The sequence below is a fragment of the Plecotus auritus genome (assembly GCF_963455305.1).
Source record: "Plecotus auritus genome assembly, chromosome: 12".
In the NCBI taxonomy this organism is placed as follows: Eukaryota; Metazoa; Chordata; class Mammalia; order Chiroptera; family Vespertilionidae; genus Plecotus; species Plecotus auritus.
Window position 1 is genome coordinate 2085234 of NC_137778.1, and position 283008 is coordinate 2368241.

General features: G+C 55.8%; 1 protein-coding gene and 1 pseudogene across 6 annotated transcripts; both read left to right on the plus strand.

The window, feature by feature from the left end:
• Window positions 1-16717: 16717 nt before the first annotated feature.
• LOC308237652 (ubiquitin-ribosomal protein eS31 fusion protein-like) lies at window positions 16718-17183 on the plus strand (annotated as a pseudogene). Its single transcript has one exon. The product of its transcript is annotated as a ubiquitin-ribosomal protein eS31 fusion protein-like (transcript).
• Window positions 17184-28150: 10967 nt separating this feature from the next.
• On the plus strand, window positions 28151-238690 carry PBX1 (PBX homeobox 1). Of its 5 annotated transcripts, XM_080648713.1 has the most exons (10): window positions 28151-28514; window positions 28695-28972; window positions 32188-32261; window positions 194806-195050; window positions 200200-200390; window positions 205932-206067; window positions 209380-209539; window positions 219633-219745; window positions 220849-220938; window positions 236008-236473. In XM_080648713.1, the coding sequence occupies exons 2-10, from the start codon at window positions 28782-28784 to the stop codon at window positions 236098-236100; spliced, it is 1293 nt and encodes a 430-aa protein (XP_080504839.1). In that variant the 5' UTR covers window positions 28151-28514; window positions 28695-28781; the 3' UTR covers window positions 236101-236473. The 5 variants fall into 5 exon arrangements, with proteins under 5 accessions (XP_080504839.1, XP_080504841.1, XP_080504842.1 ...); XM_080648716.1 differs by lacking the exon at window positions 219633-219745 and having other exon boundaries at window positions 28172-28514; window positions 236008-236467; XM_080648714.1 differs by having other exon boundaries at window positions 28180-28972; window positions 209380-209428; window positions 236008-236467.
• Window positions 238691-283008: the final 44318 nt, after the last annotated feature.

Sequence of the window (283008 nt, forward strand, 5' to 3'; positions counted from 1 at the left end):
TACAGATGCCGCCCTGGAGCTGTACACGCCCAGCCCTGGGGAACCCACCGTGCCCTTCGACATCACGTGGACAGCGAGCCCTTGGGCAGCGTCTCCTTCGAGCTGGTTTGCAGACAAAATTCCCAAGACAGCAGGACACGCTAGCGCTCTCAGCCCTAAGGAGAGAGGATCTGGTTCCAGAGGTTCCCGGCACAGAATATTCCAGATTGATGTGCAGGTGGCAACCTCACACCCATAAGGGCACAGGCGGCAAATCCATTTATGGGGAGATTTGTTGGGAATCTCATCCTGAAGCACACACGTCCTGGCATCTGTCCATGGCGAGGGCTGGATCCAGCAGAGGGCTCCCAGCTTTCCTCTGCACCCCAAGCCAGAGACGTGAGTGGCAAGCGATGGTGTGGAGGTTGTGGCAGCCACGGAGCCAGTCCCGGAAGGGCAAGGCCAGCAGCAGACCACCATTGCTCACTGCGGATGCGGACACATTGACTTGCGATTGATCTTAGCAGAGCAACCCCGCGCCCCATGCGCTTGGAGTGCCCTGTCACCTTCCTGCTCTTGCCGCAGCTCCTCGGGTCCTCCATGCTGTCCTCACCCCATCCCAGTCCAGCTGGATTTCAGAGCTCAGTATCTGACTACGAAATGAAAGCTCAACAACAACAGCCTGGCCCCGCCCATCCAGTGGACACGAGGCCACAGTGCTGTGGTCCCAGCATCCGCTTTCCTCTGCTCTCCGGGAGACCAGCCCCAGGTGGCGGAGAATGCAGGCGGGCACACAGCTTGTCAGCGAACAGAGCAGCCCCTCCGGCCAGGTTGTACCACAGAAGGTCATGGAAGGTCATGGCCTCCTCCTCACACCCGTGATGTTCAGGCTGATCCTGTTTGACCCTGGACAGTTCCTACCCAACCCCAACTCCGGTGAACTCAGATGAGTCCCACAGCCGAGAGACAGAACGCGTGGGCTTCGCAGCCAGCAGGCCTGGCTGTGCCGCCTGGAAGAACGGGTGACCTGGCTGGTGGCTGGCCTCCGGGGGCAGGTGCACTCGCTAGGAAACTGGAATGACAGCGAGCCTGTCAGAAGGGCCGCTGCGAGGATGACGTATGTGGCTGGATGGGAAACACTTAGACGGCACAACAGCAATTGTTACACTGTTGTTGCTAACACTAGTGTTATTTCTTCTACGTCTTCAACATCCCTGGCAATGATGGGGTAGGAGATTTGATTCTAGAAGATTCAGGAGAGAGAGATCAACAGTCAGGGAGGGTCTGCCCCGTCCACAGGTATTGCGGGAGCTCAAACCCATCAAACCCTGCCGGAACCTCCGTGAGCTTTACATTTCCAGAATGACCCTAGGAGCGTGGTTATGAAAGCATGCATCCGACTTCGCAGAGGGAATGTGTTTTCCAGGCTCCCTCTGAAACCCACTGAGTCTGCTCTTTGTGAGGAGAAGGGGCAGCACTTCCGCTGGGTGGTCGCGGCGCGGTGGTGTGGGTGATTGTCTCTCCCGCTGCCACTGGAGCTCAGAGATGGCGAGTCTAATGGCTGCGTGGCCGTGGGCCAATCACCTAGGGCAGCGGTCGCCAACCTTCGGGACCTCACTTTCTCTCTCCCCTCAATCCAATTAGATTCCAGTTCTTTTCATTCTCATGTTTTTATTAATTTTTTTTTTTTTTTTTTTTTTTTTTTTAGAAAGAGAGAGGAAAGGCGAGGAAGAAAGAGAAAGATGGATGAGAGAAATCTCATTTGACTGCCCCCTGCACACCTCCTACTGGGGAAAGAGCCTGCAACCTGGGCACGTGCCCTGACGGGGAATAGAGCCATGACCTCTCAGTGCACGGGAGGACGCTCAGCCACTGAGCCACACCGGCCGGCGCTGGGCTCCAGCTCTTGCTGCTTTGCGTCCACACCCTCTCTCAGCCCTGGCCTCGCTCCGCCCCACACCACCACCCGCTCACAAGCTCCGGCTGCTGCCTGGTGGGCTGGTACAGGCGCCTCAGCAAGGCTGGGACCCTGACATGGCTCCAGCCCAGCTTCCTCGTCATTTCTCCTTTGGTGTGTTTTACACATCGCCAAGTGAGCCCCCGCATTTGCACTTGACTTTTATTCTCATGCTACGTCCAAACCAGCTCCTCCTCAAATAATAGTTGTTCTTTAATATCAGCTTTTATTGTCTGCTCTCGTGAAATTCATCATTCACGGGAATAAACACCATCATCACAGCATTTCTCTTAAATGCTTATAAAAACCTGGCCCTTCACCAGGGGAGTTGCTGTCTATGGAAATAAAACTGCATGTAGGTCAGTTTTTTTCTTCTTAGAAAGACCATTTTCCACACACACACATACACACACACAAACATATACACACACGCACGTACACACACACATACACACGCGCGCACACACTCACACAGAGTGAGCAGACCTGGCCGTGCATTCCTGCACGAAGGCTGCAGCAGGAGCCTGTCCTTGGGGATGAGGTGAGCTTGGACCCGCACAGGCAGCTGTCGGGGTCCTGTTGCTTGCACACCTGCTGGGTTTGGGTGACTTCAAGGGCATATCTGGTGCATCAGTCCGCAATGGCGATAAAGCCATAGTCAGTAAATGAAGGACTAGCTATCAATGCATCCTCTTCAAACGATCTCTGAGTCTGTGTTAGGATGTCACCTAAACATCCGAGTCGCAGTGCTTGGGCCCACGTGCTCGTTTCCTCCAGGAGACGGGTCTACGAAAAGCAGTTCGGGGGAGCCACAATCCCATGACCTCGGCAATGCCATGGACCGTAACGTCGCTCGAGCAGATGAGTTGAGCTGGAGGATGAGAAGACCCAAGCCTTTGCTAGCTCTCTTCAGAAGCGCAGAGAGGGATGAGAGAAGGAGGGAGGAAGGACGAGGTCCAGCCATTAGACCACGTGCTGGATGAGGCAGCTGGGGACACGGCCACGAGGTGTCGGGACTCCTGTGCCGCTTTCTGTCTCTGGAAGGAGAGAAGTGGGTAGACAACACGGCCATGTGTCTCCGGGAGTCACACCTAGACCTCGTTTTTCAACAAGAGGAAGAGGTGACCCTTTATCTCCCTGCTGTCGAATGTTTTGATAAATTCTTAGGATGAGCTATATTTTTCACTCATTCTACTTCTTGTATAATTGCATCGGCCGCTTCTTGGACCAGTAAGCAGTTTAGGCCACATCTTGAACATGAGTCCAGGTCCGTGTGTGTGTGTGTGTGTGTGTGTGTGTGTGTGTGTGTGAATGATACAGGAATAAGTGTGATGTCATTCCCACCTACATTCACAAGTACAGGGGTGGGCAAAATAGGTTAGTAATAATAGCAATAAACAGTAAAGTAGTTAATAAATAACTAACAATACAAGAATAAGCTCTGTGTTTCGTGCACTCACCCCTGTAAGCCCACTGTGGCCGCCCTGGACGTAGGCAGCACTCGCTGGCTGTACGTTTTGTCACCGGCCGGATCACGGCCCAGGACTAACATGCTCTAATGGAATGCCGCCCTTGGTCTTGTGTCATCTGTCTTCTGTTTCCTTGTTTTTACCTAGAATTCATTCAGGGGGCTGTTTCACTCTTTCAGCACCGACATCTATACTTTCCCTTTCCCGTGAAAATCAAAGCTACATGAACCTCTTTCCTGGTTTGTTACTAGTTTGAATGCAGCAGAATTTTGGCATAATATAGTGATATTTAGATATTTAAAAAGAACAGATTGTAACGTGAGAAAATAGTCCTTTAAATGAAGTAAATGTGACGAACATGTATTTAATTCTGCAGTAACATCCGCAGAGAGGGAGCTCATTTCTGGGAATAAGACAGAGGTGTCTCCCACTTACTTGCCAACACTCCTGAAACCCACTTTGTCCATGAACCTCTTTTCCCCGCCGCTCTCGCAGCCAGGGAGCCTGTGAATCAGTGAGCGGTCCGCCGTGGCGACCTTCCTGGGAGCAGACGCCAAGGGAGGGAGAGCGGGAGGCCGGGAGGCAGGTGGCTGCGGGGGGCCGGGCCAGTGGCCTCCCCCAGTACGTTCTGGAGGTAAGTGCTTCCTTTTTGAGCTGCCATTGTAAAAAGAGGTCACATGTGTCAGAAGGCCAAATACTGCAGCAGACAAGAGCGTGCTGGCAGCGCCAGAATGAGCCTGTGGCTCAGACAGGATGGCCGCCCGGGAACAGGTATATCCCATGGCACACTCCCGCGTCGCCTCCTGGGTGGAGCCTGGGACATGGCGGATTATTTCCATGCGGAATTACACACAGCGAGTTCCTGTATCTCAGGAGCGACAGCGCTCTCTGGGGACAAGGTGACAGTGGGTCTTATCTGAGGCCTCCGGCACATCTCTGAAAGGCTGAGGATACGCTGGGTTTAATCGAGCAAGTGAGAGGCCAAGCTCCTCCCTTATTTCGCATTTGCTTCCCCAGACCATCCTACAACACAGGCTGGAGTCTGGCTCCACCGCCAGGCTCCACCGCCAGGCCCCGCCGCCCTGCCCCGCCTGGGTGCCTGCTCCCTGGCCCACCGCAGCCCGGGACCCCTGCTGGACCCGCTCCTGTGCCGAGCTGTGCTGGTGCCTGAGTCCGTGCTCGATGTCCCACGCACCTTGGTCCGGTTGGCCAAGCTCTGACTTCCACGCGCCTACGTGCCACCAGCTCTGCCGCCAGTACCAAGGAAGGCCCCTTCCCGCCGTCCAGACCCCACTCCCACAGCACTGCTTGGCTGCTGGAGCACGGCCATGTGGTGTGGGCAGGGCTTCTGCACACCTCAGTCTGAACACAGTCTATGTAGATAGAACAGGCTGTCCCCCAAAATGCAGAGACACTAACAGCGGGAGCGCAATTCTGAGAATGAAATGCATTTTAATAAACACCACCTTTATAATTATTCAGCGTGTATATGTACACATTTTGGGGGGACACCCTATATATATTAGGCACATATTAATATAATTTATTATGTAGTATATGTTTATATTATACAAATATCTTATGTAATAAAAATTACATTATACTTTATTATAAGATTGCATATATATTATAGACATTTCTGAAGACATATTAAAAGGCAAGTTCATTATTTTTGCGAGGCTCTCTCCACTCCCCTCCTCTCAATTACCATACAAGCTGCTTCTCCCTTCTGGGTCTGTATCTCTGATGTGACCAGAGCCTGCCCAGGCACCGAAGCCAGCCTGCTAGCATCTTCTTTGGCCACTTTCTCTCACGGTTCTAATGCGTCACTAGAATCTAAACATCTTATCTCTGGAATGTGTCATATCAGCACTATTGAAAACACACATGTGATTATGTGATCCCCTGACTAACAGTCCTTGAGTGTAGACTAGGACAAGATAAGATAGATCTTCATAGTCTCCCCACACAGTTTCTCCTCACTGTCATGGCCACGTGCTCCAGACCTGGCTTTGGCCAAGAACCACTGGCCTCATCAGTGGCCATGGCGTGTTCTTTGGAGCCTCTAGGTGTTGGACACGCTGTTGCCCTGGCCAAGCGCGTGCTGGGGAAATACCGGGCCTTTTCAGGCTCCAGTGTCACACCTGCGTGCAGGCTCTGTGCGTCCGTCCTCCTCTCAAACATGCTTTCCTGCTCCTCCGTCCCGGGAGCTTGCTCTCGCCACTGTGAACGCGTTCCCGAGGCTTCACATGGTTAGATCGATGGGGTTGGGAGCTCCCTGAGGTCGGGCCTGTTTTGTTGACCTTTGGGATGCCCCACTCAGCCCCTGATTGAATACAAGATAACTGACTAAAGGATGCCGGGAAGTGACCGGATCCTACAGGGGAGGGCAGAGGGTGAGGCGCACCCTGCGGTATGCCGAAGCGCACTCCTAATAAAACAACGCTGGACGCCCCTGCAAAGCTCAGCCGTGAGGTGTCGTCCCCAGGAGCAGGCGGACAGGTCAGGAGGTAACTAGTCTTCTCGTTCCCCGGCCAGGAGCCGTCTTTCCACTTTATCAGAAGGTGGAGCACAGGGTCCGTTCACTCAGCCTCAGGAATGACTAAGGGCAGCCTAGAAGTAGCGCAAGGGGCTCCCCAGTGATCAAAGTGGGGATCACTGGCACAAGGGAAAGTGTGTGATTGGAGTGTGTGCGCACACGCAAATGTGGGCCACGATGAAATGAAAATGGCCTGGAGCAGCGGTCGCCAAGCGGTGGTCCACAGACCACTGGTGGTCTGTGAGGTCCGAAACGTTGGCGAGCGCTGCTCTAAAGGCCACTGCTGTGTGGGAACCGCTCGCCAGAGCATCCTTCGTGGAGACATGGCCACATTTGGGAAGGGGCAGCCCCTCCGAGTGGTTCTCCTGCGTGGCTCTGCCTTCCAGGTCGTCTTGGCTGGAGCTCCTCAAGGAGCTCCCAACCCCATAGATCTAATCATGTGAAGCCTCGGGAACGCGTTCACAGTGGTGAGAGCAAGCTCCCAGGACGGAGGAGCAGGAAAGCATGTTTGAGAGGAGGACGGACGCACAGAGCCTTCACGCAGGTGTGACACTGGAGCCTGTCGGTGTCCTGTCGGTGAGGCGAGGACGGTGTCAGCGTCCCACAATGTCCAGGACGGCCCTCCATGCCACGAGTTAGCCAGGCTCCATGGTGCTGGCCGAGCAGCCTCCTGCGAGAGGTGGGTCAGTCTGACCCCGATTGGAGTTCCCTGTCGCTGTACAGAAATCCCAAGAGATTTTTCATGGTCTAGATGCATGTTTTCCAAACTGGGAATTATTAGATCAGTTTAGTGGTTTGTGGCCAGCATTTTTAAATATTTTGTTAAAAATCTTTTTTTTTTTTTTTTTTTATTTCAGAGAGAAAGGGAAAAGGAGGGAGAGGTAGAAGCATCAATGAGGAGAGAGAATCATTGAACGGCTGCCTCCTGCACACCCCACACTGGGGATTGAGGCGGCAACCCAGGTATGTGCCCTGACCGGGAACCGAACCGTGACCTCCTGGTTCATAGGTCAACGCTCAACCACTGAGCCATACCAGTAGGCTGACCGGCATTTCTTTTAAGTGGAATGAGATGAAAAAGAAGAGGATGAAATGGGAAAAAAGAGAATATATCAGAGTATTTAGTAAGGATAAGTATCATTTCATGAAACGTTTATTTCATTGCATATATGAACTTTATTATTGTCAAATATTTAAAAGGGGAGGTAAAAATGTATATTTTTGTTGTTGCTGTTAGTCCTAACCCAAGGACATTTTTCCATTGATTTTTAGAGAGAGTACTAGTAGAAGAGAGAGGGAGAGACAGAGAGAGAGAAACATCGAAGTGAGAGAGACACATCAATTAGTTGCCTCCCGCACGTGCCTGGAACAGGGCCTGAAATGGAGACTGCAACGAAGGTACATGCCCTTGACTGGAATCAAATCTGGGACCCTTCAGTCCACAGGCCAACACTCTATCCACTGAGTCAACCCGGCTAGGGCAAAATGTATCCTTTTAATACATCTTTTTATTATTAATGATATCTCATATCCATAAACATACACAAACCATAAGTATGCGACTTCATGAACTATTATCTTCATAACGTTGTCAGGCAGTACATTGTGTCACCATCACCCAGGACAAGACGTAGAACTTGGTGGCCCAGCGCTCCTGTGGACCCTTCCCCTCCTGACCCTGCTCCCCACTGAAGTTCACTACCCTAACTTTTATGGTACTACATCCTTATAATGTTTAAGTATGTCTCCCTCACTGGTTGGGTTGAGTTCTGCACAGTTTGAACATGATGTCAATGGCATTCTATCACATCTGACCTCTTTGGTTCAACTTTACCTTTGGGAGATTCACCTGTGTCGTTGTATGTAGCGTTAGTGCGTTCATTTTTATGACCATACGGTATTCCAGTGCATGAATATTCCACTTTATTTATCTTTCTACTGTTTGGATGTTTGGACTGTTTCCAGTATGGCACTGGTATAAACGGTGCAGGTGTGAGCATCCCGCCACACCTGCTGGTACCCAGATGCAGGTGCTGTGTGGAATATACACTCAGAGTGAGGCTGACAGATTTCAGGTGGGAGCACATTTAGCTTCAGTAAATGATGGTGCGTGTATTCCCCAGGAGAGGGTGAGAGTCCTGACAGCGCCCCACCCCACTGCCAAGGCATTGCTTGTATTTTCAGTGTTAGATGTTCTGGAAGTTGTATCCTATTGCAGTTTTAATTTCCTGTTCCATGATGATTGATGAGATGGAATATATTTTCCTGTGATTCCTAACCATGAGGACATCCTATGTGGTGCCATGCCTGTTTAAGTCCTGAGCATTTTTATATTGGGTTGTCTGTTCTTTTTCATTAATTTGTAGGAATTTTTAAAATCACTTTCTCATCCAAGCCCTTGTTGGTTCTGTGTCCCGCCGAGCAGCTCGTCTTTGTGAGCTCTTACCTGGCCTTGATGCTCACACGTCCTCACACTCTTCCTTGAGGATTACTGCCGCATAACCTGCTTAAAGTATCGTCCCAGCCCTGATCCAGGAAGGTGTCCGCCTGCCTTATCTTCTAGAAACTTCATTTTGCTTTCACATGAGGCACACAGCCCACCTGGGATGATTGCAATGCGAAGGGGCCGTGAACTTTCATGGTTTTCCCCTGGGAGTGGCTGTGTGGCGCTCAGGCACTGAGGTCTAGCTTCTCACAGGGCCCCGGGCGCCACCTCTGGCCGGAGTGGAGATTGCACACGAGCGCCTCTGATTCTGCTTTGTTAGGTTGTCCTTACAGCAATGCCGAGGTGACTGTGTGTCTTGGCAGGAGGTGGGGCCAACCCTGCCTTCTCCTCTTCAGGACCGCCTGGTCTCGGTGGTGCTCTGTGTGTTCATCAGCTATGGAGTCCGCTTGTGAAGTTCCCCAGAAGGTCCTGTTGTGTGGTGCTGACTGTGCAGATCAACATAATCCATACAGGAATCATTGACATCTGTAAGTGTTAGGTCTTCCGACCTAAAAGCACCGCATCTGTCCCTACTGTGATCTTTCTAAATGAATTATGATTAACGTTTTCTGCATAGAGAGCTTATGCACATTTTGTTAGATTTACTCATCAGGTTTTTTTAAATTTTTCAATGGTTTTGAAAATGGTAACTTTAAGAAAAATTTTTAGTTTCTACCTGTTGTTGATTACAGGAATGCTTTTTGATTTCTGTTTGTATTGAGCCTGTATCCACCAAATTCACCTATCAATACCAATACTTTGTGAATCCTTTGGGAATTTCTAAATATACATATAATTTATAAACAATGACAGTTTATTTCTTACATTCCAGTATTTATTATTTTATTTCTTTTTATTTTTCATTCCCCTTGATAATAGAATATTAGTCCTCCTGGCCAACATGGCTCAGTGAGTGAGTGTTGACCTATGAACCAGGAGGTCATGGTTCGATTCCCAGTCAGGTCACATGCCCAGGTTGAGGGCTCGATCCAACAATGGAGGGCATGCAGGAGGCAGCCAATCAATGATTCTCTCTCATTATCGATGTTTCTATCTCTCTCTCTCTCCTTTCCTCTCTGAAATCAATAGAAATATATTTTTAAAAAGAGAATCCCGGGTATTAGTCTGGATATTAGACACCCTGGTCTTGTTCCTGGTCTCAAAGGAAAGGTTTTCAAAACTTAACCATTGAGGTTTATGTTTACCGTAGATTTTTTACGATCTTCATCAAATTAAGAATACTTCTTTATGCTCCTAGTTTATAAACAGGTTTTTATTATGAATGAATGTTGATTCTATTGCATGCTTTTACTACAATATCCAAATGATACCATTGTTTTTCTCCTTTATTCTGCTAACATGTCAAATTATATTGATACTAGTGGCCTGGTGCACGAAATTCGTGCACATTAAAAGGGAATTAATTAGAGGAAATATTTTAATATTGCTATTTGCCCTTTCTCTATAACAGAAGTGTCAGAGATGAAAGAAAATAAGTAAAATGTATATGAAAATAACATATAAATTTATTAATAAATAAACAACCACAACATTATATAACAACAACAAAGACATTATTTAAAAACATGATGTAAAAACAACACTGATACAAACAATGACTGATAAATTAATTAAACTTATTCTAATATCTCCCTGTATACCACATTAAGAGTGAAACACTTTCAGAGTGCTTGACTAATTTCCCTTGTGATGAAGTATTTACAACTTTAACTTTAACATCACACGCTCTTTGAACTCGAGAGAAAGCAACATATAACTGACCATGAGCGAAAATGGGTTCAGGTAGGAATATTCCTACTCTGTCTAGAGTTTGTCCTTGTGGTTTATTAATAGTCATTGCAAATGCTAGCATCATGGGAAACTGTCTTCGAATTAATTTAAATGGGAGGCCAGTGTCAGATGGGGACAATTCAATTCTTGGAATCAGAACAGCCTCTCCTTCCGCAGATCCTGTTAGTACTTCAGCTTCAATAATGTTAGGTCGCAATCTTGTGATAATAAATCTAGTACCATTACAAAGACCCCATGTACTATTAAGATTTCTCAGTAGCATGATGATTGCACCCACTTCCGATTTTAATTTATGACACGGCATTCCCAAAGGAGTAATACTATTAAGAAATTCGATGGGAAAATTTTCCTTTTCAGCATTATCTGTTGAATCAATGGACTCATCACTCAAATATGTGTGAAAATCTCCATCGAGTATATCCAAAATTTCTTCATTTAATTTTTGAACATGTTCATTTTTTGGACAAAGAATCACACATTTAGATACATTTTTAATGTTATCTATAGATATATTATTTCCAAAGGTAGGTTCAATGATAGATCCGTTACAAATCATTTCACAGGGGATTTCAATAATATCCATTCCTAAATGAAAACTGCTATCCAGTTTGCCATCTCCAAGCTTTACTAACCATTCACTATAAGCAGAATCCTCTTATCTTGTATTTGTTTTAAGAGACAACTTTCTGAAACATCCCCAAACTTTACAGTACTTTAAACTTGTCTGTACTATGGCTGATCGCATAGCATGCGGCACAATACTGAGACACTGTCAAAAATCCCCTCCGAGAAGGAGAACTTTCCCACCAAATGCAACAAATTCATAATTTCTCTTAGTAATCTGTCTTTGGCATTTATAGCATGACTGGATGCCATGGTGCATTCATCAATAATGAGAAGTTTGGCCTTTTTAATGGTTTTAGCAACTTCACTCTTTATATCGAGTCTAGATATTGAAGTTTCATTTAATGGAATTGGTAATTTATATTGAGTATGAAAGGTTCTTCCACTGAGAAGTAAATCTGCAGCAATTCCTGTAGACACTGTGGGTAAAACAGTACCACCACAACCTCTAATATAATGTATTAAAACTTTATAAAGATGTGCTTTTCCACTACTGCCTGGACCATCCAAGGAAAAGCATTTGGGGTGTACAGTTGGATCTTTGATGGCTGAAGTTAGTCTTTCTACAATGTCAAAGTCCTATGTCATCCCCAGGACTAATCCCTCCTATGGCTGCCTTACCCAGACCACAGACCTCCTGGCCAGGGCTCTGCCCTCTGCTCAGCCTCACTTCCCTGCTCATCCAAGATCGACTCCACCTCCACTAACGCCCTGCTGGTCCCTTAGCCTATGTCATTCTCACTCACCCTCTCACAATCCGGGACTTGAACCAGACCCCCGGGGCAGGCTCATGGGGAGCCCTTCACCGCGGCCCCGCCCACGCTGCAGACCCCCTGCACTTGAACCAGGCCTCTGGCCTTGATTTCTTACCTGTAAAGGGAATGGGAATTGAGTGGCTGTCAAGGTGCCTTCTAGCTCCAGTGTTCTCTGGGGGAGCAGCATTGGGACCGGAACTCAGACCACCGCCACTGTTACTGGCAGAGCCTCCTGCCTGGTCTTCCGCCTCTGGGCAAGTCCCAGCCAAGCCGTCCTCCACCTAGTTCTTTCCACAACGCCAAAGTCCCATGTCATCCCCAGGACTAATCCCTCCTATGGCTGCCTTACCCAGACCACAGGCCTCCTGGCCAGGGCTCTGGCCAGGGCTTTGCCCTCTGCTCAGCCTCACCTCCCTGCTCCTCCAAGATCAACTCCACCCCCACTAACCCCCTGCTGGTCCCTTACCCTATATTATTCTCACTCACCCTCTCACAATCCAGGACTTTAACCAGACCCCCGGTGCAGGCATGCGGAGAGGCATCCACCAAGGCCCCACCCCCGCTGTGAACCCCCTGCTGTTCAGTCATCCGACTGGTCATTTCGGTCGTGATGCCCCCTAGCTTTTTATATATTAGGATTTTAATTAATACCAGCCCTATATTAATGAAATAAACTCACCTCAGTCATAATGCATACCCTTTCTGCATATGGAAGGATTTGGTTTGTTAATAGTATTTTTTAGGATTTGTGCACCTATATTTATAAAAGAAACGGGACTGTGACTTTTCTTTTCTGTCTCTGTGGATTATTGACAGCACTGTTACAGTACTATGGAGTGCTGCTTTCTGTGTTATTCCCAATTCTCTGGACGAGTATGGACAAGGCTGGTGCCCTTTGCTCTTTAAATGTCACGTAGAAGACAGCAGGAGGCCCTCTGCACGTGGGGCTCCTTTTGTGGAGAAGTTCTTCATTAGAGACATTTCTTCAGTGCCCACGCTCTCAGCCTCGCTCTGGCATGTCGGTGGTTCAGTTTAGTAAAAAATGTGTCACCTCGTTTTTGGCAAAGTCATTCACAGTGTCCTCTTATTGCCTTTTTAGCTGCTATAGGATCTATGTGGATAGTACCTTTAAATTCCTAATTGTCTCTTCCCTTTTCTCTTGATCCATCCTGCTAGGAATTTTCCTATTTTATTAGGCTTTTGAAATATCAGACCTGTCGTTTGTTAAGAGGAATGTGTTAAAAATGTCTGCCCGAGATTGTGAATTTGTTTATTTCTCCTTGTAGTTTATAAAATATTGTGTCTTATATATTTTGAGACTGTTTCATTATATTCATACAAATTTAGAACAACTAAGTATCTATTTGGAAAATATTAAGGTAGATCCATATCTCAAATATATATCAAGATAACAAATAAAAAAACTGCTTTAAAAAATACTGAGCTCTGGCCAGTTTGGCTCAGTGAATAGAGTATCAGCCTGTGAACTGAAGAATCCTGGGTTTGATTCTGGTCAAGGGCACGTTCCTGGGTTGCAGGCCAGTTGGGGCTCGTGTAAGAGGCAACCAATCAATGTGTCTCTCTCACATCGATGTTTCTCTCTCTCTCCCCCTCCTTTCCACTCTCTTTAAAAGTCAGTGGAAAAATATCCTCTGGTGAGGATTAACAAAAATATCTACGCTTCTACACTAATAAAAGAGAAACCTGGGAAGATTCAAGGTGCCCCCTTTGGGACATTAACAATGTATAGAAACCTGGGAAGATTCAAGGTGCCCCCTTTGGGACGTTAACAATGTATAGAAACCTGGGAAGATTCAAGGTGCCCCCTTTGGGACATTAACAATGTATAGAATCCTGGGAAGATTCAAGGTGCCCCCTTTGGGACGTTAACAATGTATAGAATCCTGGGAAGATTCAAGGTGCCCCCTTTGGGACGTTAACAATGTGTAGAATCCTGGGAAGATTCAAGGTGCCCCTTTGGGACATGAACAATGTGTAGAATCAGCCCAGCCTGGGTAGCGCGGCAGTTGAGCATCATCCCTCACACCAAGAGATTGCTGTTTCCATTCCTGGTCGGGGCCATGCCCGATTTGGGGGCTTAATCCCCCATGGTGCAACTGATGGATGTTTCTCTCTCACCAATATTTCAGTCTCTCTCTCCCTCCCCCTCTCTCTAAAATCAACAAAAATATATTAATAAAATAAAATGTGAAGTCTTTAAAATATATAGAGCGAGAGTCCATCAGCAGAAGGGACCTGTGGCAACCTGCCCATACCGCCCCCTCCCCACTTTGCTCAGAGAACCCTGACTTCGTGATCCAAGGGACCAGTGCTGGCAGTTGGGTCATAATTTGCTTGGCCAGTGTGACAATTGTGTTTCGGCCTCTCTTGCAGCTAAAAGTGGTCACATGACCACTTCTGGCCAATCATGCTAAGCTGAGAGTTGGGGTTTCTGAGAAAGCTTTTGTTTTCCTGATAAAAGAACAGATAGGACAGAGAAATGCTGATCCCGCCTTATTTCTGCCTTCACATGAACGTAGGAACTTCCTTGTTGCCATGATAATAAGAGGCAAAATGCAAGGCTGGTTGAGCAGAAATACAGGAAGGTCTCAGTGTCTGCGGGCCCCAGGAGATCCTGACTCCCAGGCAGCACTGAGTTACTCTGCCAGCACCCAGACCTGCTCTTCCCACGGGACACTCTGACACCAGACGTGTGCGGTTTCCCCTCACCCGCCAGTCCCCAGCATTGGTTGGGTTTCCTACAATTTAAGTCAATCCTGACACTATCTGCCTGGCGTCAGCATCACAACCCACAAGTCAATGGCTCAGTCTCCAAGACTGACCCCACTTTAATCCCCAGCCTCCTGTACTCCTGAGGACCACCTGTAGATTGGGGTCCCCTCAACCCCTCCTTGGGCTGGATAATTTGCTAGAAGTGTTAGGGGCAAAAATAGAATGTTGGGAACTAGCTATGGTTATAGGAAATATTAATCATCCTCTGTAACCATGATTGCCTTGTGCTGGTTAAAGAAAGGACATTCTAACCTGGCTGGGAGTTGTACGCCCCCAGGACCTGGGAGTCTACCTTGGAATGTGGTCCATTCTCATTCAAGAACTGCCTATTGCAATGGAAAGATTGACAACCTTGTTGCCCAAACAATGGAGTCCCACCCCAGCCCACATAGCCTACTTCCCCGTGCCTGTAACCCCACTTCCCCATGTAATCTTTGTTCTCATACCCCATATAAGCAGCTGGTTTATGGCGGGGGGGGGGGGGGCGGGGGGGAGGGTGCGCAGAGCAGATCTTTGTGGACAACCTGCTGCTCTCCATGCTGCCGGCAGGACTGGAATACATGCTCATGTATGATTCAACCCTGTCTCCGCTGAATTGGCTCAAGTAGTGACAGGCAGCACAGACCCATTGATTGTCTGGTTACAGAATGGCTCACAGGACTAGAGAAGACACTTGACTTTCTATGACTGGTTTATTGCAAAGGATACAAGTTAGAAACAGCCGAATGAAAGCGATGCCCACGACCAGGCACTGGGAGAGGAGTGCTGGGAGCTCGCATGTCCTCTCCAAGTGCACCCATGCGCGTTCGCGCCCTGGACGCTCTCCAGACGCCAGCGGCTAGGGTTTTAGCGAAGGCTCCAGTATGTAGGTGTGGTCAATTAAATCCCTGGTCATGGTGAGGAGCTCAATCTGCAGCCCCTCCCCCAGAGTTTGCCAGGTCTTATTTATAAGGGGGTGGGGGTGGGGACAGATTTCAGCTCCTCTGCTCATAAACAAGCCTCTATTACAGAGCGTGGGCTTCCTCGTGTTTGCACAGGGTGCTGGGGTCACCTTCCCATGGAGGCAGCGAGGTGCTGTGTGCAAGTGTGTCACACACTCACCTGCACTTCGCTCCTGATCTGTGCAGGCAGCAGACAGCTCCAGCGAATCGGCCTTGGGCCGCCCTCTCTTCTCTTTGCCCCATTTGGTAAGTAATCTCCTGCTTTCAGGGCAAGTGCCATCAAAACAATTAGTTAATCCCAACGAGTGCAGAACGTCAGTGATGAGTTAAGGAAGATGGTTGCTAGTAACTTAGATACTTGATGTTCACTGTATAACATGTGATGCATTGAAGAGAAACATAAGCATTTCCACCACTTTATCATCATTACTTAGTCTATTAAACTATTTTGTGCTGCCTTGAAATTTGTTGAAATCCCAAGTGCTAATTCAGGAATGTAAAGTTCATTGATTTCAATTTGCTTGTCATCTACATCTAAATACAACTAGAGGGAAGAGTTCAGACAATCGGTTGTAGAACTGAATTTTAAAAAGATAACTGCATTGAGTTTGGGAGCTGGAAAGGCCCTTAGAGGTCTTTGTAGTCCAGCTTCTGGAAACACGAACCCCTTCCCTGAAAACCATTACCTGGAAATAGTTTACTCTGTGTATGAAGACCTAGATTCAGTGCCACGTTAATGAGGAAATAAAAGAAAGAGAAGAAAACATTCTGCGACGTGAACGCTCCCGTCTATTCTTTCTCGGGTGCATTGAGCTGTCCCCATTGCCCGCCCACGGTCAGGCAGCGCCGCTCCCGTCCGGCCGGCACTGGCTAAACAGCCAGCAGGGCCCTGAGAATGACTGTCTGCTGGAGGCGTGCAGGACTTGGCGTGGTTTAACCTGTGGAAGGAGGGGTGCCTGCGGGAGCACACTGGTTACAGGATTCTGTTAGCAGGGCACCTGGGAGGAGAGGCTCCCTGCAGAGGCCACAGGGAGCCGAGCTGCAGGCACCCCCGGGGGAGATGTGGGGTGTCCTGGGGTGCCAGGCAAAGGGGTGATCACTGTCCAAGCACAAGCGTCTAACGTCCTAAAGCAAAAGGGCGGCACGAGGAGCTGGTTCTGAATAATGCCACCTCGCAGAACTGGGCTGAGACAGGGACGCCGGTCCTGGCGGGCAGGGGGTTGGCGGGTGTCCAGGTGGGAGCCGAAGCTGTCCTGAGCAGTGATGTACGATTGCCTGTCGACCTCTGTCCTCCCCACCCACTGCTCAGAAGGGTGTGAGTTAAGCTTTCTGATCCGCCATCTGCGGTGGAGTCACTGCCACGATGCAGATTTTCGTGAAAACCCTCACGGGGAAGACCATCACTCTCGAGGTTGAACTCTCGGATACGATAGAAAATGTAAAGGCCAAGATCCAGGAGAAGGAAGGAATTCCTCCTGATCAGCAAAGACTGATCTTTGCTGGCAAGCAACTGGAAGAGGGGCGTACTTTGTCTGACTAGAACTTTCAAAAGGAGTCCACACTTTATCTTGTGTTGAGACTTCATGGTGGAGCCAAGAAAGGAAAGAAGTCTTACACCGCTCCCAAGGAGATCAAGCATAAGAGAAAGAAGGTTAAGCTGGCTGTCCTGAAATAGTACAAAGTGGACGAGAATGGCAAAATCAGTCACCTTCGTCAAAGTGCCCTCAGATGAATGTGGTGCTGGAGTTTTTGTGGCCAGCCACTTTGACAGACTTTCTTGTGGCAAATGTTGTCTGACCTATTGCTTCAACAAACCAGAAGACAAGTAATTGCATTTGGGTTAATAAAAGACACAAACTAACATTTGATTGTTGAATTTTATTCCAGTGAATTTTTTTAAGCATCAAAGTTGATGGATCAAATTGATAAACTATACTTTGGCAGAAGAATTCCATTATATTTAATATCAGCTGTCTAGATAATAAACCAGTTTGTGTTTGTTTTTCTTTTTTTTTTAAAAAAAAAGAAAGGTGTAAGTTAAGGGGTGCATCAGAAGCATTTGGGAGTCACGTGACTGTGGCCCTGGAGGAGAGGAAGCAGTTTTTGGCTAAGGAGACTAGGCAGGTGGTGATGCCCTTTGCTTAGGAAAGAAACAGATAAGGAGAAAGTTCAAGAGGAGAATGAGGGGTCAGGCAGCTCAGATGGCCTTTCGGGTGACATGGAGGAAACTTCGATGTGGTGGGCATCTGTAGCGTCTACCAGGGCTCCCTCTCTCTCCAGATGCCCTCCCCGTCCGTACAGCTACGGCCAGATTCCCTGCCTTTGCGTGATCCCCAGACCTTGCCCACTCGATGTCCGGAAGCACCCGACTCTTGACGATGTCTCTGTTCTCAAAAGAAAGTGGCTTCCTTGTTTCTTCTCCGAGTCGCTTACACTGTACTTACAGCATCAACTTCCACTTTGGGGATCAACTGCGGTAGTTGTATTGGTTACGATAGCCCTGTATCCGTAATATTGTATCCGTAATCATGTATCTGTTATATTGTACAAGCTAGGCTCCACGTAAACAGATCACAATGACTTCAGCAAATATGGAATTACTTGATCTCAGAGGACAAGAAATCCAAAGGTAGGCAATCAGGGGCCTGTGTCGTTTTCAAGGATCTAGGCCATTTCCGGTTTCTTCTTCTACCACTCACAGCACCACCTCTCAGTCTCATGGTCTAAAAACGGTAATTTTACCTCCAGATAGTATGTCTATGTCCCAGGCAATAAATAAGCAAAAAGGGCAAAAGGCACAAGTATGGGACGTCTGTCCATTTTTAGCACTGAAAAACAGCTTTCCCCCAAGTTCAACCCAAGGCATTTATTCTTGTATCTCATTGCCCAGAATTATGGCACATGGTCATGGCCATGCTGGGTGCAAGGCAGCCTGGGAAACCCGTCAGCTAGCGGGTGCCTTGCTGTCAGAATGGACCGTGATTTCGAAGAAAGGAAGAAAGTGTGTTGGGGGCCTATAACCAGCTGCGTCTGTCCATCACAATTTCCTTCTCAGCTCGTGTTCTGTGGATCTTTTGGCTATACAAGCATGCTAAGGACAGAGACAGTGATGTACCTAACGGGGAGGCACGCTGAGAACGGGAATTTAACCTCTTTCCTCCGGTAGCAAATAACTCTCTATGTGTGGGCGGGCGTCTTCTCCCTCCAAATGCTCCCCTCCATAGAGGAAAAGAAGTGCTTGGGATTCAAAGACCGGACAGATCCAGAAAGGCTAGATGAGAGGAGAGAGAGGTCTAGACTGGCATTACTGGGGCAAAGAGTAGTAGGCCCAATGTTACCCCTGCTGGCTAGGGAAGCGGGGGAGGGTACTCAGGCTTAGCAAGAACAACCAAAAGGCCAGGTCAAAGATCCCCCCTGGTCCCCAGCTCCCCAAATGTCCCAATGCTCCACCTCTCCCTCAGCACTGGGACCGTTCAGCCCCTGTCATCTTGAGATGGTGAGGTGATGCCAATTTCCTGACCCTGGAGTCTGGCTGGCCTGGCTTGCTGTGGTCCACAGACTAGGGGCCGGTTCTGTGGGATCGGCCTCAGAAGACGCACGTTCTCCTGGGAACCCTGACCACACACCAGCGAGCTGAGCTAGACAGATGGACGACAAGACACACAAGCCCCAACACTGCTGTCACCCAGACCACAGGCAGCCGACCTTCCCACTGAGTGGGGCTGTTTTAACTGTCCCGGAGTTCAGCCGAGCATCACCCCGCCCAGCTCCCCACCCTGCTGCCTGTGGAGTTGTGAGCAAGAAAAAGTGGTTATTCTTTGAAGATGCTAATTTGGGGTGTTTGATGCATAGCAATAGGAACTGACAGAGTTTGACAACTGGGGTCCCCTCAAGCAAAGCTTCCTTTCGGGACTATGTCAGGGTTCACAGTTCCCTTTATTTAGACTGTGAGGTAAAGTGCGCTCATCAAACCTGAATGGGGTCCGTTTCAGGAAAGGAAGTCTGAAACGGAGAAAAGAGAAGGCTTTCAGGCGGGTCCCTAGTCTCTCTGCAGGGCGTGGCTCTGAGACTGAGGAACCCTGGGAAAGCAGGGCCCTGCGGTGGCCCCCAGGCAGGGGAGGTCCGAGGACACGGGCGGCTGCGGGAGAAGCTCCCCAAGAGCAATGGAGGGTTTAAACCGAGTCGTGCACTGAGCATTGTCCTCCACCAGGCACTCTGCGTGACGCTTAGCATTCCCCATGACCTGCTGTTGACCTGACTCAGTCTCAGACACTGAAAGTGAGGCTGCAGATAAGTAACCTCCTGGCCAAGGTCATGAGGCGGATGAGTAACCTACTGGCCAAGGTCATGAGGCAGATGAGTAACCTACTGGCCAAGGTCATGAGGCGGATGAGTAACCTCCTGGCCAAGGTCATGAGGCGGATGAGTAACCTACTGGCCAAGGTCATGAGGCGGATGAGTAACCTCCTGGCCAAGGTCATGAGGCGGATGAGTAACCTACTGGCCAAGGTCATGAGGCAGATGAGTAACCTCCTGGCCAAGGTCATGAGACGGATGAGTAACCTCCTGGCCAAGGTCATCCCGCCCTACGGAGCCTGTTGACTTTACCTCCAAGAAGTCCCGGAATCAGCCCTGGGGCCCTGTCTGGAGCCGGGACACTCAGCCACAACACGTCAGGCATGCAGGTCTGCGATACTTCCTAACCGTTCCCCCTGCGTCCACTTTCCCCACCCCACTCTGCCAGTGCGTTCTTTGCACCGAGGCAAAGGATGCTTCCAGAACAAAAGTCAGGGATGCTGCTCTCCCGTGCTCCAGACCAAGTGTCTGTGTCCCGCCCAGGCCCTTTGGTGAGATCCCAGTGCCCAACGTGAAGGTACCGGACAATGGGGCCTTTGGGAGATACTTCAGTTGTGAGGGTGGAACCTTCACGAACTGGACTCTTACCAGAGACCCCACAGAGCTCCCTTCCCACCCCCCGCCCCCCGCCATGGGAAGTACCACTGACACAGATCAGCCCCCTGACTTTGGGCTTCCAACTCCAGAACCACGAGAAATGAATGTCCGTTATTCATAAGCCACCCGGTCCATGGCGTCGTGTTACAGCATGTGGACAGGCGACGGCCGCCTTCTAAGACTCTGCCATGCCTCCTCCTGGCTCATCTAAAACTGCTTGCCTGGTGACTTCGGCGTTGTACCACTCTCCCCTCTTGCCAACTTGGCTTTAGTTCTTGTCTCTCAAACATCCTGGGCACATTCATTCCTTCCTTAGAGCCATTGTCTTGGCCATTTCTCCTGCCCCGCCTCCCCCCTCTCTCCCCCCTCCCATGGCTTCTCCTGACCATTCCGGTCAGAGCTAAAGGTCCCTCCTCAAGACGCCCTCCACGACCCCTCTGTCTCCAGCAGTGGCCGGGCTCTCCACCATGCCTTTCCACTTCCTCTCGCTATGGAGCTCATCGTTGTCCATCCTGTGCTCCTTGCTCCATCCTTTGACTTGTCCCAGGAGAACTGCACACTCCAGGAGAGCAGGCCATGCCCCGCCTTCACCGCCGGCCTGCAGGGCATGGTGAGGAGCCATTCGGTGAGCCAGTGTTCAGCGTCTGCCCGGTGGGTTTCAAATGCAGTCAGTGTAAAATCCGAATTCCTCCCATGGCCCGAAAGGCCACACACTGCCTGTCTCTGCCTCCTCGCTGACCCCATCTCTGTCTACTCGCTTGCTTGCCTCTTAGGCTCCAATCTCTCTGGTCTTCTATCCTTCAAGTTCAAATCCAAGCTCAAGCCCAGCCCTTTGCATATGTCTCGTCCTTCCCACCCGACTTCTCTGAGTGCTGCTTCCCAGGACCCACACATACCCGAGTTCTCACTCGAGATCAGGCGGATGCCAGCTTCTGAGAAAGCCATTGCTGGCCACCCTTCCAAGGCCGTCTCCCTGACTCCCTCACATTGCTCCACGTCCTGCTTTGTGTTCTGTGAGCATTTATGAGTCTCTGAGCTCATAGATTTCTCTCTTCGCTTATGTTGATCTCCTCCTCTAGAAAGCAAGCTCCGTGGGATCAGGGCGCCCACTTTGTCTTGTTGTCACAGTCCTGCCAGTGCTCAAGCAGTGCAGCCAAGTCAAGGTTCTAGCACAGAGCCCTCCCCTTCCTTTGGATTTGCTTTCAAGGGTTGGCCCCTGCGGCTTTTTAGGCCTGATGCTGCGACGGGTTGACTGTCCTTCCAGAGCCAGTCCTATGGGCTGTCCACCATGTGGCAGCTTGCTCCAGAGGAAAGAGAGGTTCGTGTTCACTCTGAGAGCTCACGGCGAGAGCCAGCGGCTTCCGCACCGCTGCAGGGCCACGGTGAACATTTCCTTTACTCAACAGTCCACGGCTGGTGGATGGTACCTTCTCTGGGTCCTGAAATCCCTTGCGACTCAGATCAACATAATGGGCACTGCTCTGGCAGGAGGCAAAGTTGCGCCCACCAGCCTGTGGATGCCATTTCCAAAGGCTCACAGAGCCGCGGAGCTCGCTGATGGGCCGGGAAGGGCCCTGCTGACAGAGTGCAGGGCTCCTGCAGGCCCCTGAGCTGCCCAGGGCAGTCGACAAAGGGCAGAGCAGGGAGGGCACAGAGGAGGCTGGGCAGGAGGAAAGGAAGAGCAAGAGCACTGCGGGGGGGGGGGGGAGGAGGCGGAAGGAGTCGGGGTTGAAGGAGCCAAGGAGGAGGTCAGAGAAGAGCTGAAAGAGAAAGGGCCAGGCTAGAGGCCCACAACTGCCTCGGGTGGTCTCCATCCCAAACTCCGGTCCTGACCTCTGGGCAGAGGAGAACTTTCCAAACTCCGGTCCTGACCTCTGGGCAGAGGAGAACTTTCCCCCTGAGAGTAGAAGAGTTCTAGAAGAGAGAGAAGCCAATTCAGAAATAACCAGAAGCACACAGGGGTGAGTGTCTGCTCGGAGCATCGGGGCGCATGGCAGGGAGTTTATTCCTGCCCCGTGTGTTCCCCAGGCTGTGCACACCTCGCCACCCTTTGCCGTCCCTTCATGAAGAGGAGAGTGCGTGCTCCTGAGGTTGCGGTGACGTCTGAAAGGGGGTCATCAGAACCGACATCCCAACGTAGAGCCAGGCATGGGGAGAGGGCCTTGTAGGCATTAGATTAAGGTCAGTTGAGAACCACTCTGCTAGTTGGACAATTTTTTAAAATAAATCTTTATTGTTCAGATTATTATAGATGTTCCTCTTTTTTCCCCCCATAGCTCCCCTCCACCCGGTTCCCACCCCACCCCATGCCTTTACCTCTTCCCGCACTGTCCTCATCCATAGGTGTAAGATTTTTGTCCAGTCTCTTCCCGCACCCACACCCCCTCCCCCCCGAGAATTGTCAGTCCACTCCCTTTCTATGCCCCTGATTCTATTATATTCACCAGTTTATTCTGTTCATCAGATTTTTTATTCACTTGATTTTTTAGATTCACTTGTTGATAGATATGTATTTGTTGTTCATAATTTTTGTCTTTACCTTTTTCTTCTTTCTCTTCTTAAAGAATACCTTTCAGCATTTCATATAATACTGGTTTGGTGGTGATGAACTCCTTCAGCTTTTTCTTATCTGTGAAGCTCTTTATCTGACCTTAAATTATAAATGATAGCTTTGCTGGGTAGAGTAACCTTGGTTGTAGGTTCTTGCTATTCATCACTTTGAATATTTCTTGCCACTCCCATCTGGCCTGCATAGTTTCTGTTGAGAAATCAGCTGACAATCGTATGGGTGCTCCCTTATAGGTAACTAACTGTTTTTCTCTTGCTGCTTTTAAGATTCTCTCTTTGTCTTTTGCTCTTGGCATTTTAATTATGATGTGTCTAGGTGTGGTCCTCTTTGGATTCCTCTTGTTTGGGGTTCTGTGTGCTTCCTGGACTTGTAAGTCTATTTCTTTCACCAGGTGGGGGAAGTTTTCTGTCATTATTTCTTCAAAATAGGTTTTCAGTATCTTGCTCTCTCTCTTCTTCTGGCACCCCCATAATTCGGATGTTGGAATATTTAAAGTTGTCTCAGAAGCTCCTTACACTACCTTCAAATTTTTGGATTCTTTTTTCTTTTTGCTCTTCTGGTTGGGTGTTTTTTGCTTCCTCGTATTTCAAATCTTTGACTTGATTCTTGCGATCCTCTAGTCTGCTGTTGAATTTCTGTATATTATTCTTTATTTCAGTCAGTGTATGCTTAATTTCTGACTAGTCCTTTTCCTTTATTTTTTTATTTATTTTTTTTTGGCATTCTCACTAAGATCCTTGAAAGTATCACTAAGTGCCTTGGAGGTTTCTAGAAGATTCTTGAGTAACCTTCTAACTGTGGTTTTGAACTCTATATCCAGTAGTTTGCTTTCCTCCATTTCTGTCATTTGTGACATGTTTCTTTGTCTCCACATTTTGGCTGCTTCCCTGAGTTGATAGAGTGGCCTTGTGTGCTAGGTGTCCTATAGGGCCCAGTGGCTCAGCCTCCCCAATCACCTGAGGTGGACACTCTTGGTGCACCTCTTTGTGGGCTGGGTGCACAGTCTTGTAGTTAACCCTTGATTGCTGTTGGTATCACTGGGAGGAATTGACCTCCAGGCCAATTGTCTGTGCGGACCAGCTGTGTCTACAGTGGAAGAGCTGCTGTGCTGGAGACACCCCTATGGAGCAGGAGTTGCTGCAGTGGGACTTTGGTGCTCACTGAGTCTGCCCCTTGAGTGTGTCGCTTATGGTTGTGAAGAGTTGTAATATGGATGGTCTCACACTGACCACTGGGCACACTGGCTCTTGGATCTCCAAGGAGGTGCAAAGTCAGCCACTGCCTGAGGCCACCCAGCAGGAGCTACAGAGAGATCTGCAGAGTCCTCCTCTTTGTTTGGGGTTTGGAAGTGCCCAGCTGTGAAGCAGGGCAGGCTGCTGCTGCCGGGCCTTGGGCCTTCTTTTGGAAGCTTTGGAGCTCTCTGACCCAGCTGCAGTTTGTTAGGTTTTAGTCTACAAAAGGACAGGCCATTCATATACAAAAACCTCTGCGCCCAGCTTGGGTAGGGTTATAAATTGGGTGGGGCGGGGTCTCGGGCAATCACCAGGGTGGAGCAAACAGCAATGGCTGCCAATCAGCCCTGCACTGGGGAGGTCCCCGCTTCTCAGCGTCCCGTGCCCCCAGGCAGGAACAATGATCGCTGCGAGTGCCTCTGAGAGAAAGCTGCCCTCGAATTCCAGCCCAATGCCAGATAGTCCAGTTTCTCCCTGTATGAGTCTGGGTCCCCAGGGTCTCGCCCAGAACTGGAGTTCAGAGCAATCGGGAGCTTGTATCTCCCTCCGGATTGAAAAAAACAACAGCGCATCCAGTTGCCAGCTCATTTCTCACACGCCTCCGCACCTCCACACCTCCACACCTCCACACCTCCTACCAGTCTCAGTGCACTTTTTTCTTTCCTTCTAGTTGTAGAACTTCCACTCAGCCAGCTTTCCCATGGTTCTGGATGGTATTTGTTCTGTCTTTTAGTTGTAGTTTTGATGTGGTTGTGAGAGGCAGCAAGTACAGGTGTTTACCTATGCCGCCATCTTGGTTCTCCTGGACAAATTTTGATAGTAACTGTGTCCTTAAACATAATTCTGTGGACTTCATTTATTATTCTGAAGAAACACAGTGTGACTCCTAGCATCATTCATTCTTTCAGCATGTATTCGTTACATATCTGTTAGAATCAGAGCCCCCGGGAGACAGGGGAGGCACAAAGGGACGTGGTTCACCCCTGGCCACAGCCCCCAGGGATGGAAGCCACGTGTAACTTTCTCCTCGGAGTCTACCTCTAGCCATTCCTTGATGCAAACAGGAGATTCTAATTTTAATTCTGTTTCACCTACGGTAGTTTCTTCCTTAACTTCCTCCATTCTCTGTAATATATTAAAAATAGGAGAGTTTTAAATTCATACTGTGTCAAGTAGCTCAACTTCTAGGAACTTTGGTTTCCCATCTGCAAAGTGGAGATTATAACCTCACAAGGAAGCTGTTAAAAGAAAGTGTCAAATTGTGAAAAGTTGGTGGTAATATGCGCACAGGTTGGAACATAATCAACACTCAGCCAGTTGTATCCATAGCGCCATCGGTATTCCGCCAATGCCGCCCTTCTTCCCACCATGGCTTCATCCTCTTCTCTCCTTCCCATTTCTTCTGCCACCTTCCTACTTCATCTTCCTGATTCCATCTTCGCCACAGATTTTGTGTTGGGCAACCAGATACTCCTTCCTAAAACACACTTTTCTTCTCGCCTGCTTAAAACAAGCCAACCACTCCCTCCGTGGCTCCCGGTTGTTCATCAAATAAAAAGCACGGACTCTGCTGTTCCATGTCCTCCCCATCTCACCTTTCTCGTCGTTTCCATGGTGCCTGGAGAGATACTCTGTCCTCCTGTCAGATTCATTAGCGCCGGCTTTCAGATCCAGTTCATCCTTCAGACCTCCCTCAGAGTCTGTGTCTTGTCCCTCTAACTGGGTCACCCCTTCCCATCCAGTAAGGGACGCTGAAGGCATAGTGTCCCTTCCATAGCATTTATGAGACATTGAAACCTACTTTGTTAACATTATAGGGTAATAATTAAAGGCATAGACATTGAGGCCAGACCACTATGGTGATTAATTAATAAAGTACCCTAAAAATAACACAGAATCATTGTAAAGCACCTGATAAAACCCAGCTTTCATTGATATCATTGTGTGTGTTTCTTATTTCTCTACTAAAATGTTCCTCCATGACAATGACCTTCTGGTATGGATCATGCCCTTCACCTGAGAACTGTTGTTAGCTTTTCAGGGAGAATTACTTGCTCACAAACTGATTTCTCACAGGCTCTGCTTTACTTGTTTTCATGCTTTAAGTAAGAGGTGAGATTTCTTCTTTGTAAGAAATACGTTAATCACCATGATTGATGTGTGATTTCAGGATATAGTTTTGTACTCAACTTTTTATTAGTGTTGATTAAAAAACTCACACGTTTACAAGTCAGGGTATGGATGTGAATGAACAGTTGTTATGAATATCACATCAGAATTATAATGAATACCCTCGTTGCATGCCTTCATGCCAATAAGCTCCAAGTCACTTGTTAAGAACTATTTTAAAATCCTTTCGTATGTGCCCCTCTTCTTGCCAAACCTGTTTTTCATAATGATTGGAAGGAGGTTGGGCTGCTGAAAAGAATACATTTTATCTGAGGATCTCAAAGCACCTGGCAAGTTCCTTGCATTTTGTGGACTGGGGAGTGCAAAGTTCGCAGAGCAGTTCCCTGCATGTCCCCAGGGAGCCCTGCCATCCAGGAAGAGAGCTGGCAGAATATATTGTCTTCCAGAATATTCCAGGCTTTCCTCCGTAATTCGTCTTATGGCTGTTGTGACTGCACAGCAGTCAGAACCCCCCTCTCACCTTGCCTGATGAAAAGATGGGGGGCAAATTCATAGCCTACCTGGAGCAATGGTATTGGACTTGACTATGGATTTCTTATTAGCTTTTTTTTCCTGACCCTATTTTTTTCATTTTTTTTACCCATTTTCAATTGAAGACATCTTATTTGCATAGACTTAAACACCTCAAGTCTTTTCAAACAAGATGGGCAATTGTACAAAACTAATTTTTACAGTGTCCATAGTTTTGGGAGACTTAGGCAGCTGTATAGCTGAAACAGGGCTTTGGGAAAGAGTCACACTTGGGTTTGAACTCCAGCTTTGACACTTTGGACCAGTTATTTAACCTTTCTGAGCTCCCACTCTGTGAAATGGAAATACTACTCCATAACTCACAGAGATGTCTTGGGGATTAAGTAAAATAACTTGTGTAAATTACTTGGTGCATAGTAGGCATTCAATAAATGTCAGTTCCCTTCTTATCCCCGTTAATAATGCTTATTAGACTATATTAAAAACTAGAACCAGACTGTGATAATGCATTTCTTTATTACGTATTTAAGCCAAATAACTAATTTCCCTCAGGGGGAAGGGAGAGATATGCTGAATTAGTTTCATTTTGTGAACTTACTTATTAGTCTTTTTTTTCTTCAGCATGATTTAGTTTCATACTCTGTAATTTAGTTTTCATGCAACAAAAATGTCACAGTTCCGTATTCCTTAACTCTACTGCGATTAAAAATAATCTATTATTACACTGGCCGCTTATTCGAAATCATTTTTAATGATATTAACAGCTCGACTTTGTTTCATAAGGACTCGGTGTTGACAAACTTTTGTTCTCAACAGCTTCCCTGAGGTCTGAGGATTTAAGAGGATCAAGTTTTAAATGGCAACATTACAGCAAAAGGAAAACAGGGGTGGGGGAGACCCACACGGTCTGTGTTCTTCCGTGTTAATTTCATACGCTTGCATTTAAGTGCAGCCACGTTTTCTCAAGGACAGGATCTCAGAGAGGCAGGCAAGCACAGTAGGAGCTAAGGAGCTGGGACCATGGCACCTTTAAGGACCCAGTCTTAGCTCGGCCTCCTTCCCGGCCCACCTCTGAACCCTGATTGACAGGGCGCCGGGGAGGAGGAGCCCAAGGAGGCCCCGGAGGAGGCGCAGGCAGGAAAGTAGGGGAGGAGGGACCGTCTTCCCTCCAGTGACCAATCGCAGAAGGGGGCGTGGCCCATCGTCTCTCAGAGGGCCAATCAGCACAGGGGGCGTGGCTCCTGCATCTCCTCCCTCTCACTGTCCTCCGCCTCCTCCTCCGCCCCTCCCCCTTCTCGGCCCCCCTTCCCTTCCCTCCTCCTCCTACATCGCCTCCTCCTCCTCCCCCTCCTCCTCCTCCTCCTCCTCGTCCTCCTCCTCCTAGCAGGCTGTGGTTTTCTGTGTGTTTCTGGAGTCCTGAGCCTGAGCTAAACAAAAGCAGGAGCTGGCGGGGCTGCCGGAGTTTGCGGAGCCGGAGGAGGAGCGAGCCGGCGCTGTGCCCGCCGCGGCGGGGGGCTGTGTCTCTGCTAGCCCACCCCTCTGCGATCGCCCGGCCGGTGGGGGCTGGGGCCGCGGGCGGGGGAAAGTTTGCCTCGCAAACCCCCTGCTTGGCTCTGCCTCCTCCCGATCCCTGCCTATTTGCAAAGGGATTAAGCCAGCGATCTGAGCGCGGAGCCCTTTCCTGCCTTGGAGGAGCCGGACTGAGCACCCTAAGCCAGCTCTGATTTCTTCCGTCCAGTGGGAAGGTGGTTTATTTTCCTTGCTCTTTGGAGTCGACACCCTTCCCCGGCAGCCCTCCTCCTTCGCCCCGCAACCCCTCCACGCCCCCTCCCCCTCCCACTCCCCATCCTCCCACCACCCTGCCCAGAGAGGCAGAGGGATTTTTTCTTTTGGTCTTCTTTCCCTGCCCTGTTTATCCTGAAAAGGATTTGGAGACAGCCGGCCGGATCGGAGCCGGTGCTTCCCAGGACCGCGCGCAGGAGCCGGGGCCGGCCGGGCTGCGCTGCTCGGAGATGGACGAGCAGCCCAGGCTGATGCACGCCCACGCGGGGGTCGGCATGGCCGGGCACCCCGGCCTGTCCCAGCACTTGCAGGACGGGGCCGCGGGCACCGAGGGGGAGGGCGGCAGGAAGCAGGACATCGGGGACATCCTCCAGCAGATCATGACCATCACCGACCAGAGTTTGGACGAGGCGCAGGCCAGGTGAGAGGCAGCCTATTCTTCCCCTTTCGTGTGTGTGTGTGTGTGTGTGTGTGTGTGTGTGTGTGTGTGTGTGTGTGTCTCCCTCTCGCCGGGGAAACAATGGGAAGCTAAGCAACACAGCGCTTTCTTTTAAAATGTTGTTTCTTTCCCCATTTTGAGGAGCAACTCCGTGGCGGAGGACTGCCGTGGGAGGGAGCGTTGTTATCTCAACTGGCGTCCCCTGCCGCGAGGTGGCCTGGGCTGCGTGTGAGTGTGGATACAGAGGCATTCACCTACGTCCACGCACACCCGGGCACGCGAAAATGCTGCCCACGGACCCAGAGGCGGCCGGCACTTTTTACTGCTTTAAAAAAGTGCCTCAGAGAGAGCAGAATGCTCAAGTTTTCAGCAGATTTCGTGTCTTCTGGGTGAGGGATCCCGTGACATGACAAAATAAAATGTCCCAGGATCAAGCTATTTGCAAATGTAGTTGACTCCTTACCTAAATTGGAGACTTTTGATTTTTTTTCCTGGATGTACTCCTCCAAAATTAATTTTTATTTCTTCCCCTTTCTCACTTCTTAAAAAAAAGCAGGATAATTCTTTGTCACTAGTTGTCAACTCTCCAGAAAATACTCTGTATCCATTTAATTATGGTAAAAAGAGGCTGATGGAAAGATAGGAGGTAATTTTACTTGTAGACGTATTTGTTAGTTTTAAGGAACTAGGACATTTAGTTTAACTTTACTGTCTCCATTTGAGTTGGGTTCCTGACCTCCATGGCACAGAATGTCTGGTCCTTTAAAAAGGGGTGGGGGGCAAAACCAAGCATGCTTTCCCATGCCTCTTGCAGGACCACTCAGAGTGCACCTGGGGAGAAATGGAGGCACGTGCGGGTTTGACCTGTTCCGATGCAGAGGACTTGCCAATCTTTAATAAGGAAACATAACAAATAAGCTGGGCTTCTCACTTCCCCGGCGGCCAGCAATGTGGTCTCCACTCCAGGGCTTTACAGCAAACTCCCTTTCAGAAGAAAACAGACTCAGTGGCAACCCACTCCAGCTTGCTCAAGGCCCATCTCGAAAGGAAGAATTTAAAAAATCTAATGACCACAGATGTGTTTACAGTTACCCAGCTTTGTTAGATATCTCAGTCGTTTTTTTGTTTTTATTTTTTAAAAACATATCTACACAATTCCTATACTTCAAAGGACTTAGTCACATGGAAAATACATCATTATACGTATTTTTGTCTTAGGAAAATAGGAATTTGAGTTGAGAAATGAGAAGAAACAGTTAAAAGCGTGGCTGTTAGGAATCCACTCTTATTTCAACTGCTAGACATGCCACATGCAAACTCCCAGCGCTGGGCTTACGGGTTTTGAAAACTCAGAAATGTTCAAAGGCTGGAGTTGTTCTAAATTTTTTTTAAATTGGGGAAAGTTTTCCCAAATTAATCGCTGTTCTATTAGAATTTCATTTTCTGAAGAAAAGCTCGTATATGGTAAGTGGAAGCGCTCCCACTGGCATGCTCTTTTTGAAATGGAACAGATTTCTCCATTGCATTGTTCCCGAAAAATAAACTCAGTCATACCAATAAGCTGCTTTATTAACAAGTTTGTGAAGTGGAAGGGCCGGTAAGGTGGGCGATTCCCCACTTTTCTGATGTTCAGTCCCACTCCTTTTTGTAACACTGAGGACGACCGTGGCTTGGCGGGTTCCCTCTTTTAATGGCCTAGATGCCAAGAGGGATCAGACACCATTTGGGGTTCGGGAAACGTCTGTCCTCTCTCTAGCCTCATTGATGTGCTGTGGAAACGCAGTGTTCTGCTAAGCCGTAGGCTTTCTTGTTTTGTGTTTTCTTTGTATTTGGGCCTATGTACATGAAAACTACTTAAACCCCCCTCCCCCCCGCAAGAGATCTTCGCTACATTAAAGTCTTTCCACCCCTTCTCACCCTCAGAGCCAGGTCACCACTAGGCTTCCCTCTGGTTTAACAATGTAACTACTCGGCAAAAGTGGGTCTGATTTTCCTTTCTCTCTGGTTTAACAATGTAACTACTCGGCAAATCCTGGATCTGATGTTTCTCTCTGTAGTTGCACCTTCATTACATACATGTGTTATCTACAAAGTAACCCATTAGCATTTGGACACAATGTATGTGTTTGTTTTGATACTCTCAGCTTATTCCTCCTTTGCCGTGGAGCACAGACCTGCTGGTTTCTGTTCTTCATGAGCACGGCATCTATTTTTTATTTTTTATTTTTTTACGTTCAAAGGGATTAAAAAAGAATTGCATGCATCTCAAGTGCCAGGGGTTTCCATTTATCTTTCCAAATTAATTTTAGTTAGTACACAGAATTCCTTTAACTAATAGCTGATACGATCAGTATTTTGTTTCCAAAATAATATGCTTCTGCTAAAGTGCTTCCATAGTAAAATGAGGGGAAAGGTATTGTTTTGTTCTTCAAGTGCATTCTGAATGCAAACACGCTGGAGAACCAGGTAAATCACTAATCTAAGAGGCAGAATTGTATTTATTTTCCCCCCAATGGGTGCTAGGTCCTAATTGTAAATAATTTAATTTCCAACACCTGCAAATACGCGTTGTGTGCACAAGAGACATAATGTGAACACAGAGAAATGAATTTACTCCCCATATGGGCACGCCTGCCCCCTGGCAATGCATTTCCATACTCTTTAACTCGGGGACTGAAATTTTATAAATTGACAGTTTTGCTCAGAAGACCTTTCAAGCATCTTGTGTTTATGAGAATATGGGGGAATCTGCGGAATGAATTCGAGCACATGGATGAATTAAATTTGAAAACACACACACAGACCGAGAGGCAGACAGCTCCCGGGCTGTGGTGGCGAACACAGATCTTACAAAACTGTTAACCCGTGCACTGGGCTCTGCATACCCATGGCCCCGGATGGCGTTATCGGTTTAAGAATTCCACCTCGATTAAGCTACTTAAAAACCAAAACAGCTCTGCCTACGTGGGCATTCTTTAGGTTAGCTCTCGTCTGTAGTTAAAGCCCTGCGCGCCTGCTGAGGAACGTGGTTTCTTTTTCCGTGGCGGGGCTCCCTGTATTAAGTCATAAAACCATTGAAGCTGCCAGAGTTCTGCTTGGGATATAGTTGTGGCTTCAGTGTTCATTTAGCCCCTGCATTAGCAGCAGTTTGATCCCGAAACGTCCACCTGAGCTATGATGTTGTTTCTTTTTTGTAGAAAACACGCGTTAAACTGCCACCGAATGAAGCCTGCCCTGTTTAACGTGCTGTGTGAGATCAAGGAAAAGACAGGTAGGACCTTTACGCATTTTCTTTGGCCAATTGACTCACTTCCCCAGCAACCAGGAACCCGATATTTAAATATTAAAATTGCAGAATGGGAGTTCTCTCAAGATCGATTGCGTGTTCCCATACGGCGTCCTGTTTCCTGTAAGAGAAGCACCAAGTTTCTCAGACAGTTATTATCAAGCATTGCTGGTTTCTTTTGCTGAACTCCGTCCGGCCCCTTTGAAAACAGACTGGACATAGAGGTTCTGAAGGAAGTTTATAGAATTAGTGCCTTTCGGGGAAAAATATGAAAGTAAAAGGCTATTTCCGGAAGGAATATGTTTAACACACTCTTTGGGGGGAGTTGTTTAAAGTTCCCTTTCCATTGTCTCTTGCCATCACAGGAAGCAGGCCTTGGTTCTCCGGGTGCTGGCTGCTACCTGTGCCGCCCGCCGGCCACCGCAGCGCCGGGTCCCTGGCCTGGGAGCTGCGATGTCACAGCAGGGGGCCGGCTGGCCTGGGAGCTGGAATGCCAGGAGGTCGAGCTTTCTGTTGTGCTTTAACTTTCTAGGCCTCGTGGCGCGGACTGACACACTTATGACACATCCCAGGAGGGCCTTTAAATTTTAAAGCCACAATTATAAAACAGCAGCCATCCACCCAGGGGAGGTGTGCTTCAAGGACAGCTGCTCCGGACAGGACATTTAGCCACGTCCTCTCGTTTGTTTATTTTAATCCTTAATTTCCCAGAGTGGGTGATTCTGTGTCTCTTGAAAAGAAAGAGTTGAGAAGGCGATCTGATAGCAGGGCGGGAAGCCGAGGGCCGGGGTGGTGACGGAAGGTGAGCGGCGGGCCTGGCTGGCTGGTGGGCTGGCTGCGGGAAGTACCTGACAGCCTCGTTATTTATTTATTTTTCACAACAAGGAGTGTAACAGTCAATAATTCATATCTAAACCATATAAGCAAGGGCACGACATGGATGAAAGTGACAATAAATATGATTGCATGCCGGGTGATGCGCGCTGATGGGCGCACATAAAGGGGCCGGGCGCACGGCTTTCTCTGGAGCGCTCTGCGTTTCTCTTTTAAAAAATAAATAGTTTCAAGATGTGGCCGTGTGAGGGGCTAGGTAATTACTTGGGGCCCGAATTGTATGGAAAATTAGCGAGCAGCTCCTTTGTGAGTGTTGTTTGCGCTGCACAGAGCATCCCAGACAAAGCTCCCGGGCAGCGGCCGCCAGGTTGCCCGCTGACCTTCTTGCCAGCCGCTAATTGCATTGTTTTAGCTGCGAGACACCTTTTAAGAGATTTATGGGCTGTGCATACAGATATCAAGGAGCTGTTTCAGTTTGTCAGACTTTTTAGTTTTTCTTTTTCTGTTAGGCTAGAGCAGGAAACCTAAGTACAAATACACATTTTTGTTGTCTTTATCATTATTATTATTTTTCCTTTTTTTATTTTTTATCTTGATGCTTATTTATTATGAGTATTTATTTGGTTTGGTGACATTGGTTTCTAATCTAATATGTGTTCCACGGATCTTGATTTATAAAATGTGGAATCAAGACATAAAGACATATTTGAGAATCCAGGCTAAAGAGACCCTATTTTTGAGGACACTGTAGATCTTTATTGAAAGGAAGCCCATCGGGCTCTTACCTATATGTGGTGGCCAAAGTGTTTAATTCCAGCCTCCTAATTAAAGCCGCCCGGGGAGTCGGTGGGAGTGGGCGGGCCTGCGCGAGACCTGGCGGGTGGGCTAGGGGGCTGGTCCTTGCCCCCGAGGCTGAGCTGGGGGGAGAGCAGCCGCACTGGTCACGCCGTTCTCCCAAGGTGTAATGTCTTGACGGGATATGTATTTTGTTTTTTAATTTTTCTGTCAGTTAATGACATTCATATTTGGAGATTTAAAAAAATCTAAATTAAGGGTTCGCATGTTGCCTCTAGAATAATATATTTTTAAAAATACTCTGTCAAGGCCTGTAAATTGAAAACGGTAGGCTCACTGCCCCGTGGTAAGAGGAAACACACACACAGTTTGGGATTGAGAGGGCATCCAGGGGTGAAAGTTAAAAGTAAAAAAAGGAAAAGAGAAAAGGCCTCCCCGCTCTGTCCTTCCGCGGGCTGGGGGGAGGGGAGGAGAAGCCTGCCTGGGATGCAGGGCGCTGGGGTTAAAGGTGGGAGCCGCGCTGGGGGTCCCACAGCAGCCGCTTGCCTCCCAGCTGGGCTCTGCCTCCCGCCTCCTGCCTTCTGTGCGGTGCGAGGCAGCCCCGCGGCATGGAAACTTGCAGGAGTATCTTTCTCTTTTGGTCCAGAGCTAGTGGAAGGTCACTGGATGGTCCAAGGTCACTGGGTGGTCCTGCACGTACGTTCCTTCAGGGTGTCACTCCTGTCGAGCCCCCTTGCCTCTGCCAAGGATTTCCCTGCTGCCCGCCACCTCCGGCCTACAGAGGCTGGGCGCAGGGCGCAGGGTGCAGAGTGCAGGGTGCAGAGGCCGGGTGCAGGGCGCAGGGTGCAGAGGCCGGGTGCAGAGTGCAGGGTGCAGAGGCCGGGCGAAGGGTGCAGGGTGCAGAGGCCAGGCGCAGGGCACAGGGTGCAGGGTGCAGAGGCCGGGTGCAGGGTGCAGAGGCCGGGTGCAGGGTGCAGGGTGCAGAGGCTGGGTGCAGGGTGCAGGGTGCAGAGGCCGGGTGCAGGGTGCAGGGTGCAGAGGCCAGGCGCAGGGTGCAGGGTGCAGAGGCCGGGTGCAGGGTGCAGGGTGCAGAGGCCAAGCGCAGGGCGCAGGGTGCAGGGTGCAGAGGCCGGGTGCAGGGTGCAGGGTGCAGAGGCCGGGTGCAGGGTGCAGGGTGCAGAGGCCGGGAGCAGGGCGCAGGGTGCAGGGTGCAGAGGCCGGGCGCAGGGTGCAGGGTGCAGGGTGCAGATACCAGGTGCAGGGTGCAGAGGCCGGATGCAGGGTACAGGGTGCAGAGGCCGGGGTCAGGGCACAGGGTGCAGGGCGCAGGGTGCAGAGGCTGGGTGCAGATTGCAGGGCGCAGGGTGCAGGGTGCAGGGCGCAGGGTGCAGGGTGCAGGGCGCAGGGTGGGCTTTGTGGGGTGCTGTGTTCTCCCTGGAGGGTCACAAGGTCACGCTTGGCTCAGCTGGGCAGGTGGGGCTCCAAGGGGCTGGGCGTGGCCTGCCTTTGCTGCTTTGGCTTTTGTTAATGGTTTTAGTTGGGAAACTCCGAGCCCAGTAGGAAAACTCGCTGATTGTCTCCCAGCCTTTTGGAAGTTTAAGGAAACGCAGGCACAAGCCCCGGAGCAGGCAGCAGGGCGACAGTGCGGTTGATGGATAGGTATTTGAGTCAGGAATTACCGTGGGGATATTAGAGAAAAAAAGAAAGAGCCCCCGTGTTTTCTTGCCTCCGAGTGTGGGTGAGTTTTTATTTTCATACCTTTGTGCTTTTTAAATAAACGCGGTGAAGGAAGAGTGCCCGGAGGAGCCGCAGGCGGGCCCAGCCCCGGAGGAGCCGCGCGGTCTCCGGTCTCGGCGTGTTCCGAGGGGCTCTGTCTACTCCTGGGACACATTTGGTGGGGGGTTGGGACCATGTGGCATCGCGTTTTCTTTGTTTTCGGAGCCACCCGTGTCTGCGGCAGCAGGCTGTCTACCTGTGTGTGTGCTGGGAGTGGGCCTGGGGAAGAGGAGGAGAAAGTCAGAGGTCACATTGTGTAGAAAGACCTTGGTTATTTGGGTAAACTCCCTTTGTCTCTCGTTTTGTTTCTGAGTCAGAAATCCCTCAGGGTTAAAAACTAGGAAACCAGAAACTACTGTGTGCCGGCTCCGCGGGGAAGAGCCCGTGAGCAAGGAGCTGGGGGGCAGCTTTAACTTTAGAACACCGGGGCTCGCGGCACTGCTCCGCGATTTCTGCACCGAGTTGTCACGGAGGGACGTTAGAAAATGCTTTTTGCTTTCTTAACACCCTTTGTCTTTCTCGGTCTTTTTCCTCGGTGTTTGATTAGCACGGCCGCCGAGAGCTGTGTTTAGTTACCACCACAGTTCCCCTCGACACCTCCCTCTATCTCGCCTGCCGCTCCCGTCAGTAGAGTGATTACTTAAGGGAGAATAATTTGCCTGTGTGCACACACGTGCACGTGTGTACATGTATGCTCTATGTGGGTCGGGGCTGTGGGCGGAAGCTGTGCGCCACAGGGCAAGGGTGCGACGGCGAGGCCGGGAGACGCGACGAGGGGAAGGAACGTAGACAGTTCCCAGCTGCCTCTGGGCAGATGCCTCGTGGAGCAGAGATGGCCGGAGTGGCTTTCACAGAAGTTTGTCTGTAGCAGAACTCATGTGTGTATGTGTGTGCACGTGTGTGCGCGTGTGTGTGTGTCCAGGGTCTGAGAGAGGCGGGGGAGCGAGCAGCCCAGCGCGGGGAGCTCACCTCGGCTTTATGACACGACGGCTGGGCAGGCACACGTTCCGAGCGCTGGGATCAGACCACGCGCTGTTCCTTGTGATCGGGGCAGAGACCGTGACGTGTGTGATGAGAAGTGTCCCTGCTCTCCAGTCCATGTTGGATAATCCATTTTGGGGCAAATTCTGGCATCTGAGAGGTGGGAGGAGGGTGCTCAGAGCACTTGGGTCAGACCTACCAAACAGGATTTGGGGAACTTGGTGTCATGTCTTCTAACAAAGGGGGTGACTACGAGGATTGGAAATGAGACTGAGGACGCTGGAAGAGGATGGGTGAGGGAGAGGCTCGTGACCTAGGAAGTGGGGTGTGGGGTGGAGAGGTGGGGGAGGGTCCCGGTGGGCGGGCTGCCGGGGGAGGGGCGCTGTGCTGTGTGTTCAGCTCCCTGCTGGAACCAGGCCTGTCACACTGTTGCCTCCACCTCTACTGACAACATGAACTTCTGGTTGTTGTTGGCAAATTACAAAAAATGTCCCCAAACAAGCAAATGAACCAAAACTCGGATATTGAACATATTTACGTGGAAGGCGTCTTCATTATCACGGAAAGCCTCGTCCTTGCTTGGTCTGAGACTCGGTTTACACGCGGCTGGAGCATTCCGGCTTAGCATTGGCCTCAAACTTCTTTCCATGGATGCGGCTGTGTTTTCAAGTTGGGGAAGTGAATCTAAATATAGTTCTGTTCCTTTTTATAATGTCCTTTTACCCAGAACGCCACCTGATAGAGGGTGTCCAGGCCCAGCTCCCAGAGCAGCTGTCACTCATTCCCACGTGACACTGTGCCCCCATCCATGGTGTAGCCGGGGCGACAGGAGTGGCATCATTGGCTCCACCCACGATGTGAGGTGTAAGGAGCACCCTGATTGATAAATAAAATAAGTGGCAGATTAATGAGTTGTTTGCAAAGTGCTGTGTACTCTCCATGCTGCATAAATAAAAGATGCCGTGGTTCTGTGACGGATTATCTCAGGACTCCTATCCGACTCCATCTCATAGGGCGGCACCGTGCGAACTTCTGGGCCAGAGGCACGTCCTGGCCTCGGACGGCCGGGTGGCCGCTGGGCGGGTGAGGGCTCGGGCGCAGGCTTCTGCCTTCTGCCTTCTGCCTTACAGGCGTCGCTTCCCAGGGCTCAGCAGCGTGGTTTCCGGGAAGGAAGTGCAGTGCGGACTGTCACAGCCTGTGAGCCCTGCCTCCCTTCCTGGCGGAGCAGGGTCCGGCCAGGAGTGGCTTCCGGCCGCCGCTCCGCTCGGAGGCTCTGCTTCTGTCCGCTGGCTGTGGGTGGGGTCACCGTTGCAGCACTGGAGACTCGCCATCTTGGTTTAGGTCACAGCTTCCACTCCCATCTTCCATGGACGTTTTTGTCATTTTAAGTGCGGACTGGGGTGGGCGTCGCACACCTGCTGTAGTTTTAGACCTACCACCAAATAGTTACAAGACGCTGGAATAATGTTAGGAGTCGCTGTACTGGCCGCGGTGAAGGACTTGGTCTCCGAAGCCAGGCCGCCTGGGCCATGCCACTGATCCACTTCTTAGCTGTGTGACCTTATTCAAGTTCCTAAACCTCTCTGTGCCTCATTTTCCTCATCTACAGGATGGAATTAATAGTCGTATCTGTCTTAGAGGGTTGTTAGGATTCAGTGAGATAATCCATGTAAATTGCAGTGCCTGGCACACAGTAAACAGTTGGTAACTGTTAGCTTTTATTCTTTCTGGCCCTGCTTCCTCACATGAAGAAAGAGCGGCCTGCACCAGATGGTCCCTATGGACCAAGCCAACTCCAAGGCGCCGCGGCTATGCTGAAAGGAGACCAAAACTGCTGAATTTAAGATTCGCCCTCTTTTGTTTCTCTCGCCATTCTCTTAGAGCGAGAAATAGCTGTCCTGGCCGAGCAAGGCTGGGCTGGGCTGGAAGGAGAGAGGGAGGAAAGGGGGAAGAACAAAGACAAAGACTTCGATTATCCACAAACCGGACAACCACCACTGAAAGCTCTAGAACCGCCTGTGTTAGCGACGGTGTCTTCTTAGCATCGGCAGCTGGAGAGGTCATGTAATCACAGCGAAAAGCATCCACTCGACGCACAAGTTTCAAAGCAGGAAGAGTGAGGTTAGGGCGACCTGACCTCCTCTTGTCTTCTTAATATGCTCCTTACTTAAGAAAAATGTTCGTCATGATGGCAGCCTCGACACAGAGTAGATTTATTATTTTCTCATAGTTTTTTCGAGATACATTTCATAAACCCTGGAATTCACTCACTTACACTGTATATTCAGTGATTTTAGTATATTCGCAAAATCGTGCAGCCATCACCACAATCTAAATTTAGAATGTGTTCATCGCCCCAGGACCCATCACCTGTCAGTTTGTGTCTCTTCCTTTGCCTCGCCCTCAGTGACCACTAGTCTGTGTCTAGATTTTCCTGTTCTGGACATCCTATAGAATGAGAAGCTAATATGAAAATTGACCCAACGGCAGAACGACCGGTCGCTATGATGCTCACTGACCACCAGGCGGCAGGCGCTCAATGCAGGAGCTGCCCCCTGGTGGTCAGTGCACTCCCACAGGGGGAGCGCCGCTCAGCCAGAAGCCAGGCGCATGGATGGCGAGTGCAGTGACCGTGGCAGGAGCCTCTCCCACCGCTGCTGCAGGCGAGTGGTAAGAAGCGAGGGGTTCCAGACTGTGAGAGCCCTGGACTGCGAGAGAGCACAGACTGGGCTGAGGGACACCCGCCCCCCCCTCCCCCGCACTGGCCCAGTGCATGAATCTCATGCACCAGGCCTCTAGTTTTCCTATAAATGGAAGCGGACACCATGTTTTGTTACCAGCTTTTATGTAGCGTAATGTTTCCAAGGGTCACCGTTACCATAGTGATGCTGCACGCCCTTCCTTTTTTGTGACTGAATAACATTCCCCAGTGCGGCCGGCCCTCGCTGTGTTCATCTGTCCGTCAGTCGATGGCCGTTTCAGGTGTTGTCATGTGTCGGTGGCAGTGGACACTGCACACTCGCTTTGCGTGGGCCCGTCGCTGTTTCTCGGGGTCTGTGCCGGGAGTGGGGGTGCTGGTCTGAGGTAGGCATTTTGAGGAGCTGCCCACTGTTTCTGGGGTGGCTGACGCAGGTGCAGTCTTCGGGCACATTGTGAAGGCTGCTCGGCTCTGCCCATCGGGGCGCTCCTGCCCTCCACGCGCAGGGCCCAGGCGCTGTCTCCTCTGAGCCCCACCCCCCTCGGAGGACAGGGCTCCGGTAAATTCATGAGGCCTGCCACACGCGTGCTCGGATTCAGGTGAGACTGTGCTCAGAGCTGTTTGTGTTTTGAAGAGGAAGAGTGATGAGTCGAAGGGATGACTCTGCTGTGGGATCCCAGGTGTCTGGGCCCCAGAGGAAGGTGGGGGCCACAAGGACAGGACAGCAGCGTGGACTCTGGGGGCAGTGGGTTCACGCCTGGCTTGTTGTGCACGTGAGTGAGTTACTGGAGGTCACAGAGCTCCGTGTCCTCACCTGGACGGGAAGGACGATGGCGCTGTGTGGCTCGCTGGAGGCACGAGGCAGGACAAGAATATAAAGCACATAGCTCATCGAGATGGCGCAGGAAATGGCCACGGCGATTGTTTTTCTGAAACCACGTGGCGGAGTGTGGCCCCTGCCTTCCTGAGGCTCTGTCTGCTCCGGTGGGGTCTCTAGCGTCACCTAGGTCGCCGGCTCGCCGCCTGTCCCTGTGTCCGTCTGCGTGGGAGGCGCAAGTGTGGGCGTCTCCCTCCCCCCCCCCCCCCCGGCCCTGGGGTTCTCGGGAGGAAACCCGAGGGGGACAGTGCTGCTCTGCGAGCCCGTGTGTGGTTTTAACTCCAGTGTCTCCAATGTTCCGGGAGCCTCTTCAAAGAGGAAAAAGAAACAATGGACATTAATTTTAACAATGCATTTTATTTAAATCCGAATATGTCAGATATTCCAAGGTGCTCAACATAAACACTGTGAGGCATTTTACTCTTCATTTTGACTGGGGCTTGAGGTCCGTCATGGATTTCACATTCACCGCGGCTTCACTTTGGACGAGCCCACTTCACAGCCCACGCGTGGGCGAGTCCGTCCCGCTCTGACGGCTCGGCGGGAGCGGCCCTGGCAGAGCTGCCTGGTCCGTGTTTGGGCAGAGTTCCACAGCCTGAGGAGGACACGTGCTTGTTTCCTACTCAGGCGTGTCTGCTGGGTCTGTGGCGATTGCAATCAGTTCCTGCTGGATAGAATGTTCCAGAAAGCATATCTGAGGCCTCCCTTCCGAGGGGATGCTTTGCTGCTGGCAACTGCTGTATGGTGCCTCTCTGCCCCTTCTCTTTCCTTCTTCCCTCCCTTCGTCCCCAACGCCATGCTCTATGCTTTTCCCCTTGTGCCGGAGAAAATCTGAAATGTTCCCCGAGATAGCAAAGTGGGTGGGCGAGCCCCTTGTTCCTCCAGCAAACCCTGGAACCAGCTGGGGCCACGGCACGGGGTCACCAGCCTGGGCAGGAGCTCTGAGGCGGACGCCACCAATCAGGCGCGCGTGTCACTCTGAGAATGACCATTCACCACGTGGTCTCAGGTGTCCTCGTCCAGAGGGGTGACTCCTGAGAGCCTGTGCTGTGCCCCTGCCGTGCCCCGCTCTGTGGGCCCTGCCGCCCTGCACGGCCTGGCTTCTGTCCGAGAACACGCCCCTTCCTTGTGCGGCAGTTCTGATGTGGCCGTGACCCGTCGTCACGTCCAGAGAATCAGGCATGGTGGGGGTGGTGCTGCTATAGCCACTTCCATCAGTCACATCGGACTGAGAAGGTGAATTGGAGGGCAAAAAATCAGTGATCTTTTTTTCAATCCTCACCCAAGGAGTGATTTTTTTCCATTGATTTGAATATATATATATATATATATATATATATATATATATACATACATATATATACACACACACACACACACACACACACACACACACACACACTTTTATTGATTTCAGGGAGGAAGGGAAAGAGAGAGAGAGAGAAACATCAATGATGAGAGAGACTCATTGTTTGGCTGCCTCCTGCATGTCCCCTACTGGGGATCAAGTCTGCAACCTGGGCATGTACGCTGACCAGGAATCAAACTGTGACCTCCTGGTTCATAGGTTGATGCTCAACCACTGAGACATGCTGGCCGAGCTCCACTGATTTTTTTAGAAAGAGTAGAAGGGATGGGGAGAGAGAGAGAAACATTGATGTGTGAGAGAGAGAGGCATAAATTGGTTGCCTCCCACATGCTCCCTGACTGGAGGCGGGGAATGAACCCAAAACCCAGGTTTGTGCCCTTGATTCGGAATCAAACCCGCGGCCCTTTAGTGCACAAGTGGACGCTCTGACCACAGAGCAACGTGGCCGGGTATGACTTATTCTAATGGAAGCAGTCAGCGTCACCTGGCAAGGCTGGTTGAGGCCGCAGTGCCATCCGCCTGCTGACTTTGTTTCTTTTGCGTAGTGTGTGTGCAGCTCGGACCCTGGCTTGGACCTTGCTTTCAGGAACCGACCGCAGAAACACGTGGCTGCTGGGTGGGGCACGATAGACAGGCTGCAGCTCACAGGGCCCAGGCCTCCCCAGCCCAGGAGGCCAGGCAGCTGGGGCTTGGTTTCCACCTCGGAACTGAGTGAACTTGTTCACCATTCGCCTCCGCTGAAATCTGAAATTCCGGCCCCCGCCCGCCCGCCCACCAGGGGCTCCTGGAGACTGAGCCCGACAGAAGCTGCCCTTCCTGAGGAAGCGGCCAGCAGGGGTGGAGCCCTGGCTGGGCCGCTGCCTGCACCTGCGGGCGAAGGACGATGCCTGGGCCTGGAGGGCGGTCAGTCCGTGTCCTGAGGCCACAGGTGCTTGCACCAGGTGCTGACAGTGTAGGGGCTCTTCCCTGTAATCACATCATTCACGAATGGGAAGGTTGCCCTAAACTTCTGTCCCACCAGAGCAAGGCTCTCAGGCCCCACAAAGTCCTGGCTGCCGCTGCGCCTTCTCCGAGGCCATCTGTGGACAGCAGGCGGAGAGGCAGCTGTCCTCCAGGCGGCCCCTTCCCAGGTGCCTGTCACCCTGCCCCCTGGGGGGCTGCTGGGTGCAGGAAAGGGTGTGTGCACAGCACCCAGGGTGCAGGCCCAGGGGCACCCACGTCATGGGAGGTGGGGTTAAAACAGCTTCATTCTGAGGCCAAGAAGGGGGAAGGAAGGACCACAGACAGGACTCGGGCCGAGCGCTCGGCTAGGCAGAAGGAACCCCTGGAGCAGGAGGGTTCCAGGACGCCCGGAGTTGGGGAATGCAGGAGCCGTGGTGAGCCGGCTCAGGGGCTGGCGCCGCCCGCGGGGCCTGGGGCTTGGCAGGAGTCCTGCTGAAGACCCAGCAGTCCCCTTTGGAGGGCTGGCCTGTGACAGGTGGGATTGGGATGCCGGGACGTGCCCAGTGTCCAGTGTCCTCCACCTTCCCAGTGGCTCCCGCCAGCCCCTCTTACCCAGGGTGACCTGTGGGTGGTGGGAGGGGACTCCGCCCCCAGGGAGATGCCCCTGGGCCTCACTGCCTTTATTAAGCACCTCAGCTCAGGCCTCACAGTCCCATGAGAGCCGCAGTCTGAACCACATGTGGTACAGAGCCGGGGGGCGGGGGGGGCTCGTGGTGGTTGCACTCAAGGAGGTGAAGGTCAGGAGGGCGCACTGCGTGGTGGGTGTGCCCAACGCACACGTGTTAATTTGCACGTTCTTTCTTGTTGGCCCGATGCTGTGTCTCTGTGCAGTGAAGGTTCCAGATCACGCTTCGTGGCTGGAGGGACCAGATACCCCAGCACCAGCGTCCAAGGTTTCTCAGAGCCGTCCTGTCCTCTCCTCTGTCCCTTAGCCCTTGCGGGGGCCCCTCATCTCCCCGGGAGATTTTTAACCGAAACAACTGTGATGTAGGTCAGACAGCCCTGCTCCTGGGCCTAGCCTGTAAGGGCGGGGGGCCGTCGGGCCTTCAGGCAGCCCTGCTGCCTCCACGGCGGCCTGTCCTGGGCCGAGGAAGTGCGGCCGCCTTAGGTTTGCAGGAATCCTTGGAGAGCAGAGAGCAGACTTGGGGCGTCTGCCACCCCTGCCGTACACGAGGGGCATCCCCTCCCACAGCTGGCTGTAGGCGGGCAGGAAGCGGCTGCCATCGGCTCGGCCGGCATCGCTTTACTTTCCTCCTTGGAGGCTCCGCCGGGACAGATGTCTGGATGTGAGAGTGCCGTTCCTCAGTGGGGTCTGCTTTCCTCCTGCTGCGCAGTGACCACCTCCCCGGCAGCTGGCCCTGGCCGGACCCGAGACCCCGTGCGGCTGTGGGAGCAGGAGTGGGCTGAGCGCTTCCCTCTTTACTCGAGTTTCCCAGCCGCCCAGCCTCTGCTCCGCCTCATAGGACGGGCCCCCCCGTGGCGGTGAAGGGCAGGGGCCCGCAAGGGTGAAGTCATGGCACTCTGGCTGTTACGGGTGGCGCACGGACACAGGCGCCGGGCAGCCAGGTGATGGGAGGAAGGAAGATGGCACTGGGGTCACCTTCTCCTCACCTCTAAGTCACCTCCATTCGCCCTTCCTGAGGGGGTGCCAGAGGCGTGTTGTGGAGTGCTCTGGACTGTGTGTGCTGGGCCCCACCTGTCCTGGGGACGCGGTGTGACTCTCAGGTCCACAGGCTGGGCAGGTGGAGACGTTAGGCCTGTGCCCGTCCTGGTGGCTGCGTTTTCCACACCAGTTGACCTCCTGGTTTTAGACCCCCGGGGGGCGTAGGCATTGCAGAGTGTCTTCTGTTCTGGCCCATTCATCCTGGCAGCTCCGTGGGCCGTCTCCATGGGAGGCACGGTGAGCGAGGTGGCGGGACCCAGTGTGCCAGTCGTGGGCTGACCCACAAGGAGCTCGGGGCCCAAGAAGGGGCTTGTGACACGTCTGCTGACCACCCCCCCCCCAACTCCTGGACCCAGGACAGCACACCCTGAGGGCCAGGAGTGTGGCTGTGAAGGTCCCCTGGCTCTGGGCGGCGCGGGCTGTGGGTGGGCCAGCTCCTCGGCGGCCTGGGCAGGGCTGTGTCCGGGTTCTCGCTCAGCTGGGCTCCTTGCCCTTCCCTGAACCTGTACCCAGGGTCCCCTTGCCGTTCTGCTTTCATCCTCTGTTCCCTTCCTCCCTCCACCGGGGCCTCCCACAACCCAGCGATTTGCTATTTGCCCAACTTGTGACCCAAGAGCGCTTGGCATTTCCCGGGCGGGCGGCTGGCATTTACCACCCGCCAAGCAGGTGCGTGGTGACATTTGCTCACCTGGGCAGCGTGCGCTCAGCGCCCTGGCCGGGGGCGGCTGAGAGCGAGCGTGACCTTTGCCTCCGCGCGTTGCTTCCTGGAAGCGGGAGGACCCTGCTCGTGGCCGGTGCGGAGCTGGTGTCGCACGCACTCGTGTGCGTCCAGCCCGGCATGTGGCCAGTGCGCGTGCGCATCCCGTCATCACTTTAACAAGTGCAGTTTCATACTCAGCTCAGCGTTCACCGTGCGCCCTCCTGTTTCCAGAGCCTTCTTCCTCCTTCCCCTCCCTCCCGCCGCCAGGAGGTGCTGGGCTGACCTAATGCCTTGAGCTATCGGATCTCCTGTCCCCTTCAGTTTCTAAGACCCGTGACGGCGTCCGACCGGGGCCTGCCAGGCTGGGCCGGGCTGCTGGTCGGGAATAGCTGCTTTTGGACCAAACTGGCCAAGGAGCTGGTTCAGCCGTTTCCAGGACAGGCCGGCCTGGGGCGTCCCGCTCCTGGAACCCACGGATGCACAGGCCGCGTGCCCTGGCGGTCAGCCGAGGAGGGCGGCCGCAGCAGGCTGAGCTGTCACCTTATCCTCCTGTTTACCGAGTCCAGTCGCTGGAAGGGCGAGGGCTCCGGGCCAGGGGAGGCGGGTCACCGCGGCTGGCGCTGGGACAGTGTCAGCACAGTGTTGCCCTCCCTTCTGAGCTGGGTCCTGGGCGCAGGTCACACGGCTGTGGCACGGAGCCCTGACCACTCACAGGTTTTAGGACAAGGACACCGAGATACAGGGAGTGTAACGATTGTCCCCGAAGCCCCACAGCTAACGAGAGGTGGAGCGGGGACGGATTTACTCAGGAAGTTCACACGTAGGCTCCTCTACGAAGATGTCATTCCCATCGAGTGACAGCCCTCAAATTGTGATTCTTCCAAGAAAATTCTGTGGAAGGTACTCAGTTGTCCCAAAACAAATCATGTCTCTGTCCCGTCTCCGTCACAGACTTGGTCGCCCCGGGCTGTGGTTGGCTGTAAAACACCAGGAAAGGCCCAGAGTCCCCGGGCCATCCATCCCCTGACTCCCCTCGGCCTCCCCTCGGCCTCCCCTCGGCCTCCCCTCGGCCTCCCCTCGGCCTCCCCTCGGCCTCCCGGCTGCCTGTGCGAACCTAGCGGATGTCTTTCAGGCAGGGGGCGCCTCATTTCCATAGGCGGCCTGAAGCTCCACTGCCCCTTGCGTGTGTGTTTATATATGTATGCATGTGTTAGTATGTGCGTTTATATGTACCTGTGTGCTTATACATGCATGCATGTGTATACATATGCACGCACGTGTGTATATGTGCACATGTGTGTTCACATGTATATTTGTGTGTCACCTTTTCTAATTCCTTCTGTGAAGCCTGGGTCTTGCAGGAACGTACAGCAGGGTGCAGTGTCTTGGCCTCGCATGCCTATCCTGGCCTGGCAGTTCTTCTGTCACCTCCGTGTGCGGCTACACATGTCTCCCATTACAGGCCCCTCTCGGCAGAACGGCTGGCTGAGCCGCTCCTTTTTGATGGGGGGAGGGGTGTCCGTGTGAGGAGGGACACCTGCTCCCCAGGAGGCGTTGGCCCGGGTGCAGATGACACCCAGCTGAGGGCGGTGCTTGCGGGCCTGTTCCCCAGGTCCCCCAGGTGTTGGGAGGGAAGCGGTCTCCTGTGTTTGGACACCTTCTCTAGAAACAGTGTCACCGGGAAGCCTTAATGAAGACGGTGTTACCGTAGGAATAGAACCGGAGAACCGGACTGCCGGCTCAGGACCGGTCCCCGCCGCCCTGAGTTCCTTTCTCCTGCTGTCCTCTGCTTGTACGACTTCCTTTCTGGGGGCATGATGACATCAGCGATAAAATTCTCTGTCATCAACAGTACCTGTGACGTATCTGATTTATTTATTTATCGCTCACCTCATTCCGAAGTGGAATTCAAGCAGCTTACCAAGAGATACGCGTGATGCAGAGATTTACTGAAAATGTGGCGCTCAGGGGAGGCGATTCAGGTAGGAAGCAAAGGCAAGGGGATGCTGGTGTGGGCAGGGGGTGCGGGTGCCCTTCTTGTTGCTGGTGAGGAAGGAGCTGCCCGACTGGCCCTGTGGAGGCGCCTGCAGGTCCGACTCTGTTCCTCGTGGCACAGGCGTAAAGGAAACAGGCTTCGGGGTAGCTTCAGAGCACTGAGAACTGAAAGCAAATCGGTTGCTTGGGGAGGAAGGTGTGTTCTGTTCAGGCTCTGCCGACACCTCCGTCGTATTGGACGAGGAGATGCTACAGGGACCACCCACGTCGTCTACTTCATATTTCCTAGTGCCTCTCCCGCCGCCCTCCCCACTGTGCTCACCAGGCTTCACTGCAGCTGTGGGCTGATAACCTGATTCCTCTTAGACTAAGGAATTTCTGGAAAACAAAATGCCCAGTACACAGTAGATGCTCAGTTAATACTTTAAAAATTGAAACACTGTTTTACCTATTTATCCAAGGAGAAAAACCCATTTATTAACCTTTACTGAGTACTTGCTACTAAAAAACAAAAGGATCAGTAAAAGTCCCCCCCACCCCTTTGCAGAACAGATGGTCTCCTGAGAGTAGATGCAACTTAGCAGAGACGTTGGACTCGAACTTGGGTGCTGTCTGTGGGAGGCGGGACATGGTATCTTTTGTGACATGAGGTCTCAGAGTGCTGGTGAGCACTCCCACTGCAGCCGCTCCTCCAGGGGGCTCGAGGTTGGATGCTGGAGCCGGCAGGAAGCAGTGAAATGCATGGTGGGGAGAAACCAAGATGGCGGCATAGGTAAACACCTAAACTGCTGCCTCGCACAACAATTTCAAAACTACAACTAAAAGACAAAATGGAAATCATCCAGAACCACAGGAAAGCTGGCTGAGTGGAAATTCTACAAATAGAAGGAAAGAGAAAAGCACACAGAGACTCAGAGGAGCTGCAAAAGGCTGAGGTAGGGAGACGTGTGCGTGGAGAGGACAGGCGGCTGAGTGCGTGGCTGGCTTTCTCAAGCGGGAGGGAGACGGAAGCTCCCGACTGCACTGAACTCCAGTTCAGAGCGAGACCCTGGGGACCCAGACTCATACGGGGGGAATCTGGACTGTCAGGAAAAGAGAAAAGCACCCTGAGACTCAGGGGAGCTGCGAAAGGCAGAGGTCTGGAGGCATGCGCGCGGAGAGGACTGACTGCTGAGTGCGTGGCTGGCTTTCTCAAGTGGGAGGGAGACGGAAGCTCCCGACTGCGCTGAATTCCAGTTCCGGGCGAGACTCTGGGAACCCAGACTCATTCTGGGAGAAACTGGACTGTCTGGCAGCGGGCGAAACTCAAGGGCGGCTTTCTCTCAGAGGTGCTTGCAGTAATTACCAAGGGACACTGAGACCCAGAGGCCTCATAGGGCAGGGTTGACGGGAAGCCAAGGCTGTCTGCTCCGCCCTGAGACTCCACCCCATCCAAGCTGAGCACAGAGGCTTTTGTAATTTTGCAAGTCTTGTCTCATAAGGGTGTCTCCAGCACAGAAGTTCTCCTAGCATAGACACAGCTCATCCTCACAGCCAATTGGCGTGGAGGTCAATTCCTCCCAGTGATACCAACAACAATCAAGACTTAACTACAACAAGGCTGTGCACACAGTCCACAAAGGGGTGCACTGAGAGTGTCCACCTCAGGTAACTGGGGAGGCTGAGCCACTGGGCCCTATAGGACACCTAGCACACAAAGCTACTCTACCAACTCAGGGAAGCAGCAAAAATGCGGAGACAAAGAAACAGATCACAAATGAAAGAAATGGAGGAAAGCAAACGACTGGATATAGAGTTCAAAACCACGGTTATAAGGTTTTTCAAGAATTTCCTAGAAAAGGCTGATAAATTTAGCGAGACCAACTAGAAATTAAACATACATTGACTGAAATAAAAAATATTATACAGAGACCTAACAGCAGACTAGAGGACTGCAAGAATCAAGTCAAAGATTTGAAATACAAAGAAGCAAAAAACACTCAACCGGAAAAGCAAAAAGAAAAAAGAATCCAAAAATTTGAAGATAGTGTAAGGAGCCTCTGAGACAACCTCAAGCGTACTAACATCAGAATTATGGGGGTGCAGAAGAAGAGAGAGCAAGATACTGAAAACCTATTTGAAGAAATAATGACTGAAAACTTCCCCCACCTGGTGAAAGAAATAGACTTACCAGTCCAGGAAGCTCATAGAACCCCAAACAAAAGGAATCCAAAGAGGACCGCACCGAGACACATCATAATTAAAATGCCAAGAGCAAAAGACAAAGAGAGAATCTTAAAAGCAGCAAGAGAAAAACAGTTAATTACCTACAAGGGAGCACCCATATGATTGTCAGCTGATTTCTCAACAGAAACTATGCAGGCCAGACGAGAATGGCAAGAAATATTCAAAGTGATGAATAGTAAGAACCTACAACCAAGATTACTCTACCCAGCAAAGCTATCATTCAGAATTGAAGGTCAGATAAAGAGCTTCTCAGATAAGAAAAAGCTAAAGGAGTTCATCAACACCAAACCAGTATTATATGAAATGCTGAAAGGTATTCTTTAAGAAGAGGAAGAAGAAAAAGGTAAAGATGAAAATTATGAACAACAAATACATATCTATCAACAAGTGAATCTAAAAATCAAGTGAATAAGAAAATCTGAGGAACAGAATAATCTGGTGAATATAATAGAACCAGGGGCATAGACAGGGAGTGGACTGACAATTCTCGGGGGGAAAAGGGTGTGGGGAGTGCGGGAAGAGACTGGACAAAAATCGTACACCTATGGATGAGGACAGTGCGGGGGGAGGTAAAGGCATGGGGTGGGGTGGGAACCGGGTGGAGGGGAGCTATGGGAGGAAAAAAGAGGAACAATTGTAATAAGCTGAACAATAAAAATTTATTAAATTAAAAAGAAAAGAAATGCATGATGGGCACCTGTAGGGGGATGGCTTTTTGGTGCCATTTCTCATCTGATTAACCCAGGTCCATGGGATCGGGGTGGGGCCTCTCGGTGTTTCCTGACTCTGTCTGGCAGCTCCGGGAGCTGGCAGCCCCTTTGTCCACTGTCTGGAGTGTGGCCACCACGAGCTGTCCTATGACCGTCACAGAGCAAACATGGTCAAGAGCCAGTGGCTGCCACACTGGCTTTCACCCATCTTGTGGATTTGTGGGGGTCCTCTAATCTGCACTGATAGTCAGAGGAAGGTGTACCTCCTTTCCCCTTCTCTCTCTTTGCTTCCTTCCTTCCAGTTAACATGCATTCACCAGGCGCTTACTTCTAAGCGAGGCATGACGAGGAAAGCAAGGGAGGCCCTACAACTCCTTAAGCTGCAAGAAACAAGAGAGGCTTCAGGGCAGTGGACTAAGCGTGGCAGGCACAGCACGAACCCACAGTTCGCACGCAGAAGAAGATTCCAGAAAGACGGCTCCATTGCCAGCAGGACCTCAGCTTCCCCTCCAGGTGTGGACTCCTGGAGGGCCTTGCCTCGCCCATCTTTGCATACCTGGCTTAGTGCTTGGTATCAGATGATGCTCAATAAATGTGAGTTAGAGGCAAGAAGAGTCACAGATAATCCATCTAAATCTAATCAGATTTATTTATCTTTTCAGACAGAACATCCTAAGGAATTCTACAATTTCTACCCTCTGCTGTGAGGACATGAGGGTGGGCACCTTGGGGTGTGCTTCTGTGATGAGTTGGAGACGGGAGGGCAAGACAGAATTGTTCTTAGGTCTGTGCCACGCCAGCCACATGCCACACCCGGTGCTCAGAGACAGGTTTCTGGTTGGAATGAACCTGTTGGGGGTGGGGAGAGTCCTTGAGTGGCTGCTCTGAGTCTGAGTCTTCTAGTGATGATGCTGGACTTGGAGTATTAGGGTGAGCATGGAGTGAACCTCCAATGTGAGCCCTCATTGTGAGTTCCCCAGTGTGAGCCCCCCAGTGTGAACCCCTGGTGTGAACCCCTGGTGTGAGCCACTGGTGTGAGCCACTGGTGTGAGCCCTGTTGCATCTCTCTCCGTGGGGAGGAGGAGAAAGAACGGCCTGACCCTCTCCCAGCAGGTCCCTCCCTCAGGGAAGACTCAGGGTGGAGCCTGGGAGTGCCCCCCGGCCTCAGTCCTCCTGTGTCCTTCCCCAGCCCAGTGCCCTCAGGGAGGAGGACCAGGCCGGCCCTGCTTGCTCTGTGCTTTGTGGTGGAGCCTCCTCGGGCAGAGCTGCGAGGCTCTCAGACAGGAACGCTGGGCTCTGAGGAGAGGGCCCCGAGGACCAGCGTTGTCCGTAGACGTCCTGAGGCTCCTGGGCTGGGGTAGAGGCGCAGGAGCGCCCCTTCGTGTGACGCTTCCCTGTGCTGCTGGCCAGGCGGGTGGGGGAGGTGCAGAGCCCACAGACATGTGTGGGTGCAGGGCGCTGTCAGCAGGCTCCTGGGCCCTGAGACACTGGCTTTCCCTGTAGCTCCTGTGGAGGTGAATGGTGGGCATTGAACACTGCACCAGGGTGGGCAGGTCACACTGCAGAGCTGCCAGCCAGGGTGACACACACACACACACACACACACACACACACACACACACACCATACACATGTACCACACATACACCACACATACACACACCACCACCACCATGCACATGCACACACACACACCACACACATGCACCACACATACACCACACACACACATACCCACACCACACACATACATATACCATGCATGCACATGCACACACGCACCACACACATACCACACACCACATGCACACACACATCACACACCACACACACACCATAAACACACACCATACACATGCCACACACACCACACATAACACACTACATACACATACTCACACACCACACACATGCACCACACACACACCACATAACCACCACACACCACACATACATACACACACACACACACATGCACCACACATTCCACACACAAACACGAATGCCACATACACCACACACATACCACATGGACCACAAAGACACCACATGCACCACACACCACACACACCCATACACACAAACCACACACATACAAATGGACCACACAACACAGACACCACACACATACCACACACCACACATACACACACACACACCACATACCACACAAACATACACACGGACCACACACATACACATGGACCACACACGCACCACACACCACACACACACACACACCACATACCACACCACACATAACATACACACCAAACACACCACACACACACCACACACCACAACACACCATACACACCACACACACACACCGCACATACACACCACATACACCACACAATACACACCACACACACCACACATATGCATGACACATACACCACACACACCCGCACCACACACACACACACCACACCACACACATACACACGGGCCACACACACACACACACACACACACACCACGACACATACCACACACCACACATACACACATACACCACATACCACACCACACACACCACACATACACACATACTCACATACCACCCACATACACACACACACCACGTACACACACACCACACACCCCTCCCCCCACACCCCACATACACACTGACCACACACACACCCCACATACTCCTCTCACACACACACACCCCCTACACACACCACAGACACACACACACAGAGGAGAGGAGGCTCGTGGGCACTGGGGCGGTGCGTGGTGTGTGGTGTGTGTGGTGAGGTCTGTGCACACACCTTTGCTTTCTTGTGGACTTGCAGAACGCTGCCCTGTGAGCTGTCTGTTCCGTCCCTGGGTCCCGGCGCCTTCCCCTCCCTCGTCTTTCTGCAAGCCCTCAGTGGCTTTATTAGGAATTCCCTGCTTTAGGGAAGAAATAGAGGGAGAAAGAGACCAGCTGGAGGCGGAGGGACAAAACTGGATCCTGGCGGGCGGCCCACAGCCTGGGCCCAGTGGCTCCTGGGAGCAGCCTTGTTTCCTTAAGACACCCTGCCCCCACCCTGCCCTCTCCTTTCTAAGGGGCTGTTTCTAAACTCCGTTTTCCTTTCTGTTGTTTAAAGAGAAAATGCCCCCCTCTCTCTCTCCCTGAGGCCTGAGTGGAGAGCAGTGATTTCTCGGGCTGGCCTCTCCTCTCGGCCCCAGCTCCCTCCCTGACGAAGAGTTCATCCAAAGTTCGCATCCAGACTCTGAACAAAGTGGTGCAGACCTTTTCCTGACTCCTCACCCTTTGTCCCCATCACTCAGTGACAGACAGGGATCAAATGCTGAGGACCCAGCCAGGAGGGCTGTGGGGGAGGGAGGGATGCCGAAGAGCTCCATTAACTGGCTGGGCCCTGGGAGCCCAGGGAGGAGAGGAGGAGGGGAGGGGGGAGGGGAAGCTAGGAGGGGAGAGGGGGAGAAGGAGGGGGAGGAGGACCGGAGGGTGCTGGCCCAGAAAGGACAGCTAAGCTGCTCAGTTGCACACTGAGCCTCCCCAGTTCTGCTGAGGCTCCTGTGGTTTCTGTGGGCACAGACAGGACGCGCTGATCCGAAGGGGGCGGGCGGGGGCGGGGGCGGGGGCTTCGGGCTCAGGGGCTGGCTGGCTGCTGGCTGGCGGGCAGAGAGGCCTGGACGTGCTGGAGCGGGAAACGCGATGCTCGAGTCCTACTGTGCGAGAACACATTCTCCGGACATTGAGGGCTCACCTTTCGGAGGTGGATCGGCCTTCTCGGGCACCAGAGGCGCATGGAGCAGATTACTTCCTGCCGATGCTAAGTGATCCCTGGTGCCCGGGAAGAGCCATTTACCTCCAAAAGGTGAGTTGTTTATTGCCGGCCAGTGGCACGTGGGCCGTAATGCGGCTCATCCATCCTTCCACGTCCCTGCGAGCCTTCAGGTGGAGGTGATGGTACCCGCCTGCCACCGTGGGGAGGGCGGGCTGGGGGGTGCTGGGGCCCTGGCCCGGGACTGAGGTGCTGGGGGAGGGAAAGTGACTTTTCCAGGGTCTTGTGGGCAGAACCACAGCCAGGCCGCCAGGTCAAGAAGGTTCCCAGGCAATGATGCCTCAGAGCACAGCCTGAAGCGCTGCGGCCTCCCCTCAGCTGCCGTCTGAGGACGCAGCGCTCTCACCGGGCCCTAACCGCAGGCAGAGGCCGGAGGACGCCCAGGACCGTCCCGCCTCCCTGGGCTGCCCATCAGGGAGTCCTCGGCTCTGGCTGCTCACATGCACCCTGCCCCTAGCGCCCTATCACCCTATCGCCACCCCGCCCTGCCGCGCAGGTCAATGCTGAGGGGTTCAGGCAGCTGCTGGGGGAGACTGGGGCCGCAGTGGGGGGGGAGGAAGTTAAAGGGCCAGGCGCCGCTTTTTGGTGGGAGTGGGAGGTCACTGGGAAATCTTGGTGTGCGTCGTGGCCAGAAGACCTACCCTTTTCCTCCCTACCTCAGCACAACCCTGGAGGCCTGACTCCGAAGCAGGCCTCCGCCCAGCCCGCGATGCGCAGGGAGCCCCACGCTTCTGCTGCTGGGTGAGCAGGGATGTGGTCTGAGGAGTCAGGGCTGTTTCTCCTTCTTGCGCATGCTTTACGGCCTCTGTAAACTGAAGAACAAAGTGCGCTCTTTGCTGGGAAGCTGAGGGTGGTGACAGGCAGAGAGCTCTGGACGCACAGGTGCGTTCCTGCCGTTCATGCAGGTCTGTCCACTCGCCATGCAGACCGCACGCATGTGCACCGGTGCCACCTCGTCCTCTGCACAGCATGCTGTGCGGTGGCCACAGTGCCATTCCCCAGTGAGGAGGCCGCGGCTCGGGAAGCAGCGACGTGGATTCGGGGGACTTGGGGGACTTGGGGGGGTTCGGGTATGCGCCCGGTGCCTGCCCAGCGGCTCTGCACGAGGAGCCTGGGAACCACAGGACCAGGCCGTGCTCCTTAGGGTCCGGTAACCTGGGCTCTGCGTCTCTTCCGGCGCCTTCAGGGGGAGCGCGTCTGTGCCCGGGTCACAGAGGGGCTTTCTGAGGCCCTCAGCGGCACACATAGGGTTCCTGGAGTATTTATCCTGCTCCAGAGAGCAAACTGCCCCAGGATTTAGCAGCTTCATTTGCATACAATAAATGTTTTAATTATGAATGGTTCTCACCAATTAATTAAAGTCTGTCTGTCACCGCACTGCTTTCCTGACACCATGTTTATTGACGATGGGTCTGAGTGAGCCTTTGAGTAGCGATGATGGTTCACTTCAGCATCCCCTCGCCCAGGCTGGGGGCGGGACGCCTGTTCGCAGACATGGGCGGGTTTTGCGCGTCCACAGGTAGACGGGCAGACCTGTGCCATCCGGGCTGGAGGAGCAGGCCCCAGTGTCTTCCCGCGGGCCCTCCTGCCTCCCCTCCAGGCTTGTGTCTGGGAGCTCCTAGTGGCGTCTGCGGAGTCGGGGCCTCTGCGAGTGAGTGCGTGCGTTCCGTTAGATGCCGTCTAGACTTTCCACTCCCCTGTGGCACTTGGGCAAGTTGACGGGTATAATTGATGAGTTATTCTGAGAATGTGGCTCCTGAGTAACTAGGGTGGGGTGACTGGGTTTCTGGTGGCTGCGCGGCCGGGGGAAGGGCAGGAGGGGCCGGGCTGGGAGCCAGCAGTAAGGGGCCGCGCGAGGCTCTTTGTTCCAGCCTCGTGCTCCGGGTCTGGTTCTGATAGGGCCGCAGTGTGAGCGTCCGGGGCCTCCCCAGGTCCCAGCATGCCCTGGGAAGGGACAGACATACTCCCCGTCGATGTGAACATCCGTGGCTCCCTTCTCAGTTGAGTTCAGAGCCATCCACCAAGCAGCTTCACTGCATCTAGCTAGCCTCGCTGCCCAGCTGTCCAAGGTCATGGCCATCCTTGGATGGCTGTGGAACTCTCACGGGTCAGCAAGTTGAAGGTCTTCTGAGCAAGGCAGGCGGCATCGAGGCCGAGGTTGTGACTGCCTTTCCCGTGGTCATTGGAGACGAGCAGGGCCTGGTGGGGGGCGGGGTGAAGGCAGGGGCCTGAGGAGGTGACCTGGCACCCCACCCAGTAAGCACAGGATCCAGGGTCGTCGGGGGCCAGCTGTGTCGGCGCTTCTTCCTCCGGGGCTTTGAATTCTGTCCCTCAGGGTTGCAACCTCCCCTTGCCTTGCTAACGGGAAGCAGCCTCCCGGGTTTTCTCGGGACCGCTCAGTTATGACGGGCCCCCCTCGCACTGGGAACCAAGGCTCCCCGCTCTGCCCCATGCATAGACCCTTCCTGGATTCTCACTGTAAGGGGTGACTGGGAGCACTTCTGTTTCCAAGTGTTAGGTGGGCCCCAGATTCTGGGGCTACTTCTGAAGAATTAAGCCCTGCCCCGAAAGGAGGGGAACCCTAGACTGCCCCACATCCTCTCCCTTTTCTCCGATGGCAGAATTATCAGAAAGGGAGCCTGGGGTGGCTCTGGCTTCAGGAGGTACCAGCTGATTTCCAGCCAATGACCCGGGACAGGCCTCCACTTCTCTGTCTGTTTTCATCTGTAAGAATCCAGGTGTTTGGTCTACATCTAAAGCTCTTTGGGAGAGCTAAAACATGACGAATAATAGCCGTCCCTTCATAAAATGGTGCTAACTCTCCTCTTTCCCGTTAGCTTGACGAGGTCAGGCACCGTCTGTCTCCCGGGAGGATAGCGTGCCTGCACTTTGCTTTCCACGCCCGAAGCAGGGACGCCGCGCCCACCGTGGCTTCTGCTGCTGCCCGGCTGGGTGGACCCGCTCCCGCAGGTTCAGCCCCGGCTCGGGTCCTTCTTGCCGGGCACTTGGCAACCTCCAGGTTCCCGTCCTCTGGGAGGAGCGCCTGCTCCCCAGGGCGCCCTCCCTCCCTTCACACCTGTCACACCTGTCACGCAGGAGGCTGCTTCGGGGAGGCCTCCTTCCAGGTAGTGGCATCAGGTGGTTCTTACAATGACTTAATTTGCATAACTTTGTATTAACTTCAAATCACTTGCCCATTTCATTTCACATCAGGGGTGGCATTATCCCCATTTTCCAGATAAGGACAGTGAGTCTCTAAGAAGCAGCTTTAAACCCTGCTCTGCTGCGGTCTAGGGGGAAGGGCCAGAAGCCCGGCATGAAGCTGTGCCTGAGGCTTGGAGACCCCCTGTATAGCCCTGCACCGAGAAAAAGATGCCCTTCAAAGAGCAGCTGAAACATTTAAATTTGCAATGAGAGCATTAACACAGGTAAAGAGTATAGGTGAACTTCATTTAAAAAATATTCCCATGTACCTGAAGCTGTTTCCATCTGAAACTTGTGACGGAGATGCTTAGCGTTCTCTTTTGTACCAAGTCTTGGAACTCGGCGTGCCTCTCACTCTACACCCGGCAGAGTGCCGGTGAGCCCGTGCCAGGTGCTCCGCAGCCGTGTGGCAGCAGCCATCCCTCACCTGGGCATAGCAGGATGCCGAGGCCCGGGACCCTGGTTCATAAGAAGAGGCGTCAACAAAGCAAGCCAAGCCCCCTTCAGGCCTTTCGCCACGGCGCCTGGCTCAGCGGCCTTCCGTGTGAGGTGAGGGCCCTTCCCTCTTGGGCTCCAGGGTTTGGGCTCAGCGGGCCTCCAATGGCCCCCAAAGTCACGCTGTCACCTTCCCCACGGCAGAGGGCTTTCTGATTGCCCAGCGGCCTGCTCTGGGGGGAACACATGAGTCCAGCCGGGGTGCAGACCCCTGCAGAGGGAGGGCTTGTTGCTGTTCAGACTCTCCCTCGCACAACGTTGGACTTGGGCATGACTCTCCCTAAACATCCCGGGAACCCTGAGCATCACCCACGTGGGGGGTGAGCCAAGTGGGCGGTGTGGTCGAGGTGGCACGAGGGATGCCTCCGGAAGCGGAGACTAGGCAGTCTTGATGGAAAAGAAGGCCAGTTACCTGCTGGGATGGCTCTGGCGGCGTCTTCGGCGGGGAAAGGAGGAGCCACTGTTAGTCCCCACTGAGGTGTGCTGTGTGCTCATTGCTCATTGTCACACCCAGCTCGGCTTCCTTGTAGCAGGTGATCTCCAAACCCATGTGACCATCGCCGGCGGGAGCTCTTGTTTATGGTGGGGACGGATGGTTATGGGTATGGTTATGGTTATGATTATTGGCAGCCGTTATTATCAGCATTGTTGCTATTGAGTGTGAATCAGCAACAGTGTGGAAGGGGCTCTGAACTCAGACCTGGACGCTGCCCTGGCAATGGGCTTGTAGGGGAATGACAGGCGGAGACCGGTGTGGGCTGGACTAGGGAAGTCTGTCCTGTGGACACGCTGTGACCAGAGAGCCCCATGGCTCTGATTCGTGGCTTTGGTGGCACCCACAGTGGGGCCTGGTTGCTGACTAGATAAGTAGAAAGAAGAATTTCCTAGTCAAAGACAGCTGGTTGCTTAAGCCCAGTTTTCCTATTAGGCTGAGTTATAAACAGCAAACCTGGGGAAGTTGGATGTCTGTCGGCCTCACTGGCGAGCAGGCTGGTGCTGGTGGTCTGTTATCACTGTGTACTCTCCCTGTTACCACGGCTTTGATTTCAGTGTTTAACTTTCCATGCTCAGCTTCCTTCCATATGAAGCCAGGATAACTACAGGGTAGATTGTGTCTTGAGAAGTAAGATATTACTATTTCTATGACAATTATTCCACCCTAATTTTGTTTCCGTATTAACCTCTGAGCTCTTTCTCTCGTGTATCTCAACTTCTCCAAAATCCACATTATCCAGGAGGAACCTGGGCCCAGAGAAGCTGGGATCTTGGCCGAGGCCTCCCAGCGGAGGGACTGGGATGAAGAAGGTCTGCAGGGCCCTGGCGTCCCGGGAGGCTGGCCCCAGGACCTGCTTTGGGACAGGAGTTCTCGCGGGTCACTGTTTTGCTTTGCTTTGGTTTATAATTTGCTCGACGGTGTGAGCTTTCTTTTGGAAAATGGTTATTGCAGTTAAAGCGCTGAAAATGCTGCCTTAAACCATGTTCTCTCCTCCTGGGATGGGTCGTGGCCTGGAAGCCTGCAGGGGCCTCCCCTCCCTGTCTGCTGTGGAAGGAACAGGCTGTTGGCGGGGGATGTCGCCCCCTTAGAGGGCAGATGCTGACCTCGGGGCTGGTCATTGAAAATACACACGGTTCTCCAAAGAGGTGGGCCGTCCCGACCTATTGGAATGATGGGGGACACACCATTACTTGTCGGCCATACTTCCTACTTCCTTCTGTGGCCACAGCCATGTGGACTCCCAACTGAGATTGGGTGGGGGCGGGGTCCCGGCCTTGGAGCCAGGAGCTGTTGCTTGGCCCGTGTTGGCCTGATGTGAGCATAATTATGGGGAAATTTGCATAGAACATTGAGTCAGACTGTCCTAGAAAACCCGAGAGGTATTGTCACTGTGAGTTAGACTGAAGGATGAACTTATGAAGGACCGAAGTCTCCACTGTGTTTCGGGCCTCCTCACGGTTCCCACTGACCAACCGGGACACACCGCGCTGTGTCAAAGCTGCTGGCTGCAGCCACCGCCAGGGGCTCACATGGGCCCGGGCCTTCCCTGCAGTCCTTGGCCACAGACTCCATCCTGACAGGGTCTCGCCATCTCGTACCCGAGGGGAAGTCAGGGTCTGGCCGAGAGCGCAGTAACCCAGACAGATGGGCCAGCGGTTATTACCTTCATGCCTGATGGCCTGCACTTCAGAAAGGTCAGAACTGCAGACCATGCGGCCAGTTAACCAGATCACTGTTCACCAGCAGCCACCACGGGGCCTGGACAAGTCAGCGATGGCAGCAAGACACGGCCGGGCGGTGGGGGGGGTGGGGGGTGGCGGTGACGGGTGGTTCTCTCTGAGGCATTTGACTCCTGGTAAAGGGGTTTCCCAGGGCGCCATGTGCCCGCTGGCCAGGTGACTGATTTGACCACTGATGGGGAAGGGAGAAAGCACCTCCGTGGGGCTGTATCTCACCCGTGGGAGGAGCTGGCCGCCTGGTTCCTGCAGGAGTGGGAAGGAGGCTGTGTGACTCTAGCTTAGGTTCAGTAGAGGGGCAGGGCCAGGGGGGGCCTTGTCTCCGTCCCTGCCAGCAGCTCTCTCTGAGCCCGCCCTGTATTTCCCTGCCATCGGATGGCTGAGGCTGCTGTCCCCTGACGCATGGAAGACGAGCCTTAGCCTGTGGGATGAATTGTCACAGAGCCTCTGGGCGGGGCTGGAGAGGCACCTTAGAACAGGAAGTGAGGACAAGACCTGCCTTTCTCCATCCGGGTCCTGGCTGAGGGCAGCACCAGCCTCCAGGCCCTGGGCCCGCCTGTCCGGTGCTGACCCATGTAGTTAAGCTGTTAGTAAGCGGAACCTGGTCAGCCGCCCGTCCCCCTTCGCCTCTGCAGCAGGAGCCAGGACCCTGCTTTGGCTGGTGGACAGGCTGCTCATGGAGGCCTGAGGGAGGCCGCTCCCAGGCCCTGTTAGTGAAACCCGCCCTTCACATGCAGGTGCAAAGCCCAGGAGAATGGCCAGAAGGGCTTGGGAGGAGGTGCTGGGCATCTCTGCTCCACTGTGGGAATCTGGGTGAGGCCCCGCCCTCCTGGAGGGATGAGGCCCCGCCCTCCTGGAGGGATGAGGCCCCGCCCTCCTGGAGGGACAAGGCCCGCCCTTCTTGAGGGTGTGGTGCTGGGATGGGGTTGGGGAGGGCTATGGGAGCAGAGGCTTAGGAGGCCACCTCACCATGGGGGTGGTGAGGCCCACAGAAGTCTCTCCAAAGAGCTGACAGGTGAGCAGGGATCTGAGAGGAAGGGAAATTGCTGGGTGGGGTGTGTAGGGTGTAGAGGGGCAGAAGAACAGCTTGTTAAAATGTGTTTGTTTTGGAGAAAGATCCTGTTGTCCTATGAAATTCTACAGCAGAGCTGGTCACGTGTGTGGCCCTGAGGCAGGTGAACGGACGCTGGGCAGGGGCTCCTGCCTGTGGGGTGAGGACAGGGCCCTCACAGCCAGCAGCCCCGCTCATGGCTTCTCCTCTTCTTGCCGATGACGCATATTCAGACCCCGTGTTGGAAGGCGTGGGGACTTGGGAAGGCTTCTCCATCAGAGGCAGTTGGCCAAGCATGTAAGTAATGTAACTTATAAATATATACTGAGCATTGAAATGTGCAGGGTGCTGGGATTATATACTCAAGCTTGCTCAGGGCCTGACCAGCCAGTTCAAAGAAGCCAGCTGTTAGGAGGCGTTATAACTGGATGGAATCCGCCGGCGCCCAGATCACCTAGGCTGCTCCCAGGAGTGGGTCTGATGGGGCCTCTGTGGAAACGCCCAGAAGTGGGGGGGCCTCTGTGGAAACAGCACCCAGGTCCTGAGAAGGGCTTAGCCCCTTAACGATTCCGATGTGGGTTCAGGAGGGACTGGTGGCCGCTCGCCCTGGCGTTTTCATCTCTGCACTGGGGCCTTCTTCGTTCATCATCAACAACATTCACTGAGTACCAACGTCCTGCCAAGCTCTGTGCCACAGGTGCCCAGCAGATGCGTCCTGAATGGAAGTGGGTGCATGGTGAAGGCCGGCGGCAGCTTCCCTGCAGCGGGAAGGGGACTGACGGGATGGAGGTGCGGAGAGCCCAGATAGCTGCCTCTGCGCCCGCCACTGGCAGGAGCGGCTCCTCCGCCCAGGTCCTGTGGACGGGACGCCACTGCCAGACCTGAACAAACCCCCTTCACCGCCACCAGTGCCAACGCCGAGTCTGGCCTCCCACCCGGTCTTTGCAAGAGCGGTGGGTCGCGTGCTGTCGCCCCTCCTGGACAGATGAGGAGAGCAGCAGGTGCACCTCTGGGTGGTGAGCAGAGCCAGCTGAGCGGCCCGACTTCCCGAGATCACAGAAGGCTCTGCCTCGGGCCCCCCGTTCTGCCCAGCGCCCCCTGCTCTGCCCTGGACCCCAGGCCTCATTTTTCAGGGGTTCTGTGAGTCCACAGGGTGACAGGCAGCATTTGGGGTGGCGGGAGGTGAGTAGGAGGAGGGACAGTGACTGGCTCCCGGAGGCTTCAGCAGGCTCCCCACTCATGATTCATGATTCTTTCTCTGGAGCTAATTTCTGTTAATATAGGAATTCCAGGCATCTTTCGGGAATTGGGGGAGACTGCGCTCTCCTGAAATATGAACCATCTGCGCTCGGTCTCCGTGGAGCTCCAGTGTCTGGGGGAAAACAGGGGAAAGAGTTGATACGAAACAGACATTGTTTCAAACAATAAATTCCCCTTTTCTCATTAATGAGAAAATAAATTTAGGGGCAGAGGTGTCAGACGTTTCAGGAGGCCTCGCATAGCATGGCTTACCCCCCCACCCCCCGAGAAAGTGAGAAGGTCCGAGCAGGAAGCGGGTCTGAGCGCCCCACAGCCTCCCCGGGACCCCCTGCCGCTCGCAGTCACTCTTGGATCTCTTCTTCCTGACAGTGAGACCTGAGCGCCCGCGGGCAGAGCAGGACAGGACCTGTGGAACCCTCTCAGCAGTGCGTGGGGATTCCTCAGAGCACCATGTCCTGCTCCCACTCCCGGCCCCATTCTCTGCCCCCCAGGCCCTCTTTCTCCTGGGCTCCTTGAGGCCTCCCGGGCACTGAGCTTCCCGGCCTCGCCCGGAGCCAGCATCGCTCCTGTGCACATCGCTGAACCCCTGGGTGTCAGGAAGAGCTGTGCACATGGGGAAGGGAAGGAAAGCAGGGCAGGGACCACTCCGCTTTTACCTCTGCACCCCCAGCTCCTGATGCAGCACCGCACACTGCGGGTGCAGAGTCTGTCCAGTGAAAGGTGGTGAATGACTTAAGTGGGGGCCGTGGTGAAAGCAGGGGGAACTGCATGGCCACCTTCCACAGAGAAGGGAAGGGAACCTGGGCCGGGGGCCACTGAGGGGGTCCCAAGTCCTTCCTGGCTGAGGGACACAGCGACCCCAAGACCCAAACCCGTACCTCCCAGGCCTTGCGAGATCCCAGATGCGTCTGCTGTCAATTGGTACTGAGGCCAGTGGCGGCTCCCGCGTCCCCGCCTGCCATCCGCACGCAGGCCTGCAACCCTCTCTGGCGCCAGTAACAGTCTCCCCGCGGACAGAGGGATGGGGACAGTGCTGGGGGAAGTCAGCTCTGAGCTTGGAGGGTGGTCCAGGCCCCTCCTGTCTCTTCTTTGAACCGGGCGGCGCTGGCTCCGGCTCGTTGAGCCCTGGGCCCCATTCCCTGTGGTTGGGGCCTGTGGTTTCCAAAGACAATGAGTGGGTCCACATGAAAGCGGGTGTAGCAGCCAGAAGCCAGCATCCAGGAGGCTGGGAGGGGGCCGCTTCCTAAGAGGTGATGCTCCCTGTGGGGGCAGCAGACCAGCAGCCCTGGCGGGAACAGGCGGAAGCCAGGAGAATGCATGATCACTCCGCTCCCCCCCCCCTCCCGTGCTCGACCTCACGGTGCTGTCCTGGGGGCCGCAGGGCTGGCACCACGCTGGCTGGGGCGGCCGGGCCCTCCTTAGAGTCTGGGCTGGGAGATGGGGGAGAAAGAAAGGCGAAAATTGAATTAAATGTCTGCCCAGCAGAATGAATTCTGTCTCCAGCCAGGCTGGCTCACATCTGTCCGCCTTTTTAGTTTCTGAACTTTCTCTCACCATAAATCCTGTTCCTTCTCCTTTTATCATGAGGATGTTTCACGTCTCTGCCAGCCCTCCGGCTGGTCCACGCTCGCCCAGCCCGGTCCTCCCGGCCTGTCTGTCACCGGCTCCCGCTCCGGACCCCAGCCCTTTTTCCCATTTCAGGATCTCGTGCTTTATGGTTGGTGTTCCCTGACCCTTCTGGGTCGTTTACTTCTCTAGTTTGGGCCACATTCCAATTTCTGTCTTTCAAGTAAAATTGTTCTCTCACGCAGCCTCACTGGGGCTCAGTTCTCTGGTGTCTGCTCAGTGAGTCCTGCGCAGAACAAAATAAAATGGGCCCCTGGCGTGGCCACGCTCCACCCACTGCTGCCTCGCTCTGAGGCATGGCTCATGCACTCTGCCAAGAACAGAAAGGAGAGTGACACCCCAGGAGTTGGGGACACTGTCTTGGAGGGCGGCTGCCTGATTCTGGGGTGTCGTAGCCGGGCCTGCGGAGCTGGCCCCCCCAGCCTTTCTTCCATCGTCCTTCACCTCCAGCCCAGGAGAGGGACAGCCCCCAACAAAGGCCCCTTTCTTCCAGGCCTCTGTTTTGATAGTCTCAGGTTACACCCGGCCTCCCTGCCATTTATAACCCTGACATGGGCAGCATGATGTCATGTTATTTTTCAGGATCTCGAAGAGGGGTTTTTTGCCCCGGGTCAGAAGAATGCCAGTTGATTTTTGCTGAAATGAACCATGGCAGTCACCACATGGGCTCCCAGTTCAGGAGGGCGGAGGCGAGGCCCGTGCACACCCGGCTCTGCCTGCTGGACCTTCCGCTCCGCACCTGGGCCGACCCTCCGCGCTGGGCCACCCTCTGCACGGGCCTGGCCGCTGCCCTGCAGCTGTCCTGCTGGAGTCTCGTCCTGGTATTGACTCCCAGTGTCTGGTCCTTGAGCTGAGACTGAGCTAGGAGTGACACAGGAAGGAAGAAGGGACATGGGGCTCCCCGCTCCTCCTGGAGCCTGGGGGTAATCCCCGGGGCGCTCACAGCCTTGCAGTGACTTCGACTCCCAGAGATAACCATCTGGGATAGTCCTGTGGAGTGAGCTGATGGGGAAAACTCAGGACAGAAGCAGCTTAGAGCAGAAACCAGGCCCGCCTCTGCAGAGTAACACTCAGGGGCACGCGGAATTCTCCGGGCCCTCCGGCGATGGGGCCTGCGTGGGAGCACAGGGCACAGCAGGAGGCACACCTAGAGGGAGTTGCTTGCACACATCTGTCCGACCCTCCCTTACGAGAGGCTGAGGCAGAGCGGTTCAGAGACGGGGCCGGGGACCGAGACCTGTGCTGTGACGAAGGCTGCCGTCTGCAAGCCGGGACAGTGGTTCTGTCCTAGCAGCCAGGCTGCCTGCTGGGTCCCAGTGCGACACATCAGGCCGCCCAGCAGCCACTGGCGCCTCCTCTCTTCTTGTCAGGCCCGCCCCCCCTGGCTCCACCCCCCTGTTCTCTCTCTCACTGAGGACATGTGACTCTATACCCATGGCACCACCTGATCACTGACCTTGGCCAATGGGCTGGCGAAACGTTGACCTCTATGGTCACCTCTGAGATGCAGAAGCGGCTCATCCCCCTGCAGATCTAAAGGCAGGCTTAGGGCAGTGCCCGTGCCGTGCCAGGCTGGGAGCACGCCCACGGAGGCCTGGCTGGCCTGGCCACGCCCGTGAACTCCAAGCACGGCAGCTCTTTCCTTCAGTTTCTCTTCAAAACGGCATTTCTCAGGTCAGAGGCAGTTGCCGGACAGATTCTGCAGGGCTCACCGGAGCGTGGCCTGCGGAGCTGAGTGGGATCTCATTTGTTTTCTCTTATTAACGATCCTGGTCTTGCCGACCACCGTTCCCACTGCTACTCATGGCTGAGTGAGCGTTCAAATAACCACAGGGAACCTGTAGGAAGGGGATTCACTATTTTTCCTCCGTATCTAATGTCCTCTGCACTGATAGATACAAAAATAACGACACGACCACGTTATTTTTCTGAGGTAGTTTCTCCTTTCAGGCGAGCCGCTCTTTAAAAGGTGAGATATTCCTGATGTATCGCGGGTGGGTCCCCACCCAGGACAAGTTGCAGACGCTCGCCTTCTAAATGTTAGGTGCCAAGTTGACCTTTTTGTGATCAATTTGTTTTAATCCAGCGTCATTACCAGCAGCTACGTCCCATTGGTGGGGGCGAGTGGCGGTGGGAAGCAGTCAGTCCTGGCCCACGTCCCCAGCTGACTGTTGTGTGCTTTGTCTCCTGCACACGGACTCGGAACAGTGCCCACCCCCAATCGGTAAACCAGGAGACGGCTGCAGAGACCCGGGAGGGACGAGGAGGAGGCCTGGCAGCCCGCAGCCCCCTGTGAGGACCAGGACACCCATGGTCTTGGAGCTTGGGGGTGGCTCCCCTGGCCTGAAGGACCTCTCAGAGGTTAAGTAAGAGCCAGGAGCCCCGGGAGGTGAAGGGTTATTGTATTTGGTGATGAGGTGCTGTCCAGGTGGTCACCATGGAAACCCTTTGCACTGGGGTCTCCTGAGATGACGAACCAGACGTGTCCGTGTGGAATACAGTCACGTGAATGTGGGACAGATCGATGGCCTGGCCTAGTCTCCGTCTGTAATTGGCCTCTGGAGCCTCAGCTCTGTGACTCCCAGCAAACTTTCCCGTGGCCGTTCTCCAGACCTGGGCTGACTCGATGGGGGGACAGGTCGGGGCCAGCCCTGACGCAGCCACCAGTGGTGCTCCCAGAGTTCGGCGCTGCTGCTGCCTGGGCCCTGGGGTCCCGTGTCTGCGGGCTGGCCCTGCGGCCCTCTGTCCCTAGGCCTCCCCGCACCTTCTCACGCTGCGGGGCTGTGCAGCAGGGAGTGCCGGTCTGGTCCACGTTCCAGTGTCGGTGGGAGCCAGCAGGCCAGGCCCAAGGATAATTCCTTGCATTATTCAGTATCTATTGGGTGGGTCCCCCTTGAGAAGTACATCCCGGGGAGTGCACAGTGAGGTGAGCCCAGGCAGCTGAGTCGCATTCTGTGGCTCCTGAGTGATTCATTTAGGAATCTGTTCTCAAGGACAAAACCCTGGCCAAGGTCATCTCATCACACTGAAATTTTTAGTGAAGGTTTAAGAGGCATAGTTATGATAAATTGCACGGTAAAAGCACTTTATGTAACGGGGTGGGGGGACATCCACAGTGGCATTTTCTTGGTGCTAAATGGAAAGGGAGCTGCATTTCCTGAGTTTATTCGGTCCTTTGAAATGTGGTAATAATGGCTAATATTTATGATCTTTATCGTGTGCTAGGAAAAATAGTGAATCCACTTCTTACAGATTAGTGCGATATCCATGGACATAGATCATTTCCCATAATCCTCATGATCATCCTTTGAAGAAGGGGATATATTTATCCCAATTTACAGATTTTGAGCCCGAGGTCCAACTAAGTTAAGTAATTTGCCCAAGGTCACCAGCTGTTAGATGCAGGCCTGGGATCGGAACCCACCTGGAGTCCAGTTCCAGAGGCCGTGTCAGATTTCCTCCGGACCATTTCTTTCCTGTTGGGGTGAAACAGCATACTTTCACCTCAAATATTATTCTGAAAGATCCCTGTGTCTGTGCCTTTACATTCTATTTCCCGTGGAGATTGTAACTATGGCCAAGGTCTGGGGCTCGTCAGCTCAGCTGGCGAGAGCTAATGGGGCTGAGGTGACGAGGTTCAACCTCCAGATGAGTCTGTCGCTGAGCTCAGTTTCACGGCCACAGAATTAACCTATCACCCGGGCCAGCTGCCTCACAGTGCAGGGAGCTGATCTGAGACGGTGCGAAGTGTGGAGAAAACCGCTCGACTGGCTGTCCAATACTGGATGGGCCTCAGTCACGTTCTCTCTGGAGTTTGGGGTAGACGCCATTTGTGATGGCTGAGCATAGCACTGAGCCCCCAGCTCTCTGGCTCAGTGTGCGGGGCGTGGAAATGCTGCCTCGTGCCAGGGTTGGAGCGGTGGCTTAGCAAGCATCTTGCTCCCGGGCCTTCCTGTGCTGACCGTGTGGTGAATCCAGAGGGCCTGGTGCGCCCATGGCGTCTGCAGAACCCATCTGACCCGAGGCCTTCTCCCTGGCCGAGCATTCTTAGAGCCCCCCGCAGAAAACGTGGTTCCGTTGATTGCCAGTCCTGCACAGCGGAGTCTTCCCTCTGCAGGGGGCAGTCCACCAACGCACGTGTGGTTCTTTGCTCAGCACACGGTATCTTTACCTCTGAATCCTCCCCATCACGGTCCCACTTTCTCTCTTTTTTGCCTTAATTGTGTAAGTGCGATTCTGTGGTGGCCCACAGCACCTGCCCACGGCTGGGCCACGGCAGAGACTAGAACCCAGACCTCTGGGCTCTGGCCCTTCATCTCCCGCACGGCCTGTGCTGCCTCCCGGTGGACAGAGCATTGCAGGGAGCAGAGGCGATCACCATGGCTTTCTAGGAGGCGTGGCCGGTGACTGTCAGCATTCCTTCCCATTTCCCACCTCTGGGCCAGCCCAAGCAACCCCTCAGCACCCCAAATTAGCTGCACTATTCATAAACACTCAAAAGCATCACTTAAAGGGTCTAAGGAGATTCCAAATCAACTTCCTACCGAGAGAACAATCACATTGGAGGGACCGGGGACCCGGCACCGGCCCCGCCTGCCCCTGATGCCCTTGAGTCTGGGGGGACGGTCTCCTGTCCAGGGCTCTCTCCTCAGTTGCTCTGTTCAACTCGCACAGCCCCACTGGCTGCACGGTGCTCTGGTCATTTGGAAAATGCTGAAAGGGGGAAGATAGATTTACTTCTTTAAAAAGTCAAACTTGAGCAAACAATCTCCACGATTCCCCAGTGTTACTCAGACACGACTCTGGAGAACAGCAGAGCCGCCGGCCTCGGGCTCCCCATGTGCTGCACTCAGGATCCAGCCCCCCACATGCGCTCAGGCTAAAGCAGACACATTAGGGAGCCTGCTCTCCACGTCTCGGATGTTTATGAAGAACGGAGGCTCCCAGCCAGCCGCGCTGGTTAAGTCCCCGGCAATGAATTCAACAGCCGTTGGTGGAATTGGATGGCAAAATACAGGTGCCCTGACCGCCCCCATATGGCCATGCGTTGTTCCTTCCTCCGTCACTCCACTTGAGTATGACTATCGAGGCAGACGGTGCTGCCTTTAACATAGTCACTTCCTTTCACTGGGCTTGGTTCTCAGCTCGGATGTCTCTCCACTGGGACTCAGTGCACAGGGGAGGTGACCAGGCAGTAAGCAGGGAAAAGGGTGCACTGATCCCCGACAGTTACGCGCCAGCAGGAGGTCAGGGTTAGGCAGAGGGAGCGGCTCAGAAGGAAATTCCAGGAACCTGCACGCCACCTACCCTGCACACGCCCACTCACACACCTTTCATTCCCTCAGCTGTCAGGGGGACAGGTGCACCCACTGTAGCCACCATTTACCAGTGGGATCACAGCCTTGCCTCCTCCCCGCCCCCAGCTCTGAGCCCATGGGGCGTGCGGGCGTGCAGGTCGCTGTGCACACTTGGCTGGGGGAGACCCTGAGTGAGGGCTGCTCAGGAGCTGCTCCAAGGAGTGCCTGACGGTGTCCAGGCACCGACTCTGACCCGTCAGGCGAGGCCTGGGAGGTGACCCACAGGCACCAATGCTGACCCATCAGGCGAGGCCTGGGAGGTGACCTACAGGCGCTGACGCGGACCCATCAGGCGAGGCCTGGGAGGTGACCCGCAGGCACCAATGCTGACCCGTCAGGCGAGGCCTGGGAGGTGACCCGCAGGCACCGACTCTGACCCTGTGGGTGAGGCCTGGGAGGTGACCCACAGGCACCTATGCTGACCCGTCAGGCGAGGCCTGGGAGGTGACCCGCAGGCACTGACGCGGACCCATCAGGCGAGGCCTGGGAGGTGACCCACAGGCACCAATGCTGACCTGTCAGGCGAGGCCTGGGAGGTGACCCACAGGCACTGATGCAGACCCATCAGGCGAGACCTGGGAGGTGACCCGCAGGCACTGACGCGGACCCGTCAGGCGAGGCCTGGGAGGTGACCCGCAGGCACTGACGTGGACCCGTCAGGCGAGGCAGACAGGGGAAGTCAGCACCGCACAGGTCTCAGCAGGTTTTTATAGAAAAGCAGGTATGTTCGGGCTCTTCACACACACCCGTTTGTCTTTAAAGCTCGAGGTGCAGCCCCGGTCTGTGTAAAAGCGGGTCTGCTATGTCGCTCTTGGAGGCTCGGTTTCGTTAGTGTGATTCTCCGTGACCCTAATTGCATGCATGTAGACGCAACATTCTCGTGGCTTTAAAATGCCTTTCTCAGCGTTGGCTCTCTTACCGGTGCATGTGCTTTGGCGTGTATGCCCATGTGTGCCCATGTGTGCCCATGTGTGGGGGTGCTTTCTCCTGCCCTCACGGCCCCTCCCCCGTGAGTCCCCACAGCCCAGACCCCGCCTAGTGCAGGGAACACTGAACACCTGAAAGGCTTTGTAACCGTGGACTTCAGGTTTGGGGAGGGAAGCCAAAGACATTTGTTCTTTTCCATTTTTTAAATTGTCCTCCAGCTCCTTCTCTCTGCTTTACTTCCCTTTGGTTTACATCCGAGGGAGAGAGCGGTGCCTGAACCCACAGTGGACATTCGCCCGACGGCCAGGACAGGGAGGGGGTGGGGAGGAGCCTCCCCCAGGGCCCGGGTCCCCAGTCCCACGCCGGCGTGCTTGGCCAGGCCATGAGCCGCAGGGACTCGTGGAGGAAATAACCGTGGCCTTTGGCCCCACAGGCCATGGAGTCGGAAAGGGCTCGTGGTTCTGGGAAAGCATCCATTCAGCGACCCCCTCCTACCTCCCTCCCCCCGCCCTGCCCCGGACGCCGCTGCGCCTGCCAGCAGGTGTGCGCACGGGCGTTCGGGTGGATGCTGCCTACCTTTGCTTCCATCTTTCCATGTTTCCGAATGAGACAGTCGGGTGTTTCGTTCCCAATCTGCTAACTGACTTTAGCTCCCGCAGTCCTGGCTCTGTAGACGCATCAGGTCACGGGACTGTGGATACACCTTCAGGCCCTCGGCCCATTCAGGGTCACTTGGGTGGACACTTCCATTTGGATGTCGAGTTTGCCCCACTGTCTGCCACGTGGCCCGGCTGGAGTCCCTGACGTGCCCAGCGGGTGCTGCTTTCTGCGCAGCCCGGCGGCTGGGCTGGGAGCGGGCGGGGGGCAGGTAGAGGGCAGTGGGTCGCTGCCACCATGCGTCTCTGCTGGAGCCATTTCCGAGCCGTTGTGATGCTGTGTGCGCGGGTGGCATATGTGCCTCGGCTGCTCCGGGTCACCTGTAGAAACACCAGACCCACGCAAATTAGCCCAGGGCGTCTTCACGGCTGAAAGGCTGTGAGCCTTTGGAACCCACATTCTAGAATGATCTCTTTATGTGGCAGTGGCCAGAGGAGTGAGGGTCTCTTGGTTGCTTCTAAGGCTGCCCTCCGCCGTGACCGAGGCCTAACGACTGTGGACGGAGCTCAGGTGTGCACATGCTCAGACCCCAGCCCTCCAGACTCCTGCATCTTCTCTACCATCAGCTGCCACTTTCCTAAACCAAAGGCTTTAGGAGAAAAGCTGCCCTCGTCCTGTGAATCCTCACGGGCTCGCTGAGAAACGTTTCCGTGAAGTCCGGAAGGCAGGCCACGCAGCACTGCTGGTGCGCACTCACACACATGCCGACACGCCACACGCCAACATGCCACACGGACACCCAGTTGCTGTTTTTTTAGTGACACCACCTTCTCTGCACAGAGCATGTATGTCACCTCCGGAGGTGAGGACCTGCTCCATCACACATGATTGTCGCTGGCGCAGAGGTGACACGGATGGGGCACGAGCAGTGTGTTAATAACGGGCCCGAGGGGCACGGGGATGTCGGCCGTTCCTGCAGGAGGACCCGAGGGGGGCAGCGGAGGGGCGCCTGTGCACCGGGTGTCGGGGTGGGGGAGGTTCCCTGCTGTGTTTCCTTCTTGTCTGGAAATTCTGGAGCCTCTTCAGGTCAGGCACGTTGAGAGCCTTGCCGGTTTCCCTCCAAGCGGGAAGGATGCCTTAGGTCTCACCTTCGTGTCCAAACAGCCCCCGAAAGCCAAAGGCACCGACTTGCTGCTGCTCGGCAGGTTGTCTCTCTGGCCCCTCCTTGCCTTCATCTGTCTGTGTCCGTGTCCCTACCTGGTGGCCCGACATTGGCACGGACGCTCCCACCTCTCCATGTCCCTCCGTTCCTGCCGAGCCTGCCTGCGCCTCCCATCACCACATTAACAAACTCGAGTCGTGCCTAACGAAGACGCCTCATACGTTATGCTAATGATCAAGAGACATGTTAATGATATTTTAGAAGCCTAATTAGTGGGATATATAACTATATGCAATTTGGTAATGGACTGTGACAACAAGTTGTTAAAAGGGGGCTTGACAAATCCAGTTGCATGTGGCCTCAGACAAACAGGAGCTGAGAATGGATGGGGAGTCAGGCCTGGGAGAGGGGGAGGCGTGTGCGGATTGTGCACGCAGCGTGGGCGTTGACGTGGGGTCGTCTTTCTGGTGGGTGCTGTGGCTTCCCTGCCCTCCTTCCACTGTCCTAAACCACCTGAGGAACCAATGGGAAGAATTATTTACTAATGTTTCTTAAGCAATTGCTACTGTTGCCATCGATCATGCGCACACATCTTTGTTAGAAATGTTATTTTGATTGTGTTATTCTCCATGATATCCTGTCTTGCAATTTGTAGCAGAAGATGTATACACGGAAGATGGAAGAAGATAGACTCTTGAGCCAAAGAGAAATATTATTGTGTTATAAACCAACAGCCTGCAAACTGGGAAATTATTTGTATTGTGCCTGTCCAAATTTTGCTAGTGTTTGTAGGAGCAAAGGAGTGGGGCGTGCAAACCAGTCAGTGGCTTAGATGTCCTTTTCTCTCAATGCATGACTTAGTTAGAGGCCTAGATTTCTTCGATTGGAATCTTCCTTTGTCCAGTGCAGAGATTCCCAGTTTGTGGGCCATGGACCCGGGGGAGCCATGAACTTGGGAAGGTTTGGTGAACGCACGTGCACGCCAAGCACTGTCTGTAACCAGGACGATGTCACGCACATACTCACAGACGCACTGACAGGGACACCTGCTTGAGTTCTTTGTACGTAGGAGATGCTATTGTGGTTACAAAATGCACATTCACTTAGAAAAGTATTTCCCGTTCCAACTGGCTTATGTCCAGGTGAATCGTTCCGTCATCTGCAGAAGCTAAAATAGGATGACCTTTCGTGGCGGTTCCTGTAGTTTTTCACCTTAAAAAGGAGACTATACATTATGAAGGTAGGGAACCTCCACCTGGCCTTTGTCATCAAGGCTGCTTACAAACATTTAAGCAAGTACTTTCCCTCTGACCACTATTTTAATTCTAGGAAATGTATTTGTGAAAATGTCCTTTCAGTGTTTCCTTCAAGTGTAAATTACTGTGAATTTGGAAATGTATTTCCATAGGGTAGGAACTCCCCCTAGTCAGGATTGAACGGATTTCGAATGAAACGTGTCAGGCCCACCACGTGGCCCCTGGGACGGTGCAGCGTGCAGGTGGCGCTGGCTCATGGCGCTGCACTCCCAGGCGCCGCTCGCTCTGCGCAGGCTGGGAGCCGGGCGAGGCAGGCTTGCACGCAAGCCGAGGCCCTCCCCTCCCAGAGGGCTTGCGTCCGGATAAACCTGTCCTGAGTTGAAAATACATTGAATGCACCCCCTACCGAGCACCATAGCGAAGCCATGCCCACCTTACATGTGCTCAGAACACGAGCGTGATTGGGCGTCAGCACCTGCCATTGCCTTCTCCCTCTCCTCACCAGGAGCAGGAGGCACAGGTGGGCATTTTGTAATGAACATGGTGAGATGTGAAAACAAAACACTGAGATCCAAGAACGCTGGCAGCCAGTGCCCTGTGGAGGGTGCGGTGTCTCCTTTGTGTCGTGATCGCGCGGCTGACAGAGCTTCCGATCACCACCAGCAGCGAGCATAGCGCAACCCGGGAAAGAGCCACTCCACATCCGAGGTACAGTTTCTACCGAGTGCGTAAGGCTCACACCACCGTCAGGTCCAAAAATCGGACCACGGTGAGTCGGGACCATCTGGGTTCGGAGTGAGCGCGTCTCCAGTTTGCCGCGTCTTGATGGCTGAAGACAGTTACCGACTGGGTTCTGTGTGGCCCTCCGGACGTCCGCGGTGGGTGTGACCAGGCCATTGGCAGCGAGGGTGGCTTCACTGCACACTGAGCGCCTCTCTCTGCTTGGTGTGAGGCCTTTCCTCTCTGAGCTGGTTCAGGCCTCAGCATGTGGCCCGCTGTGCGGTGCTGGGACCTGGCGTGGGCCGGGGGGCCTCCCTCCGAGAACTCAGTGAGCTCTCTGCTGGCCTCCCTGTGCCTCACTCTGTGTTACTGACGAGGAAAAATAGGTATCACTCTGCTTGTTAAATTGTGCCCTCCTGATATGCAAGACATTTGGTCTTCTGAATTTAGACACTGCCCGTGGTCGGGCTGGGCCCCCGCTCACTGGAGAGGGACCTTGTCTTACGAGGGTGGCAGTGGTTGTACCAAGAAGATCCCTCTGCCCCCCAGAAGCCCTTTGAAAAAATATGTATATACTAGTAACCCTGCGCACGAATCCGTGTGTCAGTAGGTCACTGCCGCCCTCCTGTAGCTTCCCCCTCCCCCTTACCCCCCTCCCCCCCATAGCTTGCTGCCCTGCCCCCTCCTGTAGCTCTTGGCCGCCCACTTGTAGGTCGCTGCCCCACCCTCCTGCAGATCCATGATCTGGTTGTTAGGCAGTTGGTTATTACACCTCAGGGCATAATGGATAATCAGCATATTCCTCTCTTATTATATAGGATGTATATGTATGTATGTGTGTGTGTGTGTATATATATGTATATATATATATATATATATATATATATATTTTATTTCAGAGAGGAAGGGAGAGGGAGAGAAACATCAATGGTGAGAGAGAATCATTGATTGGCTGCCTCCTGCACGCCCTCTACTGGGGATCGAGCCCACAACCTGGGCATGTGCCCTTGACAGGAATCGAACCTGGTTTTCTTCAGTCCCCAGGCCTGTGCTCTATCCCTGAGCCAAGCCAGCCAGGGCCGGAAGCCCTGTTTCAGTGTCGCAAATCACAGGCGTATGGCTCTGGTGCTCGGAGGGACTTGCATGTTTCTCTCTTGTGTTCTTGCACTTCCTGGGCTCCCCTCTCCCCCCCACCCCCAAGACTAGTGCCTGGGACCCTGACTTGAGGACCTGATCCTGTGACTGTTGGGTTCTGCTCGTGGAGCCACTTGCACCCCACCGCCTCGGTGTCCCTCTTCCTTCCCGGCCCCACATCTTTACTTTGCAAAGTCCCAAAGGAAGATTGCGCCTGAGCTCAGGGCCCCATGAGCACACCCGATCGATCCTCGTGTCCAGCGAGAAGGCGAGCGGATTCGGGGGGCGGCAGCAGGGGAAGTTTTCTCACGGCGCCCCGGGAAAGGTTCTCCATGGTCTCTCTCACCGGCCGGCTGTCAGCGGGGAAAGTAGCCGCCGCTTTGAAGTTGGGCGCTTTCATCATTGTGTGCAAGTGTGTGTGTGCAAGTGTGTGTGTGACTATTCAGCTGAGATGCCTTTTCTCACCACATTTTTGTTTTTCCTGCTAATAATGCAATTAGAGTGAGATCTTTGATTTTTTTTTAAGGGAGAAACACCTTCCTTGAATTATCCTTGGTCCCTGCCCTGTGCCTTTGTACGGTCTATCCCGCATCCTAGGCCGTTGTCTCTGGGTCTGAGGCAGAATGGAGGAGTGGAGGCAGAAATGTCCTGTGTGCTTTGGGGAGATAGGACACCAAGTGTTGGGCAGGAAATTCCCTTCCCCGCACCCCCAGTCCTGTCCCTGACCTGCCACTCGTCCTGCACCTCAACTCTGGGGTAGAGACAAAGGCAGGGGTTTGGTGTTTCTGCAGCTTAAATATTCTGTGTGTTTGAGGGGCATATGCTCATCCCTTTAACCTGGGGCCGAGGATGCACCCCTGTCTGGCCGCAGAGGCCGTGTGTTTGGACCGCTGAGGCCCCTGCTCAGGGCGGGCTCCCTCCCCATGTATCCGTCCCTGCACCTGCAACTGCACCTCGATTGGTGGGACCCATGCAGACATCACTGACTCAGCTGCAGTGCAGGCCAGGGCTTCTGCGTGTGGGCCGAGCGGAGGAGTCCTTGGTACAATGGATTGTGTATAGAATGTTCCAGAAAGACATATTTCCTTAATTCCAGAATTTCTGCAGCAGAGACAGTGCGGTGGTCTCTCCCACTGAGTACTTCAAGCCTCAGCGTCAGATTCTCCCATCATCCCACCTAAACCTTTTCTGCCTCAGAAGTCAGAGACGGCCGCGCTGCTTGCGGTCCTAATACTCTGGAAGAGTGGGGGTGGGGCGTGGGACGCGGCAGAGGCTGCTCCCAACCACCAGCGTTTAGATGTTTCTGATCCATGCCGATGACCAGCCTCACGGCCTGGCTCCCACTCGTGTCTGCAGTCCCCTCTCCTCCTCACCATTAACTAGGTGCCATGGAGCCAAGCCTCTACCAGTTGGTGATCTCACACTGTGGGTCAGAGGTCAAAGCAGAGGAATACACAGCAACTGTAAAATTAACTGCTTCTAATTTTATAGCACCTTCCACGACTGAGTCTTATAAATTTAATATTAATTAAACACTTGGCTTTCAACCTCCTCCCGCATCTACTTTCGGCTGGGGGCTGGAAAAATTAATTGGGCATCTTAACTCCTGCGTTATGGATGCCTGGGGGCTCAGAAGCACTCCTGACTTCAGCAAATGCACTTGTGGCATTTGTCCTTCCCCTCTGCTATTTGAAAGTGCCCTCTCCCCACTCTGGAAGAATGAACCGCTGGCTGAGGTTGTTCAAGGCAGTCTGTCCTGCGGTCCCTGCTCCTAGCCTGAGCTAATTCTGTCCCCAACACCCTAGCCCAGTGGTCGGCAAACTCATTAGTCAACAGAGCCAAATATCAATAGTACAACGATTGAAATTTCTTTTGAGAGCCAAATTTTTAAAACTTAAACTTCTTCTAACGCCACTTCTTCAAAATAGACTCACCCAGGCTGTGGTATTTTGTGGAAGAGCCACACTCAAGGGGCCAAAGAGCCGCATGTGGCTCATGAGCCGCAGTTTGCCGACCACTGCCCTAACCCCTCACAAGATGGGAGCCAGGAACTGCTGTTATTGTAAATGTCCTGTGATTTGGGGATGTGTTGGTCCAGGTGTGTGGCTGGCGGTGGCCTGGCCTGACCACTGTGCTGCCTGCAGGCTCTGTGCTCACCCGGCGGAGTGGCCTCCTGCTCCGGTGAGTGTGGTGGGGACAGCGGCAATGGCGAGCCCACGTGGGGACCCAGAGGTGGTAGCACTTGCGCGTGGACCCTTGGCATGGTCAACAGGAGAGTCAGGGCAGCAGAGAAAGGAAATACCAACCCACTTGGAGGAAGTGCCAGGGGAAAGGAAGGCAAGGTGATGGGCGAGGTGTTTGGGGGAAGCCAGACGGGCAGTTGAGGTTTCGCTGCTGTGGACCGGACGGCCCTGGGCCTCACTGGGAGTGGACCGCCTCTCCCCAACAGCGAGGGCGCCTGGGTCTCAGTGGAAATGGCAACACGGACACCACGCATGTCCACAGCTCGCCTTCTCTGGAGAGCGGGGCCCTGCCTCACAGGCCACTGGCCCGCGTTCAGGTGGCAGGCTCAGGGCGCCGAGTGTCCCCACGCTGGCTCAGCCTGCTGCCTGCGGGATGGGTTTGAAGCCGGCAGCTGGGCCCCAGGAAGGCATCTTTCTGTTCCTGTCTGCAAGTCGGGGGCTCAGGGGAGTGGGGCATGGATTGCTTCTGGGGACATCTGTTCTTGGTGCCGTGCTCAGCGGCAGCACCTGGGTTACATCTCCCTCACTTTGAGAAAACTCATGAGAAACTAACTTTGGGGGGGGAATTAAAGAAGTCGTCATTCGTTTTCCATAAATGGTTTCCTACATGTGTGCTTTAAATCACTGTCTTCTAGTCCCATAACCTCCTAATGAGACTGTAAACCGTGCGCAGCTGGCTCCTGGGCGTGTTATGGGTGAGGCGAGGGTCAGCATGGGCACAGCCACTCACCTCGTGTGCTGGGCTCCATGGTCCTCGCTCTTTAAGTCTTCGCAGGTGGCCTTGTCCACCCCAGTGGCACCAGGGAGCATTGACTGCCACCGTGAAGTCACCCGTTCGCTGTGGTCACCGCCAGGACCTCAAGTCCCTGCTTCGGCACCCGGCCGGTTCGAACCCCCTTCCTGCCCTGAGTCCCCCACAGTTCAGAGCTGCCTGAAGGGATGTGGCTTTGATAGCCCATATTTACGGCGATTTTTGGATTGAGTGACTCCATAGAAGATGGCATTTCAGACCGTGTGGCAGCGTTGGCTCGTGCTGGTGAGTGCACCTGCCGATCTTTACCTGCCCGTCTCTTCCTCAGTCTGAAAATCTATGATTTGTGGGTGCTGTAATGTTTTTGTGCCTGAGTTTGGGTTGACCGCCTTATGACTCACCAGTGGGCCCTCGGGCTTCCTTAACAAGCGGCAGTAAAGGCTGCACAGCGCCCTGAGCATCTCACGCTTTTATCCAGGCCACATACTGTCTTTCTGTTTTTAAGTCTCCCTTTGCTCTGGTCCCTCTCAAGTATCTTTGTTGCCATGGCAACGGTTCTATTCTGGCTTTGGGTGGAGGGAATGACATCGTCCTGCCAGATTATTTAAGTCAACCACACACCCTGGCCGGGCTGGGGCCCTCACCCTGGTCATCGGTGCACTTTTTTCCTTTTTCTGCCTGAAACACTGCTCCTTAGATGGCATGGTCGTCCCTGCAGCCATCATTCTTTGAGTCTCCGTGCACCTGCCCTCTTTGTAAAGTGAAGAAGTTGACACTCATGATCCAAACATTGAAAACGAAAAGTGCTAAGCATTTTGAGTTGAATCTGGAGCCCTGTAAGTGGTGGCCACAAAGTAGTGTGTCCAGACAGATGCCGAAGGCGGCCCCGGCCCCCGCACAGCAGATGGAGGCACCCCACACAGCAGAGCGAGGCACCCCACACAGCAGAGCGAGGCCCCTGCACAGCAGAGCGAGGCACCCCACACAGCAGAGCGAGGCACCCCACACAGCAGAGCGAGGCCCCTGCACAGCAGAGCGAGGCACCCCACACAGCAGAGCGAGGCCCCTGCATAGCAGAGCGAGGCACCCCACACAGCAGAGCGAGGCCCCTGCACAGCAGAGAGAGGCACCCCGCACAGCAGAGAGAGGCACCCCGCACAGCAGAGAGAGGCACCCCGCACAGCAGGCCCTCGGAAACAGTTCCCTCGGGGCTCTGTCTCTGCAGGTCACCTTGCACTGTTAGGTTCTGGGTGTCCCCAGGTGTCCTTCCAGCAGACTCTGCCTCTCTTCTGCACATACTCAGACTCCCCCTCGGGGGTTGGTCAGGACCCTAAGTTCTGGCCGTGGGGTTTGCTGGGCTCACGGGCCGTGGGGTTTGCTGGGCTCACGGGCCGTGGGGTTTGCTGGGCTCACGGGCCGTGGGGTTTGCTGGGCTCACGGGCCGTGGGGTTTGCTGGGCTCATGGGCCGTGGGGTTTGCTGGGCTCACGGGCCGTGGGGTTTGCTGGGCTCACGGGCCGTGGGGTTTGCTGGCTCACGGGCCGTGGGGTTTGCTGGCTCACAGGCCATTAGTGGAGCACGTGATGGAAAGCCCTGTCTCCCAGCCCAGCTGGGTGTCAGTGTTGCCACTATTAGTTGATTCTTTAAACAGAAATTATTTAAAAGGTGCGACTGTTGGGTCAATTTCCCATCAAGCCACCTGAGCATTTTTGCAAAACGTGAGGCAGCCACAGTGGAGAGATCCTTGGCACAAGTAGACAGGAGCTGAGGCAGTGCACCCCCAGCTCTCTCCCTTCTTCCGACAAGAGGTGGGTTTGCCAGCTGCTTGATAAAAGGTAGGAGTTCCCATAATCTGTTATCTCAGCCACAGTGGGGATGCTGGCATATATGACTATATATATTTATATATTTTATAAGGGCAATATTTTGACTGTTTCTTTTTTGAAAGACAGTGTGAATGAGTTTGCCAAAAATCGCAGATGATATGAGAAATGCTATCAAAAAAAGCCACTTTTTCAGGAAGGTGAATAAAACAATGTAAAAATTTTCCCTGTCATTTTGCAACATCATTAGAAAAGCTGATGCTCATGATCCATGGGGGATGGTCATGGAACTCTGCGTGGCTGACATCAGGGACTTTGATTCGGGAAAGTAATGCAGACCTTGGGTGGGCATAGAGAGAACGATTATCGAAGCCCTTCTTGGGCGGCATGAGAAAGAATCCTGAATACGTTTTTCTTTCCTGAGCTGCTTACGTCTGGGTAAGATATTTTACTTACTCAGTCAACGCCTCGGTAACGTGGCATTTTAGGGGACAGGTCGGTGTTAGAGCTTCTCGTGGGATTTCCGCTGGGAGTTGGCAGTCCCACCCCAGGGTCAAGGTGCCTTTGCCCTCCCCAGTGTGTTCAGGTGGTGTGGCCTCACCCACAGTGGCTGCGGGGGAGACACATGGAGATTGGGGGTGGGCTTGAGGGGACCAGCCTTGCACACACAGGGTTGCTTATTCTTTGTCTTGCAGGTGAGTGTACTAGCTGTTGTCTCACTCGATTTTAAAGACCCGCTTTAAAAGCCTCCCCCTGGCTTAGGTGCCAGATACCAGCTCTAGTGAGAATAGGACACACGATTTCATAGGCCGGAAGCAACCATCCCCCTGTGCTGTTCAAAGTGCCTTTGGACAGACTGGCATGTCTTTGGATGCCAACAACATAGAGGAGCCCGAAAACCCTCTCAGATTCAAGCAGTAAAATCGGGGGGGGGGGGAGGGGGGACAAAACTTAAGTAAAAGAGGACGGTAGAAGGTGAAACATGTAAGTGACAAGGGCTCTTGGTTAATTCAGTATTTGCTCATTGGGGAGGCCGTGTGGCCCAGGCGCAGTGCGGGAAGAGGAGACGGCCGCCCTCGCGTGTCCAGTCACGATGACATAGAAGCGGCGGACCGTGTGTGTAGCTGGGCACTGGGTCAGACTCGCTTTAAGCAAAGGAGCAAGTCCCGAGGGTGAGTCAGCCTTGGCAGCAAAGGCAGGAGGTGCCCGTGGAGGAGCCGGGCCGCCTGGCTCGCAGGGACCCGTGTCCGGTTTGAAGACACCCTGTGGAGGCCGCCCTGCAGCAGAGTCAGAGCTGGAGAGCCGTGACCCACAAGCCCAGCCTGGACTCTCCTTCCCGGGCATCAGCCGGACACTCACAGAGCCATGCGGATCTGTGTGGATGGGCCCTTCGGGGCTGTGGGGACTTGGGAGGCCCCAACACTGGGGGCTGGGCCTGCGCTCGGTCTTGGGGAGCACAGTGTCCCCTCCACCTTGGGAACATAGTTCCACGCGGTCTGCCCACCAGCCCGCAGCCCCTGCCAGCTCCAGGTGGCAGAGGCCATGCTGTCTGCCCACAGAGAACCAACCCTGTGGCAGGAGCAACTCCAGGCTGCCGCAGGCCCAGCTCCTTCCCTGCTCCTAATAGGAGGCCAGGCATGCCACTCAGGGGAGGTTGGAGTGTGTGTGGGGAGGGGTGCTGTGTGTGGGGGAGGGGGAACAACTGTAAAAAATGTTAATTTATTAATCACTGAATATATAGCAGTTCATCTGAAATGCTGTTGCCATGCCAACACCCTGGGAGTTTATTTTCTTAATCCAAGAGAGGCCGCTCAGTCCCCGCTCCCCTGCTGTGTCATTTGAAATTGCTGCTGCCACCACGGTATCTGTTTTAAAAAGTGGGGGTCGAGGGGTGGGGGTGGGGGCTGGGCGGAACCACCAAAGCAGTCATATGCAAAGCAGTCCTAGGCCTTTCTCCCTGCGACTTAGTAAAAATGACACAAATTAATATACTCTACTTAAACCAGACCAAGATTAATGGTTCTCTTTCAGTGCGGCTTAGCCCGACTGTCACTCGACAGGCGTTTGTCGGACAAAATCAACACTAATCAACATTTATTCGTCTCTTGCCCTTGGGTCTGAGGAACGCGAGCGACTGCGCCGGTCCCAGCTCCGCTCGCCACGCTTTTCACCCTCCATCCAGCCTCGCCATACATCACCCTCCTCGGGCCTCTCCGCGGACGGTCCGCACGCTCGGCGAGCAGGGAACATTAGGGGCATGATAGATTTTCTGTTTTAATTTACATCTATTATGTGACAACGGGGCCGGCTTTGATTGGGGGGAGCCGGCCTCCCATAGCCAGCCTCCTCGAGGGTCCTGCAGCAGCTGATTAGGGCTCCCCAGGACGCAACGAGGGGCTCCCCTCTCCTGGCTCCTGCTCTCTCCCTCGAGGCCCCCTGGCCACTCAGTGAGGACCTGCTGGTGCCTATTCACAGCGCAGCTCCCTCTGGGGCCTGGGCTCTCTGCGCTGGGCCACGGGAGATGGCCACCCTCCCTCCCCTGATTGGATTTGATTAGCCAACCGTGGGAGCTGAGTGCTCCCCTCTCTGTCCCTGGCTTGGAAATGGGACCCAACAAATCTGATGGCCTCCAGTCCCTGGGCACCCTCCCAGGCTTTAGTCCTAGCTCCCCGAATCCTTTTTTTCTCTTGTCCCCCTTTTTTCCTTTTGATCTCAGTTACAGTTAGACTTTATTTTTACTGAAACACAGGTCTACAGATTCAGAGGGAAAAGAGAGAGAAAACAGAGTTGGTGGGTGAACCAAGGAGAAGGGGCACGAAGGGGGGACGGAGGCCTGAGCCTGGGCAAGGTGTTTCCTTCACGTGGCCGGCCTGAGGCACCGCAGTCCAGCATGCAGCCGGGGGCAGGGCCAGCTTGGAGCGGGGTATGGGTCCAGCTTGTCTTCAGCCTGTGGGTTTGTGTATTTATCGCTCCCTGATGAAGTTAGCATTTAGATTTTATCCGGTTCTCCTCCTTCCTTTCACCAGAGATGGTGCTAGGTTTTATTTGGGGACAGTATTTCCGTGGTTTGGGTGGCACTGGTGATCTGTGGCTGCCGAGGCCACATCAGGCTTTGGGCATCTGGTCACTGCTAGCTGGCTGCAGAGAAGACCCGAGAGGGGACCGAGTCCTCCTGTCTGCTCAGGCCCTTTGCCCTGGGCTGCTTCCCGTGTGGGCACCGTGGCTGTGTCAAATGCCAGGGAGACGGTCCTCAAATTGGCTGTAAGCTGGATCCCTGGCCACTTAGAAGGCCAGGCCACAATGCAGGGCAGCCAGGCCGAGGTGGGGTGTGGTCTGTGCGTGGCTGCTGAGGTACAGCCTGTGTTAGGAGGACACCTTAAGACTCCGGTTCGGTTTCTGATCACCAGCAGCAAAGGGGGGCTTGCGTTCCTCCCTGAGCGGCTCAGTCTAGGTGCCCACACTCCAGGCAGGAGGCCCCTTCCAGCTCGGGAACGGCCGCATTACCTTCCGCAAGGGAAGACGCCCCACAGGCGCTGAGATGAAAGTGAAGTACCAGCCAGGCTATCACAGCGATGCTCTTGCTGAGTTCAGGGTGGAGTCCGGCACGGCTTGGGGGTTTCTAAACATTGGGAGAGCGTGCACAGCCCCCGGTGCCCCTAGGGGGCCTCCCCCTGGTGGCAGAGCGGACTCCAGGCCCTGCTGCAGGCCCGTTGGGACAGTGCACGTGCAGAGAAGTGGAGCCTCAATAAACTGAAAAAAAAAAGAGAGAATGAACATGATTGTTAAGTGGGTTCAGCCTGCAAACAACGAAGCTGGGCCCACGGGGGGGCTGGGACAGGCGATGAGCAGTCACGGCTGAGCGGGGCCGCTGGGACGCCACCATCCCCTGGACTGTGGGCAGGAGTTGGCCGAGGGGGTCCGCTGTGGGCCAGCAGATGTCCCTGTGACCACAGTGAGGAGCTGACCGATGTGACCAGAGAGGAGGGGGCCGGGGACAGTTATCCCTCGGGGAGGAGGAGCAGCGCCATCCTAGGTGTGTGACCCCCTCCTGTATCCCCTCCACTTCACAGCTGAGCTAGGAGAAGGCACTGTCTGGACCTCCTCGGAGGTGTGGGGCCCGGCACAGCTTCTCCTCCTGAGGCCCCAGCCTGCCGCCCCGGCTCTTCCCGGCCATGGCACGCCACTGCCCGCAGGGAAGCTCTGCCCCATCCGGTCCTAACGCCAGTGTCACCAAAGGGGGACTTTCGGGAGAAATGGGCCGCTGTGCCGGGGCCTCTTCATAGCCCTGGGATACCGGGGCCGGGGGCACCCATTCGTCCTCACACGCTCCCCTCAAGGCCCACCCATTCTCTGAGGGCTGTGAGGAGACAGCTCAGGGCACTGCTGCTGCCACTGTGGCTGTGAGTGTGTGACAGGAAATGCTGGTTGCCAAGCAGCAGAAGGGACCTAATCCTGCTGCCTAGCAACAGAGCAGCGTGGCCACTGTGCCCATGTCTGCACCTCTTCCTGCCGGGCCTGCTGGGAACACAGAAGCTTCCAGGGCGGCACCTGCACGCACACACGTGGATCTAGTCGCTCTCCCGACCGCGCAGGGCCGGGCCTCATGGTGGCATCCCTGTTTCCCTGCTGGGGTCGCTGTGCCCAGGTGGCCCGCGTGGCCCGCTGAGCCGAAGAGGCATCGACAGGTGCCGGGCTGCCTGGTGCTGCCGCACTGAGCGGGCAGCCTGCTGTGCGCGTGCGAGCACACCAGCAGCTGATTTTCTGATGAACCCGGAAAGGCCGGAGGAGCAGCCGGGACCTCGTGCTGTTCTGGGGGATCGGGAGCTGCAGGCAGACTCCCTGCTGGCTCGCCCCTCCTCCCTGCTCTCACGGCCACCGCTGCACAAGGCTGTGGTGTGCGGCGAGGGCACCTGCTCACCTGGGTGCTGGGGCTGCCTGTGGCCGTGGCTCCTGCAGTGGGTGGAGCGGAGGGCCTTTGGGAAAGGCTGGTGCTTAAGGAAGACCACCCGGCAGGGAGCACGGGAGAGTGGGTGCTCCCCATCGCACCCCACGGGGCGAGGTGCCTGTCCCTTTCTGTCTGTAGGAGCCCCGTGGTGGCCATGCTGGCGTCCAGAGGCCCCTGCAGACAGCAGTGAGCTCTGTCCTTGTTTCCAGTGGCAGCGTCTGCCTCGAGGTTCCGGAGCACAGGGTGCTGGTGCTGGTGACCCACCGCACACGGGGACTTGTTGTGAGCCTTGCCCCGGGCCAGAGGGCAGGGCCGGGCGGAGGAGCCGAGCCTGGCACCCAGCCTGTCGGTGCCAACGTGGCCTCGGCTTCCTCCACAGTTGGCGCCTCCCACACGAGCCCTGCCCCCTGAGGCTGCGGAGGGCCAGGCCGCCTGCTCCCTGCTCGCCTGTGTATTTTCAGCAGTTGCAGGGCAATCCTTCCGGAACTGGGTAGGGTGGTTTGTGCATGTTGTACGGACGAAGGGACAGTTCCATGGAGCAGAGAGATTGTTGGAGACCTGGGGACCCCTGGTCCTGGGAAGGATTGGAGTCGCAGGCCTCGGGGCCAGTGGAGCTACTGGCAGAGCCGACGGGGAGGAGTGTGGGGCCAGGAGCCTGTGGGGCTGGGAGGCTGGAAGTTCGGGCGTCAGCATCGCCAGGCCAGCAGTGCCCTCCAGACAGAGGGCAGCCGCTCCAGAGCCCCGCAGCCAGGTGGACGGGCGGCCGCAGGGAGGCCGCGGCTTCAGCTCTGTCTTGAGGCCTGTCACTTGGCGAAGGCATCCCTTGGGGTGGCTCCCGCCTCTCACCTGGCCTCCTGCTGACATCCTACTAAGCGCTCTCGTCCTCCAGCTCCCAGGCTGGAAGATGTGGACCTGATCTCAGAGGGAGGGAAGGCTGCGGAAGGATGGTCAGCTCTGGTGCCCTCACTCAGCCAGCAGTCCCTCCGGGCCCAGCCCAGTTCCTTGGAGACACTGAGGGTGGCCATGAAGGATAGTATGTTCTCACTCCCATCGGCCACTTGTGTCTTGAAGCAAACTCAGGCACAGCTTCGGGACAAGCAGCCTGACTTCTCTATGTCACAGGAGGGATCTGGTCTCTCAGAACCTTCTAGAAAACCTTCTAGGCTCATGGAGAACCTCTCCAGATTACAGACACTCCTCCATCCCGATCTTTGAGTGGCGAGACACCGCCCCTCAAGGCCGCCATTTGGGGCACTGCAATGTGGCTCTAAGATTCCACGCCAGCTGTTCCCTCGGCCGCCGCCTCCCTGAGCCACGTGGACTGTTGCATTCCATGGCCCCATGCCACCTCCGCCTTCTGCCACCGCTGCCTCCTGCCACCGCCACCGCCACCTCCTTACACTCATCTTAGCCTTTTGCCTGGGGCTGGGGACTGGGGGCTGTGGGGGGGAGGGGAGCAGAGAGGAGACGTGGTGGGGCCCGTTCACCATCTATTCGTCGGCCAGGGGGCCGCGGCTCCCACTGCCGCTCCAGGAGATGAGGCTGGCTCAGGCCCAAGGACGCCCGGGCCTCTGCCTTCACCCGAAGCACCTCCTCAGCTGCACCCCCCCACACACACCCCAACACACACACATCTGCAGGTGGCCTGCCCCTGGCTCCTGGTCCCACGTGCCTCTCTCTGACCCGGCAAAAGCCACGGTGCCACCAGAGGCAGGTTGCGGGGCAGCGGTTGGTCTTCCCTGTGGGTCCCGTGGCTGATCTCTCAGTGGGCGCCGGGCGAGGGAGGAACAGGGGTAGCAGGCAGGACAGCTTCAGCTTTACTCCGAGTTCCTCTATGTCGGGGCCATTGTGGGGAAGGAGAGGGTACTGTCCCTGGGTCAGCCCTCCACACGGTGCGAGCGCTGGGATTGGTACCCTGTCCGACAGACACAGGGCGCTCCTGTGCGTGGCGTGGGGCCTTGGTGTTCGGCCAGCACCCTTATTTTAAGGGAATTACACACGTGATAAGTTTGAAGTCTTCGATCTTCACAAACACCCCTGGAAAAGGGAGGTCCCGGAGCTAGAGGACCCTGATTCCTTATATAGCACCCACACTGCTGTTGGGGTGTTCCTTCTCTCTCTCTCCCTCCCACCCCCCTCGTTTTGTTAGAAATCAGAGTGGACGGTGCGCAGGGCTGCGATATTCCAGCCCTGGGATCAGCCCCTCAGGCTCTGTATCGCTCGCTTGGGGCCTCGCCCAGCGCCTTCCTCACCATGTGTCCGAGAGGTTCTGTGAGAGGTGAGCAGGGGGCACCCTTTGGGACTCGGAACCGGCTTGTTGCGCGCGGCAGAGATGGAGCCCGGGTGAGGGCCAGCGTCTTGCCCAGGGGACGAGGCAGCTCATAGCAAAGGGGGCTGAATGCAGGCCCCAGACGGTCCACCTGCTCTCACCCCCGGCTGCTCGGCGTGGTCTCAGACTGGGACACTGGGACGTCTGTCCATTTCACAAGACCCACCCACATGTCTGCTGGTGAGGCGAGGACACCCGTGAGGAGCGGTGTGGAAAGTGGGCTGGGTGGGGGCGGGACTGGACGTGTTCAGTGTCATGTCCGACTTGATTAGGGGTTTCCATCGCAGCCAGCACTGCTCCTTTACCACCAGCCGGGGCGTGGCGAGCGTGTCATGGCTCGCACAACGGGAAACGCTAGAGACGGAGAAGGAGGCGGACAAAACCGCCGCCCTCAGGGAGCTCGCCATCCAGCTGGGAGGTAGGACACACCACCCTGTGTTCTCTGCTGTGACCGGTGTCACCGGGACCCTTCCCAGGCGGCAGTGCCGCTCTTGTTCGCCCAGCCAGCTGTTCCAGATGTCAGGAGGCGGGGCTTCGTGTCCGGATGGAGTGAGGCAGCGGCTGACTGATGGGCTGGAAACTGGGCGCTCCGGGGAAGAGCTCCATTCTGGGCGGCGTGTATTGCATGAGGAGCCTCCTGGGCATGAATTCTGCCGTTAATGTTGTTATTAGAAGCTCAACCACACACAGGGCAGTGGCGGCACTGCAGGCTGGTTTAACCTTGGCAAGGCAGTGATTTCACTGGGCGACGGCCCGTCCATCTGCACCCAGCAAGGCCGCTGCGGTATGCAATGCAGCCCGAGACGGGGCCGGAGCGCGGGATGGGGCGATGCCACTCATGCCCAGAGTTATGCCGGACGCAGAGCGGGGCTGCCAGGGCACTGAGGTGCAGGTCCCGCCTGGCAGAGTGACAGGGCCATCAGAGTCGTGCCTCCAGGACGGGCCGGAGAAGCTCGGTGTCGGGCGAAGGGCGTGGCCTCCTGTGCTCCCTTTGTCTCGCCTGGAGCCCATCCACGGAGGAAGCAGGCGGCCACGTGGTGAAGCGCCCCGTCTGCACGTCCCAGCCAGCGACTCCCTGCGTGCGGTCACCTCGGCTTACCTGTCACCATGTCCGCTTGCATCTCTGTGTTTGTTTCCAGTGGTTAAATGAACCTTTTTATAAAGTTAAAATTTATTGGGAATGCATTGCACATATGACATCCATACATCCTGGGGCACACTCGCAAGTTTTTTATATGCCTGAATCTAATTACATTCTTTCAAACACCCACAAAGAAGTGCAATTACAGCATACACTTTTCAGATGAGGTTTGAGAAGTTAAATTCATGTCCAGGATCACGTAGCCAGTAAGGGGTGCAGTTGGGGTTCACACATGTCCAGCCAAGCCCACAGCCTGGCGTGACTCAGCCACGGCTCTCCTGTGTGCGTGTGGGAACACTACTGACGCTGGGGGGCTGGGCTCACTCCTATAATCTTGCACTTCAGTATTCCCCTCAGAATCCCATCTTTCCCAAATAGAGTGCAAATCTGAGGCCTGGCCTGCCCCCCACTCAGGCCCGACCCCCTGACGCCCCGAGCTGCTCTGTGGAGCTCCTGGGGCCGGGGCTTCGGTAGAGGGTGGAGGGTGAAGCTGGCCAGCCACTCAGTGGTTTTCATACATTCGATGAAAGCCATGGAGGGTTTTATTTGTCTTTACAAGTTAATCCTACAGGAATCACAGTAAGATGTAGGTTTGTTGGTGGACCTACTTCTGGTTCCTGCTCGCTCTCTGGCTCCCCGCTCCCAGCTCTCGGAGACCAGACCGTGCAGAGCATGACTGCTCCTCACACAGCAGCTTTGGCCAGTCCACTCGAGGAGCCGTGTGCAAACCGGTGCTGACCGCAGACGTGAAGGGAGCTGGCCCACCTCTTTCCCCAAGTGCCCACCCTGAGCTACCAGGTGGTTAGGAAACTCGGCACAAGAAATCCCGAATCTGAAATGCCCAGAGTTATGCCGGATGCGGAGCAGGGCTGCAGGCAAGACTCTAATGGGCCCGTCACTCTGCCAGGCGGGACCCGCTCCTCACAGCCCTCACTCACGACCCCTCCCTTTTTTTAAAAAATGGAGATAGGGGAAAGCAAAAGCTAAAAGGAATAAAACTGAATATGTATTTTAAAAGCCAATGTGAGATGCTAGGAACATGAACTCCTGAGGCAGACGGAGCTGGTGTACAGCCCGCCGCCTCCTGTCCGTCCTGGAGTTCGGGAGCCAGTTCTGAACTGGGGGCCCTGACTCTTATTCCAGAACAGCTCCCAGGGCGCCAGGCTGTGAGTGTGTGGCCAGAAGGTGGCCTCTGCCAGGGGCGGCGGTGGCTGCTGGCTGGCAGGTCCCACTGGGCTGCTCCTCCTCACCCTCTCGTCTTGGATTCAGATGCAGTAAATCTTTCTTGATAAAGCTGCTTTTCAGATCTGACTTTGGGCCAGGACTGCTTCTCCCCCAACGCAACAGCTGTTAAACATGGTGTGATGGGCACGGGCACTTCTCTTTGTTTGGTTCTGGTTTTCAATGAAAGCAGAGACACAAAGGGTGGGAGGCGCCATGGGTTGTTTTCTGCCGTGGGTCAGCCTCTGAGTTTGGAAATACGGCCTCCAGCCTCCACAGGCCTCGGGCTCCACAGGCCACTTGCCCTTGAGGATGGAGCCCGTTGTCCCCTAACAGCCACCACAGGCCCCTCCTTTTGATGAAGAGAATGTGGAGCTCAGGGTGCCAGCCCGGCCCCTGGCCCTGTCTGTCCTGGCACAGGGGAGAGGCGTCGCCCCTTGCCCTCCCGTCCCCTGTCCGGGCCTCTGTCCCCAGTGCAGAGAAAGTCCCCACAGGGGAAAGGCCCACAAAAGAAATGAATTATGCATATGGAGTGCGTTTCCTTGATGAACAGGGAACCTGCACACACTCCCTGGCTGTTTGGTTTTAGGGCGTAGGGACGGGGTGGGAGGACTGGCGGTATGGGAGGAGGGGTGATCAAAAGGAATTGGGAGCAAGAGGTAGGAGCAGAACCAGAACCAGGGCCAGACTTGGGCTGCAAGTATTAAGGGCAGAGTTCATGACCATTATTCCTTTTTCTTTTCTTTAAAATATATTTTTATTGATTTCAGAGAGGAAGGGACAGGGAGAGAGAGACAGACACATCAGTTTTGAAGGAGAATCATGGATAGGTCGCCTCCTGCCCACCTCCCACCGGGGATCGAGCCTGCAACCCGGGCATGTGTCCTGACCGGAAATCGAACCATGATGTCCTTGTTCACAGGTTGATGCTCAACCACTGAGCCACGCCAGCCAGGCCACAACCATTATTCTTGCCAACACACCCACACAGATACACAAACTCACTCCCAGTGGGTGTGCACACTTGTCGGCAGAGGTTGGGGGGTGGGTAAGAGGACCCTGGGGAGAAAGGGTGCCCCATAGTGACCTAATGACAGGAGCCTGCAGGTTAGCAGCGGGCACCTGGCCTGGCGAGGCAGGAGCTGCAGGGGCGCACAGTGGGAGGTTTGGCCCAGCTTTGGGACACACCCGCCCTGTGGCCCTGGGCACATCCCGGAGCCTCTCGCAGCCTCGGTTGCATCTTCTGTGAGGGGAGCGTGGCGTCTGCCTTGTGGGGTGACAGAGGTGTACCACACTGAGCTGAGAAGTGTCCCCAGGAGTCCCTGCGCCAGTTCTGGGGTCTCGCCTTCTCCCCTCCACAGCCATCTCCGCGTCCAGACCCGTCCAGAGAGCCGGCGCCCTGGAGCAGGACGGAGGCTGGGGTGGAGCTCCTTGTTCTCTATTAACTTCACTTGACATCATCGCACGGTGCTTTCGGCAACGTCGGCGGTCGTGCTGCTTGACTGGTGGGCGAGCGTGGGCAGCTGGCAGCCAGGCCACATGGGCCCGAAAGTGGCCCAGGTCTTGGCAGCCGCCCTGAAGGGGTGCCTCTCACCTGGGGCGAGCACAGGGGTGGGCCGGCGGGACACGTGGCCTCGCTGAGTCCTCCTGATAGTCTTCATCATGCCCTGCCTGTGGTGGAAGGAGGCCTGGGCACCTGGGTTTTCAGGGGAGATAACCGATAGTGTCACCCATGCAGATGTTGGGGGGTCTTTGCCTGCTGGGCGGAGGGGGACTCCAGTCCAGTCTCAGGATCCACTGGATGACGCAGGTCCACCCACCCTGTCTGTTTCTCACTGGTGCACTCATTTTATGACAAATGCCTTCTTTTTCTTGTTTTGGGGGATGAAGTGTGACGTCACGATTTTGTGTCCTCTGGGCTGCTCATACTAGAGACATGAGACGCTGTGTGTTGAGGGCTGGGGTTTCCCATCCACGGGGCCTGAAGGGTGAGGGGTGCCCACGCCGTCCTCCTGGCTGAGGGGGAGGAGGTAGTCCAATCCAACCTCAGCCACCACCCTTCTGTTCCATGGGTCTATCAGTTTGACCCTGTGGGTAGGGGTCTGCGTTAAAGAAGTGTTTGAAAGCCGGCCTTGTGGAGAGCCGACCAATGCTTCGTGTGCATTATTTATTCGTTTATGAAGGTTTTCATGGCATCTTCCTCTCCTGCTCCAGGAATTCAAACTGGTGGCATTGGCACTGAAGAAGGAAAACCAGCCTGGCTGGGAGGAGATGTGGGGTTGGGGGCAGGGGGAGAAGGGGGTCGAGGTCCAGAGGAGATGCTGGGAGGAGATGGGGGCGGAGGGGAGAAAAGGAAGGAGAAGAGGAAAGAGTGGGGTTGGCAGTTCAGGCCCAGAGCCGAGGGAAGCCGGCCATGAAGACCCACCGGCCTTCAGTGTGCGGGCGGCTGCCTCAGGGAGTGCTGCGGGAGGGAGGGAAGTCACTGGCCCTCCTGGCTGCCCTCACCCGGCGCCATGGGCATGAAAGTGCGAGTGGCCGGCGGTGAGCAGGCCCCCCCGCAGGTCTGTGATGAAAGCGGTCCCATGCTCTGCTCGGCGCGAACCTTTCAGAAACCAGTGCATTTGGTCCAGATGGGCCTCGACCTGGCTGCTCATGGGAGCAGTGAGCTTGACGCTCGGCTGTAAGATGCTGCCGGGCCCCGGGGAGGAGATTCGGAGGTGAGGGGCAGGTGTCCCAGGAATGGGAGCTTTATTCTTGGGGTGCCACTGGAAGTGTGTCTCCTGATAGCCCATACCCTGCTTTGGTGCTATCAGACCATAGCTCATTCCTGCATAAGCAATTCCTTTGGCTGAGGGACGAGCTTTCACACCCTTCAAGGCTCGGATGTCAGAGCGCCCGGCACCTCCTCGGGGACCTTCTCAGCTGCGCACTCCCTGCAGAGGGTGTCTACCCCTGTTCCCTCACCGTGTTTAAGTTTTACACAGCAGAGGGGTCCTGGGGCCACTTTAGAGGGGGGAACTGAGGCCCAGCAAGGCTACACAATCTGCTCGGGACCCCCAAACTTGTCTACAGTGGAGATCGAACCCGCTTATCTCCTCTGCAGCCACCCCTCGCCCCACTGTTGTCACCACGTCTCAGGCGGTGGGACTGTTAGTCAGCGAGCCCTCTGGGCTGGGCAGGCCTTCGGTGGAGTGGGCTTTGCAGGGGTTTCCACGGATGTATGCAATGGGACATGCCGGGAGCTGGGCCTCCAGCCTCGCTCAGGCCAAGCTTGAATCAGAATGGAGCCGAAAGGAATTGTGGGCAGTGGGAGTGTGAGGGCTGTGGAGACCTGCCTGTGGTGCCATCGGTGAACTCACTCCTCTCCCGTTGGCAGGTGTCAGGCAGGGGGTGTTGCCTCTGTGGTCACGATGGACAATGGACGCTGGACTGCCCTTAGGTGGCCTGTGCCCAGCGCGCCATGCGGGCCTGCACACCTGGTCCCGCCCTGTTCCAGAGCCAGGCCTGATCACCCCTCACTGCCTTCTGTAGCACGTGGCTGAGCATGCCCCTTCTCCCAGCAAAATGTCTACAATCACATGTTCTTGCTTTAAACAAATGAGTCTTCAATGCAAAGCCCTTCCGAAGTGCGTTTAGGAAGGGGCTGCTTTCCTTCAGGGCTGTGAGCTCGGCGTAGGGCGTCTCCTCCCGGCATCTGTTCTGGGGAAGCTAAGGCCTGGCCAGTGCGGAGTGCAGGCAGAACAGCTCTAGGCCTTAAACCCGGGCCCATCCTGTGGCCCCCAGATCTGCTTTGCTCCAGGATGTGCGCCAACAGGCAGGTCTCTGATTTCCACGGTTCATCCTGTGGCTCCCTCTGGCACCCACTAGGGTCGGGGAGGAGCGCCACGCTCTTCGTGTCCCTGCAGCAGGCCCTGCCGCAAACTTGCAATTAGCTCTGTTGCCCTCCCACCCCCCCTCCGCCGGCCAGGGGTGCTGCAGGGCAAGCTTTCCTCCATGCCGTGGCCTGCTGGAGTGAATGTGGCGCTGGCCCAGCCTCCCCAAAACCTCTCTCCCTGCCGTCGGTGCCAGCATGATGGCTGTTTTCCACTCCATAAAAATAATGCCGCTTTTGGGGGGTTTTGAAACACCTGCTTGAGAAATTCATGGCCAAAGAAAACAATATTTGGCTTTAAAGTATGGGCTTTGCTCACAACATCCTCCCCAAAGAAGGCTGGACCCAGTAGAAGCTTCTGGGAGGAGGTGTGGAAGAAGCTCCCAGCTTGACCCAGACCAGCCCGGGCTCACCTGGGGACCAGCTCCGGGCTTACCTGGGGAACAGCTCCGGGTCACCTGGGGACCAGCCCCGGCCTCACCTGGTGACCAGCTCCGGGCTCACCTGGTGACCAGCCCGGGCTCACCTGGGGACCAGTCCCGGCTCACCTGGGGACCAGCCCTGGCCTCACCTGGTGACCAGCCCGGGCTCACCTGGGGACCAGCCCTGGCCTCACCTGGTGACCAGCTCCGGGCTCACCTGGTGACCAGCCCCGGGTCACCTGGGGACCAGCCCTGGGCTCACCTGGTGACCAGCTCCGGGCTCACCTGGGGACCAGCCCCGGGCTCACCTGGGGACCAGCCCCGGGCTCACCTGGGGACCAGCCCCGGGTCACCTGGGGACCAGCCCTGGGCTCACCTGGGGACCAGCCCTGGGCTCACCTGAGGACCAGCCCCAGGTCACCTGGGGACCAGCACCGGCCTCACCTGGGGACCAGCCCCGGGCTCACCTAGTGACTGCTCCCATATGTTGGGCAACCTTATGGAGCTGGCTCCATTTGGAGATGTGGAAGCACCTTCGTCTCGGGGAACCGCAGGTTACGGTGATGTCCCCTGTGCTCTTGCAGAGGTTGGATTATTTCCATCCAGAGAGAAAGCCTGCGGTTTGATTACCCACAGTGCACTTGGTGCTGCGTGTGGAGGAGACAGTGTCCTGTCCCTGAGACCGTCCTGGGCGGTGAGCCCTCTGACAGCCGGTGACTGGGAGCAGGCCTTGCCTGCGGCCTTCACTGCGGGGTCCAGGCGGCCCAGTCTTCTCCGTCAGCCTCCTCCCCGCCCCACACCGGGAGCAGGAAGCGTGCAGGCACCGCCTCGGCTCCTTCCTCCACTCTGTCCTCTTCCAGCTCCTCCTCTCCGAGTGCTCCCTGTGGTGTCAGAGACACAGTCTCAGGGCTGGAGGTGGGGCAGTGATGCTGCTAGGAAAAATCAACCACGGGCGCTCAGGGCTGGAGGAGGCAGGGACCCCCGGCTGCCCCGCCCGCCTCCCTGTGCCTCTCCTTGGAAGGAGGGTGATGAGCGGCTTGCGCCAGCACTAAACTGATAAATGAAATTTGTATGTTAAAACCGATCATTTCATTGTATTCCTTCCTTCATTCCCATGCACACTTCCTTCTCACCCTCACCTCTCACTCTGCAGCGGGGGTTGGGGGGGTACAGCAGGGGCGTCTGGGAGGGATGGAGGGGGCCCTGCAAGCTGTCGGTTTGCATTGTGGGGACGAGCAAGGTCTCTACCTGGCTCATTTTGTCCCCTTTGCTGAGGCTGTCACCGCTGACAGTCCTCATGTTTATTTCATCTCGCGTGGCGGCTGTCTCGTTTCCCTACCCCCGATGTCATTAGCGCACAGAGAGCGGCCTGCAGTGTGGCGCCCTAATGAATTCCCTGTGGCTGCTCTGCTCCCGCCTCGTTACCAAAGCTCGACGTGTCAAATTAAACCCAGCCCCAGAGAAAGTGCAGAGAGAAGCAAGAATGTGTGTGTGTGTGTGTGGGGGGGGGTGGTTTCACTTAAACAGCCCTCAAAGAGAGCAGGAGGGCGTGGGGGATGGAGAGGACCCCACAAAGGGGTGCCTTCCTGCAGCCTGGTCCACCTGACCCAGTGACCTCTGACTCTCAGCGGGACCTGTGGGGGGCCTTGTGCATCTGCCGTGGGGAAGCGTCTTGCTTGCTCTCATTCTGGTTGATCTGCCCACATGCTCTGTGCAGGTTGAACACCCTGCAGAGCTGCCAGAGCAGTCCGCGAGGACAGACAGTGCTTAGGAAGGCATGTGTGTACGTGGGGTGTGTGAGTGTATGCATGCATGGTCTGTGCATGGAGTGCCCATAGGTGTGGTGTGCATGTTTATGGTGCATGCATGGTGTGTGTGTGAGCGTATGCATGCATGGTCTGTGCATGGAGTGCCCATAGGTGTGGTGTGCATGATTATGGTGCGTGCATGGTGTGTGTGTGAGTGTATGCATGCATGGTCTGTGCATGGAGTGCCCATAGGTGTGGTGTGCATGTTTATGGTGTGTGCGTGGTGTGTGTGTGAGTGTATGCATGCATGGTCTGTGCATGGAGTGCCCATAGGTGTGGTGTGCATGTTTATGGTGTGTGTGTGGTGTGTGTGTGAGTGTATGCATGCATGGTCTGTGCATGGAGTGCCCATAGGTGTGGTGTGCATGTTTATGGTGCGTGCGTGGTGTGTGTAAGTGTATGCATGCATGGTCTGTGCATGGAGTGCCCATAGTTATGGTGTGCATGTTTATGGTGCGTACGTTGTGTGTGTGCATGTGTGGTGTATACATGGCATGTGGCATTGTGTGGTGTGCGTGTGCTATGTGTGGTGTGTGTGCGTGGCATGTGCATGGTGTGTATGGTGTGTGCGTGGCATTTGTGAGTGTGTGTGTGTGTGTGTGTGTGAAGGAAAAATGGAGGCCATTGTGAATCCTGGTCCGGCTCTGATCCCTGCAGACATCATGCTCCTATTGGTGGAAGAGAAAGTCACTTCATACGTTAAAACCACCCAGCAGGGCTCCTGCCCCCTAATTGAGGACAATGATTTCCTGGATCTCTGTACACATACCATTACACCATTCACAGCGCCTTTTCTGTTATCGGCATTTTATCCTTGGAGCATTTTGTTCCAAGCACCTGTGAACAGGGTTTCCCCCTTTTACAGGTGGGAGGAGGTGCGGAGTGTGAACCTTAACTCCCGGGTTCAAGGTCGCAGGGCTGGGAGGGGAGAGGACAGGGTTACATTTCAGCTCCTCCTTTTCCAGGGCTGAATGTTCCCCTTATACCACTGAACTTCCCACATTCATTCGCAGGCAGGAGGAGGTTGGCGATGACTAAGCTTGTGAACTGTAAAAAGTGAAGTAAACTGACACCCAGTCAGGCGAGTGGCGGGTGGTTCTTCAACACGCCCTGTGCAGCAACCCCCGGTGAGGACAGAGTTCTCCCGTCACCAGAAGTGTCCCTCTGCCCTTCCACTGCAGGGAGCCCTCCCCACAGACAGCCGCTCGGGAGCTGCTGTCGCAGATGCATCTGGGCAGCTCCCACACGTGCGTGGGCATGGAGTCGGTGTGCATGCACTGGTGCCTGCCTATTGCTGATCAAAGAGTCTGAGACTTCACACGTTGCTGGCACCGATTGTTCGTTCTTGTTGCCAGGTGGGTAGCCCTTTGTAGAATGTGCTGCAGTTTATCTACTCACTTGAGGTTTTTCTTTAAGAAAAACAATCTCTTGAAAATAATTTGATGTTTACGACATAGTTGTTCAAATAATTTTGGAGCACATGGTCCACGCACTTGGCGCCCTGGCATTGCGGCCATTTCTCACACGTGGTTCAGTGTCCCCAGCACAGCGCCCCCTCCGCTGGCGCTCGCACTCTCTGATGGTTACGCAAACTTAAAACCGTGCTCCCCCTTCTCTCAACATTAAGGGAAGCTTTATAGCTGAGAAATTGTCACCATTTTCTTCCAAGCGGCAGAGCCGACTCAAGGACATCACAAGTTGGAACAGGAGATCTGGGCAGACTTTCTTAAATGCAGTTGGTGCGAGTGTCCAGCTGCCAGAGCCCTATTTCCTAGATGGACAATCCGGGACACTTTGTCAGGTTGTTTGGAAAACGTAGAAAAGCATGAAAATTCAGGTCCCCTGACCGGGAGCCCCGTGCCTTCACCTGGAACCAGGCAGAAAGGTGTATTTGTGCCTTCAATGTGTGTTCGTGTGTGTATCCATGTGTTCACGGTTTGCTTGTTCACAGGTGTATTTATGTGTGTGCACATGGGCATGTGTGGGAATGTCTGGTATCTATCTGCCTAACACGTTAGTAACGTTGTGACTCAGCCACGGCGGCGATGTCCCCTGAGAGCGCAGGGCTTGTTGACCAGGGTAGCGGTCAGGAGGCACAGGCCGAGTTGGTGTCTTCAAGACTTTTGCCCATTGACGACTCTGTATTCTAATGAATCTAACCCATATTTTGCAGAGTCAGAAAATTTAATAATAGGGTTCATCTCATCGGAGCTACTCCAGGTCAACACACTGGTTATGCGGAGTTTTTTCCCTTCCCTGAAACTAAATTATGAAAAATGCTTCCTTGTAGCACCTCAAGACTAAGTAGGCTCCCACGTCCGTATCGGGGCGCCCGTCATCCATTCCCTTCGTCTCAGATGAAGTATGAGCAGAAGACGGGGATTTGGCTGGAACGTGGCACGCCGTGGCTGCCACTGGAAGATTCACTGTGTCAATTTAAGATTGAGTGATGGACAACGAGGAAATGAAGACAAACCCTGCTCAGTGGGAAGTGGGAAGCGTAAAGGACAAATAAAATGCTGAGAGTACAGAAATTCCTGTACTGTGACTAATGGGGGGCAAGGTTTGTGGGTATCGGTTCTGCCCCTGGCATCCTGATGTATAAATGGAATACAGTGGTATTATCTGTTATGGTATCTATTACATGTTGCATATGACATATTTGCTCTTGTACTGTACCAACCATAGACGATAGGCTTTTCCCCACTGGTGTCCCAAGTGTGAATTTGTGGGTGGGTTGACTATGGATTATATGTATGACATCAAACCTGTGTTAAAAATGAAAAAAAAAAAGTCCTGGGAGGTGTTTGACTATAGCAATGATATTAGACAACAGTTTCTTGTCTCACTAGGCAGATCCACTTGCGTCTGCCCAGCGGACTAAAGCGAAGGAGTGCACTGGCGTTCTCCCCGGGCAGCGGGTAGGAGGGGCGTGTGCAGAGAGGTGAGGGGCGGTTTGACTCGGGGCAGACTTCTGAGATGTGGCCGTTGAGGGACATCAGCGTGGACGGCTCGCCTCCGTGGCCGGGGTTCTACATTTTAGAATGTAGCAGGTGTGTCTCGAGCTGGTGTCTGCTCAGAAGATGGGACATCTGTCTGTCACAGGATGGGGAGATGTTCGTGTCACCATAAGCAGTGACAACATGGGAAATCACACCTTGGATTATCATGACGTATTAAATCTGGATTAAGTGAAGCAATAAAATAAAAATAACAGTAAATGCTTATGCGTTGTTAAGTAACATTTGCTTCAATAGTAGAAATGAAACGGTAATTTCTCACTTGTGGCGAATTTCCCGAGACCTGTTTTGCGAGGGCAGGAGCCCAACCCAGAAGCCACGTGAGGCTGCCCGCTGCCTGACCTCTGACCCACGCTGTGGGGCTTGGCTGCGTCACCCCCTTCACGCCAGCTCTGAGTACCAATGGCTGTGGGGCGGCTGCGTCGGCCTTGGTGCGTGGCCCATGAGAGAAACACCCTCTTTCTGAGTGAGATCTGCTGTCTCTGCCTCTCGTCCCCTCGTGCTGATCGCCGTGGCTGACCAACGCGGAGGTGAAAGCCATGCACCCGCACGCCATGTGGGAGGAAGGTGACGGGCAGACAGTCCGGGAGTCAGACAGACCTGGGGCCCCTGGCCCTCCGTGACCTGCCACCCTCATTCCGGTGGCTTTGGGGATGGCCTCCGGTGAAGGCACCTGCACAGTGGCTCCCAGCAGCCCCAGGGCCATGGCCACTGGCACCTGTGCCCGTCAGCGGGGAGGTTAAGATGCTGGGTGGCCGGTGGGTGGCGGCCCGAGACACCTGGACTCCAAAGGCGGGCCCCTCTCTTGACCACATGGCGTTCAGAAGTTGTGGTTCTCTCTCAAATAGCAAGTAAAAGAGAAGAAAGGAAGAGCAAAACGAGGAGAACTGGGGAAATGGCAAAACGAAAACACAAAACAAACCAACCTTCCACCCCTCCCCCGCCCCTGCAGCGGGAGGCCGCGCCCGCTGTGCCTACACCAGGCAGGAGGCAGGCTGTGGGCGTGCCTGGGCGTCTCAGCTCTTCCTCTAAGGACCAGCGTATGGACAGGTGGTCCTTAGACCACCAGGGACCTCCATGGGGGGCTCTGTTCCCCTCACTTTCTAGCCCAGGAAATGACACGGGGCCTGAGAACCTGCCCCGCACACCCCTGGTCCTGGTGGAGCCAGGATGTGATCCCAGACGATCTCTAGGCTCCTCACCCTGTGGATGGCGATCATGTGGGTCACTGTCTCACAGGGGGTCACTGGGGAGCATGTGTCCCGTCACCACCCTCTGCCCCTGCTGGGGACGGTGTGGGGGGCAGAGGGGAACTCCCCCCAGTGGCTGGGAGTGAGTTTGCTGTCTGTGGCTCTAGAAGCTGCATCCTAAGGCTGTGCCCACACTTGCCCATCCGCATCCGCATCACCTCATCTGAGCTGCGGGGTCGAGGGTCCGGGGAAAGGCCCTCTGGCCCTGTGGCTGCCACCTCATCCCCGGGAGGCTGCCCCACCCCCACCCTGTGCAAAACCTGGCTTCTCCGAGAGCAGCCGCTGTCCTTGTGTTTGCGCGTCCCCTGAGCGCCTGCTCGGCCCGTGTGCCCTGTGCTGACACTCGGCGGCACCCTGTGGGGTCTGTGCCAGTGAGGGCTCTGGGCTTGTGGCCGGGAAGCAGGAGGTAGTCCTGGCATGGGGGCCTAGTTGGCAATACGGGCCCAGCCTTAAATTTGGGGGAGACACACAGAGGTGGCCTCAGAATGGAGGGGCGGCCATGGCTGGGACGCGTCCCCAAAACCAGCAGTGGGCGCCCGTCTCAGACCGACTCCGTGTTCGCCGAGCTTCCCCTGGTCTCCTGAGCTGGGCCTGCGCTCTGTCCAGTGCGTCCCTGTCCTTCCGGCTGAGCTGGTGAGGAGGGCGGGCCCAGGGCTGGCTCACGCAGGTGGGCAGGCTGGGGGAGAGTAAAAAGGAAAACAAACTCGGGGGCCCACATCAACTGTCTGAATGCTTTCTTCTTAGACACAGAGTCCCTCCCCTCCGCTCCCCCGACTCGGAGCAGGAGCCTCTCTCCCTCCTCAGCCTGTTTTTGGAGCTTCCGTCCTGTGTTTGGGGGCCACGGTTCTGGGGGTCTGCTGTCGTGCACGAGGCCCAGGTCATCCTGACAAGCCTGGAGCCCCCCAGCCAGTTGTGGGGTTCAGGCCTGAGCACTGGAGCCTCCCTGAACTTTGGCCTCCTTCCCAGACCGGGGCGGGGATGTGGTGGGGAGTGAGTGGATGCCGGTCCGCGCGGGTCATTTGCACAGTTGCCCGGAGTCTGGTCACACTCTGGCCACTGTTGCCTCCGTGCGTGAAGCCTTGTCACTGCGAGTCACACTTGCCAGACACGCGCGCAGATTGGCTGTCTTTGGGTGGCGTGTGCAGGCTTTGGCCGAAGGTACCCTTTCCTCCTCCGGACCTTGTCCCGCTGTGTTACCATGAAGAGCTACGTCTCTGAAACACAACTGTTTTCACACTGACTGACAGCGTAGGGGGCAGGTGCTGACCAAGCCCTCTGTGACCGGGCGTCCTGCCCGCGCGGTGACTCTCCCAGAAGCCACAGCCGATGCGTGTCTGCAAACTCCAAATGCAAGGCGTTCGTTATTTTCTTGTCAGTCGTCCATCTGAGACTGGGTCAGAGCAGAAGGTATCTTTATGGGGCAGCTCTGTGGGGGCAGCTCCGTGGGGCAGTTCTGTGGGGGCAGCTCCGTGGGGCAGTTTTGTGGGGGCAGCTCCGTGGGGCAGTTCTGTGGGGGCAGCTCCGTGGGGCAGTTCTGTGGGGGCAGCTCCGTGGGGCAGTTCTGTGGGGGCAGCTCCGTGGGGCAGTTTTGTGGGGGCAGCTCCGTGGGGCAGCTCCGTGGGGCAGTTCTGTGGGGGCAGCTCCGTGGGGGCAGCTCCGAGGGCCACCGTGACCCAGCCTCTTGGTGACCTACGCGGGGGTTGGGGCGCAGCCCTCAGCTGCCTGACCCAGACTCTGAAATGGAGATACTTTCTTACCTACACGCTGGTGTTCTTAAAGGTAACGCGATATCCGAGATGCTTACATCTAATGAGATGATCGCGCCCGTCGGTCATTGCAATTAGAACACATGAGCTGGCAGACACGTTCCGAGCGGCTCTGGGGTGATGTGCAGCCCCCCACAGCCCATCGCAGTCCTGGCAAAAGTCACTTCAGCGGGCACTGGCATGTTGGCATCGTGAGTCAACCACTGCCAGGTGAGTGTGGGTGACCCCGGGCACCCCGCAGTGCAGCGATGACTGTGCAGGTGATGCTGGGGGTCCGCTGCTCTCCCAGGAGCTAGTGCTGGGGGAGGCTGGGACGGGGCCTGCGCTGTGACAGGCACGTCCTGAGGGAGCAGCTAGCTGTGGTCGGAGACTAGCAGCCCCTGTGCACGTGGTGAATCTGTTGAATCCCTGAATGTGCATCCACGTGACAAAGGAGGGGCTGCGTGTCAGGGACAGTACACAGGAGTCCCCCCTGGAGTGACGGCGGGTCCTGGGGTTTGGGAAGCGGTTTCCCTCCGCTCATTAGGTCCGGGGTGGGCCGGCTAGGGACCTGGGGGTCCTGAGCCCCGAGGCTCCCTGCTTCCTGTGAGATGGGAGCTTTGTGAGGGCGGCTTCCCCGTCACTCACAGGTGGGCAGTGCCAGCGAGGTCAGCAGCACGTGCTGGGGCTTGAGCTGACCCCCCGAGACAGGGTCCTGGTGCCGCCCGTCATGGTGCCCGTGTGGCACAGACGTGGACTGTTGTAACAGGTGGGGCGGGGCCTTCGGAGGCTGGTCCTGCAGTGGAGCCTGGGCACTTTGGTGACGGCATCTCGTCCGCACGGGCAGAAGGATGAGCTGGTCATTTCAGATCGCATCGCGGCTGCATTGCCAGAGCCTTAGCTGCGTTACAAATAATGCACGGTGGCGCCTTTAAGCAGGATTTTAAAATTATGACAGGATTTTCGGTTTGAAGAAGCAAAAGTTAAGCATTACCTGGGAGCCCGGGAAGTCCCAGGTGGCACGCAGGCCCGGGCTGTGTGCCCGCCATGGCAGGAGGCTCATCTGTGCAAACACCCTTCCTGGGCTGGCGGTGGCCAGGCACGGGACCGAGCCTGGGACTCGGCCCTCCTGTCCCTTCGGGGCTCATGCCTCGTCACTGCTGCCGAAAGATCGGGCCCGGAATCACGGCTGCTCTTCCAATGCCATTCCTGAGGCTTCAGGAGGTGGATGGAGCCCGTTTTCCCACCTGCCCCTCGTTGCCCCTCAGTGCCCCTAGTCGGGGTTTCCGTGTTGGCCCTGGGACTGGGGACCCCAGTGTAGGACATTGTCAGAATCGTCGTGTTGAAGACATGAGGCTGCTGTGAAATTGCGGAATGGGATTCTCAGTTTGAGGCAACTCCGGGTCAGGGTGCTGCCCTGCCCACGACCAGATGGAGCTGAGGCTGTAGGAAGGGACCCCCGGCACTGCCCCTGCTCCCAGGAGGCCTCACGTCCCAGGACGTCCCTGTCTGCCACCCTCGGGGGCACGTCTCCGTGGCTCTCTCCTGGGCCTCCTCAGCTGTGTGGGGCAGCCCTCCCCCCACGGCTTCCGGCTGATGGGAGGGAGGAGGAGGCTGTGCCCACGTCTGCGCGCAGCGGACACGCTGTGAGTGCAGAAGCCGGTGCAGGGCCGTTATTATCATTATTCTTATGTGACGCTTTTGTGTATAAATATGCCCAGGGTTTCAGAGATTCAGTGATGTATTTAGCGAATGCTGATGTTGCCACGATGTACTCATGTGTTCGTTTCTCACATTAGTCTGAGAAAGAAAAATGAGATCGTGAGAGCTGCTGGGAGGAGCCCGGTAAGTTCTGGCTGACGGAGCAGGTACTCTGGGGCCTGATACACTCGGAGGGCTGAGCTCTGTCGGCGCCCCGGAGAGGCTGACCGTGCAGACGAGGGTGCGAACAGATCCCGGAGGGCTTTCAGACCCTAAGGACCTGACCTTGGTCCTCACCCCCAAAGCTCACGGTGAACAGTGTAAGGACCACATTGCATTGAGTCCTGCTGCGTGCTGAGGCCTTTGTTACGTCGCCTCATTTGAACTTTGCAGAACCCTGTGAGGGAAGCCCTGGCTCCACAGTTCTCGGATGAGTAGCTGAGAATTGGGGTTTTATGGAACCAGCTCCAGTACACAGCTGGGCGTGGGCGGAGCTCCCACGTGAACCTGGATCTGCTTTCGGCACGAAGCTAGGCCTTTCTTAGAACCTCAGATCACGTCTATGTGCGATGGTGCCGCCCACTCCAGCTCACGTTCTGAAAACTCCCGTGGGTTCCCCACCCGATGAGGCTGCTTTGAAGGCCATCTCAGCACCAGGGCTCCATCAGCGTGACCCCTGACCCTGCGACCTTCCCTGGCTCTCACTGGTCTCACTCGGTCGTCCAGCCTGTGTGTTAGTTCCCGTCTTTACATGGCAATGAGCTAAGTCAGTGGTCGGCAAACTCATTAGTCAACAGAGCCAAATATCAACAATACGATTGAAATTTCTTTTGAGAGCCAAATTTTTAAAACTTCTTCCAACGCCACTTCTTCAAAATAGACTTGCCCAGGCCGTGGTATTTTGTGGAAGAGCCACACTCAAGGGGCCAAAGAGCCGCATGTGGCTCGCGTGCCGCAGTTTGCCAACCACTGAGCTAAGTGAAAAGCAAGCGTGTGAGCAAATGTCCTGGCTGGTAGAAGTTTACACTCTGAGTAAATAAATATTGACAGAGCAATAGCTCCGGCTCTGATGGGATGACAGGCGGAGAGAAGGGGAGGACATTTGGGCCAAGATGGGAGCCTGGGGTCATAGCCCGGGGGGGTCTCAGGCCCTTTGGGCTGCTTCATTGTTGGCAGCATGTGGACAAGACCTCTGGCATAATCAGAGTGGCTCTTCAGTGACTTGCAGGAGGCCTGCCTGCTTTAAGGAGTTCGTCGTTTGGTGTTGACTCTTAAAGAAATGACCACAAATGTCTGCAGCCCAGAACCCTTCGTCTTGCTGAGGTGCCCCTTAGAGTGACTTGTGCAGGTGTGAGTCATTCCGCGGTGAGATCCTGGGTTCCAGGGCTGGGGTTCTCCACGTGGGGGCTCCCCGAGTCCCAGGACACAAACTCGTGTTGGTGTAGTTCATGCTCCCGCTACTTTGCTTCCTGGCCTGTCCTAGTCCCCGGTGCTGGCCTTGCAAGGAAGGAGGCCGCCGCCTCCCCTCCCCTCACCTCCCTGATGGTGGGACTCGTCTGTGGAAATGGGACTGATGTCTATTTGTGTGCGCTTTGATTCGGGAACTCCTCCTGCATCTTCACTGAGGAGATGGTCGACCCTGAGGCTCAGAAAGGTTGAACAGTGTGTGCAGTCCCGGCCCCTCCCAACCTGCATCTCCTCCCCTACTGCCTCCACCTGGCACAGTCTCCCAGCCAGGGCCCAGCCAGGCAGGGTCCCAGGTGGCCTGCCCTGCGAGTGGGCGCAGCCAACAGGGGGCCCCAGGCCCTGCCAGGATCACCTGGCCACAGCGCCCAGGTAATGTGTGAAGGCTGGTGGTAGCGAGTCACAGTGTGGAGCACTGGTCCCCGCTCCCTCTGGCCCAGCGCGGCAGGCAGCCCTGAAGGTCTTTATCAGACGAGCCTGGCACCACCCCGACAGGCTCCTCATGCCAATGTGGAGGCAGCCACAGCCCCTCAGCTTGTTAGACTGAAAGAATGTGCCGTTTTAATTAATGATATGTAAATATCCTTGAATGGGCCGCATTTGCATATTAAGAGAGATTTGCGGAATCTGCGGAGTAATATATTTTAATTAAGGATTAATTAAAAATAATGGGAATTTCATTTCGCCTGGCAGAATCCGTTTAGATTTTAGCACACGTCTGCTTGGGAGTCTGCTAGGAAGGCTCTGTGTATGATTCCCGTGATGACGGAGGCACCCCTGTGTTCATGGTCCTGGAACCCTGTTTGGGGCTGGGGACCAGAGAGGGGTAAGTCTCCGCCGCCGTCCCCATCCCCCCCCCTCTGTGTTTGGGGCTGTTTTGGTATTCTTTATGGTGAAGTAAGTAAATGGCTCTGAGACACGGAACACTAGTCGTGTTGGCAATTATGTTAATGGGATGCTATTAGGCTATGATTCTCTATGAGCAATTGGGGAGAAGAAGTGCCTTACGGAGGACGCCGCCGCAGACGTCTGTCGCCGTGACAGAGCTCAGAGCTGCTTTCTGCATAATTGCGCTCGGCCACTTTCTTGGGGGGAGGGGGGAGTTGAGTCAGGAGCCCGTGACCCGCGGGGATGGGGTGCCCACGGGTGCACAGAGGACTCGGGGTCACTCAGGTGAGCGTGCCGGCTTCTGCGGCTCCTGGCCGTGTCTGAGGATGGGCTGAGCTCGGGCCCAGCCGCCCTTCCTGAAGTGGATTTCCCTGGAATTTATGCGGCGCAGTCTCTCTGACCGTCTGTCTGTGCGTCACCCGATGGCCCTCCCTGAGTCCGCACAGCAGATCTATCCTCTCTACAAACTCCTCCCTCCCTCCGCTCAGCCCTGGCACTTTCTGCCGCCCAGTTCTGGAGGGCTGCGAGGCCAGGCCTGCCTCCCACCCCAAGGCCGCTGCCTGCATGGAGGTTGGCCTCCTGCTTGCCTTCCTCCGGGGCTGGGGGTGTCTTCGGCTCCGCTGCATGCTTCACAGATGTGAGGGCGCAGGAGGGGTGGGCAGCCGCCACCAGGGTCCCCGCAGGACCTCTGGGCACTGCCTCCGTGGAAAAGGCTTACTGGGCTCTCTTCCTGGGGGACGCCCTGGGGAGATGGGGAAGTGGCCTGGGACCCCTGTGAGAGCCGATGGCCAGGGGCATGTGTCTTCAGCAAATTTCCGGGTTGTTCTGCAGAAATGGTGGGAGGAACCTGGGGGCCCCGGCCAGGGGGAGGCCTCGCCCAGCCCCTTTCCAGGGAAGCCTGGTGGGTGTCAGCCCTGCCTCTGGAAGCCACACCGCTGTCCCCGGCTCAGGGCGAAACAGGCACATCAGCCTCCCGTGCCCCTGGGACCCCAGTCACTCGAGAATGTGGGGGTCCACCTGTGAGCTCTGCCTGATGGCCTCTCCCCCTGGGCCTCCAACATCTCAGGAGCGGCCGGCCAACCGAAGGCGGGGGCCAGGGCTGACAGGAGGGGTCGAGTGAGCAGGCGACACCCAGAGGCCGGGCCCCTCAGAGCCACCAGGGAGGCCGGGGCCCTCAGTGCCACCAGGGAGGCCGGGGCCCTCAGTGCCACCAGGGAGGCCGGGGCCCTCAGAGCCACCAGGGAGGCCGGGGCCCTCAGTGCCACCAGGGAGGCCGGGGCCCTCAGAGCCACCAGGGAGGCCGGGGCGGGGAGTGGCACCAGGGAGGCCGGGGCCCTCAGAGCCACCAGGGAGGCCGGGGCGGGGAGTGGCACCAGGGACCAGCGTGGGCCAGGCTAAGGGGCCTGGAAACCGGCCTGTGGGGACATCGCAGAGCCCGGGGGCCTCCGCAGAGCGCCCTCTGCCCGTGTCCGCCTCTGAGCACCGGCCACGCGGCCTCGCATGCCTAATGCGAGTGGAGAAAATGCAGTTTCTGGTAGGTGTCCCCTAACAAACAACACCAAGTCTTCTTCCCTGTCAGCCGGGACATCCGCATTCCTCCCCGCCCCGCGCCAGCCGTGACGGGTAATGATGTTCTGCTCCTCGCGGGATGTGAGGTCCATGCTAATCTCCGTCACGGGCAGGACTCACACACGCGCAGATAACCCAGATACGCGCTGTCCTTTTCCGGGAGTCGGTGCGGCCTTGTGTTTTCTGGCGCAGTGTGGGAACCCGTCCAGGGCTAGTTCTTGGTCGCTGGAGGATTTCATTAACGGGGTGAAGTAAAAATAATCCATTTCAGACGCGCCCAGTGTGTGTGGTAATGGCCTCTCCAACCATTTCGATTAGCCGGGTGCAATGGGGTTTTTCTTTTAAATGACGACACGTTGACATTGAACATGGGCAAACTTCAGGTGTGCGTGTGCGTGTGCGTGTGCCCCGCGGTGCCTGGTGGAGCGGTGGGGCCTGTTTCTTGCTGCCCGTCCCCCCCCCGCCCTTCACCCTGCTGCTGTTCAGGAACCCTGCCGCAGCCATGTCCCTGTCTCTGAGCTGCTCTCCCTCCTCACAGGTCTGGCTGTTTCTGGGACCATGTCTGAAAGGCCGGGTCGGGGGAGGGGAGGAGCCCTTCAGTTGCACTGGGATCAATAGGCAGCCACTGGCTGGGTGCAGGCATCTGAATGGGTGCCTGGAGCTGGTGTGCACCCGGGGACCACCACCCCACCGGGGTCTCACCCCACAGGAGCCTCCCTCCTGTCCGCTCAGACCCCTGGCACTTTCAGAGAATGAATACATTACATGCAGTGAGTCCGCAGTGGGTTTTCCATTATTAATATGTTTCTTTTTATTTATTTTTCATGCGTTTTTCTTGCTCTGGCTATTTTCTTTTCTTTCTTGTTTTTTTTTTTTTTTTTTGCTCCTACTCCCTGGTTAACACACCAGGCTTCCAGCCCTGCCCCCTCCACTCTGCACAGGCTGGGGCTTCTCTGCGGCCCCTGTGAGGCTCCACCCACCGCACAGATGGGCGCACACCAGCGTGTGTGAGTTGGGCACTTTTTCCATTTGATGAGCTGTCATCTGTGGGCACTGCTGGGGATTTGACCTCGGTGACCCCCCGACCGTGGAGGACATTGAGCACCCCGCGGACCCTCCCCTCTGCCTGTGTCTGTGGACCATTCACTCCCCTTAATGAGAATTCCTCCTAATTATTTCAGCGGCTGCGGCAGGGACCGCAGTGTACTTAGATCTCGGGCCTGGGACGTGACTGCGATGCTGATAAAGGCGAGAGATCAATAATTTAGGCCCAGCTCTAATGGCAACTCTGGGAGCTCAAGTGTCTGCATTCAGGTGGCGTCTCAGAGGTTCCCGGGGCCTTGATGGCTTCCAGAGGATTTCTCCCCTCTCGGCCGCGCGTGTGCCCTGCTGGACCGTTTTGTGAAAAGACATTTCCTCGTCGCTGTGAGCATGTGTCTGCATGTCACATGCGTGTGTGCACCTCGATTCTCCGGAAATGTGTGTGTGCCCGGGCACTGCGGGTTATGTGTTTCTTCTCATCAGGGGCGTCCTCACTCCTGGGGCCTTGACCTTTGGGCTACCCCTGGCCTGACCTTCCTAAATTGGCTCCTGCAGACGCTTCAAAGCAGGGGAAACGCCTGCCTTTTCTTTCCTTTTCCCTTTTTCTTCTCTGTCTACTTCCTCCTCTGTCTTGAAGCTACAATTGTACTGGATGGCAGGGCGACACCCAAGCCCTTGTCGGGAGATACGCCTCTGTAATACAGTTCCCAGCTGTTACCCAGCGTCACTTTAGGGAATTCCAGCAAACCTACTTGGGCCTCAACACGTCCAGGCAGGACATACATACTCACCAGCCAGATCAAAGCTGAGAAACGATCGCAGTACAAGACAGTTTATGTTCAGGTTGAAAAGGCAAAACAAAAGCATAGCCATGTTAGGGAAATTTCTAGAAGACAAGTCAGTGCAATGCTCATCACAGACAATAAGCTACGTCTGCTGGTAAGTCGTCTGTGCTGTTCCGACGGGTCTGAGTGGAGTGGGAGCTCCGGAGAGGGGAGGACGCTGCCCTCCAGGAGGCCGAGTCCAGAGTCACCACGCTCCACTGCCACCTGGCCACTAGGGGGCAGAGCGGCAGACAAGGGTGCAGGTTGGGCGGAGTCTCCTTGTCCGTCCTGTGGAAGCACAGCTATGGGAACTTGTGCTTATACATGGGGAGGGACCTGGGCACAAAGATGAAGTGACCCTGAGCTGAAACCATGTCATTTCCAACAACGAGCGTGTGAGACCCGGGCCCCATCCAGGTGGCCTTTTGTCACGGGCAGGTTCTGTTTACCCTTCGGCGCCAGTCGCGGGTCTGCCTGCCTCCCAGCTTCCCGAGTTCATTCAGCTTGGGCCTCCTGATTTCACAGGACATGTCGTTCTTGTGTCCCTGAAACGCTCACTTCTAGAAGCAGATGGCCTCAGTCTGCTTATCCCAGGCCCTGGCTTAGCACAGCAGCAAGGAAGAGTGAGACGCAGAACCCTACACGCCCAGCCTCGGCATCCTCGTGTTTGGGGCTGAAGCAGGCAAACCTCCAGTGTCCTTCCACTCCAGACGCTGCTGTGCCAGGCCGTCACCGCTCTGCCATGCTGGGTGCCTGAACTGCGTTTCTATAATTGTAGCCACAACCCCTTTTCCAGTTCAGAGGGAGCCCAGGGACTTGGAGTGAAAGCCAAGGCGTCAGGGGGCCTGAGAAGACCACCGAGAGGCATGGGGTGTTCTGGATAATTCTGTGGTGGAGGAATTAATTCCAAACCACTAAGTACCATTAAGACCCGATGCCAGCTCCATAGGCAGGAATTTGTACACCTGCTGCCAGAACTTGGAAACCACCTCGGGGAGTGGAGCTGCTAACTAAACACGCGGGAGAAAATGAAGAAACACCTGGAAGTCTGCATCCAGTGGGTCAGGAGGCCACTGGCCCTGGGCTAACGCAGACCAAAGGCGAGAGGGAGGTGGTCAGAAAGGGCCTGACTCTGGGGGGAATGACGTGTGACTTCCCGGGACCCCTGACGTTAAACCCTCTTGATCGTTTATTCCTGTTCCTTCCTCGAAACAACCCTAGGAAGTTGGCAAGGGGAACCCCATGCCTCCTTTCAGGCGAAGAAGCGGAGTGACACGCAGCTGGCAGGACAGAGCCAGGTTTAACTGCTGGTCCTGGCTGCCAGGTGGTGCCACAGGCCCCGCCCCGCCGAGTTTTGGTGACAATATTGTGAAACGTCCCCAGCTTCCCTCCTGGGCCGTTTTTCTGCCTCTGGCGCCCACCCCTTGGCACAGAGGAGAAGAGGGCAGCTCTCCTTCCCCCTCACTGAGAGATCAATGATAGTCACCCTCCCCAGCTCCTCCCGGTGGGACCGCGTCTCCGCCTGTCCTACGCTGCCTGGTGCCAGCTGTTCACACTGAGCCCTGAAGCAGACCTGGCGAGCGGTAGGGCTCTTCCGGTCAATAGGGTGTCGGGAGCTAGTCCGATGGGTGCCATGGGTCAGGCCACCCACGTTAGGAGGTTCCGGGCACTGGCCTTCCCCACGTTCATCGTCAGGAAGAAACTGGGTCCAAGACCCGGCCTGACACCAAGGCACCGCCATAGATCCCCCGGACACACGCAGACGGAGATGGAAGCAGAGCCCGTGGGGACCGGTGGCCACTCCTGCGTTGCACCCGCCTGGCCTTCCTCAGCCCAGGAGCCTCGCACCGCAGGCCCAGCGGGCGGAGCACAGACGGTTCTCCCAGCCCGGCGCTGGGAAGGCTGAGGTCGCGGTGTGGAGGTTCAGGCCTCGGCGAGAGCCCACCTCTGGCTTGCAGTCCTTCCCCTGTGTCCTCACAGGGTGGAGTCGAGCTCCGGGGTGTCTTCCTCGTCCCTCGGGGCCCGCGTTCACGAGCTCATCGAAAGCTTCGTCTCCTGCTGTCCCCTCCTCGGGCCGTCACACTGGGGTGGGGCCTCAGCGTGAGCGGCGGGGCACGCACAGCGGTCCACACGCTAGGGCGGGCGTTGTGTGTGCTGTTTGGTGTGCTCTACGAGCAGGCTCCACCCACATCTGCACTTGGAGTCTGGTGACTCTCACCCCCTTTACCTCAAAAGGCCTCGCCATGATGCCTTGCTGGAGCCATTGGCATAAACTTGTGCCAAAGGCAGGCTCGGTCCTCTCCCCAGTTCTTGAGCCCACCTGGGTCTGAGCAGCTCACCGCACGGAGGGAGCAGGAGGAGGGGAGCATTCCCTGTGCTGCCCTGGCCGGTCTCGCATTGCGGGCAACCCAGGCCCCTGGGCCCAGCACTGGTTTCTAAGTGGGCTGCGTGTGCCCCCAATGCCCGGGCTTCCTTCCTCTTTCCATTCCGTACCCTGAACAAGCTGACCCTGGGGTACTGGGTTCGGGCAGTACAGTAGGCCTGACTCGAGACCCACAGAGAATGGAACTCAGGGCGAACCAAGGTGTGGCAATCAAATCAAATCCGAGAGGCAGGACGAGTGTGAGGGTGGGAGCCAGGCCCCAGCACAAGCTCAACAGTCCCTACGGATCAGAAGGTACAAGTCTCCAGCCCTGGGCATGGCTGCCGCTGGACAGTGCGCGGTGGAGGGTGCTTGTGGCTTGGACACCAGGGCTGGAAACGGAGGTGCAGCATGTGGCTCAGCGCCTGGCCCCAGCCCCCTGCCTGCGGCTCGGTGATGCCGCCTCGTGGCTGAGGGCCGTGCCTCCCCTTCTCTCCTCCAGGCCACACCCCGCTCCTGGAGCTTCTGTGTTATTATTCTCTCTTCATCCTTAGTGACCAGTCCCAGCATTCACGGAGCACCCACTCTGCGGGGCCTAGCCTTTAGAAGAGTGCACACTGTTCCTGGCACGTCTCGAGGAGGGGCCCGGGGAGGGGACTCTGGGGAGAGAGTGTGACTCCTGCACCTTCAGGTGGCATTTAAGCCTCTGAGTCGCCTGGTGTGTGTCAGTGAGCGGACAATGACCTGCATGGCCGCACGCAGCAGCACTGGCATTGGTGTGGTGGGTGCGGCTCCCCAGGTACCTGGCAGCTGGCACCTCTGTCGTTCCCCTCCGGGCGCCTGAGGCAGGAGAGCGCCTGGTTTTACGGGAAAGGAAGCCGGGGCTCCAAGCAGTTTGCTGGGGTCCTGCAACGAGTGCCCGAGTCAGACCTCCACCCTGGCTCTGGGAGGCCAGCACCTCTTCCCCCGGGCCAGTGAGAGAAGGGAGTCCGGTCATTGTTTCCCTTCGTGGCAAATGAGAGAACGGGACTGTGAGGCCCCGCCTCCTGGTGGCCCCAGTGGCAGAGCCGGACCCAGAGCCGGACCCTCTGCGCAGCTCCCTGATGGGAAGTTGTGTGTTCAGGTGTTTCTTCTTCCTTTTCGCATTAATGGGGCGTCACTTCGAGATTTACAGTTATTCTTAAGAGTCCCTTCCTGTTCACATACAGAACATCTAACAGGCAGACTTGCATTTAAACGAGCGCGTAAATATCCCCGACTTCCAAGCTTAGCGTCCCGTCTGCTGTTTGCAGGTGAACCCACAGATCTCTCCCCCTGCATCCGGCAGGTAGCACTGCCATGGGGCCCGTTTCTTGATTTTTGTGGAAGTTTTACAGAAATGAAAAGACTGTCTTTGTTCTTTGATCTCTCTTCTGCTTCACGAATTCTGAAAAATTGAGGGAGAACAAAGGAGATATGTTAGTGCTTTCCCTAAGTTTTGAGAAGTAGGTTTTAAAAATGCTTTAAACGTTTTAGAAGCCCAAATGGAGAGACACCAGAAAGAGGGTCCGGAGTGGCCCAGGCAGCAGGCAAGGCTACTCCCCTGAGGCCAGCCCTGGATGGAGACTGTAGCTGGACCTCTCTGGGCATCGGGGTACGCGGACGTTATGTCCTGAGGACGGTAAAGAAGGAAAGATGCCCACCCCCCTCGCACATCCGGGCACCGCAGACGGAGGAGCTGCTCTTCCTGGGGCTCCCTGGACGCCGTTCGCACGCCACAGGCACTGGCAGGAGCCACGAGCGTGAGCCCTGTGGGCATTCCGGGCTGGTGCACAGGCGCACTGCAGGAGACAGCCCGCCTGCACGCAGACCCACAGAACAGAAACCGATAACTGTGACATAGTGTTTATGGTTGAGAACCATGTGGTCCTGTGGGATGAACTTCAGTAAGAAATGAAACTCACCTATAGATTTAGCTCATTTCATTGTTTCCACGACCCTAGGAATTAGACAGGAATTAAGAGAGCCAATCAGTAATAAGGAGACGGAGTCTGAGAGAAGCTAAGCAACTTCCTGGAGGACACAGGATGTTACAGTCCAGGCCAGGGGTGGGCAAACTTTTTGACTCGAGGGCCACAATGGGTTCTTAAACTGGACCGGAGGGCCGGAACAAAAGCATGGATGGAGTGTTTGTGTGAACTAATATAAATTGAAAGTAAAGGAGCGGAGGGGAGAGCAAGAGAACCGGATAGAACAGCCGGATCCGGCCCGTGGGCCGTAGTTTGCCCAAGGCTGGTCTAGGCTGAGACGCGAACCTCGCCTTTGCGTTGCGAGCTCGCTCTGTCTGTTAACAGGTCCAGGGACCTGAGTAAGAACCCAAAACCTGAGCAGCCCTGCCCGCAGCCCAGTGCCTGGGGCCCTGCGTCGGGCTCCGGGGAGGTGGGCTGGCCGTCCCCAGATCTCTGCATGATGTCGGCGTAGTGATGCTTGGTCCTGTCTTCACGAAAGATGCCCTTTTAGCTCATGGAAGTCGCATCCAACCACTCATCACAGTGCTCTGGGCAGCAGGGTCTCCTCTCCCCACAAATGAGGCACCTCAAGGGGGTGGGAGGGACGCAGAGCCAGCGCCCCATGGACATCAGAGCCAACAGTCGCTTCTCCTACCCCAGAGCCCACGCTTCGGCCTCTGTTCCCCCTGCAAGGGTGGGCCCTGCAGACCACAGAAGTCAGATTCATAGATTCTAGATGAGGAACAGGGTCAGGACCCCACTGGTGCAGTTCCCGAAGGTGGGCACCTTCTCCATTTCAGACGGGAAGCTGGGACTTGAGGGACGTTTCCAGAGTTGCCAGGTGGTGAGAGGTGAAGCCCGGACAGGAGCTCACGCCTGTGGGTGCCCGGGCCCTCCTGCTGGAGAGAACCTCAGGCTGGGCCTCCCTGCAGCCTTCTGGGTGGAGACCCCGGGGTGGGGCTGTGGGGTCAGAGTGCAGCCTCCCCCTCAGGAAGAGCTGGAATCCGAATAGCCTGTCGCTTCACCTCCCAGACCTCCATCTAGTCACCAGTCCCGGTAGGTGGAGAGGCTCTCCGCTGTGTTTATAGGTGAAGCGTTGGGTCACCTGGACCCTGAGGGTCCTCATCAGCACAGGCATCTGAACTTGAGGACCCTCAGCCCAGGCTCTGCAGAGACCCAGATCTGCAGGCCTCTGTTTTCCAAACCTGTCTGGTCTGGCTAAGTCGGTGAGAAAGACAAGGTTCCCACTTACTGTCCCTGGTCCCCTAGGCACAGGTCAGGGACATCTCAGCCTTGGATGAGTTTGTGGGGCCAGTGAGGGATGTGTGACCCAGCCAGGTGGAGCGCACCAGGCCCTGGGGCTGGAACCCGGAGGACCTGTGGGCTGGGTCCTCGGGAAGTACAGCGGGGTGCTGGGAGGCTGAGAGGGGGTGGGCAAAGCCGTGGGGCGCTGGTAAGCACCTTTCAAGACCGGACAGGAGTCCCGATCGAGTGGAGTCTGCTGTGTAGCAGCCCAGCTTGTGTGACGGCCGGATTTTCAGTGCGAATCTGAATGAAGCCGAAGACACACACAGGTCTGACGAGAGTGTCGTGGCCACATTGGCAGTAGGAGGTGGCACAGTCGTCCGGGCAGCATGACGGCGCTGCTTCTGGCATCTGTTCTGGGTTCTTGTTTGAAATGTCTCTGGAGAAGCTGTGGACTTAGTCCTCACCTGAGGAAGAAATCAATGGCCTTCCCCAGCCGTGCCCTGCCGGGGGCCCTGGCGTGGCACCGGGGGTGGGGCATCCCCAGCATGGGCCCCCAGGGAGCTTTGTGGTCTTTGTGGCAAGTGCCTTTGGGAGCCCTGCCCCTCCCGCTCCCCCACTGTCACCCCTGGGCCCACATGTCCTGCCATCATCACCCTCACTGTCTCAGCCTCAGCCCGCTGTGTTGATGTGGCGGTCACCCACCTTTAGCTCGTTACTCATTGGAAAGCACCTGCTCGGATACACGTCCGGGTCGTGGGGCCCACTGTTGAGGGGTTCCCTGGTGTATTTGAGTGTGTCCAGGTCAGTAATCGCTCGGAAGGAAGGCCTGGTGCATCGCTGCAGGTGCGATCAGAAATCGAGATACAAACAAATAATAACCACTGACCTGTAATTAGTCCTCTCGCTTTACGCAACCCATCCACACGTGTCCCCGTGACATGTGCGACCCTGATGCTTGGCAGCACGGGCACGCTGCACGTACATTTCTGACACATGCCGGGGTGGCGTCAGCAGCACCTCCATTGCACAACCTCTCACGCACCAGGTCTAGGGCCTTCACCAGGCACAGCTGGCTGTCTCCACCCCATTCTTCTCCCAGTACTTCCCTGCTGGATGCCTTTGCTGTTCTCCACACAATGGTTGGCCTCCTCCGATTTAGGCAAGAACAAGCTAGGATTTAGTTTCCTTTCCAAAGTCTTATTTGCACACAGCGGCCCTTCGGGTCTCCCTGACGCCCCTCTATCCCGCTGTCCCCTCCCGGAAGGGCTTCGTGGCTGGAGGGTGGAGCCGGCATCCCTGGGCTCCTGGAATGAAGCCGGGAATGAGTAATTAGGACTCGCCAAAGTGTTTAAACACCAGGATTGAAATTAATGTCCCCTCATGGCTGGCTCCGCTGACAATACATTACAGCAAGCACCTTCCCAAAGTGAAACGAATGTTTGTTTATCCTCATGAAATATACATCGAAACACACTGGCGGGAGACGCATTAATGAGGGATGGGCCAGTTTCCGGCTAACTCACCAAGAGTCAGCCGGAGGAGGAGGAGGTTGCCCCCTTCCTTCCTTTCTTCCCTCCTTTCTTCCCTCCTTCCTTCCTTCCTTCCTTCCTTCCTTCCTTCCTTCCTTCCTTCCTTCCTTCCTTCCTTCCTCCTTCCTCCCTCCTTCCGAGTGACCAGTCCACAGCTGTGTATCTGGGACAGGGATGTGGCTTTAATGAAAACTCCAGTTGATCTGTCCAAAGATATTGATGAGTGTGGCCCAGGGTATTAATCATCTCCTGAGGGAGGAAGTGTGGCCATGGCAGCCGGCCCCGTCACGTGCCAGTCCAGATGAAGAGGTGTGGAAAGAGCGCTTCCAAGCCTCCGTAGCTGCATCCGTTTCCTGGGACGTGGGCCGGGCCAGTGGGGACTGAGAGGGACCCCAGGGCACAGGAAGTTCTGGGGCTCATTTCACGTTCAGTTATTAAGCTCATGCCAATAAACCCATTACTGTTAATTATACTGAGATGGCCAGCAACCCACTGACAATATTCCCCCATCGATTTTCATTCGCCGGGAATCGATGCCCCAGCTTTAATCTCTTCGTGTTTTCATCTTTTTATTTCTTACCCCCTCCTGGTCCCCCCCGCCAGCCCCGCCCTTCCCCGGGAGCCTCTGCAGCGAGGCAGCGTCTCTCTCTGTGATGCAGCTTGCTCCCCGAGTGCCAAATGTTTCCTGATAGGAACAAGCTACATTTCTTTACGGCTTATGGCAAGCTGCCTTGATTACTTCTACTGCTGTACCCATTATGTGAATTAAATATGTATTCGGTGGCATGCTGCTCGCGGTGTTATTGCCGGGTGACATATGGTACCGACGCAATTAGAATGAAACTAGCATTAGATAACCCTTCTGATTACAAGCATCCTGACCGCCCCGCCCACCTCCCCTCTGCGCCCGCCTCCCCTCTGCACCCACACGCTCTGCATGGAGCCGCGGGTCTCTATTCCGGGTGTTCATCTCCAAGGCCCTGGATGCAGGCAGGTGGGAGGGAGGGGCTGTGGGTCTCTGCAAAGGAAGACAGACCTGTCAGACAGACGTTCAGGCTGGGGAAGGAGGCTAGAGGACCCTCGCTGGCCTTTGGAGGGAACCTGGGAGGCTGTAGTTTAGGGTGCGTTGCCCACCTGCTCTCGAAGAGGCCAAGCGGTCGCTGAGAGGTCAGGAGATCAGAAAGGGAAGAGAACAATCGTGAAATGAGGCTGTGTGTGTGGTTAGTTGGGCCTTACCTTGAAAATGAGGCGTTTAGAAGTCACATCCCTTCTCCCGCGGTGGAGAGCTAAGCCATGCTCTCACCCGAGTGTGTTTTGCTCTCGGGGCACCTGCAGCTGGTGGAAGCTAACCCTGGACTGTCGGCACCTGAGGCCCAGGTGGACCAGCAGTCCCGTCCCCGTCACACACGAAGCTCGGGGACACGAAGAGGCTGTGTCACCTGATGGTTCAAGGTCAGAGAATGGCCGTAGCGACGTGAGGAGCAATCCTGAAATAGTCAGAGGGTCTGAAGGGCACTGAGGTCGTCTAGGAAGGGATAGAGAGTTGTCAAACCTTAAATGAGCAAGCAAATCCCCGGAAGGTGCTGCCAGGACGAGCACAGGCGGGAGCACGGCCCCACCGGAGCCACACAGCTCGCACCAGAGCCCGGCGGCATGGCCCCTTGGTCTGCTTTGCTGCAGGTGGTCTGAGCTTCCTTCCTTCCTGCTCTGTCACATCTACTCAGCAGGAATGACCTAGACTAGAGACTTAGTCAAATGTGGCGCCCATCGTGGACTTTCTCAGGACTGAGGGGAGGCTGCTGGGCCTTGGGGCCCCTCGTCCACGCCCAGCTCGGGCTGCAGGCGAGTTCGAGCAGATGGTGTGTGTATGTGTGTTCCACAATGTACGCTGTGGGAAACATCAAATGTTCACAGTCTGTGGTCAGCGGGCAGAGGCGGCTCATCCCCAGCACTTCCTTGATCACAGTACATCCACCGGTGTCCTCCCGAGGACGGGCCTTCCTTCTCTCCCCCGCCTCTGCATCCCCGGTGAGCAGCATGACCCCTGCAACAAGCACACAGCCAGTAACTGTTCCTGGAACACATGGTGGATGAAACTGCTTCCAGCCAGACCGATTCTGCTTATTTCAGACCCGCACGCACGGCTGCCTGGCCAGCGGCTGCGTCCGCGTGCAGCCGGCAGCATGCTTCCCCTCCCGGCCGGCCCGCCTCAGTGCTGCCCCAGCAGGTCCCCCTGTGCACCTTCTCTGTCCGCTGCCCAGTGCAGAGCCCCCGAGTGTGGCAGCCTCCTGACCACTGGTAACCACACCCGGCTATGGGCCACGTCGTCTGCTCCCCGTCCGCCAGCGTGAGGTCGAGCCTCCCCGTTGTCACTGGATTGTGCGTTGGCCCTCCTGGTGTCCCTGCCCTGATCCCTTCGCCATCCATCCCCCACAAGGCCCATGGCTCAGCTGCAGACCCGCTCACCACCCCGCTGGCAGCCCAGTGCCAACGTGCAGGCCCCCATCTCAAAACCCCTTGCCGCCATCAGCCCATTGTGACCCTCACAAAGTCCATGGCCTGAGGTTGACAGTCTTCAGAATTCTAAGCCACTTCCATCGTCGCTTTCACTCCCTTCAGTGCCCACGCGCTTCCCGAGTGGAAGAGCTGGCAGAGGCGGCTGCGGGGCTGGCGCCTTCCCTTCTCGCCCTCCGGAGGGGCCTCGATCTGATGTCGGCGAGCACGTGTGCCAGCGCAGAGGCTGCGGCTGCGGCTGCGGGTGAACCCGAAGCCCTGGGCCGGCTGTGAACCTGCGGTCCAGCTGTGCCTGCCTCCCCGGAGCCGTTTCCTACCATCTTCTCTCCTCGTTTCCCACAGACATGCTGAGTGACCCGCAGCACGGAGCCTGCCCCCTCTACACCTTTGAGGGTCGTCTCTTCTCCTGGGACTCCCTGTGCCTACCGTGCCCGCCGCGTCCCCTGCGTGCTCAGGTCCCAGCAGCACTCTGCCCACCCGCCAGGCGCCGGCTTGGTGTGCACTTTGCTGTCTCCCTCCATTCTAACGTCTAGTCCCTCGTCTTTGTCATTTTATTTTCACCCATTCATTTTTCCATTGGATTGTAAACCCTTTGAGGCTAATGCTTTTTATATCCTCCCAGTGTTTTAGGAGGGCTTGGGTAGACAGTCGGTGTTCCATAATCACTCCTCGTATGCACTGGGGAGTCACGTGGAGAACGTCTTGCCCACTGGTGCCAGCGTTCTCCAGACGCAGGACACATTAGTACGAGTCACACCTTGATGGACCAGAGAGAGCCGGAGACAGGCATCGGGGCCAGGCCAGCTCACCCACGAGTGGCCGTGCAGCCCTGGATGCTCGTGCACTGTCTGTTGTAGGCCCGTTAGGCGGCTGCTCGGCCCAGGGGGAGGCTGGGTGCTGGAAGTATGGAATCTGGCGCGTAGTAGGTCCCGGGAGCTCAGGGGGCTGCCGTTGAAGGTGGCCCTGAGTGTTGGCAGAGGGTAGGCTATATAAGAGACCCACTGGTCCTGGAGCGGCGGGCTCTTCGCGGGAACCTGCATAGAGGTGTCAGGTGGAGACCAGGGGCCTGGCGCCGGGCAGATGAGGGTGTTTGGTATGAAAGGCGTCAGGCTGTTCTGAAGGAAAGATGGACAGAGCCGGGCACCTGCAGGGGGCGGGGAAGGAAAGGTGTGAGTCATGGGTGACAGCATCTAGTTCATTTATGAATTCCGAGTCCCCAGAGCCTGAGCTGACAGTGACTCAGTGCAGTGAAGACCTGTTTGGCGGTCACAGCTGCCCCAGATGGCCCGGGTGGCCACGGAGCCTGCTCCGCTGTGACCGTCAGGGGCGAGGCTGGGCCAGCTGCCGGAGAGGCGTGGCCCACGTCCTGTGCGAGCCCGAACCAGATCCACGTCGCCTGCCCTCCGGTGTCTGTTGATAGGTGTGGGGATCTGGGCCTCACGGTCAGTTGCAACCACGTCTGTATAACTGCTGGTTTTCCTCTGACCCTTTATCTGACGTGCATCTGGCTTGTCTCGGCAATGAAGCGTGGTGGGCTAGACCCAGCTCGATTTTAGGGTTCTAAGGCTGAGCCTCTGGTTCCAGGACGTCCCTTCTGGGAGGGGCCAGACCTTGTTGGGGACCAGAATGGATACCCTGGGCCTCTGTCCCCTGTCCTCCCCCGACTGTGTGACCTGGGGCGGGTCCCTACCTTCTCTCAGGTCTGTTTTCTCACTACCAGGAGTGAACACCATAGTTAGACCCGCTTCCGAGGGCTTGGGGAGGGTTGTAATGGCCACCGCTGGCATTAATGCAGAGCTATGTCCGGCACTGCTAGCACTCAGTGTCTCATATGTCCTGCTGCACCACTGGTGACGGCTGCACCCTCAATGGCCTCTGTTACTCGGCAAGTGGACTAAGCTGAGAGGGGAAGCAACTGGCTCTGAGTTACCTGGAGGAACAGCCTCCGTGGGGCAGAACCACGGGACAGAACCACAGGGCAGAACCACAGTGCAGAACCACGGGACAGAACCACAGTGCAGAACCGCGGGACAGAACCACAGGGCAGAACCACGGGACAGAACCACAGTGCAGAACCACGGGACAGAACCACAGGGCAGAACCACAGGGCAAAGCCGCGGGACAGAACCGCGGGGCAGAACCACGGGGCAGAACTGCAGGACAGAACCGCAGGATAGAACCACGGGGCAGAACCACAGGACAGAACCACAGGGCAGAACCACAGGACAGAACCACAGGGCAGAACCGCGGGGCAGAACCACAGGACAGAACCACGGGGCAGAACCACGGGGCAGAACCACGGGGCAGAACCACAGGACAGAACCACAGGGCAGAACCGCGGGGCAGAACCACAGGACAGAACCACGGGGCAGAACCACGGGGCAGAACCACGGGGCAGAACCACAGGGCAGAAATGAGGTGAATGACCAGTCGCTGATCCCTTTGCGGACTGAGCGCGCCCCTCTCGTGAATGCCACTCTCTCTGTGGAGGGTGGAAGCCCGCTAAGCCATTCAGCTTACTCACGCCTCTCCCACGTTCTATAACAACACGCCTGCAGCTTTAATTACCGTGTATCTTATCATTTTCTACCTTTTACTCAACCATTCATTTTAGCCATTTGTTCCTGTATTCCTCTCTTCACTAAATTATAAACTTTTGATGCAGGAACTGTGCTGACCGGCCTCGTATTCCCTGCGATGCCTCCTTTATACATGTGGGGTTGTCATGTCACTCCACAGGAAGGAGTGATGTGAACGGCTCCTCCGTCCCGGGACACCTTTGATGCCAGGAGGCCGCCTTTGCCTATCTGTCCCAAGATAGAAAAATTAGAGTGTCCAGGAGTACGGTGGGCAGCACGGGAGGTGTCGTCACGTGAAGTAATGAAACCCGTCACGGAGCCGGACATGGGCCTGTCCTGACACCCACCCCAGAAACTGTCATGAAGGCAGGATGACCTTCCCCGGGAGAGGGGTTGCTGGTGGTTTGGGGATGGACAGGGAAGGGACAGTTCTCGCGGCCTCGGCGCCAGGCCCGCTGCTCCCTGGGGACACTGGCCGCGTACCTCATTCTGAAGCTGCGCCGTGAGCGCCTTCAACGTGCTGCAAGGGGACAGGAAATGAAAGGGATGGGAGCAGTCTGGGGAGGGTGTGAGGCCCCAGCGTTCCCATTGTCAAGAGGGCGGGGCCCCACACCTGCCCCTTTCTCCGTCCAGGCACCTGAGGGACAGCGGAGGGAGGAAGCAAGACCCCCTCCTCTGGGTGTAGCAGCGCCCAGTAGCTGCCTGGGCGCAGAGTCCAGTGAGAAGATGGTCCCGGGTGAGGGAGATGCCAGGAGTTCCTACGTGTCCAGGCCCCCCGGGCCCAGGGTCCTCCTCCTGTCTGCGGGCAGCCCGGGCGCCAGCCAAAGGCCTCAAGTTCTGTGCAGAGTTCATGAAGGTGCTGCCTCCTCATGTGTCCCCGCCCCGTCACTTCTTTCCCAAGTGGGTCTGTGCCTACATCTCACCGTCAGAACTCGGGCAGCAGCGGGGGCCGGACACTAGCCCCGAAGGTCTCTACGTGACCGGAGTACAGCTCACGCACGCCGGCCTGTGCAGGGGGCTTGTTAGCGAGCCCAGGGCCCGCCCAGGCCCCATGCCTCTCAGTTCACACGGGTTCTCACTGCACAGTCATCGGGTCCCCCAGCTCCAGCCACCGCACCTGCGCACTCACCATCAGCACCACTAAGTGAAGGCGCCGTCCTCAGCCGCAGGCGCCGGCTCGGCGACCCTCACCGCCCCTGGAGCTCGGTGACACGCTTGCCTTTATGTCACGGTGGCCCCGGCAGGTGCAGGAACAAGGACCCACAGCCGTGAATAAGAGCCTGGCCGAGGGGGTCCTATGGGACCATGGAGCCCAGCAGCCGGGGCATGCGGTGAGGAGAGACTTGGCACAGAGAGGAAGCCTCCGCACGCCTAGGTCACCCGCCCTCTCCCTCGGGGCAGCTCTGAAAAAAGCTCCGTGGATCTATTTCCAAAACGATGAAAACAAACACAGTTTTGGGGACAGGCAGGTGCTCTGAGGGGACAGGGAGCCCCTTTGTGTGGAGGGAAGAGCCAGGGCTGCCCCTCAGGTCTGTGCCGTGTCCGGGGGGCCAGGAGGGACGCTCTCTGTGGCTCCCACCGCCTCCCTGCATTTCCCTCTCTCGCACGCCTCTGAAATGCACGCCCAGCGCAGGGCTGCGCGGCACCGTCCTGCCTTGATGTTATTTATTTTCCTCAGTTGCTGCTCTGGAGGCTGGAGTTGACAGAGCGGTTTTGTAGAATAGAAACATTATAGACTGTTACTGTCAGGGTGTTAAATGTGATGGATAGAGAAGCAGGCGAAGGAGGGGACCGCATCCTGAGACCAGGGTGCTCATGGGAAGGGAAGCCAGCCGCGCAGAGAAATGAATGAGGTAATGGGTCTCCGACGGCCGGCCGGGCAGGGATGCTCATCGCGGGCCTCCCCTGGGCTCTCGGCTGCCCTCCACACCCACGGGGACCACGTGGTCCTCACGAGGCTCTGAGCAGCCCCTGGGGCTGCTGGGACATGGTACCCGGAGGCAGGCGGGGAGATGAGGGGCTGTCGGCTGGAGACGGTGCGTTCCTGCCCTGCAGACTTGGGAGGAGGCTCTGGTCACTTGTGGGAGAAGCACATTCAGGTGACTCGTCTCCCTTGGTGGCACCGAAGATTTCCTGGCTCTTGGTTTCTGAGTCTAGCACTGGGTGCAGGGAGGGGCTTGCTGAGAGGTGGGTGGGGCAGAGGAGCAGATATCACCCCTCGTCAGTGCGGTGCGTGCCGTCCAGGTGATGAAGAAGAATAAGGTAGCACGGCAGGGCCGGCCGGGAGACCCTGCGTCATGTGGGATGACGGGAGGGTCCAGGCAGCCCAGGGAGGGGAGCTGACAGGCCTCAGGCTCACAGGATAAGCTGCTGTTCCTTTGTCTTGGGCTCCAGTGACCTGTCCCCCTGCCTGTCCTGTGGTGGCCGGCCCCGTGCCTTGCATATGACAAGCAGGTAGTAAATTCTGAGGACCCGTTGAGAAGGGCCCTATCCAAGCTCGCGGTGACCTGCTGTGTGACCTTGAACAGGTCACTTGCTCTCTCTGGATGCTGTTTCCTTGTCTGTTATAACACGTCACCCACGATTGAGCATCAGTCCTTAGGAAAGTGTTGGCAGCTATAGACATTGCACACATACCACAGGGCTGCCATTGTTTCCGCTCTTAGAAACCAAACAGCGAGTGTGTGTGACGTGATAAGAACCTCGCCACGAAATGCTGTTTCCCAGCCCCTGCTCTTCTCTAGACCTCGCTGTGCTGGTCCAACGCCGAGCGGGGCCCTGCTTTCAGGCGCTCTCGCTGGGGACGCCGGCCGGTGTGTGCACTGTTAGCACTGGGGCCGTGGGCCAGGGGGCCATGGGACCGTGGGGGCCGTGGAACTGTGGGAGCCGTGGAACTGTGAGGGCCGTGGGGCCGGGGGCGGTGGGGGCCATGGAACTGTGGGGACCTTGGGGGCCGTGGGCCATGGGGTCATGGGACCTTGGGGGCCGTGGGGGCCATGGAACTGTGGGGGCCGTGGGGACCGTGGAACTGTGGGGGCCGTGGCGCCGGGGGCCATGGGGTCGTGGGGCCCAGCCCCACCTCCAGAGCCCTTGGTCTTTCCTCCTCAGCCTCCTGAGGTTGAGCCCCTGAGCCCTTCCTCCTGAGACGACGGGACGGCCACATCCTGGGGGTTTGCTGGTCGTTTGCTTGCACGGCTCCTCGGTCCACCCGAGCAGAGGCCCCAGGCTGGCTGCGCAGTGAGCCGTGGTCAGCACGCTGCTCCCGCTTCGGGTGAGCACGTGGCCGGCAGGCCAGGGGCCAGTCTTGGTCCTCACTTCCTTTTCCCGTTTCCTGCCTCTGGCTCCCCCTGCTCCTCCCCAGCTCTGTCCCCTGTGCACATAGATCTAGTCTCTACCCACCCTTCACACGTCGCTTCTTTGACGGAAACACCAGGGCTCACGTCGCGTCCTTGCTTTCCTGCTTCCACGAGCCTGTCCCGCTGGAGGAGAGCCGGCGAGACCGGCGTGGGTCTCTCTGTTCCTTCCGTGGGAGTCTCCGGTCTTCCCAGGACGGTACACTGTTCTTGAGAGCTGCGTCCTGTGTGCGGTTCCCACGGGCCTCCCACCACCTCTGCAGCCCGCTGCCCGCGGTCCCGTCTCGTGCTCTGGAGTCCGTAGCTTTCTCTTGAGGTCCCATCCTCCTCGCGAGCCTGGCCGTCCTGCCCTGAGCAGGCACCGTGCCTTCTGTCCCCGCCCCCTCCGCGTCCAGTGGGTGGCCTCCTGTTCCTTCAACTTCTTGGCGGTTCCCAGGGGCGTCCTCTCCCTGCTCCGCCCCCTCTCCCAGCTCAGCCGGGAAAGGGCCATGTGAGTCAAAGGTTGTGCCAACCTGTGCCCAGGTCTCACTCGCCCTAAACAATACCATTGGCACCTTCGAGAAAGAGGAGCTCTGAGGCGAACATCTGCGGATGCCTCTGCCTCTGCCTCTGCCTCGTGCGGAGTGGAGCCTGACCTGTGGCCATCAGACAGTCCCTCAGTGCAGTCGTTATGGCGACGCTGGGGGGTGCAGTGGCTCCATTTATATGGGTATCGTTCCATCCCCATGGCCTCACGTAGTGGATGGACGCCGATGCTGGGGAACAGGAACCCCAGCCTCCCCTCCCCGGCCCCGCCCCCACACACTCTCTTCGCTGGTGTCTTTTGCCCTTGCTTGTCCAGGAGGCAGGGACCCACCAGGGTGCCTGTGGCATCTTGGTGCCCCGTGCGGCAGCAGCCGGGGTGGGGGGCGCTCAGACGTGTCCCCGTGCGGTTCCTGAGGGAGGCCTATTTTAGGGTGCAGTGAGGTACAGGTTCCAGTTGGTTTGAAATTTATAAGGACAGTAATAAAGGAAGAGGAGAGAGCTAAGCCCTGGCCTTTTCAGGAGACACCTTGCCTTTCTGGAATTTCTAAAAACCTCCGGAGGCGCAGAGCAGCAGGCCGGGGTTGGGGGGGGGAGGAGGCGGGCGGGCGGGAGTGAGGAGCAGGAGAACGCTGCCCTCCAGGCCAGTCCTGCCCCTTGCTGACCAGTTATTTCTTTAAACCCCTTTCTTTTCTGTGTGAAAACAGTCTCAGAGTTTGGACGTCACTGGCTGTTACCTCAGAACTGCATGTGCTGAGGCCCGACATTTTTTAAAAGGGGTGAATTGGGGATCCCAGGCCGCCCTGTCCTCAGGAACAACCTGGGTGTTTGTGAAGTGGGACTCACGGCCCTGCCTGAGGGGCTGGGTGTGGCCTGGGCATTACGCATGCATCTCACTCTGGAAGCTTCTGCCCCGTCCTCCCCCACTGCTGGAGGGAGAGCCCGTGCCTCTGACACATGGGCGCAGGAAAGAGGCTGGGGCCTGGCGTGGGGAGGCGCGGGCAGGCTGGGGCCGTGCGTGGGGAGGCGCACCATTGGTGGGCATTGACCATCCCCGCCGCGCTTACAGCTGTGGTGTGCTTACAGCTCTGTCTGCGTGTCTGCCAGTTTAAGAAAATGGCACCCATTGCATGTGATTGTCCTTTCACTAGTGTCACTGTGCGCGTGCCCCAACCCAGGAGCCTCTGACCCGCATGGGAACCACAGCGAGGAGTGAAGAACCGGCTCACTGGCCTGGGCCCTCCGCAGGCAGCTGCTGAAGGGACCCGGCGCAGAGTCCTGTACCTGTTGTTGAGCTCGGGGGGGGGGGGGGGGGGGGATGGTGCCAGGGGAGGGAAAGTGGAGTCTGTGTGTGCATGCACATGCACACACACACACGCGCGCACGCACGTGCACACACACGTACACATGCACATGTGCACAGGCTCTTTGCTGGTTATCCTGAGCCAAACTCATTTCAGCAGAGTGGACCTGCTCCCAGGAGCCCACGCTGGGTGGACAGCTCGGGGTCTGCCCCTGCTGGTCCTGGCTGCCCCCCACCCCCCGCCCCACGCCGGCTGTTCATCAGAGGCTGGGAAATGGCCACTTCTGCCTGCTGGACTCGGCCGCCCCTCTGAGCCAAGAGCACAGCTACCCTCACACTGAGATGGGGAGGAAGGAGCAGGGCTGCCCCCTCCCTGCTCCTGAGCTTCGCCCCCACGCACAGCCAAGGCACCCGCGAGGACCCAGCCGCCGCGTCCCAGGGGGCTCCAGCACTCAGAGCAACTTTCCTACAAATCTGTTTTTATTGGCGTTCCCCGATGCAAGCGGCCCTGGATCGCATCCGAATCAGCCGAGAGGGACAGCGAGGAGCAGAGGGAAGAGCCCCCTCGCTCCTGGAAAGGCAGCTCACAACCAGCTTGATTTGGTAAAACGCTGCAATAGATGGTTGTCAGAAATAATTTATTCCTGTTAGCTGTAATCTGAGGGAAAACAGATACAAGTCCTATAGTTAAAAAAAAGGAAATAGTCTTGCTTTTGCTGACAGTACAAAGGTGTCACATACAGAAAGGATTGACACAGACCAAGGGGTCTTGTGGGAAATATGATAATAACTATAAAGAAGACAGATTATTCCCCAGTTGCCAACATTCAAACCTTTTTACAGTCAGTTCAAACATATAAAACTTTATTGCTCTAGTAGAAAGGGGAACAATTTCTGGCTACACAGCTTTCCCAGGGCTGGGTTATACTGTCTGTGTTATTGCTCTGTAGTGGCATTTTAAAGTTTATTGAACAAGACTTTTACAATTGAAGGAAGTATATAAAACTGTAAATTTATTAGATTTTTCAGGATAAGTGCCCTTTCTAGTTGTGCTCAAGAATTCGGAGCGGTGAGAAATGGCTAGTTACAGGACTTATTAATATGAAAGGCTGTGAGTGCGCACACTTTATACCTTAACTGAGCTCAAAATAACAGTATTACTGAGCGTCAGGGACCTGAAGCTGTCGCAGTGGCTGGGGGCTTACGTGGAGGACTGTCAATACCAGAGGCGTTTACTTTCTACGGGCCGGAAAGGTGGCTTTCGCTGTATTAACGGGGCTTGACCGTGGCCCCAGGCCAGGCACCGCTGCCCCCGGGAGGGCGTCACAGGGGAAGAATACCCCTCCTCTCGGGGGCTCGGGGGCTTGGGGGCAGGTGGCCCGACGGGCGTGTTTTGGGAAGTCCGGTGTTGCAGCAGCAGAGAAGCAGCTATACTTTTGTTTATCAAAATGTGGCTAAAAGGTCTCCTTCACATTTTCCAACTTCTTGGTTTTTATTTCTTCAAAGTCTTTCAGGGACCCGATTTGAGGGATCTTGTAATGCTTGTGACAATCTGTACCAGGTTTTTGACCTTCGCACCGTTGAGGTTTGGGGCCAGACAATTCTTTGTTGTAGGGTGCCCTGCTCACCGTGGGGTGCTCAGCAGCACCCCTTCTTCACCTCCAACGCTGGCACCCCTCACCTCTCCGCTGGGGTGCCACAACTATCTCCAGACCTTGCAGACCTCCCTGGGGCAGCCCATTCCCTGCGAGAAGCACCCATTTAGGCAGAAGCATAATATGTCCTGGCACATAATACATTTTATCACAATGGGGTAATACAGGCTGTGTCTGGCAATAAGAATACTGTAGTCACCAAATATGGTGAAACATAGGGTTATTCTGACTCAGAAACAGGTCTGACCACGGACTTATAAATAGCGTGCTCCTGAAGGAATGTCGCTCGGCTCACATGCCTGTGGCTTTTGGGGACCACACGGCCGCGGGGAGGCCCTGGTGCTGCCGCAGTCCGAGGGCCTGTGCTGGGGGAACATCCTCTTACAGCCCGACGGCACCTGCTTTTCGTACTGCCTCCAATGGGCCCCTCCAGGCTCTGCCTCTGACTTGCCATGTGCACGTGCAGACTTAGGGATACAGACATGTACATGTTCCCATCCGGGCCACATGGCGAAGGGTTGGAGAAGCACAGAGACCACGCGGGTTGGCGTGCTCTCCCCTGAGCTCCGTCAGCGCCCTTTAATTCTCAGGTCATGCTCTGCGGCGTCTGATCCTTCAGAGGTGTGATGAGTGGACACATGAGCAACACCCAGGCTGTTCACGCACCTGCTTGGCCCACCGCCTCCCATTGCGGACGCATCTGGGTGCAAACGGTGCTTTGATGTAGGATGTTGTGTTCGCTTGCCTAGTGGCCGCCACATTTATAGAAATAATTAAGGTAATATGTGTTCAAGAGAGATTAAAGCATGAACGCCTCCCGCTTCTCACTGCCTGAGTTTTGGAAGCCTATGTTTCTGTGTTTGCTTCTTCCCCTTCTTTTTAAAAATTCTAGACACTGTGACTTTCGAAGGGGTTTTGTGACAGGGCCTTGATTCTGTGACTTTGTGGTGCCTCGCCCGTTCCTGTCCCTGAGGTGCCCTGGCTGCGAGGGCAGGAGACACGGCCTTTCCTCCTGCTCGTGCCAGCCACACGCCGTTGAGCCCACCCGGAGCTGCCCGGGGCTTTGGGGGAGGCTGCGTGGCGAGTGCGGCCTCACTCACTCGGTCACTGGCTGTCGTTCTGACACACTGGCGAGCACTGTGACTGGGCAGCAGATGTTATTAGCAATGCGGGGGGTCCGGCCAGACGCCCACAGTGATCCTTCCGATAGCCCGGGACCCATCCCCATCGCCTGACTCACGCCCGGCTCTGCAATCCTGGTGCACCTGGCTCCAGTTTCTAACCGGGAAACATGCCGGTGGCATTCGTGGTGCATGGCAGCTGTGGAGTCTCACCCATGGACACACGGACGGGGGTGACATCCTGCCTTTGGGTGTGGCTGCGGGAACGTGCATGGCCCTGTGTGGTCTGCAGGAAACTCGCACAGAGCCATGGCTTTCCTGGTCTCACGGGCCTGGGGGTGACCCCAAGCATGTGGTGAGGAGGCGGCTCCATCGGCCCCTCAGCCTCCAGACCGAGCCCCCCTTTCCCGGGACCCAGCCCCTTTCCCGGGACCCAGCCCCTTTCCCGGGACCCAGCCCCTTTCCTGGGACCCAGCCCCTTTCCCGGGACCCAGCCCCTTTCCCGGGACCCAGCCCCTTTCCCGGGACCCAGCCCCTTTCCCGGGACCCGAGCCCCTTTCCCGGGACCCAGCCCCTTTCCTGGGACCGGGGCCCCTTTCCCGGGACCCGGGCCCCTTTCCTGGGACCCGAGCCCCTTTCCTGGGACCCAGCCCCTTTCCTGGGACCCAGCCCCTTTCCCGGGACCCAGCCCCTTTCCCGGGACCGGGGCCTGGGGACCAGGGATGCGGCAGCAGGAGGTCATCCCAGAAGCATCTGCCCTGCAGGGTTCCCAGGAGGCCGGCCTGAGCCGTCCTGGGTACGTGGGCCTCTTGGCGAGTGGGCAGCGGGGAGTTGGAAGGGGAGCGAGGGCTCAGCAGGCTGAAAGGGCTGCAGGGGACGGAGCAGCAAGGACAGGCAGCAGGAGCAGCAGGCTGCGGGGTCCTGGATGCTTCACGCGACCGCGATGTTCTGTCCCAGCTCCGCGGACGGACGCCGAGGTTGGAATATAGGTCACAGAGGGGGCGCCCAGTGCTGAGCCAGGTGCTGTGTGTGAACTCACAGTGGCTTCACAGCGAGGAGAGGCGAGGAAGGAGGAAGCCCCACCCCAGAGTCCATGAATTTTGTGCCTAAGAGCTTGTCTTGGGAAGAAAACGGAGGTGCCTCTATTTTGGGAAAAGGGGAAACCCCGTAACTTGGGAGACTGGAGGCCAGTGGGAGGCGGTCCTGCTGCAGTGACCTGTGGGCAGGAGGCCTGTCTGGCACCAGCCCCGAAGGGGTTCAATTTCCAGCACAGGCTGTGCAGGGCCGCATGGTGCCCTGGTGTTGGGTGAGGGCACAGGCAGGGCCTGGAGAGCGGTGCAGGGTGTGTGCAGAGGTGTGTGCTGGGGTGTGTGCGGGGGGATGGGGGGAAGGTGTGTGCTGAGGGTGTGGGGATGTGTGCAAAGGGGTGGGTGCTGAGGGTGTGCGTGGGTGTGTGTGGGTGTTCTGAGGGTGTGTGTGGGTGTGCTGAGGTGTGTGCAGGGGTGTGCGCAGGAGTGTGCGTGGGTGTACTGAGGTGTGCGCAGGGGTGTGCGTGGGTGTGCTGAGGTGTGCGTAGGGGTGTGCGTGGGTGTGCTGAGGTGTGCGTAGGGGTGTGCGTGGGTGTGCTGAGGTGTGTGCAGGGGTGTGTGTGGGTGTGCAGGGGTGTGCGTGGGTGTGCTGAGGTGTGCGCAGGGGTGTGCGTGGGTGTGCTGAGGTGTGCATAGGGGTGTGCGTGGGTGTGCTGAGGTGTGTGCAGGGGTGTGCGTGGGTGTGCAGGGGTGTGCGTGGGTGTGCTGAGGTGTGCGTAGGGGTGTGCGTGGGTGTGCTGAGGTGTGCGTAGGGGTGTGCGTGGGTGTGCTGAGGTGTGTGCAGGGGTGTGTGTGGGTGTGCAGGGGTGTGCGTGGGTGTGCTGAGGTGTGCGCAGGGGTGTGCGTGGGTGTGCTGTGTGCGCAGGGGTGTGCGTGGGTGTGCTGAGGTGTACGCAGGGGTGTGCGTGGGTGTGCAGGGGTGTGCGTGGGTGTGCTGAGGTGTGTGCAGGGGTGTGTGTGGGTGTGCTGAGGTGTGTGCAGGGGTGTGCGTGGGTGTGCTGAGGTGTACGCAGGGGTGTGCGTGGGTGTGCAGGGGTGTGCGTGGGTGTGCTGAGGTGTACGCAGGGGTGTGCGTGGGTGTGCAGGGGTGTGCGTGGGTGTGCTGAGGTGTGTGCAGGGGTGTGTGTGGGTGTGCAGGGGTGTGCGTGGGTGTGCTGAGGTGTGCGCAGGGGTGTGCGTGGGTGTGCTGTGTGCGCAGGGGTGTGCGTGGGTGTGCTGAGTGTACGCGGGTGTGCAGGGGTGTGCGTGGGTGTGCTGAGGTGTACGCAGGGGTGTGCGTGGGTGTGCAGGGGTGTGCGTGGGTGTGCTGAGGTGTACGCAGGGGTGTGCGTGGGTGTGCAGGGGTGTGTGTGGGTGTGCTGAGGTGTACGCAGGGGTGTGTGTGGGTGTGCAGGGGTGTGCGTGGGTGTGCTGAGGTGTGCGCAGGGGTGTGCGTGGGTGTGCTGAGGTGTACGCAGGGGTGTGCGTGGGTGTGCTGTGTGCGCAGGGGTGTGCGTGGGTGTGCTGAGGTGTGCGCAGGGGTGTGTGTGGGTGTGCTGTGTGCGCAGGGGTGTGCATGGGTGTGCTGATTTGTGCGCAGGGGTGTGCTGAGGTGTGCGCAGGGGTGTGCGTGGGTGTGCTGAGGAGTGCACAGGGGTGTGTGTGGGTGTGCTGAGGAGTGCACAGGGGTGCGGGGGGTGGTGTGCAGAGTCCTGCAGTGCCAGGCCTGGACCTGCCTCACCAGAGTATGACGGGCCTCCCTCTGTAGGGCCTGGGTCTTGCTCTTCCTCGCGTGTCCACATCGAGTGGCCATGCCGTCTCCTGGCCCACCTGCAGGTCGCTGGGGGCGGGGGGCGCGTGACCACACCAGCCCCAGGCCGGGGAAGCCACAGAGAGGCCGAGTGACCAGGTGGCCGTGTGTGTCCTAGGACAGCTGGATCGGAACCTGTTGGGGCAAGTCAACCAGACAGCAGCTCCGTGAGGGGCAGATGGGCAAGAGTGAGGGGCATCCCTGGTGGGTGAGAAATACTCACCAGGTGGCTGCTGTGGGGTGCTGGGCAGTGCGTCCCACACGCAGGCCTGCAGGTCAGTGCTCAGGCCAATCTCCTGTTCCAGAGGCGGAGAGGGGGGACCGAGGCCCAGTGGGACGAGCGAGAGAAACCCTCGGGGTTTGAGTCTAGGCTGCCTTCCGAGTACTTGGCCTTGAACACCCACCTGGGCAGGTGTGGGCTGCACAATCCTTTCATCTCAGCCATCATTTGTCGAGGGCCTACTGCATGCCAGGCTGCAGCTGGGCGCCGGGAGGCAGCCGGTGGAGGAGGTAGCGCCCTGGTCCTTGGGCTCTCCATCACGGGCCACCCACACTGCCCCGTGATGGCGAGGGAAGGCAGGACCAGGTCTCTCAGGGCTGCCAGCCCCTTGTGGCCGCAACAGCAGACAGGACAGGACGGCTGCAGCCCACCCGCGTCGGGGTCACTGTCCCCACCAACGGCCCTGAGGCTCCCCCTACGGCCCTGAGGCTCCCCCTGCCTCCAGGCGGGATGCTGAGAAAGCCGGCCTCTGTCTGTGACAGTGCAACTTTCTCCGAAGCAGGGGTCCCGGCGAGTGAGGAGCAGACCCCCCAAGAAACGGCCGCTCGTAGCAGGAAATCTCCGTCTCGTTAGCCCGAAACCGGAGAACAAAGCTGGGTCCATCGGAACAAAGAGAATAAGAAAAGAAGCAGATAAGGGGGGAAGAACGTTCAGTTGAATAAACTACCTCTGAGCTGACTGAGCTCAGGGCTCAGGTTTCCAGGATATTTCAGATCCCGACGCCAATTAGGGAAAGAAGGCTGCCACCTTGTCACCGTCCAGCCTGAGCTCCAGACCACCAGGCCCCCTGCCCACCAGGTCTCCCCCACCAGGTTCCCCCCCGACCCCCCCCCTGCCCACCAGGTCCCCGCCAACCACCAGGTCCCCACCCCCACCCCCAGGTCCCCCCAACCACCAGGACATCGCCCTGACCACCAGGGCCGCATCCTCGCCCGCTGTATTGTTGGGAGAGCGCGAGAGTCAAGGAGGTGTTGAAAGTCTCACAAAGAGGAGCTAACACAAGCGTGCCGGCTCAGTTCAGCAGCAGCGGTGGCCTTCTCTCCCAGGACGGGATGCTGTTACAGGGCCGTTGCCGTGGCTCCGTCTCCACTTGAAGGTGGGCTGCGGGAGCGGCGGCTGCAGTGCTCTGTGGTCCTGCGGGGCCTCCCTGGGCCCCTGGAGAGGGGTGACGGGCCCCGCACAGACCACAGAGGCCCTGAGACAGCGCTCCCTGGTGTGAGCCGCCGGCGAAGGGGACCCTGGGATTGTGTAGCTGAGCCAGGAGGTCACTTAGGTGGGACCATGGCATTACTTGTGTTGAGGATTAATCAGCAGATTTATGGAGAATGTCAGATTGGTGCTGGCGCATGCACGGTGCTCGGGAAATATACGCCACTGCCTCTGTCCTCCTGGGCAAGCCGCAGCACCCCCGTCTCTGCCCAACTGGAAGAGGTGTCAGGACAAGGGGTCCTGCTGTGGTGGGCGGGGCTCCCTCCTCCCCACCTCCGCCTCTCCTTCCTCTGGATCAGGAAGCCACTGTGGAATTGACAGGGCGGCGCCTGCACCGACTTCTTGGGGCTGAGCGTGGCTCTCCGTGGGGAAAGGGGAAAGCCGAGGCTTTAAGGAGAGGCAGAGAGGAGGGCAGGACGGGAGGCCACGGTGAGGGTGTCATTATTGGAAATATTGAGAAGCATAGGATGAGAGGAAGGGGGATCAGTGACGGCTGAGTCCGGGGTTCTGAGAATGCGGCCGTGGGGGACAAGGTGAGGCGGTGACAGGCCAGGCTCTGACCTGGATGTGGGAGTCCCTCCAACCCCCCTCGTGCTGGTTTGTTGTTTTTTTTCTGTAAGAGAATCAGAAGGCCCCACCTGCCTGTCGGGGAGGGTCACCGTGGTGACGGCACATGAGGGCAGGGCCCGTCCTTGTGGCCTGGAGCACCCGCGGTTCAGGCCTTGGAACAGGGAGGACGAGGATTAAAGCCGGAGCTGCTGCCAGGCGGGCAGGGCTGCCTGCCGTCTGCGGCGACCCACTCGTTACAATTAAAATGAAGTGTCCGTCAGCGGCTATCTTCTCTGTGTGGCCCATATGTTTCTGAGCTGATACTGTCCGGATTATTCTGTTCGGGAGGACGATAACGGCTGTTTATAACCTTGGCAAAGACTGCGGCCTAATCAGACCGGCGCACATTTCCAGCGACTGGCTGATAACAGGCTGTTCGCAGCCTTATCGCCGGGGAGAGATAGGCCCGCGCAGCGCTGCCAGCGCCAGAGCCCAGCGGGGCACGCACTCTGCCGCTTTATTTTTAGATCCCTTTCCAGGCCGTGCTCAGAGGAAGAAGGGGGGTGGGTGGTCATGTGCCCCCCGGGGGTCAGGACGAGGCCAGGGGATGTTTAATCAGCGCGGAGGCAGAGGGTCGCCCTTCAAATTAGGGAACTCTCATGCGGGTCCAGGGAGACAAAGGCAGGGAGGGCCTGTGTGTGGCCCAGGCTCCCTCAGAGCCGCAGGCCTGGGTGCCAGCTTCCCACGACTCCGCCGCAGGGCCTGTCTGCGTTCTGTCCCCATGGCTTCCCGCCAGGACCCTCCCTGCCCCACTCACCCTCCTGGCTGGGGCTTGGAGACCGGGCCTGGGGCAGGAGGACAGGACGGGGTGGCGGGGGGAGGTGGGGGGGGGGGCCGACACCAGGCCCCGGAAAGGCCTGTGTGGATAATGGAAACTGATCCTGGGAGGAGCCGAGGAGCCACCGAAGTCCCGGTTTCTCCCTCCGGGGGAGCCTTAAGGCCCTTGGAACTTGTCCCTGGACCCTGACACGAGCAACCTACAGCCAGCTTCTGCTTCCGGCCCTGATTCTCCCAACGACTGTCCCATCTGGGCCGTGACCGTGTGGCTCTAGAGCAGTTAGGAAGGCGCTGGGAAGGCACCAGCTGAGGTCAAGCACGTGACCAGCACAGAGGAGGAGGGAATTGGGGTGTTGTTTGCATTAAACAGCAAGACTGTATTTCCTGTTCGTTTTCAAACCCTTCCGACCGCGGAGTGCGTTAGGCTTTGACTGCTCGTCTGTCTGCCTGTCTGTTGGTCTGTCTGTGTCCATCTCTGGGCTCCCCTCCTTCCTGTCCGCCCCTGCCCGCTGTGCTGCCGCCCGACCCCGACGCCCTGTTGTGGGCCCGGAGAAAGGGAGCACTTTCAGGGGCACCCAGGCGGAGGCTGGCCCGGAAGGCAGAGAGCAGCAGAACGCCTCCTGCCCGTTATTTTGCTGGCCTGTTTACGAGGCCCCGTTAGCCATTAATCTTGAACGAGAACCCCTCACAGCCCAAAGTGACCACCTGTGCCTCCAGGACCACAGACCTGAGTGTGGAGGATGGGAGGGAAGGAGTCAGTATCACAGGACCCACACCCAGCTCTGTCCTGACATCTCCCCCAGGTGACCTCACAGCTCACGTGCCGCAAAGCAGCCAGCTGATTGGAGGTTCAGGAGACACCCCCAAGTTGAGAGAAAATCTCAGGGAGGGTCCACAGTGAAATGAAATTTTTAGTTTGTCTTTAAAAAACCCAAACAGGTTTTTCTTTATTGAAATTGAATTTATTGAGATGACATTGGTTAATAAAATTATACAGGTTTCAGGGGTATGATTCTATAATACATCATTTGTATCCTGTACTTTGTGTCCACCACCCCAAGTCAAGTCTCCTTTCTTTACCATTTATCCCCCTTTACCTTCTTCCTCCCCACCCCCACCCCACCCCCTCCTTTCTTCTGGTAATGACCATACTTTTGTCTGTGTTTGTGAGTTGTGTACATATACCTGGGACCCTTCAGTATGGGGGCCGACACTCTATCCACTGAGCCAAACCAGCCAGGGCTGTGAGTTGTCTTTTGCTTAATCCCGTCAGCTTTTTCATTCAGCCCCCAAACCTCACCCCTCTGACACCTGTCAGTCTTTTCTCTGTCTCTATTAGTCTGTTTCTATTTTGTTTGTTCGTTTATTTGTTCATTAGATTTCCATATACAAGTGAAATCATGTTATTTGTCTTTCTCTGACTGGCTTATTTCACTTAGCATAATACCCTCTAGGTCCATCCATGCAGCCACAAAAAATAAGAATTTTTTTTACAGCCCAGTAGGATTCCCTGGTGTAAATGTACCACAACTTTTTTATCCGCTCATCTATTGATGGGCACTTGGGCTGCTTCCATATCTTAGCTATTGTAAACAATGCTGCTGTGAACATAGGGGTGTATATATGCTTTCGAATTAGTGTTTCAGGATTCTTCGGATATATTCCCAGGAGTGGAATCACTGGGCCACAAGGCAGTTCCATTTTCAATTTTTTTCAGGAAACCATCCTGTTTTCCACAGTGGCTGCACCAGTCCACGTTCCTTACCATCAGTGCCGTAGGGTTCCCTTTTCTCCAAGGCTCACTAGTGCTTGTCTTTTGTTAATCTGTTGGTGATAGCCATTCTGACAGGTGTGAGGTGATGTCTCATTGTGGTTTTAATCTGCATCTCTCTGATGATTAGTGACAGTGAGCATCTTTTCATATGTCCATTGCCATCTATCTGTGTGTCCTCTTTGGAGAAGTCTCTATTCAGGTCCTCTGCCCATTATTTAATTGGATTGTTTCTTTTTTGGTGTTGAGTTTTATAAGTTCTTCATAAATTTTGGATATTAACCCCTTATCTGATGTATCATTGGCAAATATGTTCTCATATTCAGTGGGTTCCGTTTTCATTTCATTGATGGTTTCCTTTGCGGTACAAAACCTTTTTAGTTTGATGTAGTCCCATATGTTGATTTTTTTCTTTTGTTTCCCTTGCCTGAGGAGCTATATCAGAAAAAAATATTGCTTTGAGAAATGTTCATGATTTTAATGCCTATGTTTTCTTCTAGAATTTTTATGGTTTCCAGTCTAACATTTAAATCTTTAATCCACTTTGAGTTTATTCCTGTGTATGGTATAAGAACATGGTCTAGTTTTCTTTTTTTGCATGTATCTGTCCAATTTTGCCAATTTATTAAATAGATTATCTTTATTCCATTATATGTTCTTGCCTCCTTTGTCAAGAGGAGGCAAGAACAAATATTAACTGAGCATAAAGGCGTGGCTTTATTTCTGGGCTCTCTATTCTGTTCTATTGATCTATATGTCTGTTTTTATGTTCATGCCATGCTGTTTTGATTACTATGGCCTTGTAGTATAGTTTTAATATCCGGTATTGTTCTTCTTTCTCAACATTGCTGTGGCTATTTGAGGTCTTTTGTGGTTCCATATAAAATTTTGGAATGTTTGTTCTAGATCTGTGAAATACGCCATTGGCGTCTTGATAGGAATTGCATTGAATCTACAGATTGCTTTGGTAGTATGGACATTTTAATGACATTAATTCTTCCTATCCATGAATACGGTATATGCTTTCACTTATTTGTATCTTCTTCAGTTTATTTTTTCGGTGTCTTATAATTTTCTGAGTACAAGTCTTTTACATCCTTGGTTAAATTTATTAATAGGTTGTTGTTGTTTTTGAGGCGATTGTGAATGGGATTTTTTTTTTTTAGTTTTCTTTTCTGATAGAGTTCATTCTTGGTGTATATCAGTGCAACTGATTTCTGGATATTTACGCTGCATTCTGCTACTTAACTAAATTCATATATCAGTTCTAGTAGTTTTTGGTGGATTCTTTAGGGTTCTCTATACAAAGTACCATGCCTTCTGCATATAATGACAGTTTTACTTCCTTTCCAACCTGGATGCCTTTTATTTCTTCTTCTCATCTGATTGTTGTGGCCAAGACTTCCAGTGTTATGTTGAATAAGAGTGGTAAAAGGAGCTGACCACGTTTTATTCCCGATCTGAAGGTAAATGCTTCTTTTTCGTTTTTGCCCATTGAGTATGATGGTGGTGGGTTTGTAATATACGGCCTTTATTATGTTGAGGCATATTCTTTCTATTCCCATTTTGCTGAGAGTTTTTATCATAAATGGTTGCTGGATTTCATTTAAATGCTTTTTCTACATCTACAGATATGATCATGTGATTTTTATCCTTCATTTTGTTTATGTGGTGTATCACGTTTATTGATTTGCATATATTATACCAGCCTTGCATCCCTGGCATAAATCCCACTTGGTCATGGTGTATGATCTTTTTAATATATTGCTGGATCCAGTTTGCTAATATTTTGTTGAAGAATTTAGCATCTGTGTTCATCAGGGATATTGGCCTGTAATTTTCTTTCTTTGTAGAGTCTTTATGTGGCTTTGCCATTAGGATAATGTTGGCCTTGGAAATGAGCTTGGGAGTCTTCCCTCCTCTTGAATGTTTTGGAATAGTTTGAGAAGGAAAGGTGTTATTTCTTCTTTAAGTGTTTGGTAAAACTCCCCTGTGAAGCCATCTGGTCCAGGACAAACGGTTTTTCTATACTAATTTCCATTTTGGAAGTCAGTACCCATACATGGGAGACAATGATTTGAGTTGATGCTTTTGATTCACTGGTTGAGTCCATAAAGGAGTCTTCCCATTATCTTCACTAAATGCGTAGAACATAATGTAGAAGGCGAAAGCTGGAAGGGCCCCTCCAGGATGTAGCTCAGTCCTCTTGGTGGCTGTGACGCCGTTAATGAAGCGTCTGTTACCACAGCCCAAGCCCCACTGGTCACCTCACACGTGACTGGTGCCATCTCTGGGGGCAGCAGTTTCCACAGGGAGCCCACTGCCCTGCAGACACGTGTGACCCTGCGTTACAGACCGTTCATTGAAGGCAGAGGCAGGGGCGGGCTGGGCTGGGGATCGCTTCGCCGTTGTTGCTAAGATGGCGGAGATGCCCGTTACAAAGTCCACAGAAGGGGACATACCCACGTAGGCCTCAGCGTCTTCTAAGAAGGAAACAATAGCAACGTGAGGAACGGCCGCCATGTCCCCCTGCTCGGACCTTAGGAGTTAGCTCAACCACAGTTCGCATTCACACGGTTCCCTTCGTCCAGGTCTTTAGTTCTGACCTCCAGGCCTCTCTGGGAACAGCATTTGAGCCAGAGGCCCCGGAGCTGGAGGGCTCCTCTAAAGACATCGGGGGGCGGACATCGAACCCTGGGGCGGGGCTGGGCCTGCCCAACACGCCGACCAGGACTGGAACTGGAGTGCCCACCTTCTAGCTCGTGCTTTTCCAGCTCTCTGACGACTGCATATGATGGTTCAGTTACAGGATGAAGTATTTAAAATAAATCCCTCACTGTCCATGCCCCTGTTTGCTCATCTGTAAAATGAGGATTGTAACTTCACAGCTGGTTCTCAAGTTCCCCTCAAGCCGGACTGTGATGTCCGTCTCTGCGTGTCCCAAGGCTCCAGCTCGTACACTGCTTTGCACACGGAGCAGCGCGATGCGTGTTGACTACTGAATAGTTGAAGGAATGAATGACTAGGACTCTTCTATTGGACTTCTCACGTGCCGGCTCTTTCATGAAGTGATTTTCTGAGCTGTGTGCACGGTGTCAGCCATTCTTTTCCCAAGTGTCTCTGGAGCAGCGGTGGTAACGAGGACGATGCCTTGTAGATGCAATGGGACGCCTCTCAGTGGCCCTTTAGGGTCCTGGCATTTTCGTTGTGGGTTTTCTGTGCCGACGGTGGTTCAGGAACCTCAGGAAGCCCGCTGGTCCTCAGGTCCTTGACTTGGAGGGTCTCAGTAGCAGGGTCACTCTCCAGGGCAGTGCTGCGGGTCTTCTCATTCATTGGTCTTAGGATAGAAAGAGAACCCACGTGGGTCGTGGGTGGGGACCTCATAACCTGTGTTCCGCTGCAGTGAGTGCCTGCATGCCACCGGGGTCACTGCAGGGAGCGCATCCGTGTGCACGCTCTGCTTTTGTGCGAGAGCCTAGGCCGCCAGCGCGGGGAGCCGGCGTGGGCGAGTCCTCTGGTTCCTTTCCCAGTGTGTGAATTACGGAGTCTGTGCCTCTGATTAGGGATCCTGCCAGGACAGACTCTATCCTCAACGCGTAATTCCATCAGTCCATCGAAAAGCTGGATCTTTGGAGCAGCATTCACCAGGCCAGGCCCGTGGTACCCAGAACTGCTCTCATCACCAGCGTGAGGTGACCGCCCACAAAGCCGCTGCCCACTTCCGCTTCCGGACGCCGCCATTCACTGATGTCCAATCCAAGGCGGGAGATTTGGGCAGGGGGTGGAGGGGTGATTGGGTTGTACCAAAATTCCAGTTTGATTGGCTCTTACTTGCTTCTCAGAGACACGGGACATGGGTCAATAACTATGAGGACATTCTGCCGGTGAATTACGCCAGCACGTGGTGCAGTGACTTGCGTGTGTGACTCCCACGCCCCCTCGGCTCGTGTAGGCCGTGCACGTGCCCAGAGGCAGCAGCATTCGCTCAGAGACAAGCCTTTCCAGGCCCCGTCACGTACGGCGCCTGCACGTTAAATAAACAACAGGACCCTTACCCCCTGAACAGAACTGGAAGCCTAAATATTGAAAAGTTAGGCACTTTAGCCCGAGGCGAATGTGCAGAAGCAGCATGAGGGGGACGAGCCGAGCGCCGGCAGCCGGGTCTAAGGGGAGAAGTTTCTGCACCCGCAGCTGCGACCGGCTGTGCGGGGCGCTCTCGGCAGCTCCGAGGTCTTTGCCCCCACCAGGCGCGTGCCTGGCACTGAGCGAGAGACCATGAAAGGGGAAAAGCACAGGACCTATGTGAGTCCTTTCTCATAAGACCTGGACGTGGTGGGAATATTGTGTTCGTGAGACACACAGGGAAGCTCCGGGCGCGGCTGGGGCTGTTGGCAGGGAGGGAGGCAGGGCTCGGGTGGAAAATGGGGGATAGGACTCGGTAGGAGGAAACAGCATGGACATGACATTTGCGAAGAACCAAGCAGACAAGCAGACGGAGGCCGGTAGGAAGGAGGGTGGCGCGTTCATGGCATCCCCGCTGCACCTCGCCTCACTGGTGGGAAGAGGGGAAGCAGTGCCCACACGGGCAGCAAGGCTGGGGTGACGCCCTGTTAGCGGCCAGGTGCGGCGCCCAGCTCCACCTGCCTCGCCCCGCTGGCGTTGGGCTGCAGGGTTTCTCCGGGGCCTCTGGTTAAGAACTCGACATTGGAGCGGCTTCCTCCACCCACCTGCTGTACGATGCTGAGCCAGACCCAGGGCCGCCGGAGGCTGCTGGGCCACCGAGCATACAGACCAGCAGGGGGTGTGGAGCTCCCGTGGCCCTCCCTCCCGGAACTGGGCTCTGTCTAGGATTGTCAGGCAGGCGTTCGAATGAATAATGCGGCTAAAAATACTTGCCCGGCACCTGGGACTCTGAGTAGCTCTGGGATGGAGGGAGCCCAACACCCCAGCCATCAGGGCAGGTGTGGGCTCCAGAAGATGAGAGCAAACACCCTCCGGACACATCTCCTGCCTGGCGGGACCAGGGCCCGTTTCCCAGAGAAACAAGCAGTATCTCTTCCATGCAGACCTGCCTGGGATAGGCGCGCCTTGGCTGGGCCCCACATAGGCAAGGTCAAAACCAAACGAATCCAGAGGCGTCCACTAGGGGGCACTGTGGTCTCAGAGTGCTGGTCAGAATCCCATTTTCTGCTCCCTGCCCTGTTCTCCTCCGCCACTAACAGGCCTGCCCAGCCTCAGCGCGGTGCCCCTCTAGTAGCAATCGTAACAATAACTGAACAGACAGCAGCCTTTTACTCAGCACTTACCATGTGTCAGACACGTCTCGGTTGTTTTAGTTAATCCTCAGGTGAATACCAAGGTAGGCAATATCCCCAATTGCATAGATTGAGACACCGAGGGCCCCCCGGGCTGGGAGTTTGGTCCAGTGTGATTGTGACTTGGAGTTCCAAGTGAGTTGGTCAGTGACAGCGTGTCTTACATTTGTTGACTCTGACCTTATACACGTAAATTCATGTGTAATAATATGCTGTGGTGTTGGCCCTGTAGCGAGTTTGGACTAATTTTGGGGAACCCAGATTATCTTTTGCAAAAGGTTCTGTGGTCTCAGCCTTACCTGGAGGGAAGCCGGGTGCTGCCCGGGGCAGCTCCCGGGGGCCACACTCCAGGATCCTGGGGCCCGACCCTGAGAGGCCACCATCCGGTGACAGTCCTTGTCTAGGATGCTGCTCCGTGGGGCTCACTCAGTGCGTGCAGGTCTAAGAGGAGTATTTGACAAATAGGAGGGTTTAGGATTTGGGTGACAAATGTCATCGTTAAAGTGCTTCCCACAGGTTCACTGTGCTCATTGCTGCTACAGTGCGAATCGTGGGGTGTGGACTGAATGCCGGCTCTGGGCAGGAGCTCGGCCCCCGGTTACAGTGAAATCAGAGCTGATGACCGAGTGGGCCGGCTGAAGTTGCCCGAGACTCACGCTTCTGCCTCTGACCCTCCAGACTTGGTATAAAGATGCTGGAGATGTAGGCAGCCTTCCGCCTCATGGCAGGGACTGGTTTAGAAAGAGCAATCTGTTCAGAACATCAGATTTAAAATGCAAAAAAAAGTGTGCCTGTAAGGAAGGCATGATTTAGCTCTTGAATCTGGGACTGGAGTCCTGTTTTCCATCTCTGCAGTGGCCCCTCCCCCAGTTAAATTGCACTTGCATTTACGGAAAGAGGAGCGGCTGGCCCTGGGGAGCCGGCCAAATGACTACTCTTGGCTGATAAGAAAGCCTCTCAGACTTCTGCTCAGCCTTGCCCCAGGCCAGTGACCCTGTCAGATCTGATCCCCGGGCAGGCTGGGCCGGAGCAGAGAGGAGGCTGAGCAGGGTGTGGTCCTCCGGCCACATGGGCCACGTGCCAGGAGCTAATCCATCTGCTCAGTCGGGTGTAACTCAGGTGGGTGAGGAGGATGCTGCCAGGGTTCTGTCCTGCGAGGGGGCGGCAGGCAGCAGTGGTCTCACATCTCAGGTGAAAGGTGATGTGAGCGGGACCCCAGGTGCTGCTACCCCTGACACCCGTGCGCCACCACCTGGGCCTGACGTGTGAACACTGGGGGCTGTGAATTGGGTCACAGGAACAGTGTTCACGGGCCCGGGGGCGCTCACTGGCGTTGCCTGGAGACCTGTAAGCGCTGCACGATGGAGTCATACTCTCTGGTCGTGGGGAGGCCTGGGCGCGTGCCCCTCCCCGCTGAACTGAGACCCATCCTGTGGACGCTTCTACCCCCAGTGTCCGTATGTCCTGCTCGTCGGACACGCCAGTGCTGGCCCTGTCTTCCTGTCTTTGACTTTGGGGACACGGGGGCGCGTGTGCCGAACAGCCCCAGGCGGGACTCCGCGTCCAGCTGCCCTTTCAGGAAGCATTACAGTCAAGCCGCACTTTCCCAGCTTCCCAGCCGTCCGCCCCTCGGGAGAGCACTTCCCTGCGTGTATGACAATTGGTTCTGATTCCGAGGCCCTAATTTGTATCGAATGCAAAATGTCTAGCCTCACAGGAAACCAGAAAGGCCCATGTCCAGGCAGGTCCAACACCGCGTCTTCATTGGAAAGACAGGCCAACAATGAAAGGCTGTGTTTTCTGCTTCAGAACACCCTGCCGTCGCTGCCCTGCAGTTTTCTCAGTCCCACGGGCCTAATGACAGCAGGCATTTCTGCAGCCTCGGGCTCCGGGAGAGGCCCCCGTGGAGGCTAAGCTCCCGTGGCAGAACCCCCGGGCGGGGACTGTGTGTGAAGCACGTGTGCCAGGGACCTGAGTGTGCACAGCTGACCCCTCCGAGTGCCTCTGGAGACGTGGTGACATTTGCGCTCGCGCCAGAGGCCTCTCAGTCCACATGGCCGCCGAGCCGCGCTGCTCCCAGGACGGCAGGACGTGTCCCAGGGCCCAGAAGGTCACAGGAACACAAGCTGCTGCTTCGCGGGCTGACGTCTGCTGGTGATCTGGAGCCCCTGGAGGCCTGTCCGGTGCCCAGATGGGCTCAGGAGGACTGTCCCAGGACGGCCATGCCTCCTGCAGCAGGCGCAGCCAGTGGCGCTGGGCAGGGGGTGGGGAGCTGCCGTGAAGGTAAGGAGCCGCCCCTGCGACATGGCTGCTGGGGCTGAGGTTTCTCCCTTGAGGCAGGCGCTCCCTTCGTCCTGAGCCCAGGCCGCGTTGGGCTCCTGCGGGGTTTCCTGGGCACATTCTTGCACAGCGGCTGCACTTCGTTGCAGGAAAAGGCACATCTTCTCGGGCAGGGGAGGGTCTGCCAGGACCTCTGGTGGGCATCTGTTCTGTTTACTCACGCCCACGAACAGGTGTGGGTCCGCTGAGGTTTGTTCTACCCCGAGGGGCTGTAAGCCTCGCAGGTGTGCGGCCAACTGTCCAGTCCTGTTCCTGGTATTTGCGCCTTGGAATTGCCGCATGGAGCTGGGGGTTCCTGGGTGGGCGCTGTGGTGAAAGGTCTGCTGTGCACCAGGAGGCGGCCTCAGCGCTCTCCCTCAGGCCCTGGAGCAGGCAGGGGACGGCTGCCTGGGGGTGTGGGAGCCAGAGGGTCTGAAGACTTTCTGTCTGGCCCCCAGTGTGGCCAGAATTCTCCTGAGGCACTGCTCAGCCCAGTGGCTCCCTCTGGAAAATTGGGTGGGTGGAGTTTTTATTTTTTACTTTGTTTTTCCCTGTACAGGATGGGGAGAGATTGGAGGTGGAAGCATAACAATTAGAAACAAAACAATGTATCCTTTGAGCTATGGGGGTCTGCCTCGCTTCCCACCGTAGAATTCTCTCCCAGGCCTTTGTCGGATCCTCTCCCTCTCCCGTTGCTGTCCTTAGCGTGCATGTGCGAGCTGCTGAGATCCACGCGTGTCCTCAGCTATGAGCACCAAACACCTTATTTAGCTTCTCACTGACAGCTCACCTGTGGGTCCCTGCCCCCCACCGGGCACTGGCTCGCCCCAGGGAAACGGGGATCAGGGTCAAGGACCTTCAGGGGTGCACACATTCGGTTACAATGTTTCATTCATTCCTTCAGCCTGTGTCTGATCTCAAACAAGACTTTATTGAGCTTCTTCTTGGTGGACACAACCTGAACAGAACTGGCAAAATCCTTGCCCTCCGAGAGTTTCCACTCAGTGAAGGCGATGGAGTGACTATGATAGGACACGGTATAAAATGACACACTATCCTGTACAACACTAACACTCATGAAACCCCGTTTCACATCAGACCCTGGACTGGCTGTGAGCGCCAGGCTCCCTGGCACATGGTCCCTGGGTGCCATGCCACTGCACTGCTCCTGGACCCACAGCTGCAGCTCCCGCATTTTCCGTTTCAGGATCCCCCTGCTGCTCACCACAGCCTTCGTCTCCCACACCGCGATCCACGGGTGTGGGCCTTCCGCTTGGACGCTCATTTTTTAACCCTTCCTCCTGCCTCAGCATCACCGGTTCCATTTTTCTTTATAGGCGTCAGGTCTGCCGTACTTACGGATGGCTTCCGGGAGCGTGTGGAACCCTCCCTAATTCATGCCATTAATGCCAAATCCCACGAGGGTGAGGCCCTTAGATTTCTGAGGCAGCAAATGGAATGTCCCAGTTCCCACCTTCCTGTCTGCAAAATGTTGGGCCACTGAGTCGCCGGAAGGAAGGGCTGCGGTTTACTCGTCTGAGGAGCGTTTGAATGGCAGTGCTCGCATTCTGAGCAGACACAGGAGGAATGGGCGCCTGGCCCTGCCCTCTCCCTCCCTCCCGCCTCCTCCTCCCTCCCCCATCAGGAGTCTAGTCCTAGTTCTCTCCTTCTTTCATTTATGTCCCTAATGCTGGTCGAGCTGGGCCTTGTCTCGGCAGCCAGGGATTTCCTGAGTTCTGTGAAGAAGGGTGTGGGCGCCCCCCCGCCCCCCCCCCCCCCCCCCCCCGCGCCGCCCCAGGACTTCTTTTCCGAGGGGAGCTGCGCCAGGGTGTCTTCCGGGAACACACAGCTGATGCTGGCAGTGATCTTGTCCAGTTACAGATGGCTGGTCTTACCCGCTGGAGAGAGGGAGCGTGGGGCCTGGGCACGGGTTCTCCATCCTGCTGGGCATCGCGAGGTTGGGGAGAGTGGCCTCCCAAGACGTGTGAGGTCAGCCTCCGAGGGGCCGTGGAGATGGCCAATCTCCTCATTGGGGAAATGCGAACTGGAGTCAGGGTCTTGGCCCCACGCGGGCCCGCACGTGCCAGGCCCTGGGCTGCGCTGGGACTGTGTGGTCTCCACTGAGGAGCACTGGGCATGCCACCAGCTGGAGTGGAGCCCCAGTCCCTTCCCATCTCCGCACTGTCTCCTCCTAAACCAAGCCCCAGACTGACGGGAGAGGCTCTGCACGGGCTTCTGTCCTCAGGGGCTGCGCTCCGCTCTGCCGCTCAGTGAGCGGCAACTGTGGCCCGTCCTCAGGGTCTGGGCGCCAAAGCCAGGTGCTGGCCGGCGCGTCGTGCCCGGAGCATTGCCGTCCCCAAGCGTTACTGTTGGTGAGTGTGGCTGGTGGGAAGGGGTCCTGGAGGGAGAGACAGGAGCCCCTGGTGCCCCCTGCCCTTGGGAGTTTGGGCATGGAGGAGAAGGGTTTGAGGGGGGCCTTCTGCAGGCGAGGCGGGGCTGTCTCTACGCGGATCGCTCTCCCCCACTAGAGCCTGTCTCCCAGGCAGCTGGGGATGTTTTAATGAAGCTGGAATTGTCGAGTCTGGCGCTGGAGAATCATAAGCTGCCGAGTCAGAATCAAATTAATAATTCATGAAATTAAAGTGTATAATTAATTAGAACCGTGCAGATGAGAGGAAGGGCTGGAGCCCACAGCCCGGGAGGGCAGAGTGGGGGCCGCTTGCTGAACATGGCTCGGTCCGGCGTGGTGGAGCAGCCCGCCGACCGGCACAGGTGCGCCCCTGAAGCCAGGTACCTGCACCTGAGACGGGACCCGCCTCCTCAGGTCTCCGAAGCCTGGCTGGTTTCCACTGCCCTCCCCGGGCCCAGGAACCTTGCTCCAGAGGGAAGGGAGGGTGCAGGTGTGTGCAGTCTGGGGGCCGCTGACAGCTGTCAGACCTTCACGCTTCCACGTTGCAGGGACGTAAGTCAAATCCCAGAAGTCAGAGGTTTTCTGATCTTCGGGGCCCCTTGGTTTCTGGGTCACACACACAGACACGCAGCACACAGCGGACGTGCCTGGCTCCGCGGACCGCAGCCATGGTGTGTCACCTCGAGTGCCTGAGGGCCCTCACCGTGCCCTGGGCAGTGGCCTGTGGTGTCATTCTCAGCCTCCGAGGGAGGGGAGGAGCCCGCGATCGCGGACCCCCTGCCTGCCTCCCTGGGACGCCGGGTCCAGGCACCACCACCTTCATCTCGCCCTGGTGGCCTCTCCAGGCGAGAACAGGGGTCCTGCTCATCATGGGTGATGCTGGTTACCTGCCGGGCGCTTGACAGGGAGGCACCTCCGCTGCCTGTGTCGCCCCTCGGTTTGGATGACGAAGCTGGCGCCTGAGGAGCAGCGGGCCCTTTGGGTTATGCTTCTCACTGGGAAATCCCGGTGCTGCCGCCTCCCAGGCCTGTGCCCTCCGTGCAGACTCAGAGCTAGGGGAAGCGGCCCCTCCCCTCCTCAGGCCAGGAGAGTCCGCACTCTAAAGGGGCACATGGCTGTGCCTGAGGCCATGGGCCTCAGAGACCCCATGGTGGGGGTTGACTGGCCCTGCTGACTTCACAGCCTGGGTCCTGCGAGAGCTTCGCCCCTCCTCCAGGGCTTGCTCTGCCTGCCTCTGCAGTCACAGCAGCGGGGAACCCTGGGGTCCCAGGGCCCCGCCTTCAGCCACATCTGCACCCCAGGTCTCTACTCCTCACTCAGTCCATGCGCTTCCTGGTCCCGCCTTGCTCACTGGCCTGGCCTCCGCAGCGCCCCCTGCTGCCGCAGTGCGGGCTCACACGCTGCTTGCCAGCCGCTGACCAGGCAGCACAAGGTCCCGCCTGGCTCGGCGTCCTGAGCCGTGGTCCTCGGACAGCCTCACATGCAGTCAGATGCCCACCTCGTGACGGACGCGTTTCGGGGAAAGACATGGCCCTGTAGTATGTCTGCTTCCCCTCTCTGTGCATAGCGCACACGAAGGCGAAGGCAGGCCCTTCCTGCGAAGGGCGATCCGCCATGATGTGGCAGGAAAGCCAAGACGCAGCGGCAGGGACTCGGCAGGTCGCCTGGGGACCGCCCATGGTGGGGTTTGCTCCGTCTCTTCTCAGTGGGTGGCCGGACTCCTCGGCAACCCCAGGATTTGGAAGTGAAATATAACCACCCGAGAGCTTCTGGAATTTTCCTCTCGTGTTCAGTTGACAGTAGTGGCTGCCCGAGTGAGAGGGTCTTAGTTATTCTCCATGGTTGCTTGCACGGCCCCTCCATGGGCTCAGTGTAGAGAGACCGGACAGGACAGGAGGCCGGACCCAGACTCTTCTGAGTGGGGCACGCAGCCGCCCTGCTCCCCGCTTCCCCAGGGCCGCTCTGCGCCTCCGCCGTGGGGTTCCCTCCGGCTGCGGGTCTGGTCCCTTCCCCTGGTCAGACTCCAGCCGTGCAGGATGCAGTTTCCCGTTCGCTGAGGCTCACCCCACGTGCGGGGTCAGGAGGCAGGTCCCCGGAGGGCGGGGTCTGGCCCTTCAGCTCCCATGTGAGTGAGGACACGCCCGGGCTGCGCATAAGGAGCGTGTGCGACGCCCAGCAGTTGCTTGCTGAGCTTATGTCCTTGTTTAAGCTGCGCCCTGACTGCCTGTCCTGATTGTGGGAAACGGCGGCAATTGTGGGGGTCCGGGTGGCAAGATCCTGGGAGATGGGGGATCCTGCCTGGGGACGCCCCCTCGCGTGTGGGCGGAGCCACACTTGATTATGACTCAAGGAGTCCACTTCCCTCACGGCATGTGGTCAGCACCTTTGTCAGAGCTTCAGAGTTCCAGAAACAAATAGGCAAATGCCCTTCGCGGGCGGCTCTGCACGGCTGGTCTTTCTCCAGGGAGGTGGCCGCCGCCCGTCCGCTCCCACAAAGGCGCTGGTTTCACTGCTGAGGTGTCCAGCTGGCTGAGAAGCTGCCCACCCCCGCAGTGGTTAGGGGAATCGAGTTGATCTGGAACAGGAGTGAGCAGTCTCCTCCCCGCCCCAGAGGTGATGCGCAGCCGCCGTCCTTGGGCCACGCGCTGTGAGCGCTGCCCGTGTCGCTGCCAGCCCGGGGTGCAGGCGCCCGGGCCGGGCTTTTCCTCTGTGGGGTCTTTGCCGCAGCTTCCGAGTGAGCAGTGGGCACTCCTCCCCCAGCCTGGAGGGGCGTTTGCCAACTGGTCTGCCCCTGGGCTGAGGGGTGCCTGCCCCTGCACCGCCGGACCCCGCGGTGTTCCTGTGGGCGGGGCTCTCAGCGCTGGGCCTCCCTCCTCTGCTGCGGGTGCAGGACAGAGTGGCATCCCTCGTGCTGGCCCTTCTGGTGAGGAGCGGCGCGGCTCTGGTTCAGATGGGTGAGCCCAGGAGGGAGACGGCCTGCGTGAATGCGGGTCTATTCCTTCTGCAAACCAATCATTCACTTGTTTTCCACAAAGAAGCCAAAGGCAGAGCTGTAATTGGCAATTTTCAGAAACCATTGACTGTCATGAGAGCATGTCTCCAGGCAGCACCGCCCGTTCTTCGGACAATGCCCTCCCTGGAGTCCGAGGCGGCCTGAGCGGTGAGGTCAGAGGAACGAGGAGGACGTGGGTGTGCGTGTCACTGAACACGCCCCACTCGATGGGAAGACCTGTCTCTTTCCCCCAAATGCATGAGTGTTGCTCAGGCCTCTGCATTTTCACTTCTCACCACCAACCGGAGGCGCTGAGCTGCACCCTCAGGGGCACTGTGTCTCCTCCCGATGTCTCCCTCCCGCAGCCGCGCACGTCAGGGTGAAAGGCCTCTGTCCCGCGTGGAGCCGGCTCTGCACGGCTGAGAAGTACAAAAGCCACCGGGAGAAATCCCACCAACACGCCGCGTGGGTCAGCGCGCAAACCTCCAGGAAACCACAGATAACTGTGGCGTCGCCGGTGGGAGGCGCCTCGGCTCCTTTGTAGTCACTGTTCCTGCGTGACTACCAATGGCTGCTTCTCTCCGTGCGTTTCCTAGGCACCTGGGTAAGGGCGGCAGAGGTTGGGAGCTGACCGCAGAGGTAAGACAGCGGGAATAAAGCATGTGTCTGCGGGCTGGCAGCAAGGAGGAATAGATCTCGGATAAATCTTGGACAGCCTCCTTCCCATCATCGCACAGCCTTCGTGGATAAAAAGTGAATGTTCCCTAAATGATGTCCTATTGATAGCATCGGCTTGTGGTGAAGTGGTGAGGTTTGACCTACTGAAGTTTCTTCTGCCATCTATGCACATGCTTCTACGTTCGCCTTCATTTTCCCCTCTTTTTCCTCATCTTTATCATCAAAAGGAATTCATTAAGAATCCATCTCTGAAGGTAGGTAGGTTGGGCTTGCTTTCTAGGGACTTGAACGGTAATACAAATGCTTTTTACATGGATATAAAGATTTCAAAGGTATTGCCAAAAGAATAATGTAATATACCTTTATATATCATACATATTGTTTTTAATATATAGTAGGCAGCATTTATATAGCACTTACATATGCCTGGCACTACACTCAGCATTTTTTAGGCAATTTATTTCAAAGAAGCAGATAAAATAGGTACAAGTATTACCCCTCTTTTGCAGTGAAGGAACATGAGGCCCAGAGAGGTTAACTAATTTACCCAAGGTCACACAGCTCATAAGTGGCGTATTTAGTTAATGTAGGCGGGCACTCTGGCTCTCCAGCCCATGCTTTAACCAGCACATGTGCTGTTTGTCAGTTACGTGCATAAGCAAAGGACAGATAATAAAAATAATAATCTACACTAATAAAGAGAAAGATGCAAATTGACCATGCTCTTGCTGGCTGCCCGGCTCCTCCAGCAGCCACGACGCCCACCAGCCAATCAGGAGTGAGTATGCAAATTAACCCAAGAAAGATAGGTTAATTTGCATACATAGGCACTGAGTGGCCTCTGGGCAGTGTGGGAAGATGGAAAGGTGGCTCCGGGCCAGAGCAAAGGCGGAAAGGCGGCAGCCATGGGGAGGAAGGCCCATTCTTGCACGAATCTTCGTGCATTGGCCTCTAGTAATAATAATAATTAACAAACTGAATATTTCCGGTGCCTCAGCATCATGACCTCATTTAATCCTCCCAGTAAGTTGATGATGTAGGTGCATTAGTGTACCCCACTGAGCACATTTAGAAACTGCTTAGCTTCTCCCCTGGCCTCATCTCCTACATCTGGTGAGCTGCAGAGCTGCTGGTTTTCCTGGGATACTAGGGAGGCCTTTGGGACATCTACAGGCCTCCGTAAAAGTGAGGGTGCTGGAGGCAGCATGGCTGCTGGAGGAGCTGGCCAGCCGGCAAGAGCATGGCGTCTGTGGCACTGCTGCTCAGGACATGGCCCTGGCTGCCCGTCGGTGCTGATGGCGTTGTGAGGAAAGCGGTGCAGGTGGAATGGCACAGACCATCCCCCAGCCAGATCAGTTACCAAAAGCTGGTGCCCTCCGTGGCTGTGACCTGGCGAGGCCAGCTGTGTCCCCAGTGCCGGGCGCGTGGATCCTGACCTCCGCAGCGCTGGCTGCATCGAGTGGGAAGTGTGGGCTAGGTGGCTCCACGTATGGTGATGATGAAATGGTGTCACCATCTCAGCCTCAGTCTTAGGGCGAGTTAGGTGTCATAATGGGGGAGACGATTCTGTGCTCTCACCTTCTCCCCAAGCCTTCTTCTGTCCCCCAAGTATTTTGCTGAATCAAAGGCCTGTATGCCTCCCCTTGCTTTAGCCTCCGCAGCTCAATATGGATCCGACCGGCCTGGCATTTCAGCTCCAGATTCGCCACCCAGGCCTGCTGCTCCGCATGGTGTGTGTGAGCCAGAGCTGCCGCGGAGGTGCAGGCCAGGAAACTCCACCAGTGCTGGCTCTGGCCCTGCTGTGGACGAAGCAGCCAGGAGAACCATTTATTGCACATTTTGCCATATTTTCTCTCCTGTGAAGGATTTTGAGTGTTTGCCCTTGTTTCAATGAGCAGAAACGTGATGCTGGGGTGGGTAGCACTCACCTAGGTGAGGTCAGAAAGGTGTCGGACTCATGTTATTCTGCCAATGCATTTATTCTGTGTGCGTGCGTGCATGTGCATGTGTGTGCGCGTGCGCGTGTGTGCATGCACATGTGTGTGTGCATGTGCATGCACGTGCATGTGCACGTGAGTGTGTGCACGCGCGTGCCTGAGTCTGTGACCCGGGGGCCATGCTCCCGGAGGCTCCACAGGGACTTGGCCCCCCCTGACCTGTGCTGTCAAGTGTCTGCCTTTTCCACCCTCTGCCTCCCCCTCAGACATGGTAATGGCTCCTATCATCTTTCCTTTTCATCAGCCAAAAAACACCCCGCTCGGCTTCTCTGATTTCAGCCTGTCACTTGATGAGGCTCTGCTATTTATATTATTTATATTTTGTTGGTGAGGAGGGAGGGGGCATATAAATAGAGCCGGGCGACCTGCGCTGCAATGGCGGTGTGGCTGCGCACCAGGCGCTCCGTGGCCACGTGGGAAGGGCTACGGGAAGGCAAACAAAAGCCATGGCTATGCACCGGGCTCTCCGTGGCCGCGTGGAAAGGGTTACGGGAAGGCAAATAAAAGCCACATGCAGATGAGGCCAACAGGTAGGCTTAATCAGGGCTGTCGGTGGATTCAGTGTCTCTGATTGTCGCCTCTCCGTGCCTCCCGTTCGGAAGCCCTCATCTGCTCCAGATGTGGTTTAATTTACTGCGACTTGGCTAATTACTGTAATTAAGGATTAATTACTGTTAATTACTTTCACATAAACTCAACGCCAGTCAAAGAGCGGAGCCTTATGAAGTCTGCCACAGAAGTGAGCGGCTCGGTGGCCTGCGTGAGCCCTGCGGTCTGCGTGTGGCAGGCCCAGCGGCCACAGACCTTCACAAACCCCGCGACCTCCAGCATCGCCCGCGGGATGGGAGGGCTGAAGGCGCAGGAGGGGTCAGCGCTCGGGCCCTCACAGGGCGTCCACGGGCAGGACAGGGACCGTGCCGGGGACAGGGCCTGCACAGCCTGCCAGGCCTGCGGGAGCCCGGCACGGCGCTGCTTTTTCTGTGATTACACGGTTGGTGTTGTGAGCTAGTGAGAGGCCAGCATCCCATCTTGGCGCTGAGCGTGGAGATGTCCATCACAGGTAATTGGAGCAGAGATAAAGCAGGAGGCGGAGGCCAGGGCAGGCCTGCCGCTCCATCCAGGTACCACCTTCCCTGACAACGCGGTCTTGTCCTTGGAGTCAGGAACAGGCAAGGGCTGGCTAAGCACTGCATATTCTGAATCCCACAGATCCGAGGGGTAGGGCCCCTGCCCCTGGCCCTCGGCCCGGCCAGTTCATACTTTCGCTTGTTAGAGCGAAGCCAGGTTCCCCTCCTGACTTAAAAAGTGGAGCATGGAGCCGCACGTCCTGGCAGCCCCGCCGCAGTGACCTGCCTTCCCCTGGATATTGAGGTCCCTCTGAGTCCCCTCATGGCTCCGCCTGTGTCCCTCCCAACGTCCTTGCCTGCTTTCTCAGCGAGATGCCCTGAGAGTCTGGCCGCTGTCTCTCCGCCGCCGCGCTCTCCCCGCCGCCGCGCTCTCCCCGGTGTGGCCCCTGCAGCCATGGACCTCGCATCTCCGTCAGTCCACAGCCCTGCCTGGTGCCAGCCCTCTCCTGCTGTGCACGCTCCTGGTCCTCCCCTTGTCCCTCAACTTGTCCAAGACGCCCAGGGCGTGTCACCCAGGCCACAGCCGCTGACGCAGTGAGGACTCCCTGTCCTCGTCTCATGGGACTTGTTTCTTCGTTGTGTTGACCTTCCTCCCTGAGCTCCTCCGCTCCTGCTGGGACCTGCGCTGGGGGCTCTGGCCCACCCCCCCCTCCAGCTTCCCTTTCTCCATCAGGCCCCCGGGGCCGGTGTTGCACAGCCCTGACCCCTGACGGGCGGATGGAGCTCATTCTACTCGCTTGTTGGGTGACCTGTCAGTCTCAGGGAGCTGTGATGCCCGCGTCGTCGCCCTCTTCCCCAGGCTGCCGAGCACATGGGCGCGGCTCTGGCCCCAGGCCCTGGGTCGTGTGTCTGAGGGCCACCAGGATCCCGCTCATCTTTTAAGAAAACCCTAGGACTAGATTGTTTCAAAGTGGGGCCCAGAGAGGGTCTTTCTTGACTGTGACATTCCAAAGGCTGCATGGCGGTGCAGCAGCGCCCGGGGCGCTGGGCGTGTCCCCACTGGCGCAGCACCTGTTGTAAGGACAGCCTCCGGCCTCCTGCGCTCAGGTCGCTCGCTGTCGCTGGGCGAGGATGCTGCTGCCGTGTAAAGGGAACATAATTTGGTGCTAAAGAAACAAATTAACATTTTACTCTATCCAATTAAACTTTTCAATACATTAAAAAATAAAAGTATTAAACTGTTTAATAGTTGAGCCAATTATAAGTGAGATTTTAACTTTCATTAAATGTCTTTAAATCTTATACTAAACTTAGCAATTACTTAAAGGGAATGGCATACAATTAAACCAAAATTTTTAAATATCTTTTGTGGCTGTGTCCACAGAAATACTCTCCTAAGTTTTCTCTGGTTACTGCGCAAAGGGCTTTGGCCTTCCGTGTGTTGCGTACTGCGTGTTGCCGCTCTCACGCGTGGCTTCATGGAGTGCTCCTGCTCTTCTCAGCGTTGTGCAGACGGATTTTCACGGACATTCAGATGCGTGTGGTCTCTGGGTGTGGACTTTACGTACAATGCAGACACGCCAGGCCTCCTGCACACAGGCATGCCTGTCGTATGCCACGCGCAGTGCTAGACCCAGAGGACAGGGTGGTGTCAAGTGAATGATCTGCGGTGATGAAATGGTGTGATAAAGGGACACTAGACCGTTTCCAGGAGTGACACGTACAGTTTGACACGGGAACATTTTCCCCTCGAGGGTGGTATTTGCTTAAGTGCCCAGAGAGCCGTCCAGGCAAGGGAGGGGAAGATGGCCTTGGGATGTGGGTGCCATGACCCAGAAGAGAGTCTCCATGGACCACCTTCCTGCGAGTGAAGCCAGCTACTCCAGGACTCCCTGCAGGAGGGGGAGTGAGCAGGTGACATCACGACATTGTTTCCAGGCTGCGAGGCAAGTGCTGCAGATTTGGGGTGAACAGGAGACCTAGGCCATTCCACATGCTTCTACATCCATCAACGCTATGAGATCAGCAATACGCATCTTGTTACAGCATGATGCAGACGCTCAATGTGTTTGTATGTGTCGTGCAATCATTTACACTATGTTGCATAAGCTACATGTACACCATAGCTTGAGCTCATCTGTTACAACAACATACATGGATTCTGTGTTTGCAACACCACCATCACTTAAAATAATACGTATCGTTTTGTAACTTTAAGTGTTTCGATATAAGCTTCCATTTGACATTAGGCAGCATAAGAACTTACCACATGCATAGAGAGGACAAAAATAAACACGCATAGACATGCATGACCTGGATACAGTGAGAATAAATGATTGATGTTTTAATATGGAGAATGTGCATATTGTTGCACCTCAGGAATTGGTGTGAGTGTGGTAGATGTCTATGCTACACGCGTGCTGCATGCGTGCTTCGGCAGAACCCTGGATGTGCTGGGCCTCAGTGGGCTGTGGGGGCTGAGCTGCAGAGGACGTGGGCGTGAGGAAGGGAGGGCCGAGCAGCGTGGAGCCGGCATTGTTTGGCCCGTCCCTGCCGCCTGCTGTTGTTTCCAGACTTGGAGATGAAACGTTCATTTAGCCTTCAGAACGGATGGCTTTAATAAGGGCAGAGTAAGGTGGGGTGACGCCGGTCACTGGAGAGACCCATCAAGGCCCCCCTAAGGCCATTCCATCTGCGCCAGGACCACATGCCGTGACCTCTGCGGTGAGGACAGGTTCTCGGCATTCCGGGCCTCCTTCCCACCTGCAGCAGAGGAGTCATTGGAGTCAGGGAAGATGCAGATCAGTCCTAATTGGATTCTGGCCTCACCTCTGAGGAGTATCTCTGGTGAGGCGGTGGGAGGGGCCGGCAGGGCAGAGGGCTGGTCCGAGCCCCGCCAGGAGAGCAGCTGCACCGAGTTAGGTGGCCTCTCTGTGGTGGAGGTACCCTCCTTCCCCAGCAGAAGCGCGTTTCGGGACAAACGTTGGGCTGGGGCGTACGGCCGCCCTGGTGGCGCTGGGCTAAGGTCTGGAAGCGTCTATGCAACCCCTTCCTGCTGCCCTCCCACCCCAACTCTTCATTAGTCAGCCTCAGGCCGCCCTGGCCCTGCTAAGCCTCAGATCATCATAATTACCAGTATTAGAATGGCTGCAGGGCAGCGGGACACCAAGTCAAGTGTGGGAGTGTGGCCGCCGGTCCCAGAGCCACGGCTTTGAGCTCAGGGGACCACAGGCACGGGGTTCCAGCAGGGCCAGCGAGTGCGACGGCTGTCAGCTCCACTCGCCCCACCTGTCAGGCGGGCGATGCGGCAGGGTTCATTCTTTTAATTGACACCTTCCTCTCTCATTGCACGCTCTGCCGTCTCAGCCTGACTCCCCTTTCATCTCCCGTCTTTGAGGAAAATCCATCCCCTGCTCCCGGGGAAAGAAAAGGGGAAAAGCCACATGAGGAACAATGACAGACGCATTGTCCTCCAGAAAATACATAGATTTTAACAAAGGCACAAGCCAGGAAATGCGCTCAAGTCAGAAAAAGATTGTCAACCAAATATGAGGCTGAGACGATGGGCAGATGGAGGAGGCAGACAGAAAACACATAGCCAAAGCAGGATGGGAAGAAAGAGAAAAGAAAAAAGACTGCGCCTGAACACCGCGAGGGAGGGGAGCCGGAGGAGCCGATGAGGAAGAACACTGCATCCAGGTCCTCAGGGTCCTGCTCGCCCGCGTGACTGCCCCGGAGCTCACCGTGGCGGAAGCGAGCGGAGCACGCAGCAGCGCACCGGGTCTCAGCGGTGGCCTGGGTTCCGGTTCATAAGCCCCCCCTGTGGGTTTCGGGTTGTGAGCTGAAAGGGGCGGTGGTGCTTCACAGCCTCAGGGAGATGGGAGGAGAGGGGTGTCCAGGTGGCTCCCCCAGGTGCCCCAGGTGCCCGACGGCTGCCGCCTGGGCCCCTCCACCCTGGGACCGCCCGCTGTGCCTGCCCAGCACCTGGGAGCAGCTCCTGGGCACCGTCACCTGCGGCATTAGTGGTGCTGAGAGGTGGACTGCGTCCGCCCGTCAAGAAGTAAATTGGGATGAGGTTAGGGAAAGAAACCAGAGTTGTTACTGAGATCTCTTGTTTCTTTTTTAGTTATTTTTAAAGCACGCAAGGTATAATTTATATAAATAAACACACCTACTTTTGCATTTAGTTCCATGAGCTGTGACAAATACATGTGTCTCCCCAAACCACCATCCTGATCAAGACATTTCTATCACCCCAGAAGTTCCCAGCACCCCTCGCAGCCACACCCAGCACGTTGCTGTCCTGGGGACCGTTCTGCCTGCTGCCATTGCAGATCAGTTCGCTCTCCCAGAATCCCTGTGGGTGAAGTGACAGGGAGCACTGTCTTCTGCGGCAGGGAGCACTGCCTTCGGCGGCAGGGAGCACTGTCTTCGGCGGCAGGGAGCACTGCCTTCGGCGGCAGGGAGCACTGCCTTCGGCGGCAGGGAGCACTACCTTCGGCGGCAGGGAGCACTGTCTCTGCGGCAGGGAGCACTGTCTTCGCGGCAGGGAGCACTGTCTTCGGCGGCAGGGAGCACTGTCTTCGGCGGCAGGCTTCTCACTCCTAAGGCCCAGAACAACATTTAACATCATCTGCCTCGGTACTTGGCTCTGGGATTGTTTCTTTTCGTTGCCAAGTAGGACTCCATTGTGGGCCACGCCACGGTTTCGTTTATGATCACCCTCTGGGGGACACGGCTTATTTCCAGCTTGACGGTCTTATGAATAATGAGTAGGTGGACATTTGAGTCTAAATCTTCGTGTGACATATTTTCACTTCTGTTATGTGAACATCTAGGACATATATTCCCAAGACCTGGGGTAATTATATATTTAATTCGTTAAAAAAAAAACCCACACATTAAATTGTTTTACAAGGTGGTTATACCTCCAGTTCTTCTTGAGTGAGATCAAACCATCCTTTCCACAAAGAAAAGATCAGATATTGCCTACAGTGACGGAAATAGGCATGGCCAGTTGATACAGGTGCCTTCTGCTTTACAAAGCTGTCTTCACACCCAGTGCGGACTGGTGGGTCAGGTTCCTCCTTGTTTACGGCTGAACACACCCTGCCTGAACTGCAGGCCTTGCGGTTAGTTGCTGAGCGGAACTGTGCAGGCGCCTAAGGAGAGAGAACACGGTTCTCTACCTGATGTGTTAGACTCAGTTTCTCCAGCTCTCTGGTAAACTCCCCCTAAATAATTCCACCCTGAACTCCCCAAGTTCTCATTCTCCCCACTATTATTTATGCAGATTAGACGGTGGTGCCCTCCAGAGGGGGCGTGTTCTTGTAAGCGTGCAATTGTTCCAAGTGGGTGTGATGTTGGTCTGTTTAGTGACACCCATGTGGGTGCACGTCCTCTTGATGGTCACCATGCAATGTACTACTGTCGCGCATACCGACGGCACCCAATAAATACTCACATGGTGAACATGGTCCCCAGAAGCTATAGTTCAGGAAACACCCTACCACTCTGTCGTCTAAGATAGAATGTCTGAAAGCACAGGTAGTGTCCCCTGGAGGAATCCGTCCTGGACGCTCACACGCGTGCTCCGTCTCTGACACGTGTGCTCCATCTCCGTGTGTGTTAGGAAACCACCTCGCCTGCTCATGTGCCTTTCATGGGCTTCATAGCCACCCCCTGCCTCTGAGTAAATGCCTGTGCAGCAAAGCTCAAAAGTATTCGGTTGATGGTTTTATTCGTCACCTCGGCTGCTGGCATGTTGCCTCGCAGGCCAATCTGCACAAAGCTGGGCTCACTCCCCCGCATGTGGGAACACATTTATTCCGAGACTCAGTGAAGATCTGCTACTGAGCAGCTCCCCGCCCCGCCCCGCCCCGCCCCGCCCCGCAGTCTTTGTTAGGGTTATTGAGAGGATTGTCACAGCCACTGACCTTCTCAATTTTACTTCGGAAGAAATGAGCCTTTTCTTCCCTGTTCCTTTCTAAAAGCAGAGATGGCAATTTGCTTAAATTGCTGTCTTTAAAGTTTAGATGATTATACTTCCCCCTCTTGCCTTTTTCCTTCTTTTCATTTAAGCAGCACAGCGGCATCTCTTTTTCCGGGATTAGACGCAGTTCCTGCTACAGCATTTATGAAGGGGCTGTGCATGTCTGTGTGTGCGCGTGTGTGTCTGTGTGTGCATGTCTGTGTGCATGTGCATGTATCTGTGCCTGTGAGTGTCCCTGTGTGCGAGTGTGTCTCTGTGTGCATATGTACATGTATGTCTTTGCATGCATTTGTGTGAGTCTCTGTGTGCATGTGTCTGCATACATGTGTGTCTGCCTGTATCTGTGCATATGTGTTTGTGTGTCTCTGTGTGTGCATGCATGTCTGCACATGTCTGAATGTTTTCATGTGTCTGTGTGTGCATGTATCTATGTATGTTTCTCTGTGTGCATGTCTCTGTGTGTATGTGTCTGAGTGTGTATGCATGCCTGTGTGTATGCATACATTTATGTGCATGTCTGTGTGCATGTGTGTACATGAGTGTCTCTGTGTATACGTGTTTGTGTGTGTGGCATGTGTGTCCTCACACATTAGCATTCTTTTATCTAAGATCTCAGAGATGAAATTAGATTATATTGAAATACTTGGTTAACATTTTATATTTTAATTCTAAGGACCATGTTTTTGGAGAGACAAATACTAAAGACTGATAGCAAAGAAAAAGAAAAAACAAAAATAAAAAATAGTCCGCCGGCATGGCTTAGTGGTTGAGCGTTTGACCTATGATTCAGGAGGTCATGGTTAGATTCCTGGTCAGGGCACATGCCTGGGTTGCAGCTCAATCCCCAGTGCAGGGTGTGCAGGAGGCAGCTGATCAATGATTCTTTCTCATCATTGAGGTTTCTCTCTCTCCCTTTCCCTTCCTCTCTGAAATCAATAAAAATATTTAATTAAAAAATAAAAAACTACAGAAATCTCTGCCTCCTTGTGAAAGACCTGCAGCCAGTCGCCTCCGAGGCTCAGAGCAGGCATGCTCCGTGCTGTTCTGAGGATTTTGCACCTGGAGAGCAGAGTGTCCGCTGTACGGGTGGGGCCAGGACCCAGAGGGGTGAGGGAAGAATGGGACGGGGACACGGTGGACAGCGTGGTGGTGACGAAATGCTGTGGCCAGTTGGCACAAGCGTGAGCATCTTAGTCGCGACCCTGTTTCTGTGGTTCACAGTTTTCTTTACTGTGATCTGTGACCATGGCAACGGAATATCTCGGGCCATTCCTTCCTGCCATGTGCTTTCTATGTGCTGAATCATGTGATGAGGAGAATTTGTTTTAAATCATCGATGGGAAGGATGAAAAATGTGAACAGACTCCATTCTGTTTTCAGGAAACTCACAGCCTAGTGGCCATGAACTTCACCCCCCAAGGAGCCAGCTGTGCCTCCAATAGGCGACCTTGTCGGGGAGGGCTCCTGGGTGGGAGATGAACCCGGGACCCACCCTGCTTGGTAACATGGGGTTAGTGTGTGTGCTGAGCGCCCCGTGTGTGCAGGCGCCTGTGGGAGGTGTTTGGGATACAAAGATGGATTCGTGAATGAATTCATGAAATATTGAGTGTGTGTGTGTACGTGCCAGGCATGCATGCGACATCACTGCTTTCATGGAACTCAGTTAATGTAGATACAGACACGTAACCAACTCTCCTCAGCACATAATAATAGTGCTTTGTGGTGCAGGTTTCAGACTTCTGTGGGAAGAAGGAGAGGCAAGGAGGCCTGCCTGTGGGATTGATACACGTGCTGTGGCTAGGTGCAGGATAAAGATTGGACACCGTCAGACCGGAGCATTGTTAGCTATGGCAGCCAAAGCAGATATACACGTGCAAATCTCACGCGCCCCTATTTGCATGAGCAGCGGCTGCTTCTCCCCTTCTCCTTTGCTGGGCAGGATCAGTGGCTTGCCCGTCCTCCCTGAGGTTTAGACTGAGCGGCACAGCTTCTGAGAATAAGCAGAGAAGGTGGCCAAGTGGACTTTGTGGCTCTTGGCGCTCATGGCCAGCCCCCATGGGCCACGGGGAGATAGTGCTGCGCCTGCTGGGCCAGCAGGACCTCCGGAACCAATCTTAGTGACCCAGATTCCTGGGCCCAGACGCAGCCCTGCTGTGCTGAAGCCTGCTGGGGGTGTCTCACGTTATAAACTGCGGCTGCTGTTACCAAGCAGCCGGAAGGGTCCTGGAAGTAACTGTGTTTCAGACCCGGAGAGAGGAAGGATGCCCATGGGCCGCCCATCTCTGGCTCCTGTGCTTTGAAAGTAGTAGCTGCACAGGCGGTAACTGCAGGCGTGGCCGGCGTCCCCGCTGGCTGTGCGGGTGGATGGAAGCCAGGCTCCCTTTTCTTCCCTTTGCGCTGCACTGCTCTGCAATGGGGGTCTCAGCACACCCCTGGCCATCGGCGTCGCTGTGATCTCTGGATGAAGGCAGCGGGGTGAGGCTGGAGTCAGCACGTGTGTGTGTGTGCGCGTGTGCACGCATCTGTGTCTATGTGTATTCGTGTGTGTTCATGCATGTATCGTATAGGTGTGTGGGTGTCCGTGCATGTGTGTGCTTGTGTGTGTGCACATGTGCACTTGACTTATAAACCACCAAAGCTACAATAAAGTAGGAGGTGAAAATTACCTCCGTTAACAAAGAAATTGCAAGAGGGACTTGTAAACCCAGAGCCAACAGCCAGTGGTTTAATTCTTTTAAATAGAACATCCGTTAGCCTCTAGCTGAAACAGTATCCTGCCTGGAGAAAAACAAACTTGTGAGCAGAAAGGAGAGCCAGAGTGGTCATTTTCTCCGAGAGCCAATGAGACACACCCTCTGAGAGGGTCTTGCGGGCCTGGGGCGGGTGTCCTCCCGCTGGGCCAGGCCTGGGGCGGGTGTCCTCCCGCTGGGCCAGGCCTGGGGCGGGTGTCCTCCTGCTGGGCAGCTGCAGGCGAAGCGAGCGGCAGGAGCGGTGTTGGCTCTGAGCCCAGGGAAGAGTCTTCAGCGCCTTCAAGGCAGGCGCTTGTAGGGTCTGGGGACCCGCATGCATTGGACACTGAGCACCCCACCCTGGTGCCCAGGCAGCAGTGGGCTCCTTTACACCAAGTGAATGAGTGAGTGGGAGAGTGGTGCATGGCGGCCAGTGTCTGCCTCCATCTCATGCGTCTGTTTCAGGAAACCGCTATAGAAACAGTTTGTTTTTAACAACTTGTTTGACCTCTGACTTACAACATGGAATCAGAGGGCTGCCCTGGCCCCAGAGCAGAGCCCATGGAGACCCCCTGGACCAAGGGGGGTGTCCATGTGGCGATCCATACAACGGGAGGCGGCAGGCCCGCTGGCTGCGGGGAACGCTGGGGCAGGCTTCCCAAGGTGCCCGGAGCCCCGACAGTGATGGATGTGCCATAGGAACAAACAGCTTCGCAGCAGAGCCGACCACACGCCTGGCGTCCTGGTTCCTAGACAAGAGTGGCCCCGGCCCCGACTCCCATCAGGTGACTGTGCCGCTGCGGGGTGCGTCCCTGCAAACAGCAGTGTCAGCCAGAGGAGAAGGTTCCGGGCAAGAGCAGGACGGACAGAGACAGCCACCACGCTCGCCTCACGGTGCCGGCCGCACTTTAGCTGTGATAGCCCCTCCACACGAACGTGCAGTCGGTGGACATGATTGGATGGCCGTGATGGTAATACCTATCGCCACGGTAACAGAATTGGTAAGGGTTCTAGTGATCGCATTCGTTCATTCCCTCCTCACTGAGGTCAGATCCTGGTTGACCCTCAAGTGCTGAATGGCTCCTTTTCTCTCTCTCTCTTCTCTGTCTCTCTCTCTTTTTCTCTCCCCTCTCTCCTCTCTCCCCCCCCCCTCTCTTTCTCCTCTCCTCTCCCTCCTCTTCCTCCTCTCTCCTCTCTCTCTCTTTCTCTCTCTCCCTCCTCTCTCTCTCCCTCCTCTCTCTCCCCCACCTCTCTTTCTCCTCTCCTCTCCCTCCTCTCTCTCTCCCCTCTTTCCTCTCTCTCTCTCTCTCTCAGGCATCCTAGGACCCTTGGACCCCCACTCCTAGCCTTGCCATCCACTGTGCTGGTTGGTACTGAGCTCCTTTTCTCCCCCGGCTCCTGTTGGGGATGATGTAGGTCCAGCTGCACTTTGGCAAAAACACAGGTGCTGGGCCCTCCGACTTCATTAGGTGCTGTCTCTGAGACTGCCTCGCCTGCACATGCGTTCTCCAAATGGATCCACAGCAATCCGGGGTTCTGTCAGACAAACGAACCCTGGATCGCCTAGGACGAACCTGTCGCTGGCAGCACTCAGTGTGTGGTGTCAAACTACACCCCTGACAGGAGCACCCCGGCGACCAGGGCCTCCGAGGCCTGCATCTAACTTCCAGCCTCGATGCCCCTCCTGTCCCATGTCCCTGCTGGGTCTGCAGGCATCGCATCGCTGCTCCAGCAGGAAGGAGAGGAGGAAACGGTGAAGGGCATACGTCTCATCCTGGTACTTCCCTTCACGGAGCCTTTGTGAAACTGCATGTCGTCCATCTGCCCGCCGTCCATCCGTGCATCCCTCCGTATGCGTGCATCTTCTCCTGGTGTCAGGCGCTGAGATGCGACCCCCACTCCCCCCGCCCAGGCATGCTCTCTGAATGGACAGGATTCCGTTCCTAAGGAGGGAAGGTAGAGTGGACATTGGCTGGAGACTGGGCATCTGGGTGTCTGCTGGGACCACGACACACTCGTCCATCTTGATCCCTTCCCTTCACCTCACCTCAGAGTCAGAATACCACCGGGGAGGGGTCCCAGGTTGTGTGCACGAAGGTCCTCACCTCTCTGTCTGCATCGAGATTCCCTGTGCTTGCTGCTGGAGCACGTCCAACCACAACATCTCGTGTCTGTCCAGTGCGCGAGCCGCTGCTGAGCAGCCTCTCGTGTGCACGGCCGTCACGGGCCCAGCGATGGCATCTCTGGCCCTTGTGCTGCCAGGTCTGCTGGCCAGAGGTTGCAGGCGTGGCCTCTGCTCTTCGTTAGCTGTTGCCCAGGAGGTAGGCGATACATAGGTAACCTCAGGAGGCTTTACTCGGCAGCATAAGCAGAAATGCTGCAGGGGTCCCAGATCTGAGCTGAGGTATTTGGGCAAGTCCGCTATTCCAGAAGTCGGGTGCGGGCGGAGAGCGCAGGGCCTGCACCGCGCTGAGTGCCTGTCACCTGCTGGGCTCGAGTCCAGGGAATATCCCGACTTACACGGCCGGGTTTCATCCTCCACACCCAACCTGCAGTTACTACTTGCATTCTCACTTTAAATCGGGAAATGGACTCCAAGAGGTCAAGGAAGTTGCTCAAGGTCACATGTCCGCGAGTGGCAGAGCTGATATTGAAATCCATATTTCTTCCCCTCGGCCGCATTGCCTCTCCAAGGAGAAATATCACAGCAGGAAGCTGAAGCTTCACAGTGAACGGCAGGAGTGCGCGGGCCGTAGGCGGAGCGACAGTGGAAACGGTGGCTGGATCCCGTCTCGGATGCTGCCCCGCTCTGTCGCCCCAGCGGGGGGTCAGCGTGCTTTTGAGGACTGAGCCCTCTGCAAATGCCCTTTCATCTCAGGAACAGCAGTGTGTCTTTACCCACGTCCTGCCCTCATGATATTGGGCTAATAACACCATTTCTGCGCCGAGTGCTATGGAATGAGCATGTCGGAGGCGCTCAGAACTACAGATGAGACACATGCCTTTTAAACTCACAGCAGAGCATTTGTAATGTGATTTTGGACCATCCGGTTAAGCTGCATCATTTAAATGTACAGCACCAAGAAGGAAGCAGTAACAGTAGCAATATCGATTCGGTAGTGACTGGTGACAAGCAGAGTGGACCGGCCCCGGGCGGTTTGTTCCCGCTGTGACATGTCTCACTGTGTCAGCCGAGTGGGAGCCCGTCCGGGTCAGACCTTCCAGGGATCTTCAGAGAAGCCTAGTGGACCCCCTGCGTGCCGTCATACGTCCCTGTGTGACCCAGTCACTAACGCCACCTGCCTGAGTCCTGTTCTCCTCAGACAGGGAAAATGATGTTATTATTAACTGTTAATAATACCAACGGATGAATAGGGTTTGAAATGCAAAGTGTTTGAAGCTAAGAGCATCAAATCCAAATTCTTTATTCAACATACAAGATACAGAGAGATCATAACACATCATAAATAGTTATTGTGCAACACAAAGGGTGTGTGCATGTGTGTGTACATGTGTATCTGCATGTATGTGTATATGTACAGACATGTGTCAGTATATGTGTGCATTGTGCCCCTGTGTGTCTATGTGTAGATTTAGTATATACATGTGTCTGTGTGCATGAATGTGTTCTCTGTGCATGTGTGTGCACATGTGTACATGAGTGCGAGTATGCCTCTGTGTGTGCACCTGTGTGTCTCCCGGGACTGCAGGGAGAGTCATCCGCGGGGTTCCACGGACTCCTGCTGCTGTCTCCTGCTGGCTGCGAGAAGCACTCATGTGCATCCGAGGACGGGCCAAGAGATAACTAAGTGGAAATAAGGACTCTCCCTCTGACTGTTCGGATGGGCGTAGCAGGCTCCTCGTCAGTTCTGACTCCTGGCTCGTTGCCTAAGGTCAGCCCAGCAGTCACTAGAGGAGCGGCCCCTGGTGCTCCCGATCACCTGAGGTGCAGTCACACTCCAGGAACAGCAGGTCCTCCCTGGGACTCACGCATTCCGCAGGAGCCCCGGCTTCCTGGGATTTCTCCCGCGCGTTCAGAGCTCGCTGCGGAGATATCTGCACCCTGCCGTTCAGCGGCACTGGAGGGGGCGCTCCTGACTGAGAGAATGGGGACTGTGGTCACAGGTGCCAACGTCCATGACACTGCCCTTCACTCTGGATGAGGAGCGGGTCAGCCGGGGCAGCAGTCTCCAACGGGGTCATGAAAGCCACACCGCACCCTGTGGATGGAGTGGGAATGGGGAGACCTAAGCCACCAAACAGAGAAATTGAGCACAACTAGGACCTTTTAAGATGCCCTTCGTTCTCTTCATGCGTGTCAAGGCAATATTAAAGCAGCACAGAAAGTGTAGAAAACAAAGGGAGAAATACTGATAATCTATCCCACATTTTTTAGTACCCCCTCCTATTTTTATTCATTTGCAGACTGGTAGGAAGGTGGGTAGGTAGAGATTGAGACAGAAAGATAGGTATAGGTATAGGTATAGGTATAGGTATAGGTATAGGTATAGGTATAGGTATAGGTATAGGTATAGGTATAGAGATAGGGATGGAGATACAATGGCCATGATAGACAAATAGATAGATTAGATAGCTAAACTTAGAACATACACAAGTATCTTGCTTATCAAACTCACAACTTAAAACAGTATAGGTTTTCATGTTGCTCTATCACTTTCAAAAAATTATTTTTAACAACTGCTTAATAGTCTGTTCCTTAGATAGAGGTTTAAGGGTCATTACCCAAGAAAGAGGATAAAGTAGGGTGAGTAGCATTTATTACTGTTGTCAGTCCTGGGCAGGCACAGGAGATAATGATCTATTTGTGGTTTTTCCTTCTTCAAATTCTACCAAACACTGCTTGTCAGTGGAGCAAAAGTAGAACGAGGTATATAGTCAGGTCGGTGCTTTGAGCTGCTGGATGTTTTTGGTAGATTTTATTCTTCACATGAACTTATTGTGATTAGCAAGGCTTTGACCCTTTGATTATCCCAACACTTCATAGAAGAACAGTAGCTAGGGGATGATTGGATGGGTCTGGAGATGGGTAGGTGGGTGGATGGGTGGATAGATGGGTAAGTGGGTGGATAGATGGGTAAGTGGGTGGATTGGTGGGTGGATGGGTGGATATATGGATAGGTGGGTGTGTGGGTGGATGGGTGGATGGGTTGGTAGATGGATGGATGGATGGATGGATGGATGGATGGATGGTGGATGGTGGATGGATGGGTTGGTGGGTAGGTGGGTGGATGGGTAGATGGATAGGTAGATGGGTTGGTGGGTGGCGAGGTGGATGGATGGATGGGTGGGAGGGCAGGAAGATTGGGAGGATTTGAGTGTCATTGATCAAAGCACCAGTGCCCAGATTAGGAGAACCATGGACCAAACAGGTCGGTGGAAGGTCTCCCCTGTCTGGTGGTGGTTACCACCATCTGAGAGATCAAGAATCAGTATCTGAGAATGTTAGTTTGAATGAATACAGACATGCCCAAGCCATTTTTGCTTTATTTAAAAAGTTAGGACTGAAATAAAAAACATTTCTGTATAGAAGAAACCACATATTATCTTTTTAGAAAAGGTACTTAATCTCTTCCATAAAAATACTTCAAGTGAAGTATTTTTATGGAAGAGATAAACAGGTCACTAAAGCCAGTATATTGGAGTTTCGTTTAAAAGGAGCTTTCATATTGGGGCTGGGTGGGGTGTGTGTGTGTGTGTGGTCCCTGGATGCTCATTGCTAAGTGTGTGTTGGCCTTTCTTACGAAAATGCATGTGTGTGTGTCTTTGTGTACGTGTGAAATATCTGAGAATACAGTATTTAGACCCCATTAGTGAGGGTAAAAATGTACAGATAAGCTGTATCAATTATGCTTATGATATGGCTACTGTCAAAATAACATGCTATTTTGACAGTTGCTTTATCTTTACTCTTACTGCATCTGCAATAAGTAACTTGTTTCTTAGCAACTAAAATACATCCTCAAACAAGAGCATTAAAAAAAAAAAAATCCCACAAAAGAAATCATATGCACAGTTGAAATCTGGGCCAGCTGGAAATGTAGGCGCTTGCCGACAGGTCCTCGGCCACACCACCCAGCATGTCTCAGAGTCGATGCAGAGGCGTGGGGAAGGTTCATTGTTCTTTTTTGTCTTCCCCTGGACGGCGTTTCACTTTAAACCACACTGTTTCTTGTATGCGAGGTAAGAAAGTTCAGTGAGAGGGAGCGTCAGCTTGGGAATGGCAGCCTGTGTTCCGATCAGTCTTCACGGTGCCAGTTGCCAGTGGTGCCCAGGCACTGCCAGGGCTGGGGGCCAAAGAGGGGTCCCCCTACTCCAGGCTGTGGCGCGATGTCCGTGAAGCAGGGAGATCACTGAGTGACGGCTCTCAGAGGGTGGTGGGGGTCCCCAGCCCTGCCCGGGACCACGGAGCTGTGTCGATGGTAATGTGGGCGCTGTTTTCTTTCTCGTGGCCGTCTTTCCTGCGAGCAGAGTGGTTTTCTAGGCTGTGAGCTGTGGCGTTGCCATCTAACCCTGTTGTCAGACATTGAAAAGATTTGCAAAAAGTAAAACAAACCTACTCATTTTTTGTATCAAAATAGTATCTATAACAATAAATATGCTAATTAGACTGGATGTCCTTCCTTTCGACAAAGCCACAGCAAGTGGGGGCGGGGCCAAGGCCCTTGCACCAAGTTCGTGCATTGGGCCTCTAGTACTTCACAAAAACATGCTGTTTACATTCATGTGTAACGGGCTAGTTGTAGAGGGAATTAATAGGCATAAACCCTTTCTTAGTTTCGGATTTCTGACAGTGAGTAGTGAGTCAACAGAGGCAGAAGCTCCTTGGGGTCCCAGAACGAGGAGTGGAAGAGGCTCGCAAGCCCCAGACACCTGAGAATCACTTCCTCCGTCCTGGCTGTCTGTGCCTTGGGGACTCATGGGCTTGGGGCGTCTTTAGGACCAGAGAAGCATTTGAAATGGCTCCCCCAGATGAGCAAGTTCATGTGTCCACATACTCCCTTCAGATCTTTTTTCTGGACTTTCCGGTAGATAATCAGCTCTTCTAAGACCTACCTCTGCCTGTGATTTTCTTCCTCTGATGCCACGCCCCGTGGTTTCTAAGGACAGTGGCCTCCAGGGCACAGGTGCCCCTGCCGAACACCGTGAGCCCGATACCATCGCAGAGCGTCTGAGCCTCGCGGCCGAGGGGCGCGCTGAGTGTGGAAGAGGAGAGGGGAATTGTGAATTAAGCTCTATAAACATTAATTAAAATATAAATTCAAAACCTCACCAACTCCTGGCAGTGGTGGAATCTAATGAGTTGTGGGGCCTGATGCCCCACGGTTGTCAGCGGCGTGTTTATCTCATCATCCTGAGGGCTTTGGATCCAGGCGTGGCCCTGGAAGGAGGTGGGTGGCGGCCGTGAAGTGGGCGTGAAGAACAGAAGCGGAGATTCTGATCTGGGCGGGCACAGGGAGGGGAGCTGTCCTTGGGGTGAGTGAGGTGAGACTCTCCGTGCACCCACTCACGTTTACATAAGTGTCTTCCGCACCCAGAAAAGTCTGTCAGATCCTTGGGACTAGTTTCAATTCAATAAACTCTCCTGGGGAGGAAATGTGTGTGTGTGTGTGTGTGTGTGTGTGTACACATGTGTACACGTGTGTGTATTGGCATCAGAGGTTCAACAGAACATGGTGGGAGGGTCTGGTGATGAAATTGATTTCCTAACAGCACAGGTGAGTGAGTGTGTGTTTTGCAGCCTTTTCGGGGCCAGAACAGCGTGGGCCTGCGACCTGCCGGCCCCGCCCTCCCCGCTGGGAACATGCCTCGCGCTCTTCCAGCCGGAAGTCCGGGAGAGTCAGAAAGCGCACACTGCTGTCTGCGAGGCTCTTGCTTCCAATTATGTATGATTTTAGGGGCGTGCACACGGGGGGGTGGAGATTTTAGGTGATAGAACTCAGTTTTGAAAATAATGACCGCAAGTTAAACGGCAACTTTTAGTCCCTATTCTTAAAGCCTCCGGACCAGTGTGGCGGCGGTGTCTGCGAAGGCGGGCACCTGACTGCCGGGTTCCTTGGTCTGTGTTGCCCTCTCGTGGCAGGACGTTCTTCTTTTAGAAAGCTAAAGCGTGGCCCTGAGCGTGGACAGCGCTGCCCCGCGGGGCCCAGGCCCCCTGATGTTCCCGCGAGGGTGCGATGGTGCTGGGCGGGCTCTCTTCCGCTTCCTGGTTTTACACCGTTTCTGGGGCATCAGTTCCCCAGGCTGGGGGATGGTGTTGTAGTTTTAGGGCAGGACCTCCTCGGGATGTAACCGTGCTTTCTGCCAGGCTCTGCCAGCCCCGCCCCCGCCCCCCGGCCCCAGGGCCCCAGCCTGTGCTTGGCCGGGACCCGCTGGTCCTGGCAGTGCGTTGGCTACCTGGGGGCGCTGGCGGGGTCTGGGCTGGGGGGTGGACTAAAACTGCCACTCCCGTATGTGAACAATTTTACTGTGGTCTCTCATTTCCTTTTCAATTTGGGTCTGAGCACTTTCCCAAAGGAATGTGGGTGCAGGCTGTCTGGGTTGGAGCGGGAAGAAAGTGGGGGAGCAGTCACCCCTGTGATGGGGCCCCGAGGGGGTTCTGACTGGGGTGTGTCGAACAGGAGGCACCATCCTGGCATGGGGTGGGCTTGGGGACGATCCTGGCAGGCTGCACTGGGCAGTGAGGGGTTCAGCCCGCCCCCCACCCCCCCGCCTGCCCGGCCTTTCTTGTGACAGTGAGCCTGCTGTCCTGCCTCGTATGTGCCTGCTCCCGGCGGAGGGTCCTCCAGGAAGCGGCGCTGGGTCCCGGGCCTGCGCTGCCCACGCTCAGACACGTGGGCGGACGGCGGGAGCCAAGGATCTGCCAGGCTTGTCGGGAGCACTTTTATCATTCCTGTCAGTTACATCACAACTCGCTTGTCTCCCCATACATCTTCCTAAACGTGACAGAATACTCAGCTGTTATTAATTGAATCCTCTAATTTAACTGCTAGCAGGAGAAGGCTGGGCTGTTTCCGCACGCGGAGCGGCAGCGACCTGTGTGCGGTTTCATCGCTGCTGCGTTTTGGGGCCTGGAAAAGGTCATGGCCGTAGGGAGAAATGGCTACCCCACCTTCCAAGGGGAACTGAGCTCAGGGCGGGCAGGTGGACTCACGGGGACCACATGGGGGTCCAGGGGCCTGGCACCCCTTCATGGCTCGCTGGCTGGGGAGCCTGAGCCGGGGCCCAGCCCAGCGCTTCTCCTTCACCTGGAAGCTCGGAAGAATGGCCTCATTATTCCATCGTTCTCTCTGGGATCCATGAAATGCGCACGGTGAGCCACGCGTTTCTATCTGCTATTGAATGCGATGGCAAGGCCACCCCGTGGGAGAAACTGAGAGAGAGAAATGTGAGGAGCTGAGGGTGGATTTTGAGAAACGAGAAGCACGGCGTCCCTCCCCTGGGCCCTCGGAGGGGGAGCAAAGACCCGTCAGCAGAGGGTCCCATCGTGGCTGTGGGAGAGGCTGGTGTGAGGGGCCTGGCGTGGGTGGCTGACATGCATTTGTGTGGTCTCCACTCTGGACTTTTAAAGAAGATATAAAAGTGCCCTCAGTGCCAGCATGCCTCCAGTACATGTACAACATATTCTTCCCTTAAATAAAAGAGTTCCGAGTGTGCCAGTGCGTAGAAGGCAGACTTGGCTTGCACGGGACACCCTCGGCAGAGAGGCCCAGCGGAACAAAGGACTGTGTCCCCGCCACCGCCAGGAAGGCCGGCGGCGTGATGGTGCACCTTGCAGAGATGGACGAGGGCTCCGGACTAGGGTGGGAGCGCATACCTGTGGTCCCTGCGCTCGCCCATCGTGGGACTATTAGCTTGAGCGTTCTAGAAAACATTATTACCCCCAGGGCGCCATGTAACTCCCGGCCTGACAGCTCTCCTGGCAGCCGGCCAGGGTCTTAAGAAGGCTCTGGGGCCCCCGGTAGCCTCCTGGTGCCAGTCAGCATTCATTGTAAAGCCGGGCTCAGAGCCGCCCCTGTTCCCTCCCCCCGCTTTCCCTCTGCACAGCTGGCTGGCACACGGCCTGGTTTCAGACTGGCTTTGCTTTGGGATGGCATGGAGAAGGGGATTATGAGCACTGTGGCTTTTGATGTAAGCCATCATTGTCATAGTCTGTGAATAGCATTGCAGAGGGATGGCCAAGCACAAAGAACGGGCCCCGCCGCCTTCACACTGCCCCGTGAAACCCGAGTTCATGTCCCAAGAGGGCCAACGGATTTCCTTGACCCACATAGGTAGTCTTATGGAAAATATGGCCTCTGTTGGAAACTTCCATTTTTAAAAAGGCCCCTTTAATTTGGGCATTTGCAAAACATGTTAAAAATTAGAAGAGTGTTTTTTTCAGAGAGATAACTTACACATTTTTACATTGAAATGCTGTACGCATATGCTGACAATCATATATATAAATACCTCTTCTTTTCTGCAATGTAAACATGTATTTGGCTACAAGGTCTTAAGGCCCCCTAATATTGGGTACAGAGTCCAGAAAATAAAAGCATCTCATAAATTTTGGTAATTCAGAATCGTGAAAATCCCAGAACCATGGAATCCACACAGGAGAGGAAAATGGATCTGAGAATTCCTGGTATGTGTCTTTGCTCCCAGACTCAGTGTTTATAAGACAAATGGAGAACAGCGATGCGTTCAGCACAGACTCCAGGTGTCTGGATACTTATGTATGAACATATGCGGGTAGACTTATGACATGAATGTATGTGCACAGGGGAGGGTGTAGATTGAAACCCAGACAGTTCCTCCTGTGATAATGTAGCAAAAATCCTCATGCAAATGTTGTCAAGGATAAAGTCTGGATGAAGGGAAACAGTGTATGTTTATGTAGCAGCTCAGTGAAGAGCTCACACGCTCGCTGGACGATACATGGGAGTGGTGAGGGGGCGTTTGCAGTTGGAGGAGCAGAGGGAATACTTAGCGATTTTTCTGAAACTAATTGACCTAGAGTTTGTTTGTTTTGTTTTGGTTTTGTTTTTTCAGTGGGGTTTGGTCGGGAGAAAGATGCTTCTTTTTGCACCAAGAACAAGATATAGTGATGAATAAGATGGAGGACGTCCCCGCCCCCTGGGGACCCAGGCGCTTGTAGAGGAGCCCTGTATAAACGATGCTCGGTCCAAGGGCAGGACCTGATGGGTACAGTGATGTTTTTGATGGCTGGACCATGATTTTGAAGGTTCAACTTCAAAGGGTACAAATGGAAAAAAGTCTTGAAATCTTTTTTGTTTTGTTTTTTATTAACATGACCCCTGGAAAGGTCTATAGGAATGCCATTATAATCTAACTAGAGGCCCGGTGCACAGATTCATGCACCGGAGGGTCCTTCAGTCTGGCCTGCGGACATCCCCTGCGGGGTCCCAGATTGCAAGAGGGCACTGGCCAGGCCGAGCGACCCCACCGGTGCACAATCCAGGTGGGGGAGGGGCCATGGGAGGGCTCTAGGGCGTGTCTGACCCGTCTCACCCAGACCCAATTGGTCGGACCCCAGCAGCAAGCTAACCTACCAGTTGGAACATCTGCTCCCTGGTGGTCAGTGCACGTCATAGCTACCAGCCAAAGGGTCAAATGGTTGCTTAGGTCTTTATATATATAGAAAATTATTGGTCCTAACTTTGGATTCTTAACTCTTCAGATTCATATTTTTGTTATTGTCTGAAGTCGGAGGACCTAGGGATAACAGAGGAGTTGAACCCACAGTAACACTAACTTTCCATGACTGACAGGTTTAGGGCCTGGAGTGGTGTCATCCACGCTTTCAGCCACATCTAGTCCATCACTATTTAACACAGGCACTGCAGTCAGGGGGCCCCTCGAGTCCCCTGGGTGCTGGCCGAGAGCGAAGGAGAGATCACAGGACATTGCCCAGCCTTTTCTTTAACCTCCATGTCACACCCTTCCTCCTTTGTGCCCCACGTGCTTCCGGCTGGCGGTCGGTCACCAGGCCGTGCTGACCCAGGAGCTCCGGCCGGTTGTGCGAACCGCCAGCCCTGTTCGCATTTGCTGTGGGTCTCCGTGCTCCTGCGCGTAGTCTTGCACCTGACACCTGTGGCTTGTGCTGTGCGATGGCATTTCTCGGCTTTGGGGGTGATTGGGCTTCGGGCAAGCTGAACTCTGTGATGTCATTGCTGGGCCAGCTCACAACAACATGTCAACCCTCCTGTGTTGACCTTCTGTCACAGCAGGATGCTGCCTCTGATCCAGCGTGTGTCCTGTGTGACTGTCACCGTGTGTGGAATCCCAGGTCTGCTGTGGGCTCTGTGCCACCCTCACTGGTTGTCTTGACCATTTCAGTGGCTGTGCGAGACAACCACCAGCTCCCAGTTTGTTATGGCTTCAATACATCGTCGCAGGGTGAGTCTTGGCTCACGCTGATGGCTCCACGCGAGTGGCTGCAGCCGGCCAGGAGGGAAGTGGCCTTGCGAGTGGCAGGCAGGCTGCACGGGGCAGGTTTTAGGTGATGTAAGGGGGTGAGCTCGGCAGCACAGTCAGGAAGACGATGGGAAGGCCGATGACGGGCCCGTGCTCGGGTGGGACAGCCCCCCTCTTTCTTCTCCTTCCCCGTCAGAATCCACCTGCAGCCTGTCTGTTCCTTCCCACCAGCAAGGGCAAGACCAGCGAGCAGGCTCCGGTGTAATGACCCCTCGAAGGCTGCTTGCCCGTGCCTGTCTTCCTCCACGCCTGCGGCCACGCTGGGAACCGAGCATGGCTGCTTTCCATCCAGTTTAGTCCCCCCTCCCCTCTCCCCCGTATTCCTGCTTCTGGTGCCACCAGGCCTCGGCGGCGTGCAGTGCTTCACATACGTGTGGAGGCCCCCCGGGCGTGAGGAGAGAGATGACGGGAAATTCAGTTCAGATGCAGCACGGAGAGCCTGTGCGCCAGAGGGCTGGCTGTACCGCTGGCCGGGGTGGCCCCGCTGGGATGGCCCGCAGGCGGCAGGCGGGCGTAGGCCTGGTGCTGCTGAGAGGGTCTCCCCCGACCCGCTCTGGGCTCTGGGCTTCGTGCACCGCGGAAATCCACCGCCGAGGGGCTGTGGTCTGTGTGCTTTTGCTTAATGTGTCCTGCCCTGCAAGGAGAGTAAATGTAAGGGGCAGTGTCTGCGGTTCCACGCGGGGGGGGGGGGCGCGGGGGGACGGGTAGGGGGTGGCAGCAACACAGTGTAGGCCACGGATTATCAGATTACCCGCCAAACCCGCGTTCCAGCCCGCGCCGTGGTGGCGGGCACTGCGGGCCATCCAGCTCTGCCGCACGGCGTTCACATAGATTTCGGGGCTGGGCCCTCCTGAAGCCCCCACCCATGCCCGAGGCGCCCACATCTGTGCCTCCGATGGCGCGGGAGCCAGGCTGCTTCAGAGGCGTCTGCTGGCTTCCATTTGAGAGTTTTCTTTTGTGAAGAAAGAAACATAAGGAAAACATTTGCTTTGATATTGAGTGTACCCCCACATGGAACAGTAATTGCAGGGCCTTCAGGAAAAAAGTATCGTTCCAATTTGGGGCCAACCAGCCCTGACAACTTCGTTAAACCTTCTGCAGTGACGCCAGGCTGCCTGGCACAGGTGGGCAGGCGGGTGAGACCAGAGCCGGGGGAGCTCCCAGAGCCAGAGACAAACGGCAGCCCAGCTGCCCTTCTGGGCGTCTTCAAGGGCCAGGGCCTCGGCCTGGCTGGTGAAGAGGCTGTGGCTGACCGCTGGGCTTTCGACGGAGCTGGTCAGTGGCCAGTGACTGAGACCCGGCCGTTTGGAGCCTGACCAGACGCCCTAACAGCAACAGCCCGAAGTCCCAGCGCCCAGAGCTTCCTGCCCCGGCTCCGGCGTCTGTGGGGTTCAAATACCCAGTGAGGTTACTGTTCCCACCTCTTTATTTAAGTGTAGTTTCACACTCTGTTATGTGCAGTGACATCTTAAATAGAGCCTGTCACCCCGCGAGCCTCTGTGAGGGGCTCGCGCAGCTCCCATGTCACACATGAGGCAGCCTGATTGGGGGTCAGAACAGCAGCTCCGCTCCACCCCCTACAGAGGGTCCCGGTTTTCATGCAGGAAGATTGTAGAACAATAGGGCCCTGCATCTAAAGTGAGAGGACTCTAAGTGGGTGGAGTGAGGAAGCATCTCTCTTTCTCTCTCTTCTTCCCCTCTCCCCTTTTTTCTTTAGCTGTTCTGAAAAAAAAAAAAATGTAAAGGTCCCTCTTTATTCCCCAGAGCATGTTCGGTATACATTCTCTCTCACTCTCTTTGAGAATCACATTTTGTTAGGTTAATTGGAGACCCCAAAACAACAACAAAAACACGACAAAACCAAACACCACTTTCCCGTCCCCTCTGCCACCAGGAGCAGCCTGCAGCCATTCCAATATTTCATCCCGGCTGCGCTGCACTGCCTTGCAGCCGCACTGGCGTCTCCTCCTGGACCTGGTTCAATTATAGATGAAAGTAGGAGCTGAGATGCGTGGTTTTGTCTGCTTAGCTGAATAGCACAGCGAAGGGGTTAGGAACTTCTCCCGCTGCCGCCTCCGCCTCCGCCTCCGCCTCCGCCTCGGTGGGTCCCGATCCGTCCCGCCGGCCATGTGCTGTGCCCCGCGGGCGCAGGGCATGGTGCGGGGGACTTGGAGGGTGTCCTGTCCTCTCAGGGGTCCGCATTCTGAAAGCTGAAGTGTCTGCCCCCCACCGGGCCTTTCCTTTTCGGTTTCTATTTGTTGTTGATTCCTGACTGGCATCATGATTTGTGCCGGAACCTAGAGGGAAACCACTCGCCTCTGTCCATCAGCCCGCTGCTCGGGGACACGCTGGTGGCCGGCCCAGGCTGTTCTTCACATTGAGACGCGCAGACCTGCTGGGCTGAGCGGCTCAGCACATGGAAATAGAGGACATGTGGACAGTGGACTATGCAAACTTGGGAATGAACCGCACATGCATACATTTATTAGACATGAGCAGTGTTTGTGTGTGTGTGCACGTGCATGTGTGTGTGTGCTTGGGTGCCTGTGAGTTTGTGTGTTCAATAGGGACTTCCTGATATGGCCACACTCTGTTACGAGAGAGCCTTGGGTGAAATGGTCTCTTAGCGACAGGGCGGGCCCTGGAGGGCACTGCGCCCGGGGCTAGAACAGAAGTGAGAGGCTCGGCCCCCATGTCCCCGACCAGGTGAGACAGCCGGTGACGTTTCCCTGTTCAGCTCTGACTCGGGACGGGGTCAGATCCCCTGGACACTGCCTGCAGGAGACAGGCCGTTCTGGACTTGTTAAGGAACGCCTGCTAGGTTGGCGCGAACTTGTCTGCAGTGAGGGGGTGCTTCCCAGAGCCACCGAGACACTGAGTCTGGCTCTGATCCTGCCCCAGGGACGACCCTGAGACAGGGGGACCTTCACACTCCGGTGTCAATCATCCTGGGCGCCATGATGGCTCCCGGCAGAGTGTTTCTTTAATGTGGAGCCACAAACCCGCAGCCCCACACTGTCCCTTCCACTCGAGTCCTGGAGGACGGCTTCGGGCTGTGGGGATTGTGGAGTGGCCTCCATGGCCAAGGGACCCAAAGGCCCCACGGCCCGGGAGGGGCTCCCACTGCCGCCTTCACTCCTGGGAAAACATCCAGGTTTCACGTTCGAGGGGCGGGTACATTTTGCTGAGGAGCCCAGATTCCACTCCCGTCGTTGGAGCAGCACCGGCGGCGGCTTCCCTCGCTGCCCAGGGCACGTCGCAGGCACTGACGGAGGCCGAGGTGCTCTCGTGTGTTCGCTGTTGTTAAGGAAGGAGAGGGGCACCCTGTGTCCATGACGGGAGGCATGTGGCGTGTGTTTGTGTGTATCTCTGAGCCGTTGCCCATGGTGTACGTCCCGTTAGCTTCTTACTGTGCGTTTCCTAAGTTCACACGTCCACATGGAATGTTTGATGGCTGCTCTCAGGCTGATGTCGCCGTGACACGGGCTGACCACGTCCGTCAGAGGGTGCGCCAGTCTCTCCAGGACCTCAGGAGGAACGTTCTGGGGCCACCTGCCCAGCGCATATTTTACTTAGGCCCTTGGTGTTCCGAGCCATAATTCTGCTGTCTTATTTTGTTGCATTTTCGGCTGTGTCCTCTTTCTTTCAGCTCACCCTGTAATCCTATTGGAATTTGTCTAAAGAGCGCTAGTCCACTACCCGGAAAAAGACGTAATTGTGGCAACTTTGGTCTCAGGCCTCTGTGCAGGGCCAGCTGAAGGGAAGGGCGAGGTGGTGTCTGTGGGAGCTCCCCCGCTTCCGATGGGCAGCAGGCAGCCTGGCTCCTGGCCGGCACTGAAGCGGCTCCGCCGTTCTGCCTAAGGACACTGCGCTCCTGCGCTCGCTAAGGCTTCGGCGTCCTTTGTGTCAGCCGCCCTGCCAGCATCACGGCCTCTGTGAGCGGCTCCTCACTTGGAAAGGGCTCTGCATCAGGAGGCAGATGTCCATTGGGTGGAGATGAGGATGCCTCCCTCCACGCCCGCCTCCCCGCGGAGGGGCCAGCGGTGTGTGGGGCAGACGTAGCCCCTGCTCAGGCACATGGGGAGGGCACCTGGGCCGGACATGGCCGGTGTCGGGAGACACGGTGCCCACAGCCCACTCCTAATGCCCCCGAGTCTCTGCCCGGCAAGATTAGATGTTAGCTTTAAAACTCATCTCGGGTGGTTATGTGTGCCTGTGTGCGTGTTTGTGTGTGTACGTGTGCAGCGGAGTGGGCATTAAAGTGTCTTTCCTGATGGGAGAAGTCAGGACGCTTTTTGCTCTGATTTGTCTGGGAACGTGGATCAGGAACAGGGAATGGCCTGCCTGTGAAGACTGGCTCTGGTCACAGCTGCCTTCGGGGCCAGAGGGGCCCGGCTGCGCCCAGAGCTGGTGGAGACAAGGCGACACGCTCTGGCCTCCTCTGTGCCACGAGGCTGGCTCGTGCTCGTGCTCGCACTCGTGTGGCCCTGCCGGCCGCCCTGCTTCCGCCCAGTTTGCTCCCGGGGCCTGCCTTGAGGACGCTGTGCTGGTTCTAGTCAGGCACATCTGGTCACTGTTTCCAGAACAGCCAATTTGATAAGAAAATGCATTCTGAGGCGGGACGGACTCTGTAACGTGTGGGCTCAGGGCAAAATGAAAGCGCAGACCCCTCGTTCAAAAATTCTAAGTTCAACCTGTGGCGTCAGCACATTAAACCAAAGGCAGGTCCTGGGGAGACGGGGCCCTGGGACGGCCCCAGCCGCTCGACCCCGGAGCGGGAGGTTTGGCTCGGAATATAGGGTGACCTTTAGTCCTGGACGCTTCCTCAGGGGGCCTGGATGGTGTGGGGAGGAGGCATTCCCATGGGGGCTGCAGAGGGGCAGGGCGTGGGGTGCAGGTGGCCTCTTCGTCTGCCCAGCTGGGGGTGAAGCAGGAGCGTGCTAACTCCCCACCACACGAGGAGAGAGCTCTGTATCACTCATTCTCGAAGGATTCTGTCCAGGAGCCGCGGCGAATGGACACGTGGGAGGCAGCACAGACACAGAAACTGGCCCTCTGTCCTCGCTGCCACCCTGGTTCGGCTCATTGTCGAGTTGGTGAGTTTATTCTTGTAAGTGTGGATAGGCCATCCTCACGGACACATCCCAGCGCCTTCCACGCATATTTGTGGCACAAAAGCAGGGAGGATGGAGGTCCACTCAGACATCGGGCTGCGTCTCTGGGCGCCCCGGGAGCCGAGAGCATCCGGCCGCCAACACAGGCGTCGGCACAGAGCCGTCCCCAGGAAGGAGCCGCTGTGGGACCAGAGCACATGGTTAGCTCTGCATCCTCTGAGGAGGGCGGCCATTGGGCCTTTCTCCATGTAAGCGGGTCTTTCTCCATGTAGGCGGGCCTTTCTCCATGTAAGCGGGCCTTTCTCCATGTATGCAGGCCTTTCTCCATGTAGGCGGGCCTTTCTCCGTGTATGCGGGTCTTTCTCCATGTAGGCGGGCCTTTCTCCGTGTAAGCGGGCCTTTCTCCATGTATGCGGGCCTTTCTCCATGTAGGCGGGCCTTTCTCCATGTATGCGGGCCTTTCTCCGTGTATGCGGGCCTTTCTCCGTGTATGCGGGCCTTTCTCCATGTAGGCGGGCCTTTCTCCATGTATGCGGGCCTTTCTCCGTGTATGCGGGCCTTTCTCCGTGTAGGCGGGCCTTTCTCCGTGTAGGCGGGCCTTTCTCCGGGTAGGCGGGCCTTTCTCCCTGTATGTTGGCCTTTCTCCGTGTATGCGGGCCTTTCTCCGTGTATGCGGGCCTTTCTCCGTGTAGGCGGGCCTTTCTCCGTGTAGGCGGGCCTTTCTCCGGGTAGGTGGGCCTTTCTCCCTGTATGTTGGCCTTTCTCCGTGTATGCGGGCCTTTCTCCGTGTATGCGGGCCTTTCTCCGTGTATGCGGGCCTTTCTCCGTGTATGCGGGTCTTTCTCCGTGTATGCGGGTCTTTGTCCGTGTAGGCGGGCCTTTCTCCATGTATGCGGGCCTTTCTCCGTGTATGCGGGCCTTTCTCCGTGTATGCGGGTCTTTCTCCGTGTATGCGGGTCTTTGTCCGTGTAGGCGGGCCTTTCTCCGTGTAGGCGGGCCTTTCTCCGTGTATGCGGGCCTTTCTCCGTGTAGGCGGGCCTTTCTCCGTGTAGGCGGGCCTTTCTCCGTGTAGGCGGGCCTTTCTCCGTGTATAGGGGCCTTTCTCTGTGTAGGCGGGCCTTTCTCCATGTAGGCGGGTCTTTCTCTGTGTATGCGGGCCTTTCTCCGTTTATAGGAGCCTTTCTCCGTTTATAGGAGCCTTTCTCCGTGTATGCGGGCCTTTCTCCATGCATAGGGGCCTTTCTCCATGTATGCGGGCCTTTCTCCGTGTATATTGGCCTTTCTCCATGTAGACGGGTCTTTCTCCGTGTATGCGGGCCTTTCTCCGTGTATGCGGGCCTTTCTCCATGTATGCGGGCCTTTCTCCGTGTATAGGGGCCTTTCTCCGTGTATGCAGGCCTTTCTCCATGTATAGGGGCCTTTCTCCATGTATGCGGGCCTTTCTCCATGTATAGGGGCCTTTCTCCATGTATGCGGGCCTTTCTCCGTGTATATTGGCCTTTCTCCGTGTATGCGGGCCTTTCTCCGTGTATGCGGGCCTTTCTCCGTGTATGCGGGCCTTTCTCCATGTATAGGGGCCTTTCTCCATGTATGCGGGCCTTTCTCCGTGTATATTGGCCTTTCTCCGTGTATGCGGGCCTTTCTCCGTGTATGCGGGCCTTTCTCCGTGTGTGTGGGCCTTTCTCCGTGTATGCGGGCCTTTCTCCGTGTGTGTGGGCCTTTTCCGTGTATGCAGGCCTTTCTCCATGTATAGGGGCCTTTCTCCGTGTATGCGGGCCTTTCTCCATGTATAGGGGCCTTTCTCCATGTATGCGGGCCTTTCTCCGTGTATATTGGCCTTTCTCCGTGTATGCGGGCCTTTCTCCGTGTATGCGGGCCTTTCTCCGTGTGTGTGGGCCTTTCTCCGTGTATGCGGGCCTTTCTCCGTGTGTGTGGGCCTTTCTCCGTGTATGCGGGCCTTTCTCCGTGTGTGTGGGCCTTTCTCCCTGTATGTTGGCCTTTCTCCGTGTATGCGGGCCTTTCTCCGTGTGTGTGGGCCTTTCTCCGTGTATGCGGGCCTTTCTCCGTGTGTGTGGGCCTTTTCCGTGTATGCAGGCCTTTCTCCATGTATAGGGGCCTTTCTCTGTGTATGCGGGCCTTTCTCCATGTATAGGGGCCTTTCTCCATGTATGCGGGCCTTTCTCCGTGTATATTGGCCTTTCTCCGTGTATGCGGGCCTTTCTCCGTGTATGCGGGCCTTTCTCCGTGTGTGTGGGCCTTTCTCCGTGTATGTGGGCCTTTCTCCGTGTAGACGGGCCTTTCTCCATGTATGCGGGCCTTTCTCCATGTATGCGGGCCTTTCTCCATATATATTGGCCTTTCTCCATGTATGCTGGCCTTTCTCCATGTATATTGGCCTTTTTCCGTGTTTGCGGGCCTTTCTCCGTGTATGCCGGCCTTTCTCCGTGTATGCGGGCCTTTCTCCATGTAGGCGGGCCTTTCTCCGTGTATGCGGGCCTTTCTCCGTGTGTGTGGGCCTTTCTCCGTGTATGTGGGCCTTTCTCCGTGTAGACGGGCCTTTCTCCATGTATGCGGGCCTTTCTCCGTGTATGCGGGCCTTTCTCCGTGTATGCAGGCCTTTCTCCGTGTAGGCGGGCCTTTCTCCGTGTATGCGGGCCTTTCTCCGTGTATAGGGGCCTTTCTCCATGTAGGCGGGCCTTTCTCCGTGTATAGGGGCCTTTCTCCGTGTATGCGGGCCTTTCTCCGTGTATATGTACACATCCACACTTCCCAGGACGTACTTCTCTTCTGAACCACCTGTCAGGAGGGACGTGAGGAGGGGAAAGCGAACATGTACTTCCCACCAGCCGCCTTCGAGGCCAGAGAACAGTTGAAGGAACAGCTCTGGAACGTCATCCGGGCCTCCCGCCCATGGGAGGTGGCGAAGGCAGGGCTGCGATGCCGAGCCCGTGCTCCCCACTGCGGGGCCGTCCGGGTCCGGTTCCCATGGCAGAGCTGGTCGGGGGAGAGCACCAGCCCCGGGCCTGCCATTAGTGTTTGCTGGGTCCTGGGGGCTGCGGTGCTTTAGAGCTTCATTTGTGGAATAATCAAAAAACAAAAAATACCTCCACTTGTGCCCCTCGAGTGTTTTGGAAATGTGACCTGGATTTGTAGTTTCCATCACCTCTCCTGGGGGGAACCCCGTGGTCCCCGATCAACTCCCCGACGGAGTCTCCTTGTCGTAAACTTTATGGTCCTCGTCCTCCTGCAGACCCGGCCCTCGTGGGGTCAGGAGCATGTCTGTGCTGCGCAGGCGCTGGTGACAGCATCGGAAGTGAGCGTGTGACCTGGCTCCCAGAAGCGACGTGCCGAGTGGCGGCCTTGAGCCGGTGTTTAGTGCCGTGGCCCAAATGGGGTAGTTGATGAATAATGTGTGCGTGATGAGACGCTTTGTCACTGAAAGGGGTTTGGGCCCTGCTCTACCATCATGCCCGTTCCCTCCGTCCATGCCTGTCACCTGCCCCTCCCTCGCGGCGGCCCGTTCCACCCCTTTCCACTGCCTCCCCAGCTCACAGCAGGTGACTGGCTTGGGACCAGGCGTCATGAAGACGACAGGCAGCGGACGTGTCTCTGGGGACCAGCCCAGGCTGGTGCAAAGACCATGACCTGGACGAACTCGAGTTATCTCTGGAACCCTGGGCTGAGTTCAACGCCTGTGAGCCAATTCGTAAAAAAAAAAAAAAAAAAAAGTCCAAGATCTTTTTCTGAAGACCGATGTCAGGGTCCGAGGCGCTGATGGGGATGCAGGAAAGCCGTGGTAGGGCATGGAGAGTCCTGGAGGCACAGTCCGAATCTGCTGCAGGCTGTCTGCCCGCTCTTCCGGTCAGAAACGGCCCCAGGACCCCTGAGCCTCCTTCGCTCTGCCCAGGTCCCAAGGCCAAGCAGCAGACCAGGGCCATCGACCTCCCTGGGAACCCGTGCTTTTCCCACAGGTGCCACACGGGGCCCCGCTGCCCGGGCCTCAGGCGGGTGGTGGTCCCTCGCCAGCCTCCCCCCGCCTCCGCGGCGGCTCCGAGTGCCAGGCCCTCTCCTCGGGGCGTGGCCAGGCCATTGTCCATTTTCTGCCATGACCTTGGAGGCCATCATCATCACTGCCTGTTACGTTTGTGGCTCACACACTGTCCATGAGCAAGTGCGGTCTGAGCCGAGTCCCAGCACTCTGAGTCTTTGACGCTCCCAAACCCTTTTAATGAGATGGTGTTCATTCCAGGGATGTGGGAGGTGTGCAGGGCAGGGATGAGGAGGGCTGTGCCTCCAAGAGAGGCATGAGCCAGCGCCAGCAGCACCCACACAACACTCATTGCAAAGGCCAGTCCAGCAAGGCTGGCTAGGAAGTAGGTGTGTCCTGTCGCCTGGAGATCAGCTATCAGGAGCGCCCACCTCCAGCCCGGAGGCCTCTATCCCCACCGCCATCCTCCTTCACCTGAGAACCTTGAGGAATTGGGAACTTCCTGCCCATATCTTCAACTAAGGGACCCCGGGAGGTTCAGCATTTATTGCTTTCTGCCCCGGGATGGAAACAGCTCTGGACAGCTACTATTTGAAAAACCTATATTTTGCTTATTATCCAAAGGAGAAGGGAATTCTATTGTAGCTAAATGAGAAATTGATATCTTTGTTGCCCTGATGGGTGTGTGTGCATGTGCGTGTGAGCCTATGTTCATGTATATGTGTGTGCCTGTGTGCATGCATGTGCGTGTGTGTGCTTGTGTTTGCGCATGAGTGCAAGTTTATGTGAGTGTTGGTGTATGTGTGTGCCTGTGCGTGTGTGTCTGTGCACGCTTGCATGTGTGTGAGTGCAAGTGTGTGTATATCTGTGTGTGCATGTGTCTGTATATGTGTGCATTCGTTTGTGCATGTGTGTGCATGAGTGAGTATGTGTGTGTGCATGAGTCTGTGTGGGTGCTTTTGTGTGTGTGTGAGTGCAAGTGTGTGTGTGCACTGGCAGGAGTGGTGTGCCCAGCCCTCGCTGCCTCCATCCGTCTCCCGCAGCTGCCGCTGAACCACAGCAGGAGGGCCGGCTGCTTTTCCCCACGGACAGGCCGCTCCGTGGCTGCTCTCATGCCTCGGGCTGTGTCCCTGTGCCCAGGGCTCTCCCGCCTGTGTTGTCTGCACGGGCACTTGTTTGTCCGGAACACACAGCCCTCTGCACTTGACAACTGTACAGTCTTTCTGCCTTTTCTCTGAAACAGCTTTTTTAAAGCCCCAAGGGACCCTTAAAAAAAGAATGCAAATGGAAATTGTCCTGGAGCTGGAGGAACGTTGCTGTGAGTCATGGGATCCTGGCCACGTGGGGACAAACTATTTTTTATTTAGGGCAATATTTCCTCCTCGGCATTTATTACGCCTCTGTTAAACACAGCTCATGTGACTCAGAGGCAATCAGAGGAAAAGCTGGAAGCGGAGCCATCCGTGGGCAGGGCGAGGCCTTGGTAATAGCGGCCATTACCACTGAAAGGCAGCTCGCCCACCTGCCCCGGCCGCCCATCTGCGAGGCTCTGGCCTGGGCTGGGTGGCCGGGAAGGGGGTGGATTGCAGAAACCCGACCTCAGAGCAAGGGAACAGGGAGCTGAATTCAAGTTTGGGCCCCATCCCAGGAATAGAAACCCCACTGGTCCCCAGAACTCAGGCAGCATCTGTGTCTTCCTCCTCCCCATGGCTGCTTTCACCCAAAGGCCAGCCGCAGGTTCACTTAGGGACAGGACTCTCAGCAGGGAGGTGGCGTGGGGCAGTGCCTTCCAGTTCTGCAGAGCTCCTGTGGGATACAAGTGTCACAGGTTTGCCACACAGGCCAAGACTCTGCCATGTAGACCTTGGGGCTCGGCAATGCAATATTTTTATTTGTAAAAAGCATATGATTTTAAATCCTTTCATATGTTTTAAGTCAGCCTGACATGCAACCTGCTTTCCCTAGTCTGACAGCCGCTCTCAAAGTGCGCGTGTTCCTGGGGCGTCGTTGGCGGCGGGGGACATGTCTGTGAGGTCTGGGGAGTGTTTGCACAGCTCACAGCAGGTTTGAAGGAGGCCCCTTTTGCAGGGGGTACTGCTGCACATGGGTGCGGGGAGGGGCTGTGTGCAGGATCCCCTGTGGAATGGACGTTGTCTGGGAGTGTGGCCCTGTACAGCACTTGCCAGCCCCCACCTGCCACCCTACAGCCTGCACACCTTTTGGGTGTGGTATTAGAATGCAGTGAGATGCTGGGTGGCATTGGAAAGGCGAGGTGGCTGGCTCCGCGGTGACCTTGGGCTGTCTGTCTGTCTGAGCAGATCTGGCAGAACTTCTGAATCGGGCAGTTCCTGAGCGCTCTGGCCGCCTGAGGGCAGAGCTGCAGGCAGACCAGTGAGGGGCGCTGTGCTCAGCGTCGGCTCTCAGAGGTGGCCACGCCCATTCTGGGCCCAACCCCCACCCCCACACCCCCCCCCCCCCCCCGCCTTGGCTACCAAACCGAGGGCCATTCCAGCAGCGGCACTCACCACCGAGCAGGTGGAGCGAGGCCGCCTGCGTTTGCTGGCTTTGCCCTGAGAGCAGCCCTGGGTGTTGGGGCGCAGTGTGAACCCTAGCATTATTCTGGTTGCACGCCGGAGTGAATTTAAGCTTCCTCGGAGCGTCTTCAGCTCATGTCGCTCACGAATGGAACCACTTCCTCCCCGACCAGCCCTTCCTGTGTGACCCCGTTGTCTTGCCTTCGGCTCTGGGCAGACGGATTGGACCCTGATAGACAGAACTGGGTGGCCCGCTGGCTCCCAGTTGCCTAGGGACACGGCGACACCCCATGTCATGTGCGTGTCAGCAGTGACACTGCGGTCTGTTTGCCTGTCAGTTTTCCCGAGCCCGGCAGTTTTGGTCTCGGGATCTCCTGTCGAGAGGAAAGCCTCCACGGGAGGTTCCCACAGGCTGTGGTTGGTGTGGGGAGTGCTTGGCGGGGGGGAGGGTGTTGTAAGGACTAAGATAGTGAGGGTCGCTGGGACAGGGAGACAGGTGGTCCAGGCCCAGCGTCTCAGAGCCCTTCTACCCCCACTCCCGCGCGCCATGGCTCCTTTCTCACCTTGGCCTCCCTCCAGAGCGGCTCCCGATGCAGCTGGAGCACCTGCTAATGCGTGGCAGGCAGGTCCGGGGCAGGCAGGTCCTTGAGGAGTGCCTGGAGGGAGGCTTACAGAAGAGCAGCGGTGGAGGAACGACGGGGGAGGGGGAGCGGCGGGCAGGCAAGCGTGTCTGCGCAGGGCAGTGGGACATCCATGCGGCCTGGGCACGCTTCCCGGGTCCCCCATGATCGAGGAGCCGTTTCCTAAGGTGTCCTGTCCATTTGGAAACGTGGGCAGGAGGAAGGGCGGAGGGCATGGTGGGTGAGGAATTCCAAAGGGCACCACCGTTTCTTTTTCGCAGGAGGAGGCGGGGGAATCTTGGGCCACGTGGGCTGCGACCGGGGTCAGGTTCATGGCCACACGAGGCAGAATAAGAATGAACCTGAAACAGTGTCCTCTTCAGCAGCACAGGTTGTGGGAGGCCGTGCTGTCTCCTCCCCTGGAACTGACTCGTCCTCTGCTGGGGCGCCAGGAGGGCTGGCCGGTGGGTGACGGGTCTCAGCCGGGAGACGCACAGCTCCTCTCGCGTGTGGGCGGGTTTGGTGGCGTCAAGGTGAGGTGGGGTTCTTACGTGATGGACTTGGAGTCCCAAGGCCGGGCCACATGCCTCTGTGATCCCGTGTCCTCTGCGTGGCCGTGGCCATCACTGCGGCAGAGTTCGCAGGCTCTGAGGCGCTGCCCTGGCCGGGGGAGAGGGTGTCCCCTTGGTTGTGATCTGGGGACACTGTGATGCACCCGAAAAATGTGCTCAACTGCAGCGACGTCCAAACTTTCCCAAGGACAGGAGGAGCAGGTTTTGTCCCATAAAAACCCGGGTTTCCCCCTTTCTCCACGGCCATCTTCCCGTGTGGCCGCCGGCACAGGCATCTCCTGTCCCTCCTGGAGGCGCCCAAGTGCGCCAAAGGCCACAGCCCAGCAGGAGCCCCGCGCCAGTGCGGCCTGAGGACCCTCCGTGTAACTCAGCTGCTCACCCTCCGGGGAGAGGCCTGCTCATGACATAAGCTGGCTGCTGTCAGGTGTGTGCTTCGAGCCAGCAGGACCGCCTCCGTGGGCTCATTGCTGGTCACTCCGGCTCGGGCCTGAGGGGCTCCAGCTCAGACCCAGGAGGGGCGTGAGGTCTTGATTTCAGCTGCTTGTCTCTCAGCCTCCGCACCAGACGCTAAATGCTGCTTCTCCCGGTTAAGGGAAGGAGCAGACCCTGTTCTAGGAGCCTGGGACCTCGCCCCCAGCACCGCCGCCGAAGGTCACCAACCCGACGGCACGTCCTGCGTGGGGCGGGGGGAGTGAGCGAGGGAGGACAGTGCGGGGAGTGTATGGTGGACTCAGCAGCCACCCCAGGCCCGCCCACGGGGCAGGGTGGCGCAGGGACCTTGAAGGCTTTCTCAGGGCCCAGTGCTTTCCTCGAAGCCGCAAAGCCTGGACCCACTGGGACCAGGACGCTCCCTCGGCGTGTGGTGGCTGATCTCTTCAGAGTGAATGGTACATCCATGCGGCCCGCAAGCCCATCCTTGTGTGTGTGGCTTGAGCTTCCAGAGCTCACAGTGGGCCCCAGGGTCTATGTCCTGGGTTCTGCGTGAGGGTGTGCGGTCGTGTGGCGGGTGGAGGGGCCAGTGGTTAGGGAGCCTTCTCTCTCCACGCGTGGACCGGAGAGCGCCTGGATCTCACGGGAACCCCTTCTGGGAAAACCACCCGTGAAGCCCCCGAGCATCTTGGAAAAACTCTCGGGAGTCTGAGGTGACTAGTGATGCCTCCCAGCCCTGACGGGGCACTGACGGCTCTTCTCCAAGGACGGACAGACCGACTGCTGTGGAGACTCCAGGGTCCTCCAGGCACAGAGCCGCACCAGCAGCCACAGGCAGAGGGAAGCAGAGAAAAGCTGGGCACTGAGGTTTATTTCAGCTGAGCTGCGAGGCTTCACTTAGCAAAGCGGACCCGACCCGTCCACACGCCCGGTGGAGTGAGCTGCACAGCAGGTCAGCACAGAGAGAGCCCAGTTGGCATCTATTCCCTGCTGGGTCTCTTCGTCCCACCGCCTCCTCCCACAGCGGCCTCTGCTGAGGGGCCGGGGGCCCCGTCCGTCCTGCAGGGGCCCCTCTCCATCCCAAGGGGGCCCCTCTCCATCCTCAGGGGGCCCCTCTCCATCCTCAGGGGGCCCCTCTCCATCCCACACAGCCTCCATGTCCTCATCCGAGAAGACTCCGCGTGGGCTGGAGGGCAGACCGTCTGTGGGCCGAGAGATGTTGCCAACTCAAGGAGAACAAGACACATTTGCAGGCAAATGAGTTAGAGCCCCAGTAGCTAAGGCCCGGCCCGGGGGGCGGGTCTCTAGAGGGGAAGGGAGAGCCTGTCCTCTCCGTCAGCCCACGCCTGGCGCTGCTCAATGCTCTCATTGGTGGTGGGCACGCTGCCCCGCGGGAGTCTCCGTGCGGCCCTGATGCCAGCGCTGAGCCCTGCTCCCTCCTCTCCGGTCCCTGGCCCTGCCAGGATGTGCATGGCAGCATGGATGATGGCGCCGGCAGAAATTCCAAGCCCAGTGGCTCCCACGGCCGCAGCCCGTTATTTCCACCAAGTTGCCATCATTCACCGGAGCCGGCTCCTGCCCGGTGTCGCCTGGAAACCGGGCGTGGCGTCTGGGGAGCCTGTTCAGGATGGAGCTTGACGGTTCGAGAAACCAAAGCCCCTGGGCCGCCAGGTGTTTCTGTCTTCGGGGGTCTAGCCCCTTGGATGGTGCTGGGGGAGAGGGGACGCCGTGCAGGACACCCAGCTCAGGCCCTGTCTCAGCTCCAGAGGAAAGTCCCCGATTGGAGATGGGAAAGACGGGGAGCAAGGGCGACGGGGAGCAAGGGCTCTGCGGACTCTTCCCCAAAGCGGAGACGTCGCCCGCCCCCCCTCCTCCCCGCTTCCCCCCAGTCACCGCTCTGGGCTTCTCCTGTCCCAGGAGCTGGTTCTCTCAGGTGTGGAAGCTGGAGAGCCAGGCCCGAGGCAGGTCTGCCATGGAGCCCTTAGCCCCCGCGCCTCCCTCCCCACCGCCCAGCACCCCGGCGTGAGTCTAGCACACCCGCCCAGGGTGCAGCCTAACACCCACCTTCCGCCCGCCACAGGTCACAGGCTTTGTGCCTCCAGGGCTGCTGGGGCGTCTGAGCAGCGGCAGAGCCCTGTCTGCCTGCATGGGGGCAGGGTGTGGGCTGGGAGGGCCTTGGTCACGCAGGGTGAGGGGCCGTCGCGGGCTGTCCCTGAAGAACCCCGTGACCTCGTGTGCAGGTGAGAGGACTGGCTGGGTCCCAGGGGTAGAGATGGCCAAGGAAAAGGGCGAGCGAATCGGCGTGTTTTGAAATGGACACGGTGCCCGTAGATTCACCCGGTGACCTTCCGTTCCGCGTGCCTGGGGTCTTCTCCGTGGCGGCTGTGGCATCTCCCCTCTGGTGTCTCTCTCCCAAGCCTCAAAGACTGACAAGCTACACCCCTGCCTCCAGCAGGTCCCGGCAGCACCCTCTCCTGGCTTTCAACCTGCAGCCACCAGACCCCCCAGCCTTCCCTGTCCAGGCAGCACTGACCACGCAGCACCCCTGTTGCTCACCCAGACGTCCCATCTCCCAACTCAGCCACATGCCCGGCAGGACCCCAGAGCGGCCCCTCTAACAACTGAGGCTCTTCTGTCTGTTGCAGACCTCCGCTCTCTGCAGCCTCTCCCCGTGGCTGCTCGGGCTTTTGTGTGACTCGCCTCTAGTTACTAACCCGCCGCTATCTAATTTCCCTGTGACGTTAGCCAACGTGAAATCACTCTGCCTTCTAGGGTTCTCTCTCTCTTTCTTCCTTCTTTCCTCTCTACAGCTTGTATTTGCTTGGGTTGGTTAAGTTGCCAAAAACAAAACAACCCTCCTCAAACCCCAGAAGAGCTCGGCTTAAATAAAAGTCAAGTTCTCTCTCCCTGTCATACACAATCTCTATCTGGCTTCTCTCCCTCAGGTGGCTCCCATTCCCGAGGCCAACTCATGGCCCAGAGTGGCTGCTAGAGCACCAGCCATTGCATTCACCTTCCGGCTAGCATAAGAAGGGCGGGGGGTGGGGGGAGAGAAATGCCTTCCCGTGTTTGGACATTCCTAGGAGCTTTATGTCCAACTTCCACTGACCAGAATTTTGTCACCAGAGACGTGACCACATAATGGGGAGCAAGGAAGTTCCTCTCCGCCCAGTGGCCATGAGCTCCCCTAAAAATCAGGGCTCTGTTAGTCTACGGAGGGGGGTGTTGGAAGAAACCAACAGATCAACCTTTCCCTTCATCTCCGTGCAGGTCCCAGGCAGGAGAGAGACACATTCTGCAGCTCATATCCCGACATAAATATTAGAGGTCAAGTGCACATTTACACGAAGTAGCCGTGTTATTGTCAGCGGTGGCGGCAGTGGGCAGGGTCAGTGTAGAGGTCAGCGCGTCCTTCTTGCCTGTTCACTGGAAAAGCCTCCTTTCACTCCCACGTTCGATTCCCGTCCGCTTCCTCAAACCTAGGTCTGAATGGAGGCTCTCCGCTCTCCTGGTTATAATTTATTTATTTTTTAATGGAAACTTGAAAGCAGCTATTAGAGATGGCGGGCAGGCCAGCTGTCTGACACCAGGTGAGATTGCCTCCAAGCTAAGTGGTTCCCAGAAGAGTCTCAGTTTCCAGGACGTGTCTTCCGGGGGAACTGCGCCAGGTCGGCCACCTGGACGCTCCCTGGCCCAGGAAGGCCAGCTGGGGCTCTGCTCAGCAGGAGGCGTCCCGGACTCCGGAGGGCGGAGGGCGGAGGGCAGGGGCGCACACCTGCTCCTGGGCTCTGGGAGGAGGAGTGGGAAAGGCCCGAAGGAGGAGAAAGAGGCCACCCGGGAGAGGACACTGCGCCCCCTGCTGGCCCCAGGTCCCTGCCTGTGTGGTGGGAGTGGGGGGAGCACAGATCCCCCACACAGACAAAACCTTAGCCCTGCATCGCTCGGTGCTCTATGCTCCCGCGGGCCTTCGTCAGTGGGCTGATTGAGATCCAACCAACAACTGAAAAGCCCCGTTACCAGCACTGACATGCACTTTTATAAGAACATCCCGATGGCATCCTGACAGAGCTACAGCGTGGTTGGTGTTGTGGACATTGAGTGGTAAGGGAACCGAGAGGAAGGGCACGGTCACGCAGAGGGCATCTGGGACCGGCTCTGTCCCGCCGCACTCCTGTGCGCCACCGCGCGCCGTGCCACGGGGCTGGCAGGAGAACCTGCACCCCTCTTTACGTTCTGGGGGCACTAGAGGAAATCTGTCATGAATTTGCTCCCCTGGGGAAGCAGGCAGTGTGACCTCAGCCACAGGATAGGTTCATCTCGAGGCAAACGAATATGGAGACTTCTCCTGCTTCCTCCCCGGCCACGTCCTTTAGACACTTCCACCGTCGAGGCATTTCCGTGTCCAGGGGACACAGCACACTAACGGAGTGACGCACTTCTCACACTTTGTACGTACCCGTTTCCCGCACGTGGCTCCCACGTGGGTGGTCTAGGCCGCCCTGCCCTTGCTCGGCCCTTGCCTTCCGTCCTCTGCTCTGTGACTTTGGAGTTAATGTCACCTTTCATGAGGTGATTCAACTCGGCGGTGTGCGCGCTCATGAACAAATAAAAGGAGTAACATATTTCAGGGGGCACGCACTTTGCTCTTTCTGTAGGAACGCAAGGGCATCCTATCTCCATCCGACTCCTGTCCGAGTCCTGATGGACGGGGCGGCAGAGCAGCCTGGGGCGAGGCGGAGAGCCCTGCCTCCCGCACTCCTCCCGCCGGAGGTCGTGAAGCCCGGCTCGTGGACAGTGGGACTCCCTGCGTGGAGGGGAGCCCTGTGCCTTCACATCAGGCAGAGAGAGTGGCCAGGGAGCGGGAGGGCACCCCCGGGGCCGGTCGCCTCACACCTGCTCCCGAACACCTGTCTGCCTCTTAGCCCAGGTTTGGTCCCTGCACTGCTGCTCACATCCCAGGACAATGTTCTCTGGCCCCGGCCTCCTCCCCACCTGTGGGTGTGAATCCAGCCTGGGCAGTAACCTGGGCCTCCCAGCCCACCTGTCCTCGGTGGGGAAACAGTGCCCTCTAGTGGGCCCTTCGGGGAGCGGCTCCGGCCCGGTCGTGGCTCGGCCAGACAACCCACTCCCGCGCTGAGCCTTGCACTGGTGTGTTTTCTCCTTGAGCGGAAAAGCGGAGTAAGAACAGGGGGGTCCTCTAATCTTGGGGGTTTCAGTAAAGGATTAACCCAGGGCCAGTGGTGGAAGGGTGGGTGTGACCTCAGATACATTGTAAAGGGGTGTGACAGTTTCTATAGAAATCACTTACCTGCCCTGACTGGCCTCTTACAAGAGGGGGTAGATTTGTGAGAAGGAACTCTTCCTTTAAGAATTATGACCAATAATTCTGAGCCGCGGCCTATTATACCCCCTTATGCACGGGCAGCAACGGGGATTGGCCCTTTAAGGCCGGCTTCAGTGATGCTGCAGGGCTGGGAGCGCGGGAGGGCGGCGGCGTCGTCAGGGACGGAACCTGATCGCATGTGAAGGCTGCGGATTAGGTAACAGCTCCGCTTGGAATTGGATCTGGAGGGCTCATTTGAGTGCAGCAGGGTGCCGGGAGATAAAGGGGACCTTTTAAATAATCATTTTGTCTCCTACTCGCCAGAGTAGGAAGCGTCGGTTCTGCTTAGGCCATCACCCTTGTCGTTTATCTCACTTTGGTGGGATTAGTTTAACTGGCTGGTTTTCCTGTCAGCCCCACATCCATGAGTCGTGGGCCCATATGTGTGTGCAGGGTGTGAGCTGGGCATTGTGCCTCCCTCACACCCGCGTGGCAGCCCCGGGCCCTTGGAGGCAAAATCTGCCACGGAACAGAGTGGAGGCGAAGGCTTTCTCTTATCCTTGCTGTTCCCATAGGTACAATTTTTTTCTCTGAAATTTTTTATCGGAGCCCCCAGCATGTATGGTGCCTCATATTTTTATCATACCAATTTCTTATTGTCCACATTTAGAAACCAATTATTGTACATTTCAGTGGGTCCTAATCTCTTTTTGAGAAGTATTTTCATAGGACTGAGGAAAGGATAGGATCTAAGTGAAATGCTCACACTTCTACTGTAATTTTTTAAATTCTCCCTCAACTAAATGGATCCTTCATGCTTTCGGGCGTCACACCCTTGTCCATCTGACCCTCCGCAGCGGGCACGGCTTTCTCCCAGGGTCCCTTCCCAACCATAGACATTTCCTTCCCTGTTTTATTGAAAACCAGGCCGTTGTCCAGACCAAGAAAAACAGTGATTAGGTCGGCGTGTGGGGTTTGTGCATCGCCGTGCTTCCCTCTGGTTGTTTAAAGAGGAAGCGAGTCCCGGTCGGGGCATAGTCCTAGGTTTCGGGTTCGATCCCTGGTTGGGGCATGTATGGGAGGCAACTGACTGTTTCTCTATCACGCCCCTTACCCTCCACTCTGAGGGCCACCGGGGTCCGCACAGCCCACTGCACGGCCGGCGTGCCTCAGGGTGTGATGCAGGAGTGGACTTCCTTGTGAACCACTCTTCTGCTTGGTTCTCCTTGTATTAGATACAGCCCTTCCCTGGCACACCCTCTGGGCTCACCAGGTGCACCCCTCCCTGAGCCAGCTCTTGCCCCCATTGGTCCAGTGGCACATCTCCATGGGTCACGGGACCCTGCCAGCCCATCCATCCCCAACATGTGGACAAACTCGGGACTGCTGCCCCTCAGGCCTCAGTGACTCCCCTCCTTTCCTGCCCCATCCAACGGTTTCCCACGTTTCTTCACTGCACATTCTTCACAGGTTCCCTCTCGACAAAGACCTGGCTGCTGGCACCCTTGCTGGGTGCACTGAGCTGTATGTCGGGTGCAGGGTGTGCCAGGGGTGAAGGAACCACCCACTGCCCTGCTGACCAACTAGATCCCTCCCTCCCTTAGTCTACCCTCTCCCCACCCTTACTGCCCGGGCACCACACTGCAGGCGCCTGCAGCCCCGCCCTTCACCACCCCAGGCACTGTGGGTGCGTTCAGTTCTGGTTTTCCCCGTTTGGTGCCCACTAATGCCCCTCTCTGTCTCCCTGCAGTTCTGAGCATCCGGGGCGCCCAGGAAGAGGAGCCCACAGACCCCCAGCTGATGCGACTGGACAACATGCTGCTGGCGGAGGGAGTGGCGGGTCCTGAGAAGGGGGGCGGCTCGGCGGCGGCGGCGGCGGCCGCTGCGGCCTCTGGAGGGGCCGGTTCTGACAACTCGGTGGAGCACTCGGACTACAGAGCCAAGCTGTCGCAGATCAGACAGATCTACCACACGGAGCTGGAGAAGTATGAGCAGGTAATGCCCGGGCCTCCTCCGCCCAGAATTGGCACCTGCCACCTAGCACGCCTTCCTTTCACATCACGCAGGGCACGCGCGGGTGCCCTCCGCCCCCTGAACAGAACAGCGTCTCTGGGACCATGGAGTCAGACAGATGTGGGTTCCAATCCTGCCCCCTGCAATGGGCTGGGGCCTGTGTGACCGTGTCGGTGCGTGTGTGTGGAGTGAGTGTGTTCCCTGCAGTGGTGTGGGGCCTGTGTGACCGTGTCTGTACGTGTGTGTGGGAGTGTGTTCCCTGCAATGGGCTGGGGCCTGTGTGACCGTGTCTGTGCGTGTGTGGGAGTGTGTCCCCTGCAGTGGTGTGGGGCCTGTGTGACCGTGTGTGAGTGTGTGTGGGAGTGTGTGTGTTTCCTGCAATGGTGTGGGGCCTGTGTGACCGTGTGGGAGTGTGTGTGGGAGTGTGTGTGTTTCCTGCAATGGTGTGGGGCCTGTGTGACCGTGTGTGAGTGTGTGTGGGAGTGTGTGTGTTTCCTGCAATGGTCTGCAGGACCCAGTGTTCACAGCTGCCCAGGTGGTGGTTCTTGCAAAGAGCTGAGCACTTGGAGTCAGGCTGTTACAGGAAAGGGTGGGAGTGGCTGCGAAGGCAGAGGCATCGGTGAGGGTAATTTTTCTCATCGAGAGGGCTCCTCCAGCTGAGACCCTCCCTCTGCACACCGCACGCTCACACACACACACGCACTTGCTCACACACTCACTCTCACACACTCAGTCACACACACAATCACCATCTCACACACATGCACTCACTCACACTCAGTCTCTCACAGACGCAGTCACACTTGCTCACACACATGCACTCACACATACACATTCACTCACACACTCACAGTTACTCGTACACACTTACACTGGCTGACGCAGTAACACACTCACACATCACGCTGTCCCCATGGCCGGCATGAGCAGTCCCACGTCCAGGAGTCCCTACACCAGCCTTGCCTCATTGATTGACAGATGTCTGCTTCCCGCCTTGGCGGCAGCCTGGTCCTAACACCACAGCTGACTCCTCCCTTGACTGTCAGGTCCCTGGCTTCCTCTCCTTCCTCGGGTCCCACAAGAAGTGGGCGGAAGAGCAAAAGGGAAAGACCCTGCCCTCCAGTCCACTTATGACTGTCTAGGTAGAAGGCAGATGCAAACTTAATAGACAATTTAAATTTTAAGTAGAAATAGGCATTTTAGAAGTTAAAGTGAAGAAGTTTCATCATTGTACTCAGACGTACCTACCTTTGAAGTGGATGTCTGCTAAGACCCTTCGTTAATGAGATAAACTGGCGCTGGAGCCAGGCCTGGTGAAGCAGACGGGTGGGAGGCTCGGCCAGGGAGCCAGCTGTCACCCTGCCTACTCAGACAGAACCACGGCCCTCCACGGGTTGGCTTGTGTGGGCATTCCAGGCCCAGGGTGTGCGTGGAGAGCTGGCTGACGCAGGAGCCAGAGGGTGGTAGTCGCCCTGAGCGATGGGGCACCTGGGGAAGACACGGGATATTTCCTACAAAGATTCCCGGCTCTGGCTGCTTCCTCCTTCCCTCCACCAGTCAGCCTGTCTCTGACATAACTGCTGGCCTGGCATCCAGGGAACTCACGCCGAGCTCCTCGCCCAGGAGAGCCGGGAGTGCGGGCCATCACCCCCCCTCCACCCCCCTGCACTCTCCCTGGAGTGGATGTTGGATGGGAAGGTATTGTGAACTGGCTTTGTTCTCAGCACAGAACTGTCTTCCTGATTTAACCCCATCACCCCTCTGTCACCCCAAACGAGGAAGCCACAGCTACTGCATTTCCTCCAGGGAATTCTGTGCTTGGGGGCCGGGACAGGTACTGTCATCATCTCCGTTTGGTACAGGTGAGGAAACGGAGGCCGAAGGTCAGGTGATGTGCCCAGGGCTCAGCCAGCGTGGGCAGGTTGCCCCGGGGCCCGGCTATGACCACGAAGAGGCCAGCCTGCCCTTCGTGGCTCTGTGGACTGCTTGCTGGCCCCAGGAGCCTGGGGCCAAGTTCGCCCTCACCAGCTCCTCAGGCAGGTACCTGCGCCCCCTGACAAAGGTGCTGGGTCCTGGGCGCTCCAGGGAGCCCGCCGTCACAGAGCCCACGCTCACGTGTGGTGGGAATGGTCCCCGGTCATCACTCTCAAGAAGAACTAAGGAATCACCGCCTAACCACACGGGCATTTCCGGGTGAGAGCCGAATACCGCTTAGCACACTCTGGGTGCTTAGTCTCGTATTCATATGAGTTGTGTTGTTTATTACAGCGAATAGCAGCTTGCAGGGGATATGCCTATGCAGTTGGTCTTCTAGCTGGTGTCACTGAGACCCATCTTACTCTTTTTCTGTGACCATTCCTCCTGGCGGCCTTTTGGAAAATAGGACAGCTCAGCAGAGGAACTTGTGTTGGTACCTGGATGCAGTGATCAAGCTGACTCTTTAGCAGCCGCTCTTGTTGTGTGTGTGGTTTTGATTTTAGTTTGTTGCTGGTAGAGAACCAGGTGTAAGGAGCCCTGAGGGCTTCCCGTAACGCGCCTCCTGCTCCGCGCCCCACCCTTCCAGCCACCACAGCTGCCTGCACCGCGCTGCCCACCCGATTACTGGCCCGGCAGCTGCTGGAGACTCTCCTTAGGAAGAAGGGGAGGAATTGTTTTGTTCGTTAGACGGGGTTGGTACACGGTTTCAGCAGCCACTCTGAGGCGGAGGCCTGAGGAGCTGGCTATTCTAACAAAACCGCCATGGCGGGAACCGGGGGTTGGCCCACGTGCTTTCTTCAGAAAACGGGCTCCCGCGGCTTTGCAGGCTCCCGGCTTCTGTAAGCAGTGCTGCCGGGATGTGGACGGGCCAGTCTCCAAGGCTGACCTGGGCTGGTCGCTTGCACCCCGATGAGACTGGCCTCCCCTCCTGGGAGAAGGGTTAAGGGAAGAAGGTGGATATAAGGCGGATCCAGGGCCCGAGGCCAGACTTTCTCAGAGGCCTTTCCTCCGTTTGCTCTCCCAGGAACAGCCCTTCAGAGACCGCCACCCTGGGGGCCACTGCAGCGCTGGCTCCGGGAAGGGACCATCCCATGACCTCCAGCAGTGCCCTCTGCCCCAGAAACTGCCCACCTGTGTGGGTTGCACTGATTGGCAGTTGTAACCCGGCCCTGGTTCGGAGGGGCCAGCCCAGCACCAGGGCCGAGCCTGGGGACAGAGAAGGGTGCAGGCGGTTGAAGTCTGGAGAGATCTGGGCTGGGATGTTCTGTCCATCTTCCCGGACTTGGAACGCATAAGCTGCTGGCTGCACATACAAGCAGCTGGCCAGCAGCTGTCTGGCTGCCCTGGGCAGTGGGTGGGGGCTCCACTGTCTGCCTGTGGCTGAGCGGGAGGCCCGGGAAAAGGCAGGGTGAGTGCTTTTATTCTCAGCAACGAAGCACGTTCACTTTGGCCGCGCCCTGTAGCTTTGTGGTGGGAGCTAGTGCCCTTGGCAGTGACTCCTCATCGGCCCGGAGGTGGGGCTGTGGAAAGCCGCGGCCGCTGCCCCGAACCCGCACCCCACCCCAGCCTCCTGGAGTCCCACAGCTCACTGCCGGGTTTACCCCCTTTTCTGTACACGGAGTGGAGTGGTTCAGGGAAGAAGAAACTTACAATAAGAGCCTGTTTCTATGGTAGCATTTTAGTGGCGAGCAGAGGCCACCTGGACCCCATTGTCCATGGGTTTGTCCTCAGCAGGTGTCTGCAGAGTAGAAGGAAGGCACCCAGGAGCCCTTCTGTTTTACCAGGAGGGAGTCTGAGGCCTGGAGGGGCTCAGCCAGCTGTGATAATACATTGGGTCCCTAAGGCGTCGGTCTTTGAAGAGGGTGATACACATTGAGATGGCCCCACACAAACACAGTAACTCAGTTCATGCTCGCCGCCTCCGAGGTGAGTGTTGTCACCCACGTCACTCATCAGGAAGATGAGGCAGAGACGTGAAGTTAGGTGACTCCCGAAGGCCCTCAGCCAAGGGAGCCGGAGGGGACTCCTCCTTCGGCCTCAGCTGTGTCCCAGCGACGGGCCCCAGCCGCAGGGCACGGCTCAGGAGTGTGGGCACTGCCAGGCTCGCTAGAGGGTCAGGAATGATCGCGCCCACCCAAACGAACAGAGGGAAGCTCTGGGTGGCGACAGGGTTCACCCAAATCTGCAAGGAGGCAGGTTGAGGCCGGTCTCCCAGTCCCAGAGGATGCATCTCTGTGTGGCTCTGGGCAGCCAACCTCAGGGGGTCGCTCGGGGAGGGGCAGCGGCCGGGACTGTCGCTGCGTTACTGACCAACAGGAGGGCTTCCTGCTGCCGACACGTGGCATCGCCTGTTGCCGATCACGAATGCTTTCGTGGTTACGATTGGGCCGGACCTCTGAGTCTTGGGTTCCCACAGCAGCCTGTTGCCTTTTCCTTCACACGTCAAATCCGCTTTGACGACATTGCGTGAGCTCACCTGGGAACAGGTGATGACGAGAGTGCCTTACTGAGTGCCGAGCTGGGAAACCTGGCTACAGGTGATAAGGACAGAAACTAAAAGAAAGGGCAGCGAGTCAGAGGGGCGGGCCAGGATGCCTGGGCCCGAGGGCACCGCGGTCACACCCTGCTAGGCTCTTGTCTGCAGGGCGAGCCCCCGAACCCTCCAAGCCCCGTGGTGAGGCTGTGCCTGTGGGCCCCCGCGTTGTGGACACAGGGCCTCCCAGAGGCCAGCGAGGAGAGACTCCTCGTAATAAAAGTAGGAGTGGAAAGGGATTGATGGGAAAGCTTAGAATCCCAGGATCCTACTCTTCCGTGGACTAGGCAGGATGTGCTTTTGTGACCCCCAAACTCTCTGTGGCTGTGAACACCGGGGTGAAGGGTTGTGACGTGTGTTTTACACTGAAATTACCTTCTTGTCTTTTATGCAGTAAAATCATGAAGAAAAAAAAAATATCAAAACATGATTAAGAATTTTCTTTTCTCTTAAAATCTATGTGGCCCAAGGTTAGCGTCAGGGCTGATGGGTTTCCAGCCGCCACTCAGTCTGTGCCTCCGATTTGACAAAATGCCACCAAGGCCCTGTGCGTCCCTGCACACACGCCCCGGGGCGCCGCCCAGCCCCGCCCGGCCCTCACCTGCGTGTCCGTCCCTGCAGGCCTGCAACGAGTTCACCACCCATGTGATGAACCTGCTGCGCGAGCAGAGCCGGACCAGGCCCATCTCCCCGAAGGAGATCGAGCGGATGGTGAGCATCATCCACCGCAAGTTCAGCTCCATCCAGATGCAGCTCAAGCAGAGCACGTGCGAGGCCGTCATGATCCTGCGCTCCCGGTTCCTGGACGCGCGGTGAGTCAGTCGCCCTCGGCCCGGCCTCTGGGAGCGTCCAGGGGGCTGGGGCTGCGGTCCTGCTCCAGGCCCCGGTTTCCCCAGGGAGCTGAGGAAGGGTGTGGGCCAGGGAGGCCGCTGTGGCCAGAGCTGCAGGAAGCGTGGGGCTGGCGGGGGGGCGGGGGGGGCCGCATCCATCCCGGAGCAAGGACAAAGTGGCTACGGTGACAGCAAAGGCAGGACTTTTTCCTACCACTGGGGACCTCCTCTTTTTAATTTATTGATTTGAGAGAGAGAGAGAAAAACATTGATTTGTTGTTCCACCCATTTTTGCATATTCGTACTTGATTCGTTGGTTGATTCTGTATGTGCCCTGACTGGTGATGGAACCCACAACCTTCGTGTATGGGGGACGATGCTCTAACTCCCTGAGCGCCCGGCCAGGCAGGGATCTGCTCTATGGGCCCATCTTTATGGGATCTCGCTAGCACGTGGCCTGACACGCACCCTGGAAAGGCAGTTCCGTTTGAGAGCTGGGATCCCCTCCGGGCGGTGTGCAAGCCGATCGCCACGTGCCACACTCCGGGCTGAGGGGTGGAGAACGGACGGTGAGACCCGGTGCCGGGGGCACAGGGAGTGAGGGCTGGTCCAGGGGCCGAACCTTGGCTCAGGCTCCATGTTTCCTTTGGGATTGCTGCTCAGGACCTTGTGTGAGTTCAAATAGCTGAAACCATGGATGCAAAGGCCCTTTAAGACCGAACCTGAGAACAGATGACAAGCCATGGGCTCTCAGCCTCTCCTCCCCAGACCAGAGGGTTCGGGCAGCGCTGGACTTCCCCGGCGCCCGTCCGCGCCGGACGGTGTGGGGATTGCGCCTGCTGCGGGGAGCACCGTGTGACCTTGCAGATGCCCCTCGAGAGGCTGCACCTCGTCCCCAGGGGCCTCTCCCACGAAGGCAGTCACCTTCCTTGTGTCATTTTCTGAAGACGAGCCCAATCTCCGATTTTTATTATTCAACAGTTAGATGAGGGGGGAGGGGGCGGGGGGGAGACCATTTCACGGTCACAGTTTTTTCAGACAGACTGGCTGCTCTCTTTGGATTTGTCTCCCCTGGAATCGTGTGTTTCTGCTCCATCGTGGCCTTTGCCGCCCACAGGCCTGGCGTCTCCTCACTCCCTGTTGTTCGGTGTGTTGTGGGCCCCTGGAGTGTAGTGTGAGGACGCCAGCCAGCAGCCTGCCTCTGGGCCGGCGGAATAGCCACGAGAAAGTAAAACTGAAGATGGCTTTTCCCGGCTGGGAGTGTCGATGAGTGGGGAGGGGGGTCCCCGAGGCAGGACCCTGTGTCCCCCTCCTCCAAGGCCACCAGCCCAGCTTCTCTCACACAGGCTGTTCCTCACAGGGCGGCCTGCAAGCGACGGGCGGCCTGTCAGGTCCCTCCCTGAGTGCAGCCGCCACTCCGCCATCCCCATGGCAACACCCCTCGTTAAAATGCTGGAGTTGGTATTTATGTTGGCAGATACTGAAAAAAGAAAAGTTGGACCCAGACTGAGTTCTTTTCAAGAAAGGAGGTGGGGAGAAGGGGGCAGGCCGGTCCCCAGACTGTTCTTGCCGCAATCCTGCTGCATCTGGGCCGCGGTCGGACGCAAAGCCAGGGCCTCGGCTCCCATGGCCTTCACGCCGACCGTTCCCTTCGGCCCAGGACCATCCCTCCCAGGGACTTCTTCCTGCTTGGGTTGCAACCTCTGAGTCGTGGCCTCTGCACCACGGTCCCAGCGAGCACAGCTGAGCCAGCCGTCCTTGGCGTTTTTTCTGGGGGGATATTTGGTGTCAGTGAAAGAATGTAACCCCAACACAGTCCAGGGCCAATGGCTTTCTGAGCGCAAATACAGCGTGCGGCGGCCTCTTCCGCTGCAGCGGGCCAGGCTGTGGGGCTCAGCGGAGAGAGGTCCCCAGGGAGGGGAAACATGCAAGAGGGACGCGTGTGTGCTAAGTCACCATATATGTAGACGCGGATGTTCCTGCTGTGCTGTGTACACCCCTGTGTTCGCTCGCTCTCTGTTGTCCCCTAACACGGCCACAGACTTAGCAGCTAACAGTGTCTCACCGCCCTGCTGCCTGGGGTCGCCAAGCTGTGACCCAGGTGCCGGCCGAGGCCGGAATCACCTGAGGCACGAGGTCTCTTCCAAACTCGCTCCACGGAGCAGAGTTCAGTTCCCACAACTCTGGGGCAGGTCCAGGTTCTAGGAGCCGCCCTCCAATAGGCGGCCCACACAGCCGGCCAGCAGGAGGGTCCTGCCGTGGCAAGTGTTAGCCCAGTGCCCCCTCTCCACGGACTCCCATCTGAAGACCAGAGCCTGCGCTGCTCTCAGCACCCCAACCCCCTGCTCCCAGGAGCTGTGAGCACGGGTCTCCACAGGCTCCGTAGAATCCGCCTTCCCCCTCTTCCCTGAGCTCTGCCCAGGTTTCGTCCACACAAGTCATTTCCTTTTTCTCTGCCTTATGTTGGCTTAACTGAGCCAGAAAATGGTGGCTTAAAAATTCCACTCATCCATTAATTCACTCATCCGTTCAATGTTCATCATCTCAGGCCATGTACCAGCCTCGTGCTGGGAAAGTGTGGAGATTAAAGCCATTTATGGACAGGGTGCCAAGCACGAAGACCTAGAAGACCTAGCCAGCTAGCGCTCAGGATCTGAGCTCTCCTCCTTTTCTTTGTAGCTAAAGGAGAGAGACTTATAAACCCTCTTAATTAGCGGTCGCCGACCGGTAGTCCGTGAGGTCCAAAAGGTTGGCGACCGCTGCTCTTAATGATTGTCTGGCAACAATTTGATTTTTTCGATAACGTTTTTCTGGCGAGAACAGTAAGAGCGTCACCATGGTGCAAAGTGCCGTGTGCGCCTCACCCGATAGAGGGGCCGCAGAAAGGGAACCGGCGACGGGGCCGTGGAAGAGGAAGGACCAGGGAGGCCGCTCAGAAGGGCTCTGTAGAGATGGGTCTGTTCATCGAATAGAGTTCTTGCTCGCAGCCAGACGCTGAGTTAGCACTGGAACAGCAAAGATGAAAACGGCTACGTGGGTCCAGCCTTCGGGAGCTCATCTCATGGCCCAGAGGCTCTTAGACGCCACGCAGAACCGCCCGTGAATCCTGGGACACAACTGCCAGCCCTGTGTGGCCGGCGGGGGGCGGGGGGGGGCACCGTCCTGAGTCTCAGAGAAGCGTGAGGTCAGTATGGCAGGAGCCGTGGATGACAGTGCCCTGCAGTGGCCACGCAGCACTGCCTGAGTGCTCACTGTGGGCTGGGCCCTCGGTTTCAGATGAGCATGGAACAGCCCCACCCCGTGGGCCTGCCGGCAGTTGGGAGACACACACCTGTGCACAGGCTGGTGAGAAAGGCACGGTGGGTGGGAAGGCAGAGTGTGGAAGCCAGGAGTGTCTTTGGGGAGCAGGGCGCATGTGGTGTGGCTGAGCGAAGTTGTGTAAGCAGGGCTAGGATTGGGGGGAATGGCACCAGGGACAGGATGGCCCCCCTGGAAAGCCAGAGCTGTGCCCTGTATCCAGGACCAGCAGGGCTTGGGCTCGGGTCAGGGGAGGGGCAGAGTGAGGGGTAGTGTTAGGGGTTGGGGTAGGGTTAGGGTTGGGGTAGGGTTAGGGTTAGGGTAGGGGTAGAGTCAGGGGTAATGTTAAGGGTAGGGGTAGCCGTTTTCATCTTTGCTGTTCCAGTAGGGTTGGGGTTGGGGTTGGGGTAGGGGCAGAGTCAGGGGTAGTGTTAGGGGTAGGGGTAGGGTTAGGGTTGGGTAAGGGTTAGGGTGGGGTAGGGGTAGAGTTAGGGGTAGTGGTAGAGTTAGGGGTAGGCCTAGGGTTAGGGTTGGGTTAGGGTTAGGGTTGGGGTAGGGTTAGGGTTGGGGTTGGGTTAGGGTTGGGGTAGGGTTAGGATTAGGGTTAGGGTTGGGGTAGGGTTAGGGTTAGGGTTGGGTTAGGGTTGGAGTTGGGTTAGGGTTAGGGTTGGGTTAGGGTTGGGGTAGGGTTAGGGTTGGGGTTGGGTTAGGGTTAGGGTTGGGGTTGGGTTAGGGTTGGGGTTGGGTTAGAGTTAGGGTTTGGTTAGGGTAGGGGTAGAGTCAGGGTTAGGGTTAGGTTAGGGTTAGGGGACAGCATGTATGGTGCTTAGCAACATAAGTCCACAATGCCTACGTGTCCCACTCTAAAATCTCTCAGATTCAAGGAGTTTTTTCTCCAATATGCTGTATTTATCCAGGAATAATTCACCCACGTCCATATTTCTTAAATTCAAAACCTAAAGACCGACTCTCCGAGGTTTGATTGGCCTGGTTCGCGAGCTGATAGCACTTCAAGCCAAAGCAAGTAGCCGGTGTGGAAGGCTGAGCACCTATCCTGGGAAGTGTGTCATTTCATTCAGTTTCTTAGATCCTGACCAATCCTGGCCCCGGGTTTCGCTGGCTTGGGCTGTGTGGCCTAGGCTGACACAGCCGGGAAGGAGCGGTAAGCAGGCCCACCAGGGGTGAGGCCTCTCGGGAGATTGCCCCTCATTCACACGAGCGAGACTCTCCCCATCAGGGCAGCCTTCGGGGCGCAGGGCCCCAGGCCCCGGACAGCTGTCTTCTCCAGGCCAAGAGGAAGCCAGAGGTGATGCAAGGACAAGCTTAGGAGGGAGGTAGCACAGCCCTTCCCCCAGATCCCCGTCATGCGGGAGCTTCAGACACTTGCCTGCTTTTCAGTTGGGTTTCTAATTCAATCTGCCCAGTTCTGAGGCTGGTGACCCAGAAACCAGCATGATTGGGAGAGTGGCTCGGCCTTGCCAGTGTCTGGACAGATGTGGCTCATACCTGTGGACAGATGGTGCTCACCCGGTAAAATCAGGCACTTCATTGTGTTAATTAATCCACGTGGGACCCTGAAAACACAATATTAGCTGAATTTCCTGTCTAGCAAGGTGGTCCGTGCTTTCTGTTGGCTAAATTGGGAAATTCTATCCTGGCACAACCAGGGACGTTCTGGGCATCTTGTCCATAAGGAAAAGCTTTTGATAGAAGCAAGAAAGGCAAATGAGCTAATTTTATTTTAAAGAAGGAGGCCCCCGCTTGGGTGGGGGGCTGACCAGCGTCTGCAGTGAGCCGTGTCCCCACCCAAGGCCTTCTGGGAGGAGGCAGTGAAGGAATTCTCACACTTTAAATTAGTTCAATTAGCACTTTTTTTAAAGGGCTGAAAAACGCTTTTATTTAAAAAGTGGTCTTCCGCTCAGCCACCTGTGTGTGCAGGAAAGAAGTCAGAGGGCATCTCCTCTGCCATTTAGGGCTGTTCTTACCTGGAGATGCCGCTTCGCTCCGGGGCCGGGAGGGCAAGCCCTCGGGTCCTTCTGTGTGCCAGGCCCTCCTCTGGGCACCGTGTGGTGGCTCACCAGTGGGTGTGCGATGGATGTGGCAGACAGCCCCTTGGCACCACCGCCTGAAACCGTGTCTCCTCCCAGGGGACCCTTCTCTCCCTGCGGGTGTGAATTTGGTGTGAACTCGTTTTTGTGTCTCCTCTGCTCCCTTTCTCCCATGCAGGCGGAAGAGACGGAATTTCAACAAGCAGGCGACGGAAATCCTGAATGAATATTTCTATTCCCATCTCAGCAACCCTTACCCCAGTGAGGAAGCCAAAGAGGAGCTGGCCAAGAAGTGCGGCATCACCGTGTCCCAGGTGAGGCCGGCTCAGCCTGCCTGCGCCTGGGGGCGGCGGGTGACAGCACTCAGCCTCGGGGCCCGCAGTCTCTAGAACCCCTAAGCCAGCAGAGTCAGCCTGCTCTGTGTGAATAGGGAGCTTCGGCCAGGGCCTGGGGAATGGCCAGGGACCAGCTGGAACCAAAGACCCAGTGGAGGGCTGTGAAACGGGGGCTCGGGTTCCTCCACCAACAGCCTGCTGCCTCCACATGGAGGTGCTTACTTGACCTCGGAAGGCTCTCATGTAGTTTCTCAGACACAGGCCATTCCTTAGCCCACTTTCTGCCCCACCCAGGAACTCGGCGAGCCAGGGGACAAACTTTCACTGAAAGGGACAGATGCGCCTTCTCTCTGTGCTCACTGAGGAAGGTGTGGGGAGTTAACGCCCTGGTGTGCACTGGAGTGGTCGCACACGCCTCCGAGTGCCCCTCCCCCGGGAGCGATGACGTGACAGGTGTCCGTTGTCAGGGCAAGATGCAGGATATGGGATGTTCACAGACCCGAGTCTTCATTCGTGTGAGGAAAGGAGGCAACATTCATATGTAAGAGGGTCCGTGCGAACTTCTTGCTCAGTCGGAACCTCGGAATCCACCCCCGGTCTCTAGCTGGGACCAGGAGCGAGAGTCTGAAATCTACCGCAGAGATTTCCTCAAAATTATGTGATGTGAAGAGACCCAAATGGGTCTCTAGCGGGTGGGGCAGGGGGCACTGAGGTAGTGAGGAGTTCGCTGGACAGCTGCCAGGCATCTTGAACAAGCTGAGCAGCTGTACTTGCCTGAGCCGAGTCCTGGCTCCTGGTGCTCCCTGCAGAGCGCACTCCCATCAGCCTGCGATTAGCCAAGTGGAATTAGACCTGGCCAGAGCTCAGTCTCCACACCAGTGATCCCGATGACGAGCTCACCAGGGGCTCCCTCGCACGCTGTGTGATTTTGCAGCAGCGTTAGCAACACCCTTCCAGCAAGATAAGGTGGGAAGACCAACGCCTTTTCTGCTCCCCCTTCCTTAGGCACTGACCCAGCGGAAGGTCATTTCCAGTCCTGACAACCCAGGAAGCACCACCCCAGGGGCAAGGGCGGTGGGTCCTTTGTCTGTGTCTCCAACCCTTCTCCTTTGAACCTAGACCCTCGGTCCACGGGGAAGGAGAAGTGACTTTTCCGCATTTGCTGGGTGTTTGGCAGGCGCCAGCTGTGGACCAGGTCCCTAACTCCCAGCCAGGGCCCTCCCTCCCTCCCTTTCTTCCTTCTTTCTTCATTAACAATTGCCCCTCCCAATCCTGAATCAAAATCTCAGGGGTGGCAGGGAGACTGGGAATCTGTTCCAGCAGCTCTCCCTGCACTTGGCTTGGCGAGCACTGTTCTGCGGGCTGAGTGACCTCATCCATGTTCACGGCCGCACACATACCTACTCCCCCGGAGCACCAGCCAGTGGCCACAGGCTCTGTAGGCGTCACAGGTTCACATGCCCTCGGAGTCTCTCCAGAGGAGCGAGGGCTCCACCTTCCTGGGATGGTGCCTGTCAGCCCCTCAGGCCATGATGCTGAGCAGTGAGGTCATTAGTGAGACACGGGTTCTATGTGTCGCCCAGGGCGTGCCACAGCCCCTGGTGGGCGACCAGGCATTCAGGATGGACCTGGCACCTTCCCTCCCATTCAGCTGTTCCCGCCTAGAAGGGAACTGTCCCCAACATGTCCCCCTGCACCTCTTCCTTCTCCTGTTTTCTCGCTTGTAGCTGATTTTATCATCCCTCAGGCATGTCCTTTCTTCCTCAAAATTCCCCCAAATACCATCATCCCCCGTTTCTCAGCTCATCCAGGCCCTCCCAAGGTCAGTGTATGTTAATTGCCCTGTCCCACCAGCAGTCAAAGGTTACATTGATGCACATGGACAGTGGGGCGCTGTCCAGGGAGAATGGGTTTGGGGTGGACTGCACAGCGTTGGTGAATGGCCCGCTGTGCCCCCTTCAACCTTACCTCTGTTTTTCTGTTGCACAAGCACTTACAACACACAGGGCATTTTCTCATTGGCTGCCTCTCGTGTTTACTAATACTGTAATGGCACGGTTTGATTTTCGCAGCAAAGCCTTGGCGTGTCTGCTGTATCACATGCTGCGTAGAGCGATAAGGGTCAGCGTGTGAGACTGTGAATCTTGCTCATGGATTCAAAAGTCAGTGTCACTTGCAAGAATTCCCTTTGTCTGCCTTTGGCATAGACCCTGTGTGTGCTGAGGCGCTAGAGCCACCGCCCGCCCTCGCCAGGCTGAGAGTCCGCTTTGTAGTTATGTAAACCCCGCATTTTAGTGCTAAGTCACATCTGGAATCTGGGCCATGCACGCGCCTCCCTAGGCCGGGATTGGGGAGGGAGGCTCACGGGCACTGCCCCACTTGTGTCTGGCAGAGGCTGGGACAGCTGCTGTGAGCCTCGCCAAGGGACTGAATTCACAGCGAGCGGAAACCAGGTTGAGTGTTGGCTTTCACGCGGGAGCCTGGAGCCCAGTTTCTCTCCAGGTCGAGAGGGCGGGCCTTGCACACACAGCGAAGCCTGTGGGCCTGACCCCATGGATGCTGATGCCATCTTAGCACCACGGCTGAATATCTAGTCCACGTGAAAGTTACCTAACCCCAAAAAGTCTGCATTTAACCCATCAATGTTGACCTAGATTGACATGGATATTTAAAGGTCAGTGTATGTTTATTGCCCAAAGCCAGCATTAGCTTTGCTATGACAAAGAAAATTCTTGCAAACACTGCACTTGTTTTTTATTTTATTTTTATTTTTTAAAAATATGTTTTTATCTGATTTGAGAGAGAGAGAAAGAAACATTGATGAGAGAATCATTGATCAGTTGCCCCCTACTGGGGATGGAGCCCAAAACCCAGGCATGTGCCCTAACCAGGAATCCAACCGGCGACCTCACAGTGCCCAGGACAACGCTCAACCAACTGAGCCACACCAGCCAGGGCCAAAACTGCACTTATTTTTAAAGCATTTTGTGTTAGTGTCATACTTAACAGGTGAACAAATTCCCGACGCTTGCCTGGCCTGAGCGGGTCCTGGTTTAAAGAGTGGCGCCTGTCGGGGAGTTTTTGTCGCTGTGGTTGTGTGAATTGTGTTGGGTTCAGTGAGAGAATCTCGTGTTTTATTGTTGCTGCTCTCAAGCTCTTACTTCAGACCTTTTCCTCAAGGTTGAGAAATCTTAACTGGAGACCCACCTCTTCGTCTTCCCCTCCCCCCGACAATGGCCCTGTTGTGGAGGAGGAAATGCTAACCTTCTCGTCTTCTCTCACACGCTCTAGGTATCAAACTGGTTTGGAAATAAGCGAATCCGGTACAAGAAGAACATAGGTAAATTTCAAGAGGAAGCCAATATTTATGCTGCCAAAACGGCTGTCACTGCCACCAATGTGTCAGCCCACGGAAGCCAGGCTAACTCACCCTCAACTCCCAACTCGGCCGGTTAGTTCCTCTTTGATCTGGGGGGCTGGGCTCCGTGTTGTATTCGCTTTTTCTGCACCGGGGTTTTCTCCAAGCCTTCCAGTCTCTCGGTTTGTGAATCTGCGTGACCTTTTGTTGTCAGTGCCCCGAGGGTTTCCCTTTCATTTCCAAAGAGGGATGTGTTCTGCTGTTTACATGAAGGGCTTGCCTGGAGGTGAGCACAGGTGTGTCCGTTTAAGGTAAATCGGTTGGTTTTGAGGAGGTGATGCCACGTTCCCCCTTCAGAGATGCCGTGAGGAAACTTGATGGCTCGTGGGTACGTGGACATGGTCCCGGGTCCTCGCACTTGGTCTGTTTGATGGAACCTGATGCTTGTCCGGTTGCTGCATCACATACTGGCTGGGTCACCTACGAGCCGGGTTCCACGCGTGAATATTCACTCTTCGAGCCAACATCTCAGTGGGTGTTCAGTTCTGCAAAGTCAGACTGTAATAGCTATACTTCTGATAGTTGTTATTCTTTACCATTTTATTTTGTTGGGTTTCTATATGTAAACTACACAAGGAAATTGCCAGTCATTAATTCAGATGATTCCGATTTCGGTCTTCACGTTATACTCAGTCCCGTGCTGTGTTCCTGGTTTTATGCACCGTATCTCTGGCTCCAGAATTTAGGCTCACAACTTATATTTTGGGATGTGCTTTATCTCCGCCAGCCTGAAGTTCCTCCCCCATGGAAAAACGTAGTCACAATGCATAAAATACAACCTAGTGTTTGTGTGCTGTGAAGGATAAGTTGGTGCTTTTTTTCTAAGGGAAAAACCAGAAATATTTCCTAATAAAATGAGTTTGACCTCAGATTATGGCAGTTCACCCCATGGCTGGGGGTGCACATGTGAGAAAATCGATGCCTCCAATTGTAAAGAGTCGCATTTAAATATGTGAGCTCTCAATATTGGAAATCTAACGCCCAGCCTTTCTGGGGGCACCGGGGATCTCTGACCCCAAAGCTTGTTTGTCCACTAAGGTCCCCTGCCCCCTGTGACGGTTGTTCTTGGAGACACGAGGCCCTGGACGCACAGATCTGTTGCCATAAGGTTCTCCACATCTCGGGGCGGTGCCATCATGGCCTCCCTTTCTTTAAAGGAGCCCGCGTGGAGGGCCTGGGCTCTGCGGACGTGGCGTGGTGAGGCGCAGCATCTGCCCGGCTGTTTCTCCCGGCACCCCAGGACGGGAGCGGAGCATGCGTGCTGTGAGGTTCTGTGTGTTTCCTTCTCGTTGTGGTGTGACTGAGGATCGAGCCAACAGGTTAAGAACCAGAGCTTCCTCCTGCCCCGTTGGCCCGTGATGGAGCATGTCAGACCCAGCAAACTGGTGGGCGTGCACCGCGGCCCCTTTGGGAGAAGGACAGTTTGTCAGCGAAGCGCACTCCGCACTCTGCACTCCGCAAAGGTTATTGTAACGCAAAGCAGAGGGGAAACGGCTTTCCTGTCCCTTAGATCTGCCCTGCAGATGGCGGCGTGATTTATGGTGCGTCCTCGGACGGGCCCTGTGGACTCCCCTCATCACTACTCAGTGACTTTCCTCCTTTCCTGAAGAGAGTGAAGAGAGAGCAGTGAAGAGAGAGCAGGCAGCACTCACCCCCTGCCTGGGTGGGAGGGGCCTCTGGCCTCTCGGAATGTCACTGTGATTACAGTTTCCTGAGAAGTTTTTCTGGCGGCTTCAACTTCACGTGACTATTCTGCACACAAAGTAAATGGCTTCGGGAAATCTGAGCCAAGCCCTCCAGGTGTTCTGAAGTCATTGGAAATATGTAGAGGAGCCCCTGCATGCGCTTTCTCCAAAGCAGAGAAAAGGGAATGTGCTGTGTGGGCAGCAGCGGGCCTTCTAAAGGACACACGCGTCAACACGAGACACGGGCGGCTTGTGTGTGCTCGCCGGCTCCCTGCACAGCCCACATCGCTGCACAGAGCAGGGGAGAGCGCTGACGAGGCCGAGCTGTCCCAGTGGGTGTTTCTAACGCTGCGTGTTAGCTTTGGGACACGTCTAAAGCAGACATGGCGGTGAAAGCAGAAGGCGGGTTTAAACAAAAGGAAATCGGGAAATGTGTTGGGCTGGCTGGAAGCCTCCTGCTCCGGAACCTCGGAGCCTCTGGGCCCTGTCGAGGCGGGAGTTGTGTCGGAGGTTTGCTCGCTGTATATTCGCATTCCTCCTGCGAGGAAGACGCCGGGCCAGCGGCTCCCCGAGGCTTCCCTCCAGAGCTGCTCTTCCTCCCGTTGTTCAGCCACTTCTGAGTGTCCCTGTTGGCTGGGAGACGCAGGTCTGCTTCCTTAAGCTTATTTCATAAAATCACTTAAAATTGGGACCTGTGGTGGATAGAGAACATCTAGAGATTAGTGAGCATGCCTGGCAAATGTCATATTTTATACCAGCAGAGTTGGCAAGTGGATGCAGAGGAAGAATAGAAGGAAAAAAGAAAATGTAAAAAAAAAAAAGAATGCAAAAATGGGGGCCGACTGAAGTAATAATTATAACCCTGGGTCCCGAAAATTCCTCTGAGAAGACCTTGAGGGACAGTCCCCACGACTCTGGATGATGAGATTACAGGCAAGAGCTGATCTCCTCTCAGATAAAGGGGGCCCTCTGGGGAAGGTAGGATGTTCTTTTGGGAAGTTTGGAGGACGTTTCAGCATCCAGGAACGAAGAAATTGGCTGTGCTTGGCCGGTGTCCACGTGGCAGCACCGACATTAGCATGGGATCGGATCTGTGACCAGCGAAGCACGCCCAGGTGTCAGCCTTCGCTCAGCTGCACGGATGTGCCGTGGGCAGCGCAGGCCCCGCCGTGGCAGGTCGCCCTCCGCCCCGTTTAGCTAGAGGGAGCCCTGGTTCACGTTCGCATTCCACCCGGAAATAGGAGGCCTGGTGCTTTTCGGGGTGGTGGAGGATTGTCATGTTAAAGCCCTGACCTGGCTTCCCGAGAGGAGGTTAGTGCAGGCCCATGGCCAGAGAGAAGGCCACGACCAGGGAGGGTGACTGGCCGCACCAGGCAACCCTGGAACCCTTGTCCTTTGTGTTCCAAAGCCAAGTGGAAGGCTCGGCCCCGTTGGTGGTTCTGTTGAGTTCTCTCTTCCTGCGTTCCTCCCTGTCTCAGTGGAGAACAACACAGCCTCTAGGGATTGGGGCTCAGAACCTTGACCCACACCTGCCGCGGGCTCCCAACACCTGCTGCGGGGCTCCCAGCAGCCAGACGACCTTTCCCCTTTCTGCTTTGCCCTGTGTGGGAACCCCTTTCCATGACCCGTGTGGTTCAGGGTTCAGGTTCAGGTTCAGGGTTCGGGTTCTGAAGGAGGCCACACACAAATGAAAGAGACTAGAGAAGTATTAATTTGGGAACTGGGGGTCAGGCGGAAGCCCAAGAGAGGACTACACCCCGCTCTGGCCTTGCCATCCCTTTTATTAAGATTATGGGATACACCCATAGCCTTTAGGCAGGCAATTCCAATAATAGCCAATCAGCAAGGATTTACGTAAGACTAACAGGTGGAGGCTGCTTCAGCTACCAATGTTTCAATAAACGGTGAGTGATTAGCCCTGACCTTTCAGAGCATTGAAGGTTGGCCAGCCTTTCGGTTCCCTGTCCACATCTCTCTGTTAGTGAGGACAATGGGCGGCTTCCGGCATCTCCCCCGTTTCTTTTCTTTAAAAAATCTTGCATCTGCAGACTAGAAAAAAACATATGAGAACAAAAATGAGACAAGCAATAATGATTATGCTGAGAGGCAAATGAATCAGTCCTTAGTGAGTTTCTTTCTGGGCCAACAGTTCTTTGATTCCCAATTTCAATGTCCAACAGTTTAGAGCCCCAGTTTCAATGTCAAATAGTTCCTTATGTGTACATGTCAGCAATGATATCTGGATGGTGGACAAATGGTGGCAATGCAGGTCCAACCCTCTCTGGTTTGGTCCCGGGCAACCTGCAGTGACGCTCAGCTGCTTAACGCTAGTATGGCAAGGCATCGTCAGCGTCTTCCATCTCTGGACTGTTTCTCTTCTTGTCTTCATGGCTGGAGCAGTCCTGTTAATTCCTCTCTGTTGCAGGAATCCATATGGTCTTGGAGTTGTTTTCTGATAATATACAAACATATTCTCGATCAAAAGTTAATAAAGGAATCTTTTCTATAAATTTGACTTGGGATCCTTTTTATTTTTGCCCAAACGATTTTTCTTTGGCTTGTTTTGACACCATGTGTGTTTTTCATGGGTGTCTTGCTGTTAGCATTACAAATGAAAATTAATTTTCTAAAGTAAAAATTTTCTAGATGTAATTTACTTACAGGATATTTTTCCTTACATGATATTATTCTATCCCCCCTTTTTTTGATTAATGGAGGCTTTTGGAAATTTTATAATGCAGTCTTGATAACTTTAAATTTTAATTTTTTGCACAAAAATATGACTGCTTTAGGTTCATTGCATGTTAAGCAATTTTACCATGAGATGAACTACCAAGAAAAATTTTAGTTAATACTTTAGGAACAGCTTTTTGTCCAGTACAATTAAATTTTCTTGAATATTCACTTATTTCAATTAGCCAATTTAAACTAATCTGAAAACTTGATTACTATTTTACTGTCAAATTTAATACTCTAACAACAATCTTAGTTTACCCTGTAAATATTAGTGGAAAGGATTATTTGCATTCTTGAGTAGGCCCTGAGCATTCCTGGTGCTAGGCTGGATTTAGATACAGGGCAGCTGCGATTGGCCAAGTCTCTGTTACCTGGGTCCCGATCTGAGCTGGGCGTGGGAAGCGAAGCAGCCATGGGGGCAGGAGACCTCCCTCAGAAGGGGTGAGGGTTCAGGCCCCTGCAAGGTTGGGGGGGTGAGGGTCTGTGCCCCACCTCTGTTGACCCCCAAGTTCTCTCCTGATGGCCCCTCTGCGACTGTGCCTGTCTTAGGTTGTTCCTTCCTTGAGGAATCTTACCCGTCTCTGGCTAACCAGCCATCCCCTGGGGCCACACGGGTGATGTGAGGTTCAGTTCTGTCTCCTTGGTAGCCTATGCCCCCGTGGCCTCCACGCCCAGCACCTGCCTTGGGATCCCCTCGCCTGCTGGTGGGACCCCGGCACTGATCACATATCTTGGGGAACCCAGGTTTCTTCTCCAGGGAGGGCCCAGCTCACACCATTGGGCCAGAGACAGATCCATGGTACCAACCACCATGAGGCTTCAACCTCAGCATGAACAGAAAGCTCAGGCAACAGCTGTGGGCAATTGGATTGTGAGAAGAGGGTCCCTTTTGGCAAAAAGGGCAAGAGGGGCCAATATAGAATGCTCAAGTGCCTTCCCAGGGGGCCCTCTACACAGTGGAAGGGATTAAATCCTTTCCTGTCCTGTCCTTTTTAAATTGCTGCCAAACAAGAATTAGTTTGTAAGTTTGTTTGGGATAATTGTACAATATGCTATTGTAAAATATCAAAAATTATGATGACATTGTAGAATAATATCATGTAAGGATATTCTTTCTCTAGGCCATGGCAATTTAATTTCAAACTGGCTGTCAATTTCTTTTTGTATAGACAAGGTCTTAGTTACATTTTCTGCACCTCTCCCCAGAGCAAGCAGTGATAGTCCCCTCCTTTGGTGTCCACGCAAGCCAGAAGCCTCTCTAATTTTACACACAAAGGAGCAGTGGTTTGATTTTGTGTCATACAAAGGGGAAGCTGGGTGGCGACACCTGTGTAATTATACTTCCTTGCCCACCCATGGTCCTCCTGGATGACCAAGGTGTTTGATATTATAGGTGACTACATTAGGCGGGGGATCAGCCCACGTAAGGGGTCTTACCCATGAAGGGTCAGGAACATAAGTCCAAATACTTCCCCATTTGCCCCAGGTAATATTACCGTGCAGCTGATGACTGCTAGCATGGCAAGAAAGACGTTCTCAGGCGTTCTTGGGGTTCTGGTCTCCTCACAAACTCGCTCAGCTTTCTGTACCGTCTTCTTTACCATGCCCCAGGTGGCCTCCGGGCTGTTTGTTGTCCGGCCTGTCCTCCTCCTGCTCCTCCTCTTCGGTGGATTGCTTGGAGTCGCTGCTCTCTGTGGCTGAGGTAGTTGATTGTCTGCAGCTGCATGGTGTGGCTCCAGGCGCAAGGTCCTCATTAGTCTGGCTAGTTTCTCTCTTGGATCCCTGTTGCAGTTTAATATTTCTAGCAGGAATCCACACAGTTTGGAATAATTCTCTGGAAATATACAAGCATACCCTCTGCCAAAGGTTAGTAATGGATCAGGTCCCTTCCATAAACCGGATTCGGGATCTTTCCATTTAACTAGACCATTTTCTTTTGTTTTATTCTGACACCAATGCAGCTCCATGGGTGTCTTTCCATCAGCATCACAAGTGAAAAAATTTGAAGTAATTAAGGCTTGGTGCAGCCTACCCACAGGTGATTTCTCCATCATCCCCCCCCCCCTCTTTTTTGTTTTTCAAGTTGGGATTTTAGCCGCTGATGCTGTCGTTCAATAATGGCCTGTCCTTGGGAATTATATGGTATTCCTGTAATGTGCTGAATTTTCCACCTTTCAGGCGCCAGATGTGGGAACCCCTTTCCACGTCCCGCGTGGTTCAGGGTTCAGGTTCAGGTTCAGGGTTCGGGTTCTGAAGGAGGCCACACACAAATGAAAGAGACTAGAGAAGTATTAATTTGGGAACTGGGGGTCAGGCGGAAGCCCAGGAGAGGGCTATATCCCGCTCTGGCCCTGCTATCCCTTTTATTAAGATTATGGGATACACCCATAGCCTTTAGGCAGGAAACTCCAATAACAGCCAATCAGCAAGGATTTACGTAAGACTAACAGGTGGAGGCTGCTTCAGCTACCAATGTCTCAACTAAACAGTGGGTGATTAGCTCCGACCTTTCAGAGCATTTAAGCTTGGCCAGCCTTCTGGGTTCCCTGTCCACATCTCTCTGTCAGTGAGGACAGTGGGCGGCTTCCAGCAGCCCTGACAGGAAGTAGCAGGGCTTTCGAATTGGGCGGAGGAGGAGTCCTGGAGAAGAGAGAGGCCAGCCTGCGACACTCAGCTTTCCTGGAGCCCCACCTGGTGGGGCCTGACAGGCGGCCCCTCCTCTGTCTGCAGACAGGCCATCTCCCTGCCGCTGCCTCACACAGACACAGTGGAGAGGACACCGGGGCTCTTCCCCACGCGGAGCTCCTCCGGCAGGACCGCACGCCATCCTGTCACCGCGCTCAGCAGGAGCTTGCGTCCAGGACACCGGGACTGTCTGCAGACACTTGGCGCTGTCCCCTTTTGGGAGGGCGGCCGAGGCCAGGGACATGGGTGATGGTTCCGCAATTCCAGTCCGGAACACAGGCCCACAGGAAGAATGGGGTGAGAGGTCAGCGGTGCCGGGTCCGGAACCCTGAGCAGCATTGTGATTTCATCATTAGCATCCTCTTTTTTGGGTGATGAAGGTGACTGGTTTTCTTTTTCCTGCACAAATTTACGTGACCTGAGACTCTAGACGTGCAGTCCCTGGGACCCCCTGCACTCACACGTCTGCTTGTGCCAACACGTGGCGCCCCGGGGACCCAGGCTCCCTCTCGGTCTCCTTTAGGCAGTGTAGCTCCATACGAGCCCGGAATGTCGGGGTGGCAGCTGGAACCTCGCCCCTTCCCAGTCCAGTCTGAGCCTGTGGGCTGGCCAGCACGTAGCGCAGCATGCTTGACTAATTGGCGGTGATGTTACCGCCCAAGGGAAGGCCCCCGTGACTGAGCAGGCAGATGCTTCTGTGGGAATGAAAAGGCCACAGCACCGCAGAGCCGCCCCCACGGGCTGTGCCCCCCCCACACTCCCTCCCCGGCTCCAGCACAGGAGGAAGAACCTGTCTTCTGTTACTTAGGTGTTGGTGTGACCTCCCATCCCTGAGGGCAGTGGCGGCCTCCGGACACACATGAGTCAGGAGCCCTGGTTGTGTGACATGCGTGCAGGAGGCAGCCCCACACACGGGAGCCCCAGTTACTGCTCTGAGTCCTGCCCTGCGGGTGTCCTCGCTGTGTCCGTGCGGCCCAGGCACGTTACCTTTACTCTATGCGCGTGTATTTCTGAAACCGTGTGTTGATGGCAGCGTATGCCTTGTACCTGGCACATCCCGGGCCTTCGTGGTCATGGATGCCACATTCCCTGGTGTTGGGTACCCCTTGGGGTTCTCCCAGTTCTTGGTGTGTGTGCCACCAGCCAGCATCTGGAGGGTAGTGTTCCTGCTATTGGACTGGGAAGGGTCGCGCTCCTGCGCTCAGACTGCGCGCTCCCGGGAAAGCCGAGAGCCTGTGAGCCACTCCACTGGTTCTCAGAGCGGCCGGTCCTGGGTGCTGATGGCATTGGCATGGGAGTGCGTGTTGTCACGCTTACGGCAAAGTGGATTTTATTATTTAGCTTCTATTTCTGGGATGAAAAGGAAAATTTAAGAGGGAAATAACTAGGGCATGGAGGCCTGGGATTGACAGGTCACCGTGTGGTTGACTGGGGGGTGGGGGGAGGTTGGGCATCACCCCAGTTGGGAGGCCAGAGCCAGAACCACGCAGACCTTGGGCCTATGTTGCCTATTTTGCCTAAGACCCATCTTTCCTAATTTCTTCGGGATGAGCTACACACAGAAATGTGCCAGACAACACAGGATGTGTGCAGAGCTGTGGCAAGAGCATAGTTCTCCAGGCAGTGTCGGGGCGCCCACCCCCAAAGAAGGAACTCCCTGTTTCCACCAGAAGGGAGCGAGCGCGAGCTCAGTTCATGCAGCAAAATAGCTGGGTCCTTGCATGTCGAGGGACGTTCCGAAGAACCCAGAGGGACGCTGTTCCTCTCTCACGGTCGTCCCCAGGAGAGTGTGCTCAGTTCAGTCCTTGGTTCCTCTCCTGGCCCTTGAAGCATGAGGATAGGACGGCTAGTTAGCGTAGGATGCACTGCTAGAAGGCGTCCTTCCATGGAGAAAACCGGAGCCCTCCGGCAGGAGGCAGGGCCGCTCCTGCAGAGCCAGGAAGGAGCCCGAGCTCAGGCAGGAATCCTTGTTGGGCGACTCCACACGGCGGTGCTGCCGAGAGCACGCGGGAGAGCAGCCAGAGCGTCTGGCCAGAAAGCACAGAGTGGAAGGACCTGGTCCCTGCGTCTCCTCTTCCAGGCTAACGTCATGACTTAACCAAACCTTGCACGTCGGCTTCCTTTCCTAATGCGCTGAGCTGCACGCTGACTTCAGAATAATCACAAGCTTCCCACACCCTTGTGGTTAGGTGGTGGGGGTGGGTTTTCCCAGGGGAGCCAGGGTGGAGTCAGGATGGACCTCAGGGCAAACTCCGGGGAAAGGCTCCATCTAGGGCAGATGCTTACCTGCCCCCCTGTGGGCCCTGTGCTATTATTACTATTGTTATCAGCACTCCATACTCACGCATGCTCACCTTCCTAGCCCATTAATCCTGCTTCCTCTTCCTCCATGGCGGCAGGTAGCAGGGGAGGGTAGCTCATTCTCACACATTTCCCCACCCCAGAGGCTTTCTTGGGCTGTTTGTCACCCAACAAGGAACTTCACCTGCTTTCTAGAAATCAGGAATGTCAGCGGAATCAGACCTGGGTCCAGCCCACGAGGACACTGCTTCATGCACCCCTCCCCGCGCTGCCCCAGTGCAGGCAGGTGGGCCGACAGCAGCGTATTCAGATGCAGCTGCCCAGCTCGTGCGCTCCAGGCGGGGGCGGACGTGGCATGGACCAGCCCACGTTCTCCCGCGTGCGGTCCCCTGGCCAACCCTAGACCTCAAGGCGGGAAGGGAGGCCTTAGGCCTGGAGACTGCCCCAGCCCCACTAGATGAGCGGACAAGAATGCGCGGCCCCTCCCCCAACTGGGAGCTGCTGTGGGGCGGGCCTGGGGTGCCTGCCCACTGTGGCTCCCGCACGAGGACCCTAGCACCTCTGTCTGCTCTGTTCTCCATGCTACTAACCAGGGGGGGAGGGGTTTGGGTGCAGTTTCGTTTGGGGGTTGCTTTGCATGTCGCTCTTCCTCTCGCTGTCAGTTGCGGGCGGAGCCTTTTCCTTTCTGTGATTCAGGTGCCTCATCCTTTCCTTTCCAGGTTCTTCCAGCTCTTTTAACATGTCAAACTCTGGAGATTTGTTCATGAGCGTGCAGTCACTCAATGGGGATTCTTACCAAGGGGCCCAGGTTGGAGCCAACGTGCAGTCACAGGTAGGGACCAGCCACTGTGCCGGCAGGGGCACCTGGAGCCCAGAGCCCTCGGTCGTGTGGGCACTTCCTGGTCATGTCGGCACTTACCGCTTCAGAGGGACACGTAGACACAAACCTTAGCAACAACCAAACCAAACCGAAACAGAGACAACCATTGTCGTGGGGAGTCTCGTCCACACTTGGTGAATGCATTTGGCTCTGGCTTGTCAATCACACTGGGAAGGCGGGGCAGGAGCGAGGGGACTCAGCGCTCTGTGCTCACTGCCTGGGACACAGGGGCTGCTCGGGCATCGGCTCACTCTCCGGGTCTCCCTCTCACTCCGGGTTTCCACTCACTATCTGCCCGACATGGAGGTGAGTCCTGGGAGGCAGGCGCTGAGCGTCTCCTGCTTCCAGGTGAACCTCTGGGAGACCCCGCCGGCTGACCGAGCCCATCTCCCCGCCTTCCGGAGGGTGCAGGGACCCGTTCTGGTGCGAGTCCAAGTCCATGCTGGGAAGCGAAAGTGAAGCACGTGGGGTAGCCCAGGGTCCCGGGCAGCTCACCCTCCCACCCCTGATGGGCGAGGGGCAGCGGGGGCTCTGGGTCAGAACTGCCCAGGCTTTACCAGCCGTGCCCACCTGTGTCATCGGCATGTGGCCAGGAAGCACCACGTGCCCAGAATAGACCGCAGGCCGGCGCTCCAGCCCTCGCTCAGGAAGTGCCTGGGTCACGTGTGAGGAGATTCGGTCACACTCCGGCCAGGTAGCAGCGCTGGCCATCATGTGTCCCCAGACAGATGCGTGCCAGCCACACCTGCTCTCGGGCAGTGGCTGGCCGGGTGCCCTCTATGGGACACCAGCCGGGAAGAAGCACGGAGATGTGGGGGGTCAGTGCCCCCCCACCTCCTCCACCGCCTTGTGCAGCTTCCCGGAAGCTCAGTGGGTGCCCCCTTTCTGTTACCGTGTTCCTGTCGCCTCACAGAGCTAGAGGGGAGACTGGGTTGGCTCAGAGAGGAGCCAGCCTCCTCCTCGTGGACCCCCAGAGGAGCGTCTCCGAGCAATGGCGCGACCTGGCATGCCGAGCGGTGAAGCCCTGACTAACCTCCTCTCTCGTTCCTCCGCAGGTGGATACCCTTCGCCATGTTATCAGCCAGACAGGAGGATACAGTGACGGACTGGCGGCCAGTCAGATGTACAGTCCCCAGGGCATCAGTGTAAGAACACAAGTCCCCTCCGTCCTCTCCCTGCCAATTCTTTCACAGCCACCGGGCTCACAGTGACACTTAGTGGGACTCATCTGAGCTTAGTTTCTCGTGTCTATCGGTGACGCCGTCGGCAGCATTCTGCCCACAAAACCGAGGCGCTGGGGTGGGCGTCCGGGGCTGCCAGACACAATCAGCCTTGGCAGGCACCTGCGGCCACATGCCTCTGCTGCGGGAGCAGTTGAACAGGTGACCGACGACAGGGGTGGGAAGGTCGCCGAAGCCGGCCTGGGAACGGGAGCAAAGCTGGGAGCCGGTGTCCGTTGCATCAGGTGTGTGGTCTAAAGAAGAGCCCTTTCTCCGACCTGTCGGAGGCCGATTAAAAAGCAATCAACGGAGAGGCGAGGCGGGGTTTGCCGAGGGACGGGCGGGTGCTGAGCATCGTCCACGGGTCCTTGGGTCCCCGCGGCTCCCGACCAGCATGAAAATGCATAGCGACAAGCTGTGTCGCACAGAGTGAAATCGATCAGACAGACACAAGGAGAACCGAGTGTGGATTTGGGACAGCAATCCAACTCGATTTCTCAGATCAGCCGTCCGCTCCCTCAGCAGCGGTGACAGCAAGCTGGGACAGGACGGCCTTGCAGAGGCGGCTGCCCCTCGGCTGAGGGTTTTGGGCCTGGAGCCCCGAGGCTGGGGCACTGCTGGCCGGGCCTGTGGTGGGCGGGTGGGGATGGCTTTGTTGTTTCGTTGGGATGATTAGACTAAACTGGGGAAGGAAGGAAGGGAAAGTAGGCATGACACGTCATCCTCGCTGTGCCGACTGAGGTGTTACGTCTGCCATGGAGGTGACGGTCCCTCCGCTCCGTGATGGCCAGTGGCATGAACTGTGTACCAGGGAACCGCAGCTTCTCCGTCAGAGACGGCCTGGGTGAGAGGGCGAGGAGTCAGCCCAGACTCAAGGAGAGCGGGGGTGTGTGCTGGCTGGGACGTGCTGTCCCCCGAGAGTCTGGGCTCACCACAAATGATCCACTAGAGGGGTCGGGCCGCTGGGGGCAGGCCCAGGGCCACACCCACGCCAACAGGGGGAGGGCCGTCTCGGGCAGAGTTCGAAGCAGGCAGGGAGTCAGAGCTGACCCTGGTGTGCTCTGGCCAGTCGAAGACCCTGGTCCTCTGGTGCTCACGCTAGTTGCTATTCGCGTAGGAACTGGTGAGTCGCCAGTGCCCCTCTAGAAACCACCGATCCTGGGGAGAAGTGTGTGCTCAGAAATAGGTTCCAGATGAACTAAGTGGATGTGGGGTGCTCCAGCCCATATGCATTTACCCACTTCCTGACAGATTTTTCCAGAAAGAGCTTTGTTCTCTGTGAGTGTGGGGATGAGAACGTGGCACGCTCACAAAGGAGCCGAGGAGTCTGCGTGATGGGCAGGAAGCGGGCGGGCAGCCGCATTGGCATCTTTCCCAAGTGGGGAGCAGAGCCTCGGACCGGGAGGCCAGCACTCCCCTCCGACGTCACCCTGTGCGCTGGGCACCGTTTCTGGAGTGTCGTAACCGCACATGTGCAGACAATCACGTCTGATGGCACAAGCCGCTCAGACACGGCTTCAAAACAGCGTGAAAGAGCCTCTCGCTGGCTCCCCGTGAACTTGGTTATTGTTTCTGGGTCTTCAATGTGCGGGGGGTGAAGCAAAGGCCGGCCAGACAGGTGTGTTCCTTCCGTGTCAGTTTTAAATTGTGCCCCTGCCGAGACCAAGCATGTTAGGGCGAGGTGACTGTTAATGGTGGAATGAGCTGGGATGTGTACATGTCCGTGTGTGTGTGTATCCTTATGTGCGCGTGTGTGTGTGCATGTATTGTGTTTGTGTCCTGTGTGTGTGCCCTTTGTGTCCTTGTGTGTCTGTGTTGTGTGTGTTGTATGTGTGAGTGTGTCTGGTGTGTGTGTGTGTGTGCATGTGTTGTGTGTGTCCTTGTGTGTGTGTGTTGTGTGTGTCCTTGTGTGTGTGCATGTGGGGTGTGTGTGAATATGTGTCCTTGTGTGTGTGCATGTGTTGTGTATGTGTCCTTGTGTGTGAGTGTGTGTTCTTGTGTGCATGCATGCGTTGTGTATGAATGTGTGTCCTTATGTGTGTGTTCTGTGTGAGTATGTGTCCTTATGTTTCTGTTATGTGTGTGTTGTGTGTGTGTCTGTGTTGTATGCATGCATGTGTTGTTTGTGTCCTTGTGTGTGTGTGGTGTGTGTGTCCTTTGTATGTGTCCTTGTGTATGCATGTGTTGTGTATATTCTTGTGCGTGTGTGTGTGTGTCTTGTGTGTTCTTGTGTGTGTGCATGTGTTGTGTGTGAGTGTGCGCTGTGTGTGTGCACGTGTTGTGTGTGTTCATGTGGGTGGGTGCGCGTGGGTGTGGCAGCATGGGGCTGTGGCTGCCAGGAGAAGGAAGGGAGACAGAGCGGGAGGGAGACCAGAAGAGACAGGACAGGAATGAAAGGTTCCAGCCAAGAAATGAAATAAACGCCCGCAGCCCCACAGCACTGGAGCCCAGCTGGGCCCTGGCCGTGTTTCATCCGAGCAGGACGTTTTCTGGGCAGCCTCCTCACTCCCCTGGCGATTCCACAGCTCCCATGTGTTACAGCCAGCGTCCGTGGAAATCCGTGAAGCTACACCACCTGCCGTTAGTGAGGCTGAGGAGCAAGGGGGCCGGGGGGCGGCCCACATGTGTGTCCAGGGAGGCGAGGAGTGTCCTCCAGAAGATGGGCAGTGGTTCCACCCTGATGCCAACAGGGCTGCCCTAAGCCAGAGACTGTGGGTGGGAGAAGCCCTGGCCGGGCGTCCCCGGCTCCTGGGGTGCCGTCTGCAGCATCACAGGGATAGTGTGCTCGTTTTCTCCTCGGGGGCACGGGTGGGTGTTCCCCGGGAGGTGGTGAGGGGTCACTGACTGTCCTGAGGGAGGTATGCTTCCGGGGATGGAGCTTCCTCAGCCCTCCTCAGCCCGTGACAGGACATGACACCGCTGGCCTGCTTGTGTCCCACAACAAGGGCGACCGTGCTGGGTGGGCGTGGCGGGGAGTCAGGGGCGAGACTCCAGGCGCCTGCCGCTCACACGCTCTCTCCGATCCGTCACCCGCGAGGTCAGAAGCAGTGCGTTAGCTGGACTGCAGAGTACTTTCTAGTACTGTCCCTGCCTCTTGCTCTGTCTCCGGCCGGTCCCTGACCTCTGGCCTTCCCTGCCCGAAGTCCTTGCACCTCTCTGTTGCCGCCTCCGCGCGTTCAGCCTGAGACCCCCGCGTTCCCCGCCCCTGGCCGTTGCCTCCGTCCCAGCGGCCTGGGATGCCGGTCAGTGTGGCCAGCTCCCCACTCAGGATGTAATGACCGGTGGCTCTTCCATGCAGCTGTGCAGTATGTAGTGATGATTTTTATCTTAAATGTTTACAAATCCACAATACTCTCTTAGTAATTGTGAAAGGCTCTTCCGTCTTGTTTTTGTAAGAGGTTTCCAAGCTTTCGGGCCAGTGCATGTCCTCGGGGAATAAGATTCACACCTGCATTAACCGTGGGAGGGGGAGTGACCATGTGGCCAAGAGGGCCCTCCCTGGAGCCTCGGCTCCTCCTGTCCCAGAGCGGCCTGTGGGCTCCCACCGGGTAGCGACGGGGCGGCGTTTCCCACAGGTGGTCGCCGTCCCGTCCGCCAGGCCGGGGACTAGAACTGCCCCTGGGACAGGATCGCGCCAGTTGTGCTGACGCAAGTCGGTCCTGCCTTCCGCTCTGCAAAGAAGAAACTCACACCCTCCGAAGGGCAGCTCGTGCTCGGGGTTGCCCCGCAACTGGCCTGGGCCCTCTACACTCAGGAAGCAGCGAGCGAATGGACGCGCTGGAGTTAATGGAGCCGTCAGCGCCGATTCCCGAAGAAGCCTCTCGCCTCCTCGGAAGGAGGACCTCGTTCTCCCGCAAGCTTGACTTTGGATACAATAATGGACCTCTTTCTTAGAAGAAGTCAAGCATTGTTTTTAAATTTGGTACATTTCTAAAACTCTACTTATCTCTGGCTTCATTTGAATTGGGGACGATTCTTTTCCACGTTCCTGAATATTAATATTTAGATCTGTACACACTGTCGATCTGATAGAGAAGAAGCAGAAGGCAGGACCGACCTGCATCTGGGACAAGTACCAGAGGAGGAAGGAAGTGAAGAGACGCCTGTTCATCTGATGTTCCCTGAGCGCCTGGCTGTGGCACCTGGAGCGGGTGCTCCCTGGGCCTGAGCGCCTGGCTGTGGCACCTGGAGCGGGTGCTCCCTGAGCGCCTGGCTGTGGCACCTGGAGCGGGTGCTCCCTGAGCGCCTGACTGTGGCACCTGGAGCCGGTGCTCCCTGAGCGCCTGGCTGTGGCACCTGGAGCCGGTGCTCCCTGGGCCTGAGCGCCTGGCTGTGGCACCTGGAGCGGGTGCTCCCTGAGCGCCTGGCTGTGGCACCTGGAGTGGGTGCTCCCTTGGCCTGAGCGCCTGGCTGTAGCACCTGGAATGGGTGCTCCCTGGGCCTGAGCGCCTGACTGTGGCACCTGGAGCGGGTGCTCCCTGGGCCTGAGCGCCTGACTGTGGCACCTGGAACGGGTGCTCCCTGGGCCTGAGCGCCTGACTGTGGCACCTGGAGCCGGTGCTCCCTGGGCCTGAGCGCCTGACTGTGGCACCTGGAGCGGGTGCTCCCTGGTGCCTGGCTGCGGCACCGGGAGGATGGCGGCCTCAGCCCCGCTGTTCCTCGCCCTCATGCACCTGTGGCAGCCAGCAGGTGGGAGGTGCCTAGCGCAGGCCCTGCGCCTCCCCCAGGGAAGGACCACACCACTCAGGAGTCAAGGTCATGTTATTTTGGAAGCACCTGGGGAGTGGCCCTTGTAAGAGGACTTATATCTAACCCCGTCAACTAAAAATGCAGCGTTCGTACAAGCAGGCGATGGCACTGCCGTTCCTCATAGATGTCACAAATGGCTGCACCACAAGCCCCTTTCCCTGGCACGTGGGATCCGAAGGTCCTGCCACGGGTGGGAACTCTGGTCACTGCTGTCCCACATGCACCGTTCGCCACACGAGGCTGGTGGGCACCTGAGACGTGGCGAGTGTGGCCGAGACAGTGCGTTTTCACTTAGACCTAAAGTGAGTGAGTTGATATACAAATCAGCTTCGTGTGTGGTGGCTGCCGTGTTGGATGAGTGGCTCCAGGGCCCTGACCATCCTTTAGTGGCCACCAAAGGCGGGATGATGGTGTCAGGGAGCTAGGCACCGCGTGGGAACAGCGCCGTCCTCACACAGAACACAGAAAACCACTTTCTGCTTAAGTACATCTTTCCTCATAAAAACCTAGCTCTTTATTAAAAATTAACTGTGTACAAGAGGTCAGCTCAGATTAGCATATATTTGCTCTAAACACTGAAATAATATGGAGGGAGGATTTAAGATATCTTCTATAATAATAAAATCGTAATATGCTAATTAGACCAGCTGTCCTTCCGGACGACCTTCCGGATGAAGTCTCAGCGGGTGGGGGCTGAGCCCTGGCACACATTCCGTGCATCGGGCCTCTAGTAAATATATAAATGCCTACATCAATTATTAGCAATGGCCGGCTCAGTCAGCCACTAATTCATCGAACCCAATAACTTCTCAAGCCCAAGCCGGGCCCAGTGGTCACGTGCCGCAGGGCAGACCTCAGGCCCAGTGTCTCGGTGGAGAGACTTGGCAGTTCATTACCACAGATGGCAAGACTGTTCTAGAAATCTAGGTGCCAAATAGCAACATCGGTTACCTTTTTTAAAACTCTGGGACTGCCCTGGCCGGCGTGGCTCATGGTTAGAGCATTGGTTGTGCGTTGAGAGGTTGCAGATTCAATTCATGGTCAAGGGCACATACCTTGGTTGCAGCCTCCATCCCGGCCCCACTTGGGGTGTGTGCAGGAGGCAACCAATCGATGTGTCTCTCTCACATGATGTTTTCCTCTCTCTTTCTCTCCTCCCCCTTCCCTCTCTCCCCCTCCCTCCCTTCCACTGTCTCTAAAAAATCAATGGATTCGGGTGAGGATTAACCAAATACAACAACAACAAAAATTCGGGGGACAGCCAAGTGGGAGAAGAGGCCAGTTTTGCCTGTTTTATAGCCTAGACCAGCGGTCGGCAAACGCATTAGTCAACAGAGCCAAATATCAACAGTACAACGATTGAAATTTCTTCTGAGAGCCAAATTTTTTAAACTTAAACTATATAGGTAGGTACATTGTTATTAACTTAATTAGGGTACTCCTTCAATAGCACTGTATGTGCGCGCCCACACGTGGTATTTTGTGGAAGAGCCACACTCAAGGGGCCAAAGAGCAGCATGTGGCTCGCGAGCCGCAGTTTGCCAACCACTGGCCTAGACAGTATTGAAGAGGCTCTGGAGGCAGCAGGTGCTCCGAGCCTCCAGGAGGCTGTGTAGGGCCGGTCGCAGCGGGACCAAGACTGCCATCCTGCCGCCCATTGTCAGCACTTAACAGGAGCTTCTTCACCGAGTGAAAGCGTTACTGCGACAGACTGCACAGATAACACAATGTGAACCAGCTTAGACGGAGAAATAGAAAATAGAAAAGTCATGGCAGAAATTAAATGTGAAAGAGCCAGGAAATAAGAAAAACAGAGAAGTAGGAGGAAATAACGCACCATTACACTACAAGCCTGTGGAAGGATGAGGATGGCCGGAGAACGATAAGAGTGCCTGGGATGTGGCAAGAGGAAGTAAACAAACACTACGGAGAACAATACAAACAGAAAACGAGCGAGGGCACATGGTTAGAATCACAGCCTCGAAGAACGTGCTTACAGAGATTATAAAACAGATCGAGTAGTAATAAACTGAGCAAGTGCCGTAAAGCAGGAAATTAGAGAACAATTAAAAACAATATGGGCAGAAAATTAACAGGCTAAAACGACGTTTAATAATTGCATTAATAACTAACACTTATTGACTTGGTCCCCTGTGCTAGGCAGTTTATATGCATTAACTTATGTAATTCAGGTTTATTAACACAATTAGGTCGGTTTTAAAATGTAAACAAGGAAGTTAAGAGGCATCAGAACAATCACAACAACAGGACTGAAGGTGAGTGAGACAGACCTGCCGACGGGGGCTTCCGCCCTGTGTGCGCTGTGGGCCAGCCCCGAGGACCGGCCGGGCCTTCCTGTCCGGACAGTTTGCAGAGGCGCCTGGCGGTTCTCCCCGCCTGTCCTGTCGTGAGTGGAGGTTCCTGGAGCCATTCCCAGCAGTTACAATGTTCCGGCCAGAGGTCAGGGGGCAGTCCCGCCACAGTCCTGCTCACTGAGCACCTCCAGGCCTGCAGACCACGCCCGTGTGCGGTTCTTCTCGGATTCTTGCTCTTCCTTCCTCTCCAGGCCCTGGTTCTGATGAGAGGGTCCTGGTTTTGTAACCAGGCCTGATACATAGTAGGTGCCTAATGCATACTTTTTGAAAGGAGCCTACTCCAGCCTTTGTCAAGAGGTCTTTCTTCTCCTCCCTCCTCTCCTCCCTCCCTCTCTTCCCTCTCCCTTCCTCCCTAACCAGCAGGCAGGCTGTGGCTGACTTGTGGCTGAATTGTCTGCCTGCCCCCAAAGACTTTTGCATTTGTGTGTGTTTGTTATTCGGAGAGTCTTTCCCACAAAAGAATGGCTTTTTTTTTTTTTCATTTTTCACAGCCTGATGCCCATATTTGAACCCCACCTTATCTAAACCTTGTACCCTGTAACCCTAGCCTACTCCCACCAGAAACCTTTTGTGGGTGTGTATTCAGAGGCCAGAGCAGTGGGTCTTCTTCCTTCTCTTCCTCACTCTTTTTTTCTGGGACAGGTGCTGTCTCAGTGGCCTTGAGCTTGGTCCACAGTCATTCCTTCATTCACTCATTTGTTCAGCAGGAATTTGCTTGGACTTGGTAGTGACCATTGGACACGAGGGCAGGGAAATAAAAGATCTACTGCCTATCCCCAAGTAACGCCCATCTCGTCTAAGCTGAGGGCTATGTTGAGCGGTGTCCTTTAAAGGGACAGCAACCACTGAACTCTGCAAGGCCCCTGTATTCTGGAGAGAGCTGGGAATCCCTGGCTGACCCCCGTGCTGGGTGGGTCCGGCGGCTGCTCTACCCGGACCTGCGGCACCAGGGACTGGTCCTCACCCGCAGCTCTGGGGTTTTCCAGGGCACCTCACACACCAAGACCTACGTTAGCTGTGGGCTTCCCTTCACATGCTTTGTTTCAACGTTACAGATTAACATGTGATGTGGAACATTTGGGGAGTGCAGGGAAGTCACGCGGAAGAAAAGGACTGCTAACTCCTTTCTCAGCAGCCTCCTGGCATTGTGTGTGCAAGTGTGTGTGGTGCATGTGGAAACGTGGTGATCGTATAAAAAATGTCATTTTGTAACCTACTTATTTTACTAAAAATACATTGTGAGTGTTTTTCTTATCATTAAACATGTCAAGCATAACTTTAGTAACTACATAAGGAACCTGTTATAGGGAATGTCCGTAATTTACTTAAGCAGTCTCTACTGTGGACATTTAAGCTGCTTTCTCTTTTACAGTTTTAATAATTCTGTGGCAAACATCATAGTTCAGGGAATTAAGTTACTCCTTGGACACATTTCTGGAAATGGAGTCAACAGAGCGAAGGGCAGAAGATGTCTACCCCTTTTCTCCTGGAAATATCTATGCATTTGTTCTTCTCACCAGCAGCTCAAAGTTGTCCCCAATCCCTCACAAGCTCAATGACAATGACTTAGCCGTGTTTCAGATTTGTCAGTTTTTCTCTATATAAAAGGCTAATATGCTAAGTGTCCGTTCAGGTAATGATGTCACATAGCAATGCCCACTTCCCCTCCCTAGCGACGACTAGCCTCCTTGCAGTTTCTTCAGCCCAGGAACACAACTTGCTTTATAGCCAGGTGGAAACAAATGTCTTTACACTGTAACCAAATGTCTGTGGAGTGTTTTCCTGTGCCTCATCTCATTTGATCCTCACAGAAGTCCTGGAGTAGGTAGATAGGAGACTCGATGGAATCCTATTTTCTTTTCATTAGCCAGAAAATGGAGATTTAGAAACTTGACCTGGCTGAAAAGAAGAAATGGTGGACCTTGAAAATGACTCAGATTTTCTCACTGCAGAATACAGTCAAACACAGCTGCAGTTAAATATTTTACCCTTTGTTCTCCCTGCGTGATCCACAATAATAATCTGCTTTGTGTTGATATTTACTGCTGTGTTGCTGACAATTGCCTGAAAGAGAAGTTGGGGTGCTTCACTGGGCTGGAAAAAGTTTAGCTAAATCGAAATCAGATCTAACTAAGCAAGTTTATTCTATATCTATAAAAGGCTAAGTTGACTCGCGCATGCACGATGCATATAAAGCTCTAGCTGGCGCCAATCGCACATGCGTGTTTCTATCTGTCATTATCAATCATGAATTTGGTTGACACTTCTATTATAGAGAAAGGGCAAATAGCGATATTAAAATATTTATTCTAATTAATTTCCTTTCAATGTGCATGAATTCATGCACTGGGCCACTAGTTAAATCATAAAAGGGTGTCTCACTTTTACTTGACTTTAATTTGTTTCTCTTTGATTACTAGTGAATTTCTTCATGTTTATTAGCCTTGTAAATGTGTTCTTGAAATGTCCCCCTTTTTCTCAGTGACTTCCCCCACTCTCCCACAGTGCGATGCCCCGCCAGTGCCCTGAGGGTGTTTGGAAATGGAGAAAACTCTGCTTGTAGATGGTGGGACGGCCGCGAAGGAGGCCTCCCCACCCCATGTCTCACTCTGTTTATTTCAGTGGAAAGTTCTTCGGCAGGAAAGCCGTTGCTATCCTAGGAAATCTAAAGGCAGATCTGTTAGTGGTACTATTATTGATCTTACAAAGAAAAGAACCAAGCTGCAGTGGGAATATAGAATACCTTCTCTCTCTGTCTAGTCATTGCCCTGGCTTCTCCGGACCCCCTAGCCCGCCACACGGCTCGGGTATTTCCACCGCACACATTTCTGGGACAATATAAAAGGGAAAAAACTAAAATTTAAAAAGTCAACCCACGTTCCATGTGGACGAGAATCCAGCCTAACGAGGGTGTGCCTGCATCAAGGATGTGCCGTGGGTGGGCCGGGTGCATTCGCAGTCTGGATGCTGGCGGTCTTCAAGCCTTTCTCTCACGCCACCTGTAAGCAGTTCTGAGCGAGATGCCTCCCTGGATGAACAAGGCAGCAGGAAGGCTGTGCCCCTGCACCTCTACCCCCCCACCCCGCACGTTCTGTCGGCCGCAGCCCTGCAAGCTCTCAGCGCCATTTGAGCACATTAAGCAGCCAGCTCTCTGGTGACATAGCAATTAGGGCTCAGAAATAGATTTGGTGCGTCACGGAGGATAAGGGTTTTGAAAGTTTCTGTTGTGATTATAGCTTGTACCTCCCACAAATAATAGGCTTCAAAATAAGAGGCTGCCAGCGCGGCCTTTGTGGCTTTGTCTCAGTGGTGGCATGTAAGTTGCTATTACTGTCCTCGGTGTTCTTGAATATGCCAGTCTCTGGGTGTGGAGTTGGCTCCATGTCTCTCCGCGGCACGTCACTGTGGGTCTGGTTATCTGGGGTGATGGCTGTGTGGACAGCAGACGAGGGAGAGGGGCTTCAGCTTCCGTGTGATGTCAGTGGCCTTGAGGTGTCCACCCCGAGTGGTGTGCATGCTCCGTGGAGATCCCATCACGTGGAGCTGTGTGTTAGCCTCTATGTGCACCGTGAGTAAAAGATGGCTTTCAACAAAGGAAAGCAAAATCAGAGGTTATAAAAATAAAACGAAGAACTTAGGGCTGTATAGAGTCAGCCCATCAGATCATTTATACTGAGTAAAACAAATACCCTTTGCTTGAATTATCCAGATTTGGCTATATGAGTAAACATAATAGTCTCTTACAGCTTTCTTCCCACAGCGTGTGTGTGTGTGTGTGTGTGTGTGTGTGAGCGCGCGCGCGCGCGCACAAACATTCCTGAGGTGCTATATGTTCTGAACGTGTGCTCAGTCTATGAGAATACCTGCATTGTGTGTTCTGCACACTGTGCTGATGTGTGTAAAGAGACGTGTCTGGGGTTTTGCAGGCCTGAGTGCGGAGGGTGTCCATTCAGATAGAAATAGTGTTCTGCTCTAAGACACCTCTATTTAGCTCAGGCAAACTGAGCTTTTTTTTTTTCTCTGAAAAGTTAAATCAAACAAATCGTAAGTTTTAACTTCCTGTGTATACATCAAACCTACGGAGTCCCTGAGTCTGCAGGATGTGGAAACATTATGTGTAACCGTCACATTTGCACTTTTAATAGAAGTAGAAAGCACCTGACCCTAAAGCTGGGAACTGTACCGCGTGAGGGGACGGCCTCAACCATCCCCTCCCGTGTCCCACGTGCCTCACATGGCGGCATGAATGCTGGGTGTTCGCAACAGGTGAAATAGAAAAGAATGACGCTAAGAAGGTTCCAGGGTAGATCTTGATCCCAGAGCCCACTGACAGGTGCCCTTCAGTTGCATGGCGCTAAGTGCTGGCAGGATGGTGTGGGGTGGGTGCAATGGCAGGTAGGGTTGTGTCTGGATTGTGACAGGGCACCCCTAGATGGCAGTTAGAGTGCATGGCACAGAAGGTTGAAGAAGTGACTTGTAACAAGAGAGGTCACGTGTTACCAATGGACATTGGACAGGTTGACCGTCTTACTGTACAGTCTCGGCCAGGACCCGGCGGTGCGGTGTAAGATAAGCCGAGCTGACCAGCAGTGTGGTCCTGCACAGGGTGGCATGTCAGGAGGTAGACCTGGGTGTATATGTCTCAGTGCAGGCTATCAAGGCTCGCTCTCGGCTGTTTCCTGGGTGTACATGGCCAAGTACAGGCGGCCAGGCTCTGTCTCAGCTGTTTCCTGGGTGTACATGGCCATGTACAGGCGGCCAGGCTCTGTCTCGGCTGTTTCCTGGGTTTACATGGCCAAGTACAGGCAGCCAGGCTCTCTCTCGGCTGTTTCCTGGGTGTACATGGCTTGGTATAAATGGTCATGGAGGTCACTGACCCGAGACCATATATCTCTCCACATCCAGTGCCACTACATGTTCCCTCACACTTCATTTGTCCCTCTTGGACATTGTCTAACATCTGTGAGGTGCAGGCACTGGTAGGCAGCTTGGAATCGGCCAGGAGCCCACAGTGGTGCTCATGGTCTGGTGGGTGACGTGGGAGTGGGTGAGGACATGCCCTGTGGCAGCACCAGTGCCTTGTGATTTGACAGAGGACAGGGCTGCCCCCAGGAGACCATGCTAGGGGCACATGGGACACGTGCTCACCCTCAAAGTTGGAGACAGCAGGTGTGGGTGGTGGGTGAGTGGCTCTCTGCTGTGGGAACCCCTGAGTAGTGGGAGGGGGTGTTGAAGCATCAGCCACAAGCATTGAGCGGGCAGGAAGCCCAGGCCTGAGGAGGACACGGACCCTCCGCTCGAAGCCACTGAAGGTGGGGGGGGGGGGGGAGGAGGTCAGACTGCATTTTGAAAGGTCACAGCTCGAGATGGGACTGCAGTGGCCAGGCTGAAATTTTCCAGGGAGCATCCTGGCAACTCGGAGCCGCTCTCGGAAAGCGCTCCCTGTAAAATGCTGGGAAAACTGCGCCTGCCAGGGAACCTGGTTGCTCCATCCACCTTGGTGGAAAATGGTGGCGCTGCCTGTGACTGCCCTGGTGAGCGTGTGGGTGCTCGTGCATGTCACGGGGCAGGGGTGCCTCTGTGTCTCTGTGTTTCTCTCCCTGGCCGGCCCACCAGTGCCGGGGGACAGCCCTGAGCTCTCCTCCCAGCCACGCCCGTGTCTGGGCTGCTGGCATCTGGCTGTGTGCAGACCGAGCTCCTCAGAGTGCTGACATCAGCCGCTTTGTGGCACCTCAGCGTAGTTCTGGGTTGCAAATGAGAGTTTCTTAGTGCCCAGCTCTCTTAGACTGTCACATTCGGTGATGAATTCTCCGCATCAACCCTGTGCTACTAAGGTGAGTCAGAGGAAGGAGGGGAGGGTGGGCCGGGCCTCAGCCCAGCCAGCACTGCTCTGGGCTCAAAGCCAGCCAGATATATTGCTCGGGACCCAGGCAGGCAGACTCTGGGCCAGCTCAGGGCAGGTGGCAGGGAGAGAGGGGATCAGGGCAGGTGGCAGGGAGAGAGAGGATCAGGGCAGGTGGCAGGGAGAGAGGGGATCAGGGCAGGTGGCAGGGAGAGAGAGGATCAGGGCAGGTGGCAGGGAGAGAGGGGATCAGGGCAGGTGGCAGGAGAGAGGATCAGGGCAGGTAGCAGGGAGAGAGGATCAGGGTAGGTGACAGGGAGAGGGGATCAGGGAAGGTGGCAGGGAGAGAGGATCAGGGCAGGTGGCAGGGAGAGAGAGGATCAGGGCAGGTGCCAGGGAGAGGGGATCAGGGCAGGTGGCAGGGAGAGAGGGGATCAGGGCAGGTGGCAGGGAGAGAGGGGATCAGGGCAGGTGGCAGGGAGAGAGGGGATCAGGGCAGGTGGCAGGGAGAGAGGGGATCAGGGCAGGAGGCAGGGAGAGAGGGGATCAGGGCAGGAGGCAGGGAGAGAGGATCAGGGCAGGTGGCAGGGAGAGAGAGGATCAGGGCAGGAGGCAGGAAGAGGGGATCAGGGCAGGAGGCAGGGAGAGAGGGGATCAGGGCAGGAGGCAGGGAGAGAGGGGATCAGGGCAGGAGGCAGGGAGAGAGGGGATCAGGGCAGGAGGCAGGGAGAGAGGGGATCAGGGCAGGAGGCAGGGAGAGAGGATCAGGGCAGGTGGCAGGGAGAGAGGGGATCAGGGCAGGTGGCAGGGAGAGAGAGGATCAGGGCAGGTGGCAGGGAGAGAGAGGATCAGGGCAGGTGGCAGGGAGAGAGAGGATCAGGGCAGATTGCAGGAGAGAGGATCAGTGCGGAAACCTTTGGTTCCCAAATACCTTGACTGTTTTGAAAGCCTAGTTTTTCTGGTCTAGGAAACGTGTCCAGATCTGCTCTCTTGCCATGGTGGGGATCTCCCCTCATGCTGCGGGGAGGAGCTGCCCCCCCCTCAAATGCCATAGTCACCCCTGCCCCGTGACCCCAGATATCCCAGGAGCGTCATGCCTGGTCTGGGCCTCAGTCGCGTGTTCGGAGCAGAGGGTTTGTTATCTGGGAGGGAACACGATTAGTGCCTTTCGCACACTCACACTGTGTCGCAGCACAGTCTGTGGGCGATCGAGGGTGGGGTCATGAGGTCACTGCCACAGCACCTCCGGCCTGGGCTCTCCGAGTGCTGGGATCCTTGGAGGGGTGCCCACTAAGGCAGGTCCTGTTGGAACAGTTGCTGTTTGGATGCTCTGGATTGAGTGTTAGGAACAGGATGTACAAATGGAGACCGAGCGTCGGCTCCCGGCTCACCCCCTCAAGCCACTTCCCACAGGCCAGGCCGAGGCTCTGGCGTGAGCACCCTCTTCTCCCGGGTCGCCCTTGTACATCCTCCATGAAGCCTCCTGACGCTCCAACAAGACGGGGTTCGCCTTCATGGAACCTTCCTCACAGCCGGGCTGTGCCTTGCTTAGGTCCTGCCTTGAGCCATAGTTCACCCAGGTGTGGTCAGTGCCCCGCTGAGGACAGGAACAGCCCCCCGCCATTGACATGTGCCTGAGGCACCTGGGACCCGGGACTTAGGGCACTCCGAGCCGGAAGGGCCCTTCGGAGGAAGTTGGGCAGCCTTTTTGTTTTTCTCAAGGGGAACTCGAGGCCAAAGGGGTGGGAGTGCCCGGCCAGAGTCAGCACCGGGACTCAGGCCTCTGGACCTGCAGGGCAGGCGGTCTCACCTGACGGAGGGGGGTCTCTGTATCACCGGCACAGGGGAGGCCCACTCACTGAGGGGAGGGGGAGCGACCACAAGGACAGCCTGCTGTCGAGTGCCCCCTTGCAGGCCCTGAGCTGCCTCCTCACAGCTCCTCCTCGTCATCGTCACTGTCATCGTCGCCGTCACCGTGTGCTCCCAGCGCCCCTCGCAGGCCTGACTTCTCTCCTTCTTCCCTTCTAGGCTAATGGAGGTTGGCAGGATGCGACTACCCCCTCATCAGTGACGTCCCCTACAGAAGGCCCTGGCAGCGTTCACTCCGACACCTCCAACTGACCTCCCCACACGTGCATCCCGGCTGACCCTGCGCCCGGCGGGCGGGGCCGGAGGGAGGGTCTCCCACGCTGAAGCGGTCAGACCGGAGGCGCAGCAATCAGCAGCCACCATGAGCTCCTCCCTCTCCTCCTGGGATGCCCCTCCGGCCAATCTGGACACTTCTTTATACTCTGTCCCCTTTTTCTGGGTAGAAGCCAGCCTTCCCTGCCAGCAGCGTCAGCCTGGTGCCCTCACCGCCCCTGCCCCTGCCCTCTACTCCCTGGGCCCCTGCCCTCTACATGTCACTGAAGGATATTTTCAACAATTAGAGGAATTTAAAGAGAAAAAATGCAAAGAAAACAATAAAAGCATTTGTATGTTTTCACGCCGGTGGTATGAGGAGCCACGTTACCTCATCGAGCCCCGTGCCAGGCAGCCCTGTCTCCCGTCACTCACTACCTCTAGCAGCAACCGCCCGCTGCCTCCCAGCCCGGCTCCCCTGGGTCCTGCCATAGCCAGGCTCTGAGGTTGCTCTGTCCTGGCTTCAGCTCCGCCAGGTAGATGCCAGGCAGGAAGTCAGCGACAGTAGAGGGCGCAGGCCTGAGAGGCAGCGTCCCAGGCTTCTCGTTGTCCTAGGACAGCCCCAGGTTTCAGAGGCGGACTTGGGGCCAGACGCTGTGGAGCCAGGAGTGGGTCAGCGTGGTGCCCAATGCATCACAAGGGGGGAGAGGTTCCGTCCTGAACCCTTCCCACACATGCGTGTGCGCACATACCTGTAGGCACATGCACCACCCCACGATCAGCCACATGCCCCATACAGATGCCTACATTAGTAACCATGCCATCCGCCTTGTGAGCCCATGAGAGGGACTCTGAAGGACACAGGCAAGCAGCCTACAGGGTCCAGGACTGGCGGCCCCAGCGCGCGCGCGCGCACACGCGCACACGCACACGCACACGCACACGCACACGCACACGCACATGCACACCAGAACCACCCCCACAGGGCAGGCCAGCTCCCAGGGTCCCTCTCTGCTGGCTCTTCCCGAGCCTCAGGCGCGGGCACGTGTGCGGTGGAGTGTTCTGTTCTGTTCTGTTTTGTCTGGGCGCTAGGGACGTGTCGTGACCTGTCCAGTTCTGTGCGTCGCATCTGGGTCTGGAGGACGCGGTGGTGTGAGCGCTTGACTCGGTACCTGTTTGCTGGCTTGTCTGAGGACCTGTTAGTGACAGAGGCGGAGGTCACGGTCTCAGTGTACTCCTCAGGTGACGGTCACGCGTGGGCATGCCCAGGGGGATGTGCAAGAAAGCTGTTCTCCGATGTCGCCTGTCGAGTGGGTGGTGCTCAGCTCTCAGGGCCTCGCTTCCGGACCTGTGACATGCAGACGGTTCTGCCGGGCTGGCCGGGCTTGTGGGACAGGATGTGGGGGTCCTTCTCCCCGAGCTGCAGGGTGAGGTCGGGAGCAGCGTCTCCGAGAGAAACGCTCAGGTCAGGAGGGCAGCGGCTTTCCTGTCTAACGTCTGGTCACATCGGACCTGCCGCCTCGGCCACCGTGATGGCAAAAGGCAGGGTCGTGGCTGTTGCTTGTTTGGTTGCTTTGGTCTGTTCGGTTCCTTAGGATAGCGCTAACCTCCCAAACCGGAAACCCGGGCCTGGCTCTCAGCTGGTGCTTGAATCTAATGGGGGCCCTGCCAGGGCCCAGGCCCCGCCGGCCACGCTGCTGGAGGGGCTTCCGGAGGTGTGGCCCTGCGAGCGGCTCGCGTGGCGCGGCCCAATGCGCAGCAACTGCTCCTGCGTTGCTGGAGGGCGTGTGTGTTGGAAGGGAGAACAGGTGGGAGATGCTGGGATTATGCTGATGAGGAGCATGAGGAAGCCATGTCGGGCCCGTGTGCCCCTGAGCTGTCACCAGGTCAGGCTCCACGCAGGGTGCCGAGGGCACCGCGTCTCCACCCAGCTGAGACCAGTCTCAGGCCGGGACGCGGACGCAGGCCAGGGGTACCTCGCAGACGCCTGGCCTAGGGCACAGGTTCTGGAGCCGCAGGAAGGCCGGGTTTGGGTTGCAGGGTTTTCGTTTCGGATCAGTGGAAAGGGGAGCAGAGCATGGTGCCCGCCCTGTGGCAGCCGCACTCACTGTCACCGTCCCACGCAGACCTTTCCCATTCTCCCTCCACGGCCACACTCACATCCAACGTGGCGCCATGAGGTCTCTCAAGTTCAGCGAAATGTGAGCGCACAGTCAGCCAGAGGGCGCACAGTCAGCCAGAGGGCGGGTGGGCACAGGGCCTGTGGCGGCAGCACCCGGGGAGCTCCTCCCCCTCCGCCCCGCCCCCCGCGTGCTAGGGACATGGGAGCACAGTGTCCTGGCCGCAGCGCCCCCTGGGGTTTGCCCACCTTTAAATGCTCATCGCCCCCTTGCCGTCCCTCGCTCCCTGGGTGGGGTGGCCCCCCGCACACGCTTCTGTCTGGTGGCACCTTCGTGACATGGTTTTATTTGGCTGCTGGTTGCCTTTTCTCTCACTTACCCTCCCCCCTTTCCTTCTGCGTTTTATTTTTCTGCCCAGAAAAACCTGACTTCGATACCAAAAAAAGATAAAACTACAGAAACTCAAATTTAAAGAAAACTTTTTAAAAAAATACTCAACAATCCTCTCAGCTTTATTAACATTTTCCATTGTTTCTTGCGACTCGTGTCTTGTTCTTTGTAGTACTGATGACGAACATTTGATAATGAATGTTCTTGTATATTCAGATAAAGGGAAAAAAAACCAAAAAAGCGGTCTGGATTTAATAGTGTTTATAATAAAAATTTTAAAAATGACCCTCACAGCACGAAAAGCAGGACGGGGTCGCCTCCGTGCCCACGCCCTCATCGCCACGTTTGTTTTCACACGGAACGACCCGCATTGACCATGCTCCCATTGCTCTTTTATTTTCTTGCATTTGTGAATTAGTTCAAGAATGCTAGACAAGTGTCGAGTTGTGCACACCCATTTCCTGTTCCACGATGTTTAAAAGTGACCGTAATTCATTTTGTAAACTAAAAAAAGGAAAAAAAGGAAAAAAAAAAGTTGGGATAGTGAGCATCATAGAGGTACAACCTAACACATTATTATGTTTCTTAACTTTGAGACCCAGAAATGAATTCTTTTTTTTTCCCTTTATTCCTGCTCTTGAAAATATAACAAAAAAAAGAATGATGCTTTGTTTTGTGTTATTTTTGGTTTGTTTATGGGGTGCTTTTTTTAACTGTCAGGACTGTGGTCTTGCTGTGTTTATTCCTTACACATGTACCAAGGCGATGTGAAAAGGTGGCCGCCACACAGAGGCTGTTCCTTGCTGCTTCGGTTTTGTCCCAGAATTGAGCTGACGTCACAGAGATCAGGCCCAGGTGGGCGCCAGGTGGCTCACTGCGCCTGGAGTGAGTGGACACCCGCAGGCTCTGAGGAAAGTCAAGGGCTCCGGTTCTTCTCCCTCGGAGGGAGCGGTTTTTGCCTTGCTGGGTGTGAATGCCAAGGAGCCGCTTTCTTTCCTTGCACCCTGAGGAGGGAGGCTGGGTTGCCAGGATGCCTCCTCCAGCAGAGGGGACTTTCCTTGCAGAAGACTCCCGGCGGCTGGATGGGCACCGGGATGGGTTGGGGGTCCTGATTTTGGTCAGGGTCCCGGATGTTATTCTCACGCAGCCTTTCGGCCGCCGTGCAGCAACACGGTGAGACCGGCTTGACTCGGATGCTTTTATTAGTTCCAGGAGAAAAGAAGGCGGTGTTATCAGGAAGGAACTCTCTTTTAACCTCTGTCACTTAACAGACGACCGAGAGTTCCGAGAGCAGCCGGCACCCAGCTCTTCTCAGCTCTCAGGCGAGGACAGTGGAGAAGCAGAGCCGGCAGCGGCACTTTCTGACGGTTTCTACCCAAACCGCTGCCCGCCTGTTTGAAGTCACGGCCGAATAGCAACGCGCTTTTCACATCACCTTGATGGTTTAATCCCTTGCGCAAAGCTTTCTGGAATCTTATTTTTTGTAACCTTTTTTGTTTTGTTTTGTTTTGCCTTTTGTTAAAATAAATGAAACATTCAATGTTTTCCCCCTTTTCTCGCTTACTCTTTCCCTTCCCTTTGGCGCTTCCAGTTATTTTGAAGTATTTCCCTCGGCTGTTGGTTTTATCTCTGCTCCCTCCCCTGCTCTTATATTCAGAGTGTAACCCTGCGAAGCTCTGCCCTGTTTGGTTTGAAAGTTAAGCTTTTCTGCTTCTCTGAGCACTGGCTTCGTTCCTTTGATCGACGGAAGCTTTGTGTTCTCGATGATACTAACACGGTGTAGATTTTACAGTCTCCTAATTTGTACTGGTAATGCATATTCCAAATAAATAGTTTCTTTTGTTGCAAAAAATATACTTGTGTGTGGTGTAAATGTCCTCTTTCACATGCTGCCACTGCTCTTCCTCCAAGGAGGGCGGTTTTGTTTGGACTGTGGCCTGTCACCCTGATCATCTTACAGCCTAGTGCGTGGCCCTGGGGCAGAGGACTCGGGCCACGGACCTCACCCAGGAAGGGACGGATTTTTTATCCTCACCTGAGGATGCTGTTTATTGATTTGAGAGAGAGAAAGAGAAACATCATGAAATATCCATCAGCTGCCTCCTGCACGCCCCCAACTGGGTATTGAGCCTGAAACCTAGGCATGTGTCCTGACTGGGAATCGAACCGGCAACCTTTCAGTGCATGGGAGGATGCCCAACCCACTGAGCCACCCCGGCCAGGGCGGAAGGGAGGACCTTGTATGGGAAAAGTAGCCGCACTGCAGGAGCGCGGGCCCCATCTTGTCCGCTTGTCTGTGGTTGGTGAGCCCCTGCCCCCAAGCACCAGCTACAAGTCTAGGCAGGTGTTCACGCAAATTTTAAGTCTGTGAGTCAGCTCTTTGCCAGCGACTCCAATTCCCTTCTCTTTGTTTGTGATTTGGTCCCAGGAAAATCGTGGGACCCAAGAGATGTCCCCAGAGAAGGGACCAAGGTTGGAAGGGCTCAGCCCTCAGAAGCAGGGGAGCCGTGCCCAGGTCCACACACCTCCCCGAGTTGTGTCTGCTCCCCACGAAGCACCTCTCCCCCGCTGTCGCACTCCTTGAGCCCCGACCCTTGGGGTCAGGGTCTGTTAGAAGTGGCGTCCGGTGTCCTGGCTGGGACAGCGCTCAGCCTGCAGCACCAAGCAGTGGTGGGACTTGTGCCTGGCGGCCTACCTGTACCCCTGGGGCACCACCTGCATTGTTTCCAGGTCTCCGTCCAGGGCCCAGGGAGGCAGGAATGTACTGAGTGTCCCCATCACCCTCTCACCCTCATCACCATTTGATTCTAAGCAACAGAAAACAGCAAAGGAATGGAGAGTCGATGGGATCAAATTATCACTTTTGTGACGGGCCAGCCTGAGGGCTCCACGGCCTCAAAAGTATTAATTCACCTGCGAATGTTGGTGTTGAGAACATGGCCAGCATGGGGACAGAGGCCTCAGGTCCCCTCTTCCGATCGGAACATTGGGGCACGGGGTCCAGTGTGCAGGGCGGCTTCAGGCCATTTCCCTCCTCAGCTGCCCGGGCTTCGTGGACCTACTCACCCCAGCTCACAATTAGAGTGATCACTGACTGTCACAGCAAGAGGCCAGAGGGCACAATGTGTCCAAAGCAGGTCTCCAGTCTGTTTCACCTGGGAGCCGGAGCCAGGCTCGGTGCTGGTCTCGTGTCCAGGCGGTGCCTCAGGGATCCGGCTCCTCCCGGGCTGTGCCTGCCCCCAGGAATGTGCCCTCCTCCCCTTCGGGTCCCAGAGGGGACGGGTGTGAGGGCTCACCTCTCCTTCTGCTCACCTTCCTCAATGCCCTGGGGGCGGTCTGGCTAGGCAGCCCCCCCCCCCCCAACCCCGGCACTCACCACACACAGGCATTCTGAATAGCGGGCCACCTGTCACACTTCATGGTCAAAAGAAGAAGCAAGAGCAAAAGACAAGCCTACGTTGCTCCCCACACGGGACCCACCGGGAAAGCGCGTCGTCACCTTCCGGCGGCTTCCTGGCTCTCAGTGGGGAAGGTCCAGAAAGGGTGTGGCCCAGGGCCAGGCCTGTCCGCCCAACACTCTCCCTCCTCTCAACGTGCACTAATGGGGGTGCTGTCTAAACTCGGGTCTCAGCACCAGCCTGTGGTCCATGGAGGCAGCCGTCCACCTTGGGCGGTCACTCCACGGGTTAATCGCTGCCTAGAGAGCCGAGTTCCAAGGCTTAAACGCACAAAATCCGACGTGTTCCCCATCGTGACTCCTGCCCACTGTCCTCGCGGTCCTCCTCGCCTCCCCGGCTGCAGCCGGATGACCAGAGCAGGTAGCAGTGTGTGACCACTGTGAGTCATCCAGAACGTAGCCTCCTCTGGAACGGCCGCGTGGACACGCAGGAGCGCGGGTCTTCTGAGCCCACTTGGTGCATGAGCCCGGGAGGGTGTTTCATTTAACCTGATGTCTGGATGGCGACTAGAGTGGGGGTGGGCGCCCCACTCTCCTGACTCCCAGAGAAGCTCACAGTGCAGTAGAGGGCGGCAGGTCGCCAGCTCTGGGCCACTGAGGTGCAGCTGGCTGCCGGCGACGTCTGGCCTCGGGCAAACTTCGAGGCCCCTCTGGGCCATGTGGGTGGGAAGATAAGTATAAAGGGCTGTGGCAATGATCACGCCCAGGCCACATGCCTTGGACCACTGCCATCCTTGCGGACCTCCTGGGCCCATGCAAAGGTAGGTGGCCTGGAGCTCTGGACGCCCGGGTCAGATCAGTAGGGTCCACTCGGTAATGTCGAGGTTACGCTGTGCCCGGAGCCGAAGTCACTCTCTGCCCCGACACCCACCGCCTGTCCAGGGCAGCTCCCAGGCTCCTCGCCGCGCCGCCTGATGGCACATAAGCCCATGGGCTGGCGTGCACTTGATAAAGTGCCCATTACTGAATACCCAGAGAGAAATTGAAGTTCAAAATAAAACACTTCCCTCCTTCTAAGTTCAAGTTTGAGGCAATGCCAGTCCACAGCTGTCCCTTCCCTGATCCCCCACTGTGTATTCCCAACCAGACTTCCTGCTCTGTCCCCAGAAGCAGGGACACCCCTCCCATTGAATGGGGTGGCCACGCCAGCCCCTCCTCGTCCAGTTCCTCCAGCCTTGCATCTCGCCAGTGCCCACGTTTTCCAAAAAGAATTTGGAAAGCACAACAAGCCAAGATCCTAGAGGTTCCCTACCCCAGATCACAGCCGTGTGATCGCGCCCACGAACGGCCATCTGGGGAGGATGAGAGAACTAAACCTCAGCCCTCGCGCGTGGGTGATGGGTGAGGGTCACCCCCTGGAACTGAGGACAGGCTCCGAGTCCGGCGGGGACGCGACAGCAGCCTCTGCTCCACCTTCTCACTCCAAGAGCCAGCTCTGAAAGAGGCTGGACTTCCTGCAAGGGGCCCCTCGCCCGTGGTCGCACCCTGGGTGCTCACATACATATTCAAGACGTATCTCCAGACCCACTGCCCCTCCAGCCTGCCTTCCTACTCCCAGGCCTGCCAGCCGCGATGGCCCTACCATTGTCTCTGCCGAGCTTCTGTCTTAACTGGCATGACTTCCCCCACCACATGCACCACTGGTGCCCGAGGGGCCATCCACCCACAGAACCCTGCACCCCTTAACCTGGGGATCCCAGTTCTTACGAAGCAGCAGGAACTTTCCTTCCCGCCATCTCTTGGGGGTTTGCCTGAGGTTTCTCTTCTATTGTCCCCCAACTCCTTTTAAGCAGAGCCAGCCAAGTTTAAAACTGCCCATCGGCCGCCCCGGTTCCATCCCTCTGCGCTTGTAAAGAGCTCTCTCTCCACAAGTCCCGGCTCCTGTCCCGGCGTGGCGTGCTTGGCACAGACGGTCCTGGACTGAGCGGTCTGAGCAGCGGGCCAGCCTTCAGGACCCTCACCTCCAGCAGCACTCGCACGGCATGACTTTTTCCAGAAGACAAACAATTAAACAAAAACAACATCCCGAACCTCTAGGTCTTTGTTGATGACTACAGATGTATTCCTCAATTTACAAGCGTGGGCAAGAACTTACAGTCATGAGTCCACTCACAAAGCCCTCAGCTGGGGGAACAGAGCAAGCTGGGCTCTGGAACAGATGTGGACTGACTTGAGGCAGCTAATCCCCAGGAAGCAGAACAATAGGAAGCTCTAGAAGCCGCTGCCGGGATGTGGGGCCAATTATTTAGAACATCGGGCTTTGGGCGGGGCGGGGGGTGGGAAAGGGGGGGCGCGGAAGTGGGTGGGAACCCCTAACCCAGGAGCAGGATGGTGTCGGCCTCCCAAAGCCTGGACTACGGTTCCTCCACCTGCCCCATTATGCAGGGACCCAGTCCCATCCCACCAACCAAAACCTCCTGGCAGCTGAGTGCTGGGTTACGCAGGAAACAAGATCAGTAAGATCAGTTACAATTGCTTTATATATTATGTGTGTGTGTATATATATGCATACATGTATATATGTATATATATTATACATACATATATATATATAAATATATGTATGTATAATATATAAATATATAAATATATATATAAATATATATATATATATTATTGATCTCAGAGATGAAGGGAGAGAGAGAGATAGAAACATCAATGATAAGAGATAATCATTTATTGGCTGCATCCTGCATGCTCCCTACTGAGGATAAAGCCTGCAACCGGGGCATGTGCCCTTCACCAAAATCGAACCCAGGGCTCTTCAGTCTGCAGGCCAGTGTTCTACCCACTTAGCCACACCAGCTAGGGCTAGCAACTGCTTTCTTACAAAGTATGCATGTAAATGTGGTTGCTCTGTTGAGGTAAAGAAACAATGTTAGAAGGATAGAAAACAAATATTCTGAATTCGGGTTGACCCTTCTTAATCTATCGTCCTTTTCCCACAGGCTGAAATAGCACTGCTGGCATAGCCCACAGCCTCCTAGCACCCCGAAATTCCTTTCTTCTTCCTGCCAGAAAACCACGTGCAGCGCCCGGAGGATGGCCCCATGCGCAGACCCTCACACACTCATTCTGGAAGCAGGTGTGTCTCTCCGTGCACCCACCTGTCCTCCAGCTCCTCAGTGTGTCTTGGCCCAGCCTCCAGTTGTGACTACGTGTCTCGTCTCCCCATGTAAATTGTTGGCTAAGGGCCAGAGCTGTCCCGGAAGAAAGGACCGTGTTACCTACATGGATAGGTGCCCAGGCAACAGGGAGGGAGAGAGACAGGCAAGGAGAGAGGGGAAACTGAAGCACAGAGGAGGGACAGAGGAGGGAAATGGGAGGAGGAAAGCGAGGAGGATTATGGGAGGGGGAAGGGAGAATTAGAGGGGGAATGAGGCCATTCAGGTAAGACCTCAGGGTCACGTCACATCCTTCTCCCTAAAGTGAGGTCCCTAGCATGTGGGTAGGAAGAAGCCAGAAAGCAGGGGGGGGGGGGGGCGGGGGGGAGTAGAAGAGAGAAAAAGGTCCCCAATAAGTGCCCAGCAGGTGTGAGGACAGCCTTTCATGGTGACCTCACGGCGTCGCTGCAGAGCTGCTCTGCTGACCCCATTTCTGAACATCAGGTCTGTGGTTTATTTCCAGAACCCTAATAACTTCAGGGCGGGAGCCCTGGGGGTGTATTAGGCCGGTACTGGTGGGCATTTGGTTTGCACGCATGGTTTTTGCAACGACCCGTACATTTATTCTCTCATCCAGCAAACGCTGAAGGCACCTGTGCCAGTGCCAGTCTGGAAATGAGGGCCCCAGCATGGCCCCAAATCTCTGTGGCCAGGGAGCTGAGATCCAGGGGTCGGGGAAACAGGCAGCAAACAAAATGCAGGAGTACGATGAGGGGTGGGGACGTGCTGTGCTGGAGAAAGGGGGACCGCGTGCTCCTGTGAGCGCTGACGGCGGCCTGGGGGCCGGCTGAGAGGCGCTGCATGGCGCTGCGACCTTCGGTATCTGAGAAGATGGTTTCAGGCAGAAGGGCAGCCTGTGCAAAGGTCCTGTGGCTGGAGCACACGTGCGTCTGAGGAGCTGCCCAGGGCGGCTGAATGGGACGGAGAGCCAGATGGTCAGGAAAGTCACGGGGGGAGCAGGCGGGTGGCGCAGGCCAGACTGCCTCTTGTGCGGCTTGGTCAGGACCTGGCTGTCTCCGAGTGAGCCTGGCGGCCTTGGAGGGCCCAAGGCCGAAGAATGACATCATGCCATTTAAGTTTTCTCAGCATGACACTGGCAACAGAAAATACGCCTGGAAACAGGGAGTCCGGTTAGAAGGTGACCGTGGTGTTGTGGGAGCCGATGGCGGCACAGACGCAGAGAAGCCATGCAGGTCCTCCTTGGGGGCTGCCTTTGCCCAGCACCCCCTGTGCCTGCGATGCCTCTCCCGCTCGAACGCCTCCCGGGCCAGGGCTCCGTGCCCATGTCGCCCATTCTGTTTATGCCCCAGTTGTGTCCCAATTACTCGCTTCCTTCTGCTTCTGGTCTAAAGTGTGGTTTCAGCTGGGGTCACTCAATGGGACTGGAAGGTGCACAACTGTCGCTCGATGGCGATCAAACGGCAGTCAAGTCCGAAGAAGACCTGGCAACGACGCCTGCACTCCTCACGCCATGTGGCTCCAGCTGCCACAGGGTAAGTGGACAAAGAAATCTACCAGGAGCCACGCCGCCCCGGCTCGAGGGGTCCCGCCTGCAGGGTGTCTCAGGAGCCCCGCCCGGTGCCGTCCAGCTGACGGCAGCCCACAGGGGCCGCGCACTGAGCCGGCAGGTTCCGGAGCGGGGCGGGGCGGATAATTGCCGCCTCCTGGACGCGTCTACCGCTCCGAGTCCTGCTTGCGGATGCAGACCTGTCTCCCTGGAGTCTCTTGTGACATTTGTTACTTGGCATTTCAGTCCTTAAGCAGAAATTCTCTGCTTTTCACGGAATTGCTCTCCTTCGCTAATGTCTGTCTCTCCAAGTCCCAGGCAGAGCGTTTGACATTTGTTATTGGTACAACAGCATCATTTGCTGAGTGGGGGAAAAGGTTTCCCGGGGGGCGGGGGGATGACTGATGATCTCCGATCGCCTCCCGCTTTCCTCTTTCTCCAGCCGCGACAGCAGCCGCAGCCACCCTGGGCCGCGCAGGGAGCCGCCGATTGCCGCGCTTTCTGCTGTGAATCTGTGGCTGTGATCACCCTGCTCTGCCTACGGAGGGCCAGCGGGTATGGGTTGTGGGGTACTAGCATGTGGTGAGGTCACGACCTTGCCTTGTAGGGTGACGAGAGCCCTAAGACAGGCTCTGGTCCTCCAGTCAGATGTTTCCTGGGAGCTCCGGAGTGCCGGGCCCTGCTCTCGGTGCCGGAGTCACCAGCCAAAGAAAACGGCCTAGTCCCCACTCTCAGGTGCTTCCTGTCCCGTGGGGGAGCCTGGCCTCATTCACTCAGACCTGCATCTGCAGCACGAATAGCAGACGGGGCGCTGGGGGAGTCTTGGGAAGAGAAGGGGCATCACGGCTCAGCGCTGCCTCCCGAGGAGCTGCCTCTCCCGCCAACTGCAGGATTCGCTCAGATGCAGGAGGGAGGCAGCTCCAGGCGGGGGGGCGTCGGTACAAAGGATGCGCTGCAGGAGGTGGGAACCGGGCAGGGACCAGCCCCTGAACACAGGCCAGAGAGCACCCACGGCCCCAAGGATACGGGGTGGGGGGAGCACGCAGGGCCGGTGCCACAGCTACCATCTCCTCACCCCGTTCCTGAGAGGCCGCTCGGAAGCTGATGGGTGTGGAGCGCGGCTACGACAGAGGAATGGCTCGGCCCTCCATCCCCAACATGTACCTATGAGCAGCAGCTCTGTGCCTGGAAGTGGGAATGACACGTGAGTAATTCACACTGGCCCCCGTGAAATCACAGGCTGGGAGGTGCCGAGCAGGGCCGGGCCCACGCTGTAGTAATGCCCACGCAGTGGCTAACCGCCGTGCTGTCAAGTTGACTCGAATTGGTGAGTGTAGAGGGGCTGGGGAGAGGAATCACGGCCTCTGCATTTACGTGCGCTGGGCTGGCCTCCGCTCCACCTGAGCGCCGGAGCCTGTGAGTCCCCACCGCGCTCCCTCCCGGGGCCTGGCCCTTCAGCCTCCGTGCGGCGCGGGGTGTAAATCTTTCCGGGAGAACTGCTTCTCCTGTGGGCACAGGAACAGGCCGCCCAACCTGCCTGTGGGTGAGATACGAGCTGGTCCCCGGAGCCCCAGCCTGTGCCCACGGCATGAATTGTGGGGCTCCCGGCTGCCGGCACCTTACTTATTTATTTGTTTGCTTTCGCATATTTTAATCTGATCGTTAAATCGCAATCTGCCACCCATCTCCGGCCCCGGCCGTCTTCCCATGAGCAGATTTTTCATAGGTAACGATGCCTATAAACTTCAGGATGGCAGCTGCTGCTGCAGCCTGGGTGGGGGCGGGGTGCGGAAAGACAGGGCACCTGGCGGGACCTTGGCTCTTGTTACCATTGCCCGGCTCAACCTGACCGACCCCGGCAGCTCGAGTGGCCAGGTTCTCCTGGCACCTGTGGCCTCTGTAGCCTGAGGAACATGTGCTGGGAAGGCGGGCAGCCCCCTGGTTCTCAAAGTGTGCCCGCGGTGAAGGCTCCCAGCCGCGGAGTTCACCCTTGAGCAGCGTGGATGGAACTGCCAGTTGAACTTCGGTCAATTGAAAAAATATCCGCATATAAGTGGACCCGCACGGTTCAAACCTGTGCTGTTCAAGTGCCAACTGAAATCTAATTTAAAAGAAATCAACTGCATGGCACCTGAGATTCAAAAGGGACTCAGAAAGCCCCTGGCCCCCCTCCTCCTCGGAGCTGGACACAGCTTGCCGTTCAGTGTCTGGGCTCTGCCCACTGACAGCGGTGACTGGTGGTTTCCAGCAAGAGAGAGGCTTTTACTGAAAACCTGGGTTTCTGAGCACCCCCGGGGATGACCGGACTAAAGGGAAGGAGGACGGCACCAGGAAGTCCACCGTGATATCAGGGGCTCCCCCCGCCCACGCGGCACAAAGGGCTGCACGCGGCTCCGGAGAGCGCTGGGTCGGGAAGCCTGTTCCACCGCTCGGGCTGGACCCTCTTGATCAAGTGACCCAGCCTCTCTGAGCCGCAGGGCCTGCTCCTCATCTGTGAAGGGGTCGCCAGGATGAGGGAGGCACTGCCTTCTAAGGGCGGGACACCGCCCCGGGGGCCGGGCACCCGCTGCCTGAGAATTCCCGACCTTCCACACTGGGTGTCCCACTCAAGACAGGCGGTGAGGGTGGGCTCTGAGTCATATCTCAGCAACCAAGCAGACCAATGCCCGAGGGGACAGAGGTGCCAGGTGCCAAGGACAAAGCCACCATTTGCAATTTGAAAATTCCTGCTCAGGAGGTGGCCAGGCGGGTGGCCAGGAGCTGGTGGGTGGGTAAGACCACCTCCCATCAGGCCGCCTGAATGCCGCCTGGCCCTGCCCACCCACCCTCCCCACCAGCTCTGAAGGTTGGGGATACATTTTGCAGAAAGAACAGAGGCAGCCAGATGCCCAGGCGGGAAGGGCAGGGGAGCAGGCTGGGTTTCAGTCACTGCTCACCAACCACCTCGTCTCCCTACGGGTTTCTCGTCATTGATTATTCAATCTCAGGCCTGACCTTTCTATTCTAAATAACACAGCAATATCAGCGTGGCCCAGCCCACAGCTTCTGCAGGAAATTAACTGTATCTCACTCTCACAGGGACCCCAGAAATCCCCTCAGTAACTAAGCCCAGGCTGGTTATAGAAAAGCCGCATTATCTCACACACCGCCTAATCCCGTCTAAATATCACGGAGCTCCCAGCTGTTTCAGTCTAATAAATACTCATCTATTCGCAAAACAGACAAATGTTAGGTCTCGGTGGGCCCAGCACTTGGGCGGGCGGAGAAGCAGTCGGAGGACAGATGGCCGCTGGCCGCTGGCTCCGGATGCCCTCAGGCACAGCAGCTCCGAGGCGGCCGAGGGCTGCAAGGTCAGCCTTCGAAGGGCGGCCGCTGTCACGGTGTGCGTCCATACTGAGCTGTCCTTCCTTCCGTCGTGCAGTCTCGGGTCCCAGAGTGGCCCCGCACAGGGAGGGCTCTGAGGCCTGTGACCACGCGGGGCCCAGGGCAGCGTGGCGCCGTGGCGAAGGGTTCAGGCTGCCGCTGGGAAAGCTTCCCGCTCTGAGGCGGTGTCTGACCTGAGTCCTGTGAGCCACCCACAGAAGCTGTGGGGTGTGAGAACGGGAGGGGGCCCCGTGAGCCCTGAAACCCGGTGTATTTGCAAATAACATGGTCCAAGGGGTGGGTGGGGCAAAGGGGAGAGTCGCGTGACATTCCGACTTGGAAAATGCGCAGCGATGGGTCAGGGCGTACGGACACTCTCTGTCCTGGGTTTCCTAAAGAGTCCGCATTTGCTGGGAGATGAGAGGGGGCTCTGAGGGAAGGTCTGGGCTCACACACAGGGCCCGCAGAGTCTGGGGCCTGGCACCCCCAGGATGCACAGCCGGGAGCCCTGTGTGGACATGACTCGATTCCCTGAGTCCTCCTAAGGGCCACTTACAGCCTGGAGCCCGGAGGTCTGGGTGGGAGGCTTTCGGCACGAGGGCAGCTGCCGAGTCACTGTCCCGACACTGCCTCACCCACGTCAGCAGTTCTCTCAGAGGGAACCCTGGCGGCGGGGGGGCCCTGAGGGGGCCTTGGTGGGGGACCTTGGTGGAGGACTAGCTGGGGGGACCATGGCTGGCAGATGCGTGGGTGCTCCTGGCCGTGAGTGCTCCGGGCGTGGGCAACCAGGCCTCCGGCAGTGTGAATTCTGGCTCTTGTTTCTGGCATGAATTAATAATGAGCTTTTAATTTAGTAAAACCTGAACATCCCCTCAAATAGCCCGAGACGGCCTGTCGGTTTGCTGGTCTGGTGAGAGCTCTGTGGCAGCTGACAGGGCCGTCCATGGGCCTCCAGTGCACTGTGAACGTGGCCTCCCCTGCAGATCCTTCCAAGACCGAGCCCACCTGCCTCCTCGTTTCCTCTGGCCGGGAGCCTGGAGAACTACAGGAGGTGGGAACTCCCAGATTTGACTCCACGTGGCTCAGGACGGTTCTGGAAAAACTCAAGGACTGGGGTGCAGCTGCTGGTCTGGCCCTGGCATCCGTGCTCCTGAATGTCCACATGGTGCCCTGGACTCTGGCTTTCTGTCCCATCATCGCCGCCGTCACTCATGAACAAGACTTACAGACACCTGCTGTGCACCGGGCCTGTTTCAAGCACCGGGACTCTGAGAACACAGCTCGCCCTGCCGCGCAGACACACACAGTGCATGACTAGTTAGGATGCCAGTCGTCAGAGCTGAGGAGAACGTTAGCACCCGGGAGAGCGAATGTCTGCCCGGCCGGCAGGAGGCACGTGCCATGTTGGTGGGTTGGCCATGGGAGGTGTCTCTAAGCAGGTGACACTTGAACAAGATCTAAAAGAGGCGAGGCAGCAGGGCCCTGGACATTGGGGTAAAGCAATCCCGGCAGATACGGCCTGTTCCAAGGCCCTGGGGCAGCAGCATGCCTGGCATTGAAGGAGCAGCCTGGAGGCCCGCCTGGCTGGAGCAGGGGGCGGCAGTGGGTGTGGTGACATGCGGGCCCTAGGCCACTGCAGGGGCTCGGCTTCTGCTGGGACAGACCCGAGCAGCCCCCAGGGTTGGTAGGAAGGGCACTTACTTGAACTCAGGCCGTCTAGGTCCTTGTCTCAGTTCTGCTACTTACAAGCTCCATGACCACATAATGTTAATTATTCTCATCTTAAAACAACTTCACTTGCATTGACCTTGGCTCCATCATCTTTAAATGAGGAGTGTGCACTTCTGAATCCACCCTCTTCCCAGCTCTAACATCCTGTGATTTTAGCCAACAGGCAGATTTACAGTAAATCAAGGAAGGGGGCGTTTGTTGGCATCTGAAAGGGGCCTCTCCTCCTCCTTCCTCGCCCAGGGCCTCGGCACAGGTCACAAGGACAGACCGGGGAAATCAGTCCTCATCTGTTTAGTTCAGAATGTGGGGACTGCTGGGGGATGGAGAACTCACCTGCGTCTCTGTGGGGTCTCAAGTCCACTCCCCGTTCACATGCACGTGTCTGCCAGGCCAGGCTCATTGCCTGAGACACTCCAGTGTTCTCACCAGGATGCCTTCCTGGCCGTGAGCTGTGACGCACCTGCACGGGAGAGCTCCCGGGACACAGACGGGCTCCCCTCCCTGCAGCCGATGGTCTACCAGACCGAGACAAAACGTGCCCCAGGGTCCAGGACAGCGTGGGGCACAGTAGGTGCCTAAGGAGAGGTGCCCACGGGGCTGCTGCCGGGTTCGGGGGACGGAGTGTTCTCAGCAGGCAGAGGGCCGGGGAACCGGGAGGGATGCGGTGAGAGCCCGGCCTGGCTGCAGGTGGGATTCTGGTGGGCGAGTTTGCTGCCTGTAACTATGGGCCCCCTAACGCAGGTATCTGTGTGAGTCAATGAGGGTAAAGCAGGCTGGCAGCTTGCCGTCTGTGCCACACACATGGGCAGTCGGGGATTCGGAAACATAGCCGTGCAGAGTTCATGCTCCACGTTTAAGGACACAGTCCTGGGCCTGCCTTGCACAGACGATGGTCTAGACCTGGGGGAGCTCAGGCCTGCAGGCCAGTGGTCCCCGGACTGTGCTGGGGTCTCAGGAGTCTACTGTTTTGCCAAATCTCCTTTTCCCTGGGTCCTTGGTGAGTCTGTGAGCATAACCTCCCTCCAGAGTGGCAAAGGAGGCAATGGGCCCCTTGCCCCTGCCTCTCATAGTTTCCCCAAATGCCAAGTGGGGAGGCACCTCCTCCCAGGAGGCCAGGGCCCCTCTCCTCCCTGCCCCGCCCTCACCCCTGCCTGTTGTACGTGCTCGCGTAAAGAACACAAACTTCGAAGTTTCGCTTCACAAGAACAGCGGCAGCATCTTAGTCGTCTCCCTGCCCCCAGCACCCAGCACAAAGCGGGTGTTCAGTGAGTAGTGAGCCGCCATCGGCCACCCCAGCTCCTCTTGATCTTCCTGGGGTGGCTTCAGGTTACAGAAAGGATCTGAAGGAGGCCCTGAACCCTCTCCCCAGAGAACAAGCCCTACGGACACACGGGGTTTGGTAAATGCATTCTGGGGACCCCTGTGCCGCAGGCTGAGCCCAGATCCAGGGGCACGCTCTCACATGGAGATCACGTCCCATAGTCACTCCTGCCGCCTCAGCCTGGACATGTCCAGCTCCCTCCCGGGGGGAAGCATTAATGCTCAGTGGGACCTTCTTCCTGAGTCCCCATCGTCTGGTTCTCCCCTCGTACCTCCCGCAAGGAAGGGGCTGGGGTCTGTCCCGGGGCTCTGATTCATCACACACAACCTTCACTAGGGTTGTGCATGCGTGGCCCAGCCTCCTGGGGCCTCCCTTCCCCCGCTGCTCTGTGCTCTGACGGCGCTGCTGTCTCCTTAGCATCCTGACCCTGTGCCATCCGTGCCCTGTGAAAGTGCTGTCCGCAGGGGGCCATAGAGACGGGCATTCTGCTCCCTTGTTCAGGCCATGGGCTTGCCTTCCCGGCCCTGAGCTCAGCCCACAGAGCAGGGCCGCGCAGCCCCGTGTCTCCTCCGTGCACTAGCGAGAAGCCCACTGGCAGCAAGTGCTGGCTGCTCAGACCTAACGCAGTCCTTCCCAGGCATCCTGGTTACACGCTGTTCTTTCAGATCTGGTCCTTCAGGCCAGCTCGGCGAGCCCCCTGGGGTCCGAATACTGTCACCAGCGTGAAAGCACACGACTCAGACGGTTTCCTGCTAGTGTTTGCAGTCTTTCTCCGACGGCACTACGCACCTTATCCGCCCCGCACACTGACACGAGGAAGCACTCTCCCCATCCTAGAGTCTACCCGGGGCTCCGGAAGGTCCAGGGACTGGTCCAAGGATGCACAGCCCATCTTAGCAGAGCTGGGATGTGAGCCCAGCTCTGCCCGAGTCCGAAGGCCACGCCAGCAGCACTGGACGCGCGGCGTTCTGCCGAGGCGCTAACGTGGTGGACAGGCTGGCGGGGCCTGGTGAAGACGGAGCTCTGAGGGCTGAGAGCTGAGGCTGACTTCTCCCTTGTGACTCCGTCCCTGCGGTTGGCATGTCACAGCTGCAGCGCCCACCCTGTCCCAGGAATAAGAGGACTTGCTCACGGCTGCTGTGAAGAGCCGTGACTGTGGTAATGTAGTGTGGGCCCGAGAGATGCCGAGAGCACGGTGTGGCTGGTTTTGGTAAATTCACACTGGCCTGAGTTCCAGGCCCCTTTCCACGCACTCTGCCGAGATGGGTTAAAACAACTGAGTTCTGACTCCTGCCCAAGAATTTTGCGGTCAAATAGTGAGGCAGACCCGGAGAAGCCTCCACAACCCGGGGGTCGCCCTTCCACCAGCCCCACATAGGGCAGAGGACCCTCGAACCCGCCGTGCTCAGCCACGGTCTGAGGGGGACCCGGAGCTGGGCAGGGACCTTTCTGGAAGCGAGAGAGGGCAGTCATTTCCACAACCGTCACGCAGCTGGAATGGACTCTCAGAGGTTCTGTACTGGTTCTAGAAAGACAAGATTTCAGTGACTTACAGCACAGTAACGCTTGTTCATTCATTGAGAAGTAAGAGTATTGTTGCAATAGATACACTGCAAATGCAAAAACGAATACATCCCCATACACGCCAAATCGTTTTTCATTAAAATATCTTACAGCAGGCACTTGGCCAGCGGTTGGAAGTGGCCTAAGGTGTCTCCAGAGGGGAGGTCAGTGAACTCGACTGAGCCCTCGAATTTTCCATTAGTGAGCAGTGAGATGAAGTAATAAATAAGTTATGATTAAGCACTTTGCAAATAGTGTATGTAAATGCTAAATAATCATAATAATATAGTAGCTTGCTGATCTTGGTAAACAGGGCGGCTTCCATGTCATTTAAAATGGCTGGCGCAGCCGTCGGGAGGATGAATGAGGTCCGTGTTCCAGCTCAATAGCGCAGGGCTGTGCTGCCGGAGGCCGGCTCCTGGGGCCGGCTTTCTCCGGTCTCTGTGGGACAATTAGCACAGAAGAGGGATCCTGCCCAGCTGCAAGGGGCCATCATGCTCCGTGTAGGGATGTTTGACCTGAGCTCAGGTTAGAGCACGCATTTGCATTTCTGAGAAGCCAGGTCTGGTCCACCATATAAGGGGCGGGGCAGGGAATTGACATTTGCCAGAGCCTCTGTGACCCGGATGGGGACAAAGTGGATGCATTGCAGTTTCTGTAGGAAAGCAGAAAGACTGACCCGTGGTGACGGCGCTTGGCTTTTCGTGTTCTGGGCAGGAGTGGAACCGGGGCGATGGGGAGAGGCCCCAGGGAGCCAGGGAGCCAGGGAGCTCCCAGTGACTGATCGCAGCCCCAAGTAACTGCTGGGACCCCCCAGGGCACACACTCTGTGACCACCGAGTGACTTCCTGCTTCGGGGTAACACCCAGAATAGCCTCCGCCTCGACCCCTGCTGCGCCCCTGGCTCCAGGCAGCAGAGCCTGGTGGCCTCATTCGGACCCTGCACCTGTGCCTCTGGGAAATCCCGTTCAGAGTGGGGAACAGAGGATGGGAGACACACGTAAATTAATCTTGGTGTAAGAAGGCCTCGATACAGGAATATTGGGGGGAAATCCATAGACCGAGTGTGCACCTAGAGGTGGCACGAAGGAAAGGCAGGGTCTGGCTTTGGAAACTGGGAACCACCCCCAAAGATACACAGATTTTGTAAACGAGGCAGTTTTCGGTATCCTTTCTGTGAAGGGGCGGGCTCTTCCCGGCATCCCACCCGGGGCCCCCGCCTTTGCAATTTCCTGGTTGTCTATTTTATCTTTCCGCTGACAGGCTTGACAGCCCTGGGGAAGACTGGCTGGAGCTAACATGCTTTGGTCAAGTGCTACCTCCCACAGGTGCAGGGCACACTTGGGAGAGCCCGTTCCTCCCACAGCCCCCTCCGCACCCGCTGGTCTGGAGGGAAGCCTGCTTATCAGTTCTGTGCAGACCAGGGAGCAGCTGCAAAAGCAAATGAGAGCCCCTGGCTGGCACTCAGGTCAGCTAATTAAATGGCTATTGTTGCATTACTGATAAGGGCCATTTGGAAAGGGAAGACAGCCCCTCGTCCCAGCAGCCAGGAGGCCAACGCCAAGAAAATGTGCTAATGGGAGCATGGAAGGAAAGCCCGCTCACCAGCAGCGGCACTCAGGGGTCCTTGCGGACTGTTTCCAGGCCACCTGCTCTAGCTCGGTGCTCCAGCCCTCCCTGGCGCTGCTTCTACAGTATGGATGCTGCTGCTCTGTGGCTCCCTGGCACCCAGCTGAGCCAGGGCAACCCTTCCCTGCCCCTCCCACCAGTTGCCCATCCTGCCTGAGTCAGGAGAGAAGCAGGGCTTTTTCTGGGAGAGGACAGCTCACTCTGTGGGCTTACACGTGGTCTTTCCATCACATAAAATCTGCATTAATTAGATAAGGACCCTAACCTGGCGCTGGCCAATCAACCCTGGAGACCACACCCAGAAAGGACACACCTGGAAGCTGCTGGCTCTTACCCTGAGCTCCTCCCAGGACTCCCCTAACGCCTCCACCCTTAGACCCTCAGGGGCCACCATCTTTCCCCTCCTCACTTCTAAGCTCCCAGGCCCTTCTTTGCCTCTGTAACTTGTTCCCTAAGCCCATTGCTTCTATGAACTACTCCTTCCACCTCTGTCATTTTCTACATACATGTTCTCTAATGGTTTGAGTCCTGGCTCTGAATTCTTTCCTGGCCAGAACCCAAGTACCGAGGTCACTGAACCCAGGTCTGCTCTGAGCCCCTGGTCTCACACCTGGTGCCGTTCCGCCACCCAACATGGGCTCACCTGAGGATCAGGGAGTGCCCATCCTGGCTTCGTAATTAACCAGCTATGTCACCTGGACAAGTTACTATTACTTGGACCAGTTGCTTTATCTGTAAAGCCTGGGTGATAATCATTGCTTGTAGGGTGGGTGCTAAGGATCAGACAAACTGATGTCAGAGAAAGCGCTTCAGAAGGGTCCCTAGATTAATTAAAAATAAATTATCAACAGGTTACTTCATTGAGCTGCTCCTAATATTGATGGTGGAGAGTTTCCCTATTATCGGGATGAGGAAGTCACTCCCATTCCTTGATAGCTGATGAGTCCTCTCCTGAGTCCACTAGGTTCCGCTGGCCAGCGGCTGACGGACACCCTGCGGCCTCAACTCCGACAGCCGTTCTGATGAGAGCTTCCTGGACTGAGGGTGCTAAGGTTGCGTTAAACTGGAATGTTGCCTTCTTACCAGGAAATTGCAAGAACCTGCTGACCTACCGATGGTGGGTGTCCTGGTGGTGGTGGCTGCTCATCTCTCCACAGAAGGAGCCGTCCTGTGGGACAGAACAACCACACTGACTTTTTGAAGGAGGAAGAGACCAACCCTATTGACATAACAGCTCTGGGGAGAGGGGGCTGGCAGGTGCTATAAGCAGGTGACTTTTGCATCACAGAGGCCAGGGCCCCATCTTCTTTCTCTTCTCCATGGTTACAGCGATCAGACAATCGCCTGTGAGCATTCACCAGGCACTGCCCTGTACCACCACGTGAGCGCGTGCCTGGATATAGGAGACCACTTCACAGCCCCCAGTGTGGTAAAACGTCAAGAAAGCAAGAGCTGGGCAAGTACCCCAAGTCCCAACTAAGATCTTTCCACCATAACCAGGGGCCCCTGAATGGTAGTCTGAGTCTCCTGCTGGTGGCCGGTGTACTGTCATTCCTCTGTGACAACGTATGCCAGCTGAAGCTTGCCAACTTCCTTTCCGGACAAGCCTGTTTTTCGTGATGAGATGATGTTGTTCCTACACTTTGGTATTTTATGTTTTCTCCTGAATAAAAGTGATAACAAGTGGGGAAGTTCATATATTTGCTTGACAAAATAAAATATTGGCAATTACAGAACGGTCAGTGTTTTTAAAAGTTAAAAATCCCAGAGGCTGAGCAGGCAGTGCCCTCTGATTCCACTCACATTGCTGCCAGCAAGGTGGGCAGGTGGCCAGGAGGCCACTGCGAGCCTGGGAGTCATGGTCTCGTCATGCTGCCAGCACCCCCCTGCCTGGTGCAGCTGATAGCCCACCTTGCTCCTTCTGAGGCCCTGGGGAGGAAGCTCTGGGCTGACTGTGGGGGAGGGGACCCTTCACCACCCGAGCTGGGGCTTGGGAAGTAGAGGGGCTGATGTGATGGTGGCTTTGACCAGTCCTTCCCATCTCTGGGTGCCAGGCAGAGAGAGCAGAGGATGGAGGCCTCCCTGGTGTGCTATGCCTGGCCAGCGGGAGGCGCAGCAGGGAAGGAAGGGTGTGGAGGATGCCAGGCTGGGTCCAGGCCCTTACCTCACGGCATGTGGTCATCGGCAGGTCCCTTTTGGAGCCCTGCAGTGCTGCTGTGACGAGGGAGTCAGAGAACTTAGACCAAGTCCCTGACTCAGGGCTGGGGCCTGGCCTGGACCTCCCTTCACTCACCATCTCTCCCTGCTTTGCCTCCAGGGCAGATGCAAGCAAAACTGGGAATTGCTTTGTCCTTGGTGCCCTCATGTCTACACCCCTGGCTGCTTCCAGCCGAAAAGTGCTCTTTGATGTCCAAGTCCACACGGACAAACTCAGCGTTTGTGAGGAGAGGTCAACGCCTCAGCAAAGGGCATATTCTGGTGGGGCATCCGGACCCCACAGCCTCGGCCGAGGGTTTTGCAGCCCAGCCCCCAACCCAGGCAGGGGCTGGTCCAGGTGCGGGACCTGAGCTGTCACTGCCCATCTTTCTCCTGCTCCGTGCGTTTAGTGTCTCAGCTAATGCCTGGGATGTCACAGTCTGACACGTGAGGCTACGGGGTCAAGTGGGTCAGGGAGCGGGTGAGCACTTGGTTTCACTGCCAGGCACATGTCAAATCAAATTCCACTCGTGATTGGCTGTCAGGCTTCGATCAGAGCACTTGCTGAGGCCGCTGACAGTGCTGGTCCAGCTGAGGCCCAGCCGACAGGCCCAGCTCCCTGGCAGATCCCAGGCCAGGGGGGAGGCTGCAGGGACAGGGTGGGTGGGAGGCAGGTAGCCAGGCCTTGTCCTCCTTGGCTTGTCTCCCGATTTGTCGCTAGCTTGTGTTCGCTGACATTTCAGCAGACCGTGCTATGCAAATGGGCTGTTTTGCTTTATTTCGAGTCTCCTTCATACACAAAAACTACTGACTGTCACAGAGGTTTCTTTCCACCATGGCGACGAACAGCGAGGACACTCACCCGGCAGCCACGGAGAGGCCGGGCGGGCATGAAGTGTTTCAGACGGGTGTGTGTTCTGAATTCGCGGGTTTTGTGAGACAGTTAGATGGTTCCACAGCACAGGCTGGGGACCCAGACAGGCCTGCGGCAGGCCCTGTGCTAACCCGCTGCCTGGTCCTGCAGCTGCACCGCCCTGTCCTCAGCTTCCACATCTGCCAAATGGGTATGGAACGGTCCACAGGCCGGGGATTGTTCTGCAGAGCCGATAGAAGTACATGCAGAAGGCCGGGCAAACGGACAGTCTCAGAGTGAAGTATGGATGGTCTCAATCTACTGCCATTTGCGTTTTAATGCTTTATTATGCATCTTAGTTTTGCCGTCTGTAAAATTAGGATAATGAGTGTTTTCTCACACAGTTACACAATGCGGGCTCAGTCTGAGGGTGAGGACGGCCTGGTCTCACTCCGGTTGAGATAAAGTCCCACTGGGCTTTGCTGTGTGCGCCACGGCAGCGGGAAAGGGAGGCGCGGGCACAGCCGAGTTCACACCGAGCTCGTCCCGCGGGCGTGTGGGCGCCAGGAATGCTGCAACCTTCGCTCCCTGCGCAGCTCCTCGGAAGAAGTTTCATAACTGACCAGCTCAAAAGGTCCCTCCCTTTGGAAAGCGTCTGAATGAGAAGGGCAAAGCGGGGACAGTTGTCACCGGGGTAACTGGCATGTGACATCCAGGTCCAGCTGAGTGCCACCAGGGGGCTCCATAGCCGAATGCTCTGGTGTGTGTGCCCGTCTGCAGATCCTACACGTGAGGCTTTCATGCCAAGGACTTTCGAGAAACAGAGCATCGCGCCCGGAGCAGGGTGCAGGCAGCGCCTGGTCACTGGGGGGCATGGGACGCCCCGCAGCACCAGGCCGTGGGTTCAGGGGAGTTTTTGCAGTTTGTCTGTTGCCTCAGGGAAAGGGCTGGCGGAACTTGTATTTACTGGTCCTTATCCAGTCTCAGAAGGTGACCTTGCTTCTCAGATATTAGTAGCCGTGGGCACCCACCCTTGGGGTCTGTGATCTGGTTGTGAGGAGCTCTGCGCAGCACGGCAATGTGCATGCGATGTAAATGCGTGAGGAGAGCAGATGAGATGCCGGGTGAGCAGTCTCTCAAGCATGAGTCTGATGGACTTGCAACTCAGTTCATGCGCAACGGAGGTCCGCTGCTGTGACGGAGGACAGACGCCGGCCAGCAGAGGGCGTGCGAAAGGGTCGCTGTCGGATCGCCACCTGAGGAATCGCTCTGCACGGGAGCTCGCCAGCGACGGGCTACGGAACCGGCTCCACGTGCCCCTGGGTCCTGCGGCCCGTGCCCCCGGCACCCAAGCCACAAGCTGGGCGTCCTCTCCGTCTCCCACTGGCCCCCGTTCCACACCCATGTTACCGCTGAATGCCTAGACTGCAAGTGCTGCGTGAACAGTGGTTATACCAGGTGCTTAGAGAATGATGACAAGAGGAAACAGCATACATGTTCCGTGAGGATGTGACCATTGCAGGCGTGACTGCGTAGCACACAGCTCACGGTAACATCGCCCTCCCACCCCTCCGCCTGCTGTCGGTTGACCCCATAGATGTGAAACACACGAGTACAGGTGTTTACACATAATTATGACGAGCACGTGTCGTTAGGCCCCCAGGCTGCCGGGCTCCTGGGAGGAGCGGGGTTGTGAGGTGACCACACCCAGTAAAGACCCCAGTGGGTGCCCCTGCCCACAGTCACAAGAAAGACCAAGATGGACAAGGCGCCCTTAAACTAGGACTGGAGATCAGCAGGACAAAGGGAGACGGGCGGAGTGTGTGGCCACGTCGGCCTGGTGGGTGAGTGGATTCTGGCCCCAGCTCCGTGGATGCCACTAGGGCTCCCACCTGAAGGCAGGCGAGGGGCAGCCTGGCGCCTGAGCAGAGACAGTCCCTCCCAGGTGGGCGGAGGCTGGGGTGCGTGGACATGCCTGGAGGCCGAGGCCAGGAAAAGGGGCAGAAGCTGGGGCTGCAGCATGCGTTTGTCCTGCGAGGCTGGCGGGTGCTTGCTGGCAGGGAGTGGTTAGCAGAGCCTGTCTGCCCCTCTGCGTCCCTCCCTCCCGCAACCCCCCCCCCCCCCTCACTCACCTGGCCACCTGCCTGGGGTCGCTCTTATCTCAGTGCCTTGCAGTGGAGGGAGGTGCTGTCTGTGGTCCCGGAGAGGAGCTTCACCCAAGAGCAGTGGGAATGAAAGTTTCCCCATCAAACTGTCCCTCCCCCGCCCCTCCCACTGCTCTTGACACCTGCTTCTCCAGAGGAAGGGGAAGGAGCAAGGGAGGTGCCAGGCCTCCTGCTGGGATGCTCCCGCCTGGGAGAAAGGGGAGGGCGGGGGAGAGGCCAGAGGCCTCACCTGGGCTGCTCCCCCTGCAGGTGCTCTACATGTCAATGAAAGAAAAGGTCAGGAAGTCAGAATGGACGAGACCCTACTCATGGCTACTTTAAAAGGAGGGCCTATCAGAACTTAAATGTACAAAAGGCTTCACGCAGAACGCACCCTCAGAGAATCTTTGCAACAAAACTGTGTGTAAGTGAGACGCTTGGCTGGAATGGGAGTCGGGGAGCATGCGCGTCAGGGCGGACCCTGCAGGCCCGGTGTCCGCAGCCCCTCTGCCAACCCATAGAGCCCCTGAGCAGGGCCTGGAATAAACCAACATGGGGGTAAGATTTGGGGGAGACCCTCTGGGACCCCTCAGAGGCACCTAGAGCCAGCACTGAACATGGCCTCAGCCTTGTCCTCGATGCACTTCCTCCAGGTGAGGAGACAGCTCCCGGCTAACCTGTCGCAGGGCCTGGCTGACTCTGCGGCCACCTATCCACTGAGGGCTCCTGGGGACAGTCTGCGCTCCAGCTAAGATTCCCATCAGGAACCTCTTCTCTTAGGGCTGTGACGACGTTTCATGCGATAAAGTCTGAGGTGTAGGCGCCCTGGCTCCCCCCGCCCTCTGACCTCCGAGGGCTCAGGGTCCCATTTCTGCCTGGGAAAGGTGAGCTGGCATGTGAGCGAGCAGGAGAGGGCCCGAAGCCTGCAATCGGCTCAGCATCTTGCCCTTGTTACTAATAATCCTCCCCAAATCGCCAAATGGTTTCCAGGCATTAAAGTTATGGCGCGCCATAAAGCCTGTCTGCTTTCTGGAGAGTCTGATAAACGGCAGGAAGTCTCGCCCATAAAAGGTGCCGGCTGCGCTCCTTTGAGGGGCCAGGCAGCTGTAACTTATGACCTTCATAAATGGGAGTGGGTCTCCAAGCGAGTCCATCTGTCTTTGGAGTAATCTGCCTCGTAGTAAAATCTTTACTGCGCACCCGCCAGCATGTGCCTGGGCGGGCGGGCGGACCGCCCACCCCTGCTGCTCTCGCTCCATCTCCCCCTCTCGCCTCCAGACTCCAGGCTGGGACCCAGAGCACCACCTTCCATTTTCCAGGCCGCAGCCCACCTCAGCCGTCGATGCCCGGATGTGGGGAGTGTCAGGATCGAGGTACCCTATTTATCACAGTGATGTTCTGGGCCTTTTCCTTACACAACTGGAAGGAACCTGCCCAGAAAGCCTGCGGCTTAACTGGGGACAGTTCTTCATGATCAACGGGACCGTGAGCCTGAAGATGCTTTGCAAGCTGTAGAGTCTTCTAGAAGCAAGAGACGCCTTGTCACCGGGCGTAGCACAGCCGTTAAGGTTCTGCACGTCATCCCAGAGACGCAGCTGGCAGGAACGGAGGGCCAGTGGTCAGAAAGGAGCCGCTCTCCAGGGAGGAGGAGAAACAATACTCCAACCCGAGCACACATCTCCCATCACCACTTGCTCCTGTGTGACATCAGGCAGCTTACTCACCTTCTCTGCGCCTCAGTTTCCAAAGGTGTGAGAGTCCTCGGGCATCTCCATCACAATGTTGTTGCCAAGAGCAACCTGAATACTTTATAAACAGCGAAAACACCCAGACGCGATGATGTTTTTGTGGTCGGGGCCAATGGAGGAGTAAGGCTTACAGGCAACAGACAGTGTGTCTGCCCACATGTCGTTGCCAAAGCAACACACATGGCCAGGCCCTGGGTCCAGAGAAGGGAGACGAGGTGGGGCCCAGCATTCAGTCTCCCAGAGAACTTGACAAAAATAACGCTGGCTTAGCTCGTCCCAGTCTACAATGCTCTTCATCCACATGTCCCATCAGTCTCATCACAAGGCTCGGAGGTAGGACAAGTCTCCTCTTAACAGATGCAGGAAAGGAGGATTCCAGATGTTGAGGCCTTACTAAGACCCAGGTCTCCCCTCTCCAAGTTGGGAGCCACTTCCATGCACACACCTCCAGTCACGGGTTCAGAGGAGCAAGCTCACTCCCCGTCTCCGCCAGGTCACAGACACCCCCGTGCACCGTGCGGTAAATGCTCGGTAGTCTGATGCGCCCCGTGAGCAGAAGTAACAAACAGGAGAAACATTCCCACCAGCAAGCAGCTCATACCACATGGCCACCCTCCTACTCAGGGCTCCAAGTCCTAGCCTGTTTGCTTCTCATGTTCCCATGGCTTGTCCAGCCGTCCCTGAGCCTGCCTTTCTGGTCCAGAGCCCTCAAACCTCCAGGCAAGGACAGTCACAAACTTGACAAAGTGGGTCCCCCACTGTGTCCAGTTCCCACCTGGCACCACACACAGTTATTACCATATCAAGTACCGTATGCTGGACACCGGAAACTAATGCAAAACAACACTGAAGGGAAACTGAAATTGAAAAATAAGACTTACGGTTATTTTCAAAAAAAATAAAGGAAACAAAGGCGGAGGCCATCCCACAAGGCAGCTTCCTTTCCCCACAGAACACACACATGAATAAGAGTGGGACACGTGTAGTTAGACAGATTCACATTTCCGTGGACACAAGGAAAGTTTTATTGGAACACACGCACAGAGAATTTGAGGCAGGGAGACTTCTACAATTTCCAGGTGAAGGCGATTTTGTTGGAGCACCAGAAGCTGGGTGGGAGGAAAGGACAAGGTGGAAGGAAGCAAACAAGGGTGGAGCTTCCATGGGCTGTGGAATGGGCTGAGGAGGCGGAGCCTGAGGAGGCGGAGCCTGAGGAGGGGACAAGGTTAAGAAGAAAAACATGACAGCCAGAAGGAAACAGGCCTGCGGACCTGCAGCTTCCTGGCTTCCCGGTGCCCGGCTGTGGAGCGTGGAGCCTCTCAGATACTTTCTCAGCCAAAGTCAAAGGGAAATTTTAGCGATGCCTCTGGTGACCTAAAAACTCAAATTAAAAAATGCTTTCAATCACACAAATTTTCATTAAAACATTTCAACAGGTCAAATCTAAAAGAAAATATTTTTAGAAACTGGTATGAGGGGATTAACTCATAAGAAAAGTTTCGTTATTTCTGCTTTTATGCATACGGCAAGATCTCCCTCCCTTTCTCCTCTCCTGCTGGCCCCCCCTCACCCTCCCCTGACTTCCTGATAATTTAAGACACCTGAGGTGCAGTAGGAGAAAAATATGACCCTGACTCCATGAGATGTGTGGGAGCTGTGGCTGCACACCTTAATTATTGCTAAGCAGGTAACATTTTAATAGCTTAGGTGGGAATTGATGAGCCTCCTGCTCACTGGAAACCTCGCTAAGACGTGACATGACATCTTGTAGGGAAAAGGGACAGCATGGTGGTAGAGCGGCTGGCTCTATGAGGACGGGTCGTGAGTTTTAAAAAGGCCATTGTCCTTGTTCAGCAACTTTTCCATTAGAGCCCAGATGTCCCTCTAACACCTTCCCATCTCCCCATGAACGGAATGCAAATGGCATTCTCTCCTTTCACAGAAGAGCAGGCAGAGAAAGGCGTTGAGAAAGGCCAGCCCCAGTCCCCACCAAGGGGGGAGCAGCTGCTGTGAGAGTCTAACTCCGTGGGATGTGGACCTCACCACCTGTTTCCACAAAGGGGTTCATTGTAAGTGGTGGGTGGGTGACATACTAGATGGTGCAGGGGATGCCCGGGAATGAAGAACAGAGGACTTGGCCTCCAACTTCCAAGGTAGAGTTGCTGAGGTCTCAGGCTTCAGTGATAACGACTCTCTCAGGTGCTTAGTAGCAGTTTAGATCTTTCTCCATATGAGAGAAAATGGCCCAGTATGTTTCTTCAAGTCAATTTATATGACACTAGAGGCCCGGTGCATGAAATTTGTGTACTGGAGGGGGGCAGTCCCTCAGCCTGGCCTGTGCCCTCTCACAGTCTGGGAGCCCTCAGGGGATGTCCACCTGCGGGGAGTGGGCCTAAGCCAGCAGTCGGACATCCCTCTCACAGTCCAGGACCCCTTGCTTCTTACCGCCCACCAGCTCGCTGCTCCTTACCACCAGGCTCACTGCTCCTTAGCACTGCTGCAGAGGCGGGAGAGGCTCCCGCCACCACTGCTGTGCTTGCCAGCCGTGAGCCCGGCTTCTGGCTGAGCGGCGCTCCCCCTGTGGGAGTGCACTGACCACCAGCGGGCAGCTCCTGTGTTAAGTGTTTGCCCCCTGGTGGTCAGGGCACACCATAGCGGCCAGTCGTTCTGGTCATTCTGCCTTACCGGTGGCGTAGGCTTTTATTACAGATAGTTTGTAGGCCCTATAACTTAAGGGACTTCATTTTCATTACTCAGACACTCAGAACACCGTACCTGCTTCCCCTGCCCCAGAATGACGATGCCCCAGACTAAGGTACATCTTAGTCTGTTCAGGCCGCTGTAACAAATACCCCACACTGGGCAGCTTATAAATAAGAGAAATTTATTCCTCACCGTCTGCAAGTTTGGTGCCGGCAAGGTCTGCTTCCTGGCTCACAGGTGGCCTTTTCCACTGAGTCTTCAGGTGGTGGGGAGCCAGGGAGCTCGCTGGTGTCTCCCACCATGAGGGCTCTGCCCTCAGGACCTAAGCACCCTCACAGGCCTTGTTCCTGAACACAGACACCCCAGGATGAGGTTTTAAGCCATGGACGTTGGACCTGGCCAGTGTGGCTCTGTCGGCTGAGTGTGGTCCTGGGCACTGAAAGGTTGCCGGTTCCATTCCCGGTTAGGACACAGGCCTGGGCAGTGGGTTGGGTCCTGGTTGGGGTATGGAAGGCAACCAATGAACGTTGCCCTCTCTCTCTCTCCCTTCCTCTATCTAAGCATGTCCTCAGTCGAGGGTTAAGAAAAGATAGGCGTTCTGGGCACACATACATTCAGTCCATGCTACTGTTACAATCGTTTAATATTTAGTTCCACGTCTCAAATAGGAGAAGGATGTCCAGTAGTGTGGGCGCTCATTGAACACAGGAAGTGTTACCCAGGATTTGTAGCAGTGGGAGGGAGTGTGGGTGTTCAATGTTGGTGTCTGCCCAGTGGAGCCAGTCAGAGGTCTCCTTACCTGGCCAGGGAGCTTCCTGGGTCAGAGCACGCTGCCTCATGAGTGACAGGGAGGCACAGGGCAGAGGGCGAGCATTGTTGGAAGAGTTTTGTTTTGAGTCCTTCCATTCTTCTGACTCTTGGCCACTGAGACGCTGGGCCCGGTGTCCTGTCCGCAGGTGGCCACAGTCACACCCTCGAGCTAGGATTTCTACTGCGCGTTCGTTCTGACTCGAGCCTGGCTTAGAAACAGCGTAGTGAGTTTTGGCTTTTTACCAGCAGATAAAATGGCATGCCATCTCTTTCCTACAATTCATGACTGTATCTGAGTCCTGAGGTTTTCTGAAATGTAATGAAGATGGGGCAAATCTCACACGTAATGGTTAAGCATGGCAGCCTTTGGAAAACAATGAAGCTGTGAGACTGTGGTGAAGGGAAGCTACACCCAACTTAGGTCTGGGAATGACACCCACGCCACAGATCAACCACATGTCCCTACGGGGTGGCAGCACCCCCAAATCATCCTAGTGACTGAAGTGCGACTGCTCGGTGGTTAGAAACAGTCCTCTTCATCAGGAGGCTATGACCGGGTGCTGTGCAGAGAAGGGAGAGCAGGTGGACTTGGCGGGGCGAGCTCCCCCAGGCTGAGCCCGAGGTTGACCCGAGCAGAGACCCCGCTGTGAGCCAGGGAAGGTCCCAGTCCCGTCCCAGCAGCTCCCAAAAGCACCCGGCCCGCCTGCCTTAATGGCTCTTCCCTGCTCCAGCTGTCCTTTCTCACGCGTCCGAAGTGTCTGCACGTCCCAAGGTGAGTTGGCGTCCCGTTTTATTGCAGGCAGTTTGGAGGCAAGGATCTGACATTGAAACGATACGCACTGGCTTTTGTGTGTGGCCTGTTTCCTTCCCTCTCCCTCTCCCGGGTCCCTCCGTTCTTTCCCCTGGGCCTCCGGTGGGCGGGGCTCTGGAGACCCTCCGGGGCCAGGGTGAGATAGTACGGAAGGAAGAGGAGACTGTCTCAGGTGCTGAGAATGGCCTGGTGTTGGGCTCATGCTCTTCTCGGCTTATAAAAGTCCATCCTATGTGCATGACTCTGTGTCATCCTTCAAGCAAGATCTGAAAGGTGATAACATAAAAGCTGAAAACACATGCCTTCAGTGTGGTAACTAACAACTGTTTCTCCACAGCTGACGGTCGTAAATGCTCCGCCAAGCCATTCCATTCTAACTTTCCATTGTCCAAGCCTCCACAAATCACTTTTCAAGCACACACATGAACAGATCAATGCATCAGAACATATTTATTAATTGCAAAAAGTATTTGTAACTGACCTTCTGTTTACTGAATTTAATTGGACCCACTGAAACACAGGTGTTGAGGGATGTGTGGTCCATGCTCAGGCGAATTCGGAAATTGGTGATTCGTCTCCAGGGGCCCTCTCTGCTCACCTCCTGCCCTCACAGAACCGCCCTGAGAAAGTGTCCAGTGTCTTCGCCCAGCCCCCCGGGACCCACACCCCAGCCAGACAGCATGCATTGTCCTGCACCCATTCTCTCAAAGACCTGCTCTTGGCTGGAACCAACTGAACAAACTAATTTGAGCCCAAGATTTTAGAACTGACCATAACTAGATGTTTTTGTTGTCCCAGAAGGCAATTTTATATAATTGTCAACTTTTCCATCTTAAACCAGAGAAATGAAAAACGGGAGCATGACAGGCCCTGGCTGGCGCGGGGGGGCGTGTTTTCCGAGGGACAGTGAGGTGTGAGGGGCATGCTTCAAGATCTGCCAACACCGCCCTGGCTGGGGGGGCTCAGTGGATAGAGCGTCAGCCTGCGCGCTGAAGGGTCCCGGGTTTGATTACTGGTCAGGGCACATGCCCGGGTTGCGGGCCCAATCCCCAGTGGGGCGTGTGCAGGAGGCGGCCGATCAATGATTCTCTCTCATCCTTGATGTTTCTGTCTCTCTCTCCCTCGCCCTTCCTCTCTGAAATCAATAAAGAAATAAAAAAAATAAAAAGACCTGGGCAGCAAAGCACGAGCTGTCCTGACTACTGGGGTTTCTGCAAGTGTAAACAGTGTCGTTAGGCGCCTCTGTCTTAAGGACAGTGACAGCGTCTATGTCACACCCTGTTTCTTCCTTCCAGGCTCCTCTGAAAGTGCCCTGATTTAATAAACTGGGGGCATCTATTTGGCTCAGGCACTGACCTCCGCGGCTCAGAAACGGAGGAGAGGACTGGTTTCCATCAAGTCTTCCAGACGGTCCGAATGGCAGCGCGACCTGCGGTGACCCGTTCCCCTTCGACGTTTCTCAGTGAATCACAAGGGAGGGTTTCGTCAGCGCTGGTCCCAGGAGCAATCATGACTAACTGCCTTTTTCCCTTTGGAAAGATTGTGCTGGTAACCATAGCAATAACAACTCCATCTCCAAGGGAAAATTATCATTGTTATCGCCGTGGGCAGCCCGGTTTCTTTCTGTCACAAGTAGACAGAAGGCAGACACCGTCTCGAGTCTATAAAAGGCTCACCTAGGCAGGCGGGAGCGGCTGTCTGCTCTCCCAGCGGAGGGCGAGCCGAGAGCCCTGGCTCAACGCAGGGTGGGGGGCCATGTGGGACAGAGGAGGGTGTCCTGGCCGCGTGCTGGGCAGCTCGAGTCCTCGTCGTCAGAAGCCTTCAAAAATGGCTCGGTGACCTGCCCATGTCCATTGCACAGTAAAGGTGCCCGGTGGGTCCAGCTGTCCTTCCCTGGACTGTGAGCACAAGGCAGCGGCCAGGCCTCTCGGCCACTGTCACCGGCCAGGGCCCATGCGCTCTGGGAGAGGAGTGAATGAATGGAGTGAAGGAGTGAAGCTGAGCACTGAGTAAAATGACGTGTCCACGGGAGTGTGGCGAGGTCACTGCAGGTTCTCTTCCTCCAGGCATTTCCTAAACAAGGTCTGGCTCCGCACAGGCCTTTGGCCAGAGCGCTCTGAGGAGTGACCCATCCGCTCCCTCCTCCTGGTGGCTCACTTTGTCCTCGGTGACCCCCACAGGCCCCTTTGCAGGAGGAAATGCTCTCCGAAGTGGGAGTTCATGCTGCATCAGAAATCGTTCAGATGTGCGCGGAGACGGTGGCTTCCAGGAAGAACTTGAACCAGACATAAACCCAGATCTCCCTGCTGCCAGCCCAGATCCCCTCGCCGAAGGAATGTGCTCGCCTTTGAAAGCGCTTTCATTTCTAAAGTAACGGTCAGGCCTCCCTGCTCAGTCCTGCAGCTGCAATATGTTACCCTGAGCTGACATTTATATGCCAGCAACTCATTTGTTACAAATTCTAATTGCGGAGCAAAAACCCAAAAAAGGCAATGCGAAAGGCAGAGAGAAGAAAGGCTGGAGGCCCTTGGAGATCCCATCTAATTAAAAATGCAAATTAAGGAAGAAGCCTCAACTGAAGTCCTGCTTAGTCTCTGCAGAGGCACCTTTCCCCTCCTTCCCCTGACTCCTGGGAAAGGGGCTGCCCTCCATCTAAGCCACATCTCTCAGCACTACCCCACTGGCAGGAAATTAAAGCGACAGCCAGTTTAGGTGCCCAATTAACACTTGGACCTTTGTTATCCAGGTCACCATTGTCTTCCTGTCTCCCGGGCCAGCACTGATGCGCACAATTCTCAATGGCATTTTTCTGAGGCCTAACAACATCCTGTTTCCGGTGATAAGCCATCTCATCTCTGAGGTAGCCACCCCTTCCCATACTGAGGGGCATCTCCTTTGGTGAAAGTTATCTGTGTTGTTGAAAGTATTACAGATGTCCCCCTGCCCCCCACCCCCTCCAGCCGGCCCCCGCCCTCCTGCTGGAGAGAGCTGGGGGGGCGGGGGACAAGTGGGGAGGGTGGGTCCCTAAGTGCCTTTCCTGCCCAGGTCTGGCCACATGTTCATATGTGTATAGACCCTGTGCTGGGCCCTGGGTCTGTGCTCACGTATGATTCATACTTTCATCACCATGGGAAGTGGAATAGGAATTTCCTCAAGTCCAAGGCCCAGAAGGGAAGCCCAGACCTCCACCAGCGAGCGCCCGCCTGATAGGAATGGAACCCCGGGGTCCCACGGAGACCGGCCGCACAGGAACTGAATGGGAGAAGGTGGCAGGAGGAACTAGGACCGTGCAGGGGGTCAAAGTGCCAGGGGTCAGTGAGCCAGGAGCCAAGGGCTCTGGGACCGGAGTGCTGGGCGCCCACAACTCCCCGAGGGTGAGACGAGGAAACCGAACCTCCTGTGGCGGTGGCCGTGAGGGGATGGGGAGCAGCTGCGAGAGCTCCTCCTTCGGTGACGGGTGGGCCCCAAAGACTCCGCCTGCTCGGAATGAACATGGGGGGGTGGGGGAAGGGGTCTGGCCAGCCACTCTGGAGGGAAGGCAGCGGTTCCTGTTAGGGTCCCTGTGCTCAGTGTGGGTGTAAACCTACACCATCCTTTCCGCCCCGGGTTTAAGCAGGCAGGTTTCCCTCTGGTCTTCAGACGCCATCACTGCCCTTGAAGCTGATCGTCTCTAATTAAAGCCAGCGTTTTGTTTCACCCTCGGCGTTTCTCTCCGCGTGTCACTCCACGTTATTTAAAGTCGTTCCCTTTATCTTCGTGAAAGGAAACGAAACTCACTTTTCCAAAGAGGTAAATTGTTTTTTAGCAAATGACTCTGCAAATGCCCAGTGCTGGGCACGGATCGTAGAGTGCACTCTACCACAGGACGGCGCTCAGCCGCGGCACAGCCCTGCGGCCCGGGTTCTCGCTCCAGCCACGCGCCTTCTGCCGGAGGAGGCTCTGCGGAACCAGCTCGCCGCTCCTCGTGGCTCCAGTCCGCATCCCTTTCGCCCAGTCCCCTCCTGCGGCTACAGGCGCTCATAGCATCCAGCTGTGGCTCCTGTGTCAAGTTCCGAGTGAGCTCAGCTCCTGGCAGGACACGCGGGCACCAGGACCTGCGCCCCCATCTCTCCAGATGCATCCAGTGGTACAGAGCACAGAGTGGGAGGCTGGTAGCTTCAGGCCCATGGGAAGCAGGAAGAACAGGATCTGGGCTCCAAGATGAGGCCTGAATGGGCTGAGAGCCTTGGCTTCCTCTCCTTCGCTCCCCAGGGCAGTGGCTCCAGGGCCCCGTTCAGGTCCTAAAGCGAACTTAGCAGGACCGGCCGTGGGAGCCAGGGAACAAAGAGCTTCCAAACCCAGCAGAGCAACTGCAGTTTGCAAGCACCTGGCCTCGCAGGTTTGATGCAGAATCACAGAAAAGACACGAAGGTTCGATAACAAAGCAAGGCCTGGGGGAGCCCAGTGGCACCAAGTGCTCCTCAAACACAGGGAATGCTGCGTGGGCAGCCCCCGGGGCAGGGCTGGCCGTGGCCTGGCAGCAGAGCGCAATCCTTGCTCAGCTTCTGCTAAGCATCCCCACGTCAAGCTCCACGCACATCATGGGGACGTGGCCATGCCTCTGGATTCAGGAGGCAAATGTGTTGAGTTTCTCTGCTGTCTCTGCTTCTTACTGCCGGTGTGACTTCAGGAGACTTGCCTTGTGCCTCAGTTTCCTCATCTGCAAACCGAGGACAGTTATGGCATGGACCTCTCTGGACCGTGGCGAGGTTTAAACGAGGTTCCGTAAGTGAACCTCACTTACAACCGGCTGCCTTGCTAAACACCAGATACGTGTGGTTTTAATGAAAATTAACATCCAAAATACTGGGCCTCCTACTGTCAAATAGGCAACGAGTGTGGAAAAGATCATCATGTGCCCTCCAAGCCAGGAGCAGCCAAAGGCGGGCTCCGGGAAAGACGGTCAGCAGAGGCACCCCATGCAGTCAGGCCTCCCCATTGAGGAGCCGGGGCCCCGAAGAAGATGGCTTGTTGTCTGCCTGCCCAGCAAGGATGATGGGAGAGCCTGTTCCCTGTGCAGAACAACCACAAAACACCAGGGCCCTTTGGTTGAGAGGCCATCGCCAAGGCGTTTTCGGAGAGCGCCATTAATAAGCTTTTCTAGAAGCTGCCAAAGTCCAGTCCAGTAATTATCCAGTTAGTTTGCTGAATCAGCTCCTGTAACCTTCCCGGTCCCGTTGCTAATTAGGCTCCAGCCTCTCGTCTCATTAATAAGCTTCCAGTTCATTTGCATGTGTGGAAAAATCGTGGGTATCGGGGAGTTTAATAGAAACCCAAATCACCGTCAACCATGTGTCTTTTTTATTAAAATGTTTAACCTTTTATTATGACTCAGAAACATCTGTCGGCATTACTCTCTGGAAAGACGTGATGAATCCAGCAATTTGCAGGCGGCTCCCTGGTCCCGCCTCCCACACCAGGCCCATTCCCATCAGGTCACAGGGCGGGAAGACAATGCACCTGATGAACTCAGGGCTCGAGAGCTGCAGCGGGAAGAAGCCACTCAGCTGAATATCTTCCTTTTGCACATCAGGAACCCAGGCCCTGAGAGGTGGGCTGACTCCCTCAGAGACACGGAGTCGAGGCCGGAGCCCTGGCCGCCCCTCCGCTGAGCGGGTGTCATTCCTCATGGTTCAGCACTTGCCCTGCAAGGCCTCTGAGGGTGCGAGCTGACTAATAGCAGTGCCTGCTACCTGATCCTGGGCTTCTCCCTGCTTGCACCTGTCTCCCAGAATAGAGTGATTGTCCCTCCCACCCACTGCCAAGGACTGTGGATTTTATCTCCTTAATGGAGCTGGTGTGGTCAGCAGAATTGGGACCTGGTGGCCTCTGACCTCTGTTCTGTGCCTACGGTCATGTTATATTAGGTGGCAAAAAGGGACGTTGCAGATATAATTAAGGTTATTCATCAACTGGCCTTAAGCTAGAGAGATTGTCCCCATCCCTCAGGGCCCTATGTGATCACATGAGCCCATAAAAGCAGGAAGGAAGCAAAAGGGGAAACTGTGCGGGTCAGAGGACGGGAGGTCGGAGACACCCAGCGTGAGAACAGCTGGATGCCCCTTCGCGGGTGAAGATGAAGGAAACGGAGACCCAGTCCCGCCACTGAATCTTGTCGCCAACCTGAGATGAGTTTGGGAACAGGACCCCTGGAGAGGAGCCTGGCCAGCCAACCAGCACCTCAGCCTTGGGAGGCCCTGAGCAGAGGACCCAGTGGGCAAACTCTCCTGGACTTCCAACCCTGCATGAGATAGGAAACCGGTGTTGTTTTAAGCCACCAAGTTTGTGTTGATTTGTTACAGCAGCAATAGAGAATGAAGAGGCCTTAATCCATCTATCTTGCTCCATCTCCACGGCCACTGCCCTAGTCTAAGCCACCGCCACGTCCCGCCTGGACCCCAGGAGCAGCCCTAACAGCTCCCTCCGCACCCCTCTGGCTCACCTCCGATGAGATCTTTACATGGCAGCCTAAACAATGTTTTCAAACAGACTCCTGGTCGTGTGATACCTGCCCCAAACCTCACACACACTAAGACATCGTAGACCATTGGGCATCTGCCCAGTGGCATCTAGACAAATAACACAGGCCCTTTATGTGGCCCACGGGACCATCAGCCACCTGCTTCCTGACCACTCCTTCCTCGGGCCTGTCTCTCATCACGCTCCCCCACCACAGGCCCCGGATGCTCAGCCCTCTGCGGGCTCCTCTCTCCCTCTCCCGCTGACCCAGCTAATGTCCATTCAGCCCGTCACTCTCAATAGAAACGTGCTGCCTCGGTGTGGACTGTGTCTGCCACCTGCTTCGACACCGTCTCGGCCCTGTGTCTTTTCCTTCATAGCTTCTTTCAGACATTGTGACCACACCTTGATACACTTCACACCATCATAAGGCTTTTCTGATGCAAAGCATATTGAAAATGTATCATGAGCCTAGAAAGTAATAAGTTCTCATTTAATAGCAAATACTATTGTATCTACATAACACAGAATCTGAGTCGTGTTATTTTAGGGCACACACCCAGGACCCCAGAGAAACCCTCACCCCACCTGCTGGGGGTCTGGGGAGAAAGCCCTGGACAGGTTCTGAGGGATGAGCTACTTCTGCAGGTGAGAGAGCGTGGCAAGGAGGAGGAGGAGCAAATGGAATGAGACCCAGCGCAATGCATGTGGGCAGCTCTGCCACTGGCATTACCACTCACCCACATCTCACATCCCACAATAGATGTGCTTTGCCCCAATGCCCGCCTGGTGTATAGTGGGGCATGTGTCCATGCCCGGCCAGTGAGCTGAATATGGCCGCACAGAATTCCTGGTGCCCTGTGTCCTACTTGGCAACCTCTGCAAGGGCCCCGGAGGAACCCTCAGGCTGGCACGCAGGGTGGAAGCCTACGAGGGACCGGGACTTGGATTCTGACTTCAGGTTGTGTATTTTTTTCCTCCAATCCACCAACAAATATTCATTGAGCTCATCTCTGGACCAGGCTCTTTGGAGAATGCAAAGAACTTAAGGCTGGATTCCTGCCATTGGCGTGATAATCAATATAATCAAAGGGGAAATACAAACACATAGAGAAATAAAGCCCAACTCAAGTTAGCATATGTGGCAGATGCTAGTTGCCCACCCATCAGTCATCCCTCCTTCCTTCTGGCTAACAGAATCACACGTGTGCTCAGGTGGGACACCGATTGCACACATTCTGGGAATGCGGGTTTCTAGCCAGCTCCCAGGAAGGGCCGCGATGGGCCACAGCTAATCACAGACCTTTCGTTTCTAGCGCCAGTGATCGGCCCGGGCAGGCAGGGAGCCTCCTCCAGACACCCAGGCGGGACGGACAGTCTCTTGGGAGCAGGAATTTCCTTTCCGTGTGAGATGCTATTATGTGTGACTGTTGTGCCTGGAGCCATTTTGGAACCATCAGGCGATAACCCTACGGACCAAGAGCCAGCACCTGGAGGGTGGCAGGGGGAAGAGAGCGTGTGAGACAGGCTCTGGGTGGCTCGGAGGCTGTCACTCCGCCTCTGTGAGCCCGTAGAGCTGGTGGTAGGGAAGGGCACGTGCACTGGGGGTGGATGGAAATGAGGAAGCTACTCCGAAGCCCGTTACAACCCAATGGGCAGCGAGGGTCATAATTTTTAAAACATTGCAAGGCTCGGTAGAATTGGAAAAGCAGAGCTGGTGTCTAGCAAGTATGTACCAATTTGGCCAAACTGGATGTTTATGGCCAATGTCAGTCCCAACAGGTAAATGCCCAAGATGTGCCAGTGTTTCAGGGTTCTGATGATCACAGGTGTGGTGGGCATGGGACCCTGCAAGCACAGAGGAAGGGAGCAGAGCCATTGAGCAGCATCTTGAATGACAGGTAGGACTCACAGACAACAGGAGAAAGTCTGTTTCAGCCAAGGAACCAGCAAGAACAAAGGCACTGAGGTGCGACCGGGATAGCGTGTTCAATCTGGTAGCTACTCATTAACCTACAGAATTCGATATGTGAAAATTAAATTTATGAAGCATACACACTGGAGGTAACTCAAGTTTGCAAAAGATGTCATTTATTTGAAAAATGTCAATGCAAGGTTGTTGGAAACATATTGTAGTTGCAAAATTATGTGTTTATTTACAGATGACAATTGTCAGCATGTTAGCAGAGCAGGAGACATGCATAACTAACATGTTACAGTCAGTACTTTACAGAGAATCAGAATCAAATAACAGGTTTCTGGAATTCTATTGGCAATCGGTGGTAAAGTAAATCCAACTCCCGTGTGCTGTTTTTCCAGTTATTATTTGTTGAATTTTAAGTAATACTTTAGATTTATAGCAGAATTGCAAACTAGTATAGATAGTTCTCCTATACCCTTCACTCAGCTTCCCCACAGGTAACATCTTAGATAAAAGTTTATTAAATCCAGAAAATTAACCTTAGCATAATACTGTTAACTAAATTGTAGAATTTATTTAGACTTCAGCAGTTTACTCACTAATGTCTTTGGTTCCATTCTGTTATTCCACCCAGGACCCCACACTGTATTGCATCGTCATGTCTCATGGTCACGTCCAACCTGTGACTGTTACCCAGTCTTTCCTTGTCTTCCATGGCTTGGACACTGTTGGCCGTCACTGGCAAGTTATTTTACAGAATGTCCCTCAGTTGGGTTTGTCTGGTATTTTCTCACAACTAAATTAAAGTCAGATCAGGAGGTACTTGATGGTAACACAGTACACATTACTGGTGATGGTAGCCTTCATCCTGTTACTAAGGTGCCATCTTCAAGAGGCAGTGAGTACCTTTGCTCACTGCCTCTTGCAGATGATGAGGATCTGGTACTTTCTGCTGCCAAAGAGCATGAAGTGAAGATAGTGATGGTGATGATGATGATGAAGATGGTGATGATGATGGTAAAGATAGTGATGGTGATGATGATGATCGTAAGATGGTGGTGATGGTGATGATGGTGATGGTGATGGTGGTGGTGATGGTGATGAAGAGGAAGATTGTGATGATGATGATAATGATAGTGACATCCAGTACTATGGGTCCTCGGTGTGGGCCTAAAATGTGACTACACTCCTGCCATACTCAGTCCTCACAGTCACCCAGGGAAGTGGGCATTAGTCATCCACATTTCACATTTAAGAGAACTGAGGGTCAAGGAGACCATGAGCAAGGACACATAGCTGAATAGATTCCTTTCTCTCTAATGTCCTTGCTCTTGAGCCCCTCACTCTCCTACCTACCCCAGGTGTGGTATAGCAGAAGCCTCAGGTGTGAGCCAAGCAGGCATTTGGCATCTTCAACAAGCTCATGTGTGGCAGCTCTGCCATCTGGACCTACACCTGAAGTAACAGGAGGGGATGCAGGAGTGGACAGATGCTCATCGCCAAGTGACAATGGGAGTCATGGCCACAGAGCTGTGTGGCAGGAGGCAGAGCTGCATGGCAAAGGGTGTCAGGGTGGGGGCTCCAGACCTCCCCGCAATGGGGACGGAGCCATGGATTCCTGGACACAAGCCGTGTCGTGTCTGGGACACGGACTTGCTGGCTTTCCAAGCAGAGTGGCTGGCTGTGTGGGGAAAGGAATCTGGGCTCAGGTAAGTGTCAGGGCCAGAGCGTGCTTCCTTCTCAGACCGGGCTGCGCTGCACTCTGCTCTGGGCCGGTGGAGAAGGCCAGGTCCAGTTGGCTTGACACAAGAGCCCGCCTGATGGACCATTCATCTAGTTTTCATCGAGCCTGTGTGTGTGTGTGTGTGTGTGTGTGTGTGTGTGTGTGTGTATAATGCACGTGTGTGTTTGTGTGCATGAACATACATGTGTGGGTGCACACGTATGTCCATATGCACCAGCCATATGTATTCCTGTGCTCACTGCCTGTGCACAGGCCATGTAAGCACCTTGACACTTCACAGGGTGAGTTAAGGGAACAGACGCTGTGAGCTGCCAGCCTTCTTTCTGTGCTGATGGGTTGGGCCATTGTTTGGTACAATTAACCTGGGACTCAGAGACGTGCACATGAATCCGACAGGGCACTAGGGCTTGGCTCCTTCCCACATGCATGTGGGAGGGCTGCCTTTCAAAGCCTCCATGGCACGGGGCTGTCAGCTTTCCTGATCCCTTGTGCTCAGAGGACACGGCAGAGTGGAAGCATCAGCCTGGAAAATGCCCAGTGATCTGTTACAAACATATTGTCCACTGCCATCCCTGCAGCGACGGGCCAGAGCCAGTTCCCTTGGCTCTTTGGCAGCCACGTCGGGTCTGATTCGGGCCGCTGTGCAACGTCCCGCCTGGGGGTGGAGGCGTCCAGAGGCCGGAGCACCTTGCCTGAGAGTGAAGGGCAGCGAGGGCGAGTGTGAGAAGGGGAAGTGCGTGTGTCCTGGGTGACAGAGGGGGCACCGTCTGTGCCTCCATCCCATAGTTGTCCCAAAGCCCTGCGTCTCTGAGGGCCACCTCCCACCTGCTAATATTCCCAAGCAGGTGCGCGGGGTCCCTAGGTCTGATTGCATGGTCACCACCTGCCGGTCTTCAAAACAAAGTTGCCACAAACCTGGCGTTCAGAGGCCGGGCGCAGCGGGCACCTGGCTTCCTGCAGCCCAGGAGGGTCTCCCGGCTCAAATTCTCTGCATCCCCTACTCTGACACAAGCTCCTCACTTCTCCATTAACTGGTTTTCATCTTAAGGCAACTCGTGCATTTTTTATTGAGAGCGTACTGCTATCTATACGCTCACAGGGTCACATAAGAGAACTAACACCTTAGCAACAAGCTATTTCATTGATTAATCCAGCCGCCACCACCCTTGGCCTCTGGTAGGAGACTTGAAAGAATGGGGTGACAGGGGATGGGTCAATTTTGGTGAGAGGATAACTCAGAGCATAGCCGTGGTGTGTGTATGTGTGTACATGTGTGTGCATGCGTGTTCACATGTGGGTGGGTGTGCATGTATATATTGCACATCGTGAAAAACTGACATGGGAGATGCTGAGCCTACCTCTGCCCTGAAGAGCTTGCCGAAGCGGAGCGAGATGAAATAGGGCTGTGCCCGAGTTAGGACACACTGCAGAGCAGCAGGACACGGCCTGCAGTGACTGCTGAGGGGTGAGTGTGGGAGCGAGGGAGCCTGCTGCGGTGGCTTTTCTCCGGGCTGTGAAGGGCTGATTTTAGTAATCAGGGAGTGCACCCTCTGAAAGGTCCCTGTCAGACATGTGGGGTGGTAGTTGGTGACAAGACGCTGTGAGCAGAGGAAGGAGTGCAGGAAAGTGACGAGCATCGAGGAAACAAGTGCATGAACATACAAATCAATTGAAATGGACACAAATCAATTCGATGGTGACCAATAAAAATTCTAACAGCCCAGGGTGAGGTGTTATTGAAGCTGACTTGCCTGAGCTGATGCCTTTCCATTTACATTTAAATGTAATTAGTGGAGGGTGGGCGCGGCGAGGTGGGAGGACTATAGGACCCACAGAGGAAGTGGCCAGCCGTCCTGACTCACTCCTCGGGGTGCGTGGCAGACTTTTGCAGGTTCCCAGGTCACTGATGGAAAGAGGCTGACTGACACTCCTGCCCTGGAAACCGGGGACACCCCAGGGGTCTGCAGGTCGGGGCCCAGCATCTGGTGCATTCTCCACCATCTCCCACACGGCGCTCACGTCGGACAACGAGCCAAGAACCAGATGTGATGTTCCGTTCAGCTTTCTCATCAGCGTCCCTTCTGCCTTTGCACCCACCCCCCTAAAAAGACCACCACATTGCAGCTGCTGCTTCTTTCCTCACCAAAAGCAGGTAAAGCCGGCAGTTTTGGACACAGAAACAGGCTAGTCTGCCTAGGAACCCCCAGAGCGATGTAGGCGAATACATAAAAATGAGAGAAACAGAAGCCATTGCGACACATTGCCACATGACTGTTCAAGCCAAGACTGTCGTCGTTATCAACCAGCATTTGCACGGATGTCGCCGGGGCTGCTGAGTGCCGCTCGACCGATGCTCAAAAGAACCCATGGCGATGTGCTCAGGGCCTCAGCTCCTGCCCAACAGGAGGAGAGTTAATTAGGCTCTTTGGCATATCAGTGAAGATAGGCATAGCAGACACATCTGCAGCTAATGGCATGCCCACACTCTGCTATCAAAATGCACTTCAATCAACTGACTTACAGGTCAGCCATTCCCTCACTGTAACCGGCCATTCACGATGGCACTGCCCTGTGCACCAGGCTCGGGATCTGAGCCTCCTGGGACCCTGCTGTGAGCTGCCGACGGGGAGGCCTCTGCTCAGCCACCTTCCCCACCCCGTCCTGGCCACAGGGAGCTCCCACGCGCTGCCGTCGCCCTCTAGGACGAACAGCCTTGGTGCGACTAAGGACAGTGATGGACTTCAGAGCTGTCACCAGTTAGCAGTGCAAATGTCGGGGACCGAGAGGGTGGGGACAGGCGGAGGCCAGAGCTGAGAGGCCTGGTAGCCAGGGCCACACGCCCCCGAGCTTCCCGGGGAATAAAGAGCTGGGAAGGGAAGGGGCAGGCCCCTCCGCAGCTCAGAAATCAGGACGGCCCGAGAGGCCGCACCCACCTTTCTGGGCAGGATGGCCCTTTCCGTCAGAGCCCACTTCGGATGCGGCCTTGAGGGATCCTCCCAGCCACGCAGCCCGTCGCAGCCGGAGGTCCTGCACCACAGGCGGCTTCAGCTTCCTCATTTGTCACATGGGGATGGTGACAATTCCTCTGCACAGTGTTGCTGAGAAGCTCACCTGAGCTACTGCCGCTAAGTGCCCAGCAGTGCCTGGCCGCTGGCCCATGCGCATGACTTGTCCTCACCACCCCACCTGCACCAGCACGGGCCCCCAGGCTCCTTCCGTGCTGGGTGCCTCTTTCCTGCAGGAGAAAATCTGGCTCCTTGACGTGGTCCCGCAAGTTCTCCCGATTCTGATCCCGACCTCCCTCCCCACCTGCCTCCCAGCCCCTCCTCCACAGTGAGCACTGTGCCAGCAGGCCTCTGTCCTTGCTCACAAAGCAGCAGTGACATCAACGATGACGGTACCCCTACCAAACCCAAAGTCCTCGGAAACAGGAAGTACACCCGGTCCTTCGTCTACGCCACCCAGGGCTCTCAGCTGGAGACTTGGGAACGTTTTCTCTCCAAACCAGACCTCTTCCTGAGTCCACGTGCCTGTGTCCATGGCCTATTGGCGCCTCCTCTTGTGCATCTAATAGGCATCTCAACGCAACACGTCTGAACCCATAAACTCCGCACCAGCCTGCCACCCACAGTCTCGCCTTTCTCCCCGTCGCGGGTTCCGACAACCCCACCTTAAGGTCACTCAGATGAAAGATCACGAACTCACTCTTGACTCCCCTCTCCTTGGGCGCCCACATCCAGCCCACCAGGAAACCCTGTTGTCTTTCCCTCCTCACCATGAGCTGCTCCTGCTCTTGTCCAACCATCTCCCACCCACACATTCACATGCGTGTTCCACCTGCCCCCCCCCCCCCATGGCCTCCCAGCCTCCACCTCCCAGCCCAGACCCTGCAGTGTGAGCGGCACTCCCACGGCACAGCTCCGACGGCTGCTCTCTCACCAGATAAAAGCCCTCACTCCCAGGTCTCCTTGCAGTTCTTTGCACGTGTTGGGCGCTCCGCCTGCAGCCTGCTCTCAGACCTCTGCATGGCTGAGCGTCCCACATCTTCAAGTATTTGCTCAAATGTTTGCGTTTAAAATGAGCCTCTCTTGAGCACCCCGCTTGCCATGGCGACCCGCCACGCTCCTCCTGCAGTCCTGACCTCTCATCTGCCTGACTTTTCCCTTTAATACCGACCCCTCTCTACATCCCACAACGCACCGGGCATTACGTTTACGTCTCTCTGCTCTGAAGAGAACAGAGCCCACCGGGCGGGGGTTCTTTCTTGTCCTGTTGTGTTTGGGGCTGTTCCCCAGGCGCCTGGGACGTTGCCGGGCACGTGGAAGACGCTTGATAACCACGAGGTGGACGAATGAATGACGGTCACTGGTCACGAAAAATGAGCCATGAAAGTGACTCTAGGGCTGACCTGGCCGAACCTCCTTTGTTAAAGGGAGACATTTAACTTGTCTCCCAGACAGATTAAGATAGTTCTCCAAGAAAATGCCACGTGTCAGAGCGTTCTGGTCCGCTTGGGTCTGTATTTGCTTAGTTTACATAACCAGCATCACAGTAGAACCTACCGCCTCCCCTCCCGTGCCCACCTGCCTGGCGGAGGCCTTGCTGTGTCCATAGGTCCCCTAACCCATTGCGTCAGGGCCCACAGACTCTTGGGGAGAACGTTACACACTCACTCGTCTGCTCCTCCACAGAGCGCACCTTCAGAGCGTGGACCTGCCATCCTCCTCTCTCCCGAGATCTGAACCCTGTCCAGGAGGGACACGCCCTGCCCAGGGCTTTGAGGCCAATCACGTGGGCAAAACAAACTCCTGTCTGTGCCACTGTGTACTTTTTAGTCTGTTTGTTGCAGCCGCACGTCTGTGCTCTAACAAAAACGAAGAACATCCCTTCTCTCAGGGTGGTCTTCCTCGTAGCCCTCAAAACCATAAAGGCAGATTTCAGTCCTGCTTGAAACCTTAGGCCTAAACTTGGTCATATGGTCATATTTTGTTGCAAGGGTGCTTGGGAAATGTAGTGTCTACCTGAATGCTACGTTCCCAGCTAACTCATTGGAGACAGGGAGTGAGGCTCTGGTACTAAAGGAAAAAGGAGGTGGTGAGTTCTGGAACTATCAGCAATTTCTGCCACACCCAGCATCAAGGCAATGGTTCTGGAGGAGCAAGGCCAGTCTAATCGCCCCCTAGCCCATCATGTGCTCAGGCTGAGGGCTAAGTGAGAGAGCGGGGTGTAAGGAAA

Coding starts and splice junctions, on each gene's coding strand:
- PBX1 (XM_080648713.1), top strand. CDS start 28,782: ATGGACGAGCAGCCCAGGCTGATGCACGCCCACGCGGGGGTCGGCATG. Junction 200,391..205,931: donor TCCCGGTTCCTGGACGCGCG/GTGAGTCAGTCG, acceptor TCTCCCATGCAG/GCGGAAGAGACGGAATTTCA. Junction 206,068..209,379: donor GCGGCATCACCGTGTCCCAG/GTGAGGCCGGCT, acceptor CACACGCTCTAG/GTATCAAACTGGTTTGGAAA.